This window comes from Engystomops pustulosus, chromosome 4 (genome assembly GCF_040894005.1).
Source record: "Engystomops pustulosus chromosome 4, aEngPut4.maternal, whole genome shotgun sequence".
In the NCBI taxonomy this organism is placed as follows: domain Eukaryota; kingdom Metazoa; phylum Chordata; class Amphibia; order Anura; family Leptodactylidae; genus Engystomops; species Engystomops pustulosus.
This window is the reverse complement of record NC_092414.1, coordinates 155,016,957-155,251,895: the sequence shown is the minus strand read 5'-3', so window position 1 is coordinate 155,251,895 and position 234,939 is coordinate 155,016,957. Positions and strand designations below refer to the sequence as shown.

Genomic DNA, 234,939 nt, shown 5'->3' with positions numbered 1-234,939 from the left:
CTAAAAATCACTTTTATGTATAAAGTCAAGAAGCTAGGAGAGCTCAGGAATACAGTTAAGCTTTGCCGCCCGAAACCCGAGAACATCCTGGTGGCTGATTTGGCCTTGCAATTAATAAAATGCACAGAGACTGAAAAGCCACCACATACCCTGGGACAGAAGACAGATGACTGAGAAATAAAGGGAGATCTCTCTATAGAATGACACATATAATCAGGGGCTTAAAAAAAACGCAAAATACCACATCATATTCTCAATTTTTTTTATTTTCCAATTTTCAATGATAGCTAATTAGTTACAGTGTTAATAATGCAAACATTTGCTAAGCACAAGACAATTCATTGTTAGCACTCCAGCTTTAGTGTAAATACTTGGATGACTTTTTGAGAATCTATTTCAATTACAGTATATTTTTTTATTATAAGTTATACAATAAATCCACATATCTGTCCTCTTTTGGTTAGTTCATTAAGAAATATCATACACCTTGCTGTTAATGACATAAATTAGAGAAAGCTCTCTGTGTTATATGTGTTAAGTTATCAAGTTACTACTATGACTACAATATATCCATGCAAAAGAACCAGTGGCTTTTCCCCAATCCCCCTCAAGTAATATTCTGAGCTGCTGGAGGAAAGCTATGGTCATATACACCCAGTATAACTGTACAGAAGGGCTCCTGAGATTATTTAGCATGTGAATTCATAGTTCATGGCCAGTGTCATTGTAGCATATACAAGCCATTGGGAAATATTTCACATATGAACCAATACTTTTAGACTAACTTCCCCCTAAAGTTAGTTCCTGTTGCTTAGAGGTGTTAAAAAATGTGTACACCAGGACACAACTTTAAAGTGCCCCCTAATGTAGGGGTCCATCTAAGCATAGCAACTATAATGGAGGTTCTGCAGTGAATTCCATGACAAATTCCTCATGCAGATGTTGTAGCAGATTTTGCAGTATATTCACTGATAAACCACCCTGCTACATTATAAATCCCAGTTAATTGTTACCATAAGGTAAACAACTTGCTTACATCTTACATGGGGGTTTTGGAACTTTAGGATAAGAAATGAAATAAAATAAAAGTAATATACCGTATATGTAATTTAGAAAGAAGCTGTCACCCCTCCTGACACATTGTTTAAACTACAATTTAGGGGTATATCTGTGTGGTCACTTCTGATTGGATAGTATCAGACAGGTGTTTTTTTGTAAAACAAGGGCATAAGAAGCTAAAAGAAGAGCGGATCCTGCCAAAGGGGACACACAACTGCATTACAATAGTTCATCCTATTGGTAGATGTCCTTTCACTCCTCCCCCAAAACCCAGCCCCATGAGGTACACGTAGTGCCACAGTTGTTTATGTTATACACCTTTAGCAACCACTGTTTAAAGAGAGGTTACAGGCTGTCATTTTGAAAATCATGTGAAAATAAAACATCTTAAAGGGACTTTCTCAAATTTCCATGTTATCTCCTTTCCACTTTCCATTTATAATAGGGAACGGGATCCTTGTTCTTCCTTATCCTTCTTCCAAATTACAGGCCCCATCAATCAGCATGATACTCTCTATTCTGTGGATGAATAACAACATGGAATTGTGTGACAATCCCTTTAATTTCCCCTTTGAGGCTTTAACAATTTCTTGGCTCCGGAATGTGTCGATATGTTTTAAAGTACAGTAACAAGGACTCCCCTGGCCCGGGGAGACAAAGATGAGGGATTGAGCTCCATGTAAAGAAACACAGCACATAAATAATTGTGTCGACAAGTGAGAGCTTTAATGAAAGAAGCAGATAAGAAGACTATACATGTCCCAAGAAAAAGCCCTACTTCAAACATGGAGACATGCCCTCTTCTGAGCAACAAAAGCTCAATTATCACAAAACAGGGGGTAGAAATCTATTTAGAAGCCATTTTACTGTAGACTGTGGATAAGAATATCAAGCTAGGGATGTGACCGCATAACCCTCCAGCGTTCAGCCATCTACAGAATAAAGTGACACTTCCCAAGAGTAAAAAAACATTTTACTTCCATGGCAAAAAAATATTTGGTCATAAAACCAATTATATTATGAAACAAAAAACATGAACATTTTTATAAAAAGAACAATTTAAGAAAAACAATTGTCTACCTTTTGCCATGATTTCTACATAATTGTATCTCTGCAAAGATATATTCTACAGGTATGTAAACTATCCAAAAGATGAAGGCGTATGAGCAGGTAATACTAACCAAGGAACCAGTTGACACTGTCCGGTCATTTATGTGGGCCTATCTGACAACTGCTTCTAATGGAAGTTGAGCTGTGAAATATACAGGCGATCCCAGACTTACAGACGGACCCCTCTGGTGAAGCTCACTGGATGCTTTACTTTAGGTCCCAGGCTGCAATGATCAGCTGTAAGGTGTCTGTTATGACGTTTTATTGATAATCCTTAGTTCCTATGACAGCACAAAACTTTGAAAATTAAATTGTTACTGGGACAAAGAAAATTTTTGTCTGGAGTTACAATTATAAAATATACAGTTCGGACTTACAAGAAAATTCAACTTAAGTACAAACCTAAAGAACCTATCTTGTACATAACTGTCTGTACATGTAAATTATCACACACAGACTTCTCATACCAATAGAGGGAAATCATCCTGTGTGTGTGAGGTAAGTGGGCCTATCACTGTACCTCCTACAAGTCCAATCACAATTCATCTGGCTCAAAGAAACACACATATATCCAGTGTAGGTCTGGCCCAGCAGAGAATCATTGCATCTCCTGGTGGGAATAGGCTCCAACCTTACACTGGACCCCAGGGATATGTGCTTGTCGTGATTAAGGCGTGATCCGCCTGAAACGTGTAGACGTTTATTAATTGTCAATGGTGAACTTTTGAATAAATACATGTGAAGCTGGAAATTATGGCTGGACCGTGACCTTATTCTATGGACCCCAGGGATATAACAGAAGACAATCTAATTTGCAATCTAGTAGAGGATTTTCTGCATGGTCGCTGCTGAGAATAATTTTATTTGGTGGGTACAAGGAACCCCAGTCTGACACTGCATCAGTCACAGGACTTGGCTATTATCCCATCACTTGCTGTGCTCTGATAATAGAAATTACCTTAAGGGATCACTCTTATATAAGGAAACAATGTTTAGATATGTTCTATTGATGGATTTTTTAACTCCAGTTCTCTGGATTGGGATATACGATATCACATAAAGTGACCTAGCATAATAAAATCTAGTGCAATAGTGTCTTCTATGTGCGTGAGACTGAACCGTGATACAGACCAGTCTCTAATAGTACATGCTGATTCACAGGACAGTGTAACTACTGGGAAACTGTTACTGTAATACCAGCAACTTCTAAGCAATCATTCTGATAGTACAAGTATGGGATGTGCCACAGACTTGAATAAATAAAATGCACAGAATATCAGCAAAATAAAGTCAAGAAAATACACCAAAAACACAGCAAACATTAATAAAACCATCAGCTGAAAATAATACTGTGAACTGAAACACTCAAATATGACATAAAAACTCCATAAAGGACTATACATTAGGATTTTACTGAGATCCTATTTGTTCTTTAAGGCTTTTTAGATATTTTATTAAAAACTGCTATTTTTCCAGCGATTCTTCTGTGCTTAAAGCTGCCTGTTCCTTCTTTCCAGGTGCAGTAAAGAATGGTGGCTCACCCTGACAAAGATCACATTGGACTGTAAACATTCTGGATAATAAAGAGATGAGGATTTTATTTGTAGTGCCTAATACGAATACTGGAACATCAGAAGAACACAAAACACAGCAGCACATTAATATGCATAGTAAACCACGGTGCTAAGAAACATCCACGTAACATGGTAAGCAGGGATTTGTTCCCAATACTTTTATAGAAAGTTTTTCTTGTAACCCTAACATAAATAATGATGTAATTTGGCTAATGTATGCTTATACAGTTATGTACACAGCCATATTGATCAGACAGACTACCACTTTATAGCCTAACACAATAATCCATAGCTTCCTTCTCACATATATATATATATATTCTCTTCTATAAACACATTTCCTGCCTCACATCCCTGCTTCTCTTATTAGGAAGGCAACAGTTACTGTTCCTAGGACATCTGATCCAAGACCAAGGCAAGTCCCCAAACCTCAAGACGGGAAAGACAATATGAGCAATTGGAAACCACGTGCCACCTGCCCAGCAGTCTCTTCTACATGATGTACAATTCACAGGAGATATGTGACTTAGTATCTAAGGGTGCAATGGTGAATTCCAGAATGCTTCCAGTGTTACCAAGAGGTCTGAGCGATTGGAGATCGGTGATGATTTATTTACACACGTGAGATGAATCCTAGGCCGAGACTGCTAGGGATCTGAATGGTTTCCAGAGCAAGAGATGATGGATTGAATGGGAAGGTGACAGGGAAGATATGCTTGGCATCCATTAGCAGCTGAGGGGAGTCTTTCCGGTCCCTTAGACGCAACTGAAATTAGAGGACAAAGAGTTATACATTTTTCTAGACAAAAATTGTAATAAAAATAAATATGCATCTTGCATTTTGCTCTTAGTGTGGTTTACTGGTCTAATACATTGTATTATCCTAATGCCACTTGCTACTGCTGCCCATGTCGGGTAGCCTTGTACCCACAACCCAAAAACTGATCGCCATCAAACCAGCTTCTGTAACACGTGGAGACTATGGTCAGCCAAATGTTTCTACTATATAATGCCACCCAGAACAAGAAGCAATGTTGCTGTATGATCCTGTTGACATGTCCTCTTACAAAGTTTTTTTCTACTGTGGCCTTGGCTATAAGAAGTTGCTGAGTTAAGGGTCTCACCTCATACACCGTTATAAAACAGGGGACAGAGCTGTGAATGCACGGGTTATAAATTCACATCACTGGCAGGTGCAGAGGACCTAGATGTCCTAAGTGGCCAATCTTTAAAGCTCCTAAACTCCTAACTTTAACTACCCCTAAAAGCTTACATCTTTCCTAATTGGCATTTAATATTGATAATCACAGCGACCTCACTATATATCTATCATTACTGTAGAAGATACAAATACTTTACCTGTATGTTACGTATAAACGATACCAAAACTCTCTCTTCAAATTCATTTACAGGAGTATAAAGATTCAACACTTTCACAATCTGTGGAGACAACATCCTTTGTTATACATTTTAACTGCAGAAACAGCTAAACACATTATTGGACCTATACTCTACCTATAGCATTTACAGATCCTACATCATTCATCACATAAGCATATCTTGAGACATGTACACTAGAACTCTGCATCTGATATTATGAGATTTTTAAAAAAGTTTTCTTTTGTGCCCTGTACTAGGGCTCCCCTGCAAAGGAACACGCCACAAACACAGGCAGGATTACAGGAAAAGATCCTGCTCCGAGTTTTAAGCTTGCACAAGGATCCGTGGAAATGACAGCATGTGCGTAATCCAGTGGAAATGAACTTGTCTATGTGTTAAATGAATTAATACCACGCTGATCATTTGCATAAGGGCTTAGCACTTGTAATATGTGGCCGGGTACCTGGGCAGTAGTCAGAGCATTGCACATTGAGCAGATGGCCTCTGCATCCTCATCCGTTTTCTTCTTTACTTGTAGCAATTGTGCAGCCTGAATTAACGGTTCAAGTGTCTCCTTTGCTCCACTGTTCATCAGATTTTTGTCTCGTAGCCATTCTTCAAGCTGGCTCACATTGTACCTGTAGAAAGACATACAAAATTCTGTCATTTCTGTCTATGTCATATAACATGATCCCATCATCAAGCTCTAGGTCTAAAGCTGCATCTTATCTCAAAATGTATTTTGATCGTTTTATTTGGATTGTTTACATTTTCAAGTGCGGATAACATGAACACATTCCCAGCATTGGACAAATTTAAGCACTTCATATACAAAAGACTATGAGGGGAATGCATCAGTGTCGTCACGTTAGTTTTCTGGCATAAATAGGTGGAGGAATTGTTGCATCTGCAGTTTTGCGCCATATTTGTACCTTTGTGCCTACCTACTCAATTTATCATTTCTTCTTCCAAACGGCAGAAATGTCAAAGCAATCCAGATGTGCAAGTCAGATTTATAACGTATGACTTTCTAAAAGGTTTCACATTTTTGTGCAAAACACTCTAGCCCCCATCTCTAATAGGAAATCGTATTGAACTATTCACTATGCACATTAGATTTTCCATAGTGCATTATAGAGCTTCATAATTGTGGCACATAAGGAGTTAATGTCTGCCCTAGATATACACCTGAATAGTTACAAGATTCACAAATTTGTTGCAACTAGTTTTTCCTACTCCATGAGGGGTCGCAATTCATAAATCTCTTGACCACTTAGGGATTCTGATGATAAATGAAGTGTAAGTTAACTGAAGTGAAAACTGGACTGGGTTGGAAAAAGATAAATAAAGTAAATTTGGCACAGATCGACAGATAATTAGAAATGTCTTTTTTATTACTCTCCCTATTAATTCATAATAATCCACTAGTCTGGGAAATTTACCCCAATGGCTTTTATGTGTTTGGAATCAGATGGGCTCAAATAAGTTTTTTTTTAATTTTTTTAAAAATGTTTTAACACTTTTATTCTCTCAAAAGACATCATATGTATGGAAATATCCCTCACCTTATCTGCATCCCTTTGCTCCATGAACACATGTCCTTTCTGAGCAGCAGATTATTGAGAGTGACGGCACCTATAATGTAGAACATCTGCTTCACCACCTGCTTGATAAGCTCGGGGTCCATCCCGTGCTGGCACAATATGGAATGGAACGTGTTGAGTTGCCTCACTATGGAGTCCAAGGTGTATGTTCCTTCATCAGCTATACTGGATGTTCTCTTTCGCAAACCTGTCGGCTTAACCCCTGAGACGCCTTGAATCGTCTCGTGTTCCAACATACCAGAAACTGAAATACACAAAATAAAATACATTACTGAACATCAAACAAAAGATTCCCCATATTAATCTATAAAGAATTAGAGGATGATGATATATGTCACAACCTTTTCAGTCAACAAATGCATACAATTGAAGCCCCACTAAAAATAACGTGTCAATACATAAAAACAAGGGTGGATGTATTAGGATGAGGGTTTTATACGTCATACACATACTCTTATAAATATAGTAACAAGGAAGGAAGACTCCATTTGGAAATGTTTCCATTTAAGGCCATCTCTTATAAAATTGGCACATCTTTTGGCAGTAGAGTGCTGGTTGTCCATGGGGATCCTCTAAGTCGTCTCTAGTGAGTGTGATGCGTCCAACTCACCTCACACTGGCAATGTGTGCTGGCTGGAGCGTCTGGCCGAACGCTGAAAGCCAGCACGTGAGTTGAGTTCCGGTTGTACAAGCTGCGCTAGAGTATAAGGGGCCTTACACCGGGCCCTACATGTGACGTGACACATACATTACATTTCCAGTTTTATTGTTTTCAAACAAAGAAACAATGATGACTGAACACACAAAGTATCTTTATTATCCTTCAATATTACCAAAAGTTTGCCTCTATTAACTAGCACAAGAACATGCCAATTTCTCACCGATCATTGGTTGCAGGATGTTCTCCAGTACTCTGACCAGCTGCTGATATATCTGAATAGCCAAATCACTCAACACTTGTCTGTATTCCGCAAGATCAAAATTGGTGAGACAGTGTTCATTCTGCCGATTTGTGTTATGCTTCATAAAGGCCTGGAAAGAGTGGAAAGAAATCAGTCATCATCACTTGTCTTCCGGACTCAACTTTTAGTAACTGGGTTAAAAAGAAAATATGAATAAAATCTTTATAAGTGACGGTATTTCTATGTGACTTGCTGGGAGAGGTCTATTCCATAATGTAATCATAGTTTCTGCTGGGAGAAGGGGACTTCTAGCATGGACGATCATGGGGCTGGAAGTCTGGGTCCCTGCACAAAATACAGTCTGGAAAATATAACTAAATATTAACCAAATAGGGCTGAGTGAAATCGGTCTTAGAGATGGAGCTTGCAAAGGGGTCAAGGGGCTAAAAATTGACATTTGGAAATCAAGGCTAGAAATAATATCACTCTTCATGTACAGACTAAATTGCTTCTTTTTGAAATATCACTATAAAGGAACTTTCATGTTATAGAGCAGGAGGAGCTGAGCAGACGGATATATATAGGTCTGCAGGAAAAAATTCAGTTAAATCCTTTTCTTTGCTAAGAAGTCCAGTAGGAGGTTTTACTTTCCTGTATGACTCTACAATAACAGATTAGCTCCACCTACTGGACTCCTCAGTAAAGAGCGAGCAGGAATTGACAAGTTATATTGAACCTCTATTTAGAAAATAATGAATCGATCTGCTCAGCTTTTCAGGCTCACAGACAGAACTGAATGTACAAGAAGGCAGGATTCATCTGACAGGTAACAAAAAGTAGAATAAAAATATTCAACAATCAGATGTAATGATACCTCTTCTCCGCTGTATTGCTTCAGACAGTGAAGGAATCGGCAGGTGTTGGAAAGCCAGAAGGACACAGTTTCAAAGTCATCCCCTCTTTTCTGAAATAAAAAAAAACATATCTAGAAAAACTTTACTGGAAGATGCTACTCTGTTTCCATTTGTCACCACTGCATGTACTGGGTAGCCGTGCCATTGCTCAGCATAGAGTATATTGGGTAACTGTGCCATTGCTCAGCACTGTGTATACTGGGTAGCCATGCCATTGCTCAGCACTGAGTATACTGGGTAGCAGTGCCATTGCTAAGCACGGAGTATACTGGGTAGCTGTGCCATTGCTAAGCATAGAGTATATTGGATAACTGTGCCATTGCTCAGCATAGAGTATACTGGGAATCGGCACCATTGCTGAGCACTGAGTACACTGGGTAGCCGTGCCATTGCTCAGCACTGAGTATACTGGGTAGTTGTGTCATTGCTCAGCATAGAATATACTGGGTAGCCGTGCCATTGTTCAGCACTGAGTACACTGGTTAGTTGTGCCATTGCTAGGCAGTGGAGATGTCTTGCTCCTATAGAAGCCTGTAAGGATGTCACTTCTGGCTTGGAGCCATGTTACATTACAGTTCCAAAATTTCACTTCTTCTCGTCAATCATAACATGGTCACGGTCATACGGAGCGACTCACATCATTACTTCTATCTAGGCGAGTCTCTAGGGACTCATTCCAAAAATATAGTGCATACACCACTTTGATCTGCAGCCACATAACCTATTACACAGCAAATTATCCGCATAGTACAGGAAGAATATATATTTCCACACCGACTTCTATATACCAGACCAGTGATATGTTAAAACACAATCTTGGATCCTTTGCCATACTATTCAAAGAGTAGTTAAACCCCTTTAATATGAAAGGGGGGGGGGGATTTTTTAAAGTTAGGAATAATTTAGATAACTGATAACATGATAGACTTATGTTTCATCCAATTTCTTATACATCGGTTACACTAATACCTGACCTTCAAGATCTTTTTGATGCCATTAATGGTTGATGTGAGCAAGGAACGGACTTTCTGATCATCATTGAGGTAATCGGCATGTCGCACACACATGAACAGTATGTAAGCTGGAAGGCCTGGGATAAGGTTCACAGCAACACCACGAGGCTTCAACTCTGTTTACAAGGAAAAGAATCAACACCATCAACAACAATGAGCAGCTAGGAAATAAAATCTGTGTCCAGTCCTTGGAATCAGACCATGTGCTGGTCAGATCCCATGGACGTAACATGTACGTGTGCAGGGGGCCTAACCAATAATAACTTAACAAGTGCCCATGAATGAGATTATACACATTACACTTCAGCTGAACATACAGATTTGGACAGGACAATATGAGGTGTACATTTAGCAAATCTACAAGGAAAGAAGGATGCTCGATCCATTGTTCAAATGAGATAAGCTGCAGACACAAGGTTTGGGCAATTAAAAATACTGTACATACTCGTGTATAACCAGTTTTTAAGCACAAAAAATGTGCTGAAAAACCTTACCTCGGCTTATACATGAGTTCATAAAAAAAATAAACTTACATTCTCACCTTTCCGCGCCTCCTCTTCTGTGTTCTCCGTCACGCTTCTGTCCTCGAGGCTCCTCTTCGGTCTTCTGTTACATCCAGCAGAGACGCGGCCATGCTCTCTGCCGGCAGGCTCATACTATGACGTCATCAGTGGCTGCTTCATAGCTATTACAGAAGACAGAAGAGGAGCCGCGGGGACTGGAGCATCGCGGAGAAGACAGAAGAGACGCGTTGAGCATCAGGGAGTGGCGCCGAACATTGGGACCACCCGAAGGTGATTATGTAACTTAACTTTTTTTTTTTAAAGTGCTGGGCAAACTGGGGGCTGGCCATATACTATGGTGGACCGGCTGGCCGTATACTACAGGGGGCTGGCCGGCCGTATACTACAGGGGGCTGGCCGGCCGTATACTACAATGTATTTCCCACCCTTTGCTTATGCTCAAGTCAATAGGATTTTCCAGTTTTTGATGGTAAAATTAGGGGCTTCGGCTTTTACTCAAATATATACGGTACATGAATGTCTGACAAATGCAAGCATGCACACTCACCGGCCACTTTATTAGGTACACCATGCTAGTAACGGGTTGGACCCCCTTTTGCCTTCAGAACTGCCTCAATTCTTCTTGGCATAGATTCAACAAGGTGCTGGAAGCATTCCTCAGAGATTTTGGTCCATATTGACATGATGGCATCACACAGTTGCCGCAGATTTGTCGGCTGCACATCCATGATGCGAATCTCCCGTTCCACCACATCCCAAAGATGCTCTATTGGATTGAGATCTGGTGACTGTGGAGGCCATTTGAGTACAGTGAACTCATTGTCGTGTTCAAGAAACCAGTCTGAGATGATTCCAGCTTTATGACATGGTGCATTATCCTGCTGAAAGTAGCCATCAGATGTTGGGTACATTGTGGTCATAAAGGGATGGACATGGTCAGCAACAATACTCAGGTAGGCTGTGGCGTTGCAACGATGCTCAATTGGTACCAAGGGGCCCAAAGAGTGCCAAGAAAATATTCCCCACACCATGACACCACCAGCACCAGCCTGAACCGTTGATACAAGGCAGGATAGATCCATGCTTTCTTGTTGTTGACGCCAAATTCTGACCCTACCATCCGAATGTCGCAGCAGAAATCGAGACTCATCAGACCAGGCAACGTTTTTCCAATCTTCTACTGTCCAATTTCGATGAGCTTGTGCAAATTGTAGCCTCAGTTTCCTGTTCTTAGCTGAAAGGAGTAGCACCCGGTGTGGTCTTCTGCTGCTGTAGCCCATCTGCCTCAAAGTTCGACGTACTGTGCATTCAGAGATGCTCTTCTGCCTACCTTGGTTGTAACGGGTGGTGATTTGAGTCACTGTTGCCTTTCTATCAGCTCGAACCAGTCTGCCCATTCTCCTCTGACCTTTGGCATCAACAAGGCATTTCCGCCCACAGAACTGCCGCTCACTGAATGTTTTTTCTTTTTCGGACCATTCTCTGTAAACCCTAGAGATGGTTGTGCGTGAAAATCCCAGTAGATCAGCAGTTTCTGAAATACTCAGACCAGCCCTTCTGGCACCAACAACCATGCCACGTTCAAAGTCACTCAAATCACCTTTCTTCCCCATACTGATGCTCGGTTTGAACTGCAGGAGATTGTCTTGACCATGTCTAAATGCACTGAGTTGCAGCCATGTGATTGGCTGATTAGAAATTAAGTGTTAACGAGCAGTTGGACAGGTGTACCTAATAAAGTGGCCGGTGAGTGTATGTACATAGGAGAATTTTAAAAAAAAAACTGCACGGCCATCTTAAAGGGATTCTTCCATGTGGCTAATGCACAGCTCCTCAAGATGCATTTGGATTAATAATTATAAATCTAGCCAACCTCATACAAGATATAAAAATAAACAGCACAACTCAGTGTATAATACTCAAGAAAAAGCTATGCTAAAAAACTGACCAAATGTAAAAAACAATCAATACAAAATTTTATTAGATCTAACAATACTCCTTGAAGAGGAACAGGGTCAGGGAAGGCGTATCCCACGTGTTTCGTCACATACTTTCCCTGAGGAAGTCACAATATTGTCTTTATATGGACTTTATATTGGAAGGGAACAGAGGATTTGTGATTGATGCCCTGCTTTGTACTCTCTGTGCTCTTTCACAGGTGCTACTCCTCTGTGCGCCTTTGTAAGTGTTTTTATACCTTGTGTGTTCACTTGAGTATTGTTGGATCTAAAAACATTTTGTATTGATTGATTTTTACATTTGGTCTGTTTTTCTGCATCACTTTTTCATGAGTATTATACATCTGTATTTAGATGCAGGACTGCCTCACTTTAGCAGTGCCTGCCCCCTTCTTTGTGTTAGGACCCAGTACAACTCAGTGGCCGCAGTTTTATAAGTGTTGGGGAACCTGGTAAACGATTTTGAATAATAAAATGAATAATCATGTAATGCTTACCTAATATCAGGTTCTTTATCAGCTTGGGTTCATCTTCCCTCTTATACTCCAGCATTCCCTGGAAGTCTTTCTCTTTACGGGGAATATTTACTGGACGGATAGGCTCATCCACTATTTGTCCAGGAGACACATTCTCCATTTGACCAACTACACAAATTAGATTTAGATTAATGATTTTTATCACATATCTAAAGAATCAGTAAATTATCCAGAGACTTCAGAGCTCCCAATTACTTTACAATTTCAGTTTTCCAAAGCAGCTATATAAACAGGCTTAAAGGGTTAAGTATAAACATGTAATAAAATGCAACACATTATTATACACTGTAATTACCTAGGTTTTTTACATCTTATAATATTCAGCTTTAGACTTACCTTCAAGCTCTCCGATTTTCTTGGCAAACACTTTCAGCTGCTTTTTCAGCTTCCGGACTGTCTTATCTTGCTTCTCAAGTTGCTCCATTAGATCCTACAGATATTAACATGCTCTTAATAACAACACTCATTAAACAGGTTCAGATTCTACATTGAGAATGTTAGTAAAAAGAAAGTAACTGAAACTCTAATAAAGTAACAGCGCCATCAAGTGGCTTTCAGCCGATTGTACAGCTTGGATTTATCTTTAATCTGGGCGTATGTTACCAGAACAACTTTTAAGGCAAAAGTATATTCAATCCCGTCTAACTGTGATAAATACATTATAAGCAGAGGCAGAGTTTAAAGATGCATGTAAGGGATTTAATGTGATAAATATACCACAACTAAAAGGCTGTAATACGAAATGACCTATAACTGTGCAGTTTCATGCAGTAGTACTGTATGTTACGTCATGTGCAATGGATCACTGGAAGGAAACAGGTTCCATGCTATGCTTGGGGAATTATTTTTTCTGCGAATATAATAGTTTTGTTATCCAGATTTTAATTTGGCTTCTAAAAAGGATGACAATAGTTCTCTATATTAAATTCTACCCTTTTAAGATAATTCATACAGGATTCATTCACTTATTCTATGTGGCAGTATTGTATTCTGTAAGAACATTACTACAGCACCTTTTAAGGTCAACTATCCATCAATATTCATGGAAAACATACTGGTTAATCTGTGTGCGCTATATAAAGTATTATTATTATTACTGTAAGGCTCATAGCATATCAATTGCAACATGCTTGATCCTTTTGTTAACAAGTGAGATAACACTGCACTGTGTTTTCTAATGAAGTCAAGGTTTCTGTCTTCATGCTCAGTAAAACCTTAAGTAGTAAATTTTCACTTTAAGGCTCAGTTCACACCTGCATTCGGTAAGTTTTGTTCCCCTTTAATCTTAATGATTAAAGAATGTCCTAGTAATTTAGGACAGTAATTGGTTCTGATAATTTATACATCTGTTTCCAATAAGAATTTCACTGGTTCATCGTATGAGACACAATTCTTCTACCTTAGAATTGTCTACGGCTCTTTTGCTATGGAACCAAAAAAAGTCTATTTCCTGGACTGAACAATAGTCTGGGTCCCAGGCTCATAGTCATACATTATGGTAGAAATCCTTGCATACCAGCTGGTTCTAGAATGGAGCTATAATCCCTAGGGACTCCTGGCATTATAATAGGACTACAAGGCTACAGGTCCTGGGGCAGTGTTTGTTCCAGAAAATACAGTGATTACGTACATAGCCCATATTTTACGTCTGGAAGAAGCCCTTGAGAATGACTTAAAACTAGTATGGTACAACCCCCATATTACAAAAGTGCCATGGAAAATGACCCATGGGGATTTAACTTGATGAAACCCAACACTATTCAGCGTGTGCATACAATGTGATCCGCTTACTCAGCATGCAAACTTGTCTTTAGGTGGAGTTAGTAAGAAAATGTGCACTTGACGTAGGACTCAACATGGAGACATGAAACATTGCGACAAAAAGCTGTGGGGTAATAAAGAGAGCATAGCCTTGGGAAGCAAACGTATCTAGACGGGCAGCCTAAACTGCTGTTAGTTCTCTATGAGACGGCTAAAGGCGACAGAACAATCAGGCACATGATTTACATACAATGATCCGTCTGTAAAGTGAAATCCGGTACGACTGATACTTCATGGGATCATCTGCATATAATTCCTCAAAATACTGAAAAAACAGGCAGATTGGATGGACCCTCTTTCAGCAGTAGGTGACTTAATAAACATTATTAAATGTGTCTCTTGACTGTGGATCACACATATACAATATATATTTATAGCAAAACTAACACATTCTCAAATTCTTTTGCAATTCTTAATATGGACTGGTCTAGAAACTGGCATTATTAAATTACAGGTAAGAATCTATAACTCGGTGTGACCCAGACAGTAGTTGAAAAGCCACTGCCACCTATTGGGCTTCTGCATGTTGCTCTGTGGCATTTGGCAGTGCAGATGCCATCGTGCTCTAGAGACCACAGCTAAAACCCCTTATCTGGGTCAAACCCATACCACAAGCTGTAAAAACGGTGCAAACAATCAAGTTATTACTGGCATCTTACTAAAAGGTGGACATACCCTTGAAGTGTACACAAAATGGTATGTTTATATGTATATAAACACAATGAAGATTTTCCGGGAAATCCATTCCGCAATGCACGTTACATGCATATCTGCATCGCATTCCGTTTCCAAGTCTAGATGTACAATGCCAAGTCTATATTTGTAGATGTACAATTATTTTTCCCTGCACCTCAAATAAAACTATTCTATCATGACCTATCAATTTGTCAGGTAACAGACTACAGGAAAAAAGGGCAAATATGTTTTCCAGGTTAGAAAAAGGAAAAACCACAGACTATAAACAGATGAATCTGTCCCCCTCTTTGCTAGACCGCAAAATGTATGAAATATATGTCTGATGAGGTTGATGAGGCCCACAAATCTGGATGGAAAATCTGCAATCATTACACGATTTGTAGAAATTTCCATTGCCCCCAAAATAAAACTTAAAACAACAAGCAAAGATAGGTTGTGTAGGTGGACATTGCCTTTAAATGAACATGTGAGATTACTGTGAATAATGAATGAAGGAATGATTGCACAGATATGATTGGTGCTTAGAGATCTGTTGCATGAAGTAAGCCGGACAACCAAGTTGAGCTCATTTCTATCACATACCAAGTTTTCATTGGTCAATCGGGTGATTTCATGCTGTAAACTGGCTTCAATGCGAGCCTCAGGGGGCAGCTGGAGGTTTTGGGCCAGGAGTTGTTGCTGACGATTGTTCTCTTCCTTTAGACCCTGGATCTCTCCTCTGAGAGACTCCACTTCGTTTTCATAGCTCTTCTTCTGTGATTGTAGCTGTGACTCTAGGACCCTGCAATGTAGGAAGACAGCGGCAGACACTTAATACACAAATCTTCATGATCAGGCACAAGCGGGCATAGCAGCGGCAGCAAAGCTCCAGCTCCCCTCACCACTGCATGCCATGAAACCCATCAGCACAAGAATTGTTATAGCCAACACTCAAGTAGTACATATATCAGGCGTATCAGAAAGTCATGGATAAGTTATGGAGGTTACAGAATAAAGTCATTGTTGTAAGCAATTCACACTTATTTTCTATTAAAACCTTTAGTAAATGGTTACAAATAAAGGCAAGTATCACCATTGTTAAAGAAAGTCTTGAAATATTCTTCATATATTGGCTTCTAGCATTGCTAACCTGGTACATAAGACATAGGTCTTGGACAGCACTGAAACAGCAAGTCTATGAGGACACTGTAAGGACCAAATTATTTCAATCAAATTACACATATGTCTACCAGTGTTCATGCCAACTAGGAAGTATGACTGATGTGGACACCCAAACAATATCCCACTAACTAGGTTGTACCAGCAGCGCCGAACAGTATTTGTTTCCACAATTACCAAAGATATTACACTTAAAGAAAGGGCAGACCTGAAAAATATGCAAAGGTGTAATATATTAAAAGTAAGGTCCAGTTCACAACTGCATTTGGACTTCTGCTATAAAATTCCATCATAGTGGAATTTGAGCAGAAATTTGGATGGAAACTACAGAACATTTTTTTCCATCTGAAATAACAGAAGTGGTGCAAACGGACACTAACAGAAGACATTGATGTCTATAGACATTTTAATAGATCCTTTATTCTTCCATCATAGTTGTAACAGAATTTGATATCAGAAGTCCAAAAGCAAATGTGAACTGGAACTTCCTATGTTTTGTGAATATTATGAGCTATAAAAACACATTAAATAGTATTAAATATTCCATATGCTCATTGATCTGCTTAGGAAAGACAGCAAAACAGACAGAATTTCACTCAGCAAAAAATGTTATTCTCTTTCTACAGAGAAATGAACCAACTAAATGTGACACACTAAAGAATTACATGAACATATTCAGCCAAGACAATATATATCCATTTACCACTAGTAAATTATGTGTCAAATCTACACTACAGTATCTTATAGATCAGATGACATTTTCTAAATTTATTCTAGATTGTGTTGGAGTCAATTAGATTTTTCAGCTGGATGCAAACTAGAAAGGAAATAAATAATTTTTGCAACTAGGTAAAAAGTAGTAACTGATATCAATCACTAGTGGGCAGATGCATTAAATTACAATGTTAAGTCCTATGTAAGTATATAGAATGGCAAACCAACACCAATACCTGTGTGCGGCTAAAGGGTATTTCCAAGATCACAACATTGATGGTGTTTCCCTAGGTCATGAATATTGGGGAAGTTACAACTCTTGTCATAACTTTGGTCACATAAAGTTTAGACAATACCATACACCTGAACAATGTTCACAAAGTTGGAGCTTCTCCAAAATGGGGAAAAATCATAAATAGTCAGAACATCTGTTACTAAGTGTAAGGTAATCGGTTGTGAGGGGGTCAGATGGTCAATTTGGTATTAATAGTCTATTGTAAGAAAAGACCAAAAGTGCTCTAACGTAAAGATTCTGGGCCCCAATGAAAAATCCACACCATCCTTTATAGTACTTGTCTCATATAGAGACAATATAGTTTATTGGCCCAATATGGTTTATAGTCCTGGGTGCAATTGCAACATCTATGTCCCCTAAAAGTATTTCACTGCCTTCAGTCAATAATGTGATCATGAAAAAACCTTTATTAGCACTATTAGGCAACATTCAGAAATACCTGCTGGGTATTACATAGCAATGCATTTATCCAATTTAGAATTGTATCGAAGTACCAATTACAGCAAGCAGAGATCCGACAGGTGAATAGAAACAACCCAAAGAGAAAATAAGCAACCTGCATGCCACAGATGAGCCCACCATCATACCCAGTTATGTGCTGTAAACCTGCACCAATCACATCTATAAGGAGTCATTACAAGTCTCTCACTGAGGACAACAAACACATTCAGGCAATTTAAGGGAACCCGTCAGCACCATCTAGCCCAACAAACCAAAGGTCTGTAGTGAGTTGCTCTGCATGATAAAATTTTAGGACCTTTAGTTTAGGTGGTTCAATATGCCTGACAGGTTCCCTTTAATGCTAGATCGGCCAATTGAACTCCTGTTATCGTGCTTGGTATTTTGTGGACCTATGTTGTGCATGGTTTAAGCTTTTGGCAGTGTTAGTAAAATGCAAAATATTCCCATGGTGATGAATTTGGTAACCTGTTGGCCTGTTTTAACCCTTCATACACCAGCCAGAGCTCTCCATCCTCGTTCAGCACATGGTAATCCAGAGGTGGTGGGGTTCTTTCCAATAAGATTTAAAAAAAAAAAATAATGAAACAGAAAATGGATTGAGGAACATGATGACAACAGAACAAAACAGTGTAAATGGATGCAAAAAATGTGATAAATTCATCTGTCCAATGCAAATCCTTAAGAAAATCCTTATCTGCCTCTACTGCTGTGGATAATGTAGATCATGTACCCTTGTCCTGCCTCATGATCTACATAATCTATATTATTATTTCATGACGCCATGTGATAAAAGGAGGTTTCCAGCTAAAACAAATTTAATATCTTCTTCCAGAGTATGAGGTGCCAACACTAGAAAAACCCTCCTATATCAAGCCCAGAATTGAAGTGGACTGGTGGTGATATCAGGGGTTCAGGACGCCTTTGGTAACTTGTAGATCTCCCCATTTTAGACATATTTCATGTTATTTTTATCTTGAAACCCCCTTTAAAATTACTGATATAGCTGGGAATTTTTAGAAATGTTTTCTAACAATTGAGGATAAAGCATAAAAGGGCATGGCCACCAATAGGAAATGTTATCAGGGCCGTCCATATTATACTTACGTTAGTAAAGATTCTGTTTAGTCGGTGGTAGCTGTGGGTCCGCCCCAGTTGTTACTATATGCCGGCCCCCTCAATGATAGCCACTCCCATACAAAGTTGCAGCTACAAACTAAACAAACACTTTACCAGGGTAAGTAATACTACACTATTGACACTATTAGGGTATATTATTTACACTAGTAAAAAGTCTTATTAGTGGCCTACCCCCTTAAAGCAAAAGCAGTAGATGAACAGTAAGGTGGTTTTAATAGATAGATGACTAAAGACACCTATCAAAATGAGACAAGGGTGTAAATGTGAGCATAATGTTAATGTGCAGGCGCCAAACTGATAAGATTTGTAGAATCTGCTAGAATGAAGATGGGTGTAACTTTTACAATAAGAAAAAGCAAACATCAGTGATAAAAATTGGCATAATGTAATATTACCACCCTTTAAAGCCTCTGCTTCCGATTTATACATTTGAATGGTATAGGACCGTGGTAACGAACCTATGGCCCAGGTGCCAGAGGTGGCACTCAGAGCCATTTCTGTGGGCACACAGGTCATCATTTCAATTTGCTAGGGGTAAAGTGACTCATGGCCTCCTCCTGAAGTCCTGGGTAGCCCAGGATGTGGGTGTTCAGTGCTATTGTAAAGCAACAATTCCTGGGCTTCCTGGGACTGCAGGCTTAGCAAGGAGGTGTGAACACTGACTGATTATCACTGGAGCTCCTACCCCCAGGATTCCTCATGTTCAAGGAACCCTGGAGGGAAGCTACAATGATTAGCCAAATTTCCCTCCTTCTTTCAAGGTTATTGGTGTCCTCAAGACGCCTATATAATTGAAAGCTGTGGCAGAAAAGGGAGCAATTTGTTTCTGATTAATTGCTGTGTCGGCACTTTGTGATAAATAAGTGCTTTATGATCAATTACGTAAAACAAATCTGTAAAGAAAGTAGTGTAGCTCCCTTGCATTTACTACAAGTCAATAGGATCACAAAAATAATTTCCACAGGGGGCTCATATAATACATTTAAGCCCCAGTATACATTCTCAAGCATCAATGGTCATCATTAAAATACTACTAACTAGATAAGTTACATTTTGTTGGTTATTTTGACATTGTAAATATCTCTTGCACCTCTTACATGGATGTAGCTGGGGCATTTAGCTTTTACTAGGAAGAAGACGAATAACTTAAGACAACTTACCTATTGGATTCCTTCATGCCCGTGTAAGCCTGAGCAATCTCCCTGTGGTCCTTCATTTTCTTTACATCGTCAGAAATAGCTAATGTTTCTGTCATGGTATTCTGCAATACAAAAAACAAAGTTACTACTCCAAATAGTTATATAATGTAAGTACACTGCAGCAAATCCCAATGTAGCATGGACCTCTATTGTCATCTGCACTGGTATAGTTATGAGGGCCACTACACTCTTTCTTAAGATGCCAATACAATGGCTATTTATCAACCATTAAAAAACCAGGTTTTGCTTTTACAGTAAAAAATAACTGCAGAAATATACATTCATTTTGTGTATTGATTTCCTAAAAACTTAAACATTTCAACAAACTTTGGAGAGGTCAATAGTACAATGTGCGTATAGAGCACTATTTCTATACATTAATTCAGCAATTTCAGCAGTTTTCCCCAATAGCTGCTCTCTTTTCCACTAGATTTATATCAGGTAGTAAAGATAAACTTGGCAGATTTTGTGAGTATCCTACTGTACACTCATACAATGGGATACATTGTTTTGTCGTCCCCCCCCCCCCCTAAAAGCGGGAGGAGTGAACATCCGCAGCAGTGATTGGCTGCTGACGATGTTCCAGGTGTCTTCCAAGTTACGTAACTGTCCATATAAGTGACATCACTGGGGACCTTCCAGAACGCACACTCAGTGAAGGTGGAGGGAGGGATGCTATACATTGCATAGGCTATTATGGCCTCAGTTTGGTGTATATGTTGCTCAGCAGGATAGTAAGAAGTAGCTTGCTGCGTATTTTTATCTTGTATTTCCTGCTGGATGCAACGTATACTCAGCAGACAGAGACAAACAAGAAGCCACAAGCTGCCAGTATACGCCTATGGAGACATTCAGCGTATATACAAAAAACAAGATGTAAATGTGGCCTTATTGTCATTTCTTATTTGGCTAGTGTGCTGCCATGATGTCTCCTACACTAAGCACAGAAATGTAACAGAATCTGCTCCAGGATCATATAGGACATTATAGAGAGGTACTGACAAGATCAGATGAGCTCAGCTCCTGTCACTCATCCACCCCATAAACACCTATGTAATCTATATGTAATCTGACAACTAAATGTCAGTTGAGGATGGGAGAAGGAAAAGAGCCTGATACAATGGGAAAATGCTTTTTATTTGCTAAGATATGTTACAAAGTTACATACGTTCACTTGTACTAAAGTTTTATACAAAGTTTGTTGGAAGATCTGTGACCATTTAAAGTTCTTTTGAATTTACTAATTGCCATATGTTTATATCTATCTTACCAGCAGTAGAATATGACAGATCATATACATTTTAATGTATGTCACAGATGAAAAATAATCACTCATCTAGTGATATATCATCAGGGTTTTCCTTATTTTCATCAATTCATAATTGACATGTTATATTTCATTAAATCAAATCCTACCAATAATACATACGGTATATATTATTACTACTATTACAATAAATAGACATTTTAGAACAAAATTATTTCAGTGGAGGTTTAGTGGCCAAGTGAAAAAAATATAGATTTTTTTTTTTTAAAGATGTATCTGCAAGACAAGAGAGGTTCAAGCAGTATTCTGCAGTATATTGTCACTGGGTATACAACAAACAACACAACTAAGAAGCTGGGTTATAGGGGAGCATTCTTAGGTTGCAGACCAAAACAGGGATTGGTTTCAATGGTTTACAACAACATCTATGATAGAAGGGATCCGTTCCTATCATTTGTCATATTATTGGTTTTACTAGAAGAATGGATTGCTGAAGCACAAAAAATGTTGGTAATGGTAGTTTTGAGGTTATTGCACATAAACAGCAAGTGCGAGGCAGCTGTTTGATAAAAGTATTTTGTTGTAGCATCACATGCGGAAAGCTAAAGCCAGCAACAATAGCAACTGTTACCTTGTCATCCTTTATTACCAAAAATAAAAAACACATGATGAGCAAAAGGAAAAGAAAGTAAAAGTTGATCAGTAAAGACTTACCAGTAAGATAATGCACATTGTCAATTGAGACTGTAGAAACCATCAATAGAGTTAGGAACAGACACATTAACAGGGGCAACAGGACACAGCATTTAGAGAAATTGTAGGTCACATTGTTCTCTGATACTCAATGGGGGTAATTTATCGTTTGGCGGCTCCTCGTGACAGTCTGTCTTTAGAGCTCTGCTGCCCTCAGATTCATTAAAGTGGCTTTTGCCCATTAAGACATCTGTTGGCAGTGTCTTCTGCTATGTGGGTTGTTGGCGACAGACCAATAAAAAGTTGCAAAAAAAACCATCAAAAGTCGCAGTAAATAGACCAGGGTGGGGAATGGAGTCAATTTGCGGCTTATTGTGAAAACATGGCAATGCAAGTTTAATGAATTAGGCGCTAGCAAGGTCTATGTCAAAGTGACTTTGTACTATGTTCATTTGGCGCAATGAAAAGGCACTAAACATAAACAAACAAAAATACATATATTGGTTGCGTCTGACCTTTTGCAGCTCAGTTACATTGTTTGAGAGAGAGCTGCCTCAAGTAACCACACGCAACCTATATTTTTGGAAGTAGGAAGCCATAGTTTTCTAATATAGAACAACAGTGAATATTTATCATGAAACTGCATGAAAAAGTCACAACTGTGAAAAGTGGGCATGGAGGGGTTGGGAGCAAGGCTGGACCCGCAAATTTACCATAGCCTGCATCAGGATCCTAGTGAAGGTTATAGCTGAATTCTAGACCAGGCAGGACCTAGTGTAAAATTCATTTAGACCAGGACCTCTGGTGCATCCTATGCCGACAGGAGAAACATTACGGATGGTGACAGAAGTTGCCACTGTAATGCAGTAAAAAGCCTCCGATTTCTGGTCCCTCAGACCAGATAAACTATTTCAAAATCTGAGCAACCAGGAAAAGGGGAAACAAGTAAATAAATCACATCACTCAGCAGTAAATACACTACAGAGTTGTTATATTCGCTTGATAATTCTTTCACCAGATATCCTCTGGATAGAAGCCAACTTAAAATTAGTAAGATATCCCTTTAAGAAAGAAACTACTACCAATTCTACTAATAGCCTTTTCTTATTTTCTAAAGGGTAAGGTAGCAAAATAGAGGAAGTGAGGAACAGATCCAGCATATTGGTACCAAAAATGTAAGCGGATCCAGGCATGCTAGAATAGGATGCCTGGGAAGCATGAAGGATCTCACCTTGTGTGGAATGGCTTCCATCTGACTGACTAGCTGTGATCGGAGAATGAGTACTTCCTCTTTACGAACTTCCAATTCTTCACTGACAGAGGTCATTTGTTCTAGTAACACTTTATATACTGGGGAACCTGGCCCACTTGGATCTGGAGAAACTTTCTCTGTAATGGCTCTTCTTAACTCGTTTAATTCATTCTTCAACTTCTTGTTTTCAGATTCCAGTTCCTGACGCTAACAAGAAAATAAAGAAAAAAAATTTGTCATGCCAATAAAGGAAAATACAGTTCACTGCACCCAAATATGTCCCCCTAGGGCCGTGAAGTGGCAATCCACATAGGTCAGCAGCAACTAGCATAGATTTCATGGAGATTTAAAGTTGGATTGTTTTGAACAATCGGCTAAGCTGGATCCATCTCTACTGTTTGGTATGCAAACAACAAACTAATATATTACCATGTTAATATTAAAATCTAAGACTGCATTGTATATGATGTACATGTTTGGTTGCTCCTGACAAAATCAATTTTTGTATTTTCCATTGAAGTCTGTGAAATGAGGTCAAAGAATACAGTAATCATTCTCTTACCTTAAGAGATTCATACTCCAGCTCAGTGCTTCGGACTGGCGACTTTGTTTCCTCCTAAATTTTACCAAAAGATTACAATGAAACGCTGCTGCTCACAATCTTCTAACTTTTTTGCCAGCCAACTGCTGTGTTAGTAACCATAAATGTGTCAACTATATCCAGAAAAACTATAGCAATGGGGACAATTTGACAAAGCTTAAAGGGGTCTCCCCATGATAGAAATATGAGATAAATGACTGATAGATGTGGGTCCTGTCTCTGGGATACACACCTTTCCTTAAAATGAGCTACACTGTTTCTATAATCCCAACAGTAGAGGATGGGATGCAATCCACGTTGTTTAATGACTCTTATTCCCCTCAATGGGTGGGACTTGCCTCTAGCAGAATTTAAAAAGTAGCAGAACATCGACAGCCTTATATTCCACCATATAAATCAAAGTGTCTGATGCTGAAAGCTAAATTTGGCATAGTTTAAGATATTCAAAGTTCACCCCTGCATTGGGGGTTTCCATAAAACAAAAAACGGAAGGTGAACAGAAAGTCTTCCATTAACCTTCCGTTCCCAATTGACTTTAATAAATAGAAAAAGAACACGCTGGCTTCTGCAATATTTTTCCACTACAGGCAGTCCCCGGGTTACGTACAAGATAGGGTCCTGAGGTTTGTTCTTAAGTTGAATTTGCATGTAAGTTGAAACTGTACATTTTATAATTGTAGATCGAGACAAAAATTTTTTTTAGCCCCAGTGACAATTGGAGTGACATTTTTTGCTGTAATGGGACCAAGGATTATCAATAAAGCTTCATTACAGACACTTTACAGCTGATCAGTGCAGTCTGGGACTATATTAAAGCATTCAGAGAGCTTCACCAGAGGTCAGAGGGGTCTGTCTGTAACTATGGGTTGTCTGTAAGTCGGGTGTCCTTAAGTAGGGGACCGCATGTATTTGGTAAAGGAAGAGGAAACTGAACTTGCCAAATGCAGGTATGAACTTAGCCTAACTTTGGGTTAGTTTATTCTACCAAGTGCACCTACCCTCCAATGAGGCCATGCCTGCTTTAATTAGGACACATTCAGTCATACGGTGGGTCTAAAAACTCTCAAAAAACATAATTATATAATTATACAACGTATTTTAGTCTTATTGATTAAAAGGTTTGATAAATAAACAATGTTATACCCAAAGTCAGTTTGGCTACAAACTTGCATGTTAGGCTAAGATCACATCTTATTTAGTGTTTTATTTTTCTACACTGTTAAAGCAAAAAAAATGGAAAGCTAAACAGTGACAGCTCTGTCAGGTTCCTGCCATTATATCAATCATCTGGCCATAGTAATCACATAAGTTGCTGCACGAATTCTTGTTTTTTGGCAAAATGGCCACCACCAAAGTAGTGTTGGCAGTTTTGTTTTAAATAAAAATGGTTACCTGGCTTTTTGTTTTGGTGATTATTTCTTCTTTTTTATCCAGATCATCTTGCAACATTTGTTTCTCCTGTTCTAATTCTTTTACTCGTTTCTGAAGTTTGAGGAATAAGGACATGTCCAGAGGAGCCTTCTTGTCAGCAGGCTCCTGCAGAAAAATAACATGTATTATCAGATGATCATACACTGTAAACCCCCAAAAATCATATAATCTGTCCCGATGGGAAGGGTAGGGGTAAAGATGGATCTGTATGTTGCATTTGGACAAGCCAGATTCCTTCATGCATGCATGCATGTTTACAGGGTCAGACTCCGAGGTGCCACTTCCACATAGGCAGAATAATTTATTTATTAATAGTATTAATAAATACATTATTCTGCCTATGTAGAAGTGGTGCCTCACAGTCTGATTTTGTTTTCCAAATTTCAAGAAGCCCTACTGGACATTACTATCCAGGTTACAGGACAGTGTGAAGCCATCACCACTATAGGCGTACCGTCTCAGGTAATTCATCCACCTATTGGGACCTGAAACACCTGTGGGCTATTCCACCGGATACAACTTCAGTTACTTCTCCATAGGAGCGCAATCTGTCTTTTTTGTATTTTTTTGTATTTGGAATGAATACATTAAAAATGTAACCACACCTCATTCCGGTATGGAAAGTCTTCAGACTCTGTGATTTCTGAACTGAAGGTGTATTCAGACTCGTTACTACTGTGTGTGGAGTCGGTCCTCCTGTGTCCAGGCTTTGGAAGGCTCTGCAACCATTACAATAAGGTTAGAACAGCAATGTAAAAGGCTTCTATGTATGCATTCTACTATGTACAATAACAACGTAACCCACCATGGTGCTCATTTCTTCTTTAATGTCGTCATACCGCTCCTCCAGACGACTGAACTCATTAAGAAGATTCTGATATCTCAGCCTCTCATCATTCAGCTCAAGTTCAAGCTCCCTTGTTTCTTCTATCAATTTTCTTTCCATATCCTCTATCAAATGAAAAGAAAAACAGTATATAACAGCATTAGTAAGAAGTCCAGTACTGCATTATTTTACATTGCGTTGGTCAATGAAATGTAGTTCTTACAGATTTAACTCTGTAATAGCTCTCCATAGCCAGTAAGTCTTTGCTGCATATTGCAGCAAAGGCTTACCGGTAACACCTGCGATCGGTGCCGGAACCGGGCGATTTCCTGCTGATCGCCGCCAGCAAAGGTGCCACCATCTTTCTGAGGATTGTCACTCCCCGTGACGTCATCTGGGAGCAGCGATCCGTTGCCATGGTAGCTTCGGATCTCACGAAGACCCGAAGCTACTTCAGATTAACCCATTCAGTAGTAAAATCGCCATATACTGCCATACTGTAGTAGGGCAGTATATGATAGGATCGTACAGACACCCTAGGGTTAAAGTACCCTAGGGAGTCTGAAAAATAGTAAAAATAAAAAAAATAAAAAAAAATTATAATAAAGAAACCTAAAAATTCAAATCACCCCCCTTTCCCTAGAACTGATATAAATAGAAATACACAGTAAAAATCATAAACACATTAGGTATCGCCGAGTCCGAAAATGCCAGATCTATCAAAATATGATAACACTTTTTCACTGTGTTTAACCCCGTAACGGAAAATCGTGCCCAAAATCGAAAAAGGCACTTTTTTTCCATTTAAAAAAAAAAAAAAATTCTATAAAAAGTGATCAAAAGGTCGTACAGTCCTAAAAATTATTATTACATTATAAACGTCATCAAAATCCACAAAAAACGGCACCACCCACAGCTCCATACACCAAAGTATGAAAAAGTTATTAGCGCCAGAAGATGGCAAAATCCCCCAAAAAATGTTTTTACAGGAGGTTTTAATTTTTTTAAATGTATGAAAACATTATAAAACCTATACAAATTTGGTATCCCCGTAATCGTACCGACGCAAAGAATAAAGTAGACATTTCTTTTTGGGCGCACAGTGAAATCCGTAAAATCCAAGCCCACAAGAATACGGCACAAATGCGTTTTTTTACCAATTTCACTGCATTTGGAATTTTTTTCCCGCTTCCCAGTACATGGCATGGGATATTAAATACCACCATTTTGAAGTGGAATTTGTTACGCAGAAAATAAGCCATCACACAGCTCTGTACATGGAAAAATAAAAAAGATTTTTGAATGTGGGGAGTGAAAAATGAAAACACAAAAACGAAAAAGGGTTGCGATGGGAAGGGGTAAATATACTACTATTTTTAGCTAAGGAGATTACATTTGAGTGGAAGATCAACTATTTCAGTTAACACTGTGGATAACAGCAATCTATAGACCCATGCCCAGAGAAGGTAACCTGACATTTTGAACGGATACATGCATTGTGCTCATACTATGCTTTGATATGGAAACATCATGTTTGATCAAAGTGTTGAAGGTATCTGGATGTATTTTTGGCTTGAGATAGAGGCAAAGTGTATGGGCACACCTAGATATTCTAAACTTCTGCAGCTTCTAGTAGAGTCAACCAGTTCTAGGTGTTTCTCTAAGATCCATAATGAAGAGGACAATGCTGTGTACAAGTTATTCTAGTGAACTCTTTCTGTTGCTGTGGCATTTTATCTGAATGAGCCTCATGCGGTATTGCGCAGTGCAAGAGAACCATCATGCAGCAATATATAAAGCTAATGTTACGCATTGGTATATTAGTCACTTGTCACAGCACGATGGAAATGTACAACACATTAATAATAGAAAAATCTAACAGTGCATACCCGTCATTCGCTTGGCTTGTTCCTGAATTAAGCGATTTAACTCTTCCTTCTCTGCTTTCAACAATGCGTTCTGTTCTTTCAGTTCAGATACCAGCTGCAAAGTAAAGCAAAAATCTTGACCCCCTCATAGACTTGGAACATAGAAACTAACTGCATTCAGCCAATGCAGGTGAAATACAACAGCAGAGCATAGAGAACAGCTGGACTGTGGGAATCGGGAAATGATACTCCCATGGGTAGAAAGCAGCCCAACCAAGAATACCAAGTGTGGGACAATGGTAACTGAGCAAACTTTATTAAATTTTGTGGACTAGAGAGTAAATTTTGTGCTTGACTTTAAAGTAAGAGAATGTTTTAGCTGAAAATGACTGAATCTTGTTATTGTTAATCAGGTAAGAAACACAAAGAGTGAATAATAAGAAATTTGATGGTAATTTAAAGGGATCTGTCAACTCCCCCACCCCCGCCCTAGACGTTATCATACATTCAAAGCGCTCAGTACACACTTTCATCGCATAACCCTCTCCCCCCATGAACCTAACTTCATTACTTTAAAAAAAAAAACATGTCTGGTTGGCATAACTAGAGAGCCATAACCTAATCCTGCTTTTTCTTTTTAAAGGGAACCTACCACCACAAATCTACCTATAAAGGTAGATCGGGTGGTAGGTGGATTAATGGGACGTGAGGATAGCCCTTTTAAGGGCTAATCCTCACGTCCCTGCACTTTTTTAGTAACTTTTATCAAACTTTTATGCTAATTTTATTATGTGGCTACTGGAGCGTGGAGTAGCCGCATCTGAGGTTACATGGCGCGGCTACTCCACGCCCCGGTAGCCTCTTTTCTCCTCCTACTCACCATCTTCGGCGCGCAGCTGCTCGTAGCTGTGCGCCCTCGTCCGACGATCCTGCTGTCCGCGCCTGCGCGGTCACTGCTCCGAAGCCGAGGCTGCACAGGCGCGGGCCTGCCGTTCTGCGCATGTGCAGACTGCAGGATCGTCGGACGAGGGCGCGCAGCTACGAGCAGTAGTTGCATAATAAAATTAGCATAAAAGTTTGATAAAAGTTACTAAAAAAGTGCTAATCCTCACGTCCCATTGATCCACCTACCACCCGATCTACCTTTATAGGTAGATTTGTGGTGGTAGGTTCCCTTTAAAGGAATGAAGGTTTATGCTCATAACCTGTGGCTCTCTAGTTACACCAGCCAGACTTTTTTTTAATTTTTTTTTTTTTAAGGAATGAAGTTAGGTTTATGTTCCTCAGGTGTAATCCACTTAGCACACCCCTTAATGCCAACTCTGCACCCCTTCCTTTCTCTGTCACTCCTCTGGCATCTGCTAATTTTGCAAAAACGTGATAGAAAAGTCAGTATATACGCAGATCAGCCGTGATGTCAGTCTGTACTGCACATGTGGCAGCTGATGAATGCCACTCACTGAAGTGCTAGTCTTAGGGCATGTGTGTGGCCAGCGTAGTTACGTAAAAAGGAAGCAGGGATGTCAGAGCTGGCATTGACCAAGCAGTTCCAGGCAGGATTATAATGAAGGCTTATGGGCTAATTTGTATAGGAAAAATTATGGATCTGCTTTTAGTAGTAATTGAAATGTAAGTACCGGTAAGTAAAGTATGTAATGAGCCTTACATGACAGTATCTTTAGTTAAGGGGGGCTGACCGATTCCTTTAGCATAAAACACTGCTTAGGCACACATAAAAACAGCATGAAAATCTATATTCATCCTGCCACTGAATGGCAATATGCAGTAAATTAAGAGATCTTTTTAAAGGCAAAAAACACATGCCACAAAAATGCCTGCCCTCTACGGCTGCTTATGGAGAATGGCGATTTCAAGATTGTACAGATAATGTAACAAATCATATATTTTTTCCAGATTATAGTCCAATGGTTTTACATTAGAAGTGTATCATTTTAATAAGGATAACTGATATTACTTTAGGGGTTTTTTTTGTAAAAGGTCTATATACTGAGCCTATTAGTTCTAGCAATGATCATTTCTTTAAATAAATTTACCTGCTCAGTCTCAGACTTATACTTATTAGCATTATCTTCGATCTTCTTCTTTTCATTCTGTGTATGCAATAGTTCTTTCCGTAGCCTGGCTAACTCCTCCTGGAGGCTCATCACCTGGTTTGTGGCATTTTTGGCCTCCTCTTCAAATTGTTTTAGGCGGTCAACATCACTTCGTAGCTTATCTTTCTCTGTATTGTAGGTTACCTCTAGATGTGTCAATCTCTCCAGCAAGGACTTGTTGTCCTTATTCTGAAAAGGCACAAAAACATTAACGAACCTCACAGCAAATTCTACTAAATAGAATCTAAAGCATGAAAGCTATACGCTGCAGTCTTACCTGTTCATCAATTCTACGCTGTAGTTGCATGATTTTGTTTTCCATACCAAAGTTGAGTTTCTTGTAATGTTCAACAGAGCGGGCCTCAATTTTCAATTTCTTTAGTTCCCTCTTGGCCATCATCCTGCGGTAGCAGCACTGCAGGTAGACAATGGCGCTCATGCTTCTCTTAAAGTTCTTGCGCGCCAGCCAGCTGCGGACATGCTTCTGAATGATTGTAGCTTTGTGTATCCTCAGCATCTGAAGGTTGGTGGTGACAGTCATTAGTAATGTGCTACAAGTCACAATACAGACCCCATAACTAAAGCAAATTATTACTACTGAGAAAGGCCATGACACAAGAAGTTACATACCTGAAATTAATTATAGATCCCATCACACTCACTCACACTTTAATCAAGACATGAGCAACCTATTAGATAATCTGCCTCTTTAGTAATTTACTAATAAATTGACTAATTGGGAAGATTTACTCTTTCTTATCCAATACTTATCCAATCTGGTGCAATTTTTGGTCTCTCTAGTCCTCTTCCAACACCCATATTTAGTTAACATAAAAATTATTTGCCAAAATGTCTTAAGTCCCACCCCATCCAGGCCTTTCCCTGCTAATCAAGTCTCACTTGTAGGACAAGTTGTAAAAATGGAGCCAAAACCTTATTAAATTTGGGGCACAGAATGTTTTTGGTGCAAAATGCCAATACCAAGTGCTAGGAACATCACCTACTCATCCCTTGGATCCAATATACTAGTCTGAAAGCCATCTGTGCTGTATTAATGAAGAAGCCATTGGAATCCTTTCCCAATGTTTGCTTTCCTTACCTGCTGATACCTCTTCCTGGCTGCATAACCCCGAAGATATGTCTGAAGTGAAAGTGTAACAGACTGTATATGCCGATACTTCTGGCGGACGACATACATCCTCTGGAACTTCTGTATAATAATTGCTGCTCTGGTCCTGCGCAGGAACTGGGCAAAGCTAAACAAACAGGTGAAAATGTTAACCTAACCTTATCTTTCTTATAAAACATAAAAAAAGTACAAAAATTTGAATCTACTTACCATCTTGCCTGGTATCCTCTAACATATCTCTGAATGCAGATAGCCGCCTTCTTCATACGCAAGTACTTCTTCCTTAAAAGCCAGCCACGTATGGTCTTCTGGATGCGGATGCAGGCCATTCTCAACTTGTCGGCTCTTATTTTTTCCAAGTAAGCTACTTGGCCAGCACGGAAGAAGATTTTTGTTTTGCCAAACTGATATTTGTCTTGGTCCTGTTTTCAGAAAACGGAGACCCTAGTACTTCTTACCAGAATGCATATTTTTTTGCCAATTTCAATTCTTAGCTTCTACTTACCAGAATGAGCTTCTCCAACACATTTTTGCAGGTCTGTCTGCGGTCGCTGAGGACATCCTTCTGTTTCATTAGAACCCTATAACGACTGAAGAACTCTTGGTATGTCCACCTAAAAAAGGGAGAAGCTCTCTTTATGTAGTAGACTTAGGGTTTTTTTTTTAATTTAGGGATAATATTTTTGGAAACAAACAAGTAACATATGATGTTATAAAAAGGCAATTGCCTACCTAGATGGGAACCCTGCAGCACTAATTCTTATAGTTTCCAACACTCCACAAGCTCTTAGCTGCTGGACGGCTCGTTTTGAGTCAAACCTAATAAAAACAAAATAAGAAAAGTCAACGTACATGCATTGTTATGTCTGCACAAACAGTGCAATCCATTTCCAAACCTAAACTCAGCCCCTCTTATCGTAGAGCTCTTATCGTAGTTACATTCTAAATTACTATTCCAACTTCCAAAATCAGATGAACGTTGGTGGGCAGGACTGTCGGTTTGACCATGGAAGTCCATCTATATCTGTATTCTAAATAGCCATCATTGAACAAGGTATATATAGTTATTATCAGATCTGCCCTACATTCAGAAACAGTAAATGTAGGTCATTTTTACCAAATTTCATCAGATTTCTCCACAGTGGTGTAAATTTTGTACAGCCGTCTACTCATAAGAGTCATTGTAGGAATAACATCAGGTGGTCTACTCTGAGCCCCCAGTTCCAGAATGTACAATGGAGGCCTGTCCCCTCTATGTGGTGACAACAACCACTCAGTACTGTACATGCCGTTAGAAATACCCCATCCCTTTAAATGGTTAATTTGAGCCGCCAAAAAATAAAGCCAGGGGTTAGGGACTGCTAGTCCTCCTTGGTCCTTAACCCACTGTAAAGTTTTCCACACATCAACGACCTAAATAGTTTCTGCATTTGACCGGGTCCCAAATTTGAGAATTATGTATGCATGTACAAAAACTGGGGCATGAGGACGGTTTTCGTCAGATTTGATCTGCCAACCACTGACCAGGGAAGCTTACGCCAGGTAGCCACCTTCACCTCAGTCCACTCCAGCAGTGGCTAAACATTAAGGGACACAATCACTGACCTTTGGGGAAATCCAGATACCTAAATATTTATATGTGAAGCCAATCTGAATTTGTTGGCGTACCAGACGAGTCCTTTACAACATGATCTATAGGCAATAAGACCGATTTGTGCCAGTTTATAGTTAAGCCAGAATACCGACCATAAGATACCAATAAGTCCATCAACGCTGGAAGAGAGGAAGCTATATCCCGCAAGAAGAGAAACATCTCATCTGCACATAGCGCTATGCGTTCCTCTATCCACAAGTACCCAAAACCCCTTATAAGGCTTGATGAGCGCATCAAACAGGTCAGAGGTTTTATTGCCAGGGCAAAGAGGAAAGGGGACAATGGGCAGCCCTGCCTAGTCCCTCTTTTAAGATGAAAGGGTTCTCATAGAGGGCTATTGGCCTCAATATGAGCCCAAGGATTTCTACACAGCATTTAAACCCACCTCAAATAATCCATCCCATCATCTTAGCGGCATTGAGTGAAAGAACTACCCTAGTCCCCACAAACTACATTTAGTGTATAGAAAAAACTTTCGCTATTCAATTGAGGCGTGGAACACAAATAACTGCAACCATGTTAAGTTTTGCATGGTTGTTAAAGTACCGTATTTTTTCGGACTATGAGGCGCACCGAATTATAAGTCGCACCATCAATAAATGCCTGCTTAAATGTCTAGGTTCGTACATTAGGCGCACCAGATTATAAGGATGAATGACCAGCAGGTGGCAGACCTGTGCACAGTTCAAGGCAGCTGTTGTCTGTAAGTACGGTTCATATATAAGGTGGCGGGACTATAAGGCGCACCTTTGATTTCTGAGAAAATCAAAGGATTTTTAGTGCGCCTTATAGTCCAAAAAATACGGTATCTTTCTGAAATAGAAAAAAATATATAAAATTATATGCTAATTAAATAAATGAACAACCTTTGAACCAATAAATATCGGTTTTAAGGGTCATTCACACAGTCCAATGATTAGGCCAATTATTGGGAACAAGGATTGCTTGTTCTTGATAACTGCCTTGTGTAGTTTCTCTGCAAGTCAACTGACCAATGTGATCACCCATTCTATGTGATGGCATTTGTAAATAGCCAATGAAATAGAGAACTTCAGTGCTTGTTCTGAGGGATGGCCAGTGGGAGCAAAACCTTAGGACAAGACAATTACTATGGCATATCATATAATTCATAAAAGATTGAGTGATTAAATTAACAATTGGACATGACCAATTCCCTCATCGGAGGGGTGTGTTTTTACACAATCTGAAACTGTCACCACTATACTATGCAGTAACATTTCTCATGCAATAATTGTGGAAGAGAACCATGTATCCATACAACTGCAATACCCTAGAATAGAGACGAAAATATCTTACATAAGCCACCAGGGCTAGCAATCCCCTTCAGACAGGGGACCTTAAAATACAGCGTCTCTCGTCTGAAGACAGCCCACTACTATTATTACTTTCCCTTGGAAGAGAAGAATATCTGTCCATAACCAATTTTGGCTATGAACAACATATTCAGAAATGGATATCCGGTTATTATGGTAGGAATGGATGGTTACTGCCTGGATACTAAAGGGATACTAAACAATGTTGTCAGAGGAGCTACTTACGTGAAGGGGTACTTAAAGTCATTTGGCTTGATACAGCGTACATAGTGAGGTGTTGTTGCATTCAGGGTCTCCATCAGCAGATGCAGAGAGTTCCTAAACTGAAATGGAAACAATAGGTTCTAGAACAAAGACTGATGCACAGACTTACAAATCTTTCTCCGGAGGCCCATTTACTGAAACAAGGAGGTTTCCATGTTGCGATGCTGCAGTAGCACTGGGAGCAGATGTGCTCCTACAAAAATACACACTTATCCATTTTATCAGTTTACCTGGTGGCCGACTGTCTTCTTATGCTCCTTGCTTGCTTGTTCAGGCTTTGGTTTGCGTAGCCCTGTGCGGGACAGGAGGGTCCGTCCGGTGGGAGCCGCTGATGTTGGGCTTAAGGCATGCTCATCATCCTGGAACAGCTCAGTCAGTAGCTTAAACTAGAAAATTAGAGGGTAAGAAACTGACTTATAACCCAGACAGGAAAAGGTTATCGCATAAAAATAAGACATTTTAGCATTAACGAAACTCAAATTAAAAATGTTAGAAAAGGAAATATTTTGTTAATTTTTTTTTTTTTAAATGCAAAGGGTATTCTCATTTTATATATTTATCTCATACGTATTATCGGGGTCCCCCAACTGCCCCCATTCCGTCTGCTTCATAAAGCAGCTTGTCTGGGTCTATACAGAAATGGATAGAGCTGCACACGTGTAGCCTCCTCTTAATTTACACCACTACTGAACCAGGCAAGAATGGAGAAGCCAGGGGCTCCAGCTTTGGATAGAGATGTGCGTTTCAGACGCTAGACCCACATCTATCAGATATTTATTGCAGATCCCCAGCACCAAATGAGAATAATCCTTAGCGGCTCTGTTCACACTTCAATCATGGCTTCCATTTTACAGACACCATGGTGTATGAGTTAGTATAAGACCAGGTTTAATTTGTTTAGGAAAATCAACAAGTACCAAAACTTGGTGACAAAATAAAGAGGTGTGAACAGCACCTAGGGGCAGGTATCATTAGAAGTTTTGCAGCATGCAGCTCTAGAAGCACCGGTGAAGCACAAAGCCAGGTTAAAGGGCACCGGCCTGCAATAGCTTGCTTTGTATAGGAATACATGTTATATTTAGTGCTATTCTTTAGGTTGTATGTTACACAATACAGATTATTAAAATGCCTAATGTCATAATATGGAGAATCTCCTAATGAAAGTGGGCAGAACCTAAAAGCACTATATGGTTTCATGGCCATTATCATGCTGGCTCTATCACATTGGACATCTCCCAAGCATCTTGTCTTCTAGGCGTAAGCGCAAGTAAAGCATCACAAAAGCAGAATAATTGATAATCTAGGTACTAGATGAAAGTTACCTTCTGAGAAATGGGTTTCACACAAAAGGAATAAAGAAAAGAAGAAATACAATGCAATGGTGAGATAAAATAAACACATTTACTGAATAGATGAATAACAATATGAATTATGTAAACTAAAGTTCTATGTTTGCAATATTTTCTAAGGGTATTGTATGGCATTATCTGAAATGATTAGTCAAACTCTTGAAATATTAGTAAATGTTTATTGTAACATAAAATATTTCTTGTGGCTGCGGCAAGTAAAGAACTTCTTATAAAAAGCTGTTACCAAGTAGATCAAACACCCCAGATCCTGGCAAAAGGCTGATTTTGCTAGAAGACACCTTGACCAGTTAAGCAGGTTCACATGAAATATCATGTAGAATCACATATCACAGGTCTAATGAATGAATGGCTTAGCTTGTGATACCAGGATGGTGAATGTTAACCTGGGGCAACAGCCTGAGTGCCCACTGAGAGGGCTCAGAGTGTCACATCTGGCACCCGTGCCATAGTAATAATTCCTTTATTTATATAGCGCACACAGATTATGCAGCGCTGCACAAAGCTGGCCAGATCAGTCCCTGTCCCCAATGGGGTTCTCTATCTAATCAACCTACCAGTACGTTTTGGAGTGTGGGAGGAAACGCACGCAAACACTGAGAACATACAAACTTTTTGCAGGTGCCATAGGTTTGCCACCACTGCTCTATAATGTCCACAAAGGGCAGGTGGACCAGGTTTGTTTAGAAGAGACAAACCCTGCCTGAATGTTTTCACTGCTAAAATCATTATCAGCAACTGGCAGGGCAATCCATGTGTGTTGCAAAGATATAAAAAATAAAAAATGAATCGGCAGTGATGGGGGTGGGCTCGGAGCTTGTGGAAAAAGTAAAGCCACTGCGCCCCTGATGTCATTGCCCGTTTCCAGCCAAATCTTTCACCTGCACTATGGAACTGAAAACATAATAAAGAAGAATTCAGGTCTCTATGGAGAATGCATTCACTGATCATATATGCAGGCCCACTGAAGCCTACAATCACATTTGTGCAGCACAATGGCCGAGTGCACAGGTCTCATACTGTCATACTGGCATCTGGTTCATATATTCTCTTTGGATTTAAAAGATTTCTCCAACCAGTTAAAGTTATGACTACTTTTTTTTCCATTCCAAGTAAGCAAATATAGTGGTACTCAGTCTCTCTTTCTCCTGTATTCAAATGGAAATATATTAAGAAAATAAAGAGAGTACTCGCTGCTGCAGTTTGCAATGATGAGTACAGTCATTTTTTTCTTACAACGATTGGATGCTAAATTAATCAACAGTCTTAGGAAACTGATCATAAAGTGCATGTGTGAAAAGCAACATAGACAGTCAACATAAGGCTCCATTCAGACATCCGCAAATGGTGGGCATGAGCAAGCCGCAAAAACAGCAGTTCATAGCAGCCATTGAAGTAGATTATGCACAGGCACAGTGAGCACATATAGTCTCAATGCACTGTGTCCGAGTTATGTGGGCACGTCGCATTAGATAGGACAGGTCCTATCGGTGCAGCCGTTCAGCTCCCTATGGAGAGGGGTGAGCCGTTCTCTTCTCCACTCAGCCGTGCGCTATGGCCCAGGTAACCACATGGGTGAGTAAATGGACCCTCAATCTGTTGGTGCCTGAGGGCCACAGCCCCCTTAAACAGCTGATGAGTGGTTGTGCCTAGAGTTAGACGTATACTGATCAAATACTGAACTCCTCTCCACAAGACAAGCCATCCATTTACAAGGCTGAATAATCAGTTTATCCAAAACAGAATTTACCAGAAAGTGTATTGTTCTATACAATCTGCTGCAAGAACAGGTTTCATATGGTCACGGTTCCTAGTCGCTAACTCATATAACGAAACAGTCTTGTTTCACCAACCTTACTCGCTCTGAGAACTTTTACTTGATCTTCAAAGACTGTGTCTTTATTCTTCTCAAGAAAGCCTTCACATTGATACTCTACCTGTAAGTAACAAATAGAAACAGTTATTCCAGTTCTATTAGAAGATGTTTCCGTATGACTTTCATTTAAACGAACAAGTATGCAGATGACAACCAGGAACTTTGTTTTACGGTTTGTTAGGCGACAAATATAGAAATAAAAGGTCCATTGTGCAAATGTTATCCTTCTCTATATTTAGATGTTTCCTTGTTATATCCCGTAGTTATGCAGCACACTAAAGATGGCGCTACAGACCACTAACAATCAACTACTGTAAATACTGTATAAGAAACCAAATACACACAGTGGTATATGAAGCATTTACTGTAGTGTGACAAATGCAACGTCTTAAATTACTTCTGGGATTCAGAGAAGTCCGTGACTAGATTATGATAAGTTTGTTATATGGATAGGATTAGTTATAACAGAATTTTAAAGTTCCTGAGCAAAATCCTTTCAGGATATATTCACAAGGAAAGTACAGACAATTAATTTTCAACAAGGGTGTAAAAATGAACAGTAACAACAAACTGGATGAGATTGAAACAAACTTCCCCATAAATACTTACTTGTGAATAAAATTATTTTGCCCTTTTTTATAGCTTTAATCTACAATATACTGTGGCTTTTCCCTGCCGCAGGGATTCCACTAAGAATGCAATACATGTTTCACACCATTATGGATATGCTTTGGCTTAGTTTAATTGGTAGAAATCAGCAGCAAATCTGTGCCATGTGGATGATCCCTCAGTGCTATTCCCTTACATTATATCATTATTGAATCATAGATATTATTATTTGCATGATCTCAGCCTGTCTTCCATCGGTTTTGCGCCTTATGCTATGTTCATATTTGCATTGCTAGGAACTTCCATCGCAAATTGCATAAAAAATAATTTTCATCTGTCAAATTATGGACTTCATTGTAGTAAATGGGCACCATTAGATGTCCATTATGATTGCAGTCGTGGACTGCTATTTTTTTAGCAGAGAAATGGATGCTCCTACTGGAGATGTGAACGTAGCTTTAGATAGTTAGCTGCTCCTTTCACATATGTGTTTGGTACCATCAGCTTTTAGAAATTACCTTATCCAGAAAATTAAAAAATAAAGACCTCTTGTTAGAATAAGTCTGCTCACCTTATCAGCGAAATGTTGGATAATAAAAGCTACATTGGACAGACGGGGTTTCTCAAACAGTGAACATGTTTTCAGGTGCGTATTGTACAACTTCTGGGCCCAGGTATTGTCTGATCCCTTTGGCATCTGCAAAACAAAAATAAAAACCTTGTATAGTTAATAGTCACTAGGCTATTCTTCACGTCCAGAAAATGGACCCGGCCCTCCAAAACCACAGGATAAAAAATCCACCAAGTCTTTGGCAAAATCTCAAAATGTCCAATAAATACAAAATTTTTAAAGTATAAAACCTACAATATGACAATAAAGTATCAGTACATGCTACACTCCACTCTACCTTACACTCCTCATCCAGTAGGTCCAGAATACCCATTTTGGCCTCTATAAGATTGATGCAGGGCTGGTTGTCATAGAAATCAATCAGGGTCCATGGGATTTGTTCCTTCATGTATTCTTCTTGTTCCAACTTGAATACATGCTGTAAAAAGGACAAGAAATATATCTTAGAGGACTGGAACAGAAATGCGGAAAATATAAGCCTGGGGCAGAATAGAAGGGCAAAACTGAAGTGACTCAAATATCAATACTTGGTAAAGGTTTTGGAAGACATATTGTACATTATATTATGTGGAAGAGAAGGAGTGACGTGTATTACTAGAGCATGAAAACGTTTACTATGTTACTGAGAAATAACCTCAATAAATGCGCAAAATATGGACCTGATTTGACATCCATAATCTCAGTGGCAGAAACCTTCACATTCCCGAAAACCAGTAATTGACACCTTGTCTCAGAGGAGGACATGATCCTGCATGCATTTGTTACTGATCGTATACAGTGTATTTTTCTATACATACACATTGTATATGTGTAATGAAAACAGCTGCCTTTATTTTACACAATAATAGGACCAGCTCCTTATCCCTAAACATTCAGGTGGCCAGAAGGATTTATAGCTAAAATGTTGATGCAAGGACTCCCTGTCAGCAGGACAAACTGCAGTGCCGACACACTGAATCCTTGCATCATATTTCTGTATGATAGAAGGTCTCCCGTCCTGTGCAATGTGCAGTTCACAATGTGTGGAATTGGATCAACAGTCGTAATTATAAATGCAAGTAATTCATTGAGAACTAATATTAAACATAGGAATGCAGATTTTAGTCAATAATGACAGCCCACATCTGCTCACCAGGTTGAACTGCTGCTGTAGCTTCTCATTGGCATAGTTGATGCAAAACTGCTCAAAACTGTTAATTTCAAAAGTCTCAAACCTTTAAAAAAAAAAGGGATTATTAATTCATAATATGGGAAAATTATCTTTATTTGAGTCAATTCTTTGCTTTGATATTAATGGTTTTTAAAGGAAATCTACCCGCAAATCCAGACATGATAAAACCATGTTCTACTTCCCTCTGAAAGCAACTTTTAAAATTATTCTATTGAGCTAAAGGCTCTGGGGCGCATTAGCAAAGCTCCTCCATACTGTAGCATACACTGTGCAGTAGCACTGTTGCCATTTGGATAACCAATATAAGAAGATTAGTAAAGTACAGTTTCCCCTGTTTATCATCCTTGATTTAGGATTGTAGAGTTCTATTCGAAAATAAGTATTTCTCAGTATTAAATATTGTATTTTGCATCACAAAACTAAAATATTTGCTAATCATTTGAAAGAATGAACAATAATATATTTTTCAGAGTGAAAGATAAATTCCAGTTTGCAAATATCCAGATCACGTGGCACAACTTTCCTTGAGGCACTAGAGTCAGAAAATGTATCACATTACTTATGGAGCTATTAAAATGTATGGGAAGCAGCTTAAAATAGCTGACTACAGACTAAGCATAGAACCGGAGACAGTTTACTATAACATTACCAAAGACTCAAAGAATAATACAAAAGAACACTATATGTTGAGTTGTGATGAGCAGGGACTTGAAGTAATAAATGTAGACAGATCTAATGACGCATGTTGTGATGCTCACAGACACACTACAGATACTGGGTTTATACTGGTTAAAGTGTTACTATTACCAGACAGTCATAAATAAATGTGTAAAAAACCTATGCTTAAAGTATACCTGCCATTTGATTGCATTATGAAGCAAATATACCTTGAGAATGCTGTAGCTACACTGATGCAGAAACATATTTTGGTTAATCCCTGTGCTGAGTTTTGAGGTTTTGCTGATAAAACAATTATAAAAATTATCATAATGAAGATATCTCGTTACTGTGGCTGGCTCAGCGCTTCTCCTAGCACATCAGTTATTCATTGAACCAGACGATAATGTAATCCCTGGGTTGTGCCTGAAGGCAGAATAATCAATTGCTACACCATCCCCTAGCTTCTGTGTATGAGTGATCCAGCTCAGGTTGATTAGTCATGTCTTGACTAAGCTCCATGTGTAATAAAAAGCTCAGTGTGCAATGTGTTTATGTAGGCAGCATTGCTTGACCCAGCTTTCCCAAGGTCCTGAATGTTATAATTGTTTTTTCAGCAAAAATCACTCAACTCAGGGATTAAACAAGGTATAATCCGGCATCAGTGTAGCTACAGCATTCTCAAGGTATGTTTGGTTCATAATGCATCAAATGGTAGATTTCCTTTAAAAGGTCTCCTTGGGTCTTAAATAGGACTCATAATCAAGCACAAAATACTAAAAGACATTTATTTTATTGCTGCTGTGCACCTGATCAATTTGGTGGTAACCTTGTATTAACATCTAGTGCACAGATTCCTCCCTAGAGAAATCTCACATGCAGTACAAATTTCCATGGGCCATATCTTATGAATGGATGAACGGTTTTAAATAGGAAAAACAACAAATTGATCAGTACACATTGGCGAATTAAAGATGAACAAAAACCCCCACTGATCACCAGAAGAATTCGGAGAACAGGGGTACCAATCTCGAAGTGGAGGAAATTGGCAAGCTCAGTACTTGGCTATCTTTGGCACTTCTACTCACCGTGTACCAGAGATAACCAAGCACAGAGCTCTGCAATAATTTGAAAAGTTGTTAAAATCCCTTTAATTGTAGATATTAAGAATATGCTCAACAAAAAAATGTGCTCCAGTCCAAATACAACGGGACCAGATTCCTTATTTCATATTCACTACAAAAACCTTCACATGAAGCCAGCACTTCTGAGGGCAAGGATTAAAGCCACATCTCATAAAAGGAGATGCCCCATAATTAATACTTATCATCTGTGCACAGGGTAGGTGAGAAGTATATAATTGCTGGGGGCCACAACTGCTGGTAACATGACTTATCCCAGGAACTCCATCTGAAGTGCTGGTTCATGCTCAGTGAGGATCCATAGTCTAGATCAGTGATGGCAAAGCTTTTAGAGACTGAGTGCCCAAGCTACAACTAAAATCCACTTATTTACCGTGAAGTGCCAACATGGCATTTTAAGCAGTAAATTATTGCTACATGTACTTCCACATCTTTTAATTTTATCTGCCCTTGAGGCCACCAATACAGTTGAAAGGAGGGCAAATTCAGACTCCCATTGTAGCTTCTCTCCAGTGTCTCTCTTTAGAGGAAGAATGGCGAGTCCACACCTCCTAATTTTTCCCACAGTTCCAAACAGCCAATGTAGTGTCGCTTTAAAATAGCTCTGAGAGCAGTATCTCTTAAGTTGCTTGGGACTGAAGGAAGATTTGGTGGATTTGTTCCTGTCTGTTGAACTCTGTCCTGGGGAGATGGCCTGAGTGTCCACAGAAAGGGCTCTGAGTGCCACCTCTGGCACCGGTGCCATAGGTTCACCACCATTGGTCTAGATGTATGGAGATGGAGATATTAATGGTAAACAGCTTGGCTCTCCTCGTCAGTCTCATAAGCTCCTTAAGCTATTTAATATCATTTAATTATTTGCAACCCTAAATATTACATATGTTTGACAAAAAATTGAATTATTTAAGACTAAGAAAGTTTATTTACCCATAAATGTCAAGGACCCCAATAAAGGAATTCTGCTTGGCAGATGACAGTAGGGCTTTATTCACTTGAGTAACAATCCAGCTGAACAGGTTAGCATAGATGTGTTTGGACAGAGCGTCTCTGGCATTGGTGGCCTGTAGCCGTGAAAGTGGCTTGATAAATGTCTCAGCAGCAGTAACAAGCTTTCGATGGCATAGCCAGTGTGCCATTTCTTCATAATCCACACCCATCAGATCACAGAATATGAGCAGAGGTTCATGCTTTGGCTGCAAGGGAAAAAAAAAAGTTGTAACTGAAAATAAATACAGGCCTGGTCTAGTCTGCTTTTAACCGAAAAGGCAAAAAAAAGAGAACTTGTATGACTTGTGCCATAGGGCTGATGGATGTCTGGCTGCTGTGCATGTAGATACAACAGCTGTCAACCACTGCAGACAGATGAAAGATCTGCCTGTGGGCACAGGAACACTTAATCGTGCATTCAGTTTTATTATTGTTTAAGGTACAGTTATCATAGGCATATGAGGGCTTGTTTATGATGGTTGAAATTTTTTAATGGTACCATATTGAGGTACATAGAATTTGTTCATTTTATTGATTTATTTACAATTAATAAAAATACAAAAAATATGCAATTCTGACACATGAAGAACACATAACAAAACTTTAATCTCCAGGTCTGTTTTTTTTTACAGGGACAGTGTTTTTGCTGAACAATTTGTAGTTTTATTGGTACCATTTTGGGGCTCGCCTTTTTTTTTAAGTTTATTTTATTCTTTGTACAGTTGTTTTATTTATTTATTTTTGGGGGGTTGAGAAGGACCTGGTATTTATTTCCTTTTTTAAACTCTTAAATTTTATTCACAGTTTCTCTTTTAATTGATTAAGGGGAACCTGTCACCAAGGACCTCATTTTCACAAAATAGGTAACACAAGCTCATTGCAGCTGCATTGCAAATATACCTTCCTGCTTTCTCTGAGCATTTTCATTACATTACAATATCATTTACTTACCTTGCACCCTGACAGAATCCTCTGTGTAGTCCCAGGGGTTAGGATGCATTTCAAAAAACAATATGTGACTGGTCTGTGCTGCCGAGCTGTGACCTCTGTGAAGGAGCAGGAGGGCAGAGCTGTACAGGAGCACAAAGGTGGGGGTTGATAGCTGAGCAGTCTGCAGCACAGACAAGTAACGTGTTGTTTTTTGAAATGCATCCAAACCAAAGCCCAACCTCTGGGACTAAATGTACAAAGGATTCTCTCAGGGTGCAAGGTAAGTTATAACACACAATTATATTGTAATGCAAATGCTCAGAGAAGGCAGAAAGACAGATTTGTAATGCAGGTCTGTAACCCGTCTTTAATGAAAAGGAGGTCCCTGGGGACAGGTTTCCCTTAAATTTTTTTGTACAGTTTATTAGTCCTGTATGGTAACTTATACATGTGATCGTTTAATAGCCTGTATAATACACTGCTCATGCAGTCAGCTTGTTAGACAAGCAGGGGGTAATAGACAATTGCCAAGGATAGACCGGGGACCTTCATTAGGCACCCAGACTGTCCTGCAGGCCAGCAGCTTGCAATTGCAAAACACTTATCTCTATTCATTTAGATGTTGTGTTTGCCATGACGAAAGCATCCAAAGAGTTTGGCTATCCTGCTTAGCTCCATGCACACTGTCAGCATAGTACCAGCAGAGGGTACAGGTAGGGGAGTATTCCACCCAGGATTGCCATCTTGGAATGAACACTACACTACCTATTCACATCCCAATCTGGTTTTGGCCAAATAATTGTGATGTCAATAGGCAGTGCAGTGGTTATAGGAAACCTGCCATCATGATAATGCAATGTAATATGCATAGAGCAGGTGATAGAGCCAGAAATAAATACATAGTTTTGTGGGGATTCAGCAGAACTTTCCATTTTTCTTTATGGAAATTGGGAATAGGAATCAGTCCAATCAGTGATTGACAGCGAACAGTCACTGAAACGACAGCTTCCCCGTCTCAACTACAATTTCACAGGCCAGAAAAATAAATTATAAGTGAATAAGTTGCGGTAAATATTGATATATAATTTTGTGGAAACAATCTACTCAGCTCCTCATAAACTATAAAGCTGTCTGCCGCATAACATTGCATTGTCCTGGTGACAGGCTCCATTTAAAACGAATTCTAATCTTCAGCTTGTTTCTCCAGCATTGGGATCCCCAGGGTATCTGGGATATTGTAACCCCCAAATCACATAGATAAATATGTGCAAGAATACTGCAAATGACAACATACCAGACAGATACAACACTGGTAATTAATGTAGAAGTACATTCAGAAGTTGCAGTAAAATCACTTCCTAATAAACACTAAATATATACCACGCATAGTAAAAAAATCTTACCGGAATCAAACAACTGTCAGAGTCCCGAGGTTTAATGTCTACATTTCCCAAGTGGAGAATAGCAGCTAAAATTCTAAAGATTCCCATCTGATACTGGTCTCCAATTCCTTAACACAACAGATTGAAAGAAGAAAAATCAATAACACAAAAGGCAAAGAGTGAAGATATAGCAATGGACAATGGAACAGGAATGGGATGACCTACCTAGTAAAGCACAGGCTTGTCTTGTGTTCTTAAGTTCTTTTGCATCATCAACTCCATCAATCACAGGGCTTCTCCCTTGCTTGGTATAGAGGAAGTTGTTGGCATGTCCTATTGTAAAGAAGTGAAAGTATTAAACATGGAGAATGGGTTAGAGAAAAACTCCAAAACACTAAACTTGTGTATTGTTTTACAATGCATTTGTCATATAGAATACACCGTAATTCATTCCTTAGTAAAGCACTAGCCCAAGGCCCAGAGAACTTCAAGTAAATGAAAGAACAGTGTCCACAGAAAATTTCACATTCCACATTGCAGTCTGAAATTGCAGGAATGTCTGTGGATGTGAAAGCTGCATTTAAAGAAATTTAAAATCAGGCTGGAAACAGCATTTTAGGATCACAACAATGTATAGTTTCAAGATATCAATTCCAAGAAACATTTTTTATATTCTTTTCTGCTCCTCACACCCGATATTAATATCTCTCCCCACTCCGCACATCACTATCAGACACTATGATGCCTCAGCACAGCATCACAAGAGCAGCTATATAGTGTACAATTAATGCCTGCTTGGAGGACCATGTAATGGTAGACCATGCTTGGAGGACCCTTCTCAGCTTCTTGTGGAATTAAGGTTCTTTCTAAACAACTTTGCTCTAGGTGACTAGAGTGGCATATACATAATCATAATTAAGGGATTGCCTGGTCCACTGGCAATTTTGGATTCTGCCGATCTATTCTGTCCATTTCAAATGCAAAGACAATTTGATTCTTGGCACAATCCCTCCACGCTGGTCAGACCCAAGGACAGCTGTGCTCCATTTTATTTATGGGGAATTATGATCGCACAGGTACATTATTTGGTAATAACGTGCAGAAATGTATATACATGGCTGATGAATTAAATTAAATGGGAATGTCCAGTTATTAATACCATTATAAGCAGCGGAATGTACAGTGGATAAAGAGGGGAATTGTAACTATGCTCCCTCAAGCGAAGTGTAGAGCACAGATGTTACACAATGGAAGGAGCCTACTGTTTCAGGCTCCCTCCCCTGTATAGGATCAAGCACTGGATGAGGCCAGAAAGGCAAATTGGTCCAGGACAGAGGTGTCAAACCACAGCGATCTGATACCGTTCCACAAGTTAGTGCGGTATACAAAATTGCCATGGCACCAGACAATTACTTTAGCAGAAACAAATGGATTTTCAGCCTAGTCAACCCTTTTAATATTGGTCATATTAGTAACTTACCCAGTTTGAGCACACTAAACTCTGGTAAAGAAGCAGATGCACAGAGTTGGTAAAATATGTGATAATTTCTTTCTTCATCAGCCTAAAAAAAAACAAAAAAAAAAAACTAAACAGAGTGAGAATGTATATTACTGCTGAGCAGAGAGAACTCTAAATGCTTGGAAAATGCTGCAAAAAGTCAGGCTCAGCAAGCATTAAATCTCACAGATAACCCTATGCGTACTAAGCAGTATACAGGCTGATTCAGCACTTGCAAGGAAGAGTATGCATTTTATTCCCAGAATCTCTTTTCCATGCAGGCTCTGCAAATGGCTCCATTCCAAGTAAGATGCAATGCTAACTATAACTAAAAGAGGTAATTCAGTCATTACTACTCCAGTGTAAAACAAGCCCTTCATCAGACACCATCAAAGCTTGTGCTGTGCACTCACAGTCTGGGAACAGTCTGCTGAGTAACCAAGCATGAAGGCCAGTTACACCAAAATAAGATAAACCCAATACTAAACTTGGTACAGATTTTCTGGCATATACTATTCTAAAGAAGTGAAACGTATTAAACTTGGAGAACACAAACAGAAATATCTTTTAGACAAACTGCAAACACTGGTGTATTGTTTAACAATGGATTTGTCATACAGAACATACTCATAGACCATAATTTACTGCTTAGAAAAGCACAAGGCCCAGAGCACTTCTAGTAAAGAAAAGAATCCACAGAAAATGTCACATTCCACTATCTTCCAGGTGGGAAAGCTGCAGTCTGAAATTCCAGAAACATCTGTGGCCATTACAATAGAAGTAGAAATTTTTTCTGCTACTACATTTAAAAACAAAAAAAATTAAATATCCAGCTGAATATAGTTTTTTTTAGGAACACAGCTTTGTACAGTTCAAAGATATCACTACCAAGAAACACTTTTGCTGTGCACTCACAGTCAGGGATGCAGAACAGTTTGATGAATAACCAAGCATAAAGGCCAGATTAAGCCAAGTAAGATTAACCCAAAGCTACACTTGGTACAGATGTTCTGATATTACGTCACAAGATCACTGCATACTAGGTCTAAAACTGCTAAGAACCATGGGTATTTATAGTGGCGGTGGAAATACTCAGGAATATAAAAAGGATAACCACTTGGGCATTAAATATTATAATGTCTCTTAATTAGGCAGAATAAAAAAACTAAATGACAGTGTGTGATAAATAGTCAGACAGAACAGCATCACTTGTGCACTTCAAGGCAGCTCAGTTACAAAACAAAGCCATATCTCATGGTGACTGAGTAATCTACTAGAGCTGAACCCTCAGAGACCATAAGGGTAAGGGGAAAAAAGCCTTATCTAAGTTTTTGGCAATGCGAGAGGGCCAACAATGACTCTCCATCCCCTACTGAATAATGGTACCGCTCTGCATCTCCTGTCCTAATCCATACAGCAAAGGAAGCAGAGAAAGAAGTCTTCTGAAAAGATAAACCGGTATTACAGTTTCCTATATTCCCATGTCATTTATTAAGTCACTTTCTTAAATAGAGTAGTTTTAACATAGAGAACTTACCTGGAACACCACTCTTGATTTCTCCAGTAAGTACGTCCTCATGTGAGCACCAATAATCCGGTATCGCTTATCGAAACCAATCTCTATGTATTTTCCAAAGCGACTGCTGTTGTCATTCCTTGTGGTCTTTGCATTTCCAATTGCCTGTAAAACCACAAATATTTCCAAAACTAAATAAGTCAAGACTAAACCGGGGAATACAAAATTAAATGGTTTTATATAAGGGGTTGTTCACATTAGTGGTTCTATTTTGTTACTCATTTCCATTAGAAAAATAAAAAGATTAATGAAAATATAATTGCTGTGTAAAAATTCCCCAAGACTTCAATGGAATTGAATTCCCTTCCATTACATCTAGATAAATACAAGCTGACCCTGGGTTACGTACTAGATAGGTTCTGTAGGTTTGTTTTTTTTAGTTGAATTTGTATGTAAATCGGAACAGGAATATTTTTAAAGTCCATCTATTATCATCCCTTCATTTTTCTTGAAATGTGTAAAAAAAGAAAAACTCAAAAAGAAAAATCCTGAAACTGATACAAACAAAGACGAAGAGTAGTTAGGGCTCATTCAGACTGACGTGTCAGCTGCGCATCTGCAAAAAAATGGGGGCAAGTGATGTCCATGTTTAATCCGTATTGTATCTGCATCTGTTTTTTTTCAACACAAAAAACGGATGGGTTTCTAACCTACTTTTTGCTCTCCTCAGTTGGTTCCCTAGCAACATTTGAGAAATAAAAAACAGAGTGCTTACAGATGTCATCTATGTGGCATCCATTTTTTTTTAGCGGATCCATTGACTTCTATGCGGGTCATTGGTCTGCATTCTAGAAAAAAAAATAGAAGAAAATTGCAGCTTGCACCATCTGCACATCCACGAAAAAAAAAAAAAATCTGTGCCGCAGACCCATCAATGGGTCAGTATGCCATCCGCAAAACAAAAACCCATTGTATAGGGACCTAAAAAACACCTGTCTGAATGAGCATTTACTGTAACAAAGGTAAAAATGCTAATATGAACTATAAGATTTAAGAAAACTACCATCAAACTCACCCCTGATAAAACCACACTTACTGATAGATCCAGATATTTTGTTTTCACTTACAACATATGCAGATACGAGGGGGGGGGGGGGGGTTAATAAGTACCCGTGTTAGAAAGGAAGACATCATTCTTTCAAAAAAAATTTTTAATTTTTCTTTTAGAAAGATACACTTCTCCCAATGTACCTTGAGGAGACAATAGATTGCAGGCAACGGTGTCTTCTGCACTCATTTTACATTGTATTTGTGTTATGGAGCTTCAGGTGATAAGGAAGGGTGTTAGGTGGAGCAACAAGGAATATGATCTCCAAAATAAAAGGCAAAAAGAGGCAGGTCACCCACCAAAAATGTACAGTCTTTATTGCAGCCAGCGGGATACACAAGAGAGGAGCCGGGCACACCACAAACGACGGACCGTTTCGTGCTTTCTCAGGTCTGTGACCCACAGACCTGAGAAAGCGCGTAACGTGCGAAACAGTCCCGTTGTTTGTGGTGTGCCCGGCTCCTCTCTTGTGTATCCCGCTGGCTGCAATAAAGACTGTACATTTTTGGTGAGTGACCTGCCTCTTTTTGCCTTCTATTTGTGAGATCATACTTCTCCAAATGTTCCTGTGATTTTTTTTAACTCTTCCAAAAATAGGATTTGTCAAACTCTCCAAAATACGCCTCTGTCTCAGCGATGATTTCCGCGTTTGAGCTAAAAAAATTTCCCGCGAGCCATTTCTTCATGTTAGGGAACAAGAAAAAGTTGCAGGGAGCCAGATCAGTATTCAGTCCTTGAAATGCAACCAACACGTGGCCTGTGTTTCACAGACAGAGCACATCATGTGAATAAACCCTTAGTTAGCATGTAGTAACTTAGATTGACAAAAACTAAAAAGGTATCAAAAAATCTCAAGAGGAAACCATCTCCACCCACGCTGATGCTCATTGCTGACTTGAGCATTAATAATCCGAAAGAATGTATAAATTCCACAGGTTTAACTACTAATTGGTTTATGCAATTATCCATGTGACCCTCCTCATTCAAGTAAAGTAACCTTACAATTCTCACTGGCGGAGAATGTTCTTAGACATGAAGAACCTAAAAGTGATGTCTCTAAAATATATTTTAAAAATTGAATATTTATGCACCTATGCAGAAACTAATGAAGGTAAAGAAGAATAAGATGTACTGTGCCTATAAATAAGTCTGGATACACACAAGTTGCTATAACTCCAGACAGCAGCCTCCTGCACACAGACATGAGACAGTATTATGACTTGTCTTTCCACATGATTCTTGGCTTGGAAGTAAAAACCACACGAAGATATATTTATCTCCACATCAATTCAGTATCAGAGGAGGTAGTGTCCTGGTGCCATGTGATCAGTATTTTTAGATTGATGTATTTGTACTCAATCCTCTTATCCAGACAAGAAGAGGTTTTAAATAATTTATTGTCTGTGGGATTCTGGGAATAGATACAGGAGTGTTCATGTGAATAATAAGGGTGATCCTTTCCTGCCCTTTCTATTGACCAGGTTAATGGTGGTCACTGACATGGGGTGGCTTTCAGTATCAGTTAAGTGCAGTTTACAGCTAGCACTTAGTTAAGTGGATAGAGGTCAAAACCATAAACCATGGATGAAGACTGCTACAAAGCATGACGCATCAATGACAGATGTAAAATCCTGGTTTGAGTCGGGTAGTTATAGTGTATCCACCACCAACCCCCCTGTGGGGGTATGTGTATGTAAAGGAAAGCCATGCACGTAATGTATATGTTACGTATGTAAAGGAAAGCCATGCACGTAATGTATATGTTGTGTATGTAAAGGAAAGCCATGCACGTAATGTATATGTTGCGTATGTAAAGGAAAGCCATGCGCATAATGTAAATGTTGCGTATGTAAAGGAAAGCCATGCGCATAATGTATATGTTGTGTATGTAAAGGAAAGCCATGCGCATAATGTAAATGTTGTGTATGTAAAGGAAAGCCATGCACGTAATGTAAATGTTGTGTATGTAAAGGAAAGCCATGCACGTAATGAATATGTTGCGTATGTAAAGGAAAGCCATGCACGTAATGAATATGTTGCGTATGTAAAGGAAAGCCATGCACATAATGTATATGTTACGTATGTAAAGGAAAGCCATGCACGTAATGTATATGTTACGTATGTAAAGGAAAGCCATGCACGTAATGTAAATGTTACGTATGTAAAGGAAAGCCATGCACGTAATGTAAATGTTGTGTATGTAAAGGAAAGCCATGCACGTAATGAATATGTTGTGTATGTACATGGGTTTCCAAATACCACAAGCAGTCATTGCATGATTTTGCAAGAGGTGAACCTATAAAACACTGGATCTGTGCACAGAGGGGTAAGCCACGTAAGTCTTCCTATTCATGACGATAGACTTGTGTCCATTGTGTTTAGATCTTGGAAAGTACAATTGAGCCCACACTTAGGATTAAGGAATCATTACAATAAATAGGTTCTGTTACATTAAGGATGACATGGCTCTGACCAAGTCCAACTCAGTGAGCAGTGTATCTTAGAACTAAGTAAATGTATAGGCAAGGGAAACCTCACAGGGATCAATACACTTGTCCTCTTTTGGCATCTGCTTGGCTGATATGTCAGCATCAAAGTGCGCCATGGTGAATACAAAGGGATAAATACTATGTGAATGGCTTAAAGGGGTTATCCAGGATATGAAAGAAATGGCTGGGTTTTTATTCCTAGAAAGCTTCATCGACGTAAATAGGATTGAGCTCCAATCACAGAGATAACTTATATGTAGGTGTAATGCTAAAATAATGTTAAAAGACAGAAGCCATTTTTTAAAAATCTTCACCCCCTTCAATGTGGTCAAACACAAATCATATTGATGTTCCAGGCTCTAATAATACAGTGCATTTCACCAAGCACAGTGGTGTAATAAAGTTGGAAAATACTTTGGGAAATGCACATGATTATGATATTGAGAATTGAGATTATTGATGGTGCTTTAATAGAAGAAAAAAAAGGAAAAATGACAATACAGTTGTGTAAAAATAATGTAAGGTAATTCACTTAAGACACTAAAAAGGAACTAGTCTGCATTTACAGACTACAATTTACAGTGCAAAGTATTTTTTACATTTTAACAGTTGAAAAATAAATAAATAAGGAAACATAGAACAAAGGAACAAATGAGAAAAAAAACTAAAGTTAGTGCATGATATGAAACAAGCCATACCGGATGCCCTAACATGACAATGCTCTGTGTATTCTGAAAGCGCTGAGCTATGACTGACAGCCCTGATCAGTCCTTCACCCCTTGAGAATCTGGTCATATGACAGTGTTTTTCAGCTGTAGTTCATGTCAAACACACAGCACAAGAATGTCCTTTACACAAGAATGAATTCAACTATTTGCTGAACATTAGGCCAATCTAGTTCTTCTAAAAGAGGAAAAAAAAACTTCCAGTAATGTAAAAAAAACCCTGGGTTCCGTTCACATCTTGGCTGTTCATTTTAGCTCTATGATCCCGATCCCATGCTGAACACATTTGGTGTAAAATCTACCGTAATTAAACAATTTGAAGTTTTCCCAAAGAAAAATAAATCTATAAGAGTCCAAAGGTTCCAGGACTCGGACCTTTCACACTCCAGGTTTTACTATTAGTCACTTATTGGTACAGATAATTGTTACTTAATTGTGTTTTTCCTGTTCTGTGGAAGCTTTTTACTAAATACTTGAAGCTATGGAAGCTCATCTTGTTCACATCTATGTTTGGCTCTCTATATTACAGTTATAGAGATATAATTGTCATCACAATGAGGATCTAAATATTCACAAGGGAACGAACTGGCCAAAAATCCAGGTTGTTTTTTTATTGGTGCTTAGTTGCAAAGCATCATGGGAAGCAAGGGACAGGAAGCTTGATCTCTGCATACTTCCATGCCTTCAGTCATCTGTACCGGTGCAGAATTGGGTCAATATCTCCCCATAAATTTGCGGCTACATGGATATGACTGTATATAAAAAAGATTTCTACACAAAACAGTATTTTGTAAAGTTTGTCAATTACAAAATGTCTCAATTTTAGTATGTCCATGTCCCCCACATGTAATAGTCATCACCAGTATTGGAGATATCCTAAGCATAACAAAAAAAACCAAACCTAAATCTCTAATATATTTCTTGAGATAGTCCTCTGCTTAGAAATATACAATAACTAGAGCTCAGTCACCCACAACCAAAAGAAGTGAAGACTGAAGTTATTCTTTAACAGAGGGAAGCCATTTCTCATTAACATGTAAGACATAGGTAGTGAGTGGTCAGAGGGGAGGACAGCAGCGGATGACAGCATGTATCCTGCTTTGCTCAGCAAGAACCTGAAATTCCAGTAAATGATTCATGGATAACACAACATAAACTTCATAAAAACCACTGGTAACCTATCTAGCCTACTTTATAGGCGCCCCACCTCCAACATATCTATTTCCAAGGCCAGTACTAACATGTAGCACATCTGGTTAAGACAACCCCCATTATATGAGGTGGATCCCAAACTCTGTTACTGTCTAAGATACATCTAAAAGTCGGCATTGTTGATTATGTGTCCCTAAAGACTTACAGGGGTATAACTGGTAGTATGAAGTTCTAACCTCAACAAATATAGATGAGGACTGTTGGATGAATAAGGTGTCACACGGCAATGACCCTTACTAATCACGAAAAAATTCTGCGTTTCCTACCAACCCAAGGAGCAAACGTATTGATAACGCTGCAGCAGTCACACAAGCACACTGCCTCTCCATCTAACATTATGGAAATGCCGGGAGATGGGGTTGTACTGGGTTTCTCTTTGGTGTTTCTATACAATTGAGTAGAGCAGCAGTGCAAATGCATTGATGGCTGCCACATTCCAAGTGGCTCAAAGTGTCAGTGCGACCCTGATGCCCAAACTAGTAGCAGCGTTTCCTCCACAGTCCTTCTTATGGCAGATACATCTTCAAATTCTATCAAGAAGACATTGTAGGTATATACACATTATTTGTGGAGGACAAATTTAAATTATTTTCCAGTAGTCTGACTGCGATTTAGCAGATATCACCTTTAAAGTGGGTAGGTATGTGGGTGCTGTGTCACAGGGAGAAGAGCAAAATAAGGACTGCTCACATTAATCATTCAGATATTCTTGTGAATCAGTTTATATAGGCAAAGTACTGAATGAAAGGAAATGGACTTTCACCACACCAAGTTTTCCATTATACAGTTATAGACAATTATACAACATGTAGATGGGGGAAAAAAACCCTGTAAATTTTGGAAGTCTGTGACAGTGATTATATTAGGGGTCAATTGTACATTTGAGATCAGCCATACTGAAGTTACCTACCTCCATGATAGGATTAGATGCCAGTACCTTTTCTTCAACATTTGCTTCACTTTCAGAGCCACTGACTGTAGCAAAGTACCTCATTGCATACTTAGCGGACACAGTCTTTCCAGCTCCAGATTCTCCACTTACAATGATGGACTGATTTCTTTCATCCCTATGAGATGCAAAACAACCATACTTACTAACCAATACTCCACATCAATGTACAGGATGGCATAGGGCAGTGTTATGGTCAGTAAGTCCCAACTGGCGATTCACATTTAATTCATCTACCAGATAAAAACATTTCTTCAATAGGGTGTTATTTAAAAAAAATTATGTATGCATATGTGAAAATAATCTGCCAGAGTACAGTGGTAGTTGTATCCAAGGACAACTAACTCTTTTATAAGGGACAACATAGCTACACAGATATATATATATATATATATATATATGTATATATATATATATATATATATATCAAATGATTTTATTTAAATGTGTATGTCCAGGTGAGGATACCACTTTCTTTCTTAGATGCATAAAATGGCAAATGTATTAGTTACCAGTCTTTTCCTTCTAACTTATCCTTATCTGTATTGTCAATGAAAAGTGCTTTGGTAACACATACATGTTGCATGGATATGAATAACAGGGATGAAAACTAGGTTGCATGCCAAATACAGTACTGACAAAAATTCCCCCCAATGTGATGCTTTGAATTAATAATTCCGTCAGGGATGAAAATTCTTTTCTATGTTAATTTCAGGCAGTGCCTTGTGCATCTAAGAAACTGATCCATGTATTAGCTCATGTATTCCCTGTTGGTACATGCATAACTTGAATCCCCCTTCCTTCAGCCTAGATTACATCGCCATTAACCTAAAAGAAGTTCTTCGTGGGAAATGAATCAAATTAATTTCATTTGTCATTTCAGTTTTGCACAATTCTGATTTTTACAAAATCATGATAACACCAAGGCCAGAAGAAGACATCAGAAGGTATACGGCTTCATGTAGTGACTATATGTTCCAGCCCATGAGAGGCTATGTTCAAAGACTATTGCAGATTGTGTGCATATGTAAACCTGTCAGACCAGCTGACAGCCAGTTCTTCTGTTCCTCTTTTTCCAAAAACAATGGTAAATCTTTCAAGAAGATACAATGGACCCAAAGTATATCATGTCACCTATGTATGCTCACACTTAGCCAACAAAAACAATAAAGTGACTTAGAATAACAAAAAGAACAATAATGCAAAACTAAAAAAAAAGTTCCCAGAGATTTATTTTGAAAGTCATAGAAACAAACCTAGCCATTTGCTTATATGCTTCTTCTGCCACTGCAAAAATATGAGGATCCATGTCCCCCATATTTTGCCCGCTGTATGCATTGATGATATCGGCTCCATAGATGGGTAACTGCTCATAGGGATTGATCGCCACAAGGACGATGCCTGAAAAAAAGTGATAAATTGTGAGCGCCAAAACAGAGAAGCATCCTATAAGAGAAATGTGCCCTCCTGCAGTCTCCACACATCTAAGCATTATATGGACAGTTCTTGGTAGAGTCATAATGAATTATATCTATTCTAGGAAATATACATATATGTTTTCCCAGATGGGGAGCCCCTTAACCTAAACCTACCGTAGATCCAGTGGCAAGTTTATGTAATGTATTCTAGTTCTATCCTTTTTACATTAAAACTTTTTGTGCCCCAGATCCTCAGAAAACTTTTATCCAAAATATATGCAAATATTCTTAAGAGGCAACAGGGGCGTGGACTGCCTCTGAAGAATACATTACAAGTTTATGCATGGTGGTAGGTTTCCTTTAACATCAAGCATGACTTTCAAGAAGCCCAATTCCATCCAGGATAAAAGCAAAACCAGTATATCTATTCCAGAAGGAACAGATTACCATCTTGTTTTGATTTCTTGTCAGCAATAGGGTCAGGAGTTGTACTTATTGAGACTTTGTCAACTATGGCCGCCTTGCAGGCATGTGGAGACTTACAGCCACTGACGCTCCATTTTGAAAAATCGCAAATACCATTTCCAGGATTGGATAAGAAAAGAATTGTCTCTTTTGGCTACCTTTAATCCTTCATCATGTCATTAGGCTTCCTGAAAGTCATGCTTGATGATAAGGGGGCTGCCTTACAAGGTATCCATAAGAGGCAATTTTTTCCTTATCCCATAATGGAAATCGTATTAATGAATTCCCCAGAATCCCCCAATGGAGAGCCAATGGCTGCAGGTCTCCACACGCCTGCAAGGCCGGCTTAATTGGAAAAGTAGAGCTCTTACTTCCTGACCCTATATCTATTCTAATAATTATCTGAGCCGCATGGAGCCTCTGTGGAGAATCTGTGACTAACAACTTTATTGTGATTCATGCCATGAATACATCATCCTACAATGAAGCTCTCATAAAGCGAGAACATAACTAAACCCAATCATCTCATCTACATAGACATGTAACTGTATATTTCCACCAAGGTTATTAACAGGGATGAGGTAACAGGACATGCGGAAACAAACACATGGTCACAAAGGTAAAATAAGCCTGTGTGCACTCACCACAATACGTGTAAATTAATTTGGAGTCTATGAAGCGGACTTTGAGGTTGTGCAGGACGGCTGGTTCATGGAGATAACTCAGAGCGGTGAGGTCATTTTCTCCTACTAGGATATCGGGATTTCTCAATGGTGGCAGTTCTTTTGTTTTGGCATCTAGACGATATTCCAAATCCTACAATAAACCCACAAAAACATAAAAAAATAAAGCTAGCTGCAATTGTATTAGTTTAACAGCAGTGCCGAGAGAACATTGAGATAGTATTTAATTGCTCAATATTTCTTTACACTCACCTTTTTAATGGTTTAGCTCAAATATGTTACATACAAAATATAGAAATTCAAGTCTACTTTAGTGTTATATGTACAACACATCTGCAAGAGGTTGCAATAGCTCCCTATGATTATTATTATTAAGTATTTTAAGAAAACTGTATCCAATAGAGGATTCTTACCCTTTGTTGGTGCATGATGAAAGGGGGGGGGGGGGGGCCGGTTCCAAATATCCTTCCTGCTTAATGCTTGGATATGTGAGGTAGAAGGATTACTATGGGTAATAGCTATAGTGACCCTGGGACCAGGGTACCTATCCCTGAAACTGCCCAGGCCAATACAGACCTGGAACACACCAATAGCCTTAACTTGGGGATGCAGTCCTAAATGACAACCACCCTGACAGGAACCTATCCTTGAAGCCAACTAGCCCTATTACAACCTGCTCGAAAAAGATGGTCCCAGTTTGATTGTTAAGAGAAGACTAGGAAAAGGAGTGATGAAATGAAATCCTGACGTGGCATATTGTGGGCTTAAATTTGCCACCAGGATGAAAGATTATAAACCAAGCACACTGACATGCTGGTGTGTGCCCTCTCTGTCAGGATCCGCTCTTCTTTTAGCTTCTAATGCCCTGGTCTTTACAAAAAAAAAAAAGGCTTTTCATGAAGCCTGGAGCTTCATTAAGGTACATACACACAGCCGTATGCCCATACCGCTGCTGAACCCTCCCCCCTCCAAACATGGGGATGAATGATCTATTTTTTCCCTATATACGGTGCGGATTGGCACCATAGCACCGCCGGGCCGCCATTGCCATCTATGGGGACGTTTATGCGGCCGCAAATATGCGGGCCACCTGTACATCCCCACAGACAGCCGTCTAAATGTACCCTTACAAACACACTTTTTGATTCTTTAACTTTTATTTTATTATATATTTAGTAGGTCAAGTTCTATTGGTTGATCCACCACCTGAATTTAATTTAGGGAAATCATGATAATTTTCTGCATGACAATCTGCCATGTGTGTAGATAGAAAGTGCTTTGATTTTCATTATTTCTGAAATAAATAAACAAGGAACCAACCAAAATTCAGCTTTCAATACTAGGAAAAAGTTGTAGAAATTACAGGGATAATAATTTACCACAAAGGTAAGTAATGTGCTAATATAAGTAATGTATTTAGTGTTAAATATTGAGAATGCTGTTATATTAAGGACATTGCACTATATTTAGTCTCTACATGGGCGAAGGCAAGAAAGAGCCACAAGGAACTCTACTAGGAGGAAAGGCTATGACAGTAGACAGCTGGGAGGGATGGCTTACAATATATAAAGCACACAGCTCACAGGCATTATTCCTATAATAATCATAACCTCTGAAGATCAGTAACATCAGGACTCAAAGACTGGAGGCAGGAAAGTTACATTTCACGTATGAACAGTAAAATGCTCCCCCCTAAATATCAATTACATTAAAATTTGCATCTTAGTCGACTATGGTTATTCATACCGTTCCTTCCTCAAGCCGAAGGCGAAGAACCGTGTCCCCTGGCTTATAATCTTTCTGAATCTCGGCAGATTTCCAAACATCTTCCGGATCTGGGATCCACACCCGAGCATGCTGGAATCAGAACGAAGAGATTATTTATCACATTGATTGGGTTATGTAAATATGGTTTGACATCCAACCAATACTAAATTATTGTACCATATCACATTAGAGAACCAACACAGCCGATAATACAACATAGAAAACGTTGACAAGGCATTAATCTTATTGACGCATAAGAACTTGCAGAGCTGTTACGTCTAGACCTGCTGATAAGACAAAACTTTGCTTCCAGCACCGGAGACAGACGTATCCAGAAGAAACATCATACCACTTTTATCACATCTTAATAAGGAATTCAATTTGCTGGAAAATTAGAAACCAATATGTAGCTTTTTTAACAATAGCATTATGATTTGAGATAATTATGACAAAATCTTCTGCATAGTAATGCCATTTTGTGACAATTTCAGCAACAGAAAACCTGCCTTAAAGCTTTAGCATGTATATTAGAAAATTAGTAGGAACTACCCAAAGAATTGGTTACTGGACAGAATTCTGCCAGTGTCAAAGGTCATCTACTGGAGCTGTGAGGAGGCGGGGTAGACTACAGATCAGACTACCGTACAGAAACCGATTATTCTCATTTAAGGCCCCGGCAGACCACATTCAGCTGTCTGGAAGTAGTCTGTATTAAGCCAGTCTGACAGTATTGCAGATTATGTTACAAAGTGGACTAACAACCCAATTAGTTGTAATTTGTAACATACCCTCATTAAACTTACAAAAAAATTAGACGCACACTCAAAGACAGACCAAGACACAGTAGAAGGTTAACTGGCGGGTGTAAATCAAATGCATTTTTTTCCCTCAAGGACAAACTTTACACCTCTGTCAAAATGCTGTTTTTACAGTGAAGCCACCCACCCTAAAGTGCTTTGGCTCAATGTGTATAAGACTGAAAGCTACACCACGTACTGCCTTCAGAGGTTTTTCTGATATCGGATTCCTAGGGGTTGTTATAGGGACATCGAAATACATATCAAAGGACCACATAGAGGTAAAAATGCCACGATTAGTAAATACAGCATACACATGTGGGTTGACCTTTAATATCCAAGCAGTGAATAGTTTACTTATTCTAAAGCTTCAAAATAGTCTTGTGAATAAGCAAGGAACTGACCTAACAGTAGCCCTAGAGAGCTGTTTCTTTGAGACTTGCTGACAACACAAAAAATTGCTTCCAGCACTGGAGAATGACATATCCAGAAGAAACATTATACCACGTATTAGAGGAAGAGAAATGAAAACTCTGCCAATATGTCAGTCCCCTAACTTACACCTAAATGATAATTATTAGGTACTGTAAACCTAAGTGATAATTAATGTGTATTGCACACCAAAATGATAAAGCAGGGACATTTGCCCATAGACCCAGGCATCATGACTGTGGTCATCTGCTTATATTTGTGTGGGCGGCACAGAGGCTGAGTGAGTAGCACTTCTGCCTTGCAGCACTGTGGTCCTGGGTTTGAATCCCACCCAGGACCACATATGCAAAGATTTTGTATGTTCTCTCCATGTTTGTGTGGGTTTCCTCCAGGTACTCCCATTTCCTCCCACACTACAAAACATACTGTTAGGTTGTTTAGATTGTGAGCCCCATGGGGACAGGGACCAATTTGGCATGCTTTGTGCAGCGCTGCGTCATCTGTGTGCGCTATATATATATTAAGAACTATTATTATTTGCAACCCATGACCTCCTTCCTTCTAAAATCAACTTTTATAACTATGGTAATTAGCTAGAAGGGCTCTGGGGGTTTGACCAGAGTCCCTCAATTCTATGGCTTCACATGTTGTCTCCCCCACTGTTCCCTCAGTACATGTCCCTCTCTCTGTTTGCTGTAATCTCACACAGTGGGTGGGAGAAGTGCTCCTGCAGTGTAACAGCCTGTAAAGCTACAGCATGGGCCTGGATACGTGTCCCAGGTTTATCAATTAGGTGTATAATAATAACAGCAAAAGGACCAAATAAAGGTAATAAAAGCACAAAGAGTAAATCAAAAATACAAATATGGTTATAATTTACTTATTCAGAGTATTCAAAATAGTCAGTTTTGAGAGTAAGAAGCTGTGGACCTAACAGGAGCCATAGAGAGCCTTTACTAGTTTTGTGTATGAGGTTAGTAGCAGCAGGACTGTGAGAAAGGAATGTATTGTGTATTTCCAGAGTGCATCTCCTACAAGTGCTCTGAGTCAGTCCTTAAAGGGAACCTGTCAACACATTTTCACGAATACAGCTAATAACAGGTTAGTATATAGGCCTAGTAATTAACTGACACATTGCTTTTAGCTAAAATGGTTTCCCTTACATAGCTATAAATAAACTTTATGTTATATTCCCTGGCATCAGAGGGGGTATTTCCTGCTCGGTCAGCCCCTTGCATCTACTTCTCCCATGTTCAATGACTCTTCTGAGCATTTTGTGTGACCATCATCTAAGGTCCTGTTACATCTGCAAAGTCAACCCATGTATGTATTTGATCACATGAAATCACAGCAGCCTTCAAGTACTTCTACTCCTCCCCATCCTCCATGGAGGCATATTTTGATTTCATGTGATCAGATACATAGATGGGGTAGACGTTGCAGATATTACAGGACCTTAGATGACATCATCCTGGTCACATGACTTTAAGTGCCCAATGATATAACAAAGCTCTTTCTCAATGTCCCATACAGCAGAATATCATTGCACTTCGACCGGTCAATTAGGAACATTTTAATATGCATGACTGAATGACTCAAATCAGGTGAGTTGCATGTAAGTTTACATACTAATTATGTAACATTGCAGGCAGTGAAAGGAACTATTTAGGGATAAGAGAAATTCTTTTTTAATCAGTTTTTAATGAAGTCTTTATTTTGGATGGGATAATTAGCATGACAGGTTCTCTTTAAGTTGGTAGTGCTCACTGTCACTGGAGAAGTCCGTTCTCTTTGTACTGGGTGGATACCACAGCTTTTACTTATAGCATAGCAGAAGGTTAAGGGGACTGCTGCATAGTAAACTCTACAGAAATATAGGTCAGTCTATTATAAGACCTAGTGCGATAATTGCAGCATATAGAACTTTTCATTAAATAAAGATGGTGACACAAAAAGTTTTCATTGAAAACAATAGATGGCTCAATAAGAACTGTCCATGTATTTATACGCTGCATTTATAGAAACGTTAGATTAATAAAAATTTTTTATGTTTAATAAAAATTTAAAGGAAATAAAGCAGATTGTGACATTACCCAGTCATATCGAAAGGATACAGTAAAATCTCAGGAATAATAGTCACAAGACAGAACGGTCATATCGTAGCTTGTAGTCACAGTTGGGTAGATACTAATCTTATCATGGCTGCATGTATTAGGAAACCACATTTTAACTACCATGTATTTTCTGCATCATAATGTCTGTAGCCTGGTCACTGACACAGAGGATAAAGCTCTGGGGTGTCTGAGCTATAGTCAACAGCTTTTCAGGAACCTGCTATATAGCAGTCCCATGGCCAGTGGGAACCTGTAACCTGGAGTTGGCACTGGCACCTATGGTTAAATGCTGTAGGTGCAAGCAAGACCCTCTCTTGACCCTATTATGACTGTACTTTTTCGTGGCAAAGTTTTGGCAAATCGATTTAATGGCGTTTCAGCTTCTGATGGGACTTCCATTCTATTTGAAAAGTCTATATTACACTATGGAGTATAATAAAGCAGATTGTATTTTCCTTATTGTGTTCTATTGGTTCGTTCTACTATACTTTACTTGTAGAAATACTAAATGAAGTGAAATATAAAAAAAAATAAACAGTGGTGGAATTACATTCAGAAGCAACAGTGTATCCATCCAAGTCTATGGACATGACGGATGCCCAAACCGTGTACGTTTGTTGTCCTGTGCGTCTGTATCCTTTTTTCTTTGGGCAGAGAAAAGAAGTCGGCTGCTGCGTTTTTCATGTCCTTTGGGAAAACATATACTTTTTTTTTTAACATTGGTGTCTATGGATATCGTATGCATTACAGAATGTGTGTAACAGCACATGCATCAATCCATCACACTTGGTTACGTGCCCAAATTTGGATCTTAAAATTCTCCATCTTCAGAATGGCTTCAGAAGGTGCAAGAAACGGAAGCGAAAAAAAAGAGTATAGTTTTTAAAGTGTAAAAACGGATACGTCAAAAAATTAAGACGTTCGGCAAAGAATGCACCAGTTTTTGTTGATTTTTAAATGGATACGTTGCAGTACAAGCCTTATAGATACAAAAAATGTGATGTATACCAAGCCTTAGTAACTATCCAGCTAAAATCTTGTCAATGGGTCACTAGTTCATAAAATCTTAGACCCTTCCTTTATCCCCTCCGCTAGTAAATATACCTCTTCCAGTTAGATTAAAATACAGCAAATAGAGGATATATTAGTTTTATCAAAGCCATACTGGTTTACTACATAGAATACTAGCAGGCACAGCATAAGCAGCTTCTATGCTGAAGCTATAGAAGGTTTTCATTGCTCCTGACTATGTTGTTTTCTGGTAGCAGATGTGAGAAGCAGGAGGAATATATGAACAGTGCGGTCTTTCAGCTGAAGACAAAGATCACTTCTGCCTTGTGTCACCATGTCATGTTGCTGATAGGAAGCGATGAAGCATTGGAGTCCCTTCATATCAGAGTCAAGGAGGGAACTAGAAGTCCAGTTTACATGAAGACATGAAATATAAATGTCTAATGATTCTCTCAATAAGATACTTTCATCACTTAAGAACTATCTTATCCAGCTCCCAGGCTACTACAATATCCCCATAGGCAACGCACCCTTATCAGACACGCTAGAATGTGCTCTACATTTATCTCACATCCTAATATACAGAAATACCCGGTGGTAATAACATAGAGAAACAGATATGTCCCTGCACTGTTATATAGTCACACATTATTTTCCACATCTAACATAGCACTCCCACAATCACTACTTCATCTTCATGTATATCTGGTTACATACAGATATGTGCAAATATCATCAAGATATTTATAATAGATTCTACCAGGAAAATACAAGTGCAATATAGTCCCATCTGCAGAGCATAACTCTTGTATTGCAGGGGATATACTGCAGAAATTGTGCTGTCCTCTGCTCGACCTGCAGCTTCTATCCAGACTATATATCAGGACTATACCATGTAAAAGTTAGTTGTCATCTTAAACTTTTAAAGGGAACCTTTCATGCCATTTCCAGTAAGGAGTCAGAGGAAAGGAGGGAGAAGAGTCTTCCCGGGATGTCCCCTGCTAGCCTATTTCGTGTTGCATAGTCACCACAGATATACGCGTGGCAGCAGGAGAGGTCAAACCAGTAGGACTCCTCTCCTCCCCTGTGACTCCTTTGGTCATTTGTATACAGTGTTTGAAGTTATTTTTGTGTATAAAGTTGAATCTCCCAGACTGTAGAAGGACATCATTGTGATCCTGTCATTGTCCTGGATGACAAGCCTGTAACAACTCCTCTTGACAAATTCCCTTTAAAAATGGGATCTACCAGGCGTGGCCTAGCAAAGCATGCGATAAGACGCGTGCAGCGGAGCTCCCGTCTGAGATCCTGACATTATCCTGTCGCTGAACAGTAAATAAGTGACTCACCCCACACCGTCTCGGAACTACTCGGGTAAACCGCTGCAGCACTTGTGTCCGTGCAGATTCCGTCCAAGGGCCAAAATAGCAGCAAATCTGCCCGACTGCTGGATTTCCAAGACGCCGGCGGCTCCTCCACTCAAGCCACGAGGAAGCAGAGAGAGATAGCTGGGCGCCTGCAGCAGTTTGCACGAAAGGAGACAAGCGCGGGTAGGAGAGACTCTAGCAAAAGCTGGTCTCCTGACGCGAGATCCAAAGAGGCCATGGATATACAGTCCGAGGCAGAAATATCGGACGACCCCGAAATGGAGGAAAGGCGCAGCCCTAGGCCCAATAAAAGATCTCCTCAACCTGCTCCGGAACCTACGCTGGGAGACGTGTTGAAGGCCGTGGCCAAGTGCAATACAACTATTACCACGCTGGTACAGTGGGTGGCATGAGAGAGGAGCTGTGTATAATGAGATTGGATGTCCACAAGATATCTGAAAGGACTACCAAGGTGGAACACCGTACCTCAGACCTGGAAGATGACATGGCAAAATGTAAAAGGGTCTCCAAAAAGGCGCAACAGGAGATAATGGCGCTATGGGGGAAAACAGACGACTTGGAAAATAGAGCCAGGCGCAATAATGTAAGGCTGGTGGGGTTCCCGGAGAAGATAGGAGAGAACTCGACGGTGTATATAGAAGAATAGCTCCTACAAAAATTTGGTAAAGATGCTTTGTCACCGATGTACGCTATTGAGAGAGCCCATAGAGTGCCTACACGTCCACTGGCTCCGGGAAGACCGCCAAGACCCATTCTGGCCAAAGTGCTTCATTTCAAGGATAGAGATACTATCTTACGGTTGGCAAGAGATCACCCGGACTTAACGGTCAACGGATCAAAGATTTCCCTTTTTCCGGCTTACTCCGTAGAAGTTCAAAAGCGACGTGTCAAGTTTCTTGACATCAAGAGGCGCCTCTGGAATCTCAAAGTGCCGTATTTATGATGTTCCCGGCTAAGCTAAGAGTGGTTGCACTGGGGACCACGCATTTCTTTGAGGACCCGTCCTCGGCCGTACAGTGGCTGGATCAGCATGAAGGACAGCTTCGTGTCCCAAGAGGACTGCATGCAGGTGTTGTTGCTTTAATTAATGGGGGAGCCCGAGTTTATATTGTGTAATTATTTACATGTTGTGAGTTATGGCGTCTCTCTTATCCTCCCTTTCCGATGGAGGGAAGACGGGTACCTCAGTTTGTAGCACTTCTGAGGTATTTGTATTACTGCATATTAATGTCACATGCCCGCAGGGTATTCCTTTGGAGTTTCGCCCTGAAAAGTGCCTATAGGCCGGCGATATATTGTCTGCAGGAGACTCATATGACATTTTGCATCACAGATGCAAAAAAGGTGGACGGGGTTTGAATGCCATGCTGTCTTTTCTGCATATGCTAGAGGGGTCAGCATTCTAGTTCACAAAGATGTACCATTTGAGTGTTATGACAAGACAATTGATAGTGAAGGGAGATTTATTGGACTTCATTGCAAAATTGGAGCGCAGGTTTTGGTCCTGATGTCCGCTTATGTCCCTCCCCCGTATTATAACGAAGTGTTGAAGCTTTTATTGGAATTTATGGGTAAACATCAGGGAGTACCCTCTCTAATGGTGGGAGATTTTAACAACGTTCCTCATGGAGAATGGGATAGATGTAGAATGAATAATGCACCTGTACAACAAGAGCTCACCCCTTTTGGAATCTTATTGGCAGAAGTGGGCCTGTTTGATGTATGGCGGCTGCAGCACCCAGAGGACCGTGTGTACTCTTGTTGCTCCTCCACCTACTCTTCATTGTCCCGAATAGACCTAGGCCTAGGTAACTCGGGCATCCTACCATGGGTAGGGGAAATAGAATATCTTGCTAGATCTCTGTCTGACCACTCTCCATTAGTTGTCCCACTTATAATCTATGAGGACCCAAGGCTCAGAATAGGATATGGAAACTTAATCCTTTTTGGCTAGCGACACCAGCAGTGGCCACAGGGGTGGAAATAGCAGTGAAGAGATTTATTGAAGAAAATAGGGACACAGCAGGCCCTTCTAGTATATGGGAGGTGACGAAGGGATGTATAAGGGGAGAAGCCTATAAACTTATATGCACCACTAAAAGTAAGTCCAGGGAAGTGGATAAGGCAGTGCACTTGGAAATGCATAAAGCCCAAAACACATTGAACTCTCACCTGCTAGAGGTGGCGAATAGAAAGAGGGCATTCGCTAAAGGACGCTATTTTGAAGAGGGGGAAAAAGTTGGACACCTGTTGTCAGTAATTACTAAAGCCCAGCAGGGTGTCACATATCCCAATGTTAAAAGATAATGGGGGTCAACAGAGGCTAGATACAGATGGTATACTGCAAGTCTTGGAGGACTTCTATTCCTCACTATACAAGTCCCACACAAATCCGTCGGATGACGAGATACTAGAGTTTATACCCAAATTAGACCTGCCAAGGTTATCAGAGACTGACAGAATTGCACTTGATGCCCCATTGACGGTAGAGGAATTAGAAGAGGCGGTAGGGTCAATGGCTAATGACAAGGCTCCCGGGGTAGACGGATTGCCAGCAGAAATATATAAAAAGTATAGTGAGGTACTCCTTCCTGAACTGCTACAGGTATTCACAGACTCTTTAGAAAAGGGGATATTACCCTCCTCTAAGCGGGAGGCCCGTCAAAACCATTCAGGCTATACCGTGGGACAAAGGGATGCCCCCTGTCGCCATTGTTATTTGCAATAGCTGTCGAGCCCTTGGCTGCACCGATACGTATCGCACCTGATGTGGTAGGTTTTAAATATGGTGCACTGCACTGCAAAATTGCACTATATGCGGATGATGCCTTGTTGTTTCTAGGAGACACAGGCCCATCTCTACGTGCAGTACTGCAATTGTTGGAGAGATTTGGGAGTCTGTCGGGGCTTACCATAAACTGGCATAAGTCGGATATCTTACCTGTGGATCAGTTGGAGGGGGCCTTGGAGACAGATCTTCCAGATATCCCGGTGGTTCATCAATTTCGGTACCTAGGCATTCAGGTTACAGCTAAGGTTGGGGACTTTGAGTAATTGAATCTTTCTCCCCTGGTCCAAAAATTGAAGTCTAAAATTGTAGCTTGGTGTAAACTTCCTATAACAGCAATAGGCCGTACAAACCTAATCAAAATGGTAGCAATGCCGCAACTGTTATATATACTCCATAACTCCCCGGTTTGGCTTCCGCTTGCCAGATTCCATAGGATCAACGCCCTGTTTAGAGATTTGATTTGGGGAAGGGGACAACCAAGGATTAGACTGGAGACTCTGCAGAGGCCCAAAACAGATGGGACACCTCCAAGGATGGGGCGAAGATGGGGCACGGTCTACTGCGGGCGATATGATAGGTCACCATTTAAGTGCTGGGAACCTGCTAATGGCACTGGAGAGTGGTAAATTTAAGAGAGGACAAAACCCTATTCCTACATTCTCCATGATACATAATGTCTGGGGGAAGGCGAAACAATTGAGGGGAGTTCAAGGACTCACTGAATATTCACCCCTGTGGCACAACCCCTTTCTAAAGGAATTCCAAACTTCAGAGGGGTCAGTCTTTTGGGAAAGAGTAGGTATGGTACGGGTGACTCAATTGATATCTGAAGCCACCATAAAGTCCTTCCAACAAATTCAAGAGGACGTCCCGGTGGGGAATAGAGACTTCTTTAGATATTTACAGCTAAAACATGCTTTTGAAAAACAGTCCCAATCTGTTGTTATGACACCTCAAAGGGATGCACTATTACTGAACATAGCTAAAAAAGATCATGCGACTGGGCTCATTTTGCTATTGTACCAACTACTGCTGTGTAACTTTCTCGATGGCTTTCCGCTTTGGGTTTGCAATAGATGGACCACAGATATAGGAGATATTTCTGATGAGCAATGGCAATCAGTTCTTGAGGCTCTTCCACTATATTCCCTAGGGGAAGCAACACGGCTGTCACAAGTTTATATTGTGCACAGGGTGTACAGGACACCCAAATTCCTATGTGAAATAGGGGCAACGCCAGGAAGCGGAATGCCCCAAGTGTAGAGAGGAACCGGCGGATATGCTCCATATGATGTGGACATGTCCGAGGATTCAAGGGTTCTGGGCAACCATTCTAGACATTATTGATTTAGTGTATGAGGTAACACTTCCCCGTAATGCTTTAGTTTGTATCCTGGGATGCATGGATGAGATGCCGATAGACGGGGCTGGAAAATTAGCGGTTCATAGGCTCCTCTATATGGCACGCAAAACAATAGCAGCAAGGTGGATACAGCCGATAGCCCCTACCAGGAAAGAATTCCTAAATAAAGCAGAAGGGATGCTGTTAAATGAGAAAGCGGTTTACACGCGGCGTAACACAGCAGTTAAGTTTGAAAAGCTATGGGCCCCTTGGCTTGATGAACCGGGACTAGTGTCTGGTATTTTATTGAGGGACAGAACTGGATTGGGGGGGGGGGGGGGAGTGGGCTTAATGTATAATGTATATTTAAACTGTAATGTTGAGTCATCTGTCATGTACCATTATCTCATTGAGGTTCTCTCTTCTGATAAGTATCTTTTCACCCTGCGCGGTGAATATGTTATTTCACATTGTATAACATCTGTAACCCGTGTGTAAAGGCTGGTGGGGGGTGGGGTGGGAGTTTCGGGTGTGCTCTGTCTGTTTGTTCATGAAAAACCTTAATAAAAAAGATCTGATTTAAAAAAAAAAAAAAAAAAAAAAAAAAAGGGATCTACAACGGAATGGATGATGGCTTTATCTCATCAAATGAAATAAATATAATTAGATCTCATTTCTGAGGATTTTGTGTCAAAATACTCATTATGTGTACAGAATAGAGCCAAATATGTTTTACTAGTTGAAATAAAGATTTTTTACTGTATATATTTAGGAGGACTTCATTATTACCAAAAACAGATCTCAGTCTCTCAAAATGTGATGAGCACAGAAAGGTAAAGTAAAATTTAATGTCATGTAAAAATCTAATGTAAAATTTTAAAGTTGCACAGGACACAGTATAGAGAGTTTATAGTCACAATAAAGCTACTTAATATATTTTAACAATCACATTTGTAAATCTTTGTAACAGAGTAACACTTTAAATTACCAATTTAACAGTAAACTTCAGGGACCGCTACACCCATAACAACTACATGAAATTCCCAGTCTACAGCTCGCTCGCCTCTTTTCCGTAATTCCATGGGACATAAATCACCATGGAGACTGGTCTCCGTACAAGACTCCGACAGATGTTCAAGGTCTCATGATGATCAACAGGCTGAAGCATAAACCTAGACGAGTACATCATTATTTTGGTGTCACTTCGGCAGCTAATGGTTGTACAATGGATCTCACAATATAGGGTCTGAACAAATAAAATTTTACCTCCATGATTTTTCAAAATCTATGGCTCATTACATCAGCAGGATATTAATATCCTAGTCATATTAGTTTCATATTGTAAGGTATAATAATAATAATAAAACATCCAAATAGGTGCACATGAACTGTTCGTACAGAGGTTTGCACATACTGTAAAAAAAAACCCTGATGTGTATAACAATAACCAAGTGAGAATATACACTCACCGGCCACTTTATTAGGTACACCTGTCCAACTGCTTGTTAACACTTAATTTCTAATCAGCCAATCACATGGCGGCAACTCAGTGCATTTAGGCATGTAGACATGGTCAAGACAATCTCCTGCACTTCAAACCGAGCATCAGTATGGGGAAGAAAGGTGATTTGAGTGCCTTTGAACGTGGCATGGTTGTTGGTGCCAGAAGGGCTGGTCTGAGTATTTCAGAAACTGCTGATCTACTGGGATTTTCACGCACAACCATCTCTAGGGTTTACAGAGAATGGTCCGAAAAAGAAAAAACATCCAGTGAGCGGCAGTTCTGTGGGCGGACATGCCTTGTTGATGCCAGAGGTCAGAGGAGAATGGGCAGACTGGTTCGAGCTGATAGAAAGGCAACAGTGACTCAAATAGCCACCTGTTACAACCAAGGTAGGCAGAAGAGCATCTCTGAACGCGCAGTACATCGAACTTTGAGGCAGAAGGGCTACAGCAGCAGAAGACCACACTGGGTGCCACTCCTTTCAGCTAAGAACAGGAAACTGAGGCTACAATTTGCACAAGCTCATCGAAATTGGACAGTAGAAGATTGGAAAAACGTTGCCTGGTCTGATGAGTCTCGATTTCTGCTGCGACATTCGGATGGTAGGGTCAGAATTTGGCGTCAACAACATGAAAGCATGGATCCATCCTGCCTTGTATCAACGGTTCAGGCTGGTGGTGGTGGTGTCATGGTGTGGGGAATATTTTCTTGGCACTCTTTGGGCCCCTTGGTACCAATTGAGCATCGTTGCAACGCCACAGCCTACCTGAGTATTGTTGCTGACCATGTCCATCCCTTTATGACCACAATGTACCCAACATCTGATGGCTACTTTCAGCAGGATAATGCGCCATGTCATAAAGCTGGAATCATCTCAGACTGGTTTCTTGAACATGACAATGAGGTCACTGTACTCAAATGGCCTCCACAGTCACCAGATCTCAATCCAATAGAGCATCTTTGGGATGTGGTGGAACAGGAGATTCGCATCATGGATGTGCACCCGACAAATCTGCGGCACCTGTGTGATGCCATCATTTCAATATAGACCAAAATCACTGAGGAATGCTTCCAGCACCTTGTTGAATCTATGCCACGAAGAATTGAGGCAGTTCTGAAGGCAAAAGGAGGTCCAACCCGTTACAAGCATGGTGTACCTAATAAAGTGGCCGGTGAGTAAGACATGGAGAGTTATTGCACAAAGCCGCACGTAGGCTGTATGTTTCAGCCTCATGAGAAACACAGGGAAAAGGCGGTAGTAACATTTCATTACCGAGGAGCAACACCATTAGACCTTATGCTACCACTGCACCTGAAATCATTGACCATTTGTCTTTAAAAAGACCCTTTGTTACCCCCCAAAAAGACCCCCACCAAATATGCCCCCCATTATCCTCTCCCCAGACCCTTTCTATACATGACATTTTTAAAAAATGTATGTTGGGAAAGGCCTCTTACAAAATACGTGGTCTGGGCCTCATATCTCCTGCGCTGGAAGTCGGCTTTATTCATGAGGGGGGAAGCCGACACCCCACCACCACTCCCCTGTCAGCGGGGACCTGTAAGAGTAGCCCGCAGCAGCGCATATATTGCGCAATCGCTGCTAGCTCTCCGTGATCCGGCCGCTCTGTACTTATTTATTGACAGTGCCGACTGAAGATATATAATACTCACCCGGCGCGGTCAATAAGCACGGAGCGGCCACTGTCGGTTAAAACCAACTTTCCCAGTTTAAATTTTTAAAAAATGCCATATACAGAATCGGGCTGGGGAGAGGATTATGGGGGTTATATTTGGTGGGGGTCTTTTGGGGGTGACAGGTCCTCTATAAAGAATATTACTTCAAAATGGAAAAATGTAGAACCAGTAACAAAGTGCAGAACAAAATCAACACTAGTGACAGTCAGAAAAAGATCAAACCAGGCAACTGGAAACCTGATGAGGAGGAATCAAAACACAGGTAGTTTAACCAAATAAGAAGCTTTATACCGGGCCAAAGAGCTGACTGAAAGGCAGCTGAGCAGAACCACTCACGAGTTTAATCCTCAGTTGCCTCTCACTGCCAGCATAAGACGTAACAATGTGACTGTTTATTTTAGGTGTAAACCCTGCTGTATACGAGACGGGCCATTCTTTGCGTCCCATGTGATATGAGCAGGTGAGCCGCGCTCTTGTGTCGATGACAATGAAATAAGTTGCCCGAGCATCAAACTCATATAAGACCTGCTCTATCTTTTGCAGCTTGGGCAGTGGGTTCATTCACAGGGCTTTGGAATCCAAGATCTTGTGTCTGAGCCAATAAAAGTGAATGGGGACGTGCACTAGGGGTTGAAACAATGGCTAGAAACTATCCAATAAGCAAAATGCATGAGGGTCTGACTCCCATGCAGAGGCAGAGGGCACATGTCTAAGTGCTTGGATTTAATTTGGTAAAATAAATGAATAGCCGATATGTACACAAACAATGAAACAATCATTTTTTTTAATGTTTTTGTTTCCTGATCATAGATTTTGATACAGAAATATGATACAAGGGCTGCTTGTCTATTTCCAAACTATATCGCCGGTACTGGAACAGTTCTTATTGTAACAGTCCTAAGTTTAGGTGCAGCCATTTTTCCTGATCTGCTTTTACCAGCATTAAGAGACATGCGTCACATAGACAAGTGGAGGCAAACCTAGAGCACAGGTGCAAAAGGTGGCAGCCATGCCATCACCAAGCACAGAGGTTGCCATACAGGGCTCAAGACATCCTCCGGCAGTCAAAGAAGCTGCAACAATAATCCAAATTTCTCCTCCTTTCTGCCGTTTTGGTGTCCAGTTTCCTTCGGGTCCTCTGGTTTCCTCCCAGACTCCAAAAACATACTTGTAGGTTGATTAGATTGTGAGCCCCATTGGGGACAGGTACCAATTTGGCAAGCTCTGTGCAGGGCTATCTGTGTGGGCTATATAAAAATAAAGGAATATAAAGGAATGTACACCTGCGACAGAGCACGGAGCAAAATGTTATTGCTTAAATTGCCATTTGGTTGTGGTTGGGCAAGGTTTGCAGTTATTGATATAGGCCATAGCCCACAACTGTATGGAGAGGTTTATTAACATCCAACATAAAAACTGGATTCATTCATGAATGACATACTGTATCCCATTTCAGTCTGACTATAGAAAAAGAGTCACCCTGTGTAAGATGAAAACCTTGGTTGTAAGTATGACCTTATGAAAACTTTCAACATGTGAACATTTTGTAACAAATGAAACACTGTCATTATTCACCAGTCATATGTTCATCTTTCTGTCTGGGTGGAAATGTTTTTTTCAGTTTTTTCTCTGCCTTTGAAAGGAACAGGAATAATTTGCACTTCACATTCACAAGTCACATCTCTGTGAGGGAAATCATCTGTATTCAGGCGGGTGTTTATATTCTACTTTCATCAGACTGAGCATTCACAAGGGACACAGAACCAGGAGGAAACACAGCGAATGAATGAACTTTACTTTCCATCACGTCTACGGCACCTAGATTATATTTACACCTTGTAAAGCAGAAAGCTCCAACAACCCCCGTCTTTCATACACCTGAAGGATGTGACCCCTAGATGTAGAAGTCACATCATAAAATGACTGTTATGCTAGTGCAATGTCAACCCAAAGTGCCACAGAAAATGGAAAATGAGACTGAACTGAGAAGCCGCTTTCTATAAATAGAGGTTTAGACAGAATGTAAAGTGAAACAGGGAAGCTAAATTATTACAGAGGATCCTTATATGCAGGTATTTTGGTACAAGCTGTAGGTGTTATATGTTCTATTCTTTTTCTCTATTAAAAAAAAAAAAACAACTGTATTGTCCAACAAACCAAGCTACAGAGGGATCCAAAAGACGCTGGTTCAGATTTGCCAGGGATTTTACATACAGTAAGTTCATTCATAAATATTAGTCATGTTACAATCTTGTGGCTTCCAACAACATAGAATGCAAAGTTCCATTCACTTTGTCAATAGCGAACCTGTTAATTGCTTTTGCTTTGTATTTTTAATCATTATATAAAAATATAGGAAATCTACCCCCTCCCTCTGACTGATGTGATCTCACTGCAGCACAGGAAGCTCCAGCAAACAGTGGGTGGGGTGGGGTGAGGGGGGGGGGGGGGAGTGCTTCTTGAACACTGTAAAAGCCTGTCAATCTGCAGCACGGAGGGGCTCTGGGAACCTCCCATGTAGCCTTTCAAGCTGATAAGAATAATTGTAAAAGTTAATCAAAGCAGGAAGGAGCCATGCACAACAAACATAAGACATTGCCTGAATCTATCAGTATGTGTCCCTGAGTTATCGATGCTTGATTTTGATGGTAGATTTTCTTTAAAACACAAAAATTTTAAGTGCACATTTTGAGATAAGAGTAGCACTTAAAACACACGCTAATCTATTATTAGCATCATTTTATTATACTTTTACAAAAACCCAATGATACTTGGGCAGTGTTTGATCACATAGTTCTTGGAACAGACAGGATTTCTCCATGTGTTCTCTTGAACTTGCACATTCCTTTAGCCACACACACCCCATCTGAGTCACACGCTCCTACCCCGTGTGACTGCAAGAGATCTATTTAGTATTAGTTCTAGCAAACAAGGGCACGGCGATGGTTTAAGTAGCCAAAATGTCTCATCTCATAATAAAATCCATTAGAAAACATTTTTCCACAAAGGTTTATAATTAGAGATGAGCGAGTATACTCGTCCGAGTATACTGCTCGGTCGAGTATTAGCATACTCGGACCGGCTCGTTACTCGGACGAGTATCTCGCCGGCTCGAGATCGAGCAGTAAATTAATAAAATAAATTGAATAAAAGTATTTTTATTGTAAAAAAAAAATATTACACATGTTTGCAGATGTTTTACTTGTAAGAACACATTGAAATAACACTATTCTTCACTTTCCAGGTGTTCGCGCGTGTCTCCCGCTAAGTTAGGAGATGTTCGGAACATCTGGAATGTGAAGAATAGTGTTATTTCAATGTGTTCTGCACTTAAATGTTCGTGTTTTCACTGTTTTTAATGTTTTAATTCTATTTTTCACTTTGCAGCTGTGCGCGCGTATCTCCGAACCTATCGGGAGACACGCGCGCACACCTGCAATGTGAAGAATAGAATTAAAACATTAAAAACAGTGAAAACACGAACATTTAAGGGCAGAACACATTGATATAACACTATTCTTCACTTTGCAGATGTGCGGGCGTATCTCCGAACCTATCGGGAGACACGCGCGCACACCTGCAATGTGAAGAATAGAATTAAAACATTAAAAACAGTGAACACAGGAGCATTTAAGTGCAGAACACATTGAAATAACACTATTCTTCACATTCCAGATGTTCGTGCACATCTCCTAACTTAGCGGGAGACACGCGCGAACACCTGCAAAGTGAAGAATAGTGTTATATCAATGTGTTCTTACAAGTAAAACATCTGCAAACATCTGGAATTTTTTTTTTGCACTGTTCTTTTACTGTTCAGTTTTATTAAAAAAATGCTGGGGTCTCCCATTGACTTCAATGGATCTCGTTATTCGAGACGAGCACTCGAGCATCTGGAAAAGTTTGTCTCGAATAACGAGCACCCGAGCATTTTAGTGCTCGCTCATCTCTATTTATAATGCTTTTAGGTTGTATGCTTGAAAGAAGTGGACACAACTAATCTGACACTAAATATTAGATTGTATAATTTTCTTTACCTACTGGTATTTCAGTTACCATTAGTCCTCCACATCCTCCCACTAGTGACTACCAAATATCCACACCAAAAATAGATGCAACACCATTTTATTTAGCATGCATAGGCCATCATGGTAGACTAATGGAAACAAAATTGCAGGTAGGTACTTATTCTCAGTATCCACTGTGTCGCCCATGATGGCATGGGGATTTAACAAATGAGATGGTTTAATTATAGAAAGGTAAATCAGCCTGACGAACTTCAAAAATCAGAGGATCTAGGTATATCCAGACATTGATGCTTTATAAAGGTGGTTGAGGATGATCAGGTTGCAGCTTTGCAGATTTGGATGAGAAATGTCTCTCTTTTCTCCACCAGGCAGGTGGCAGGGCAATGTTCAAATGAGCCTTGAAGGAAATATACCATCAAAATCAAGAATAAGAAACCAGGGACGGTTACTCATAGATTCATGCACCAGTAGTGGTTATCCATGGCCTTCTTCCTTCCAGAATCAACTTTTAAAACTATGCTAATAATGCAGAAGAGCACTAGGGGCCTTTCCAGAGCCCCCAAGTGCTCTAGCTTCATAGGCTGTTACAATGAGCAGCACCAGTCTCCCCTACACTTCCTGCTGCTAGATTGCACAGACAGAGTGGGGATGAGAGAGCAGGGGGTTATGCGAGATTGCCAGATTGTGAAGTGTGAAGATAGGAAAGAGCGCAGGGTCTGGTGTACAAATTTCATATGACTGCCTCCTGTGTTTTAGCCATAGTGTGCACCTTGAAATGTTTGTTAAGGCTCCTTCTTTTGTCAGAAACCTGATGCATACTGCAGAGGCATCCACAAGAAAAGCAGCAGGAGCTTTAAGAAGGCATTCTAGATTGTCTCTTCCTTTGGAGTATGCTCTCTAACATGAGACACCAGTTCCCCAAGCAAAAAGAGTAAAGGTTCTTGCCACAGATTTAGCAATGATATTTGTTCTTAAAGCTACGAGGTTACCTGGCCAAAAATAGTTTTTAGCACAGCTGGAGAGAACCACAATTCCATTCTGCTGGCTACTTCCTAAACTGAAATACATCAGGGTATATCTATCAGCCCTTCTTAGAAAATCATCATTAGCCCATCCTGGAGTGGGCAGGCACTTCCTAGTTATGACATCAGCTGAGGGAACGGAGGCCAGAGCAGCTTCTCTCACTTAACATAAGGAGCTCTGCTCTATAGTCCTTGCAGTCTAGCACACAGATTATTACACATCCATATATTACAGAGATAATCTTATACAGCCTTATAAGGACTATAAACACTACCTGCTATGATTGATGTGTCAGCCAAGCTGTTCTGCAGATGCCATCACTCTCCCCTTATCCCAGGACACTGGTGGATGGGGTGTACAGCTAATGGATAGCCTTTATGCCATTTATCAGATGGCTGTGCTTATCCTACCCCCTGCTTTTCACTGACTCAATTATAGCCATGACAAAGTCTAGAGAAAAGTTGGTGGTGTGCAGGGAAGGCTTATGGATTATAATGGAATCTTTATTGAACCGAGAAGCTGCAGGGGGAGGAGGTAGACTGTGTGAGAAAATCAGAGCAAAGTGTAGCCAGAAAAGACCAAACAGCTGCCGCTTCCTATAATTACTAAGCAGAGACCAGAACTAGAACAGTGCATAACCTGCCTCCCTCACAATTCTGTGACCTCTCAATCCATAGACTGCATCTCCTGTTCCCTCATCTTTTACTCTACGGATCCTTCTTAGAAACTGGAATGCCAAGCTGATGGCAAAGGGCCGAGAAAGGATGATAGTGGATTATCAGATAAACAGTTGCCATAAGGTACTGAATGTTTATTGAAAAATGTTAGTTTGCAGCTATTGCAACTGCATGAAAAACTTTATAGTTGGGCTTTAAGATTTAGCTTAGAGTATTCCCAACGCTTACTAAGTAAGGAATGCGCCGTATCTTCAAAAGGGGAGGTCTGTCTTCTTTAAGCTTTGGCAACCTTAACATCATCTTGGATTCTTCAGCATCAAACAGTAAATGCTTACATTTACATGTTAAACCCCCAAACAATTTGTCTTGAATTTACGCTGGTGGGATAACCACTTCAATATTAAGGATCATAATTAGCAGATTATCCAATTTTCTTTTACATGGAGGTGCCGATTAGCCACAGATAGAGAAAACACAACCTTGTCCACAAACTTTTTTAATTCATCCATAAAATACATTTTTTCTTCTCTTATAATTTTGCAGAGTTTACATATCATTTTTTTAAATTATAAAACTAGTTTATAGAAACACATGTTGCAAAGTCGGGTAACCTATTTCTCTGCCGATTTCTCTTAACTTCCCCTAGAGTAAAGATTGTGGACATAAGAAGAAGTATACTTGGCATCATAAAAGTATACATGTATACTAACCCCAGCACCCACTTACAGACATCAGAGGGTGGAGAGAGGCCAAGTCTACCACAAAAGCCATAATCACAGCCGGGATGCCAGGGAGCACCCTGCAAAGCAACCAGGAGAATGGGCCTTAATGGGGAGTCCATCCCCCCTGAAGACAGCTGATCATTTCTGGTTGTGGCGTGCCAACGGGATAATAATGTATCGGAGATGCTGCGTCTATCCTTTAACACCAAGGACCACAGGAGAAGCAGCTACTGGGAGCAAGACCAAGCTAAGGGAAGGAGACTAACCCCAACCGATGACTGCACACACCGGGGCAGGGAGGCCACGTGACCGTTGAATATACTATGGTCCCCTCTCCCACTTGGAGGAGAGAGGTAGGAGGACCCTCTCTTGTCTTGAACGCTGGAACACTGGCAGAAGCATGCGGGGAGGGACTTTTAAACCTCTATTCTTCCTGTCCCTACAGAGGTCAAAATACATCCTCAAGGTGGGTCATCATGGGGAATGCATTGGAAAGTAGCATTTGAGCTACTACGACCATATACTCCAGTGAATTAAACCCAACTATTCAACTGAAACAGTCCAGCAGTGTTCCATAAATAAATGACCCAAGGGTGCAGACTTCAACCAGACAACCATGTTTTGGAGTTAAGGGATTATCCACTTTAGGCAAATAATTGATATTATTTGTGTAATGAAACATTTGACGTTTTCTAGATCTCTGCTTGCTGTCATTCTATAGGAAGCTTCATTAAAAATCGATCCTTGGTCATGTGAAGTCGCACAGGTGCATTGCTCCTTATAACACACAGCTCTGAAAACTCTGTGATACAACAAGCCGTGCACCTGTGTGACATCACATGACCATGGACAGGTTTTTACCTACAGAAAAAAAAATGTAGGAGCTTCCTATAGAATGTGCACAAGAAGAGATCTAGAAAACTGTGAGTGTTTGATACAGAACATATATAGGAAAATTGTAAAATTTTTCATTACATAAACTATATCAACTATTTGCTAAAAAAAAATAAATAAACCTTTTAAGACAGAGCCATAGTGGTGGTTTTCCACTGCCAAGTACATAACTTTAAACTTTAAATAAGTTAAAATGAAGTGTTGTTTTTTAACCAACTCAGGTCCCATTCTTAAATATTTGGGAGGAAAAGGTGGCTTGATATGAAGAACGATGTGATATGTAGATGAAAATATTTTGAAATTTTGATACTGCACCAATCAAAAGAGAAAATACATGCAAGGAGGAGAGAGATTCTGTACTGTGGCACTCAATGAATTTAACCTTCCCGCAATATGGTTAGCAATGGATATAGCTGCTGCTGAGCTGATGCAGGGAGTATCACGTGTGTTTAAAAAGTGATTGAAAAACGTATATACTCCAGAATGCTACTGGTGTAAAGTATAGCATGTCCAGTAAAAAATATGCCCTGAATCAAAAGTGTTGTACCAGCGATGCAAAAACTATAGATTTTCCCCCACATTAGGTTATATTCAAAAATGTATAAAAACTTAAGAAAAAAGATTAAAATATAATATCGCCGTGATCCATAGACTGGAGGTAATATGTTTATTAGGATATACAGTAAATACCAAAAGAAAAAAAGTAAAAAATCTAATACATAATTTCCTAACCCTCCTCCCCCGAAAAAATTGAGTTCATAAATTTTGATCAATAGTGCATAGCCACTCCAAAATGGCATCACTGTTTTCTTTTCAAGAAAAGTATTGTATTGGTTAGAGCAGTGGTGGCGAACCAATGGCACGGGTGCCAGAGGTGGCACCCAGATCCCTCTCTATGGTCATCCGTGCCATCACTCGAGCGCAGAGTTCGCGAGACAGGACTCAAGGCCTTTTGTAGTCCCTGGCAGCCCAGGACCCTGGAAGGAGCTACAATGATAAACCAAAATGTCTTCTTCTTTCAGCTGTATTGTATTTTCCAAATCATTGGGTCAGGCCTCTACTATGGCATGCAAAACTACACTGTCTGCAGAAAATGATAAACACATACATAATGTATGGACATTTGTCAGGGAGACAGCATGCACAAACAACTGCACATGGGGTCCTAACAAACCGCACAGAAAAGTGAACATTCATTTACTTTTTCCAACAAACACAACAATGAAATAAGTGCAACCATTTCTTACTTGTACTAGAAGTAACAGAACAGCCGGCAGCGGGCTTGGCAGGCATGACACTGCAAGGGCTCTTTATTAGCCCCGGGGCACATCATAACCTCTTTTGTAAAACAGACCTTTAAAGGTGTATTAGTGCTCAGACTGTGAGTCATGTACCTCTAAATACACCAGAAACAAAGCATAAATAACATTGATTTCTCAAACTAACATAAAAAAAAATAATCAAAATATGTGCATAAAAGAATATAACAAGTTAGAAATGTTTAGCAGCAATGTATCATTGTATCCATGTATGAATGGATTTACACTTTTACTGGTACAGCGATCAATGTACGGTTGTTACAGAGAGCAGAAAATAATTTGATATAAAGTCATTTATTCAAGGATAGTAATGTTTTATTCTAATATTTAGAATTCAAAAAAATCTCAATGAGGTGCAAATTAAAAGCTACTTATTAACCCGAGGGAGATGATCTTTGACCTGTACAGATGCCATTGTATGGTGAGCTGTGGCCATCACCTATTGTGAATAATAGATATTGTGTTATTTTAGCTACTAGTTTTTACTGTAATCCTGCCTGTGAATATAACAACATCATTGATGAAAAGTGATCTCAACATAACAAGAAGTGTCACACTATTACGAGGCTTAGCGTTCAGAATAAAGAATGAAAGATTTTTTTTTTATTACAGAGATTTAATAAAACTGAATTACATACGGAAAACACCAATTATGTGTATATTAATTGTTAATATGGACTCAAACAAGCAATGCCCAGAGCAGACAGTAGGAGCTATGAGTCTAGCCAAGGATTTCATTCTGTTGGTTACACTGGACCTAAATCCAATGATTTATTTTTAAATAATTTTATTTTATTACATACCAGGTATGTAGTAAAATCAGTTCCAAATTTCTTATAGCTCATCTTTTGTAAAAGAGTGAGCATCTGTTATTTAGTTGTTATTTATCAGTCAGCCTGCAAAGCCTGGAACTGAGCATGATACATTCTCTGCATGGTCCCCAAGTACTAGTTCCCTACTGGCAGCATGTGTAGCAGTGAGACCGGTCAATCAGGAACAGGGGGGTAAGGGCAGTGAGCATTGAATATGCTGGAGTCACTTAATATGATTCGACTCATTTACAAGTCAGGTGAGTTGCATAGAAGTGTACAAACTGATTGTTTTAACATTTCAGCCATGGAAAGGAACCGTTTAGGGATAAGGATGCTTAATCATTGTTTTTAATAAAGTATTTATTTTGGGTGGGTTAGTTTGAATGATAGGTCCCTTTAAGGATTGTCAATCAATATTTAGCCCTGTGCAACAAAAGAATAACACAAAAGAAACACATTTAAAAAAAAAAGAACTGTTAACTATTATTGCAACACACTGGCCGAAGATAGGAATGTCTGAACCAATGTCCATGTATCTATTCAACAAAAGACAATTTCTGTCAAAAAAGTACGGTAAGTCGGTGAAAATGAAATTTGGAGATGGGTTACATATTCAGGTTTGTGTGTCTTTGTGATCTTTAGCAAGAGATAAACCAAAACCTCCCCCTTGAGCCAAGTTGGTTAATTTATCAATGGGACACAGTTATAGTCATCATATTTCTATCCCTTCTATAGAGAGAAAGGGATATATGATTCCATTTTCTTTCTTTTTACATTTCCCAACTTAAAACAAATATCACCTTAAAATGAAAACTGTGTAAACGTTTCTGAAAGTACTGGATGCTGATAGAATTTTACTCTACCCAACCTTTAACTTACTGTTATTTGTAAGTAACATTAGCCCTTTAGGTATGAACAAGCTCAGGCAGGGCAGGCTTAACCTATGTGTCATATTAGCTGAACACTGTAAGAATTAATTCCAACAATGTTCACACTTTAGGACAAGATTTTCTGTGCTGGTACATGTCTAGGAGGACTCAAACACCTATGTCTTGTATTCCCTGGCAAACAAATACATGACCTCAAAGTTTATATTATATATATATACCTGAGTATAAGCCTAGTTATATTTACTCGAGTATAAGCCTAGTTTTTCAGTACAAAAAATATGCTAAAAACCCAAACTCGGCTTACACGCGAGTAAAAAAATATACGTTTTACCAGGTTTTTGTGGTAAAATTTGGGGCCTCGGCTTATACTCAAGTATACAAAGTATATTATTTATGTATATATAAGTTACAATAAGTTAAGCAAGTTCACACATCCAGTTCTGTTAAAGGAACAGAAAACTTTATAAAAAGTAATTTGCAGATGGACTCAAATGGGTTAATGTGGCATTGTTTTTCTGGCATTTAATTGTCGCGTCGGCCATTGTACGCCATATATGAGCATTTTCTGCGAATTTTGCCTACCGTCTTCCATTTCCATTTCTTTTACCCACGCCAGTTTCATCCATGCGATCCACCCCAGACCATCCTGGCATAGGAAATTATTTGGAATTAGTAGCTCCTAAAAACTGCGACTTTTGAGTGACAGGAAGTCGCAAATACTGCAGACCTTAACACCTCACATGCCTTAGATTTATTAAGCAGGCTAAGCCAATATCATTCACCAGATCTGCAACACAGCTCCTAGAATAGTCTAAAAACTGATGCAGGAGGCATGTGGAGTTAGCGTAGAATATCACTGCTACATAAAATGTCTCAGGTATAACAAGAATATACAGAAGATTTGGCAATAGTACAATAAGAACTTAACAGATATGTGACAGTTTTACAGTTTCCTAAATCCCTATGAAAAATATGCAACAAGCTACAATAAGTATTTCATAAATTACACAATATGAGGTATTATAAGCTGGAGATGGAGCCTGTAAATGTAACCATACATCTCTAAAGTTATACAACTATACAATGTATCACCAAGCCACAGAAGAACACAATAAAAGAAAGCAATAAACACAAATTACATTCTAATACATTGCTCACTTTCTTCTACACAAGTTAGAGATGACATAACAAAGGTCACATTATAATCCACAGGGAGTGAGATCCAGAGGAGATGAGGATCATGTACTGTCCTTGGTATGAGGATTTGGTATGAAGACAAGCAGTGACAACAAAGTCACAACCAGTATAAAAAACCAAGGCCACCAAACCATTCAGTGCTGCTCACATTTGCTACTTAGGAATTTTGATTTGAATCAAGTAATAATATCCGATTACACACGGCAGCCATTGAAACTGGAGTCCCAGTAGAACACATTCAAGCAACGTACAAGAACTTTTGGCACATTTTTATAGTATATATAGCATTGCTATGGTACCGCAAATCCTGAGAAAGCTGAGAAGGTGCACACGGCAGCTGATACCGCACAAGATTTGATCCCCTAGCATCCTGAGGATGTCTGTGGGACAAAGTTTCATAGAGCAAGGCTTTAGCTGGGATTAAGATATTGAAACAAAGATCTCATTCTGGATACTATATTAGAGACAAATTAATAGAATCTACAGATGGTATATTTACTAGATCTTCAGACCAATGGTATCTAGATATCAAAATATAAGTAATATTCCCTTTATCCATTTTGGGTGATGGCACAACACATAAATAAAATAAAACCAGGATACTTACTTTCACGTATGCGAAATCTAAATTGTTCTCCATCTTTGAAAAGGAATATCTAAGCCATGGAATATATAGAGCTTATGTTAGCATTGTCCTTACGATAGACTTAATGAGACATGTTCCTTCCTTTCGGCTGCTGACGACACTGGATCATCTGCCTTACCGAGGTTACATTAAGGAGCCATGGAAATCACAAATATATTCTTGTGACATGTCATTCCTTGGCTGTGAACGAGCTCTTTGTGTAGATTTCCTGCAATATTCGCTAGTTTACATTTGAAGTCTAAAAGGGATAATTGTGTTTTGCTGAAAGCAATAAAAATGTGTGGTCTTGTGATAATCCAAACGCTTGGCCTGGAAAGCTATCAATACAAATGTATCATCAGCATGATACATCGTCTCATCAAATAACATTGGAGGAGACCAGATACCTCCCAGAACACCCTTTATGCTTGTCATTGGACAAAGAAATAGTCAAAACTTCAGAATACATGTCCTATAGTAATTGTGGGCAGCAGCATTTGAATGGATCAATATATCCATGAAGAATAACAGCAGTTTTACTGCAGGGGGTTAGATAACTATTCCGGACATGGGACTATTCCTTATGATAGCTCTGACTATTTTGAGAAGTATTTGCAGATTGTAAGAGGGGAAATTTCTGTAACCTGTAAGACGCAACAACTCGCAATAGGTAAGTAATAATCTAATAACTGTGAATGATAGAACATTAAAAGCAGAGGCATAAACTATAATTCATCATAGAACATATCTAATGCCAGATGTGTCCTCTGTGTTTTGCGATTAAAGTTTTATATTATTTAAAAAAGTCAAGGGGATGTTTTACAGTAAATGGGTAAATAAAAAGTTATGTAACCTTCTCTCTCTCCCTCTCTATATACACGTACACTATTGATGTATTATATACACGCTTAAAAGGAGCAAGTGTTAAAATGGCTCATGTATCAAATGTTGGTGAATATTCAAGAATATATTTATGTCATATGAAAATATACATTATATAATGATATACCTATTAGCTAGAGCAGGGAACACCTACATTTTTTGTCTGGGAGAACAGCTGAATAGTTGAAGGGGCTGGATGTTTTGAGGACAGATTTACGGATTTTAGCTACGTTAAATATTTTTCCACAACTTTGTAATCTGCCAAAATGTCCTATAATTTACTGTCTGCAGAAACGTCTAAAGAATAATGCGGCAGGTTCCCATTTAGTGTCATGACTTACAATACTACGATACTCAATACTTGGAGGACATACAACAAATCTATAAACTGTGAGGTAGAGTCACCTGTGGCAGATTATGTGAAAACAAAATTGCGTTCTGTTCATCTGAATGAAATTGGTCAGCCAACACAAGGATTTCTGCAAGTCCCATTCAGATAAATGGGGCAGTAATCAAAATCTTTCACAAAATCCTTTGTCCTTGTCCAAAAATGGAGAATACATGTCACAAAATTAAATCTTCCATCCTCAGCCCTGGGTTTTTAATGCAAATTTAACACCAATATGTAGTTTTTGCCTTGATTTGTTGGTCCATCTTGCCTACAAAAATTACGATATGTGTTAATGTGACCTTAGGGTGACTTTTGTTCCCACTTTAGAGATTATAAAGACGTGTAGAAATGCAGTCCCTGACTGGCCACCCTCACTTTACTGATGTCAGATAAGATCATTGTTGCTCATTTTTAAAGTGGACAATTTGATTCCTTGGGGTTATTTATGGGTACAATTCAACTCAACTAGGGGCTGCCCTGACATACAAGTACAAGTGAAACTGCTTAAGCGTCATTTAACTAAATTACATTTCAGGCTTCTGTTCTGAGCTAAATATACCAATATTCAATTAAACTTAATCAGGGTCATCAGCAAGTAAAATAACTTTATAGAACAAGATCTTGAAAGAGAAAAACATTAATTTTGAAACAGAACAAAACAAGTAAACAACTCCTAAAACATATCGAACACAAGGGAAAAAGTTCTTGGGGTAAATTCATACAGGTTTGTTTAAGGAGCATTTTCTGACCAAGAATAAGTACGAGTATCTTATTAACATAAAGACTTTGACTTACAGATGATTTATAGTTACAAACCTCATTGACTGATTTGATCTGTGCAATGTCTGTCAAAAACATTTTTCCTACTACAAGTTTCTACAAAAACTTACCGTTTGTGTTAAGGGTATTTCACAAAGGCCGACGACCGCACAATCAAAAGTTTGTTTATTCCTGATCAGTGCTTTTTGTCCACTGATCAAAATACAAATGGTGATGCTGATCACATCCTTTGTGTAGACATTAAAGGAACCATCTTTTACAACATTAAACTGCAAGCCCTTTCACATAAAGTATGAAATTTCTTTTACATTAAAACTTGCCTATGTACTCTAAAAAAGGTACCCGCCAGGGTAATTTGCAAACAAGATAAAATGTCACTTTTTGTCTAAGAAGACAACTTTTTAGAATTTACTTCATTTTCCAATGTTATTGGCATTGGTTTTTTTTTAACAGATGAGTTTGAAGTCATCTCACATCAAAGGCATTTTGCTATAAATAGCAACAAAGCTAATGACACTGAATGAAGGACATGGTCCCATTCCTACAAAATCTAAGGCCTATTCCATAGGAACCATAGACTATAATGGACAGTCATCTCACCACATCTGCAACCTATTCTGTGTGGTCAACAGGGACTATGCACCCTTTGGCTCATACTCCGTGGGTATGCAGTAAAGGTTCTTAGCTACCCGAGATGTATTTTATATTTCATATACTTTCAGTGATGCATTGTTTCTAAGAAATATTATATTATATGCGGAATGCCTGGGGACACAGAAGGCTACATACTGTTTACTAGTTTGCCATTTGCTGTGCACAATGTGAGAAATCAATATTTCTTCAGCTGTAGCCGGTGCACCCAGGCTATTTAAAGACGACCTTACGTGCTGCGGAAGGCAGGCTATCAGGTGTCTTCTTCAGCTGTGTGGTCGTAACTGGACCACAAGAGACGTATATTCCAATACTCCAATTGAGCAAATTTGTTTGGATCACAAATATAACTATAATAAATATTTATAAAGTGACATCATAAGACATTACAGAGCAATGGGGGAGGGAGGTGGAGGGAGGCACATCAGATCTAACAGTGTGATGGAGGAGAGATGTAGCAGGGTAATATGTATCTGCAACATCCCCCACCGGGGCCTAGCCTTTTCTTGAGGCCTGGAGGCAGACAGGGCCCAGAATACCAGAGTGGCTGGCGGTTGCGGCCTAGGCAAGATGATTTCACGGTGCTTGGTTTGGGGACCAGAGGGCTGACCTACAGCCTGGCAGGTCTCCGGCATGTGGTGTGTGCAAGAAATATGGAGGGAGAGGCTGATGTACTGGTACTCCCTGGGGCAACACCTAAGTGTCTTTAGGATGAGTCCCTGGGTAATGGATGGGGAGCCCGTGGTGGTAACAGCCATATCCAGGGATCAGACAGAGGCAACGTTGTGCAAAATAACTCACGGTTCTTTACAGCAGCAGGCAATGGGCCCTCACAGCAGATTCTGGTGCTGGAGTGGTCATGGAAAGGAGTTTTCAGGAATGGCTCTGAGTCTCCCACCTCTGGTCCTGGGATTTGGTTGTGTGTCAGTAATGATGGTGTGCTCAAACAGTCTCTCTCTTCAATCCAACTCTTATCACTGACTGACTGGAATGACTTCTAGCCCCAGTACGGGGGTTTTATTATCCTGCTCAGGTGGTGGCAACTTCTCCAATCACACTCCAGTGTTAGAACTTACTAGAAGGTTCATGACTCCTTCTGACAGCTCCTAACCTGGAGCGGACGCTGTTTCCAGCTACCCCCCTGCCTATGTATTGGCAGGGGTGTTGCACACCTCACGGACCTCATCATCTCATCTCTGATCTGTCACATCTCTCTTATTATGTGTCAAATACTAGTTTAATGAAAGTGTATAGACCCTGATAATCTAACCTCATTGGCAGCACATCTCATAGCACTATAGGGATCATAATGTGCCTGCTTAGACAGTCCCCACCAACACATTAGCATTTTACACTAACCATCACTGAGTAATAGAAGTACAATTGTAACATAAGGGGTTAAAAATTATCTTTATTGTGTAAACATAACTAGGGAATTGAAATATGATCATTTTCTTTTGTGATCAAACCCCTTTAAGCTTTAACGCACAGAAACACTGGGGGGGGGGGGGGGAGGGTTATCACATCATGCCCCCTCGGCCCGCAAGTTCTGCCTCATATATTAAGAGGCTCGGGTCAAGCTCACAAGGCTGGATCCAGTACAAGCCTTGATAAATCTTATCCATTGATTGAGTCATGTAATCTTTCTAAATGTACTACATTGGCACACGTTTAATCTTGGTTCTGAATAGGACAATGAAAAACAGAAGTAGATCAGATTGACCAAAAATCTTGAAAGAGAATTCTTTGAAATTTTGAGCAATCACGAAATGTAAAACAGCTTCTCGGGAGTACTGAACTTTGACCAAGGGTAGGAACTGAATTTTAAGGATATCTACCACCAGGATGAAAAACGGTATGCAAATGAGCCTCACGCTCATTTGCATACAGTTCTTCATCCTGGTGGTAGATGCCCTTTAATTTTTCCATTTACAGCTTTCTGTCTACTATGGTGCATAGGGAGAAGTCTATCAATTGGCAGCATGGGATAAAGAAAGCTTGTAGATCACAAATACACCAGACACTAGATTTCTACTTTGGCTTTACAAGTAACTCTACAAGATGATAATGAATCTTAAATGTTACCAGGATAAGGGAAGGACATTAAACAATGCAGCTAAATAATTACAAGTTCCCCTATTTAAGGAAACCTGACCCCTAGTTACAGACCTCTCTGCCTCCTGGTGAAGCTCTCTGGATGCTTTATCTTAGTCCCACACTGCAATGATCAGCTGTAAGGTGTCTGTAATGACATTTTATTGGTAATCCTTGGTCCCAGCAAGCAAAAAATTTAAAAATACAATTGTTAATGGGGCAAAAATATTTTGTCTGGAGCTACAATGATAAAATATACAGTTCCAACTTACATACAAATTCAGCTTAAGAACAAACCTAAAGAACCTCTCCTGTGCGTAACCCGGAGACTGCCTGTATTATAAAATCAGAAGAGCTTTTCTATTTTTGCATGGATTATAGAAGCTAGAAATTATTGCAGTGAAACTTCTAATAAATTTATTGGATGAATTTCTTATCGTTACATGTGGTTTATGAACACGTTCAATACAGGCGGTCCCCTACTTAAGAACACTCGACTTACATACAACCCATAGTTACAAACGGACCTCTGGATATTGGTAATTTATTGGGCTTTAGTCCCAGGTTACAATGATCAGCTGTAACAGTTATCACAGGTGTCTGTAATGAAGCTTTATTGTTAATCCTGGTTCTTATGACAACCAAACATTTTTAAAATCCAATTGTCACAGAGACCAAAAAAGTTCTGGCTGGGGTTACAATGATAAAATATACAGTTCCGACTTACATATAAAAATTCAACTTAAGAACAAACCTACAGACCCTATCCTGTACGTAACCCAGGGACTGCCTGTATTGGACTTTCTACTGGTCGTGTAATTACAGTCACAGCAATGCTCAGTGAGAAACATCCTCTCAGTTTCTAAGTAAATAAAACCCAAAAATGGTCCAGAAACATTGTATATCAACCAACCAGTCCAAAAACATCTGTATAAAATTAAGTGGTGACCTCACATCTGAGCCTTCATTTGTAGGTCACAAAGAAAAGGCACATGAAAATGCATCAACTATGGAAGACTGAAGCTGGCCAAGTAATCCATGCCCCGAGACGAAAGGTTAACCATTAGTATAATAAGTGATTCTCCCCAATGACCTGAGAACTATAGCTCCTCTCCTAACACACTACATTTCTGTTATTCCATTACAAATTTAATATAAAACATTCAAGGATCGGACAAATGAGAAACTAAGTTACTCGAAGTGTTTCATTTCTGCCAGGTTTTTCTTAGTCACTGTTAAGCCCTTTTCATACGGTTTCTTAACTTTTCCCTTGCAACCCACAGTCATCCAGATAAATTTACACTTTCCTCATAGGAAACAGACTTCTTCAGACTTTTTCCATCAATGATGTGTAAAGAGCACATAGACAAAAGCAGGGTTAGACGCACAAGACATCCAGTCTCTTAATCTGGGCTCATACACGTTGTTTTTGCGCCAGTGTCAACTTAGATGGGTTTGCCCATGAAAGAAAGTTCTCATATTTTAATCCCCTAGTGATGTTTACACAATAAAAATCATTTTTAACCCTTTAATTTACAATTTTATTCAGTTTTATTCACGTTTTAGCTCCTATAACTCAGTGATGGTCAGTGTAATATTCCAAAGTGTGGGCAGGACTCTGTGCAGACACTTCATGATTCCTCTGTGCTAAGAGATGCTGTGTGTTGAAAATGTGCTTAGATTATCAGGGTACATGGTTTATCTACACTTTCATTTAGCTTCTGAACATTCACTAGTGTCCGACACATAGAAAGAAAGATCAGAGTCATGAGATGGATATAAGACAATAGCCCTGCTCCCTCACCTAAAACATACAGTCAACCTTATCTGTCTATAGTTTGTAGAGTAAGTCTCTGCAAGCTGCTTGCTGGCAGAAAGTGCTGTGTCTGAGCTGGGGGAGGCAGAGCGCCCTGCAATGTGCAGATAAGAGAAGCTATTCATGAGAAGAATCCGACCATAATCAGAAGATTTATGGTCGTATCCAGGGGCAACCAAAATTTGTTTACTCCAGGACTGATAAAGACAGGTTGGAATTATATCTGTGAAGTGCTGCATTTTTTGTTAATAACAGTGAATTAAAGAATGTGTTACTTTGTTATCCTGAGTAGATTTAAAAATCTTGTCTTCGTGGGAATACCCCTTTACGCTTTATTATTAATCTTTGCTCGAAACCTGAGCCTCTAATGAAATCCGAGTAGGGTACATGGTACCCGAACCTGCAAAATTAGGGTCTGCGCAACACTAGTCACAGGAACCAAAAAATTTTGTGTGGAGTTACAAACGTATGAAAACAGCTTTATTCTATCCGTACCATACCATTTTCATAGCATAACACTTCCTGCCAGCACATTGTGAGCAGAGAGAAGCTGCAAACTACACAGATCCGAGGGAAGGGGGAGGCAGGCACATTTCTGTGAGAACAATGTAAAAGTACCCTGATGAACTAACCAAGTTGTCAGCAGTTATCTTCATTGTCAAAAGTTATCTTCAGAAGAAAATTTTCAGAGAGCGTTATCCAAGGTCTTTTATTCTGTTTGTTATTGCCCTTCATAACAAGGAACTTTCTGGTTGTTGAACATCGTCTAGGAGTATGATATGATTTTTTATGTTGTGCTGTTTTTATGTATTTTATATTGTTTATATTACTGAAGCAAAAGAATTTCCCCTTGGGGATTAATAAAGTTTTATCTTAATCACATACAGCTGAAAAAACCCATCACATATATATACGGATTCATACAGCTTACACATACAGAACTTGTAGAAATCATATGTTCATGTAAAAGGTGCCCCGCACTTACAAAATATACCTGTTAAACGTAAATACAAATTCAACTTAAAGGAAACCTACCACTTGAAGTGGCAGGTTTCTGATGGAAATACCGGGCACCAGCTCAGGGTGAGCTGGTGCCGGAGCTTATTTTTGTTAGTGTTTTAAACCGCAGTATCGTGGTTCAAAACACTTTTTTAACTTTATAGCCGGCGCAGGGAGGTAAGCGTCGAGCGCGTACCTCCCTGCGCTGCCTATAAAGTTTAAAAAGTGTTTTAAACCGCGATACCACGGTTTAAAACACTAACAAAAATAAGCTCCGGCACCAGCTCACCCTGAGCTGGTGCCCGGTATTTCCATCTGAAACCTGCCACTTCAAGTGGTAGGTTTCCTTTAAAAGGGGTTCTCCAGCCATAGCAAGTTAGGCCCTATCCACGGGACAGAGCCTAACTTGCTGAACGGTGGGGGTCTAAGTGACAGTCCATTGCGCTCGAGATGCCTGGAACAGCCAGCCGCACATGTACCGGCTGCTCCATTCAACTCCATAGCGCAGACAGAGATCGCCTATTGCCTAGTGCAGCTTCATAGGAGGTTAAAAAAAGCAGCCAGTGGGTGTCTGACCGGCTGCTCACTGCATCTTGAGCGCAATGGACGCCCGTTCTCGAGTTCTGTGGGGGTCTCAACACTGAGTCCCCCACCGATCAGTAAGTTAGGTCCTATCTTGTCTTGCTATGGCTGGAGAATCCCTTTAAGAACAAAGCTACAGACACAATCTGGTACGTAACCCAATGGCTGCCTGTATGAATTACTAATAACATTTTCCCAATGCTAGAAATTGTAAAGTGATGTGCTGAGAATACACAGAGCATATACTTGGGTCATCACTATACAGTACTTTCATTTTTTAAAAGGTCAGGTAAAAGGACCTTCTGCGTACCTAGGAAAGGGGCTGCAAGCTGTTTCTCCTGCTATCGAATGTGTTGGCATTGGTGGACAAATAAAAATGGTTTCTTTACATGTCATTCTATTGCAGGCACCTTCTTTTCTCTTGGGCATCAGTTTCCAACATTATTGCAGTTGGTTCATGTCAAAATAATAGCAAATTTGTACTTATAGCAGACAAACAGGTAAAGATGGCGGGTTGCTGCATCTAGGAGGCCTAGCACAGCCACATGAAGATAACACAACACTACCTGACCAATGGGATGACAGCAATGCTATAATAAGATTCCATAAAACTAATATAACTTAATAGAATGATCTTCAATAAATTTACTTATGGGCTCTACAAGGCGGGGAATAAGACCCCATGGTTCCAAGTTCGAAAACGGAATCCATTGACACACGATGTTCACAAATATTAATTAACACAGTGATGAAAACTGTGCCATGTGCATGGATGGCATCACCCCAATTATCCTCTATTGTCTTATCAGCGTCTCTTACATCAGATGGATTAATTACATGGAGCCGACTGTTCATGGGGCAAATAACATCTTGCATTCTGCTGCAGCCCGCTGCTAGGCAACATGATGTAACTCATGACTACTACATTACTCACCTTCCTGAATGGAGACAGAAATATCAGGGTGCGTGCTGGTTATCCTGCACTGCAACACTCTGCCCTGACAAGATGCCTACAGAAGAGACACACAATGTGACCTACATATGGAAATCACTCCAATAAGGATGAGTTCACAGCTCCGCCACGGCTTCTCCAATTATAGTAACAAACAGGAAAAAATGGAGTGCCAGAGGGAGCATCATTCATATGACACACACAAAGGATCCTGGTAAATCCCATTGTTTATAATGGTAGGGATCCTTGTAACAGTAGTGACCATTTTGACTTGCTCTGCTATCAAGTCTATGATTTTTGATGGACTCTATAATGGAGGTTTTGATGAAGATAATAGAGCAATGGCATATGAGCTGGACTTCAGTAAAACAAAGCACTTCATAAAATATATTGCTTTCATGCCTAGCAAGATAATGCAAGCATAAATATCCCTCTAAAACATATGTGTAGAAAACATCTAGCTGAGGGTAACCATTAACCAAAGCGCTTTCTGAAAAGCATAAACACATTCACATTTATTGTAAATTCATGAAAACTCAAATCACAAACTACAAAGTACTAAAACTACAAAGATCCTTCATTAAAAAAAAAACAAAAAAAAAAACAAATGTGAAATACCACACAATTCACACAGGGAATTTGAAAACTCCGTCTTTGGAATCAGTTGGGGTCCAAACAGTCTGACCCCCTCTGTGTTCCCTGCTACTCCCAAACAGGCCGGAAGTGATGGGACCCACTGTGGCAAGTGGCCTCAGGATGCCCCGGTGACATCACAAATTGTCCTCATGATCCTAGCTTCAGCTAAGAAACCCTACTGAGTCACTGATAGAGCCAAACCCTTCAGTAATGATCCATGAATCTCCACGAGTAAAAGAAGTTTCTATTTAACTTTTCAACAGATCTTTAGTTTCACCTTAAATTGCTTGGCTGCTTCTAAACTAGAGCCTCAATTCCTTCCTCACCTTAACATGGGATAATAGATGTCTTGAAACATTTCCATTGGAAATCTGCAGTATGAGAAGAGGGTTGTCCAAACACAAAATTTACATGCAAGGCCGTGCGTATTCCTGCAAAGTATGATATTACTGTAATTACTGTAATTTTTTACGTTAAGGTGAGCACACATCACTAATTCAACATACTACATATAATAATCAATGTAAAAACATGTAAATGTGTTTCAGTTATGTGCTTTGCAAAGATACAAGTCTCCTCGGCACAGAATGTCTCTATAGAAGCCGGTCAGACTACTTCTAGCTGTCATGCACTGTAAATGCCTCTTATACAATGGTACAGCACTCACTCCAATGTTACAGGAAATACTAACTGCATTCCAAGACGTCAGTAACATTTTACAGGATTCCTCTCGCTGGATCGGTAGAGGGTAGTCCTTTTTACTGCTTGCTGCAATATTATAAATATGTTTTAAATATTCAAACTTTTATCGGAATTTTCCTCCTTAAAAAAATATATCTCCACCTAGGTGTAACATGATGGACACCAATGGAGCCCAAACAATCACATTGGGGGTTCTTTATCATACACTGGGGCTCGTGTGTGTCAGGATTCAAGGGTAGTGGACCCACTGACCCACCTCGGATGATGACGTAAGCTGACACCTGGGAGAGGAGTCTAAGTGGTACCCGGTTTTCACCAGAGCCCACCGATAAGCGGGTTGGACTCGATGCAGCGTGGTACCACCAGGTCGCTCCACAGGCACCACTTTGTCCGCAGTGGTGGCCAAGGCAAAGTATAGAGTCGTGAAGCAGACAGAGTCTTGGATAGGCAGCACGGGATTAGAGTGGGGACCTAGCGGAGTCAGGAACGGAATTGAGGTCACAATGGGAAATCACTATAAAACGCACAGGACATAGGGAACAAACTTTTTCAAAGGCACGAGGCTTAAAGAGGCGGCAGAGGACACAGGAAGAGGCCAGGAATTTATCTGGGAAGGTGGTTGGCCAGCACCAATCATTGTTGTGCTGGCCCTTTAAATCTTAGACAGCGGGGTGCGTGAGCCGGAGCGAGGAGACCGTTGCTGGAACGCGGCGAGGTAAGTGAACCTGCTGCTGGCGTGAGGGGGCACAGGGAGGCACACGGGTGCACCTGCGACCCGGGACATGGGTCCCAGGAGCACCTGTGACAATGTGCTAGTGCATGATAGCGCTGCCGACACTACTACCTGGCATAGAAATAAGTGAGGCCAGTGACCTCTCACATGTGAAAAGTGGAAGGACCGCCCGCGACGGCCCACTTCTTTTCCGGCCATGCCCACCTGGCACATAGGTGGTGGGAAGGTGAAAATCGCAACCGCTAGCAAAACATTTACAATTATTTCAGGGCTTCCACGCCAGTGTTCTGGCACAGAAATGAGCCCCATTGTCTATGATGGAATACTTGATTTAACCTTAAGCCATGCGTAGGAGCCCATGTTTGTAAACTTGATGCACTGCAATGAGCAAAGCCCCCTGCAGATTTAATAAGCAGCATCCCCTACCCTGTGTTGAATTTGTAGAACAAAGAATGGGGATTAAATTAGACAAATGCCAGCTGAGGACGATTTCTGCCAAGCTCTGTGACGTGGCGCGATAGCTATTATTGCACATGGCACAAACAGAAGAGTAGACGGTATCAATGTATTTCCCTAGTGGAAAGCAACATACTGAAATATACCTCAGATTACAACATGTTGTATCCTTATAACCACACATGAATGTTTTACATAAGACACATGGCTGCTTTCTTAAAGAAGGGCCACATCACTGGCATCTACTTCAGCAATTAATGGGTGCAATGCTGTATCCAGTTTTCTTATCTTGTACATTTAAAGAAGTTGTAGATTTCTGTAAGCAGCATTATAAGCCAGTAAGATTACAAGAGTGTCTAATGAAGTTCTGGAAATGGAAGATGAAAGAGAAAAAACTTATACATGGTTATGGGACCAGACCCATGATCAGTGGCCTCCATTATATAACATTTTACATGGTTACTTTCCCCCAGCTACCAAGTTCGAGGTGAAAATAACATAAAATTGGCAACAAGTCTTTACTGAACAAGGTTGCAGGATTCTACAAATGATGACATCAGTGCCAATTCCTCTATAATTTAATGAAAATTACTTCACAGACGTTCTTGGAACATAATGATAAGGTTCTATCCTCATCCTGAGAAAGAAGTAGGGGAAAGGGTCCAAGCAAAAGAACAAGGGGCTAGGGCTGAATCAGCTCTAAGGCCCCTTCACAATGGCACTTTAGACCACCTGCAACAGGCTCTATTTGCCTGAGCCATGACAGTGGGTGGCCGGGTGTCGCTTTGTTACCCAAGCAGCTCTAAGGCCACAACCCCCCCTAAACAATGATGACATATTCTGGTGATACCATTGGATGACCCCTTTGAGCTAAACCTAAGGAAGCCTTCATACACATTAAGGTTATTGTACATATTTTTGGAGCACAACAGCAAAAATGACCATAATGCTGGATTCTTTACAAGTGACACCAATGGTGCCCAAAATGAGGCCATTATCTATAACAGGGTGCAACATAATTCCATCATAAGATCTGCACGCCGCATTATTATTTTTGGTATTTATGCTAGAACCTCTGACACAGATGTGAATCTAACCTTAGGCCATGTACACAACACATTTTACATGACATAGCAAATATGCATAGATCCCATGGATTCATGATATGTGTATCGTCATATGACATGTATACAGTATATACAGTATGGCTTGTGTGCTTCTATTCTTTCAACTGATGGCCATTTTGTCATCCAGCAGTGTCTTGTATATGTTCCCCATGATCAGTAAAGTGCTTCGGAATATGATGGCGCTGTATAAATGGCAATATTTTGTTATCATGGGTGTGTATATGAAACATGTACAAGTATATGCTAAATATGTATAAGTCATTTAAGTCATAGCGCTTGTATACATATTTACCCCCATATAGAGACTGTATCTCATTACAACGTATGTAACATTTACAGATCTCAGCCATTTATAATGTATGTATTATACCATTCAGGATACCAGTTACATAAATAGATGTATGTGGCTGTAAAATAGGTCAAATCTGGGATCACAATTGGATTTTCTTTTCCATTTTTGTGTTTTATCATAGAAAACAGGGGGCCAGCTCAGGATGGGCCTGTAAATGATATGTGAAACTCCTCAGGCATTGCGCTCTCTACAAGCCCAATCTCCAGATCCTTTATTTCTCCTGCCCAAGAATATTCATCTCAATTTTATATTCGCTATGGACAAGCATAACTTGACACTTACGGTTCCCCAAAGCAAAATCTGGAACACAACCTCACAAATTTGACATGATAAATGTTGTACTTGTCAGTCTGGACTTAACCTGCACCCACTGTACCAATATAAGTTCTGCCCCACACACTCTGAACTATACACATACACAAAAGCAATCAGTCAAATAGGCTATTGATCTAGGTTTCCTAAGCTAAATATAATCTTTAAAAAAATGCCACTAAACAAAGAAAGTATTTTTAGAATGAGGCCTAAGAGTTCAGTGCTGGCGTTATGGTGGTGAAACCTTCCTGCGCTTTCACACATCAGACGCTTCACCAGGTCAAATATCAGAGGCAGCAGAGAAATAATCTCCTCTCATCCCTCCCTCATGAGCCACACAACCCTCATCATACACCCAGGCCTGGCACCAAGACCCAGACGCTGGGATTACTGGCCACAAGGAACCGTCAAGGGCAAACCGGAAAATTAGTCATACAGCGTCATGTTATTCTACTCGCTGATGACCTGACTACAGATGCCACCCCTCCCCACCCTATGCTCATACATAAGGAGATGCCTGGGGGACCAAAAATCTGAGTATACACACAGTACAACCCTTCCCCACCCATGAGCAGATGTCAGAGGACCAAAGAACTAAGAATAGATACAGTTCACCTCTTCCCACCCAATACTCATACATTAGGAGATGCTCGGAGGACCAAAGACCCAAATGTAGATACAGTCCAGCCCCCCATACACATAGATTAGGAGATGCTCGGAGGACCAGAGACCCGAGTGTAGATACAATCCAGCCCCCCCTATACTGGTAGATAATGAGATACTTATAGTGATACGGTTTACCCCTCCGCACCCTATACACATATATTAGGGGATGTCGGAAGACCTGAGTATGGATACAGTCCACCCCTCCACACGCCTATAGACTTCCATTAGGTAATGCCTGGAGGACCAAAGATGCTGCCTCTGTATTGTCAGCAGATCCAAGACATTGCAAATAGACAGAGCGCAGCCACTCGTCATCCATGTCCCACCATGACACGTATGTTATACATATACATGTAACACGTATACACATGACCTATGTATCCAGCTGTGCAGCAGCTGATGATGATGTGGTCTGGATGCTGCACAATGGCCGGGCTCTGGATGCTGCACAATGGCCGGGCTCCGGGCTCCTTACCTTTGTGTAGAGCTCCAGGGCTGCCATGCTGCCGGTGGCCGCCTGGGATCCCGCGCTGCGCAGGTGCAGGGAGGGGAGCGGGAGCGTCTGGTCCCTTGGGCTCGCAGTCCGGGCGCTGTCCTCAGTGCAGGCTGCAGACGGGTGCAGCCATGTTACCTGCCAGCCAGATTTCTATTTTGGTGTCCGTCTCTGTGCATTGTGGGTATCAGTGATGGCTGGAGCCGGGGACGCTGTGATTGTTGCCTTGGATTGCTGGGCTGACTCTGCCTCCCATCGGCAGCCGCTAGCGCATCCACTGCCCGTCACACATCAGCCCGTACTGCAGTCAGCAAGCCGGAGGCCGCCAGGGGGCGACAGAGCACCCCGGACAGCCATCGCGTTTAACCCCTCATCTACCGGCCTGTAGCGAAGACAGGCAGTAATGGAGATTACTAGTGCATACATCCGCCGGTGCGCTAGTCTGCTGTGCAAACTATACTGTATTCACCCCGTTCCAGGCTCTATAGCTCCCCTATAGCTCATGACTCCCATCAGTCTGGCCAATGAAGAGATTTAAACTAAATTTCAAATGAAACAAATAATCCTGCACCCGAGGATGTGCCCTCTGTATCTGGCCTAATGGGGTTACTAGAGATTAGTATATACTCTACTACTTTGTGGAGAGTAAGGAGCCAAATACAAGTAATTCCTGGGCCTGGAGGGGTCACTGACCTTATAGTGTGGGGGGCAGCCGGGTATTTGTCATTTACACATGGGGCATTGTCTATTGGAAACAGCAAAAAAAATAAGACAAATTTAGGTACATTGGGTCAAAACATGAGCGGGTCACTTTATTGATGGGGCATATGCTGAATCAGGCCCCCTAGTGGCCACCATCAGAGGAGAATACTGTGACTCCAGTAAAGGAAAGGCCAAAAAAAGATCCCAGTATTCCCTCCCTCCCTGATCAATTGCACTAATTTGCAGAGGAGCATGGAAGCTTTCCGCTCCCTGCTCCACTGTACTACATGCTTTCCACGGGCCACCAGGGTGTTGCCTGTGAGATGGTAGATGCAACGCCGGGGACATGTGATGATGCATGCATTTACCAGGTCAAATACTGCTGAAGCCTATTACTGGGGCTGAACCAGTGCCGGAGGAACATGGGGGCACATTTACTAGGGGGTCCATCGGGTTTGGCAATTTTTTCCATTTTGGTGCATGCAATCGGATTGTGGCGCATGAGCGCCGTCTTGCATGCGACACACATATCGGGGGGCGTGGACGTCTGACAACCCGACTGATTCAGAAAAATCAAATTCTGTTGCAAGATCAGCACTCACATATACCGGGAAGAAGGTGAACTCGGCGGACCTCAGCTGGGGAAGCGACACATGCAGGAAATTGGACGCACGATCTTAGTGAATCGCGGCAGACCCGAATCCTCGTTGGACATTCCGGATCAGCGGCGTCAACAGGACGGGTAAGTAAATGTGCCCCATGATGTCATAACACTATGCCTGTGCCTTAACTAAATAAAAAAGTGACCAGAAGAGAGAATAATAATTATCTTTATTTATATAGCGCCAACATATTCTGTAGCACTTTACAAATCATAGGGAAAATATACAAATATAATATTACATTACAGAGTACAAACAGTCATATGGAACGATAAAAGTGAGTCCCTGCTCTCAAGAGCTCACAGTCTATAGGGAATAATAAGGAAAATGTATTTTTTCCCTCAAACTATGGGGGCATTGTTACTATTTGGGATGGGGGTGATAATAAACAAGCGCTGTACTGTGACTTGGCTACTGTGGGGGTCCCTGTGACTATATTGGCTACTATGGGGGGGCAATGATGCTATATTGGTTGTGGTTCAGACAGTTTTTTGGTACAAATTACGACAGAATTCTATCATAAACAGATCAATAAATCTGCCCCATTATCAGGGCCGGATTATAGGCGGGGCTCCCGGGGCTCGAGCCCCGGGGCCCCCATCATCTTCCCCCCCCCCAGGGGGCCCCCACCAGATCGCCCCCCCCCCAGGCCCTTCCTCCTCAGCCGCCACCTGCCTGAGCCATCCGCCCGACCCCGGCACAAGTTACCGCCTCCCCGCCCGTCCTTCAGCTGCATGGCCGAGCCGTCCGCCCCCTGGCACAGGTACCCGCCTCCCTGCCCGCCCATCCTGCTGCATGGCCCGGCCTCCCCACCCGCTCCAACCCCGTTCGCGCTCCCTCCTCCCCTGCCCGAACAAGCAGCCGTCCTCCGCTGCTCCCCCCCACGCCCGAACAAGAAGCTGCGCTCCGCTCCATCCCCTTCGCGGCCCGAAGAAGTAGCCGTTCTCCGCTACCCCCCCCCCGCCCGCGCCGAACAAGCAGCTGTCCTCCGCTCCATCCCCCTCGCCGCCCGAAGAAACAGCCGTCCCCGCTCCCCCCGCCCGAAGAAACAGCCGTCCCCGCTCCCCCCGCCCGAAGAAACAGCTGTCCTCCGTTCCCCCCCCCCCCCCGCCCGAAGAAGCAGCTGTCCTCCGCTCTCCCCCCGGCCCGAAGAAGCAGCTGTCCTCCGCGATCCCCCCGCCCGAAGAATCAGCTGTCCTCCGCTCCCCCCCCCCCCCCCCCGCCCGAAGAAGCAGCTGTCCTCCGCTCCCCCCCCCCGCCCGAAGAAGCAGCTGTCCTCCGCTCTCCCCCCCCGCCCGAAGAAGCAGCTGTCCTCCGCGATCCCCCCGCCCGAAGAATCAGCTGTCCTCCGCGATCCCCCCCGCCCGAAGAATCAGCTGTCCTCCGCGATCCCCCCCGCCCGAAGAAGCAGCTGTCCTCCGCGATCCCCCCGCCCGAACAAGCAGGTGTCCTCCGCGATACCCCCCCCCCCCCCGCGCGAAGAGGCAGCCGTCCTCCGACCGAAAACCGCCAGACCCCAGGAACACCAGCCTGACGCCACAGCCGGTCAACATAAAAGGGTAAGTATATACATTAAATACAATATGTATTTATCTGTGTATATATGGTGTATATTGTGTTTATATATTTATATACAGTATATATACTGTGTATATTGTGTATATACTGTATATATGTGTAACTGTGTATATACTGTATATATGTGTAATTGTGTATATACTGTGTATATATGCATCTACTGTGTATATAATGTTTATATACTGTGTATATGTGTATATATGCATCTACTGTGTATATAATGTGTATATACTGTGTATATGTGTATATATGCATCTACTGTGTATATAATGTGTATATACTGTGTATATGTGTATATATGCATCTACTGTGTATATAATGTGTATATACTGTGTATATGTGTATATATGCATCTACTGTGCATATAATGTGTATATACTGTGTATATGTGTATACATGCATCTACTGTGTATATAATGTGTATATACTGTGTATATGTGTATACATGCATCTACTGTGTATATACTGTGTATATGTGTATACATGCATCTACTGTATATATACTGTGTATATGTGTATACATGCATCTACTGTGTATATAATGTGTATATGTGTATACATGCATCTACTGTGTATATAATGTGTATATACTGTATTTATATGTATATACTGTGTATAGTTGCATATACTGTATTTATACACGCATATATTTGTATAAGCATATATATGTGCACATTTAAATATATATGATTATGTTTATATGCTGTGTATGTGGTATGTATGTATATGCTCTGTGTACTGAATGTGTGTGTGTATTTCCCGTATGTGTGTGAAAATGCTGTATATACTGAATGTGTGTGTATTTGCTGTATGTGTGTATATGGTGTTTTTATACTGCATGTGTGTGTATTTGCTGTATGTGTGTATATGGTGTTTTTATACTGCATGTATGTGTATATATGGTCAGTGTATATGTGTGTGATGTATATATACCGTATGTGTGTATATACTTTATGAGTTTGTGTATACTCTGTGTATTAGTGTATAAATGTATATGGATACATAAATGTGTGTGTATACTTGTATATATATGGGTGCAAGCATACCAGTGTAGAACTTTATGTGTGTATATATCAGTGTATAAATGTGTGTAATTGTATAAACTGCAGGACTGGATGCCTGGTGCGGGCTGAGGTGTATGTTAAATGGGACTGCATATCTGGTAGGGGTGAAGGTTTATATAAAGATGTGTTACTGGGGTCGAGGCGGTTGTGTGTAGCTGTGTTACTGGGGGTGAGGCGGCTGTGTTACTGGGGGCGAGGCGGTTGTATGTAGTGGTGTTACTGGGGGCGAGGCGGCTGTATGTAGCGGTGTTACTGGGGGCGAGGCGGCTGTATGTAGCTGTGTTCCTGGGGATGAGGCGGCTGTATGTAGCTGTGTTACTGGGGATGAGGCGGCTGTATGTAGCTGTGTTACTGGGGATGAGGCGGCTGTATGTAGCTGTGTTACTGGGGATGAGGCGGCTGTATGTAGCTGTGTTACTGGGGATGAGGCGGATGTATGTAGCTGTGTTACTGGGAGCGAGGCGGCTGTATGTAGCGGTGTTACTGGGGGTGAGGCGGCTGTATGTAGCGGTGTTACTGGGGGTGAGCCGGCTGTATGTAGCTGTGTTACTGGGGGTGAGGCGGCTGTATGTAGCTGTGTTATTGGGGATGAGGCGGCTGTATGTAGCGGTGTTACTGGGGGCGAGGCGGCTGTATGTAGCTGTGTCACTGGGGGCGAGGCGGCTGTGTGTAGCTGTGTTACTGGGGGCGAGGTGGCTGTATGTAGCGGTGTTACTGGGGGCGAGGTGGCTGTATGTAGCTGTGTTACTGGGGGTGAGGCGGCTGTATGTAGCTGTGTTACTGGGGGTGAGGCGGCTGTGTGTAGCTGTGTTACTGGGGGCAAGGCGGCTGTATGTAGCTGTGTTACTAGGGATGAGGCGGCTGTATGTAGCTGTGTTACTAGGGATGAGGCGGCTGTATGTAGCTGTGTTACTGGGGGCGAGGCGGCTGTATGTAGCTGTGTTACTGGGGATGAGGCGGCTGTATGTAGCTGTGTTACTGGGGGCGAGGTGGCTGTATGTAGCTGTGTTACTGGGGATGAGGCGGCTGTATGTAGCTGTGTTACTGGGGGCGAGGCGGCTGTATGTAGCTGTGTTACAGGGGATGAGGCGGCTGTGTGTAGATGTGTTACTGGGGTGAGGCGGCTGCATGTAGCTGTGTTACTGGGATGAGGCGGCTGTATGTAGCGGTGTTACTGCGGGGATAGTGGATAGTGAGCAGGAGGACGAGTATGCACGCTGCACTCAGTGGGGGCCTCCACCAGATTTTGCGCCCAGGGGCCCCCACCACCCTTAATCCGGCCCTGCCCATTATTACTATTTTTGCTACTGCTGTAGCCTGAAACTCCTGCTCCAGCAAGTGTGCACCTGTAGACACCGCCTCACCGCCTCTGTATACAAACATAGACCAGCAAAGATGGGGGGCACCGTGGGGCAATAGGGAGCACAAAGAGAGGTGAGTAGTGGTTTATAATAATAATCTTTATTTATATGGTGCCATCATATTCTGTAGCTGTTTACAATTATTTTACAGCCTTTTCCAGCCAAATATAAAAAAAAAATAAACAGACAACCCCTTTAAGCTCTTGATGCTCAGCGATGGATATATCCATCACTGAGCTTGATTAGTTAACAATGATGGATATATATCGGTTCCTGTGCTGCTATTCCTTCAGCTCATCATCAGCAGTCATATTACTGTATATTGCAATACTGTATTGGAGGATATAGTATGAGTGATCAGATCCTCCAGAGTGAAAGCACCCTATAGGGTCTGAGATAATTGTAAAAAAATTATATATAAAGTAAAAGTGTGAATCACCCCTTTCCCTAGATCACATATAAATATAAATTAACAGTAAACAGCATAACACATGTTAGGTATCACTACATCTCAAAATTACTGTCAAAATACATAAGAGATTATTACCCTCTATAAATATTTGAATTTAAAATTTGAATTAAAAAACACCAGCACATACTGTAAAAAATGAAAAAGTTATTGGCCTCAGAATTTGGCAAAATGGCATTGTTTTGTATAAAAGATTTACATTCTTTTAAATCTACTAAAACCTATATTCATTTTATATCCCTGTGAATAAAGGTGAGGCGTCATTTGGAGCACACAAAGAAAGTCGTAAAAACAGAGCCCACAAGAAAATGCAGCAAATATGTTTTTTTGTCAATTTTACCTCACTTGAATTTTTTTTCAGCTTTCCAGTACATTGCCTGGAAAATTAAATTGCGTCACTAAAAAGTAGAATTTGTCCTGCAGATAACAAGCCCACACACCTCAGTAAAAAAAAGTGGAAGATAAAAGTTATAGCTTTTTGAATGAGGAAAGTAAAAAACATAACCGCAAAAGGTTTAATACTATGTCAGTGATCACTATCAAGACACGACCCGGCTCTTCAAGATTTAAAGGGCCCTGTGTTTCCAGTGTTCCTCCGTGTTCCTGTGATTCCAGTATTGCGTTCCTGTGATTCTAGTATCGTGTTCCTGTGTTACCAGTGTTCCTTTGTGTTTTCATCATCCGATCCTGTGTTCCTGTTCCATGTGCCAGTCCGTTCCTGCCCGCCTGTACCGTGTGCCAGCTCCTGTGTTCCTGCTGTGAGTTCCAGCGTTTCCTCCCAAGCTATTCTCCTGCTGTCACCCCAGGCTCGGACTGTGTCCTGCATCTCTCCATACTACCTTGGCGCCACCACGGGCCTAGTCGCACCCGTGGAACATCTTGGTATCACCCCACTGCAGTAAGACCAACCCGCTTTGCGGCGGGTTCTGGTGAAGACCATGTGCCACTTAGACTCAGCTAGTACCATCATCTCCTGCAGTGGTCCAGTGGGTCCACTGACTCTTCCCTAAGAGACACTGACAGTTCATCCCTATGAATTGTGACAGTAAGATCTGGCCATGGACCCCGCCAAGGAGTCGCCTCCGGAACGGATTGATCTTCATAGCGTTGTATCCCAGCAGTCTCAGCAACTTTCTGCTCAGGGTTGACTGCTGGGCAAAGTTGCTGCCGTGCTTCTGCTTGATTCCCAGCAACAGGCTTCTGCATCTACTCCTGCTTCCCCTCCACCCACCCCGGCATTTCCTCCGCCAGCAGAGCCACAACTTTCCATGCCCGATAAATTTGATGGTAAATCCAAACTGTTCGGAATCACCCAATGCTCATTCCACTTTGAACATATGCCATCTCAGTTTGTCACCTTACGCTGGCATTCATCCTCAGCCACCTCTCCGGGAAGGCCCTGGCCTGGGCTACTCAACTGTGGGACAGAAACAACCCGATGGCGGCTTCCCAAACCACCTTTCTGGCTGAATTTCGGCCTTAGCTACCTTCAAGCAAGGACTGTCTACACAGGTGAAAGACGCACTGGCTGCCCCTGATCTGCCGGCTACTCTGAGTGGTCTCTTCACCCTGGCTATCAGGATAGACGTGCGATGCGCGGAACATGATGGATAATTACGTCACAAGCAACCTGATGTCCGGCTCCACGTCGGCCACACTTGGTACCGGTTTTCCAAAAGTCGCCTCAGCCTCCAGCCGAACAGACAGAAGAGGAGTCCATGCAGGTCAACATTCTCCGTTGAGGAACGTTCCAGACGTCGACGGTAGGGACTTTGTCTGTACTGCGCTAGCCCCGAACACTTCATTGGGGCTTGTCCTGTCCATTCTTCCATGTCCAGCAGACCCCAACACCTTGGTCTTCTGGGAGGTACTTTCCTTGGTGTTAATGCTGTGTCTCCACGTCTGTCGGTTCCTGAGTTCCTCAGTGTCAGTGCTCGCTCTTCTGTACAAGTCTCAGCATTCCTGGAATCTGGTTGTGCAGGGAATTTTGTGGATGCCGTCTCCCGGCATCACATTCTGGTGATTCCTCTCAATAAACCGTTATCCCTGTCTTCCGTTGATGGTCAGAACCTGTCCGAACTGGTGTGGTACCGCACTGAGCCAATTTCTCTTCAGGTTGGAGCTCATCACAAAGAGACTCTGGTTTTCAATGTCCTGCCACGATCCACATCGTCTCTTCTCCTAGGTCTTCCATGACTGCAACTTCATGCTCCCGTCCTTGACTGGAAGACTGGTGAAATCCTGAGTTGGGGACAAGAATGTCACTCTCACTGCATGGCATCAACACCTCCTCTCCTGATGAAATTCCACGATCATTGTCCCCTCCAGAGGTGTCTTGGGACAAGGGCTGTATCTGCCAAAAGGCAAGATGAAAATCTTGCCTCAGGCGGCAGAATGCGGAGCCCTTTAAAGAGCAGTGAAATTTGCCGCTCTAATGTGGACGATTCGGGGCCGTTGTCACCCAACAGATAAATTAATCGCACCTGTTACATGCGGAGCGACACAGCGCCTTTCTGGCTGCTGGCGTTGCTCCATTCTATGCAGGGACACAATCAGTGGATGATGACTTCACGACCCCTGTGTCTCTGAGCGGAGCCGCGGCCCACAGAACAGCCACGAAAAGATGGGAGCACCCTGCCCTGAGATGAGTATAAGTTTTATTATTTTTAATGTACATTTATTAATGAAATGTGGCTAATAAGGGTAAGGGGTAAATACTAATATAACGGGGTAGGAGTGGGGGGGGGGTGTTCTGTATATATTTATATGCAGGCAGAATCATTTTATACTGGGGGGCTGTATATATTATATCATTTTATACTGGGGGGGCTGTATATATTATATGGGGCCAGAATAATTTCATACTGGGAGGGCTGTATATATTATATGGGGCCAGATTCCAGCTGGGGGGGCTGTATATGGGTAACGGTATATCACTAAGCTGGGGGGGCTGTATATGGGATACAGTATATTACAAAGCTGGGGGAGCTGTATATGGGATACAGTATATTACTAAGCTGAGGGGGGCTGTATATGGGATACAGTATATTACTAAGCTGGGGGAGCTGTATATGGGATACAGTATATTACTAAGCTGGGGGAGCTGTATATGGGATACAGTATATTACTAAACTGGGGGGGCTGTATATGGGATACAGTATATTATTAAGCTGGGGGGGCTGTATATAGGATACAGTATATTGCCAAGCTGGGGGGCTGTATATGGGACACAGTATATTACTAAGCTGGGGGGGCTATATATGGGATACTGTATATTGCTAAGCTGGGGGGCTGTATACGGGATACAGTATATTACTAAGCTGGGGGCGCTATATATGGGATACAGTATATTGCTAAGCTGGGGGGGACTGTATATGGGATACAGTATATTACTAAGCTGGGGGGCTGTATATGGGATACAGTATATTACTAAGCTGGGGGGATGTATATGGGATACAGTATATTACTAAGCTGGGGGCAGTTGTGTTGTGAGGGTTATATATTATTTAGGAGCACAGTGTTGTTATCCAGGAGACTTCATACTATAAGTGACTGTGGTATTTTTAAGGATGCTGCACGGAGTGATAGACATTTGGCCGTGAACTCATCAGTGATACGTGATGGATTGGAGAACCCGGAAGAGGTTATCATCTATAAAGTACTAGATGCCACTAATGACTCTCAGAACCTGTAGCCAGTCATACTGTGTCAGTGAGCTGTCTGTAGGGATGTTATTTGTTAGTAAAGTTTTCAGCATTTACTGAATAGGGAACGGGCAATGGAACTGGAGTGGGGGGGGGCAGCATTTAATATTCACCTCGGGCAGCAAATATGCTAGAATCGGCTCTGCTTGGGACTGAAAAGAGGAAAAGGAGGTCGAAAAGGAAGAGTGGCCCTAAAGGGGGGGGGGGACTGTCACGGATGCTGCCACGATCCATGTCGCAGTGGTCCTGGTCCCCAGCCTATACTCACCACGCCTTGCTTCTGATCCGTCTAGGCCGCGTGCGTTCCCACTTCCAGGGCGTGCGCACACTGGCTCTTCAAGATTTAAAGGGCCAGCATCCTCCTGATTGCCGCTGGTTAATCCGGCTCGGACTTATAGCCCGGCACCTCCCTTCCTGCCTCGCCAGATCTTCAGCATCATTTCCTGCTAAGTGAAAGCCCTTCCGTGTGCCATTCCGTTCATGCCTGCCTGTACCGTATGCTCCTGTGTTCCTGCTGTGAGTTCCAGCAGTCTCCTGCTGTCACCCCAGGCTCGGACTGTATCCTGCATCTCTCCGTATTACCTTAGCTGCCATCACGGGCCTAGTCACACCCGTGGAACGACCGAGTGGAACCCGGCCGCAGTAAGACCATACCCCTTTGTGGCGGGCTCTGGTGAAGCCCAGGTGCCACTTAGACTCCGGTCTCGGGTGTTGGCTAGTACCATCACCTCCCGCGGTGGTCCAGAGGGTCCACAGACTCTTCCCTAAGAGACTCTGACAGTTTGTTCCTATAAATTGTGACAGCATCTATGTACATCACTATCTTTGTGTATTTCTGTCCCTTGTTTTTGTCCATTTTCTGCCAGTTTTGTGGGGTGACTCTAATTAAGGTTACATGGTGGATGTAGATGTGCAGAACTACTAATCTTCCACTATTTATTTTCCACACACATCTAGGTATGAGTAAAGACTTACCAGCACAGTTAAAAATCTGTCACAGTTTTCCTTTTTTTAATGAATGTGACAAATTCATTTTTTTTTAAATGTGATTAATAAAGTGTGTGAGACACTGAAGGGGTTAACTGTGGATGGGCGGTATGTTTCCCCTAGGTTTTGCTTCTATGCAAGGCCTTAGTGCTGAGGTGGGTTTGTCCAGCACCTTGGACACAGGTGATGGGAACAGCCTAATTAGCCTGGATAAAATGACTCAGCAGAGTTGAGTGGGTTGTCTCTCTGTGGAAGGAGGCTGAGAGGACACAGCTCTGACCTGTGTGTCTGGAGCAGCCACGTGATCTTTTTGTTTAGTGTGAGCTAGTGGACTAATTGTATAGTTAGCACCCTGACGGGTAGGTTTTCTTTTGTTTATTCAAATACCTGTATGTAAAGGCTGGTTTTATTTTGCTGCAATAAACGCAGGCGAGACCTGTTTGGACTGTACCCTGGTGTCCCTGTCTTGAACTGCATCCTAGCACCCCGCTCCCACGGTCTCTACTGGGCCAAATCCCCACATATGGTGCTTCGGATTGCGGGCAGTTCAAAAAGACATACACCCGAAAGGCTCGCTACATCCTGCAACATTGCATGGCCTGGGTGAAAGCAGCAGGCAAATTGCAGGATAAAGCCAAGATGGAGGACTTTATTAAAGCCATGCTCCAGCAGCAGGAGGAGAGATCCCGCCAGCAGCAGGAGAAGGCCAGAGCTAATCGGCAGCAGCAGCAGGAAGAGTCCCTGGCTAATCGGCAGCTGCAGCAAGCCATGCTCCAGCAGCAGGAGGAGAGGTCCCGCCAGCAGCAAGCCATTTTTCAGCTGCAGGAGGAGAGGTCCCGCCAGCAGCAGGAAGAATCCCGAGCCATGTTCCAGCTGATGATGGAGAAGTTTTCTGGCATGATGGCAGCACCGCAAGCGACGACTACTGAGGGGTTCCGTACTGGTCTGCAAGGGTACCCGGTTGTCCAGCATTCCGCACGGGCTGCAGTACAAAAGGCTTTACAAAAAATGGCGACGACCGACGACGTGGAGGCGTATCTCACTGTGTTCGAACGAGTAGCTGAGCGAGAGGAGTTACCGGCTGAGCAGTGGGCAGATGTCCTGGCACCGTTCCTGACCGGCGAGTCGCAGAAGGCCTACTACGACCTGAGTGAAACGGAGGCCCGTGAGTACCCCCAGCTAAAGGCGGAGATTCTGGCTCGTCTTGGGGTCACCGTTCAGGTTCGCTCCAGCCGGGTCCACCAGTGGGCTTACTCAGAAAAATTACCCCCACGCTCCCAAATGCATGACCTGATCCATCTTGTCCGGAAGTGGCTGCAACCAGAGGACTGCACCCCCGCACAGATGGTAGAGAGAGTGGTCCTCGACAAATTCACCCGTTCTCTGCCCTCTCGGCTCCAGCGGTGGGTTGCACAGGCCGGTCCCACAAAAGCTGAGGATCTTGTGTCCCTTGTAGAGAGGTATCGGGCTACGGAGGACCTTCTACTTACCTCTCCGACACGAAGCAGTGCCAGTGACAGGGTCACCAAACCAGCTGGTAAGACTGCTACTGCGGAAAAGGGGAGACATGTCAGGTTGGGAGGGGGTTCATTGGGGGGCGTGGATACCCAGAAACCCAGTGAGGCTCGTGACAGAGGTCATGGCCGTATCCAGTGCTGGCGGTGCCATGAAATGGGCCATATTGCTGCCAACTGTCCACTGTCAGTGGAGCCAATGGACTGCAACCAGACCCGGCGAGTGTCACTGTTTGCCCGGCCAGTTCTGTCGGCAGAGTCAGTCACGGATGCAGAACCCCAAGTATGCATGGTCACAATCGGTGGTCACACAGTGGAAGCCTTGCTAGACTCAGGGAGTCTGGTCACCCTGGTGCGGGGAACTTTGGTTGATCCTGGACTGTACAGCGGGCGGAAAGTGGGAGTGTTGTGTATACATGGGGACACTCGCGAATATCCCACTGCTGTCATCAACCTACATACCCCTTGTGGTTCTGTTACCCATGAAGTGGGGGTGGTGGGGACCCTTTTTCATGAGGCTATTATCGGCAGAGACTTACCGGTGTTTTGGGACCTCTGGAGACGAAGACCCACCTCAGGTGCTGTTGCAGATAATGGACAACAGGTATGTCCGGCCTTGGCCCCTGAACCCTTTGAGGCCGATGTACCCACACCAGCAGTAGGGGTGACCCCATGTGATGAATTCTCTCCCCTAGAGGTCCTAGCTGGTGAGGTCGAGGGCCACGAGGAGGTGGCCGACATGCTGGACCTTGAGATTTCCCGTGACAATTTTGGGGCTGCACAGCTACAGGACCCTACCTTGGTTAAAGCACGGGAGAATGTCAAGGTGATAAATGGGGTACTCCAAATACCAGGGGCTGATAAAATATACCCCCGAATGGCGATTATTGGGGAACTGTTGTACAGGGTCGACCAGATACGGGGTGAGGAGGTTGAGCAACTTGTAGTACCCCAATCTCACCGTAGGCTGGTGCTAGAGTTGGCACACAAACATGTGCTGGGAGGGCACTTAGGGGCTGAGAAGACCCGAGAGAGGATCCTGCAGCGATTTTTCTGGCCCGGGGTATGGGAGGAGGTAAACCGGTATTGTAGCTCCTGCCCTGAGTGTCAACTTACTGCCCCGCTCTCCCACTTCAGGAGTCCTTTGGTCCCGCTACCGATCATAGAAGTGCCCTTTGAACGGATTGCAATGGATCTGGTTGGCCCCATAGTCAAATCCTCCAGGGGGCACCAATACATCCTAGTTATCCTGGACTACGCTACGCGGTACCCCGAGGCGGTTCCACTAAGGAACACCTCCTCCAAAAATATTGCTAGGGAGCTGTTCCAGGTGTTCTCACGCACAGGCCTCCCCAAGGAAATCTTGACTGACCAGGGTACCCCATTCATGTCTAGGGTAATGAAGGAGATGTGCAAGTTACTACAGGTAAAACAGCTCCGCACCTCTGTGTATCATCCTCAGACAGATGGCCTGGTCGAGAGGTTTAATAAGACCTTGAAGGGGATGCTTAAGAGGGTGGTCAGCAAAGATGGGAAGGACTGGGATTGTTTGTTGCCCTATTTGATGTTTGCCATACGTGAAGTTCCCCAGTCCTCCACGGGTTTCTCACCCTTTGAGCTGTTATATGGCCGTTCTCCACGTGGGCTTTTGGATGTAGCCAAGGAGACCTGGGAGCAGGAGAGGACCCCCCACCGTAGTGTGATAGAACACGTCTCCCTTATGCAGGACCGCATAGCGGCGGTAATGCCCCTGGTAAAGGAGCACATGACAAGGGCACAAGAGGCCCAGTCTAGGGTCTACAATAGGTCAGCCAGACTCAGGACCTTTAACCCAGGCGACAGAGTGCTAGTTCTAGTGCCCACCGTGGAGAGCAAGTTCTTGGCCAAATGGCAAGGGCCATATGAGGTCATGGAGAGAGTGGGGAAGGGTACACCTACAGGGTATCTCAGCCGGGGAGGAGGAAACCCGAACAGATATACCACGTGAACCTCCTAAAGCCATGGAGGGAAAGAGAGTCCCTGATGGCCATGGGAGTAGAGAAGGCGTCTGTCTCCAAGAAGGGGACACCGGAGGTAGGTGTACCCGTTGCCAAGGTGCCTGAAGTACGGATCTCGGAGTCCCTCTCCAGGGCCCAGATTCAGGAAGCGAAGGAGTTTGTGCTCCGAAATATGGATGTGTTCTCTAAGTTACCGGGACGTACTTCAGTCATCAAGCATGACATCATAACCGAACCCCACATCCGGGTACACCAAAAACCTTACCGGGTCCCTGAAGCGCGCCGGCTTGCCATATCCGAAGAAGTCAGGCAGATGTTAGACCTGGGGGTTATCGAGGAGTCTAAAAGTGACTGGTCGAGTCCTATTGTGTTGATTCCCAAACCGGATGGTTCCCTACGGTTCTGCAATGATTTTAGGAAGTTGAACGAGGTGTCCAAATTTGATTCCTATCCCATGCCCAGGGTTGACGAGTTGATAGAAGGACTTGGACAGGCTAGGTTCTTCTCCACCCTTGACCTGACGAAAGGGTATTGGCAGGTACCCCTGACTGACAGGGCTAAAGAGAAGACCGCTTTTGTTACCCCTGATGGGCTTTTTCAGTACGTGGTACTCCCCTTTGGGCTACATGGGGCTCCCACCACATTCCAGAGGTTAATGGATCTCGTGCTAAAACCTCACCGGAGTTATGCCTCGGCCTACTTAGATGATATTATAGTCTATAGTAACGACTGGGAGAGTCATCTAGCCAAAGTACAAGCAGTGGTAGACTCCCTGAGGGCAGCAGGGCTGACAGCGAACCCCCAAAAGTGTGCGCTGGGTCTGGAAGAGGCCCGTTACCTGGGGTACCGTATTGGGCGAGGGGTCATCAAACCCCAAGTAAACAAAGTAGAGGCGATCCAGCAGTGGCCACGACCTTTGAGCAAGAAGCAAGTGAGGGCTTTTTTGGGCATAGTGGGCTATTATCGCCGATTTATCCCCGATTTTGCTACCATAGCGGCACCCCTGACTGACCTGACCAAGGGTAGCAGGGCGGTGATGGTAAAGTGGAGTGAAGAGGCTGAGGGGGCGTTTCAGCGACTTAAGACGGTTTTGTGTGAGGGACCGATACTGATCACCCCTAACTTCACCAAGACCTTTATTGTGCAGACTGACGCTTCTGACGTGAGCTTGGGGGCTGTCCTGTCCCAAGTAGTGGAGGGTGAGGAACATCCTGTAACATTCCTGAGCCGCAAGCTCACACCTCCTGAAAAGAACTATAGTATCGTTGAGAGGGAGTGCTTGGCGATCAAATGGGCTCTGGAATCCCTGAGGTATTATTTGGTAGGGCGGCAGTTTACACTGGTGACCGATCACTCTCCCCTAACCTGGATGAGTCAGGCCAAGGAGAGGAACGCCAGGGTCACAAGGTGGTTCCTAATGCTCCAGAATTTTAAATTCACGGTGGAACATCGAGCAGGAAAATTGCATGGGAATGCCGATGCCCTATCCCGTACCCACTGTCTGATGGCCAAAAGTGTTCGTCCCCACAGGGTCAAACAGAGGGGGAGGGTATGTGAGACACTGAAGGGGTTAACTGTGGATGGGCGGTATGTTTCCCCCTAGGTTTTGCTTCTATGCAAGGCCTTAGTGCTGAGGTGGGTTTGTCCAGCACCTTGGACACAGGTGATGGGAACAGCCTAATTAGCCTGGATAAAATGACTCAGCAGAGTTGAGTGGGTTGTCTCTCTGTGGAAGGAGGCTGAGAGGACACAGCTCTGACCTGTGTGTCTGGAGCAGCCACGTGATCTTTTTGTTTAGTGTGAGCTAGTGGACTAATTGTATAGTTAGCACCCTGACGGGTAGGTTTTCTTTTGTTTATTCAAATACCTGTATGTAAAGGCTGGTTTTATTTTGCTGCAATAAACGCAGGCGAGACCTGTTTGGACTGTACCCTGGTGTCCCTGTCTTGAACTGCATCCTAGCACCCCGCTCCCACGGTCTCTACTGGGCCAAATCCCCACAAGTGTTTTAGTTTTTCTGGGTTTTTCTGTCTGCTTTTTTTTATATATCTAAAAAAAATTGACAATTGTTTTTCATGTTATGATTGGTTGCTATGGATAGCCAGGCCAGTTTTTCAGTTAGGGCTTGTTACTTTATGGACCTGATACCTCTGCAGTATGACTTCTTCACATGGTAAGGGGAAACCACTGGGGCAGATGCATCCATAGGGGCAGTTATTTGACTATGTCCCCTTATGACTGTGTGATATGTGATGTGTACAGACCCTGTATGGACCCTGATACAACAAAGAAACAAAGACACACAACACACTTCTTTGGGAATTAAATGGCCAAATTTTTATTTATAATCCCAACCCCATGGCAGCCCCCCAACTCACGAAGAGTCACCCCTCAGCACTCAGGAGAGGAAAAACCCCCTGTGGGGGAAACCTCTAGGGAAGCCATGGCTGAAGGGTCGCCCTTCCTCTGGGCTTAGAGGGTCACTGCCAATAAATATCTCTTACCCAATTTAGAATAATTTGGCTGATCTGGTGGTGGATGTCCCCTTCCTCCCTCGCAGCTCCAGGTCTGAGGCAGACAACCCCTTGAAGAGGATGGTGGCGCTGTGGTGATGAGTCCTGGGCTGATGGGGTGTCCCTGCTAGAACCTCCAAATCGCATCAAGGTAGGTATATTGTAGGTAGTCAAGCTCAAGGTCCAATGGCACAAAATGGCAGCGGGCACAGCAGTGCGGAAGCTATTATGGAACATTCAGTAATTATGACATCAGCACAACATCTGTGACCACTGAGGGCGTGTCTACATGTGTCATCCATTATGATGTCACACACAGGGAGGGATCTGAAGGATTAACCCTATAATGGATGGAAATATGTCTCAATACAGGGAAATTAAAGTATCATTGTATCTCACTGAGATACCAAGTTTTTCAGCACAAACAATGTTCTGAAAACCCCTAACTTGGCTTATACTCGAGTCAAGAAAAAAAAACAAAAAGTGTACTCACCCTCCGATGTCCCCGGCAGGTCCTCTTCCAAACATTGCGCCCCGGCATTGGCTCCGTGTCCTGGTCCGTTGCAGGCATTGTGACGTCAGTTGCGCGCTGACATTCTAATGTGGGCATCGGCACACACTATGATGTCAGAGAGCAGCTGACGTCATGGTGCCTGCAACGAACCGTTTGGGAGACATAGCCGATGTCAGAGCCTCAATGGATAGAGGAGGACCTGCCGGCGGAGCGTCAGAAGGCGAGCACACTTTTTGTTTTTTTTCCTACATACATTATATTGGGGGCAGGGGCTGGCTCTATACAAGAGGGCCTTGCAGGCTATATACTACAGGGGGGCTGGCAGGCTATATACTACAAGGGACTGGCAGACTATATACTGGGGGGCTGTGATCAATGCATTTCCCACCCTCAGCTTATACCCGAGTCAATAGGTTTTTCCATTTTTTTGTGTTAAAATTAGGGGTCTTGGCTTATACTTGGGTCGGGTTATACTTGCGTATATATTAAGTATTAAGTGAGGAAGCCGTTTTATCCTGGTATTTATAGGACCAACAGTAATTTCTGTTTAACATTTATGATTTTTTTCCTTGACATTGTGGGAAGTCAAGAAGGACTTGGTTTCCAATTTTTTTTTTGGTGTACATAGCATGAGCCTCCCTTATTTCTTTAAGGATTCAGGATATGTGGTCTTTTGAATCGTGAGACTCTGAAGACATGTGGGGTAGACAATTGTAGACAATCCTGTGTTACATGTGCATTTTTGTTTCAATGAGCAGAGGATTATGTACAGTTCATTATATCACTGCAGGGTTCATTGTATTACACTACATTACAGGGGTGAGATGAAAATACTGGGATATACAGAAATCAGGGGGGGGGCACATGTCAGCTGTCTTGTTTATCAGTGCATCACACTTCCCCAACCCCATCAGCCCTATCTTGAATAGTGTCATTAACTCTCTGAAAGGCATAACTTCAAAAGCTTAGAGGAGACCAGGCGGTACCAAAGGCTTCTCTATCATAGAGAACAATAAAATCTGATAAATCCTTATGCAGTTATAGAGTTATGGTCCATCCCAGCCAGAGGGGGGATCAGGACCGCAGGGTGAACACGCACCTAGGTCTCAGTCTGTTCTAGAGGCCTTGGGTGAGGAGATAAAGAGCTCTCAATGGGAGCATAGTAAGAAGGCCATGTTTGGTCTCCACATGAGGGATCCAAATGGGTCTGATGTGACCAGAACCACAATCCTATGACCTCCCAATGAGAAATCAGAACTCATCCAAGGTCCTGGATCTGATCCAAGGTTGGGTGTTCTCTAGGGAAACCTAGGAGGTGTGAATGGATTGTGTTTACACCTAAAATAAAAGAGTCACCCCTTCTGTTCTTTGTTCTTCTCCTGGGAAATATTTTACCATCTCATCAAGAGCAGGGGCGAATCATCAAGTGTGGGCATTTATCTCCATTGGTCAGCACAAGGTAGCTGATTCATTGAATTTCTTATACTTTCTTATAGTACTCCACTTTTATTTTGTTAACTGTTTATATTTTTCTGTCTAGTGTGTCCTTAAGGCAATTAAAAATAAAAATTTAACTTGCGTTGTTCTTTTATCTTGATACACAAATCCCCGCCTCGGTATCTTAGTTATAGATACACTACTGGGATGACATCTAACCTGATATAGTCCCATTACAGACCAAAGTTAGAGCCTTCAAACTTCAAACAAGAGCAGGATTTATTTAATTAAGTTATGTTGCTTAGTTATATTTTAATAAATTTTAAACATAAAAGTGTGGGTCACTTATTAGTCAACCCCTAGGTTTAATATTTTGTGGAATAACCCTTGTTTGCAATTACAGCTAATAATCGTCTTTTATAAGACCTGATCAGACCGGCACAGGCCTCTGGAATTATCTTGGCCCACTCCTCCATGCAGATCTTATCCAAGTTATCTAGGTTCTTTGGGTGTCTCATGTGGACTTTAATCTTGAGCTCCTTCCACAAGTTTTCAATTGCGTTAAGGTCAGGAGACTGACTAGGCCACTGCAACACCTTGATTTTTTCCCTCTTGAACCAGGCCTTGGCTGTGTGCTTTGGGTCGTTGTCTTGTTGGAAGATGAAATGACGACGGATCTTAAGATCCTTGATGGAGGAGCGTAGGTTCTTGGCCAAAATCTCCAAATAGGCCGTGCTATCCATCTTCCCATGGATGCGGACCAGATGGCCAGGCCCCTTGGCTGAGAAGCAGCCCCACAGCATGATGCTGCCACCACCATGCTTGACTGTAGGGATGGTATTCTTGGGGTCATATGCAGTGCCATCCAGTCTCCAAACGTCACGTGTGTGGTGGGCACCAAAGATCTCGATCTTGGTCTCATCAGACCAGAGAACCTTGAACCAGTCTGTCTCAGAGTCCTCCAAGTGATCATGAGCAAACTGTAAACGAGCCTTGACATGGCGCTTTGAAAGTAAAGATACCTTACGTGCTCGTCTTGAACGTAGACCATTGCGGTGGAGTACGTTACTTATGGTATTGACTGAAACCAATGTCCCCACTGCCATGAGATCTTCCCGGGGCTCCTTCCTTGTTGTCCTTGGGTTAGCCTTGACTCTTCGGACAAGCCTGGCCTCGGCACGGGAGGAAACTTTCAAAGGCTGTCCAGGCCGTGGAAGGCTAACAGTAGTTCCATAAGCCTTCCACTTCCGAATGATGCTCCCAACAGTGGAGACAGGTAGGCCCAACTCCTTGGAAAGGGTTTTGTACCCCCTGGCCAGCCTTGTGACCCTCCACGATCTTGTCTCTAATGGCCTTGGAATGCTCCTTTGTCTTTCCCATGTTGACCATGTATGAGTGCTGTTCACAAGTTTGGGGAGGGTCTAAAATAGTCAGAAAAGGCTGGAAAAACAGATAATTAATCCAAACATGTGAAGCTCATTGTTCTTTGTGCCTGAACTACTTCTTAATACTTTAGGGGAACCAAACAGAATTCTGGTGGTTTGAGGGGTTGAATAATAATTGACCCACACTTTTATGTTTAAAATTTATTAAAATTTAACTGAGCAACATAACTTTTTGGTTTGTAAGATTTATGCATCTGTTAATAAATCCTGCTCTTGTTTGAAGTCTCTAACTTATTTGCTTCTTATCAAACCTGCTAAATCTGCAGGGGGTTGAATACTACTTGTAGGCACTGTATGCTCTGTCCAGGCCAGGATCCAGGTGTTGCATATCGCCGGCTGGAGAAGAAAAAAGAAGAAAAAGCTGGGCAACAGGCCATACGTACAGAAATAGAGAATAGTCTATCTTTTTTCTGATGATGGTGGGCAATACATCCATCCTTTAAAGCAGGGGTCTCAAACTCAATTTACCTGGGGGCCGCTGTAGGTAGAGCCTTGGTGAGGCTGGGCCATAAAAATTGACATAAAAACACATTTGTGGCGTATTCTTGTGGGCTCTGTTTTTACGGGTTTTATTCTGCGCACCGAATGATGCCTCCTCTTTTAAAAAATGTAAATCTCTTGAACATAAAAATATTTTCCTTTTTTGCCAAATTCTGAGGCTAATAACTTTTCCGCACTTTGTTAAACGGTGTCCTTTTTTGCTGTACGTGCTGGCGTCTTAATTTACGTTCATGGATGGAAAAATGGGGAAAAAGTGATTTGGACATTTGGGCACTATTTTCCGTGTTCACAGCTGGGAATAAGGTTTTTTATATTTTGATAGAACGGGTATTTTGGGACACGGCGATATCTAAAATAACATAAACATTAAACCTGCAGAGTCTGACTGCTAATTCTATATACTGCAATACTACTGTATAGTAGTAAATAGCAATTTTACTGCTGATCTCTAATAGCATCTGCTGGCTATTAATGAACATAACACATGGCAAGCCTACAGCAATCCATGAAATGGTAAGTTAGTTGCCATGGTCGGGTTCAACCACGGTGCCTGTGCCGACCATGTCAGTAACAGGCAGTATAATACAGCTGACACCTGTTTTGTATGGAGAGAGCTAAGTTCGTGTGCTCTTCTATTGACTTAATTTTTTCCATGGACACTGGATCAGTGGGAAAAATAAGACAACCTGAAACCACCTATTAAAAAAAACAATGGCTTAGTAAGGTATCTGTGAAAATCATTGAACCACAGATGTAAAAAACAGCAGTGTCAGAGCCCTTAGTGAGGGCCAAAGTTTACAAATTAATGGCCTCTCCCATATTACTCCACCAATTTTCTTAATGAATTCAGAGTATGTAGCGAGCCTGCTCTGTTGGCACCACATCTAGGGCACCCACAGAGATCGCATAAAGATCCTATTAACCCAGACAGCAAAAAAGATAAGTAAATAAAAAATGTGGGATCAGACTACACCCATTAATTAAATGTAGTAACAAGTTCTACCTCTAAGGACCCTATAATTGTACTGGGAGGGGGGGGGGGATAATGAAATAATGTCCGCTACTTCTGCTCCTTACTGAGCTTTCTTCACAAAGTGGAGAACCCTAATAGTGCTGTCAGACGTAGCGCTCTGTCTCCACCCCTAGGCTGGTGGCACACGTGGTGTTTTGAACCCGTTTTTGGGCCATTTTTAAGCACTCCATTAAAAAACTCATGCAGTTTTTGAAAACGCATCTGTTTTTTCACTGTTTTCCATTTATCCTCATTAAGATAATTGGTAAAAACTGTCAAAAACGCATGCATTTTATTAACGGACAGCTTAAAAACGGCCCAAAAACAGGTTCAAAATGCCACGTGTGCCGCCGGCCTTAGCTGTTCTCAATTATTTGCAGTTATATCCCTAATGAAAACGTGATGGTGAAGGGTTTTTGTTTACTTTTGAAATACTAAACATTTTATCTGAAGAAGGTTAAAATTAACAAATACAAAGAAGATTCTTTGGCCTGTGCTAAAAATACAAATAGGCAGAGTCTATATTACATCTGCCTATCAACAAGCTCTGCAGTTTTGGGGATTAATGGGAAGAAAACAAAGTTTCATATTGGGAAATGTTCACAGGATATGCCACAAACTTACCAGAGCCTTGAGAAAGGGATGTAGGAGGCACTGTTGCACCATAATAGTTTTTAATCATTTTTTTTAAAGCGTAGCCATCATTTGAGAATTATTTATATTGTGAGGTGAACATTTTTCTAATATACTTCTATAACAAATTCTGCTTAGTTTGTAAAAACAAATCAAGCTGATCCATCCCAAAAAGGATGTGTATTCCAGGCTGCACAGTGTGTATCCATGGAGGCTGCATGAGCTCACATCTGTGTTTGATTAAACAGCTGTGAGAAGGGAGGATTAACCCCTTCCCTTTCAGCTTGATCTTTGAAAATACTGCTCATAGCATACTGCTGCCAGAGAGAAGAGAAATGGTTAACACTCACAGCTGTGTAACAAGAGACCCAACTTCAATCAGGAGGACAGATTTGCCAAGGTAATGTAGAACATTGTAACTAAGAGGTACCTAGTCTGTTTCTTTACAAACAAAGGCCCCATTCACACTGCACATATGAGGATGTACATCTGGCTGCAAGCTTCTGCAACACCTGTTTTTTTTTTTCCTAGGCCTGCTCAGGATTGGAGTTTATTTGCATTTTCTTTTTAACCACAATTTATATTATAGAATTGAACCTTCTTCATACGTCCACATTTTAAAGATAGGAGGCGCAACCCTGAATAATTTTTGTGTGGCTAAAGAGTTTTCTGTGCAGAACATCTGCATTTATACAAATCCCATAAACACCACAGAAAACACAACCTTTTTGTGGGAAGATCAAGAAGAGCTTTATAACCAATTTACAATGAATGTAAAGGCAGGTGAGGTTAGATTTAAACCAAAATCATAAACCAGGTTTCTCTACTCATAAAACACCAGTCAGTACTAACTTAGAAGGCAAGGTTTTTGATTTGACTCATTTGTGCTTTTGGACTTGCATATGTTTGTTTTAGCTCGGCTTTATCTGATATTACTAATCCTTCCTGGCTACACAGCTTACTGTACTGTACCAATTGTTCATTTATATTTAAATAAGCAGGAAGACCCACACCATAGAAAGCTGTTTTATACATCTTTACGCCTTTTTATAATCTCCTTCTGGAATGGGAAACATGACAGTTATCAGTTCTGGTCACTTCTGCCCTGATTTTAAGGTGTATTGAAGAAAAATTCAAATTCTTAAGATAAAAAAAAAAAAAAAGTCATGGATATTGTTTCATATATGTATTTTACGTCCTATACTCTTTTATATGACCCACTTTGTGATAACGGAATGGTACATGTTGTGCATCTTTTGGTTATGGCAACCAAAAGAAAGCAATACCAAGCCATTTGTAGTGTTCAAAGAATACTGTGGACACACTTTAAGCCCCCTTGTGTTCTTAGGTTCCCCATCATCTCCTCCTAATCCATGCAATTGAGGATATGGTGTAGAAGTGCATCACATCCAGCAAGGTACACACATGGGCGAGTTCATGAATACCTCAGCCTTAAAGGTTGTCCACTTTCAGCAAATAATTCATAATGCTTATGTAAAGAAAAGTTTTACAGTTTGCCAATATACTTTCTACTATGGTTTTCAACATCTCTGCTTGTTGTCATTCTATAGGAAGCTTTTCAAAATCTGTTCACGCATGTCCATCATACACCATGGACACATCTCTATCCACTGAAAGTAAACATAAGAAGTTTTCTATACAACGGACAGCAAGCAGAGATTGAAAACTGCAAGGAATTGATACAGAAAGTGTATTGGCAATTTGTATAACGTTTCTTTGCAAAAAACATATCAATTACTTGTAGAAAGTGAACACCTTAAAACTATGTCTACTGAATTCTTTGATCCCCAGTAGCCAGTCAGCACAACATTTTGTCGAAATGACACTACAAGATGATACAGGCACGTAACTTGTGCATCAGACATTTGGATGTGTAGAAAGCAGCTGAGTCTATGAAAATACTACAATTCATTCAATCCCCTCAGCTATTTATGTGACTGAAGAACTGTACAAAGAAGAGACACATACAGTTGCAATCTTTATTAACAATATTCATAAATGTTCAGTATATCCAGCATTATTGGAGGCTTTATGCAACATTAAACTACTTGCAAATGTCGATACCAGTTAACAACTGCAGGACATCAATAAGCACAGTAATATTATACACCTCAAGGGTTTAGCAGAGTAACAAACGGTAGAGTTTTATTTCATAAATTACTGTTTTATTCTACTATTTCTTATCCCCATTATGTGTGCCCCCAATGTATATTCACATAGACTATTTCATCTGCCATTCACAACCCAGATACAAACTTTACATAAGGCAATGCGTGTCACTGGGACACATGCCTATTGCAGGATGGATAACATCAATTGCTGAACATCTCTCCTAAGATGATACAGATTAGCAATACCCACAGTGATTTTGGCTCACCCCTTATTGGCCTAACAAACAACTTGCTGCCACAGATGGATGCATGTGGATCACAACAGTGACATGCAGGTCTATGGTAAGGGAGGTCATCACATGCAGTTCTGGCATGCAAATCACACTCCGGCATGTCAGCAAATACGGGCCAGATCCCGGGAGAGAATATCCACCTCTACTCCCTTGTCCAACGCGAGTTTCATGGAAAGTTGTTTGCCTCAAAACAAAATCACACATAAATTCACGCAAAAGACATGAATTTAGGAGGATTACGATAAGCCTGGGAACAGAAAACCGCTGCTGGGGAATTTAAAAAGGAGCTAAAATGTGCTACAGATTTACACATCAATATTGTAAACTGTAAAAATTAGTACACATTTGCAAAAAGGTTGTGCAAAACTATTGTATTTACAAAATGGCACAGAAGTGAATTCAACAGTCTATGCACATGCGCACGTCATCCGAGTCTTCAACAGAAGGATCTACCGGGAAAGGACGCCGGCTTCAACTAGGGGGAGGTCACTCTCATAGTGTACTAGGTTCACAAAAACGGTTACAGCATTGTGAGCAAATATTGCCCAAGTCAAATCCTATCGTTAAAGCTGAGAAAGGTTTAAGGCCATTCAAGTTCAAAGGGCAGCGTGAGAAAAACCTTCGAGAACCCAGTTTGATTTGACAGTTTTGCTTTACTCCCTCTCAAAACAAAAAACAAACAAACCAAAAACATAAATTTGTGGTCTTAACCTTCAAAACAAAAAACAAAAAATTCTTAAATACAAAACTTAATACAGTATGAAAACCAGAAGGTAGAGAGAGGAGGGAAAAAGCAGACGTTAAAAATGGTAAAACGTAACCGTCCATTGTTCACACCTGTCCTACCACTAGGATATAGGCATTATGTACATTTGTCTTGATTTCAAGTAAATGACTTTACATTGCGATACCAAAACAGATCTGCATCAGTGCATTGGTTTGAGACAACTAATTAGAAACTACAGGATTTCACACTCAGGACGGCAGCTTGCTCTACTAATGCCTGCCAAGCTGCCAGGCTGACTACTAGTGTACAGGGAGAGGAGGAGCAGAGAAAACAAAGTTTAGAAAGGAAGAGATGGAAATGAGGTGGTGTCATGCGCGTGGGCCGGCTCATCAACCAGCCAGCTTGCTGGCCACAAGGGAAGGTTTCCTCTGGGGAAGGTCTTGTGGAGTAGGAATATGATCTCCCGTCACCTCTGTCTTGTCTGGAGCGGCTGCAGGTAGTTGCTTGTTCTTCATCTTTGCTTTAGCCATGTTGTAGTCCCCAGAGTCAAAATATTTTTGCTGCGAAAAAAAAAAAAGTCAAAAAAATTACTAAACCTTTTTCAATGGACTTTTGCAATTACCAAAAATAAATCAAAATAACTTTCTGAAGGGATCTCTATACAGAAAAAAGGGAAGTAGACAGATCTGACCCTGCAACAGAAATCTAAGAGAAGTAGCAGGCTATACAGAGTGGAAGGATTTAAACAAGTGAAGCTGCTCTGTGTAAAGCGGCACTTAAGTTTCTCAATCTATTATGCATGCAATACCGTGCCCCCCTTAGGCTCCCCCACACACAGTTGTTTTACCGTATATACTCGAGTATAAGCGGAGTTTGGGTTTATCAGATACACGGTGCTGTAATACAGGGAAAGATGGGACATGTAGTATCTTTTCCCTGGGCACGGGGCAGTAAGGTGCCGCACCTTTTTGCTCCGTGCGCCCATTGCTGGCTTATATAAGGCAGCCGTGCAACGGAAAAAATAAATAGATTGTGATACCCGTTGGGGACAGGGACTGATTTGGCGAGCTGTGCAGCGCTGCGTAATCTGTGTGTGCTATATAAAATGAAGAATTATTATTATTATTATTAATAAATAAATGCACAAAACAAGTAAGAAGATAGGGTATGTTTTTACTTACCCCTTTTTGTAGCCTTTTTCTCAAGAAGTCTGAACCTCCTGGTTTAGGACCCAGGTGAGGATACCTGGCTTTTAACTTGGCCTCTTCTGCTTTCTCTGGGCTGATCACCTTATCCTCCATCTCCTACAAAAGAAAAGGAAACCATAAACTCAATACAATGCACATACTTCTCTTAACCACTATCTGTTTTGTCCAGAAATGAACAATGATTGTCTACTAGCAGGACAAGACATCAATGTCTGATTGAGTCATGGCTGCCGCTTCCAACCAACATGCGGGGCTATTTTATGCCAAAACTACTGAGAAATAAAGCCAGTAATGTCAATGCCTTGCAAATAAAAACTCTGTATGACCTACATCCTCTGCTTGCCGGATGCCCATGATCAATGCGGAGTTAAATCAGATTTTAAAAGAGAATGCGGCCATCAAAAAGGGACATAGTGCATGGCGAAAGCAAAATAGTGATGGCAAACTGAAGATCTTCTGAAGGGTTACATGTACAGTCAGCTCCCTGCCATCTAACTGGTTTGTGTGCTCCTTTTCTAGTTCCACCATATCCTTTTTATACACTGGTGCCCAAAACTATGCACAATATTCCATGTGCGGTCTGACCAGGGATTTGTATAAGGGCAAAATTATGTCCTTATGAGAATCTATTCCTCTCTTGATACATCCCATATTTTTATTTGCCCAGGCAGCAAACGCAGACATTGATCTCCAAAATTAAGTTCACCATCCACCAGTGCCCCCATTATGTTTTAAGTGGTAAATTTCTTAATAAAACTAATTATAATTTCCTCAACGCAAGTCCATTTATTTACATGAAACCTCACCTGCTGATTTGACAGCCCAGGTCTCCAGTCTCCACAAATCCCTCTGTAATGTTATACTATCCTCCTCAGGATTAATTTTAGCGTCATCTGCAAATATTGTAACTGTAAATCCACTACAAGGTCATTAATAAAAATATTAAAAATAAACTGTCCCAAAACGGACCCTGTGGCACCCCACTGGGAACATCAACTCAATCCGAGATCCTGATTAATGACGACACAAGTCAATTTCAAGTCCAAACTCACAGATATTCCCCTAGTCCCAGCAATGTCACTTTATCTCCCAACCTTTTATACGGCCTCTGTATTAAATGCCTGTAAAAAAACAGATAAAACATCCACAGCCTCCACCAGATCAAGTCCTCAGTCTGACAGGACTGATCCCAATTAAACAAATCCTGATGCTGTGTCTAAGGTTATGGGAGCAGACATACACCCAGATGGCGGCCGACTACCCAACACTACAAATTTACGCTCCTAGCTGTGATTTGGGACACACCAGAAACCAAAGGGAAACTTTGGGCCTGCTGATCTAAACCCCTCAAATATTTTCCCCACAATAAAGTTAAACTCACAGGATCACTATATTTGGCATCACATTTCTCCAGTCCAGGGGAACAGAACCTGTCACCACATTTACACATATACAGCCAGTGGCAGGTTACTATAGAGTCCTATTAACTAACTGACAACGTATTAAGATAAAAATTGGTCCCTCACATCCCCTCGGGCGGAATCCAGCAGCTCATTCCCATTTTTTCTTAAGGCAGTAATGTCATGTGACCAGGGTGACATCACAGGTCCTTTACCCTCTAACATTAGCAACTGTATCCCATGCATATATGTGATCACATGAAATTACAGCAGCCTGCATGGAGAGGAGTAGAAGTCCATTGAGGCATGCTGTGATTTCATATGATCAGATATATGCATGGAGTACGTTTTCTAATGTTAGGAGGTTAAAGGACCTCCGATGTTGTCAACCTGGTCACATGACATTACTTCTACATGCTGAGAAAGCATGGGGAAGAGTTGCTGTAATCAGCCCAAGGAGGCCACACCCACCTCAACTCTCTATATATCACTGGGTACCAGTCATATTTATAACTAATTTTATGGGGATCTAAGGGAAACTATTTTTATCTAAAAGAAGGGTGACCGTTAATAGGGCTCTACGGGTACCTGCCACTAGTTGTATTTGTGAAAAATGTGGCGACAGGAAATAAAGGTCTGTATCACAGTACATATTACATCAGTACCCAGGGGCGTATACCATGCGGGCCCGGGGATTTTTCTATTTTAGTTAGGTTTTAAGCAGATGACATTTAATGACATTTAATGGAGAATTTACATTATTCCTCATGCCATTTCCCATGGGATTGTCCTGGGTATAGACAGCAGAGAAAGACAATGCCTCAGTTTGCTACTATATGTCTATAGTATATGACTGACGTCATACATAAAATGTGATATAAAGCCAGCCTTACTTAGGCGACTCAACCTGTAATTTTGATATAATGACCAATAAACCTGACAGGGTAAGGTCAAGGAGCTAACGCTCTTCTCTGGGTTTGTACCAGTTGTGACAGGTAATTACACAATTACAGGTATATGTCCCACACCCTATATCAGGGTAGTTAAAGTCCCCCATGGTAAGCACTTCTTTGTGTTTTGAGGCTGCATCTATAACTTTTTAGCAGTTCCTATGCGGCCTCCATTATACATGGAGTAATGTTTTTTTCTTTTTTCCTCCATTTATCTCCACAAGACTCATTTTCCTCACCAATACCATCCCACAGGGCAAACATGGGGCAAATTCATCTTTCACTGATACCCATGTCATATTTTCCTTCCAAAATTCAGACTTCCATCTTGTTTGTGAGGCTTCTGGCATTGGTGTACATGCAGGTTACAGTGTTTTTCCAATCCCCATTTCTTTGTCTATGAAATTAACTTGCTCCTATTTTTATATAGGTTATAAGGAAGGGAACATTTAGGTTTTTACTTTTGCGCATGCTCGATGATGTCATGATGAAAGTGCAGCTTTGCTCAGCCCGTGAGCCCTCTCCATACACCCCTTTCTGCCGTACTACACTGGTTAGCTCGGTGCAGCGCTGCGTAATCTGTGTGTGATATATAAATAAAGGAATTATTATTGGTTTGCGGCAAGGGGTTAAAATCTCCTCCAGCCGACTCACCATCTTTTCCTCCAGTGCAGTGCAGCTGGTCCTGAGCAAAGAGCCTGAAATACCTCTGCCCAGTTCTCCATGAACCCTTGCTTCCTGCGCCATTTTCTTAGCCACTTTTTAAGCTTTCTGGTAACCATAGAAAAATGTACAGGACAGATGGAGAAGAGAGGCGGCTTGTTGAGAAGGGCAGTAGTAGAGGAGTGCAAGAAAACAGGGCCAGGAGTGAGGTCACAACCAGAAGCTGTCACCCACTTCATGAATAGCTGAATATGATTTTATAAGAAGTGGTGATAGAAATGCCAGGCTAGATCTAAGGCTAGGAGCAATACAGCCACAATAATATTGCTATCCCTAAAAGTCAACCATGCAATCTCTTTAGAAAACAAAGGAAGGTAGAGGTCGGCACTCCAGGCTTTCTAAAACATATCTTCTTTATTCAAAATCCATTAAAATATACGAAGTGGTCATAGTGCATAGTCCAAAGACCTACACGTTTCGAACATTAACATTAGTTCTTACTCATGGTCTGAAAAACATTAGCAAGGACCTACATTTAAAAAAAAAACATACAACAGATGGAACTATCTACACTAATTAGCACATGCGCATGATAGAACAGCTAAGCGTATTGTTGTGTAAACATGGAAACAAACTGTTAACTATTAGAAACTATGTTGCAATAATTGTTGAGCGTATACAAAGTACATATAGATTGTGATTACTCCAAATACATTAATAAAGATACATTGTATCAGTTTTGTTATTGAGACCACTAGGCATGCGTGTGTCTAACTGGAGAATCCACAGCACCTCTCGATTGCGGAGTTTGTGAGTACGATCTCCGCCTCTACTGGGGGCGGTAACTCTTTCTATGCCAGTAACCATAAAGTTCGTTAGGTCCTCATCATGTCTTTCTAAGAAATGTCTGGATAAACTGGATATATTTTTATCTGTCAAACGTAGTTTAGAGCCGTCTGTCATATGTTCTGCAATCCTTTATTTCAAAGGACGAATCGTGCTGCCCACATAGTGGAGATTGTTGTATGTTTTCTTAAATGTAGGTCCTTGCTAATGTTTTTCAGACCATGAGTAAGAACTAATGTTAATGTTCGAAACGCGTAGGTCTTTGGACTATGCACTATGACCACTTCGTATATTTTAATGGATTTTGAATAAAGAAGATATATGTTTTAGAAAGCCTGGAGTGCCGACCTCTACCTTCTTTTGTTTTCTAATTACATCGGGGCGTTCCGACAAGCCCATTGAGGATCCGTGCACCGGACTACACAAAGGTGTGAGCGGTATGCTCAATGTGTTTTGTTGCATACTCTCTCTTTACACTGCAGTTGTACTTCGGCAAACAAAACCATTGTAACAAAGCCATTGTAGTAGAACTTGCTAGGAGACCAGACTGAAATGGCTAATTTTTTTAAACCTGCCTGCCATAAGGCGAGGACCCCCACAAGAGGAATGCAGAGACTGTTTTATATGGTTTATTAATACTCTCCATGGATACAGGCAACTTTGCACCCAAAGCGCTTTCCATATTTATAATTCAGTCATCGACAAACATGTGGTCCCAAAAATAGATTTAATTTCACGTTTTTTTAAAAATTGTAAGGTTACTATGATTCTAAAGAGGAAAATCTCTCATACAAGGGTGAGCATGTCAGCAACACTAAACTCATAGGGCACATATCCAAGACTATGAGGGGATCTGATGGGTCAGAGCATGCGCTTGGATAACCACGGACACCACTGTGCAGTAGTGATGGGCTGTCCTTGTATGGCAGTCCAGTTATAGTTGGGTCAGCGATCAAGCTACTTATTTGGTTACAGAAGCAAAGCAGTATTTGAGCTCCTTTTGGACCCCAGTATAGATTCCCCCTGAGGACAGTGTTGCCATCAGTAACATTAAAAACAAAACTCTTAGGGCTCTGCTAGCACAAGGGACAGGTTTTCGGCACAGGTTCAGTTTATGGCTCCTATCCATCAGTTGGACAACCTGTGAACCACCATGAAAATGCCTCCCCCATTGCCAAGTTACTCCTTATGTGACAATGCAGATATATACACAGAGGACTACAGGGTTGGTAGAGGTATTACCTGGAAACAATTATTATGTACTTGGCGGCCATAATTTAATGTGATTAAAAGTTACATTTTAAACTAGGCCACCTTTGCATGCCAAGAGACACCAAATGTATAATTTTGAGTCTTTAAAATCACGTTTGGCAGGACAAGCTTACGGTATGTTCTCATTTATACTATTTTGGGGCCTGTAGAACTTTTTGATCACTTTCTCTTCAAACTTTATTGGTAGCGATGCAGACAGGATCTGGGTACCTATACTCACGTGTGGTGGTCCTGTTCCTTAATTACCACATTTTAGCAGGAAGCAAAAGCAAAATTAGCACAATTTGCGTTTTATTGTTCCAGCTATCATTAATAATCTGCCTGGGACTCACACAGCTTTCAGGGACAGATTTCATAACGCACTAGGTGGCGACAGAAAAAGCACCGATACCCCTACACTGCATGCAACAGAGGGCCCCTATTTTGATCTGGGAGAATCCGGTGTCTCAAATATGCCGCCTAGAGGAGCAGTCTAGCTGGGCATCCAACACACATGAATAATTAGAGAAGGTATGGAAACCCTGGCTCACCGACTCCTCCACCCCAACCCATGCATAAGCAGCTAGGCAGTGGCCCTGGGCAACTGGAGATAAATCTGATCTTACTTATTTAACTATTTCTTTTACAATTTTAGTAGTAGCTGGGAGTACCCAGATTTTACACACCAAGTCTGACTGTGGCCAAGGACATCTTCCCACAAGTGATATTGGTCTGACAAACTCACTGTGAAACTTGAAATGTTGGACATAAGGAATAAGCTGTGTTCAGTTAAACCCAGATTTAAAGGCAATCTACCACCAGGATGAAGGACTGTATGCAAATGAGCTTGAGGGGCTCCAGGCTCCATTAACAACTATGGAGCCTCTGAGGCTCATTTGCATACAGTCCTTCATCCTGGTGATAGATGCCCTGTAACTCGCTTTTAAGAAACAGACTTAAAGAGAATCAGTCAGGTTGATTTGGGAAACCCATAGATCCTTACGGACTGGCGTTCCAAATCGCCCTTTCATTTTTCCCCTCTGGATCCGTGAAAAAAATTGAACTTGTACATGTACACTAGTCCGGAGCTCTCTGCAGCTGTAATACACACTGCGCCTTCACTGCACATGTGCTGTATTTACATTATGCTGGGTTCAATTTATCACTAAGCAGGTATGGGGAGCACCAGAGATGAGTGATGTGTCTCATCAGTGTCCTCTAATGGAGAGATGTGTAATATAACGATTTGGGACCCTAAACCACTGTCTGCAAGGATCCCAAACTGCCCTGACTGGTTCATTTTAGGAGCAAACTTTGATCTATCAATTCTTTAGGCTGCCTCCTCGTGAACACTGCAGAAGGTACCACTGGTAACATCATGGAAGAGGACATGTTACACACATTGAGGCTGCCGCCATAGACAGGACATGCAGTGGGGAGGGACAATCAGTAGCCACTACGTGGTGCCCTCCAATGCCAGGCACCCTCTGCACCACAGAAGTACTTTATAGATACTTACAATCCATCACTGCACTGTGGGCAGAACAGCTAATGGCTGACTACAGAGAACAATAGCAGACATCCCATTAAACTGCATTGTGACAAGTGACAGCACAGCAGCCGCCCAGTCATGGAGTGCAGCCTGTTCTTACAGGAGACACATGAGGTCATCAGGAATAAGCACAGGGAGAGGGAGGACACGATGACTACCAGGGTGAGGCACTGCAGAGGAGGCACGGCCATGGAGGAGGCACATGTCCCCCTGCAGACACGAGCGGCCTCCTCCTGACAGGCACAGCTCCCGGGGCGGCCATGGCTCTGCTGCCCGTACACATGACTCTTCCTCCCGGGCCTCCCCCCGACGTACGCACCTTCTGCTCGTCAGAGGAGTTCTCCTCCTGTGCTTTGGTCTCCTGGTTATCCGCGGACATGTCGGTGGGATCCGCCGGCCTCACAGCACCGTCTGACACTGAGCTAAGTGCAAACTCCTCCCACTCAAAGATGGCCGCTACGCTAAATGCGTCACTCTCGCGCGTCTCGCGATGTCAGGAGGAACAGGGAATCCTCTTGTTGTGTTGTGTCCTCTTGAGGCCGCACTGCATTGTGGGGGATGTAGTCTTGTACTTGTCCCGCTTTCAATGTCTGCCTGTATTTTTCAGGGCACTTCTCTTCAAAGGTGGAAGATGTGACTCAAAAATCTTTACCTGAGTATCGAGTTTCTGAAGGAAGTAGGGGGTGGACGGAAATATTTTTATTACTGGCTTAGGCTCAGTTTATACCTGTCTTTGGCACGTTCTGTCTGTTCCACCTTTCATTATCAAATAGAGGAAAAAGATAAATCTATTATAACAACCTTCCATTTAGTCAATGGGGAAAGGAAGATGGAAGGATTTATTCACTTTCCATTCTTAGCTTCCCCTGTGCAGGTATGATCTAAGCCCTAGACCGCGTTCACATGTGCCTTTTCAACAGGTAGAGGCTCCTGGGGCGTGGAGTGACCCCTGTAAGCCATGGGGCTAAGGTTACCACACATCCAGTAGCCTCTGAGGCTATAAATAGTATAATAAAATAAACTATTAACCACTTATGTACATAGCCCTTTATGTTTTTTTTTTTTCCATTTTTAGCTCCCCAGTTTAAAAATGCCATAACTTTTTTATATTTCCATGTAGAGAGCTGTATAAGGGCTTGTTTTCCTTGTATTTGCTAGTAATATTAGATGCCGTGTACTGGAAAGCTGGATAAAAAAATCCAAATGGAGGAGAAAATGACAAAAAAGAAAACTTGAGCCATTTTCTTTTGAGCCCTGTTTTTACATCTTGCACCGTGCACTCCAAATGACATGTCCCCTTTTTTCTTTAGTTTGCTAAGGCCCCTTCCACACTTGCGTTTTTCACGCACGTTTTTTGCGCGTGCTTTTGACGCGCAGAACTTGCATTGCACTCTGACACATTGTAACCAATGGGTTTTTTCAGACTTGCATTTTTTTTTCACGCACACGCGTGTTTTTTTTAGCGCGCGTTTAAATCTCGACATGCTCTACTTTTGCAAGTCACGCGCATGAAAAACGCATCGCACTCTGAGACACTTGCAAGTGCAATGCAAGTGCAATGCGTTTTTCACGCATCAATTGCCATAGAAAAGATAGAGCTGAGTGCTGAGTCCATTTCACGCGCATTTTCAGCGCGTGAAAAACGCATTGAAATTGCATTGAAAACGCGCGTGAAAAACTGAGACACTGACCAAACTCTGACTGAAAACTGATTGCACTCTGATCCGTTTTTCACTGACCAAACCCTGATCGCACCCTGATCAAACTCTGACGTGATCTGCAATGCAAGTGTGGAAGGGGCCTAAGATACCTTAGTAATTAAAAAAATCCTTTGTACAAAAAATAAAAAAAAAACATTTTTCATGTTCTGAGGCCAATAAATTTTATAATAATAATAGAAATAATATATATATATATATATACATATATACATATATATATATATATATATATATATATATATATATATAGCCATCATATTCTGTAGCGCTTTACAGTTTCTGGGGAACATACACAAATATAATAAGACATTACAGAGTACCGGATATACCCGAGTATAAGCCGACCCGAGTATAAGCCGAAACCCCTAATTTTACCACAGAAAACTGGGAAAACCTCTTGACTTGAGTATAAGCCAAGGGTGTAGGAAACAGCCAGCCTGCCCCATGTAGTATACAGCCTGCCCCAATGTAATATACAGATAAAAATAATAAATTTAATACTCACCCTCCGGTGTCCCCGATGTTTCTCGCGGCTCCCGATCCCCGTCACAGCTCCCGGCGGCTCCCTGTGTCTCCTCTCCTATCTTCTCTAGCCGTTAGAGTTGCGTCCATGCGATCTGCTGGCCGTCGCACACTGTGATGCGACGCTGTCGCCGCGGATGACATCAGCAGCAGCAACAGCACTGCATCATAGTGTGCGACGGCCGGCAGATCGCATGGACGCGACTCTGCTGGCTAGAGAAGATACCGGGAGCCGCGGCGGGGATCAAGAGCCGTGAGAAACATCGAGGACACCGGAGGGTGAGTATTACGTTTTTTTTTTTCATCATGGACTCATGTATAAGCCGAGTTGAGGTTTTTCAGCACATTTTTTTGTGCTGAATAACTTGGCTTATACACAAGTATATACGGTAATAACAGTCATATGAAACAATAGGAGTGAGGGCCCTGCAAACGGAATGTGTGAGGTGTCATTTCTTGCGGGTTGAGATGATGTTTTCAATTGATAGTATTGAAAATATCATCACAGCTCCGTTTGCAGGGCCCTCACTCCTATTGTTTCCTATTTTGGCGACAGTACAATGTTTTGATCACTTTTTATTAAAACTTTTATGTTCTGCAAAAGAGTGTCGATTCGGACATTTGAGGGCTAGTATCACCGCTGGGAATAACAGTTTTTATATTTTGATACATTGGACATTTTGGGACACAATGATACTGAACGTGTTTATTATTTTTATTTTTTTCAGTTCTAAGGAAAGGGGGTGATTTGAACATTTATCTTTTTATAAATTTTTTTTTTTTTACTTTTTTAAATTCATTTTGATCCTGTATTTTTTGACCCCCTAGGGTACTTGAACCCAAGGGGATCAGTTTGATCCTATAATATACTGCAATACTACTGTATTGAAGTATATAGGGTTGTTCTTACTGATCTATACCAGTGTGACATTGGAGAAGCCTCAGAGTCTCACACAGACACCTGGCTGTCACAGCAACGGACTGAAGTCCTGCTGAGGCTGGCCGCTGATCCAAGCCTAGATGGCGGTGCCCACACAGCTTTCCAGGGGGCATTTAAATGGTTAACAAATGTCCAGCATTATGCATCAAACTTCCAGTGGGGTGATTCATTATGTTGTCTCCTACAGTGCTCTGCCATCCAGTTTTTGGCTTCTTCCACCTGCATGCCACCTTGGGGCATTACCAAGCAGAGAGTGGGGTGGGCAGAGGAAAAAACTGACACTATAGCAAAAAAAAAAAAAAAAACTGCCAGTTAAGATCTGGTCTTCAGGTCAGAACTTTCTTTTTCTTTATCAGGAAGAGAAAACCAATTTGTATGTGTCCATAAGCCAAAATGGGCGCGCCCACCGGGGCGGGCCTCGGCACGATCGCATCGGCGTTTCTATGGAAACGCCTGCGATCGGGAACAAGCCGCCGGTGTTTTGCGTTAATTTAATGCGAAACACCAGCGGCTCGTTCCCGATCGCAGGCGTTTCCATAGAAACGCCGATGCGATCGAGCCGAGGCCCGCCCCGGTGGGCGCGACTTTGTCTGCGTTTGCGTTCGCAAGCGCAGACAAAGCGCCCTGTGTGGCGCCGGCCTAAGGCAGTGGTGGCGAACCAGAGGTGGCACTCAGACCATCACCCCAGGACAGAGTTCACCAGACAGGACCAAATCCACCAAATCTCCCTCTAGTCCCAGGCAACTTAAGAGATGCTTTAAATATAAAGATATTTTAAAGTGACACTTAATTGGCTTTTTGGAATTGCAGGAAAAGTGAGAAGGAGTGGACAGAGCTGCATTATCTTTGGAGGTCATCCTGCTGGACCCTTCATTCTTCTGGACCCTACAATGATGTTCATTCAACTGATGTGGAAGAACAGGCAGCAATAAGTTACTGCTTAAAATGTCATGTTGGCACTTTATGGTAAATAAGTGGATTTTGGTTGTAGTTTGGGCACTAGGTCTCCAAAAGGTTCGCTATCACTGCCCTAAGGCCACATTAATACGACCATAAAAGGATGTATGTACAGCACCAAGCTTGCGGCCTTATATACATCCCTCATAGAGGGCAATGGTCGCATGGAATGATATGTGTGACATCACACCGCTCTGTACACTGGGAAAAAGGTAGGACATGTCCTCTCAATCATAGAGGACATATGCCCGCCCGGCTGTAGCCATGCAGTTATACGTCAGTGTAAATGCAGCTAAAGACTTTATGTACATAATTGTTTCCATTTCCAGTAGTTACAAATAAGACATGTGATCAATATTTGAGTGGTGACTTGTGTGCACAGCATACTTCCTGTCATGGCGGACATCTGGATAGTATTAGGGTTGGTTTCTGTTGCGTTTTTCTTATTTGAGGGCGCTGTCCCACGTTGCGTTTGCAGACGCAAACGCAGACCAAACCACGCCCACTGGGGCGGTCCGCGGTCCGATCGCATTGGCGATTTCCATAGAAACGCCGATGCGATTGGACCGCGGACCGCCCCGGTGGGCGCGGTTTGGTCTGCGTCTGCGTTTGCAAACGCAACGTGTGACAGCACCCTCAAAGATTGATAGGCTCTACCCCAGCTCCACTGTGATCTGGCTTTACAGGCTCTTAGGCTGCGGTCACACGTACCACTAGGCATCCGTTCCTAACGCAATGCTAGCGCACAGGGGGCAGTCCTCGGCCAAAACGCACGTGCATTTCCAGAGAAACGCATGCAATCGGCTTATCAATCGCATGCGTTGCGATAAAAAAAAAAAGTCCTCCAAAAGCTCGAGGTCTACAGAATATTTACCCAAATATATAACAGAAACTCCTGGTGAATTGTCTAACTTTAGACTGACCCAGGTGTTTAGAAATGCGTTTGTAGAGTCACATCTCCAATACATTTACAGGCATTTTTGCTTGAGGGCATGGTTACACAAACTGTTAGTACCACATTTACAAACGCCGCGCTAGAGTATGGGGCTGGGCCTTGGCCCAATCGTATATTAATTTACGCAAGCGATCGGTAACCAGAAACCAGTGTTTTAAAACCCAGGGTTCTGGTTACCGATCGCATGAGTTTTCCATGGAAATGCACGCGGCCTGCCCCTGTACCATAGTGCTGCATTTGTAAATGCATGACTAGCAATACGGGCGTTAACATCAATTTAATTAGGCAAATCTCTTCTCAGCTGCTGCAGTGCGTTTTGGAACACATGGGTTAGACGGCACTCAGGATTTTAATGTGTGTGTGTGATAACGGTCCACTCATTAGTGTTATACTGTGGCTTTTGAGAGGTCATTATAGATATGTACACATTGGCCCAAATTTACCAAAACCGGTGCAAACTGCATTATGGAGTGTGCCAGATTAATCAGAACTAGCGCATCGTCTTCATTAATCTGGCACCCCCTGCACTGCTCTAGAAGTCTGCACCATTTCTTTTTTGTGGACTTTGTTTATGCTGCAGAATCAGGTCAGTGAAATGTGGCACAAACTAAGCAGTAACACGCCCTTTTAGGTGCCCATTTTTTCTGCCTTGTCGGGCATAGTACAGGCACGAAACAAAACTGGCGCAGACACTTTATAAAATACATGTACAAGTAGTTTGTACGTTCTGATGGATAGTCTGACAGAGGGCGATGTCAGATGCGGCGCTTTGTCTGCGCTTGCAAACAAAGCCGTGCATCCGGGGCGGCCCGATCGGATCAGCGTTTCTAATGCAAAACACCGGCGGCTTGTTCCCGATCGCAGGAGTTTCCATAGACTTTGTCTGTGTTTGCAAGCGCAGACAAAGCGCCACGTCTGACATCACCCAGAGAACCGCACAAAAATTTAAAAAAATGTAGGCCATTCAGTGGAAAGCTTTGATGTAACAATCTTGCTTTTTCTCTCTGTTCACGGACAACCAATCTGCCAGTTGAGCCTAGTTTACACATGCAGGGGTTCTTCCACTATTAGTCTTCCGCCGTTATGATTTTTGCCATGGCAATTAATGGATCCATCAAAATGTCCATTTACATGAATGGACTTAATGGCTTCTGTTAGAAGTGTTGAAAATGAACACAGTTTCATTTCAGAAAGTAAAAAAAAAAAAACTTATGTTCTGGCCAATTTTCTGCTCAAATAACAGAAGTCCGACGGGCGAATTTCAAACGGACTATTAAAATGTCCATTTGCATCAGTGGACAGTTTAACAGTTCAGATAGTCTTCCGATATTATCATTTTTTTTGTGATGAAGCCAATAGTGGAATTCCAAACGCAGGTGTGAACTGCCCCTTACCTGTATGATTAACAAATACCGCAAGGCAAGCCATAACCTCGCTATTGTTGGAATCCCCTAATGATTAACTAGTCATATAATCAATATATTATGTACATAGTGTAAATAAATTCACAAGAAACTATAGATTTATATATATTTTAGAATTCAATATTACTGTCAAAAATACATTGTATGATTTCCATAGGCTTTGTGCTACATTAGAACACGGAGACAGAACAAAATCACTGTGTAGTAAATGAAACATTAAATATTAAATAAAATAAAATAAAAATGTGTAAACACTAAACTAACAGGGAGAATCTCTAATGCAGCACACACCTAACCAAGTGGTATTACATAGTAGAAAAATGGATTAGGACGCTATTCTTTTCCAGTCTACACAAAATACACAGAATGCACTAAAGAAAACCTCTGGAGCTGGTCCATTCTTGGGTCACATCTATTCAGACCAGAGTCAGTTTATTTGTTTTTTTTCTTTTTTTTTTTCCTTTTTAATTTTGCCAAAAGATTTTCTTTACTGTGGTTAGCTCAGCATCTAGGTGAGAACTGAGGATTTGTTGGCGTTTCTATGTAGGATTTCAGTTCATATGCCGCCCCACTGTCAACTTCCATGGACTTCCGGGAGAAAAGAAGCCTTACATCTTTGTGGAGGTAGATCTTTCCAGACTTTGAACTTTGAAACCTACAAAGAATTATCAAAATTAGTTTTGACTTTATGTATATTTGTGGAAACAACATTATGATATAAGGAATAAAATTATCCAATCAAAATCTGTACATTGCACAGTCATAAGTAAAATAGGTTGTTAAAGGACCATTTAAAGACTATATGCAAATGACCCTTGGGGCTCCTGGCTCCATTAACACCTATGGAGCCTGGAGCCCCACAGGTTTCATTTGCATATAGTCTTTCATCCTGGTGGTCGATGCCCTTTAAATGGTTGGTACTAGAGTGGTCCAAAATCCTAGTCACTGCAAGTAGATTCATAACACCAAACCAGAAGCTGCCATGCATATAAGTAGGTTCAGATTCAGAGCCCATTCCATACACTTCTTGCAACTACATGCTTTAAGAAGCAAAATATCAGAATAACCTTCCAAAAGGCTACTGTTGAATACATTTAACCAATTTCATAGCCTATTTAGGCTGTCATGGGATGATATGGATATTCAGTGGAATAGACACAGAAGAAATTCCTACAGATAACCAACATAGATTTAGATTTAAAGTACCAGCAGAGTGAAAGAAAGTGAATTGATTCTAAAAGGTGCATCAAGAATCTGCTGCAGTGCCTGGTTTCTGCCAGCAGAGGGTGGGAAATGCTCCCCGACATCATAGTGTGTGCCAATGCACACATTAGAATATCAGCATGCAGCTGATGTCACAATGCCTGTGACGAACTGCACTGGGACACAGAACCAATCCCGGAGCCGCAATGGATAGAAGAGGACCTGCCTGTTGGGCCAGGGGAAGAGTACACAGTTTTTTTTTTTCTTGACTCAAGTACAAGCCAAGTAAGAGTTTTTCACCACATTTTGTTGTGCTGAAAAAAAACTTGGCTTGTAATCAAGTATACACAGTAACCAAAAATCTTTTACATTGGTGTATAAGATTATGTCGTCATGACATGAACAGTCTATTTCTATCTCAATATCATATGGATATGAATTACCTCAGGTGGATGAGGTAGCGCAGTGTCCGCTCTTCTGTCTTCATGATGTTCTCAAGGATGGTCGCCTTCTTATCTCGTTTCCCAGGAACAGAGAACGTTCTCTGCCGCAGGAATGTCTGGTGATTGGGTGGCATTTCGTGCAAGTCATATTTCACAACAAACATCTTCACCACAGTCTTGTTTGGATTAAATAAGGTCTGAAATGCAAAGAGAATATTGGATTTTTATATCCAGAATTAAAGGGAGATTAAATTGAGACTGCGGCACTTCTCTGTTGCAACCCAATACCGGCCTCAGTCAAGCATCACCGAGGCCTGTGACATCTCTGCTGCTGACAAAGATTCTAGCTTTTATTCCTTTTCCTTGATCTAAAATGGGTTATCAATTTTGACCCCATTTAGGCCCCTTCCACACTGGCGTTTTTCACGCGCGAGTTCTGCGCGTGCATTTGACGCGCAGAACTTGCATTGCACTCTGTCCCATTGTATTGAATGGGTCTTTCTTCATTAGCGTTGGTTTTCACGCGCGTGCTTGCGTTCGTTTTCACGCGCGTCAAAATCGCAGCATGCTCTACTTTTGCGTGTCACGCGCGTTTTTCACGCCCCATTCAAGTCTATGGAGATGCATCAAGAACGCATTGCACTCGCAATCATTGCGAGTGCAATGCGTTTTAAACGTAAGGGTTGCTAGGTGACCAGAATAACAGTATTTCCCCTGCTCGAGAACGATCATTTAATTAAAAAAACACAATGAAGAACAGTGAAGAATAGAATAAAAACAGTGAACACAGGATCATTTAAGAGAAAAACACAGTGCAGAACACAGTGCAGAATAGATTACAGATGTTCGGCACATCTGCTTACTTGTCGGGAGATACGCGCGGAACGGTGTGCCCAAAATAGCATGTGAAGAACAATATATATGTGTGTGAAGAACAATATATATGTGTGAAGAACACATTGCAGATGTATTTAAACATCTGCAATGTTCTCCCATTGACTCACGCGTGAAAACCGCGCCGAAAACGCAAAAACGCTAACACGCGCGTGAAAAACGCAAAAACGCTAATTACTCCAAGGAAAAATGGAACAAAAACGCAGCCAAAAACGTCAGTTTTTCACGCATTGCACCCTGACGTGAAATGCAACGCTAGTGTGGAAGGGGCCTTAAAGGGCACCTACCACCACAAATCTACCTATAAAGGTAGATCGGGTGGTAGGTGAATCAATGGGACGTGAGGATAGCCCTTTTAAGGGCTAATCCTCACGTCCCCGCACTGTTTTATAAACTTTTATTACTTATATATGTTAATTTACTTATGCGGCTACCGGGGCGTGGAGTAGCCGCATCTGAGGTTACACGAGGCGGCTACTCCACGCCCCGGTAGCCACATTACCCCTCCTACTCACCATGTTCGGCGCGCAGCTGCTCGTAGCTGCGCGCCCTCGTCCGCCGATCCTGCCGTCTGCGCATGCGCAGAACAGCAGGCCCGCGCCTGCGCGGTCACTGCTCTGAAGCCGGGGCTGCGCAGGCGCGGGCCTGCTGTTCTGCGCATGCGCAGACGGCAGGATCGGCGGACGAGGGCGCGCAGCTACGAGCAGCTGCGCGCCGAACATGGTGAGTAGGAGGGGTAATGTGGCTACCGGGGCGTGGAGTAGCCGCCTCGTGTAACCTCAGATGCGGCTACTCCACGCCCCGGTAGCCGCATAAGTAAATTAACATATATAAGTAATAAAAGTTTATAAAACAGTGCGGGGACGTGAGGATTAGCCCTTAAAAGGGCTATCCTCACGTCCCATTGATTCACCTACCACCCGATCTACCTTTATAGGTAGATTTGTGGTGGTAGGTTTCCTTTAAAGGACACCTGTCATCAGGTCTGTGTCACTTCTCCTGTCACCTCTACCTGTTGGAGCAGCTCACAAGGATCCCATCCCAGCCTTTATCTAGTTATTTCATACATTATTCATTGTAAAATCATCTTTTCTTTATCATGTAAATGAGGCTGGTCACATGGTCAGAGGCAGTGATGTCACCCTGTTACCCCTCCCCTCTCCTCCCCCTGCTCATGTCTGTGTGTAATGTATAGTAAAGCATGGCTAGTGTGAGTATGTCATCTGCTGACAAGCTGCATCCTCCTAATATACAGGTGAGAGACACAGACATCAGCTACACAGGAATCTGACATGTTCTGCTGTAACATGGCTGCCTGGAGCTGCTGTATCTCTCCTAAACACACACACACAGGCACACACAGGCTGCAGGGGGCGTGGCCACCGGCACCAGGAAGCTCATCGTTATACAGCCTCACACCATTGTGGCTGTGCCTCCCACTCATGAATAGAGTGGACAGCTTGAATATGCTAATGCTTCATTGGACATTTCACAGGTCATTTGCATACAGCTTTAGGACCTCATTGCTTAGGTTTACAGACATGTAGAGGGATAATGAAGGGATAGAGTCAATGCTCTCAAATGGCAGTTTATGAAAATATATTTAGTTTAGGGGGGTTATTTTGCATGACGGGTTCTCTGTAATCTCTAACGAGCCTGCTTCGTATCATAAGGACTGACACGGAGGTAGAATTCAACAAACCCGTTATTCTTCAGTGTGGGCCTGTTGGGAACTACCATACACTGACAATGCTTCAGTTTGCTAATAAAACTAATACACAGATGTCAAAGGAATCTAAAACCAAGAGATGTAAACTAACGCTACATACCACTTGTATTGTTCCAGATGGAGGTATACGATATCCCCTTTTGCCAAGAGATTCCAGTGTAATATTACCCTAAAATATATAAAAACAAACATTAGGATGTCTACTACATAGATCATCATATTTCACAACATTACAGACATGAACTCTTCGTGGCTTTTTGTCACATTTCCAATTCCAATAGTTTTGCGTTAACGGAGTCAAACATATATTATGCTCAAAAATAAGTACTGTAGTCCGCTTTCGAAAAAAGACAATTCCCTGTAGACATCCAGCAAAAGTCACGTGTTAAGGATTGAAAAATAAGTTACATGTGTGGTAAAAAGCACCATTAACACTTTTTTCAGTCTTACCATGTAAGGTGAAGGGGCATTGTCCTCTGAAACGCTATAGAACGAAACTCTGACTGGCAAGGTCATGTGTGTTGGACAGAATACTCCACTGGCTCCAACATCTGCTGTAAAACCTTCCACCACACCCAGAGGCTCTAATCGATAATTCAAGACAGACTCCTGAAGAGAGAGAAGAGGGGATTTCATTGTACAAAGCCTTTAGTCATAGAGGCACCTAAAGGATCTAGTAAATGAGTTGTACGACGGTTTAAAAAAAAAAAAAAAAAAAAATCCGGAGGCGGGATGGGGAGGGATTTAAAAAACTAAGCTGTACTCACCTCCTATGTTGCTCCCAGTGTTTGCTTACAGGTTCTAGATGGCTTCCGTGTCCCTGTAAACGAACAGGCCGCGGGACACGGAGTACAGCTTTGTTTCTTTTAAAAATCCCTTCCTTGGCCCACCACCAGTATTTTAAAAACAGTCGAACAACCCCTTTAAAGTCTGTTGCTGCAGGTTGTATGTAACGTGAAAGTTGTTTACATCATTCTGCAATAGAAATTCTTGCAACAGAAAGAAAAATATATAGAAATACCTCAAAGTTTCCAAGAAGGCTCAGACATGGGGCTGGTGGAGCACTACAACTTAGCGGTCTGTCTGTGCCCTCCACACCATCTGCTGTTTTCTCACAGTGCGGTTGTCTGTTAGGAGTAAAGGGACATAGAGCACATTAATACAAGGAGCAGACTTAAGAGAAGATGGCTAACTACAGAAGGGTTTATTACACGGGTTACAAGTCAATAAGGGTCAACAACTTTCTATACTATAATATGAGCAGCAAGGGTATATCCATATATCTGCAAGGCATAGCATGGGTGTTAGGTTCTACTGGGCCATGAGGGGTTCTCCCTTTAAGGCACATGGAAATCACATAGCGGTAATGCTCTCTATGATACAGGGAAGACACCAGAATAGGAACTGATCATTTAGAGCTGTTCTTCATCCTCACTGAATGGTATCAATCTTAATAGCCAACATATTTTACTACAACAGTGGGAAATGTAGCCGGACTGAGGGTTCATCCAGCCCAAATCACCTGAGGTGCCAACAGCAGGATCAGGAGCCATAGTGACAGGGAAGAGGTAAGCCTTAATACAATTTCTTAAAAGGTCTACATAATGTGTAAAAAGCAAATGAATAAAAATACCTCTTTGTGGATAAACCTTTAAATTGCAGTAAGGAAGTGTCCAGATCAAAACACCCAGATTGTGTTTTTCTTTGTGGTACCTAGGCAAGATAAACCTATTCTTTCATCTGGTAGAGATGCAGTACACATTAAAGAGAATTCTCATTTACTTATCTCAGCATGGTGAAGGATTGTCATTGCACACATTTCATAATGTGTAGGAAAGTGCCACCATCACCAACAATGTGCCACCATCACCACCAATCAAAATATGGCCAGCTCACAGAATTCATATAAAGAGACGTGTTCTGCACTATACAAGTACAGCATTCATTGTAGCTGGATCTAGATTGATACATATTGTGGATTTTGTTTTCAAACTATATTGCTAGTTATGGGCACCAGAGTTCCCCATAGAAATGAACTGTTGTTTCCAAAGATTTATCATAAAAATAAAAACATACAACTTGCATGTTTGAGTGAGAGGAGCTGAGCAGATTGGCAAGGTTAAGGCCCAGTGTCTTAGATAGTATAGCATTCGGTGGTAAAGAGCTTTACGTTCCCCACAATAAGTCAATAGTGCATCTATATTGATGATGAATGTAAGATCACTGGTGCCAAAAACTGTACAGAGCATAAGTGGGTCTGACCAGTGATTTGCATCAGGACAAAGCTGTATTCTTATGAGCATTTCTGCGTCTCACAAAAAAATACCATAGCTGCTGCCAAGGAAAAGAAATCAAAATTTCCTTGTATTTTGTATGGCAGTTTTAGCAAAGATTTTGTCCTCTTCATTTACAACTTTAGAGTGTGTCATTTACATTGCTGCTCAACTGACCTACTAGTAAAATATGAGCAATGCAATACTTTGTGTACGGACAAAGGGAAAAACGATCACCGAGTAGGATCACCCACCGGACTCAAGGCCGGAAATATAAGGGAATTCATATCAAGTTGTAGAATTTGTTTCCTCTTAAAACTGAATAATGTAACTGCTTTGCTCCTACTTCTTTCTAACCTGCCAGCATGACAGCCTGCCTTTAATGGCAATTTGGTTTAAAGGGGTTCTCCAGTAATAGCACACAGGATAGGGCCCAACTTCTTAACCGGTGGAGGTCTCAGTAATGGAAAAGAAGAACCCCAGTTCCGCCGTAGATAACAAAAGCTGCCAATCGTTTATGTCACGGCTGCTCCATTCATCTCTATGGCTCTGGCAGATATTTGTCAGCAGCATAGAAATTAAGAGCAGCCGGCGCATGCACGACCAGCTGCTCTTCATCTCCCATCAAGGAGATCCCCACTGATCAGCAAGTTGCTATGACTGGAGAACCCCCTTTAAGAAACCATATGCACACAAAGCACATTAAAGAATCCACACCTAATAACAAATATTAATTAAAAAAAAAATTATAAATAACTTACCGGACTGGAGAGTAAAGGTAAACCTGTAGAGGGGTGAAAAGCTTTGGTAGGGAACCCATCGAGAGAGTGAAAACCCTTTTTCTTCCATTTATTTGAAGGTCGCAGAGTTACAGACTTCTGGGAATATACAAGTTTAGATATTTTCTTATTAGATTACTAAATTCTACTACTGAACATGTCAAGAGATTGATAGAGCACAGGAAATACAGTAAACCCCATTTGTACATGTATCTGTTTGTACATGTATCCTCTGAAATATAAAGGTTTACATTATAAGGTACAATAATACATCTGCTGTATATTGTGTACACTCCCTCTAGTGTCCAAAGATACATAAAAATACACCTAATAGGTTACCCAACTCCAAAGCAATCACTGCAGATGGAGTTCTCACCTCTTCTCCGTTCAGTAGTTATTCTCCGGGATAGTTGCAGCCAGCTAAACCACTTCATTTTACATAATTGGCCAAACAAATAAAAGGCACTTCATGTAATACATGGATGGGCCAGGCCAGGATACAAAGATCATTGTGATGAATGGGCCTTACATGTGAAATATTTGCCTTGACCTGTACCTCTCAATATCTAGGATTGATGGCCCCAAATGTAAACTAGCATTACAAGAGGGCAGTTCATTGAGCACTGATTAAGTATACTGGATTATCTACAATAAGGAAAGGCTATAGGTCAAGGAAATTCAGTATTCAGCATTTCATATAGTGTAAATGTAGATAGGAATAGCCCTGACTCATTGGTCTGATTGATCGCTTACAATTTGGATCAGTGTCAAAGTGTGTAAAACTAAAAAAAAAAAAAAAAAAAAAACTAAAACATATACATATACACATATATAGGTTTTTAAATTAAAAAGTTCTCCAGCTCATGAAGAATATGGTCTTCATTGTAACAGATAGCATGTAGCCTGTATGACTTCAGAATCCCAAATTAGATTATGCAAAGGGAGATGCACTACACAATGTATTAGTATAATGCAGATATAGTTCCCATAGGTGTAGTATAAGTGATGCTGAAACTTTTCTATTAGAAGCTTTTAGATGTTATCTATTAAATGTATACAGTGTATAAAAGTGAAAATGTGTGTATAAACGTACCGCCTGGTCTGCATTCTTCAATCTCTCACATCTCGGACAACTTCCGACATTTCTTGCTTGTTCTTGTGCACCGCAGTCACATTTCTCTGGGTCGTCGTTCTCATCCCGAGCGGTTTTCTGCTTCTCTGGGGTCTCCTTAGCCTTCTGACCATCCCTGTCTTTTAGAAGATGATTTTCAATGCTGTGAAGCTGGCTGCTATTCTCAGACCCTTGTGCTTTCCTCGTGTTATTCTCTGTACATTTAGGTTCTGGCGTTTGTGAGACATCACAGGTTTTTAACGCCACAACATTTCTTGAACAGTTTTTGCGGTTATCAAGGTGGACACGGTCATCATTATGCTTTTCGGTGGAGCTGGTTTGCTTGTAGTTGGCAGTATGGATGGTCAAGGGGCTATGATTGGAGAGGGGATGCAAGGCTCCCTTACTAATACGCTTTTCAGTCTGTTCACTGTAATTTACCTCTCTATCAGGAGGCATAAAGGTATTCTCTTTACAGAACATGGAGAATGCTGGTGGGGTGGGTTTGTTTACTGAACATTGAAAGGTGTTTGAAATGGGATCAGGGGCTTGAACTAAAATGAGTTTCCGCCTAGCTTGTGGTTTTGGTGAAGTTCTATCATCAGAACTAAGTCTGGAGGAAGTTATGGGAGTTTCTGAAGCAGCTTTTAATTTTCGGTCACTGCTTTCAGGGGTTAGAGTCAAATCTGAAATAGCAGCACACATGACAGGCGTTTCAATCTTATTGAAGTTTTCATCTTCACATGGGTTTCTGAATATTTTGCAGCTCATGGGGTTGGGGTCATGTATTTTGAAGGAGCGGTTGGTTATGTGTGTGGCGTTCTGATCACACTGCAGCAAGTGCTGTGCAATTCTTGCTATGACTTCCTGGCGTTCCTGAATGAGGGAGCCTATTAAAGGATTGGTCTCTGTTGGGTGGTGTATGGGAGAGTTGTTGGGCATGTCAACCAGGGATAACGATTTGAAGTTTCGGACAGGTGAGCCTTGAAGGGTTGTTTTGGGATCACTTATACTGAAACACTGAATCTTAGATGGGGATGTTCCAACGTCACAGCTATTGCCACATCCAGAACCCAACTTCACGTTCCTAGCAGGGACAGTAAGATTCATGCTAAGACTTGTTCTAGCCTGCAGTAGTCCATCAGATCCAACAGTCCATGTCTGCTTGCTACATGTATGCTGAGAACTAGGAGCACTTTGTTGACTACTTTCTTGATGATCTCGATGTGGAGGACCAATCAACTCATGTGGTGAAAACCTCTTCTCATAGAAGCCAAGATTACTGTGGATGCTACAGTTCAACACCGGATAATTGGATTGTCTAGGCAAAGACTGGACACTGACTTTCAAGGCCACACTGTGAGACACATTGGGGACGGGAAACACGTGTTCGGTAGGTGGATGAGCAAAATTCCATTGTAGCTCGCCATCAGCCGCACTTACTCTGAAATTGATAATTATCTCATTTTAGTCTCTTCTGTTTTATGTTATCATGTACAAAGTATTACCTCCAACATTTATAAACTGTACATGGTCATCAGCAGATAAGGCGTACAAGTCAGCCTTGCTTGCTCTGGAACCCAGATTTAACATCATAGGCTGCAGGGCAGTATGCAGTCCAGGAAAATAGGTCAAACCAGCAGGTATCATGTGTAATGTAATACAGTAACAATCAAAACTGTGCTTGGTTACTGTGCAACCTGCCTCCATTTTGCAGTCAAGTCAACAAACTGCATTCTGCAGTCCAGCACCCATCACACAGACTTTACCAGCAAGACACCTGGTAGTTCATTATGCGGTAGACAGGAAGCCAGGCTCTTATCTCCATGTTCTGCAGGAGATAATTGGAACAGCCATTCGTTCTTCCCCAGGCTGCTCCGTTCATCTTTAGGGCTCCAGCAGACATAGCCAAGCTCTGTACTTGGCAATATTTGTCAGCGCCATAAAAACGAATAGAGTAGCTGGCGCAATCTCTTCATCTTGAGCTACAATGTGGGTACAATGGACACCGCGTTCCCATGATCCGTGGTGGTCCCCATCATGCAGACCCCCACGGATCAGCAATTTAGGCTCTATCCTGTACACAGGACGGGAGTCCTTGCATCATTCAGAAATATCATGCAAGGATTTCTGCTCTGTTGGCCAAACCACAGAACCTGTACTTTAAGAGCCATTTAAGTGCCTGCGCTGCATTTTGGCCAGAAGATGGGAAGTCCTTGCATCATATTTCTGAGTGCACTATATATTATATTTGCAGCAGACCTACAAGGAAGTTATCCTTGAATGCAATTTTAAACATCCAAGTATATAGTGGTTTTACTGTAATTGTAGTCGCTTTCTATAGGAAAGCAGAAGGGTTTTCCAAGTAGTATTAGCTTAAATCAGGTTTTGGTGTAAGAACCCTTATTGTAGTCTTTATACGTGCATCTGATAGGTCCTAGTGTGGCATTTAAAGTTGTCGTGTGCAAGTTAATGATAAGGATTCAGTCATTTCAGCTGTTGAGAAACAAAATGAGAAAACCACCACTTCCTGCTAATAGGTCTTTTTTGCTGTGGGTTTGGAAAAAACAAAAACAAAAACACAAACATGAAACTGAATCATACTGTAAAATAAAATCAAACTTGAGTGAAGATCTTGTTTACAGCCATTTCACATATTAGGGCATTTCCCTGCAATACATTGTCTATTGTAGGAATTGCATTTACACAACTTCCTCAAATTCTGATTAATACTTCAGCATTGCTGGGAAAGCTCTTTGCGGACAGAGCAATTCCTGTACAAAGAGTATAGTTTGCTAATGCACTTTTTTCTTTATAGGGAATCATCAGGGTTTTTCATTATGTAGCTATAGCCATTTCAGCAAAACACAGCTGGGATGGGACTAGAAGACTCCTTCTCAAAATAAACCCCCACAGAACAGCCATGTACAGAAACTATGTATGATAGCAAGTGACAAGTTATCATAATTTTAGAAACAGCTTGGGTTTGTCGTAGAAACTACTATTGAATTGGGAACTACCGTAATTGCCTAAATCAGCATTTAACAAGTTGAGAAAACTAGGGATTGCCCAAGCTAGATGAACACTAAGATAGCAGGAGAGAAGCGATAAGGTGGTCACATAGATAACCTGCCCCCATCCACTATCCAGACACGAGAACGTAGCAGGGGAATCTACATGTAAAGGAGTCGTTTGCTTATGGATGTGATAAAGTGCTGTCTAGTTTAACATCTCAGCTCACCGGTAGATAATGTTACGGGGTACAGCTCCATGAGAGACACTTAACCACGCGCTTAACTGAGAAAAGAAAACAAATGAACGGACAGCCAACAGAAGGGTCTTCTCTTCAATAAACCGGTCTCCACTCCTAGAAAATAAAGGCAAAATATTTAGTAAAAGCAAAAATCTTGGCTTGTGGAATGTGAAGCAATGAAATATTTTCAGAGTTTATAAAGCCATTTCTCAAAGGAAAGTTACCACTGGTAGCGGTATTCACCCTAAATGCTGTTGGGTAGCTTTCAGCAGAGTGAATACAGCTATAAGTTTATTAACAATCAAGTGCAAGTTCTCCAGGGGGCGTCAGAGTCCTCTGGTCTAAATGGCTCGTACTTTTAAACACCCCCTGGAGCACTTCTCTCCCTACTCACTCTGCTTGCCGAAGTCACATGGCAGTACAGAGCATGTAAAATGTTCCACCTTAAAATTAAGCTACAAATAATCATCTATTGTCCTCTTCATCCTCATCCCAGCGCGGTTTTCTTTAATCTTGCCACATCAGGATCGCCTGAAAAAAAGACTTCTAAAAGACAGCTCTGAGCGATGTCCGGTGTTCTGGTCTGCTAATTATTCACGCCTCAGTGACGTCACCTCCCTCCCCAAAATGGGAGAGGAGGTTTCCATCATGCAGGAGGCCTGAATAATTAGCAGCCAGGAGCGTTGAACATCGCACACCCACGTTCTGGGTAGCTTTTTAAAAGTTTTTTTTTTTTCGGTGATCCCTGCATTGCGATTGGGATTAAGAGGACTTAAAATTTAAAGCTTAAACTTTACTGGTGGTTTAGTGGTAGTTTTCCTTTAAAGGACATCTAACATATTCACTGATGGTAGATGATTCCTACTCACCTCCCAGACTCACCCCCCTGTGCTGGAATATTAGTTTGTTCTGAGCTGGAATGGCTCCATTTTTAATAAAATGACTCGTTTATAATATTCAAATTAGCCTGCAGATTTAATGTATTCAAACCCCCAGTCCTGTGTTGTCTGCCTGGCATTGCCTACTGAGCTTGCAGAGAGTCAGCGAGGGCACCAACTCTCTGCAAATCTTGCGCATGTATGACAATTATATTCCTTAAGCAGTCACATTGCTACCCAACCGGCCGCGCAAGGAATGTAATCTTTGTGCATTGGTGAGATTCGCAGAGAGCCGATGACATCACTACAAGCTCTGTAGGCGGTGCCAGGTGGGACAACTAAGGACCAGGGGTGTGCATAAAATTCTGGTGAAGTATTAGCACCTGTCCAATTTGAATATAGAAGTGCTTTTTTATAACAAGCAAAGATGGGGAGGGGAGCACTAATCATCCACCATCAGTGAACCTGATGGTTGATGTGCTTTAAAGTAGTAAATATGCCATCAGGAAACAAAGAAGTTTCCAGTATCTTTATGACATATTTCTTCTAGCACACGATTATGGGGCCACAATCTTACTGGAGAGGTTATTTACTTTACAGCAACTACATACTACTCGTACATGAAGTCTGAAGTGAACTCTATGGAAATGTTCTGTACAAGCTGTGACCAGTGAAGATGTCACTGTACTGGGAGTGGAGGATGTGACCCGTCCTCACCACCTGCTAGTCTAGAAAGCTACTTTCACATCTGCGTTAGACACTTTGCATCTAAGAGCCAGCAAAAATGACACAAAATGTAAAGATACCGAGGTGCCAAGTGATCTCTGCAGAACAGGCAGTCCCAGCTGCTGTGAGGCTTTCAACCAGTTGTGTAAACAGCAGGATAATATATAGTCATGATATATATTTTATTTAAATAGGGATAGTGAAGTGGAAAATAGAATGGATTTCTAGAAAAGAAACCTACTTAAGAAGGGGTTGGCCACTATTAAGAAACTTTACAGGGCAAGTAAAAGATCCTAATAGGGTCACCCATATAGTACTTCCTGTTTAACTCCTAACGACCAGGCCCTTTTTTCATTTGACGTCGATCTAAGCCTACATGTGACATAGTAATTTCATTTTATTATTGGGGGGGGGGGGGGCTCTAGGGCTCCAAAATGCCTTATTCTGGCCATGCCCACATCAAATCTTTTTCTATGATAATCAATCCCTGAAGTGACGGTCAAAAGTTAGTTGGGTTGTCAATACGGTTCACAAATCCAACATTTTGGGTTCTTGGATTAGTTATATGCAGGTTGCCGCTTGATTATATCTTCAGAATTAAATATAATGGATAAAATGTTCAGAGATGTAGCATAAGACACAATGGGCATTTAATGGCATAATACCACATGCGTAAATTTCTGGTGATGCCTGGCACTAAAAAGAAAATCCAAAATGGAGGAACAAAGGGGGTAATGCATGCAGAAAGACCTCCAAGAACAATGTCAGCTGTTTACTCCAGGAAAGACTGGTCAGGAAAAGGAAACCTACTGTCTGGGGACTGGCTCCAGGGTCCACCTCTCCAGTAAGAGGGCATCTTGTTTCATTGCAGGATCGTTCAAGTCATTCCCGTCTGCGCCAGATGCTTCGTCACTATAGCAACAGTCTGGTAGCAGCATCACCTCAACCATGATAGGAATATTATTCCTCCACAACAGGGTCACCTCAGACCTAGTTTTCCTAGCTTGTCGACACTGAAAAAGAAAACATGCAATTTACAATGTGCAATACACAATCTGACTAGTGAAGCCTAGCCGATACCACACAATGACCCCCTTTTAGGCAGATCATTCTGTTTGATAGAGATAGCGGTGTAATATAGTTTGGTATGGTCTATGACCTTCTATTAAAGGGGATTTCCTTCCTGCATTTGTCTGTAGAGACAGTTCAGCATGGTTTGTGCACTTTATGGCAGCTGAAATACATGGGCGGCAGTTGACAAGTGTCTGCTCAGTCTTCAGGGAGTGGTGGATACATTCATCTTACCATGAATAGTTATTTGGGATCTTTAAAAAAAAGTTATGATCAAATAAAAATAATGTAACCACAAGGAAGGGGGTGGGCAGAATAGGTTTATGCAAATTTTTTTTTTTTTTATAGATGACAAGAATTGTACTTTCCATAAAACATGTCCCTGGTGTGAGCCCATTAGCCTTGAATGTTAAAAAATAAAATGCAATGCAAACTTGCATAGGAAAATGAATAAAAAGGCTGACTATAGCCCCAGGAATATATATAGGTAGAGAATATTTAACCGTTTATCGGTTAAGTCTGTTAAAAATGTATTGTAATGAATTGAGTTTTTGTAATGAATTGAAAGGACACTTACCTGCAGCACCTTATCACAGCATTCATGCTTATTGGCCACAGGCTGACTAGACTGTGCTGGAGGGCAATGGAGACCTTCTGTCCTGCCTTTCACTGAATGCTCAGGAGTGCGACCCTCTGTTATCAGCAAAGCCAGGTACACCAAAAAATCCTCAGCTTCATACTCAAAGAACTCATCCATCGAGTCTACAAGAAAAGCAGAACATATAAACCGTTAAGTCAGTATGCGGCAAGGGAAATTCAATAGGATCAAACACTATTAAACCAACAAAAGCAGGACTTTTCCATTCTTATTCTGCCATAGCAAGATCTGCCAGAAACACCCTCTAATATATTCCTGGCATTACTACCAGAGGGATGTGTGCAGAACATCTGGTATTACTTCACCTATACTTAGCAGGGCCAAAGAGCTACACATGAAAACCGGATCTACAAACCAACGTCAAAAGGTCTTGTCGGTAAACCTTAAAAGATGGTGGAATAAACACCTGTGATTAAAAGGGCCATTTAAGAGAAAAAACCCACACACCCCAGATGAGGATTTGTTAAAGGAAATCCACTATCAAAATCAAGCATAATAAACCAGGGACACACTGGCAGATCCAAGCAGTGACTGTAAACTTCATAGATTTGTTATCCTAGGCCTTCTAAAAAACTACTTTTAGAATTAAACTAGAGCACTTGTAGCTCATTAGTATGAGGCTTGATTTTGAAGCTTTACAGGATCTTACTACATGTTTTATCTTATATGCACTTCAACAATTATGACAAATCCAAAAAAAAAAAAAAAAAAAAAAAACCCACACACTTGTCTCCTAAAATATGTCCGATCTAGACAACCTTGAGCCAGTAGCCTTTCAGTAACCCTCCAATACCTAGCAATGTGAACCTTTCTAGGATTGCTGCAAGATCTTGGACCTTTATCTGATCATGGAGAGAAAAGGGACACAAATAACACAATGAATGGTTAAAATGTTTCTTCTTAGCTTGTTAATGTTATGCATACCGAGACCCTGCTGTAGAATCATTTGTTTCTTTATGAAAAAGAAGAATTCATAAGAGAAGTACAGAGATGTCATTGTGCTGATCCAGGCCGGGGCACATACAGTAACAATCACCAGTACATGAAGCGACAGCTGGCAGGATGGCTCACACATTACAGGGTGCCTCGTCCTATGGCTGGATACAATGTAACTCATCTCTTTGTTGCAGCAGAACCATTATGACAACATTTGTATCAAAATGCTTATTTCACTGCAATGCCTCAAACTCTGGCTAGAGAAATTATGGAATGAATAACAGAGCATGGTGGTATAAACCTGACACATGATAGCATCATTCATCCCACACAGGGCACGATCCACAGACTGGTGTAACTGGGAGGCAGAACATTGTAGATATGAGTCACATTACAGCAGGGATCCTGGAAACCCCAACCTCACTAAGGCCTCATAATATGCTCCCTCACATGTACCTATTGGCACTAGGTGTCCTGCTATAGAAAGCCTACTCAGGAGACCCAATCCGTCCATATAGCCACTCCTATAGCCCCCACAGAAGTGCTGAAGTAATCACTGAAACCAAGTCATTCGCAAAGAGAGCCAGTATCTCGCCCCATAATTAAAGGCTGTCTGATCTCACAAGATTATACTGAATAAGGCTGTCACAGATATTAAGGATTCATAGTATATTGTACAAGATGAAATGATGAGCCATGATCACGTCACATAAGCCGCCATGCTTTGGGATTATATACGCATCCCACTAAATGCTGACCATTTCATTATCTTATTCATAGAGCTTTACAGGACACTTACTAGCATCATTAACTACAGCCAACCTGAAAAGAGGGGATAGGAAGTATAATCAGACACCGGGTCATATAAGAGATGATGGGGATTGGGGTGTTAATCCTGTGAATGACCAGGGTGTACGTGTAGCTCTATGGAAATGTAAAGGACAGCTTTCCACACAGTCACATCCTTTCCCAAGCCTTGGCCGAATTTCATGGGAGAAGCTCTGGAATATGGCAAGCCTTCTGTTACCGCAGCTCATATAGACGTCTCACTGTAAATCACATTATGGAGCACTTTACCAGTCCCCCATTATACACACAGACCTTGTGTAAAATCCTGTACGTGCTTGTTTAACCCATCTGTTACCGCAGGGGGCTACTATATATTTCTAGAGCTGCCTGTGGATTAACCCTTTCTGCGAGAAAACAGATGGCTACTTCTACTGTAAAGATATTTTCACTTCTGCACATTCAGAACAGGTTCAGTGTGAAAACAGATGGCGCTTATACGTTTCCACAAGGACACTTGTTAGACGGAGGCAAGTAGGAGAAAGTGTCCTGTGAAAGGGCTGGTGGGGGCACGGCACAAGGAATCAGGGCTGAAATACAAGCCCTGTTAGTGGCACACACACTATATAAAGACTATTCAGCATGGATTATGGAGGAAGGCCCTCTCACCACAGAGCTACTGATCACATCTATGACAACTTTGTTTGCTATACTCCAAGTGTGAGATAACCTAAACACCTAGCTGTCAATCTTATGACTAAGCCTATTTGTCAGAATAGGAGGACATCACATGGCAAGGGAGGGGGAAAATTGATGAATCCTAAATATTATGCCATTTTGTCATACAAAACAGTGGCCAAAATCCTTCTAGAACACTTAGGCTAGCTGTACATGGTGCACTATGCACGCAGCATCACACATAGGACGCACAGCATGTCACTTTTCACTGCAGATTCATGTGGAATTTAACCATTGCTGTGAGAAACGAACAACATACTGTCACATCATACCAAGCACATATGAGATGCATCTGTATAAAGGGATGGCGGAATAGGGCATTGTGGGATTCAGGATGCAGACAGTACACAGACACTAGTAGGAGGTAAAAAGGAAATGAGCTGCAAAGTGTAGCTGAAGGGAAAGATAATGGAAATGCAAGTTCTACTGAGAAGAGAAATTACTTAAACAGGGCAAAGAGGTATTAACCTCCGAAGCTGCACTAATTCTCCAGTGGAGATTAGAGAGCAGCGCGTCCAATAATTGTGGATACTAGACATGGAAGAGAAGTGAAGTAATTAATCCAGTCATTTTATTCCCTCAGGTACTTCCACCACTGGGAACAGGAATACTGGAAGCCACAGACACTAATCGAAAATCTATCAATCATGAGATTTGTCCACATGGATCTACAAGAGATTTTACATCAAAGTCATGGATTGTTGGGCGTGAGGAGGAGTTCCTAAACCGCTCTCCATTTAGGAGCTCAGCTTTTAGCTGTGTAACACATGTACAAAATGGCTGAACAAAGATAGCTTTCTGGCAGGGCCTTGTTCTCTTCTTCCTGGGTTAAGGACCATTTATCTATCAAAGACTGAAGGAAAACAATCAAAATCCATCATGATAAACCAGGGACACTTACTCATAGATCCAGGCACCGGGACTGTGGTTATCTTCTTATATATTTGTTATCCATGGCCTCCTTTCTAAAATCTACTTTTAAAATTATGCTTATGAGCCTGAGGGGCTCTGGGAGGGGCACAGAGCCCCTCAGTGAGGTCTTAGAGCAGGTATACCCTCCCCCTGCACTTTTGCCACTGCCAGATTACACAGGCAGAGGGTGAAGGGAAAGAGCAGGGGGAGGGGAGACATGTTCTGCTCCTTGTATCAACAATTGAAAAGACATCACTGAGGGGCTCTGGAAACTATCCCCATAGCCATTAGTACAATTTTTAAAAGGAAGCCATGGATAAGAAATATAAAAACATAACCAAAGTCACAGTACCTGGAGCAATCAGTAAGTGTCTCTGGTTTATCATAATGGACGATTTTCTTTAAAGGAAACCTACCACTTGAAGTGGCAGGTTTCCGATGGCAATACCGAGCACCAGCTCAGGGTGAGCTGGTGCCGGAGCTTATTTTATTTAGTGTTTTAAACCGCGGTATCGCGGTTTAAAACACTTTTTAAACTTTATAGCCGGCGCAGGGAGGTACGCGCTCGGCGCTTACCATGCGCGCGGCTCTCATTCACTTCCTATGTAGCCGCGCGCACGGTAAGCGCCGAGCGCATACCTCCCTGCGCCGGCTATAAAGTTTAAAAAGTGTTTTAAACCGCGATACCGCGGTTTAAAACACTAACTAAAATAAGCTCCAGCACCAGCTCACCCTGAGTTGGTGCTCGGTATTGCCATCAGAAACCTGCCACTTCAAGTGGTAGGTTTCCTTTAAATGAAATTATTGTCAAAATCCAGCACGGGGCACTTACTCAGATCCAGGCACTGACTGTGGTAATCTTATTTGTTATCCATGGCCTCCCACCTTCTAAAAGTTATGCCAATGAGCCAGAAGAGCTACCCTAGCCCTTCCATGTTGTAGGTACACAGGGCGTTAGTGTGAAAGGGAACCCGCCCATCCCCCGCCTCCCATAGTGTGTGCACTGCTGCTGAGATAATAGGAAGTGCAGGGGGAGGGAGAGCATGAGACATGCTGACTCATTAGCATAATTTAAAGAGTTTCTTTTAGAAGGAAGGAGGCCATGGATAACAAATAGCAACATTACCACAGTCAGTGTCTGGATCTATGACCAAGTGTCCATGGTTTATCATGATGGATTTTGATGGTAGATTCCCTTCAATAAAATTTTACATTTTCAAGTATACATTTTAGAAGAGTTGTTTCGTTATATACTTTGGGCCCCTGAGGTCTACACAGTCTCACCACACTGACCTGACCACTCAGCTTTCTGTAGAGGGGATGGGTGCTCACCCCCTCCCTCTACCCGGCCGTGTGCTACAGGACAGGTGAGCACACAGCTATGTGCAAGGAGCCTAAGGCCGAATGCTTAACAGCCTGCAAACAGGGCAAGGTTTGTGGCACGTTTCAGTTGGTTGAAGATGGAGGAAGTGGACCTGCTGTATAAATTTGCAATGGGGCCTCCCAGATGGGTGTACTCACCACACCAGGACCGTGCCTAATAGAAATCAATTGCGACCATGCCGCGGGGGAGCATATACTGTTGACACATCATGGCTGAGCCTCTGTATACCATCAGAGACTGGAGTGACTGGAGGCAAGGTGCTGCATCAGAGCAGCAAGTACAGCGGGTACAGAAAGTATTTAGACCCCCTCTACATTTTCACTTTACTGTATTTCTTTGCAGCTGATTGGGAGGATCAAAAAAATTCATTAATATACATTATGTACCCCATCGTGACAGAAATGATTAATAAATTGGCAAAAATATCTACAAGAAAAACTGAAATATAACAGTCATAAGTATTCAGCTCCTTTGCTCAGTACCGATTAGAGGCACCTTTGGAGCTAGTACAGCCATGAGTCTTCTTGGGAATGATGAGGGAAGTTTCACCCCTGGATTAATATTTTATCCATAGACATCTATGGGACCATGATTTGCTACAACTGATTTCATATAGAAATTCTTATGTTCACTTGAAAAGGAGATAAAACCCCCAAATATTAGACAGCCCACCCTAGAAGTGTATAGGATAATATGTATACTATGAATAGAGGTTCTACTCAATCATATTTACTAGATTATTATCTTATAACACCTTCCCCAGAGTAATACGTGTACACAGGCCATGGGCTGCCCCTGTCAAGCTGCTGTGCCCTGATTTTGCAGTATGTGCCAGATCCCCCATTTAGGCTGGATGAGCAGCACTGAGCAGCTGTGAGTTCCCTTCATGGCTGAGCCAAGGGCAGCGGCCCCAAACGACCTGCAATAAATAACTTCTTTGTTCCCTTCTAAATATAAAAGCAGTCTGACCACAACTTGCCAATACAGCCATAATATTTTAGGATTATTTTCTATAACCAGGATAGAATTGAGGTAGATGGTTTTTGTAAGACTAACTAGTTTCTACTGACAGCTGAAAGCAGCAGTGTTATACATGAGGTTATCTTTCTGACTCCACCTTCAGCATCATCTCTAATCCAGCTAAGTAGTCGGCACAGAGCGGCACTTACATACCAGTTCTAGCTAGTTTGCTTAACCACATCCACAAAGGTAGGAAGATTTCTTCACTGCAACGCTTATTCCCATCATCACACGTGCCTCCAGGATTCATAGGGTCGTGATCACATAGGAGGAAAGCCCTGGAGCTTGGAAAGTCAGCTATTCAGAGATCTGGGAAAGCTGGGTGACATTATGGGCTACGTAGCAGTAAATATATTGGTCATCAGCCAGCTTTCCTAGATAAATCCATAAAGATGGAGCCAAATAATTAAATAGAACAGGGAGAAGTTTGGAGAAAAGTTAGGTTTCTCCTGGTCCCGATGTAGGTGTCAGAATCTGAAAGTCATTGACATAAAAGCCTGGCTGTGTGTATGCGGGAAGTTTCCAGCACAACACAAAAGTACTTGGGAAGAAAGTCGCTTTATCGTTACTAGCAAAGACGGAAAGAACTGGGCAGAGGTTCATGCTTAGTCTGCCACAGATGTGAACACGGCCTCTGTCAAAAATGGCAGACAGATTAATAAAGCCTGACCTAAAAATTACTGAATGCTGCAATATTCTGTCTAGCCTGTAAGTTGTAGTCAGCATGTCTGCTCCAGTGGGTCCATGGCTATACAAAAGATACCCCCATATAATGTAGGCATCGCACTGGGCACTTTTCTAGCAGCACAAAATCAGCTGTGATTTTAGTTTAAAATTTGTTGCATCTTTTGTATTAGTATATTGGACTGCATCATTATATTTATAGGTTTTCTTATTTGTTACAAAAACAGAGTTGTAACTTACACCAAATATACAACATCCAAAGGCAAGTCTTCTGGTATAGATATACCAGGCTAAAGTAAGACTTGTGTTATAATCACAATGTTAGGCCTGCGGCACACGTGGCGTTTTGAACCCGTTTTTGGGCAGTTTTTAAGCAGTCCGTTAAAAAAATGCAGGCGTTTTTGAAAAAGCATCTGTTTTTGACCCTTCCTCATAATTGACCACAGCTATGGTTTCTACGGCCAAATGTTAAGAGTTTGTAAGCCAAAAAATTCAGAGCAGGTCCTATTACTTCCAGTGTCAGACGGCGTTTATTGTGCTCATCGGCACGTGAGCAAAACGTCACACGCCAATGATAGAAAGGCTGCAGACAGACCACCGGTCCATTGTTTCCATCCGAGATATACACACACAATAATAAATTGGCCCTTAAATTAAGTTTTTATTTCTATGTATGGATAATATCAGTAGGGAACCCGTATGTATGCACTGACTACACACCTTTGTTGTGTTACCATAGTACATAACATGAGAGGAGCTCAGCAACTTCTGCTCCAAGACACTGCAGCCGCTCACACAGGAGGCAGAGGGAAAAATGCACATAGCAACAGGGGGAGGCGTGTGATTGGTCAGAGCGTGTCCTCACACACACAGGCCGCAATGGTTTCCTGCTCCTCTGGCTGCCAGCGAGTGTTTGTGTTTCTCCTCCCGTGAACTCAGCTGTATTTGCTCCACTTCAGATTATCAGGCAGGAACATCCACGAAATAATAAACACGTGAGAGCAGTGACCAAAGAGCACCGAGCCCTCATACAATCCACTGCCATGTGCAGCAAGGAGAATAAGGCCCCATTCACATCTGCCTCACTGACAGGACTTGTGCTTCATTTCCCAGAAAGTCCTAGGGAAACATTCACTGTGTCCCTTCATAAAGGAGTAGCATATCCTAGCAGTGCAGGTTGTGTTACATGCAGGGAGGCACAGTCTGCTATGAAGCCATTTTATAGAATGTATGTAGATGGGAAGTAGCTTATGTAGATCTACTATAGGAAGAAACGTATAGTGTATGTATAGCTTAGTCTCGTCTGTAGTTGTGGATTATAATACAGGTGGTTTGGGTGGTAGCCCGAGGCTCATGGCCACTCAAATCACTCACCATATTTTATACAGAGAAGGACATTCACCCATGAAATCATCATACATCTGTTCCTGTTTTCAATACACATGAGCCCAGGAGCCATTTCAGGACCTTTGAAGGTCTTCCAAAGGTCCTGAAACCACAGATTGAAAGCAGGCAAGAGGGACACATCCTCAATTCCCCAAGAAGCTTGATCCTAGTACTCAATCCGCCTCAGACTGTGTACTACACAAATTAATCCTTCAAATTAGAACATGGACTATTCCCAAATTAACCACACACTACAAATTCCAAGGGGTCCCATGCATTACACTACACAGGAGAGGAGCAGGGCCCCATAGCAGACTTCTAAATGGGGCCTCCCTAACCCCTCACAAAATATAAATGTATAAAAACATTTATACACTTACAGATCCATCCCAGGACATGCTGACCACATGGGGGGGGGGGGGGGAGTACACAGCAAGAATTAGAGATGAGATCCCAAGTCCTGTTAGGCTGTCCCGTATGCTGTATAATGTGGAAGATGTGCACGTGTAATACGTATATAATGGTGTACATTTTCCATTCTTTAGTGTGTCAGGTCAGGGGCACTGCAGGCCACATAGTAGCTGCAATGACAGCTACTTGCTGTAGTTAGGCCCCTGGAGAGGAGTATAATATTGGACTGGACTACGAGAACTAGTGCCCAATCTACGTTCAACACCATGCTGGCCGCTGGTATGAGAAAAGGGACCTCTGTTCTACTATCGGCGACCAGGACCCCTCTCTTACAAACGTTATATTCTGTAGAAAGGACATAACAAATATACTTGGGAGACCCCCATTAAATTTCAGTCATGGCCTTTCAAGCCTTATTCATTTCTCCAAAATTAATGGGACAACTTTTCATGTAGTAAATGGGTGTGTGACAACACCAATATTACAGATGTTCCCATTAACTTTTCTTGTTAATAGGAAAATATCACACAGTTGAGGAATACACACCAAGGTGAACATAATCAGCAACATCACACGTTGCACTTCAATCGATTTTGTGTTTTACATTGTTAAAAGGCGAAACGTGTTGCCACTTATAAAACACATATGTGGTTGCTTTAAAAGCCCTTGAAAGTTTCAAAATGCAATCCAAATGCATCATGTGGACGAGGCCTAAGGCATTTCATGGGCGCACACAAAGGAATCGCCATGTGAGCACCGATCACGTACCGAGGACAGATGAGAAACCCCCAGAGCTGTAAACTCTGGCAGGAATACAAGCGTAGGCAGTCAGCTTACACACAGAACTTAGCCATGTGCATGAGCCTATGGAAATACAGGGGGACGTGTGCTGGCTGATAACTAACACGAGCCTCCTAAGTACACTCATGTGCACGTGGCCTAATTATGTTTAGTCAAAGCCCAAAAGATTTTGCCAACTTCAAAGGAGCCATCACTGTCCAATTTTAGCGTCTCATCTGCCCCAGATTAAAAAGCTAAATCTGTATGACTTCATAATTTTTTTTTTTTTTTTTTTTTTATAAAAGAACCGATATGTACACATATGCAAAGAATTAGGGGACAAGACACAGATAAAAGATGAGAGGACAGAGATACTGCTTATTTACATAGTCAGGGTTTCTTGCAAGGTGAGGACTAACCCCCAACTCTGTTACGAGCCATGTTAGAACAATGGATAATCTTTATTGATGGTGTTCTCATATGTATCTGGGCACTTTCAGCTCCTTGAACTAGAGAGTTTGTGTATGCAAAGATAAACTATATGCTGTAATGTGCAAATAGGTTTTTTTACATGGCCAATGTATGCCAAAGGGCACCCTGCCTGTATGTGGGACAAGAGTCAACCTGGATCACACAAGTACAGAGTCTTTTGTTAAACTAGAAATTAACATCCATGCACAAGCTTGTAAGTGACACTTTGCCATATTTTTTATTTCATTGTAGCAGGATTTCAATAAATAAAATATTGGTGATAATAACAATCAAGTGTAGACACTGCAGGTATACGAGTGACATCGGAAAATGACTGCCTGGGCTGTGTGGGGTAGAGCTCCAGCCAGCCCCTGTCCTCTCACATGAAACCTTTTGTACACTTGGATAGGACAAACCTACTCTGAATGTTTTTATCTATCTGTACAGATCCTTCCGAGCACAAAATCCAATTGTACCATCAGAATCAGTGACCTACTGGCTACCGCTGTGCGCTCCGCTCATTGACGTCACATAGTAACAAATTTATCTGCAGACACACAAGACTCTGGGAAGTCAGGCACAGAACAACGAAAAAGTAACATGTGGCCGTCATAAAACTTCTGACCGGCTTATGCAACCCTCCTCTGTTTCAGTGTAAACAGCAGTGCAAGCAACAAGGGTTTAGTTACCAAAGGGCAGCATCTACCAACACTGACTAACCTGAAAACCTACACAACGCTTAACAGGAATCCTTGAAGATCAAAACACAAGGTCTGAGCTATTTTCAGCATATCTATGTCAAATATGCAGGCTGATGGAAAGAAAACAGTTCAGAGTAATCTCCAAGTAGGGGGGAGGAGGTGGGATCAGCTGAGAGAAGAGTCCTGCCTATAGGGTGGCCCTAAGGAGAGCAAAACAACAATCCTTTATAAGAGAACACGGCTATGTATACAGAGGGAATAAACTCCTACACATAAATACATGGCCAAACAGCCCCAATAATAGACCATAAATGTTCAGGACCCGAGAGATCCTAAAGAAGTGCTCAAACAATGGGAATTATAAATTAGTGTGTGACAACACAGCAACTTCACAATCCCTGGGCTAAAGCACTAGTGTCAACAAGTCTGCCCTCTTTTAGAATCCCCTTAAAGGGTCTTTCCAGGCTTTTTCATTAGATAACTGATTAACAGATGACCGACACCACCACTCATCAGCTGAGCGCCTCCACGTTATGGACAGATCTTGTCATGGCCATAGTGATAAACAGATATTAGGTGAGAGTTTCATGTGTTATACCCCCCTCAAATGACCAATTAACTGACCTATCCTATGGCTAAGCCATTGGAAACCCTTTAACTAATATTCCCTCCTATGACAGGGGTCTCCTTTAATAGCATGATGGTATATTTCCAGGACCTCCATTGATACTGAGAATTAAGGGGTCACCGTTCTAGCTGAAGACCACATACCCTGCTCACAGGCACAGGGATAAATCACCAATACTGTCCCTTTATTTTCAGGATTGGAGAGGGTAATAGAGGTCTCTCTACATCTAATTACACATTTCTGACATACGTCATGCTGACATCTGCCATTCCCCTCCAACAACCACTGTTCTTCTAAAATTGTTTATCAATCCTCCAATGTAACAATCCAGGATGCCATTTTGGCATTTCGGAGATTACCTTCTATGGGTTATTAGGCCGCACTGAATCCTGTACTGGTCTTGATCTGCGAGCAGCAGTGGCATGAGTTGCCTGGCACACAGCATAGGAAATAACTGCCAGACACTGTATATGTTGGTGCTATACAACAAACAAGAAACCTAGTTTATTCCCCTTAAATTATGAGCAGATCCCCATCTAAAAACCAAAAAACAGCACCCTGGTCTCCCATGATGCAAACCTGCAGATTTTACCAAGGTCCAAACCATAAGGAGCCCTGTGAACCTACTGTGGGTGCCACATACACTCCACATATGCAGCTGTCTAGCACCTAAAACACCACAAAAGTTTAGGTTTTTGCTACTTGAACTACGTTATTAAAAAATATCGTTACAAGGAGAAGATCACAAGGCGTCCTTCTGTTAGGACAACAGTTTTTTTTTCTTTAAACATAATCTGAAAACAACCTATCAGAAACTGTTCAATTTCCCTATAGTGCCTCCACAGGAAAAATTAGGTATTACTCAATTCCTATTCCATTATGCTGCCATATTGTTGAGGGACAAAACCTCCATAGAAACCAAGATACACAGAAGTCCAAGCCCTGGCCAAGTCATGGTTTCCGGATCACATATTAGATGCATTGTGAGTCTAAGTCAGTCTGCCGGTCACGTGGGGCACCCAGTGCCTGACCAGAGCCAAATAAAACAAAATGAGCAATTTACCCCCACACATGGAGAGAAACTATAAATAACAGAAGAAAAAAAAATATATAAAACTTCAACTTGGAATACCCTAAAGTGGGCAAGCCCTTAATAAACACAGGGAAGGTAAACCAGACTAAAACATCAACACTCTCCAGCCGCTGCCTAATATAGGCCACAATTATTAGGTCACAAAGTTTACATGTTCTGGTCGCATTACACGGAACATTTATAGACCTACACTATTTATAAGTTGTTCTAAATAAGTCCAGAGGAAATGCTGGGCTGCGGCACCAGCGGACCCGAGACAGGCTGTACTCCAGCCCATGTTCTTACTGTTCTGGTACTATTCACACTAGATACGGTACCCTCTTTATGGCCCAATACTGTCCATTGTCATCTAGAAGTAACAATGATGTAATGGAATGCATCCATAGACAAAGGGGGTCCGCCCGCACTATAGAAATACTAAAGTCATGCCAACCTCTTCATAAGTCATTGTTTACCACCCCGTAACAGTCCACTTCAGTCTCAGTCACGCGAGACCCTCCAGTGTAAACATAAGAGGGTTATTTATGGAGTGGAAGATTGGGGAGATACACAACTTTTTACTGGTGTAACGTGAGCTCGCTCCACTCCAGACAAGCTTGCTTTTGTACAGATCAGCTGCTCCTCAGAATACTACACAACCTGCCAGCTCAGCTATTCATTGGCTTAACTCTTCGCTGCCTGACGACTTAATCACAAGTAATTTGACACCCGCTGAAGAAAAGCCTGCCTGTTCTGGGGAACCTGGAGTGATAGGGAGAAGGACACTAATCACTACAATGTGTGCCCCGATTGTACAACCCACTGCACCCCTATAGTCACATTAATAGAAGACAAAGGAGGCACTGAGGGCTCATAATACAGCGTCACCCCATAAGTGTGTGTAACAAAGAGGATAGTAGGTGCCATATTGCCATCTGAGCCATACAATGGAGCAGACACAAGGAGATGTGTGATGAGACAGTAGGTGCCAGTACTGGGTGCAGAAACCATTGCTATATACAGTGCCCAGACAAAGGGAAGGATGGAGCCTGTGGCCCAGGTGCCCACCACCTCCTGGCATATGTCACTGACCCACAGGTGTAGACATGCCCCTGTACTGTGGCCCAAAGGTCAACCTGTAGAAGACACACACGGGGGTTACCTCTGTCCGGCTTCATCCTGTCGGCGGCGCTGTCACACGAGGATCTCATGGGGGTGCCGGGTCCTCTTTATGAGCAGAGCACTGGAGGGCTGCCACCTGACTGTCCCTGTGCCCACACTATTTATAAACTGCCCTCAGCATCACACAGACTGGAGGAAGCTGTGCGATCAGCGGGTGACTCACCCGATAGGGTCACCGCCAGGCGTCTGCTGAGTGCCTACAAGGCGGACCCTGCCATGTACACAGCTGATTGCTGCCCCCTCCCCCTCCTCCTCCCCCCTGCCAGGTCACAGCTGACACATTGTCACTCCACGATAATCGATAAGTCACTGAGGATCGCAGCGATCTGGTCGGTGACTGCCCTCCACCCGAGCTAGTCCCTCTGCCATCCTTACAGCAACATGGACGCTACATCCCCCGCTACATGGACGCCCGGCTCTGCCCAATGCCCTCCCAAGGCTCCATCCGCTGCACCATCTCCCCGGGCCCCCGGCCTCCTCTCCCCGCGGCCTCAGTGCGTAGGACCACTGGCCGGACCATGGGCTCCCTGCCGGGACATGGCAAGTTACGGAGCACTCGGGAGGCTGCACTCATCAACTTGTCCCGGGTGAGGCTGCCGGAGCGTGTGTGGTGGAGCCGCTGTCACCCCGCTGACCCCGACACCCTCCTCCTCCTCCTCACGGTCTCCCGACTGTCACAACACTGTCTACACTGCGGCCCGGCGGGTCACGTGTCCCGACAACAGCCAATCCACTGTCGTCACTTCCTTCTGCTCTTGAGTCTCTGCCAGGAACCGCGTTGCCGTGGTAACGAGCCGGTGAGAATCCTCCGGTGCTGAGAAGAGTCTCCGCCCCTCCCGGTGCTGGCACCTAGTGCCGAGCACACAGCCCTCGCCCTGTATACGCGTACAGTGTACGCATCCGCCGTGCACCAATGCCTTTATACACACAGCAGATACGTGCGGGGGATTGCGCATGCGCGCTGCTGGGGCTGGATGGCTGCACACACACACAGCTGCTGCCCCGCACCTCAGGGCATTGTCATGCTAATGTGCGGGATTCACAGGCATGCAAATCCCGGGGCAATGCTGAGGTGCCCGGCAAGGGCCTCCTATTGATTCCCTAGTCTGCACATTCCTGGCAATTGTTCTCCACCTAAACCTATTTTACCAGTAAGGCAATGGTTAATAAAGCAGGAAAGATGCTATCATGTTACCTCCCATATATACCTTACACATAAATTATTCTGGAGTAGACTGTCTTGTGTATTACACAGTTATTTTTCCAAAAACCGTTTACATTGGCGATGAGGTATTATTTTGGGATGAGCCCCCATAGCATCTGCCTCTATGGGAGTTACAGAAGCAGCTGTGTACCACCTCAGGGAGAGGAATCAGGGCCATCCGCAGCTCAGAAGAGATGGAAATATCCTTTTAGGCTGGTAAAGGATATGACAATGAAAAACAACACATAATCCCTATGGGTGCGTTCACACCTTTAGATTTTCAGCTGCAGTTTTTGATGTCCAAGCTAGAATTGGAGGAACAGCTTTTCTCAATGATATGTTCTCATCTATTACTATCCAACCCTGATTCTGAATGTGTGATTGCACCCTCTTTGTTTGTTAAAGGGGTTTTGGGGGTTAGGGTGCTGTCAAAAATAACACTTTATCTGCGTATAGAGGTGGAATCAAAGCACACATGGGCGCGTCACAATCTGATCCCATAGGCATTTCTTTGGAAACAGATGCGACAGATGCGACATTTAGACCATACAAGACACCGGGTTCTAGTTACGGATCACATGCATGTCTATATAAACCCATATGCAATCGGGCTGTGGCACACCATCTGTGCACTTTGATTACATTCCTAAACAGTCAAAGTGCTACATGTGACAGAACCCTTAAGGCCGCGGTCACACATACCGCTAGGCGTCCGTTCATAACCCGACGCTAGCGCACAGGGGGACGGTCCTCGGCCCGAACGCACTTGCATCTCCAGAGAAACGCATGCGATCGGCTTCATCCTTGGCCAGACTGCTTCCACAGAATTGAGTTATTGCATTTGGTAGTTGCTGGGACTCACCCTCACCTTTACATTAAACATTTATGCACTCTAGCATCTCGGTGAACATCTATCCACATTGCTTGCAAGAGGAAATTCAACAGAGATTTTTGAGTGAAAAGTATATTATAAGGAGGACGATAAGAGCCACAGTATGTGGTGTAAGAAACTGCTCTCCTATAGCATATGTAATGTTTCTTGTAGTCACCTGTGCTGATCTATGACATTTTTTTTAAATGTCATTGACCATTTAAAGAGAGGTGAATGTCAAGCCTTTAGGGCAGGGCCGGGCATTATATGGCCTGCGAGACACATCTAAAGGGGTATTGCCACAAAGACATGATTCATAAATATGCTCGGCATAACAAAATACAAATAATAAAACAAATACCTCGAGTATATTCTCGAGTATAAGCCGACCCGAGTATAAGCCAAGACCCCTAATTTTACCACCAAAAACTGGGAAAACATATTGACTCGAGTATAAGCCGAGGGTGGGAAATGGATTGGTCACAGACCCCCCCCCAGTATATAGCCAGCCAGCCCCCTATAGTATACAGCCTGCCCCCAGTAGTATACAGCCATCCCAGCCTGCCCCCAGTAGTATACAGCCATCCCAGCCTGCCCCCAGTAGTATACAGCCACCCCAGCCTGCCCCCAGTAGTATACAGCCTGCCCCCAGTAGTATACAGCACTGCCCAGCTTGCCCCCAGTAGTATACAGCACTGCCCAGCTTGCCTCCAGTAGTATACAGCACTGCCCAGCTTGCCCCCCAGTAGTATACAGCACTGCCCAGCTTGCCCCCCAGTAGTATACAGCACTGCACAGCTTGCCCCCAGTAGTATACAGCACTGCACAGCTTGCCCCCAGTAGTATACAGCACAGCACAGCCTGCCCCCAGTAGTATACAGCCACCCCAGCCTGCCCCCAGTAGTATACAGCCTGCCCCCAGTAGTATACAGCACTGCCCAGCTTGCCCCCAGTAGTATACAGCACTGCCCAGCTTGCCCCAGTAGTATACAGCACTGCCCAGCTTGCCCACAGTAGTATACAGCACTGCCCAGCCTGCCCCAGTAGTATACAGCACTGCCCAGCTTGCCCACAGTAGTATACAGCACTGCCCAGCTTGCCCCCAGTAGTATACAGCACAGCCCAGCCTGCCCCAGTAGTATACAGCACAGCCCAGCTTGCCCCCAGTAGTATACAGCACTGCCCAGCTTGCCCCAGTAGTATACAGCACTTCCCAGCCTGCCCCCAGTAGTATACAGCACAGCCCAGCCTGCCCCCAGTAGTATACAGCACTGCCCAGCTTGCCCCAGTAGTATACAGCACTTCCCAGCCTGCCCCCAGTAGTATACAGCACAGCCCAGCCTGCCCCCAGTAGTATACAGCAATGCCCAGTCTGCCCCCAGTAGTATACAGCACAGCCCAGCCTGCCCCCAGTAGTATACAGCACTGCCCAGCTTGCCCACAGTAGTATACAGCACTGCCCAGCCTGCCCCCAGTAGTATACAGCACAGCCCAGCATTAAAAAAAATAATAAACTTATATACTCACCCTCCGGTGGCCCCGATCTGCAGCGCTGCTCCCCGATGTCCTCGCGAGTCCTCTTCTGGCTTCCGCGCCCTTCATCTGTACATCGCGCTGGGCGCCACCAATGCTGTCTCCCGGGCGGCGCCTAGTATGACGCCGGGAAGCCAGAAGAGGACATCGGCGGAGCAGAGCTGCAGAAGAGGACATCGGGGGAGCCAGAAGAGGACATCGGGGGAGCAGCGCTGCAGATCGGGGCCACAGGAGGGTGAGTATATAAGTTTATTATTTTTTAAGTATTTTTTTAACTCGTTGTGACTCGTGTATAAGCCAAGGGGACGTTTTTCAGCACATTTTTTGTGCTGAAAAACTCGGCTTATACACGAGTATATACAGTAATATTAATAAAACATTCTCTAATTCAATGTTATTAACACAAAGCATTTCACAGATATAATTCCAACCTGTCTCTATCAGTCCTGCTGTACACAATTTGATTGTCCCTGGATCCGACTGCAAATCTTTTGACAATGGTAGGACAGATTCCTTTGGATCTCTTGTATTTCAGGAGAAGGGGGAGGGAAGACACTGCAGACAGAGGCAGTTCCTATCCTGTCCTGCAGCAGTGTGCTTATACACTTTAATAAAAATTCTTTATTTATATAGCGCCCTACGCAGCGCATGACAAATCGGTCCCTGTCCCCATGGGGCTCACAATCTAAACAACCTACCAGTATGTTTTTGGAGTGTGGGAGGAAAAACGGAGTACCAGGAGGAAACCCATGCAAACATGAAGAGAACATACAAATTCTTTGCAGATGTTGACCTGGGTGGGATTAGAACCCAGGACTCCAGTGCTGCAAGGCAGAAGTACTACTCACTCAGCACTTCTCAGCAACTGTGCCGCCTCCTTTTTTTGTAGCAGTGTGGAAAAGAGACATCAAAAGTAGCTCTACAAACAAGATACGCTCTGGATAAAACTTGTGTACTGCTACAAGAAGGGGAGGATGAAATAGGAGGCATTACAAAAGGGGGCATAAGAGGGGGCACTATAAATTGGGGCATATGGAAAGGGGGCACTATAAATGGGGACATAAAGCGAGGGGGCACTACAAATGGCATTATAAAAGGGGGCATAATAGAAAGGGGCATAAGTAGAGGGAACTCAAGCATTTACAAAATTTAATGTTCAATGTTTAATGCCGCAGCTCTCCTGCCTTACCTGATGTCAGCCGGCTTGTTAGAAATCTTGCACAGGCGCAAGAACTTGTCCCCCGTGGGCTATGCAAGGGTCAATTTCTCGCACCTGCATGAGATTTCTAAAAAGCCTGGCTGGCGTCAGAGGCCGTGAATAATAAATAGTGAGCAAAGGAGATCATGTGACAGGACCCTGAGCGCCTCCAGCTCATTTACATACATTTGTAAAGTTCTTTTCTAAGAGATTACTGAGCCTACAGGTAACAAGTATGGATTCTAGGACAGTCTAACACCCCTAAAGTGGTGATGGGTGCCCTTTAACAACGTGTTAACATTTGTGTTTTGTTTACATAATGATAACACATGTTAAAAGAAATGATTACCGTATTACCGTAGGCAAATCTCCTCTCCTCAGTTTTATTGCGTATCAAAATGAATTGTACACGCCACATGGGAACGGAGCCTTAGGAGCTGCAGAGGGAGCCAGGGGTACTATCAAGGACAGTATGATACACTGCACTACATAAGCATATAAGTAGTGCAGTGCATCATATAAGAGAACAAACAATCTCATGTATCACAAAGTAATATAAAAAATGTTTAAAAAAGTTTTATATATAAAAAAATAAATAAAATCTAAAACTAGTTGCAAAAAATAACACCAACAGTCAAAAAGGAAAATAACACATATTTTGTATCTCCACACCCATACCAACCCAGGCTACAAAACCATATATTATATTATAAAATTATAAAATTATATTAAGTTTTTTAAACACCATTAATATAATTCTTTCAAACTTTATGAACCCCTGGTGTGTACAAATATGATCTAAAGGTCTTTTTGCAAAAAATAACCCCTAACACAGAAACATTGGAAAAAAAAATTCCAAAGTTATAGAGCTTGGAATGTAGTGATGAAAATTTTTATTTTTAACTGAAAAGTATTTCATTATGCAAAAGAAGGTACGCTAATTAAAAGAAAACAAAACTATAAATTTGTTATTGCTTTGTGCCAATGGAGACATCGAAAAATGTTTTTATGTTATTTAGGTTCAACGATAAAGGTAGATATTAGAATATTAGACAAATACAGCTCACCGTTGCTGCCAGCGGTTTAGACATTAATGCATGTGTGTTGAATTATTTTGAGGACACACCAAATTTACACATATACAAGCTGTACACCGACTATTTTACATCGTATCAAAGTGTCATATATTCAATGTTGTTCTATGAAAAGATATAATAAAAAATGAGAATTCACTTTTTATTAAAGGCGAATTCACTACCAATACAGTGAGGACAATTTAATTCCCCTATAGTGAGATATATTTCCAGCAATTAAAGGGTTAATCCTTCAGATCCTTCCCTGTGTGTGACATCATAATGGATGACACGTGTAGACACGCCCTCAGTGGTCACAGATGTTGTGCTGATGTCATAATTACTGAATGTTCCATAATAGCTTCCGCGCTGCTGTGCCCGCTGCCATTTTGTGCCATTGGACCTTGAGCTTGACTACCTACAATATACCTACCTTGATGCGATTTGGAGGTTCTAGCAGGGACGCCCCATCAGCCCAGGACTCATCACTACAGCGCCGCCATCCTCTTCAAGGGGTTGTCTGCCTCAGACCTGGAGCTGCGAGGGAGGAAGGGGACATCCACCACCAGATCAGCCAAATTATTCTAAATTGGGTAAGAGATATTTATTGGCAGTGACCCTCTAAGCCCAGAGGAAGGGCGACCCTTCAGCCATGGCTTCCCTAGAGGTTTCCTCCACAGGGGGTTTTTCCTCTCCTGAGTGCTGAGGGGTGACTCTTCGTGAGTCGGGGGTCTGCCATGGGGTTGGGATATAAATAAAAATTTGGTCTTTTAATTCCCAATTCTGTGAGTTTGTGTCTTTTTTTGGTTGATTTACTCCGGGTCCATATAGGGTCTGTACACATCACATATCTCACAGTCAAATCACATAAAACACCTGCAGGGAACATAATAACTATCCAATAACTGCCCCTATTGATACATCTTCCCCAGTGGTTGCCCTTGGCTTATCATGTGAAGAAGCCATACTGCATCACCTGTATGCACATCCCTGGGGTAAAAGGCCTACTACATGTAATAACTGTCCTGGTTACTCATAGCTACCAATCACAGCACATCATTCATTCTTATTAGATTTCTTTAAAATGAAAGCTTGTCTGAGATTGGTCATCATGGGAAACACAGACTTATTTTCTTTTAGATACATTAAAGTAGGTTCAGGCAACAGCATAATATATAAAAACAGAAACATTTTATTAATCACATTTTTAACTCCTTAATCCTTACTCCTTGACTTATGCTCCAGGTACCTAATGGAACATTACAATTTAGCGCTCCATGCAATTCATGTAGGTTATTAGAGCTGATGCAAGGGTTCAGCTCATCACCAAATCCAAACTGGCATTGGAAAACATGGGGTGTCAGCGGTAACTTACACTAATACCCGTGGTCAGAGTACACTCCAATCCTGTTTAATAACCGCTAAATCCCATTGTCAGCGTGAAATCTGAGGAGGAGTCCCCCGAATATCAGCATCCAGCGCAGTGTTCATGAGAGGTGCTAATTGTTGCTATGGCAACCATGGGGTCCGATCTATGACCCCAGCACTGTCCATAGTATATTCCAGTATGTCACCGACAGGACCTTACAAGTACTATGTCAGCCTATCCACAGATTGCAGTTCTAACACATCTAATGCATCAGTATTACAGGCAGGGCCACATCTGCCATGAGGCAAGATGAAAATCTTGCTTTAGGCGGCAGAATGTAGAGCCCTTTGGGGGCTGCACAGTTTCATATTCTAATGTGGTCACCCATTGGCACCTGCATCGCCCACCAGGTATATCAATCACAATCTGTCTCTTTAAGACAGCGGCAACTGATATGCAGAGCGACACAGTGCCTATCCGGCTGTCTGAATCGCTCCGTACTATGCAGGGAGACTGAAGGCGAGCAATGATGTCACACCGCCTGTGTCTCTGTGCAGAGCCACAGCTGACAGAAGAGTCGGGTGCAGATAGCGGCAAGCCCACTGTAGTATATAGCCACCCCCTGTAGTATATTGCCAGCCAGCCCCCTTTAGCATATAGCCAGCCAGTCCCCTTTAGTATACAGCCAGCCCCCTGTAGTATATAGCCAGCCCCATTTAGTATATATCCAGCCCCATTTAGTATATATCCAGCCCCCTTTAGTATAAAGCCAGCCACCCCCTTTAGTATATAGCCAGCCCCTTTAGTATATAGCCACTCCTCTTTAGTATATAGCCACCAAGCCCCCTTTAGTATATAGCCAGCCACCTCCCTTTAGTATATAGCCAGTCACCCACCTTTAGTATGTAGCCAGCCCCCTTTAGTATATAGCCAGCCCCATTTAGTATATAGCAAGCCCCCCTGTAGTATATAGCCAGCTGCCTTTAGTATATAACCAGCCATCCCCATTTAGTATATAGCCAGCCAGCCCTATTTAGTATATAGCCAGCCGTCCCCCTTTGGTATATAGCCTGACCCCTTTAGTATACAGCCAGCAATCCCCCTTTAGTTTATAGCTAGCCACCACCCCCTTTTAGTATATAGCCAGCCCCCTTTAGTATATAGCCACTCAACTTTAGTATAAAGCCAGCAAGCCCCCGTTAGTATATAGCCACCCACACCATTTAGTATGTAGCCAGCCAGCCCCCTTTAGTATATAGCCAGCCAGCCTCCTTTAGTATATAGCCAGATAGCCCCCTTTAGTATATAGCCAGCCATCCCCCTTTAGTATATAGTCAGCCAGCCTTCTTTAGTATATATGAAGATAGAGGGAAAAAAAAAAGAGAGAGAGGGGCACTCCCAAAGGCAGTCCTGGCGAGAAGGGTGCACTTCTTTGTTCCTCTATGCCTTATTCTGTTGGGAGACTGGTGACATGAATTTCGTGCGGTGGTGCTCATGCCCTAAGTTGCAGAAAGTATACAATGACTAGTCCGTGTAAAATGTAGAAAGAAAGAAGGCTAGGCACTCACCGCGTTTTCTTTAAAACATCTTCTTTATTCGAACATCTTTAAAATCGGCAATACAGGGGAGGGAGAGTGACGCACTGTAGAGCGTTCCAGGGACGAGTCGTTTCGCGTTATTGTTCTTTAGTATATAGGCAGACCGCTTCCTTTAGTATATAGCCAGCCAGCCTTCTTTAGTATAAAGGCAGACCGCTTCCTTTAGTATATAGCCAGCCATCCCCCTTTAGCATATAGCCCTCTTTAGTATATAGACAGCCCTGTGTAGTATATAGCTAGCCAGCCTCCAGTTTGCAAAGAAAAAAAATAAACAGAGTACTTACCTTTATGACGCCCCAGGCAGGTCCTGGGGCGGGGGGTGCCTGTCAAAAGAAGACCTGTGCGGGGAGCTGGAAAGGTGAGTTTTGACTTTTTTTTTTTTATAGGCCGAGTTTGCGTTCTTCAGTACATTTTTTGTGCTGAAAAACTTGGCTTATACTCGAGTATATATGGAAATATAATAATGGAAGGCATATACTCAAGTATATAGAGATATATAACAGTGGAGAGATATTTTATATGTGTGGGAGAGTGTGGTTACTTGTGTTGTTAGGGGGATATATATAATTTAGGTGTTGTTATCCAGGTGACTTTATACTGTAAGTGACTGGTATTTTTAGGGATACTGGGTAGAGATGTGCTGCACGGAGCTGAAGATATCTGGCTGTGAATTCAGCAATGATATGTCATGGATGGGAGAACCCATAATAAAGTCCTCTTCCTGAGGTAAAAGATTGTCATCTATACTGTACTAGATGCCACCAATGACTCTCAGAACCTATAATCAGTCACAGCCTTCCTGTAGGGATGTTAACAATTGTTAGTAAAGATTTCAGCATTTATTGAACAGGGTGCAGGTAATGGAACAGAAATAGGCTACTGAAGGGGGGGGGGGCAGCATTTTAATATTGGCCTCAAGCAGCATATATGCTAGAATCGTCCCTGATTGCAGGATATTATAATGAACAAGCAATTAGATGATTGGTTGTTCTTCTACCATAGTGGGACTAGTAAAAAAGTTAAAAAAAAGTTTTAAAATAGAAAATAAATCAAAAAGACTCAATTACATACAAAACTGTCATATAAAGTGAAAATTACCAAACAAAACCCATTATAACATGAAATCATTATTGAAACCCGCACATTGAACACTGTTCTAAAATGTTCCAAAATGGCACTGGTGTAAAGTCCATGTCCCACTAAAAACAAGCCCCGCACCAGCTCTGTATTTATTCATACCTAGATGTGTAAACAGTATACGTGGAATAAATAGTGAAAGGCAGATTGTGCTTCATAAGGCATGACCTGCTCCAGAGTCACATCTTCAAATGTCAGCTGACTGCAAACAAGAAAAAAAATGCTAAAATCAAGGGAGAAAAACAATAAAATAAGGATTTGCATAAAGATATCACATACCATCTATTTTTTATTACCCCTTTTAGTGTCAGGGAATTTAACTAGGGTTAAATCTAGTGTTGCATAATCAAAATTCCTCTCCATTCAATAGGATTTTTCTCTATGGCCTGATCAACCTTAAGTGTCTGGAAATGATGACCAATCAAATGTTTTGTTCTTGTTACATTGTACAGAGATGCTGGTTGGATAATCCACCTGAGCTTGATACTACCAAAGGTTATATAAACCTTTGGTGTTGAAGGTTCTCTCTCTTTTTCCTCTAATGTCTCTCGTGGGAGAGCCCAGAGAGTGCTGAGGCACAGCACTCCTCAGCACATGGCCTGCAGCGATCAGGCTCAAGCAGAGATCCACCTCCAGGAGTCTGCCTCATCCTGCTGCTGAGCAGCCAGCTTTCTTCTCCAGCCTAAAGCTACCTTTACTAGGCCGTGAGTACCTTCTGTGGAACGATATCCAACCAGCCATCTCAACCCAGCTGCTGTTGTGGCTGTTGCCAAATTCTAATAAACGAACGAAGTTGAATGCTTTACAAACTCTGCCTCTGAGTGAACCCTGTGGATGGCTGTTACCACCATGGGCACCCCATTCACCACCATCAGGGATCCCAAATCTACATCGAGATTGTCCCAGGGAGAAACCTACATCTTCGGCCTCTCGTTTAATTTCTTGTACCTTCCACCTGCTGGAGACCTGCCAGGCTGTGGATGAAGGCCTCTGCTCCATGGCACCCAGCACCAACTTGAACTTGAACATCGGCTCTGCTCATGTATAGTGGTTCTGTGGGACTTCTCAGGTGGCTTACAGGGAGAGACAGTCCCTGAAACCAATAGAAGAAAAGGACAGCTGATCATAGGGGGCTCATCTGATCTATAACCCCCTGGCAATCAAATATATATTTAGGGAATAAGTTCCTATTATTAGAAAACTCCTATGAGTTATGGGAGACACTGTATTGCTGTATCTTATAGCAAGTGGAAGCTCCCAAATTACAATAAAGGCCAAAAAAGTTCTCGAAAAGGTATGCCTGGAAAACCTCTAAAGTGACCTACACAATGTCATGGCCTGTTACAGAAGCTGATAACAGGTTGAATGAGCATTTGTTGAACAGGTCATTCCTGAACATTGGCTTTTGACAAAGGCATTGCATTCACATAACTAGCAAGCAATGAAATACCATGGAAATTGTGTATGTGTATTACTCGCTTCACATATTGTGCCTCAGCACTTTTGCATATGCACTACAACCCACTAATAGCTAAAATAAAAATCCCTGACAGACAATTTTATTAATTGTAACTAATTGTAGGAGGATGGAGTGGGCAGAAAATAATATTTATTCGAAAAATGTAGATGTACTAAATCTGCCAGAAACCTGTTTATTTCAGGGTTTATTACACTACAAATATTAAAGACTTAGGCCTTATGAACACAACTGTTTTTGGGGGGCATGAGCCAGCCACAGCTAATTCACTGCCCCATTGAGGTCTATTTTGCTTGGACATTGTGTGGTGTCATCACACCATGACCGAGGCAAACAAATTATATAGCAGGTCCTATTCGTGTCTCGATTAGGGGTACGGTAGCTCATTTCTTATGCTCACCGACTTATGTCCACTCTGCCGAAATGGATTACTTTTCCAATTTTTGCTCCCTGCATTGCATACACATAAAGATATAGAAGATGGAACTCGATCCAATTTGATAATCAATGCTTTTATTCTTGTACAAATCCACTTTAATACATGACGTTTCTGTCAGAATGACCTTCCTCAGATGCCATGGATAATACATACAGTATCATTAACAGGTGCACAGTATCAGATATAGAAATTAGAAAATACATAAATACAGTCTATATCTATATATGATGAGAGGCTTCTCTGTGGACTTCTCAGGTTATACAGTGGTAACATTTTGCGGAGTTAGTCGCTGTATCCCACATGGAGAAATATAAATACATGTATGATTATGACCATCCACTGTTAAAAGATAAGTGGGCAATTATATAATACTGGTGGTAGACAAACCATAGAGTGGGGACCTGTTATAAATCTAATGCACATAGACATGGGTCTCATGTGGCGATCCAATTTTGTTAGTCCATACCGGACATAACCATAATCACTTCTTGTTCCCATAAGGAAGACTGAGCCGAATTCTGGTCTCAGTGTAAGACTCAGATATGGCTTCTGAGCTATGACCGGAAGTCTGGTGGGTTCCACGCTGTGGAATGCATCGTTTGTCTCTTACTTCCTGGATCGCCGTAGGAGGGATGTACATGCTGATAAACTTAGTCCCTCATCCCCAAAATAACTTTTAAAGTGTGTTATAAACTTTGATCGTAAATGTAGTGGGACCAATAGAAATGGGAAATGGCTTGTTTAGAGATGGAAGAATATCAACACATGTCAAAGAAAATGATATCTAAGGTGCTTATGTATATTACCCATCTATGGCCCACCGTCAGATTCTTGCTAGCATTTCTGCAAGGAAAACATGTGGTAAGTTAGAAATATCAAGACTTATAAAATTCAACATGATGTTAATAGATCTATATACATATATACAATGAAAAGAGAGATTATATTGATATATTAAAGGGAAACTCAGTTCATGTAAAGCTCTGGATGTTATAGTCTCCGTTCAACCCATCTGGAGCCAGCGTCTGTAGGGTATGAATCCAAAAAGATTCTTTCTTCTTTAGTAGGGTAACGCGGTCAGCCCCACGTCTCGGAATATCCATTCTCTCAATCACTTGAAATTTCAGCTGATTGACTGAATAACCGGCTTTGTCAAAGTGGGTGGGAATGGACAACATGAGATTGGATGTCCTTATGGTGGACTTGTGCTTCGATATGCGGTCGCGCACATATTGGTTTCTTTCTCCGACATAGGCGAGGCCTCAGGGGCATTCTATGAGGTAGATCACGTAGATGGAGTCACATGTGTGGTAACCTTTTATTTGCCAGTGTGTGGATGTGTAAAGGAGTCTAATTTTTGAACATTAGTGCATTGGGCACAATGTAGACATGGGAACGTGCCTTGTTTGCTTGTGTTGAGGAAAGTTTGTGAGGGGACCCTAGTGTCTGAACCCACATCTGCCCTCACCAATCTGTCCTTGAGATTGGGGGGGTCTTTTAAAGCATGGAAGGATTTTGGAATTCCTGGATCCCTGGGTGGCCTTCTTTTAGTTTTAGCATTACATACACAGTCATGAGACTTGGGGTCTTACTTTACCTAAATGATAATGTATAGAAAGAAATATTTGATATAAATACATAAGTAGCTTTTTATGTGTAATTGTGAGAATGGTAAAATTTGTTACTTTTCCTTATTTTCCTATACTTTGTACTTTTAGACTTGTGAATCTGGGATTCCTTCATATTTTCACAAAGTGGTAATCACAGACCGAGAAAAATACACGTGGAGAAGGATATTACCTTTGTAATCCCTGGATGTAGATAAGAGCAACACAAAAAAATTCTTGGGGTCCATTCTCCTGGACATCTGAAGCGTGGTGCTACAACTGGCTGATAGAATTCTTGGTGGTGCTGTAGCTTTGAAATACAGTACATTTAGCACACCGTGATGGTTTTTCTCACTTTGCAAATAGATAGTTCTTTAAGGAAATACTAGCAGGTTAGAGAAGAACAGCATGACAGATGGGAAACTGTGATCACCACCTTCGACTAGACATTTCTGACTTGGCAGATCTAACCTGGCATAAAAATTACTCCATTACTCTGCAGTATTGGAAAGTTCAGATCTGATGTATCAGTAATATTATTTATGGATATGGCAGTATGTTACAACTGCATAGGCCCTCCTAGCGGGGATGCTGGAGGATTCTGGAAGATAGGAGCTAAATGAAGGTGCTAATATTTTCTATCTGTGAAGGTTCCTAGCTTTAGTCGTAGAAAGGGAGAATAACAAATGAGGTTTAACTGTTTTCTTGGAAGATTCAAAGAAAGTTAAATAGCATCTCATGGAGAAACCAAGACAAAAACTTCACATGAGAGGGATGGCCGTGTGAATGTAGCCTTACTCATAGATCCAGGTGCTGTGACTGTGGTAATCTTCTTATATTTGTTATTCATTCTTCCTTCTAATATACACTTTTAAATGTATGCTAATGAGCCAGAAGGGCAATGGGCATGTTACAGAAGCCCTATGTGCTCTGGCTTTACGAGCTGTTCGTACAATGTAGCAGCATGTCTCAGTTTCACCCTCTCCCTGCACGTCCTGCAATCTCAGCAGTAGAGAGAACAAAGTGGGAGCACAAAGTGCTCCTTTGGAATGTAACACACTGTGAATCTGCTGCATGGAGGGGCTCTCGTAATGCCCACATAGCCTTAGATTTATTAGCATACTTTTAAAAGTTAATATTAAAAGAAAGGGAGCCATGGATAATACATAAAAGAAGATTACCACAGTCACGGTACCTAGACCTATGAGTAAGTGCCCCTGGTATATCATGCTTGATTTTGATGGTAGATTTACTTTAAAACTAATTGCAGGTGAATATAACAAAATGTTGTGGTCCCCAAATAGTCTCAGATCTGTGTCAGTTGTAAAATTCATGTATACATATATTGGAAAATGCTTAAAAGGTTATACAAATGTTTACCAGAGTAAATATTAGATCCTAAAAGGTTCACCCATAAACTTTTTGTGTAGACACCAGAAGCTCCAGGTCACGTGACCTGCCGGGCAGCATGACTCATGATTCATGTGATGACCCGTGTCCTGCTGTCTTCTGGCGGATGAAAGGCGCCATGTACTCTTTATGCCAAGGACACATACTGCTCCAACCTCTGATATGTGAGTGGCTCCATGGTGGGGGCATACAGTAATGACTGCCAGGCATCCTTCATCCTCCAAAAACCAGAAGAACATGGGACAACACAGGAACTCCCGAGTGCTGTTGCTCGTGGGTTATGACCACTTGACTACCGGCTTTTGGTGTCTACACAAAAAGTTTACAAGGTCTTAGACCTACCCTGGTAGACTTTTGTATTAGTTTTGGTCCGAGAACATGGACCACAGTGGCAAGGACGGAACTCTCAATCATCGAAACTACAATTTCTAACTATAATAATGATTACAATGGAGAAGAAGGGACTTTTTGCACATAGAAACAACCAGGGGGATACAGAAGGAGTCAGATCTGTCCAATATTTTGTGGCAGGTATTGCAGACCATTTCCATGCTTGGAGCTTGTGTGTAGCTCAGACATCAAGAAAGAAAACAATGGAAGTAATTTCTGCCCCCTCACTTATATCGCAGCTATGCTAAAAAGAACTTTCAGGATCAAGTTGTCAATCTTTACAGATATTTTACATATGTTTTCATGTATATCAATGAATTACAATCTGGTTGCATACATCAGACACCTCTGAAGAATGTAGGCAGTGTGTCAAGGTGTGCGCCCTGCTATTCATAAGTAATGAGGTATGTAGTAAGGTAATTATCATTTTTGATGGCTGGTTCACAGGAAAGGTGCGATTAGATAGGAATTTAAGGTGATGCTTGTGACCAAAATAAGTGGATGAATTATAAATACAGAAATACCTTATAATTAATATAGTAAATGTGAATGGTGCCTTAAAGCAAAACATGCATCAATTTGGTCAAGGTATGCATCATACATGAGGATTTATGCCAGGGCAATTGAATTGTTATTGTACGTCAAAGGTCAGGCAAACGTTTTTAAATCTTCTAAACAGCAATGTACCATCACTGTTTTTTAGTTTCAATGGGTTTTATTCCAAAGAAAACAAATAATCGCTCAAGGCACAATACGTCAGGATTTCCCCACGCAGAAGATAGATGCACAAAAATGCCTTATAATGCTGAAGTGCCTGAACTCTAGAAAATGCAATAGATATGTAAATCATCATCCCAGATCAGACACTGTATTTTAATGTATTCTTTGTGCCCATTCTTGGTGGTCAGAGATTACTGTAGCCCAGGAGTGAACCAAGCCTGTCTGCTGCCTGAGGCGAGCCATATAGAGACGCCCCCCCCCCCCACATATTTATGTAAAATACATAGAGTGTACAGCCATCTAGTATAAAATGCATACAGCGTACTGCCTGGTAGTATAAGATGCATACAGCGTGCCGCCATGTAGTTTAAAATGCATACAGCGTGCCGCCATGTAGTATAAAATGCATACAGCATGCTGTCATGTAGTATAAAATGCATACAGCATACCGCCATTTAGTATAAAATGCATACAGCGTACCGCCATTTAAAATAAAATGCATAGAGTACCGCCATGTAGTATAAAATGCATACAGCATACCGCCATTTAGTATAAAATGCATGCAGAGTACCGCCATTTAGTATAAAATACATGCAGAGTACCGCCATGTAGTATAAATGCATACAGAGTACCGGCATGTAGTATAAAATGCACACAGCATACCACCATGTAGTATAAAATGCATACAGAGTACCACCATGTAGTATAAAATGCATACAGAGTACCGCCATTTAGTATAAAATGCATACAGAGTACCGCCATGTACTATAAAATGCATCCAAAATACCACCATGTAGTATAAAATGTATACAGCTTCTGTACCCCAAATCGAGACACAAATAGGATCTGCTGTATAATTTGCTTGCCTCAGTCACGGTGCATTGACACCGCACAATGACCAAGCATAAAAGACCTCAATGGGGCAGTGAATTAGCTGAAATAGCTGCTAATGGTCAAGGGAAACTTTGACTAATAAACCTGTCACTTCAGACTTTGCACTTTTCCATCTTTTATTTCCTGTATCATGAGTCTGGCTTTGTACGCCTGTTTTTTGGCTTTTCTTCTGGCCATATGTATCTTAGTGGTTATTCTTTATTGATGCATATGGCATTTGGTTGTTAGTGAATTTCTAACTTTTTAAAACAAAAGTTGCAAAAAGTCTCCAAACATTCACAAACAGTTCTAAGCTAATTTTTACACCTGGTCAGGGGCAGCCGTAGATGTGCAACTTTCACATCTGGAATCAGGTGATAACTCAGGGAACAATGCAAAAAAAATAGATAATGGAGAACTTCGAAGGGAGACTATTGCAAATGAGCACAAGCTCCATGAAGTCTAAAAAATTTGAAAAATCAATTTTCTGTGAAACTGCTGAAAAAATGTAGCATGAGGCATATTTTTATGGCTTTCACTGTTCACTCCAAATGACACCTTCCCTTACGGTATGTGGGTCAGTATGATCATGGAGATACCTCGTCTAACACTCATAACCTTTTTATACTTGTAGTGAAGGTTGCTGAGTATGGTGACATCTTTACAGGACGACCTGATGTTTTCATTGTTTGGGAAATGTACAACCTTTCAAACGCTATTGAATATTTTTTTTTATTGCTGGCAAAAGTGTTCAATTACCGTATATAAGCCAACCCGAGTATAAGCCGAGACCCCTAATTTTACCACCAAAAACTGGGAAAACCTATTGACTTGAGTATAAGCCGAGGGTGGGAAATACATTGGTCACAGCCTCCCAGTATATAGCCAGCCTGCTCCCAGTAGTATACAGCCAGCCCAGCCTGCCCCCAGTAGTATACAGCCAGCCCAGCCTGCCCCCAGTTGTATACAGCCAGCCCAGCCTGCCCCCCTTAAGTATACAGCCAGCCCCCAGTAGTATACAACCTGCCCAGCCTGCTCCCAGTAGTATACAGCCAGCCTAGCCTGCCCCCTTAATTATACAGCCAGCCCAAGCTGCCCCCTTAAGTATACAGCCAGCCCAGGCTGCCCCCTTAAGTATACAGCCAGCCCAGCCTGCCCCCAGTAGTATACAGCCTGCCCAGCCTGCCCCCTTAAGTATACAGTCAGCCCAGCCTGCCCCCTTAAGTATACAGTCAGCCCAGCCTGCCCCCTTAAGTATACAGTCAGCCCAGCCTGCCCCCTTAAGTATACAGCCAGCCCAGTCTGTCCCCTTAAGTATACAGCCAGCCCAGCCTGCCCCCTTAAGTATACAGCCAGCCCAGCCTGCCCCCTTAAGTATACACCCTACCCAGCCTGCCCCCTTAAGTATACAGCCTGCCCCCAGTAGTATACAGCCTGCCCAGCACTAACAAAAAAATAAATAAACTTATATACTCATATACTATACGGTAGATTTTTTTTCCGTTATGGACTGCACTGTATGGGATCATTTTAATAATTTTTATGTTGGACCATGGGGATACTTTTTTTGTTTTTGCGTTTCTGTTTTTTAGTCCCCTCATTCCTAAAGCAATAACTTTTTATTTTTACATTTACAGAGATGTGTTAGGGCTTGTTATCTGCGGGACAAAGTGTACTTTTTAGTGGTGCTATTTAATATTCCATGCAATGTACTGGAAAGCTGGAAAAAAATTCCAAGTGCAGTGAAATTTGTGGCGTTTTCTTGTGGGCTCTGTTGTAACAGGTTTTATTGTGCACTCCAAATGACACTTTCTTTTTATTCTTTGGGTTGCTACAATCACAGGAATAACACATTTATATAGGTTTTATTAGGGTTTAATAGATTTTTAAAAATTTAATTCTTTTGTACATAAAAAATATTTTCCATTTTACCAAATTCGGAGGCCAATACTTTTTTCACACTTTGGTGTACGGACCTATGTAAGGTGTTATTTTATGCTGTATGCGCTGACGTTATAATTTATATCAATTTGGAACCTAAATAACTGTTTGATAATATTTTATTCAAATACAGTATTCATGAATAGAAAAATGGGGAAAAAGTGGTGATTCTGACATTTGGGTGCTCTTTTCTGTTACAGTGTTCACTGATTAATTTTTTACATATTTTGATACAACGGAAATTTTGGGACACAACTATATCTATCATGATTATGATTTTTACTGTTTATTTACTTTGATATATGATCTAGGGAAAGGGGTGATTTCAACTTTTCCTTTTTTCTACAATTTTTTAAATATATTTTTTACATTTTTTAAATTTTTATTTTCCATTATTTCAGACCCTCCAGGGTACTTTAACCCTGCAGGGTCTGATTGCTACTACCATATACTGCAATACTACTGTAAACAAATGCATGCATTAACACATGTAAATGCAATGTTGACAGCGTGGAGGAGGAGTGTCGGCCGGGCACCCTCGTGAATAGGGCTGACTGCAGTCGACAGGATGTAAGGATCCCTCCTCTTATTTGGTAAGAGGTCGGATCGATTAAAACCAACTTTCCCAACATAATTTTTTTTAAAAATGGCATAAATAGAAAGGGGCTGGGGAGAGGATTATGGGGGGCATATTTGGTGGAGGTCTTTTTGGGGGGTGACAGGTCCTCTTTAGAAGCCAGCGTCTCCCAGCATTCCCTGCCAGATCTTCGTGCTACATGCCTAAGAGAAAGCTTGTTCCCTTGCCATTTATCTGTGTTTTGATTTCCCGTTGTGACCCCGGACCTGTTCCCGTTTATGCTCCTCCACTGCCAGCCCTGACGTTCTGCTCCGCTTCTGACCTTGAACCTTTTCCACCTGTCTTGACCTCCTGCCTCTCCCCAACCATGAACTTACATTCAGATTATGTACCTCGCCTTGGCTGCCACCGAGGACAAAGTCGCGCCTGTGGAACAAGCTGGTGGTACCACACTGCAGCAAATCCAACTCCCTTTGCAGATTGGAAAAAGACTGGGTGACACTTGGACTCTGGTCCCAGGTGTTCGCTTATGTCATCGTCCGCGGTGGTCCAGTGGGTTTACTACCGCTGAAGCCTGACAGGTTTCTATGGCAGTTAGGATCCAAGTCCAGCCTCCAGGCTGTCAATGGCAGATGCCTAGTATTAAGTAGTAATGATAAGTGATTAATTAATATTCAAGGTTAATTGTAGACAAATTAATTTAATCAAGTTTATTGAAGACAAAGTACATAATTTCTTCATTACCAACATTACAATTTGCACTTCACTACAGTACCAATTCCATCAGCTTCCTGGACACCAAGGTTCATAAATCTCCAACTGGGTCACCTATCACAGATATTTACAGGAAATTGACAGATCATCACAGTTTACAACTTTACATCAGCTGTCACCCACCTTCTACTAAGAAATCTATCCCAACTCACAAGCGTCAAAAGAGCATGCCCTATCTTTCTACGTGTGTGCGGTCGTGCGCAGCTGTTTCCTACGGAGGGAGGAGGGGTCACCTCCTCCTCACCTGCAGCACACGGCAGTATGCCATGGCGGGCAGGACCATGGCGGGCATACCACTTGTGAACGAACCCTAAGTAGTAAAATAATTTCAATAACTGCAATACACTGAAGATTAACATTTTTTATACAAAATGAAAGCTACATGTTCCCCAAAATAGTGGTAACTTCCACTTTTCCAACTGAGACCCCATGACCATTAAAGGGAATCTACCATCAAAATCAATCATAATAAACCAGGGACACTTACTCATAGATCCAGGCACTGTGACTGTGGTCATCTTCTTATGTATGTTATCCGTGGTCTCCTTCCTTCTGATAGCAACTTTTGGAATTGTGCTAATGAGCCAGACATTCTGTAATGCTACAGCACAGAGGGACTGCATCATTTTATAAGTTGATTCTAGAAGGAAGGAGGCCATGAATAACAAATATGTGAGAATTATCACTGGCACAGTGTCTGGATTTAGGAGTAAATGTCCCTGGTGTTTCATGCTTGATTTTGATGGTAGATTTCCTTTAAATGTATAGTCAGAGCTGACTGTTTCCTGAGTGCAAAAAAAACCATGTTAGGTCCGTCTGCAGACATGCCTCAACATGAAGGTTGTAATCAGACTCCAGCCAGCCTGATATCACATGACAATATGAACATGTTAAGACATGAAGGCTGCTGTAATCTATGCTAACCTACCCATTAATCTTTTTTTTTTTTTACTTTTTTATTATTTCATAACAATACAGTGGGAATACTACACACTTTCACATTTTCCGCACCGTAACAACATTGGGTGCAGCTTTATCATTGGACAATGACATTAAACATTACACCTGAGGTATTCCAATACTCATACACTAATCTTATTCTAATTAATGTCCATCTAGATGTGGGTTATCTGGGGTGAATCTGTCCACTATCCTGGATCTGGAGGTCTTTTCCAAAGACTTGTATTGGTGGCTACTGATGCATCCAGATTTGAAGTTGGCATGTTTCTTTAACTCTTGAAATAACTGAACTCAGTAACATAAGAAATAACCAATAACTTTGGTGGATAAAGCCTGCACATAGGGTGAAGGGGTGTGTTTTTAGGGTTAAGGGATTTTAGAAAGGCAACAAATGGTTAGTGCCTTAGGTAATGTGTTGGGCTTCTTCAAAAGACTGGGCAATTTAGCGTTGACCGTTTATGAAACTATTGGTGGTAGAAAGTACTAGTCATCCAGGTGTCCCAACTTTAGTAAACCTTGATATAGTTGAGAGCTGGTAGGCCAAGATTTTTTCATATGCACAGGTTGTGTTTATCTGTGCTATAACCTCATTGATCTGGGGTGTTTCTACTGATTTCCAATGTCCTGTGATCACAAGTTTCATTGCCATAAAGATGTGTCCTATTACCATCCTGTGTGTCCTACTCATTAATCTTGAACATAATTGTATTTTATTAATTATTTTTTTGCATTGATTCCGATTATATAATAAATATCTATTACACAATAAAGACATGTTGACCTAATATATTTGGGGTTGAATTTCCACCGCAAATGCAGGCAGGATTGTGATAAAATTAAGAACTGATGCATTGCTAGATTTTATCATAATAATAATAATTTATTGTCCCGAAAGGGGGGAAAAGAAGATGTTACAACGGGTTTTACCAACACAGACAGTACATAAAATACAATATAATAAAAAGACATTAAAAATATAAAATTTCCCAATCCTGTACAATCATGATTCTGAAATAGTCGTCATTTAAATAAAAGTTGTATTCACCAAGCAGATGTGAACACAAAGGCTTAAAGGCATTTCACAGGACTGCAGAAAACATAAAGTTGCCTGGAGATGTTACTGGTTGTTTAAACTAGACAGAAGAAAAATCACAGCTAGAGAGGTTGGAAGGTCAGGCTATTTCTTTAATATGAGAACTGCCTTTCCCCAATTAGTGAAGACCTAAATAATCGATCAAGGAGCCAGAAAAAGCAGTGTGTCAATGACATGTAGGTTTCAAAAAAACGTAACAAGTTTATTTATATCAAACACTGAACACAAACACACGCGCGGGGAGCCCTCCACCACCTGACCACTCCACCACCCCGTTCGTATGCTGCTATCTCATGGCTTGTTGCCGGGTTATTTGTCTTTTCTACTAGGATTTGCCTTCATTACCTGTATTACCTGTTTACCTCATTACCTGTATTACATGCATACCATGATTGCATTGTAGGCATTCATTTACCTAGCACTTATTTTGATGGCAGCTTGATTTATGCATTTGCACTTTATACCTGTCTTTTCAATATTTAGGGGTGGCTTGGGTACATATTGCCCATTCAGGAGGTGTCTTGTTGTTTTTTGCACTAACCAGAGTGCACAACATGGTAGATAATTGTGTGTACTTTGGTACAATTTTAATTGATTTTAATATGTGTTTGTGTTCAGTGTTTGATATAAATAAACTTGTTACGTTTTTTTGAAACCTACATGTCATTGACACACTGCTTTTTCTGGCTCCTTGATCATTTGGTTTGAGTGTGTTGACCATTGCCTGCATTTGGAGTTACTTTCTGCTGTGCAAGGTTCCATCTTCTTTGATTGTGACCTAAATAATCGCTTCACTTGTAAATGTTATTAAAAGGCACAGCTATTAAAGGGTTAGCTTCCAGGGTCCATCTGTGAAATTTGTGAAATATTTAGTGTTTGACAGTCCACGGCAAGGAAAGGCATTTCAATCAAATTATTGGTCAGTGGTTTAGCTCTTGCATATAACAATAGTCTTATAGTAAATAATAGTAATACGGTTAGTCCATCAAGTTAAACTTATTAATCCTACATTATACAATGTTGATCCAGAAGAAGGCATAAAAAAACCCTGCAAGGCTAATGCCAATTGGTCCATAGTAGGGAAAAAAATCCTTCCTTCCCCCTAATATAGTGGTCAGAATTTGTTTAGATCAACAAAATCTAATTACAAAAAGTTTAATTTCCATAAGATGTGATATTTTTGCTCTCCCCCTTTGAACATGTCCAAATTATCAACCATCACAACATCTCGTGTAAGAGAGTTCTATAGTCTCACTGTTCACACCATAAAGAATCCCTGTCTATGGTGTTAGTAGAACTGTCTCTCCTCTAGGGGTAGAGGTTGCCCCCTTGTCCTAGGTATAAAACGATCTTTAGAGAGATCCCTCTACTGTCCATTGTATCTTTACATTGTAATGAGGTCTCCTCCTAGCTGTCTTTTTTCTAACTTGAATAACCCCAATTTTTGTAATCTGTTCTTGTATTCTAGTCCATCCATTACCTTAATAATTAATGGTTGTTCTCCTCTGCAACCATTCAACTACTTTCTTTTTAAACACTGGTGCCTAATCACAATATTCCATGTGTGGCTTGACCAATGATTTGTGTAAGGGCAAAACCATGGGGGAGATTTATCAGTGCTTCTACACAGTTTTCTGGTGTATAAGGACTAAAAAAAATGCCAACTGAATTTGTGATTATTATCCTGAGTATGCTACTCCGCACCATGTGGTTGCCAGCGCCAGTCGGGTGTAGGTTTGTCCAGTGGCCACGCTCCCCAATGGATATACTAAGAGCCAAAACTTCTTTATGTTTCCGTTGGGACATGCTAAATTCCTCCCTATGTCTTCATCTTGAGAATTTATGACTCTCTTGATTAAAGATGAGCGGACCCGATGGTTGAGTTCAGGTTCCAAGACTGAACCCGAATGCTGAACCCGAACCCGACTACCAGGACAACTCTACTACTTTCATATCCTAATGTTTATTTCCATTACCTGTAGATGCCTGGCAATAGTCTCTAAAATTAAGTTTACTATCCACCAATACCTCCAAGTCTTTTTCTCCTTCATTTTACCAAGTAATGTACCAGTTACTATCTAAAGTTAAACCATCAGGGTTTTTTTTTTGGGGGGGGGGGGTGTAAAATAAAATTGGAGCAGTGGTAAATTTAATAAATTGTTAAAGGGAACCTACCACCACGAATCTACCTATAAAGGTAGATTGGGTGGTAGGTGGATCAATAGGACGTGAGGATAGCCCTTTTAAGGGCTGTTTACTTTCCATACACATAACCGAGGAGAACCCCAAATATTACAGCAAAATAAAGCATAAAATTTACTTACAGCACATTTCTTTTTTGAAGTCTGTACTATTTTTATTGTATTATTACAAAGAGCTGACGTAACACATGATATTCATTGAATTGTGACATTTTTAAAGCTAAAGTGCATATAGGGGTCTTTAGGGTTACCTGTGTCTTTTAAAGAATGGTGTGCTTCTTTTAGAAAGCTCCAGACAATGGTGCTGTGGATTTACACAGCTCAGCTTCCATTTGTATTAGCTGAATAGCTTTTTTCTCTTTTAGCACATAAGTGCCTTTGTCGTAGTCACTTGTCTAAAATATTTATATAATGTGTGGGGTGGATCCTGCACATGACATTTGTTTTTAAAAGCCTTCCCATAATTGTGGATGACCAAATATGTACCCACCCAACCCACATTGTCTAATATTTTTTAATAAGACAAAAGGATAAAAGACTTTGATATATGTCACTACTAAATATTTTATGCATTCACTGTAAACTGTATGACTATGTTGTTTTTGTTATTGTCATCTGATAATTTATAAGAAGATGTCAAATATGTGTATAAATGTAAATCCTTGAACAGGGGTTACCAAACAGAGGAATTCTTAAGTTCCTTAAAAGTTTTGTACAAAGTTACATATACAGGATAGGGGATATCACTGTAATCAATTGGAGTTTGAACTCTAGGATCTACACTGATCACAAAAATGGGGATCTCATGCTAAACAACTGGTAAACCAACAGGGTGGGCATCAGTAGCGTAACAAGACACTTTTGGGCCACAGTGCGAACTTTGGATCATGGACACACATAATTCATTAAAATATGTCTTCAGCTCCATGTGGCACATCTCCACACTGCATCCCTAAAAATACCATAGTCACTTACAGTATAGTGTCATCTGGATAAAAAAATGCAGCAACCACTTAATTAAAGTAGCAGATTAGCACCCCCTCATTAATTCATATGTAGTTAGCAGTGCCCCTTTAAATTAATATGTAGCATACAGGCCACCTTCTTAATTAATAAAGGGTTACAGTAGCCCCTCTTATTTGATAGAATAAAGATCAGTAAAATTAATTAATAAGGAAGGGTGCTGAACTATTTATTCATAAGGAATGCTGCTGTAATCTACATTGACTAATATGGGGCAATCTGATATCTGTATTAATAAAAAAGAAGGGCCGTTAAACTTTCAACTAAAGTTCAGCAGCCCCCTAATTAAAATCCTGTCCAGTAGCTCCCCATATTAAAACATGGCCCATTAGCCCCACTTATTAAGATACTGTCTAGCAGCCAGACCCCATATTAAATAAATATCCAGTAGCCAGCCCCCCATATAAAGATACTGTCCAACAGCCAGACCCCATGTTAAATTACTGTCCAGAAGCCAGAACCCCCATAATAAATACTGTCCAACAGTAGCCATCATTATAAAATACTGTCTAGCAGCAGCACCCCTTATTATATACAGTCTAGCTGCCAGACCCATTTATTCAGATTCTGTCCTGGAGCTAGACTTCCCCCTTATTAATTCATATGTAGCACGGGCCCCTCATAATATTAAAAAAGCAATAAACTCATCAAATACCACCAGCATTCCTGGCTATCCCATACCTCCATCTCCTCCGCAAGGGCTTCTTTCACATTGCCGGATACAAGTGTGATGATGTCACGCCAATGCTGGTTCATAGAGTCTGTGGCCTGTGCCACTTTCATAATCAATTGGCTATGTGTCTTAAAGGCACACATGAAATTAATTCGCTTCTCCTCTCGTGGACCCACAGTCAGCCGGTTTGCAGATACAGGCACTACTCATTCAATGTCTATGTCAAGCTATGTGCTTGGAAATTTCTGATGCTCACATTGCTACATCTGTGTCAGAGTCTTCCTCTCTTTGTACAGTCAGGCTGAGAAGACACTGAACTCTTCTGGTTCACTTCAGGCAGCAGTCTGAACAGTGCCCTAGTGGCCTGGCAGCTGATTGAATCTATCACATCTGGCTCTCTGCAAGCTTTGCCCTGGTCCATCAAGAGTAAACATGCTCAATCTCTCGGAGCTCTGCCCATTTCACCTGGAGCAGATATCCTACTCTGATAAATACCCTGTTTGTGCTATTCTGTTTGCTGGTTATATTTTCTTGCCAGCTCTATTGTCTGCTCCTTGCCACACTTATGTACTTCTGTTTTCCGATATTTGACTCTTGTTCTGTGACTATCTTTTTATGTATGCAATGCTGTACCTTATATGGTATGTCAGTTGTGATTTATATAGTTTACCATTCTTATTGTGTTTATCTGTTTGATTGTAATGCTTCATATTTTCACTTTGGCATAGGAAGGGCCGACTTTGTAGTTATCCAATAGGATACACAGAGGCAAGCAGACAGGGACGGTTGGAGTTTTAGGGTTCACTGTGGTATTTGTCATCCCAGTGTCCCCATTACACGCATAGGGGCACATTTACTCACCCGGTCCAGTCGCGATGATGTGGCTCTTTGTCCGTCGAGGATTCGGGACGCCCCCCAATTTCTGTCGCGTGAATGCCGGCGCCGATGCGGCAAAATCCGATCGCATGCGCCAAAAACCCGGGGCAATTCGGCGCAAATCAGAAATATTCGGGAAACCATAGGGGCACATTTAATTACCCGGTCCATTCAGGTCTTCACTAAGATCGTGCTCCCTACATCCAGCAGGTGTCGCTGCTGCGCCGAGGTTCGCTGAAGTTCACCTTCTTCCCGGTGCATGTAAGTGCTTGATCTTGTGACACAAATTGCTTTTTAAATTCCGTGTTTTTTCCGAATCCATTGGGTTGTCCAACAGCCACGCCCCCCGATTACAATCCGATCGCGTGCGCCTAAAACTCGGGGCAATACAAAAATATTCGGGAAACCCGACGAAAGTACAGCGTTCGGACTCTTAGTAAATGAGCCCCATATACTTGAATGCAGTGCTAGAGTACATCGTCTTACCACTCTACTGTTGCATATACTGTTCATTTTAAGCAGACTTAATTTTCCCCTGCCAGCATACCTCCAGCCTCTTAGTATATTTGGAAGAGATCAGGATTTACTAATCAGGGGCCATTCATGCAGAATTCCAACAAAACTGTTGGAAAAGCAGCTTATTACATGCTTTGTCCGCGAGAACACAAGGTATAGGCATAGTAAATCTCCCACATTGTGTCAAGAAAACTCTGCCAAGATGTCAGCCCCACATTCATGGACAAAAAATAGAAAAAAAAAATCATCTTCAATAAGAAGAAAAAAAGCATATTAGAATAATGTAATGGTAAAGTTTAGCTAAATGTTTTAATTAAAAAAAAAGATGTAAAATGATGTAAAATAAGGTCATTAGGGATTACAGTTGTTTCATTCTAAATTGTAGATTGTTGCCTTTGACTTGTCTTCTGGTGAATTCAGTTTTTGAATTATCTTTGTTTCCGTTACTCTAGGAAATACAAATGATTCTTAATATTGTATTACTATGATTGCCTTTCCTGATATCAATCATTACCTTACATTATACCTTTTTATTATATACTGTTTCATATCCTGTGCAGTTTACAGTGAATGAAATGAAAATTGTTATAGGGTACTGTTTAGCGTATTGGGGTATCCCCTGGCTATTTATACATTCTCAGCATCTGTACTTCACAGAACGATGTAAAGCTACAGGAGCAGCTGCTGATTTTACACTGATGTGTTACTGTTTAACTAGCAAAAGGTAGGAAAGAATGCCATGTGCTCTTCAGGAAGAATTGCCCTGAGGGTTTTATAAATGGGATTTTCATGAAAACTAGTTTACAGCTCAGCTGGTTATCAGTGCTTGTTGTGTGCACTGGTGTTTTACCATTGGCAAAGGGACAGATAAAAGTTCACACCCTCACAGGTTTGATCAGTAAATTTTTTGTGTTGGGGTTATCATGTGGAGACACCTTTTGATCTGGCCAGCAGGAAGACATATCATGAGGACACAGAGCCTTGTTTTTGGGACATGCGCTATTCTAATAATCTAAATGTCCTCCTAATCAACAAATCAACAGCTGAGCAAAACACTCAATTGTAGGCTGATGGACCCCTGTCAGCTTGCATTCGCCTGTTTTATCCTCGATCAATTCTTGGCAGCGAGAGGAGGAGTGGGAAAGAATCTATTGGAGTTGGGTTTGTAACTTTAAGTCCTCATAACAAGTAGGGTTGGTCAAGCATAGATATTTGTCAACAAAATGCACATTTGGCCAAAAGCTTTGTCTCCCTTTTTATTTAAAGTGAGTATCAAAAATATGAAATAATTTATCTCTTTTTACTGTGTACTTTGGAAATTATGTCATATTCAGGCACATAAAGTATTACAAAGTGATGCAAAGTTGAGAAGTCCAGTAATTGTTAGAAACACCTCTATAAACACCACTATAAACAATACTATAAATGTGAACTATGTCACCAGCGTCTGACTAGAAGTCTTATACTCAGACATAGGTCAGGAAGCAGATTGCACTCCTAATGGAGATCGCCTTTGCTGGCTACCTTTACTAGGCCATGCATGCTTCACTGAAGATTCTCATAGAGTGCTCTCTCTAGCAATATGCAAATTAGATTTTCTGGGTGAGAAAAAGAAAAATTATGCCTCCAGTCTGGTCTTTCCAGCAAAACTAGGATTCTGACACTGCTAGGGCTTTATAACATTAGGCTTCCACCTTCTATTGCAACTGAAAAGCTCCCTCTCAATCTTATCCCAGCTCCTGAGCCAGCACCATGTTTAAAGAAAATCTACCATCAAAATCAAGAATGATAAACCAGCAGTGCTATTCTTGCTGTAATCTCACACAGTGGAAAGAGGGAAGGGCTACTGCACATGGTAGCAACCTGTACACGTACAGCTACAGCTTGGATGGCCTCTGGTAATACCCCCATAGAACTTACAGGAAACCTACTTTCTCGGATCTACCTATTAAGGCAGATCCGGTGGCAGGTTCAACTAATGATTGGTATCGGAGCCCTTTTTAGGCCTAATCCTTGAGTGCCCTTTAACTTTAGAAATCTTTTATCACCCAAATAAGCAAATATGTGAAAGAGGCTACTGGGGCGTGGAGGCTACAGGGGCCAGAGCTGAAGCTACACAAGCACCGGTAGCCCGTTTCGATCCTCCTATTATGACTTCTTCAGAGTGCAGCTCCTGGTAGCTGTGCATGCTCGTCCGTCCTCTATGCAAAGCTGGCAGCGGCACATACTCTAAGTTCTGCGCATGCAGGAAATCAGCTGGAAATCAGCTCACCACTTGTTGAACATTGGAGTTAGGTGGGATATCACAAATACTCAAGCATGGAGACACATGAAAAGTCGTTCCGCTCTGGGAATCCAAATCTTAGTATAGCAACTGTGCAGACCATCAGTGGGAGGTAAATTAAGACTGGTGTTCATTAAACCAGTCTTAATAAATCTCCTACACAATCTCCTATTTTATTTACACATACCAATTACCGTATATACTCGAGTATAAGTATACAGTCTAACCCCAGTAGTATACAGCCTGCCCCCTGTAGTATACAGCCTGCCCTCTGTATTATACAGCCAGCCCAGCTTGCCCCAGTAGTATACAGCCAGCCCAGCCTGCCCCCAGAAGTATACAGCCTGCCCCAGTAGTATACAGCCAGACAAGCCTTCCACCAGTAGTATACAGCCTGCCCCCAGTAGTATACAGCCAGCCCAGCCTGCCGCCAGTAGTATACAGCCTGCCAGGGGAGCAGTGCTGCACATCGGGGCCACCAGAGGGTGAGTATATAAGGTTATTATTTTTTAATATTTTTTAAGTTTTTTCAGCACATATTGACTTGTTTATAAGACGAGGGGACGTTTTTCAGCACATTTTTTGTGCTGAAAAACTCGGCTTATACACGAGTATATACGGTAATTCCAACACAACACATTCCAATCAGAGATAACAAGTTTCATGATAGGACAGGACCTTGTACATGTGCTTGACATGTATTTGATGTCAGGTCAGGAAGGAGAAAGGAGGGGGCCTTCCGATGTCCCTACCTACTTGACAGCCACCCTAGTTGATGGCCCCCGGTCCAACTGGGTGGCAATCCCTGTACTGAATATTGGAAGAATAGAGGGAAGAGGAAACAAAAGCCAAGGTAAACAAGTAGAGTCAAACCAAGAAGATGCATCAGAGACAAAATTATAGTCAAGAGAATTGTGAGAAGTACCAATTGTGATCACAACTAGATGACAATGCAGTACAGAATCAGGATGCAAGGGATGAGAATTAATAAAGCAGGATATCACTCAAATCTAGGTCAGGTAGAAGTAACAAGTCGTAGTAGAAAACTAGAATCACTGACAGAGAAATCCAGCCCCAAGGAGAGTTTTATAGATGGCTAATGAGCAGCACAGATGCAACTGAGAAAACCACTCAAGGTTTTAAACCTTGCCTAGCTTGGAGACCAACCCTGCAAACAGGGAATGTGACATTTACTCTGTGTCAATGGTAAGTAGCGTTATCTACATTTTACCTCCAGTGACACCCTTCTACCTCATTGAAATGCAAGCTTTTGCAATCAGGACTATTGCTTCAACTTATGGCTATGTTTTTACTTAGCTCTTTATTATTTTGTGTGAGTATGCTATGTATTCTATGTTATTTAAAGCACTGCAGAAAATAATGGTGTTTATATAAATAATATTTTATAATTGTTGATGTCCAAATTCCAGTTTTTTTTACTTATAGAATGAGAGAACTAGGTACTTTACTAACAAAATAGTAACACTTAGAGAATTTTCACTGATTCCTATTTCTAGCTGTCACCAAATCTCTTCAAGACATAGTTCGTGATGAGAATGTGTGCACTGCTTTACCCTGCAGCTCCTAGCCTCTGGGAGAATATTACATGGCCTGCAGGGGAAAGCAGTGAACACAGAGCTGCACCAGTGAGGTGAGGGATAGAACATAGGGGATCTGTGTTGGGCACAATACTGGGGGGCTGTGTGGCAACATTACTGGGGGGCTATGTGGGGGGGCATTACTTGGGGGATGGAATGTAAGGAGATTACTGGGGGCTGTGTGGTGGAATATTACTGGGGGAGCTGTGTGGGGGACATTACTGTGGGGTGTGGGGGGACATTTTTGAGGGGCTGTGTGGGCACATTACTGGGTGGCTGATTAGGGGACATTACTGGGTGTGTGTGAACATTACTGGAGGGCTGTGTGGGGGACATTACTGGGAGGTTGTGGTGACATTTCTTGGGGCGTGTTCACACATGGCCCTAGGATGGGCCTCGGTTTTATCTCATATGAGTTTCCAGTGAAACGCATGTGATTGGGTGCAGTCACACGTTGCTGTTAAAACTGCATCACAATCCGCTTTGAGGTGGTTTAGGTGCAGTTCTGTCACCTGTAACAGGTGAAAGACATGAACTAAACAGGTGAATTCGATTTTGAAGGGGAAACCTGCTCCACAAATGTCATTCACCCGTTCAGTTCATGTTTTTCACCTGTTAAATTGACAAAACTGCACCTAAAACCACCTCAAAGCTGATTGCGATGTAGTTTTAACTGCAACGTGTGACTCTACCCTGATGTAGTTTTGACTGCAACGTGTGACTCTACCCTGAGGGTGCATCCACACGTTCAGTTTTTCAGATGCAGTTTTGGAACCGAAAGCAGGTGTGGATGATAATGGGTTGAGACAAATGGTTTGGGCATCAAAAACTGCTTCTGAAAAACTGAGCCAAGATTCCAGGACAATGAAAAACTTAAGATGTCTTTGTGGTAAACTCCACAGGAAGGAAACGTGGCTAAAGAGGAGATGTGTTGATGCTGGGCCTAATGGAGAAGATAGCAAACATGTCATTTCTCCTGTGTTTTCTGTAGCAGTAAATATCCTCAGTAAAGTTGTTATTGCCCCCACCAAATGTGAGGGGGTTATCTTTAGGAGTGGGCATTACTGTAAGTGTGATGCATATGCATTGGGGCCCGTGCCCCAGATCTTTAACCACCCTAGTAATGCCCCTGACTACAGCAATGGTTAGTATAGTCATGCACAATGCTTACCTTAGTGAGAATGATTCATTCTACTGCTCCTATCCAAATAGATTAACATTATTAGCAGTGATACATGTATGACATCACTAAAGCTTGAAATTACTCCCTGGATGCTCTAGTCTATCCAGTTTTTCAGGTCAGACATTGTAATAGATGCACGTGAATTTCTAATAAACCATGTAACTACAATCACAACAATTCTGGAGATTGCAAATATATATAGTGTATTGTTATTCAAAAACAAGCAATATTACATTATTACAGCATATATTTTTCACTTGTTATGAAAGGTTATTCAGAAACATGCCCCAACCATTGTATTTTAAGCGGACTTGTTATGTTCTTATATCCTGTAGTGATGGAGGATATTTATCATATGCTGGTGCACGTGTGCCGGCGTATGATAGCCCCACCACTGCATTTTCGAATTCTCGTCGGAGAACGCGCCGCGGGATCGCGACTGGACCGGGTAAGTAAATGAGCTCCAGTAACTGCAGAGAGGTGAATATAATTATCTCCCTCTCTTTTTGTGAACCCCTCTACTTTTTGGCCCCTTCTCCTCCACCCTCTTATTGTGGGCTCCCTGGTATCTCATCCTCTTATGGTGGGCCCCCGTCATCTTCCCCCACTTATTGTGAGTCCCCTGGTATCTCCCCCTGTTACTGTTACCCCATATCCTGTTGGCCTCCCTCATCTTCCCCCTCATTAGTGGCTCCCTCATCTCCCCCTCTTAGTGAGGGCCCTGGTATCTTCTCCTTTTACTGTGACCACCTGTTTTGTTGCCCCCCTCATTTGTGGTTCCCTCATCTTCCCCCACTTAGTGTGGCCCTCTCTCCTATTTGGTTCAAAAGTAAACGAGAAATTGGATAATAAATTCACAGTTACTTAGTTGGTATGTATGTTCCCCACCTAATTTCTAATAATTTTGTGTTTAGACACAAGTCCTCTCCTCCAATGATCATGTTTTACATTGATATACACCTTTTCGGCATACATGGATTAGGTATGTCAGTGTATATATTTACAGTGAATACATCTGATGTCTCAGAATTAAACACCAGGAAATCTTTTCAATATTCAATTCCAAACACAGTAAACATCTAGTTTGGGATTTCAACTGTACACAAAAGTGACAACTTAAAATAAAGCTCTGTAATTTAACTATGGTATTTTATTATTTGTGTTATTAATTATTATGCTTCCTGCAAAAAAGGGTTTTTAAGGTAATCTAGGTTACCCAAGGATGAACCTAATTACCTTCCTGCAATACTCGAGTGACCTAAGCATGTTATTTCCTAGCAGCTGGGCTGCAGAACAAGCTCTGCTCTGAGGAAACACTTATCCAAATGTCAGTGCTAAATACATATACAAACATAATAATTGTCTTTCATTGGTTGTCATATTTGACTAATGGTTAATAATTGGCTGTATAGTTGATATAGTTAGAAAAACACCAACCTATAACATTACAGTATAGAGCAGTGATGGCAAAACCTTTGGAGACAGAGTGCCCAAGCTACAACCGAAATCTACTTGTGTGTCGCAAAGTGCCAACATGACAATTTAAGCAGTAACCTATGGATCCCTGCTGTATCAAAGGTTTTAATCGTGTTGATGTCCCGAGTTCACCAATACAATAGAAAGATGAAGAAACTTGGATTGTAGCTTCCCTCCAGGGTCCCCTGAAGAGGAAGAATAGGGGACCCAGAGCAGGAGCTGCAATGACAATCCATCTCTATCCACACCTTCTCGCTCCTCCTGTAGTCCTGGAAGTCAAGGATGTTGCTTTAAAATAGTGCTGGGCATGGTGCGTCCTGGGCTGTATTGTATAACAGGAGAAAGCCTTAAGTCCTAGCTGGCATACTCTGTGTTGGGGTGAAGGCCTGGTTGCCCACAGAAAGGGCTCAGAGTGCCACCTCTGGCACCCGTGCCATAGGTTCGCCACCACTGGTATAGAGGCTCTGTGGAATGCAAAAATTATCAAATGATCTCATATTAAAGAGAAATCTTAGTATAGGAATATAAAAATATCCCTGCATTAAAGGGAACCTGTTATTAGGTTCCAATAGCATTTTTAATACTGACTCTCAACCTGCTTATACACGTAATAACCATTCCTAGTTGCAAGGCAGTGAGTTTGTACCATAGACACCTCACTCTCTTGGTGACTGGCTGAGAGAAGCAGTGCATGCACATTGGGGCACATTTTCTTACCCGTCCTGTCGCGATCCCCGAGGTGCGTTGTCCGACAAAGATTCGAGCTGCCGTGATTCACTAAGATCGAGCGTCCAATTTCCTGCATGTGTCGCTTCCCCGCTGATGTCCGCCGGAGATCACCTTCTTCTTCCCTGTGTATGTGAATGCATGTCTTGTGACACAATTTGAAATGTTAAATCCTGCGCGGTGTCCAAATCCGTCGGATCGTCCGACGACCTGCCCACTGATTTGTGTCGCGTGAAAGACGGTGCAATTGCGCCAAAATTCTATCACGTGTGCCAAAAACCCCGGTTAAATCCGTTGCAAGACGGAAAAAGTAGGGAAACCCGACGAAAATGCGGTCCGCGGACCCTTAATAAATGTGCCTCATTGAGTTTGAAGATAATAGGCAGGTGGCGGAGTGGGTCAGTGTGGGGGATGAGCGCTAGCATATGAAAAATAACACCCTTTAAGGTGAATTTTGTGGAGGAACATGGTGTTAATTTTGCAGTGAATCTGAAATTAATCGTCTTAAAGGAAATTAACCACTAGCTGCTACACATACTAAACTACAAATACTTACCTACACCCCTCTTGATGTTGATCACCTAGAAGCCTGTCGCTCTGGTCTGCATGACATGCATAATTAGCAGCCCATAGCGCCAGACATCTGATCCCTGCGCTCCATGATGCTAATTATACGTTTTTTAGGATAAGTATATGTCTACCAGCTAGAGGTATATTTCCTTTAAATGTAATATATTGTATGTTCTGTGTGTGAATTAACCCTAAATGTCAGCACTGCAGCCTATGTAGTAGATTTGTTGCACAAATGTAGTGGATTCTCGCAATGCATTTCAACCTTTGCAATTTGCAGCAAAATCCATACCAACATCAAGAACTTATCAACTATAGAACATGCAGATTTCACTGTAGCTTTTTGTGCAGATTTGTAGGTTGACTTATATTTGCATAGCTATTGTTGTAGGTAGTGTTAAAGACTTAAGAGTATATATACTGTACGCATAATAAATGATTACAATGCAGGTTACATACAACTTAATGAATGCAATTTATGATATTTTCAATAAAAGCTGCAAGCTCTTCCTTACATTTGTTCTTTAGTACTTATTGAAATGGTAGTACGTTGCCCTCATGTGGTGAAAAGAGATACTGCATGATAACTGAAAATATATCTGGAATTACATCATGTCTGGCTCTTGAAAATGGTCTCAAACTTTGATTCATCTTGTTTCTAAAGTACCCCATAATTGCTTGGTAAAAACTGTAGATTGGAAACCTGCTTCTGTAGGATGTATCTGAAAGCTGTACCTGGATAAAGGTTCTGTTCAGCTGATCTGCTGCACTACAGATGGAGCTACAAGCAGCGTAGTTGTCTGAACCAGCTCAATGTAGACAAATAATTCATTTCAAGTGAGTCACCCACAGCGCTGTTTCCTGCTCCGACCCTAGGTGCAGGTTTGGGCACCCTTATCGGCCTTATATACCTACTGTCTTTTCCTTGTAATGGGAAAATACTTGCCCAACTTCCTTGTTGGCTCATGAGATGAACACCAACAAATTTTGTTGGTGGAAAGTTATATAACAAAATTATTAAAAATGTCACCACCAATATAGATTGTAAGGTTCTGCAGGAAGGCATCAGCAGCCTCTCCGAATATCACTTCACCATTACTCTCAACATTACCGACAACATTACTCTTAGCCACTTCCAATTGACCCACGTGAAACCCAGTGTCCCACCTCCTGGACACCAATCTACCACCATGAGTCCAGCTGCCACCAAATCATTAACATCTAGTATTCAGGTGTGTAACCAGGAGGTGATGGGCCCCATAGCAGACTACTGATTGGGGCCCCCTTAACCATGACATACACCACTGAAACTAAATGTATTAAAAGAGTACTTTCTAAGTTCCTAGCCCCCACCCCTTTTATACCTGCATGTTCATTCAAAACTAAAAATAGTTTTGTAAAGATATACTGTATATTGTATAAAATATATTGTAATGTTTTTGCATCCACAAAATATAAACAGTCAGTAGTATAGGTGATGAGTATGAGATGGGTATCACCTGGCATTGCTGTCAGCAGTTTAGCTACCCACCAGACAGAGACAGAAGCACAAAGCGCTTTCCATTGTTTAGTGGTGGTGCAGGGCTACTACAAGCGAGGCTCTCATTGAATTAAATAGAAGTGCTGAACCACCACTACACAATAGACATCACTGTCTTCTTCCAACTCTGTTTTCCATCACAACCCTACCCATCCGCCAACATTCTGTGAAAAGAAAACACATTAAAACAAGACTCCAAAAGTATTTTCGGATTTTTCAGAAACGTTAGTGTATGTTATTTTATATTTCAGTTTTTTCCCTTATATTTATATATTCATACACTCATATATACACATGTATACACCTATATACACACATTTAGAAGCTTATATACACACTTGAATACAGGGTTATACACACACATGTATACAATCATATACACATGTACACATTCATACTTGAATACACTGATACACAATCATACTGTGTACATCATGCATATGTACATACATTTCCCTGGAAGCTCCGTCAGACAAACTTCTCATTGAAGCTCTTTTATTCCATGGAAAGCTGTTTCCATGAGGTCACAAGGCCATATGGACAAGAAAGCAGCAGGCACAATATAAGGGACGTTTGGGCACAATATGAGGGAAATCTGGGCACAATATGAGGGGCAGGGGCATAACTAGTAGAGGCAGGTAACCATAGTAGACTTCTCATAAAATATATATACTGTATTTGTATACTAACACATTTATACACTTATGTGCACACATATATGCACTGATATATACATTTATACACTTACACAGATCTGTCCCGGTATCTGCTGACAGCATGGGGGAAGTACATTGCAGAAATTACAAATGAGAGAGTCTTGTAGTTCTGCTGTCCCCTCCCTGTCCCCCACATTTGAATCTGAGCTGTCAGCTGTGTACTGTGGAATATGTGCAGTGTTATATTTATGTTTTATGCTGTACAATGTGCAGTATGATAAGTATATAATGGAACACATTCTTTAATATGGCCATTTGGATGTTGGGGCCCCATAGGGCCATAGCAGCTGCTGTGGCTTATAGTTACGCCCCTGATGAGGAGGCCATAATGTGACAGGGCGCTGTTGGGGTGTAATGTGATGGGGAGATGAGAGGAAATAAGGGGAATTATACTCTGTGGATGTGGAGTAAGAGGTGGGGCAAAAGGTAAGCCTAGGGGGAAAATTGCCCTCTTTTGTCTCCACAAAAGTTGAGAGGTATGTAATAATTATCATTAACCTTATGAGTACTCTGGACCTTTAGGGATGTTGCCTAAGACTGCAGAGAAACTTAAGAATTTAGCATGTTTCATGTACTAGTGAAAGTAGCCCTAGTGTAAGGACTGGCTCAGATAATACTCATTGGGACCACAAGGATGGGTATTTATGAAAAGTTGCTTTTATGTAGCTAATCTGATTGGTGCAGCGTTAGCTGAACCAGGGCCAGTTCTAGACAAAGTGGGGCCCTGGGCAAAACTAAAAGTGGGGCCCCAAAATAAAACTGTTTTATAACCAGTCAAAGTCAGCAAGAGGCTCCCTTTAGTATGGTAAAACATACTGTAATATGGGAGAATTTTATAGGAGATAGATAGCTGATAGGGAGATTGATGGGCAGCACGGTGGCTCAGTGGTTAGCACTACAGCCTTGCAGCGCTGGTCAACATCTGCAAAGAGTTTGTATGTTCTCTCTGTGTCTGCGTGGGTTTCCTCCGGGTCCTCCGGTTTCCTCCCACACTCCAAAAAATTACTGGTAGGCTGATTAGACTTGTGAGGCCCATTGGGAAGAGGGACCGATATTTTCTGAAAGCAGACACTTGCCCCATTTTCAAAATAGCATCAAAGATTTTATAGACATAGGCGCCTTCATGCAACTTTGATTCGAAATGAAACATTTTACAAAAAAATACTTAAAATTTGACTTTGATGGCAAAAAATGTGCTCCAAACAGAAACTATTTACCTTCACATCTCCTAAATGTAATAGATGGACATGTGTAGAGTTCACAAATGTCCCATATTGATATGTTCACATAAATAAATCATCATAATATCACTAACACTGTAATAACTAGATATCTGCTTTTCAGCTAGAAAATTCACACAAATCTATCATTGTATGTTCCGTACACAATGGTCACCCAAATAAATAACTATATATCCATAAACCAAGCTAATGAGATAATAGAAGTCACTTTTAGATGTGCACCATTGTATTATCCGCACAATACCAGAACCCTCCGCGCATAAGAATGAGAGTGAAAACGTCATAACATAGGTGTAAATAATGGATGATGGTGTGAAATAAAAACTTTATTCCAGAACATGTGTGTGTTTTTGGTGTTACATATAGCTTTATGGACATGTTCTGGGTTTGAATGTTCATTGTATCAGTCAATTTTCCCAACAACAAAAAACTATCACAAAATAAAAGGGAATAAGAGAGAAAGTGTGTTCTTAGATAGTTCTGCATAGAGAAGGGTTAAAAACATGAACATTAGTTGATATTATTCCTTCTCAAAATGTAGTAACATATAAAGTGAATATTTCCATTATCTGTGAGGTGCAGCAGCTCCTGTGTCCAGCAAATGCTCCCTGCAGCCTGATGGCTAAGAATCTGGATTGGGGGGAGGGGGGTTAATTTGGGGGGGGTGAATTTCAGGGGGCTGTATCTCTAACTCTGTGACACATAGAACCTCACTTCTTTTTTCCTATGAAAGAAGAGAGTCTCCTCTTTTATATGAATCTAAATATGTGTTTCTAAGTTTTAGGAAAATGGAGATATTAACTGTTGAACTGCCGTTGGGAGTGATTTTTATATATAAAAATGGCACCTGATATTCTCACTTTAAACCTGAATATCTCTGGATCCATGGCACCTAGAAACAAAATTCAAGATTCATTTGAAAGAAGAGATTCTCCCCTTTCAGGGGGCCCTGGGCAATTGCCACCTTTGCCTACCCATAGCGCCGGCCCTGAGCTGAACATAAATGTCAACATAAACTAAGAAAGGGAGGATAATGAGTATTACTAGGTAGCTATGGAAGCTGTGACATTAATGAGGGAACCTAACTTATATGGCAACATGCATCTACAGTAGAATAATGGATAATGCTGCTAAAATCTGTATTACCTGTTTTACCCTGCAAGACCCTTTGTGTCATCTGTAATGCAGGAACAGTACAGCGCAGAGCACCACCTACAGGCATCTATTGGTCATAACATTATAGTTATAGTTAAAATAAAATAGAATAAATTAGTAAAATACTATGGTTTCTAGAGCAACACATATCTAGATAGGCAGATAGTGTGGATGTGACATTGGTGTACTGGTAGCATGTCTGCACAGATATATTACTTTTTGTTTTTATTATTATTGTCTTAGGTTTGCATTGTGCTCAGAGCAGGATCCCATTGTGCTATAATTATGGTTCTATTGCTACCATTCATTGTACCTGGAAGAAGTTTATTCATTCACATTCACTTGAACCCAATCACAGTGTTGTCTTTTCTTTTAACAAATGCATCCCAGGATGCCCCTTCTGTCTCTTAAGCACCATTCCAGCTCCAGCTATGAAGCTTTTGGTATTCTTGTCATGAGCCAGCTCCGAGATTTGTTCCTTTGCTTTGTGTCAGAACTCCTCTATTCTTTTCAATGAGTTTCATGTATCATACTGATGGAGAATTTCATTGTGTGTATTCTTTACAGTGGGTTGTATATATATAGCTGCAGATTTTTAATTCACTCTTGTGCTTATATATTATTTGACTTATAATTCTATTCATAGCTGGCTACTAGTTAGGTCACATAAAAAGCTAAAAGTGACCACGTAAATATTTTAAAATACCATACCAATCACCCCTGACCATGATCGTGACAAAAGGATTTTGTTCCAAGCCATTAGGCCTGGCAACAAGCAGAATCCAAGGTTGTCCTTTAACTCTAAGCCATACATCATGGTGTTAAGAACCTTTAGTCTTCTTGGAAAACATTAAGCATCATATGAAGGAGGGTGGACAGGCCAGGCGGAAATTGAACTATCTTTACGAATGATATACCGCACTATGTCTCTTGCCCAGTGGAGGACAACCTACAAATTGTAGACTCTGTCAAAACATATAGTCCCTGGTAAGGATTTACAGTAAACTTTCACACCGAAATTTAAAAAGAAAAATCCCTATTGTGGAAAGCTGCTTGTAATGCGTTCTGTCCATGAGCAAAAATAAATTTCCTTGTGTCGCAATAAGTTGTGGGAGAATCTGACAGCAGAGCAGTTTTGTTTTTAGAAGGTAACAAATGGATTCTTGTTATGTGTCAAGGAGTGAAGATTTTGGGGAGCAGATGATTTCCGCAGGATGGAGCTGAAAGATAAAATCTAACGTTGGCATTCTGAATCAATGAATAGAATAGGTGACAAAAACAACCAGAAAATAGCTGTACAATATTATGTTGACTAGCATGTAGCACAGTAGAGTTTGCCGTTTACTTACATTTTTGGGAATATATGTTGAATTTTATGGGATCCACCTAAAATATCCTTAAGATACGCACCTCAGTGTACACTTTAAATTCTAGGAATTGTTTTATTAGTTTTTTTGATTTGCAGGCTGTACACTCATTGCAAAAAACATTAATTAATGCAGACTAGAGTACCTTGGGCCCACCAGAGAAAATTTTTTTGGGGGGTCTACCCTTGATACTAAAAAGTATAACAGGCAGTAGCAGCAGCTAACTGAAGTACAAAAAACACAAATTCCAAGAAAAAAGTAGATTTAGGACCGGCACGCCATACGGCTAAAAATGTTGAACTTTAATACAAATCCATTAAAAATACAGTACACATGGCGTTGAGCCAAGAGACCTACGCGTTTCGAACGTAGAAATAAGGTTCTTAGTCATGGTCTGAACACTGCACACAAACACTGGTTTAAAAAGGACTGACAGCAGGTGTCATGAGTAATCAATCTAATTTGCACATGCGTGCCTTGCATTGTGTGGACATAACATTAAACAACTTTGTTAATAGAGCAGCTAAATTATAAGTATGTTAATATAGATACATTGTGTCTGTTTTATTGTTTAGACCCTCAGGCATTCTAGTCTCCAATTGTAAAATCCACAGCATTTCGCGGTTCCGGAGTTTATGGGTTCTATCTCCGCCCCTACTTGGTGCGGTAACCCTTTCTACACCGGTAACAGACAAAGTGGTTACATCACCAGCGTGCATTTGTGCAAAATGTCTAGATAATCCAGAGATATGTTTCTCTATTGGTTTGGTTGCATCGGATATATGTTCCGAAATCCTTTTCTTAAGTGGACGAATAGTACTGCCCACGTATTGTAATCTGCATGTTGTGCATTCTGCAAGGTACACTACATACTTAGTATTGCAGTTAATAAATGTCTTAATATTCCAATGTTTATCTGTATAACTGCTGGAGAAAGTATGTGTATTTCCCATATAACGGCAAATGGTGCATCTATTAGTGCCACACTTAAAAGAGCCTTTGGTGCTAAGCCATGTTGCCTGTGTCCTATTGTCCATAGATGTATACAGGGATGGGGACACCATATTGCCTATAGTTCGAGCTCTACGTGAGACAAATTGACAGCCAGTGCAGTGTTCAGACCATGACTAAGAACCTTATTTCTACGTTCGAAACGCGTAGGTCTCTTGGCTCAACGCTATGTGTACTGTATTTTTAATCGATTTGTATTAAAGTTCAACATTTTTAGCCGTATGGAGTGCCGGTCCTAAATCTACTTTTTTCTTGGAATTAATCACGGGTCTCCCGCCAGCCCTTCCTTGGGATCCGAGCACCGGACCTCACAGACCAGTTCTTCTCCTCATACCTGTATGGTTTCACGTGAGTGAGCGATTCGCTCAAAGCTTGTTTGTATCAAAAAACACAAATGTCAGCAGATTGAGTGAGAGCGAGGAGACACGCTCTATGGGGCATATTTATCATACGCTGGCGCTCGCTGCATGTTCGCGGCCCGATACATCAAGAAGCTTCTGCCTCTTGATGTATCGGGGCAACCGGCTGCGAAGCGTTTATCCTACGCCAGGCAATAAGCTGCGTCACGCCAGTCCTGATAAATATGCCCCTATGTCTGGTGGGAATGCACCAAAATTCCGCTGTTTTGTGAACAGATGTTTTCCACTTATATTATCTCAGGTTACCCAGGTTACCAGTATTGTTAATGCTTCCAGGTTTAATAGGGTTGCAAAAACGGAGCTTGCTGAAGTTTTGTCTCACTGCCACCTTGTGAGTGATCCTGCGCCGCTGTCATATCACTTCACCACCTTATTTTTCCGAATATACCCAATGGACCTGCATGGAGGAAGTGTCTGCAGAAGCTAATGACACCAATGATAAATTTAATGGGTGTGACAAACATGGGTAATCTTTCTGGGTAATCAGGCCTTTCAGGGTCCTTTTAATCCAGATTGAGGTTTTTTTGTATATTTATGTAGTTATCTGGTTTGTGCTCTACTTCTTAGCTGATACTTTTGGTTACCTGACTTGTTATTTTGGATCATGATCTCACTTTGACCTTCAGTATCAATTTAACCCTTTCATACCGCTACCCGATTATGTTGGGTATCTGACTTCTTACAGATATTCACAATAACTTATATATCTGCCTCCATTTTCTATGCATATATTCTTTGTTAATGTTTTTGGCTTTTATCCACATAGTGCCCTAATAATGGTCCTTTAAGACTTAAGATGTATAGGCTTTGTCCTAATTTCATAATATTAATAGTAATAATAATGGGCACCGCCTTCTTGGCTGTGATCGTCACTGCACGTGACGTCATTGGTTAGCGACGATCCATAGCCATGACAGCCTCGGTTATTTGTAAGACCTAAAGACTTGTGTAAAGACATTGTAACAGATCATCTGAAAAATCACCATAAATCATAAACATGTTAAGTATCGCCACATACCAAAAGTCCCGATCTATCAGTATATAAAAATGGTTATTCCTGGCGGTAAACCCTCTAACAGAAAATAGTGCCCAATGTCTGAAATGCCTCATTTTGCAAAAAAAATTAAAAATTAAAGTAAAAAGTGATCAAAAGGTTGTATAGTCCCACAAATTGGAAATTATTTCAGGACATGTATATGTCATGTCCTGAAATAAATGACAACTTTCACAGGTCCATGCGCCAAAGTTCTTGGAATCAGTATATGGCAAAATGAAGATTTTTTTCCCTACAAATGGTTTTCATTTTTTAAAAACCTATATAAATTTGGTATCCTGTAATATCACTGACCCAAAGAATAAAGGGTAGATGTCATTTGTAGTTCACAGTGAAAGCTGCAAAAACAGGGCTCACTGAATTTGGAATTTCCATTCCCTCCTCCAAGTACACGGCACGGAAAATGAAATACCGCCAATAGGAAGTAAAATCTGTTACACAGAAAACAAGCCCATATAAAAATAAGTACATTTTAAAGAAGGAGTTTTAAAAAAGGGGAGAAAAAAAGAAAAAAAGGGCATCAGTGGTAGGGTTTAAAGGAAATCTACCATCAAAATCAAGCATGATAAACCAGGGACACTCGTAGATCCACACAGCGCTCTGTGTTATCTGTCCACCTCTATGTTGAAACTTCACAGGCTGTTACAGTGTCTTATCCTGCCCTTCTCGTTTAATCTTACACAGTGGGAGGGGGGAAATGTTTCTGCACAGCTTAACAGCCTGTGAAGCTACAGCATGGAGGGACTCTGGTTATGCCCCCAGAGCATTTCTGGCTCATTAGCATACTTTAAAAATGTGATTCTATAAGGTAGGATCCCATTGATAATAAATATTACCATGCCCCCGAAGCATTTCTGTCTCATTAGCATAATTTTTAAAGTTGATTTTAAAATGGAGAAAACCACCGTTTAAGAAGATTACCACAGGCTTAGTGCATGTATCTATGAGTAAGTGCCCCTGGTTTATCAAGCTTGAGTTTGATAGTAGATTTCCTTTAATGATTAACATGTCATGCCTTTTGTCATAACAGTCACAAAGGGGTACATTTACTAAGGATCCACGGACCACGATTCCGTCGGTTTTTCCCAAATATTTCCGTTTTGCGTCAAATTGCCCTCGGTTTTTGGTGGACACGATTGGATTGTGGCGCATCGGCTTGCATGCAACAGAAATGGGGGGGGGGGTGTCGGACAGCGCGCCGGATTCGGGAAAAAGCTAAATGTGTCGCAAGATCAGCACTCACATGCACTGGGAAGAAGAAGAAGGTGAACTCAGGCAGACCTCGACGCGGAAGCAACACCTGCAGGAAATTGGACACACAACCTTAGTGAATCGCGCCGAACCCGAATCCTCGGCGGACAACGCACAGCGGTAAATCTGCCCTAAAGTGTCTACAGAGTGGGCCCTATATAAAATATCTTCTTCTGTGTCCAAAATTCATATAATGCTTCCTGTGTAGCACCCTCATATTTAACACCCTTCTTCATTTTGGCACTCACTCATAATAGCACAATTTTTGCAGTCATTCTAATTAAATCCCCACTCATTTTACCCTCATGAAATATCCCCTTTTATTTACCCCTCCCCCCACTTGTAATGCCCTTTCTTTGAATACCCTCTTTGCCCTCACATTGTGGCTCCCCTCGCAGTAAGTTGTAAAGCAAACTACATATCTTGTTTTTTTAATGACACAGTGTGATGGCAAAGAAGCGACTTTAAAGTGAGATATAAATGGTTTGTATAAAGCCACTGGGCTCCCTTAGTGCCAGAAGTGTCTAAGAACAAAGCTGTTCTAGTTGCTCATGGCAATCTTATCAGAGCCCAGATTTTATTTCCCCACAGCAGTTTATGAAAAATGAAAGCTGAGCTCTGATTTGTTGCCATGAGTAACTAGAACAGCTTTGCTCTCAAACACCTCTGATAAATCTCCCCCACAGAGCCAAAAAGTTTAGCACTGACCTCAAGCTCTCCCTCCCTCAGAACGGCTGCTGTGAGTGGCTTTAGGAGAGCTGGTTACTGATGTCTGTGGATTCATGGCCGTCACTTACAGCAAAGGGGGCATTTGTAGGCAAGGAGAACTTGCTAAACTCTCCCTCTTTTCACATCTAACTTCAATTTACATCTCACTTCAAAGTTTTCTGGATGGTTCCATGATACTGGATCATGAAAGAAACATGAATCGGTAGGTGTTAACCAGTTATGACAACATACTGGTAGTGGTTTATTATATCAATTTCTGCTGACAGGTTCCCGTCAACAAAATTTACAACAGGTGTTTGATCCATGAAGCGTCCAACAAGTTTACTGTTTTAATTAGAATTGGTATGTAATTAGTTCTTCTTATCATGCTTTTCATGTTTTGACTTCGAGAGACCAGAACTGCACCAAACAATCGATCAACAATAACTCAAAAACCATTGTTTCATCAGCATGTTTCAACAGAGATATAGAGAGACTAGAAGAGTCACAGAAAGAAATAGAAGTGGACGTCCTTTGGCCACATCCCTCACTAATGGGTGCTCCATCATAATCTTCTAGCATGGAGCTATGAGCATCGTGCTGTTGCTTATTTTTTCCAGCATGCATTTAGGAAATTGCCATGAGTGCTCCTGCGACCCATGTCCCGGGTCACAGGCGCACCTGTGTGCCTCCATGTTGCGCAGAAGCCCGGCCACAGCCTCATTCATCTTCCCTTGCAACAGCGGCGGTCCCAATGCCAAGGACCCATGTGCGCTGGCTCTGTAAGATTCAAAGGGACAGCACGCTGATGATTGGGGTTGGCCGGCCATCTTCCCTCATAAATAGCCAGCCCCTTCCTGTGTCCCCTGCCGGATCTTTGTACCTTTGTGCCTTTGAGAAAGCTATACCCTGTGCATTTAAAGTGATTTCCTGTTGTGACCTTCAATTCCCGTTCTGACTTTGTTTCTCTGCCGCCAGCTCTGACCTGCTGCCTTGTCTCTAACTCCAATTCTGTGCCATCTGTCCTGACCTCCTGCCTGGCCATGACTCAGTCTCTGCCTTCCAATTTTGTACTAGTGGAGTGACCTGGTGGTATCCCGCTGCAGCAGGTCCGACCTGCTTTTTGGCAGGCTCTGGTGAATATCGGGTGCCACTTAGATTCCGCTCCCAGGTGTTGGCTTATGTCATTGCGCGCAGTGGTTCAGTGGGTCCACTACTTCAGACCCTGACATAAATACCACTTGTCCAGCAGATAACAAGCCTTTATGTAGAAAAATGAAAAAAGTTATAGCTTTTGGGAATAGGGGGCTAAAATTGGAAAACATCTTCAAAAAACTAATTATACTATTATAATTGTACAAGTAATCCACAAGTTTGTTTGTAAAATAGTAAAAACAATTAGTCCTCTTTGAAAATTTTTAAATCTTGACTTACTACCAAATTTCCTAACATCTACATACTCATTTGGTAGAAACTAAGCCCTGTGCAAGCCTAGTGATGGTAATTTGGTCCAATAGTCTGACTCATCATACAACAAAAAAGACGATGATCATAGTTGTAATAAATATTAGTGTCACAATCAGAGGTAGTGGATCCTCTGTACCACCGCGGGTGATGACGTAAGCCAACATCTGGGACCGGATTCTAAGTGGTACCCGTTTTTCACCAGAGCCCGCCGCAAAGCAGGTTGGACTTGTTTGGGCATGGTACCACCAGGTCTTTTGACAGGCGTGACTTTGCCCAAGGTGGTGGCCAAGGCATAGTGCAGAATCATGAGGCATACTCTTGGTCAGGGACAGGCAGGAAGTCAAGACAGGCAGCACAGGTTTGGAGTTGGGGACGTAGCAATAGGTCAGGACAGGCAGCACAGAATTGGAGTCAAAAACGGAATTGAGGTCACAACAGGAAATCTGAATAAACACAGAGGGCTTGGAATACAGCTTTCTCTCTGGCATGGAAGCACAAAGATCTGGCAGGGGATGGAATTTGTTAGGGCAGGGAGCTGGCCACCGCCAATTAGCAGCACGCTGGCCCTTTAAATTGCACATTGCGGGCTCACGCACACCCTAGGACACGGGAGCGCACAAGCGCCGGAGCGCGGCCATTACGGGGATCGCCACTGGAGCCGGGACAGGTGGGACCAGACGCTGGGGCACACCGGGATACACAGGTGTGCCTGCGACCCGGGATATGGGTCACAGGGGCACCCGTGACAGTACCCCCCCCCCCCCTTCGGCCTCCCCCTCATTTTGACCTGGAGGAACCTTTGCAGAAGAGCACGGTCAAGGATGTTGTCCTCGGGCTGCCACAATCTCTCCTCCAGCCCCAAACCCCTTCCAGTCAACGAGAAAGTACGGTCTCCCTCTAATCGATTTTATGTCCAGGACTTCTTTGACTTCATCACCATTGGTGGAATCAGCCACAGGAGCAGGAGGAGCTATTTGCCGGGAGAAACAATTTAAGATGACAGGTTTGAGGAGGGAGACATGGAAGGAGTTCGAGATGCGCATGGTGTTAGGGAGACGAAGCTTGTATGCCACAGGGTTGATGCGCTTAAGTACCTTGAATGGACCCAGAAAATGAGGACCGAGTTTGTAGCCGGGGATCAGATGGACATACCTGGAGGACAGCCAAACTATATCCCCGGGAGAGAAGACTGGAGGAGGCGTGCATCCCCCCTGTCCTGGATTTAATGCCGCAATAAAGTGTTCTGCTTTTACCCCGGTGAGTGCCGCTTTGCTTTTCTACTACTTACATCGTTTATGTGCCTTGACATCTAGTGTGCACCCCGGGAAGGAACAGTATAGCATACCGGTGAGATCGTGGAGCCGCAAGAGGTGTGAGTAACATTGGAGAATTGTTACACGATAAGGCTGGTGCCGGTCATCTGTGCTCTTTGATTACTTCTACGATTCCTGTCGCCTGAGTTTGGTGCGGACAGATGCCCGAAGTAGAGAAAGACGAGTTTGCTCCCAGATGGACTAAAGATCCTGTAACAGTTCCCGAAGCGCGGCCATTACGGGGATCGCCGCTGGACCCGGGACAGGTAAGAGGTAGGTACACGGAGGTACACGGGTGCGCCTGCGACCCGGGATATGGGTCGTAGGGGCACCTATGACAATTAGTTTAAAGGGGTTGCTCAGAAATGTAAAAAAAATTTTTATGTGTCTTGGGGAGGGGGCTATAAAATCAATAAACCTCTTGACCTCACTTTTCTCCACGCTCCCGTTCAGCTACTGCACAGTGTGTATCAGAGGCCGATGGTGATGCCCTGACCAGAGCCACGCACCTGTAGTAGGTGAGTTTCTATGGTCGGGATTGCGCCGCCAACCTCTGCATGCAGATGAAAGGGAGTATGGAGAGAGGTGAGTACAGGCAGTCCCCGGGTTACGTACAAGATAGGTTCTGTAGGTTTGTTCGTAAGTTGAAATTGTATGTAAGTCGGAACTGTATACTTTATAATTGTAGCTCCAGACAAATTTTTTTTTTGGTCTCTGTGTAAATTGGATTTTAAAAATGTTGGATTGTCATAATAACCAGGATTAACAATAAACCTTCATTACAGACACCTGTGATAACAGTTATAGCTGTTTATTGTAGCCTAGGGCTAAAGTACAGTAGATACCAACATCCAGAGGTTCATTTGTAACTAGGGGTCGTCTGTAAGTCGGGTGTTCTTACGTAGGGGACCGCCTATATATGGGCCCCAAACCATATGCAACATCCCCCACTGGGGCCTAGCCTTTTCTTGGGGCCTAGAGGCAGCCAGGGCCCAGAATACCGGAGTGGCTGGCGGTTGCGGCCTAGGCACGCTAGTGTCATGGTGCTTGGTATGGGGACCAGAGGGCTGTCCTACAGCCTGGCAGGTCTCCAGCAGGTGGTGTTGGCAAGAAATGATGTAGAGGGAGAGGCTGTAGTACTGATTCTCCCTGGGGCAGCCCTTAGAGTCTGTAGTGTGTGTCCCTGGTAGATAGATGGGGCGCCCTTGATGGTGATACAGCCTTAGCAGGGACCAGACGGAGGCAATGTTGTGCATAAAAGTAACTTACAGTTCTTTATTCGAACCAACGGAAACAACACACCAAGCGATTCTGTACAAATGCGGTACTAGAGTGATGTTGGAGAGGAACCTCAGGAATTGTGTCACCAGCCTGGATGCAGGGGCAGGCTGAGATGTAGCTGTGTGCATTGCTGGAAGCTGCAGCTTTGTCCTGTTTGTCCTGTGTATGTGGTTGCTGAGGCCTAAGAGCTTCTCACGTGTTGAGAGCTGGGCCGGAGAGATCTGCTCTCTCTGAAGTTTCTAGAACTCTCCTCCTGTGGAGAGCTGGGTCTGAACTGACTTAACTGCTCCCCTGACTAAGGGTTTAGTTACTCCCTAGTCAGGTGGTCTCCTCCTCCAATCACACTCCGGTTACAAACAGTGGAACATCATTGGATGATAACATAACATTGCTTTAACCCTTGCCTATCCAGGCAGAATCTACCGCTGCACAATTACCTGAATATATGTGTAGTGTCCTGCAGGGGAGCTGATCAGACTCACTACCAGGGGGACACACATATAAAAGGGCTTATTCGCAACAACTCCTCTGCCTTGCATTGGCAGGGATGTTGCATATATATACATATTTTTTAAATTTCTCGACAACTTCATTAAGGAGATAGTGATAACAATGACGATCTAAAAAGAGAAACTGATGATTAAAAAAATGAATGGAAAAAACTTAAAAATAGATAAGGAGATGGAAATATGATAGCGAAATGAGATGTTGATAGAAAGAAGGATATATAAATAGAAGTTTTGTAATGGAAAGGAAAATACATTGTAAGACTTTGTTGGATAGAAGAAATGTACATTTATGACATTTACATATGACTTCATGGCTCATCTGATACAGAATACATGAGACTGCTGTAGAAGAGTATGTAACAATGATACTTATTTGTCCTAACCAAATCCCATACCTGCTAATTTTATGTTATTGATACAACGATCAAATTATAGTGTTCCACTGTGACTATTAATTTACTCTAACTTTTCAGCATCTAATACGTAATATGTAATTGATTGGAATCTTCCCAAATGGTATATTCCTAAATAACCTGCCTGTGGATGTATAATGTTTATTGCAGACTAGCCCATAAAATGGGATAAATGTTCTGTCTGATGCAGCATATTTAGAGTAAAATAGGAAGTCAGAAGACAAACCTTCCCTTCCCAAAGTCAAACTATTGCACAAAACCCTATAAAAAAGGTCACATGTGAAAATGAAGAAAAGATGAGTTGTTGAGAAGGTAAAGAGAATGAGGTGTCAACAAAAGAAACAGACGGAGAAGGAAACAGTTTAGGAGGTCAGATAGTGGATTGATAGAGAAAGCCTAATACAAGAGATTCCAGGGAAGAAGTCATAGGGACAGATTGTGAAGTAAGACAGAATGTGATGATCCATGAGGAGATTGGAGAAAATATATAAGAGTACTTTCAAGATTATTTCGTGTCTTCACCTGCTGGACAGCAATCTTACAGCAAGCTTTTTGAGGTATTTTGAGTGTCAGAAATAGAGTTCATTTTGTACAAGTCTTTGTGCAGCTGTTTATGGCAAGGTTTATAGCTAACAGTTTCAGATGCGAGTACTAAGAAAATACACTTCAACTGAATGCAAGAGGTAAAAATATGATAGAAGTGGACTTAAGAAAGAAATAGATAAACCAGCGCACTTGGGACAATAGTACAACAGATGTACTGTGTTCTGGTATTGAGTGATCATTCAGCAGTGGAGTGCATAGTATTTCTATACACACACAAACTACCTTATAGATGTTAACAACATGACATTTTGTGGTATTTTTGGAATCAACTTATTTGTAGCACTTAGGCTACATTCACACACAAGCGCACGGCAGGGCAATGGAGAGGAGGAGGGGTAAGCTGCTCTGTTCACCCCTCCCCTCTCTATAGGAAACAGCACTGCACGGCCGCACACACAAGGAAAGATAGGCCATGTACAGTGCACTACATCTTGTCCCCGTGCTCCAGGCTGCTAATTATATGTTTCTTTTCTAAGTGATCCGAGGTGTCAAAACTAGCGGAGGATGAAAAGGAGCAGAGGTGAGTTTTTCTAGTTTTTTTTCTAATGGTTGATTTCCTTCAAGGTTCTGGAGTTAAAATATATCAAACTCTTCATGATAAAGATGACTTCCTGGAATCCTGCCACATCAAACCGTTGGTTTGATTTTTGATCACCTTACAGGTTCAGAACAACAGGTAATTACATTTCAGGAAAATTTCAACACATTCCATCCTACAATAAACGTGACATTAAACTTCTTATACAGCGAAATAAACATCTTGGACAATATACAAAAACATTTTAACCCCCCCCAAAAAAAAAAAAACCCAAATAACTGTATCCAGACATCCTTATTTTAAAAACCAATTGATCCGCCTTCATACCTGAGATGGGACATCAGATATAATTGTATCTGCTCCAGTCCAACAAACAGAGACACACATCTAAACAATCGTAGGAAGACATTCCTATATCAGGGATACCATCCTATGCTGACTGACAAATCAGTAGAGCCACCAGGATACCCAGGAGCCATTTTCTCCAATACAGAGAAAAGGTGAAGAACAATCATGTACCACTGGTTGTGACTTATAATCCACATTTGGAAATACTAAGAACAACTTCAAGAAAACTCCACCACATACTCCACCAAAATGACCGCTTTAACACAATGTTAACCCCTACGGGACTCGGCATCTTTTGGCCTGAAGGACGCGGCCCCATTTTTCAAATCTGGCCTGTGTCACTATAAGTGGTTATAGCGTGGGAACGCTATGAGATATCCAGGGGATTTTGAGATTGTTTTCTCGTGACACATTGTACTTCAAATTAGTTTAAAAATTTGGATGAAATCTTTTGCGTTTAGTTATGAAAAAAACCAAAATTTGGCAAAAATTTTGAAAAATTCTTTATTTTCAACGTTCTAAATTCTCTACTTTTGATGCAGATAGTCAAAGCACCCAAATAAATTCATAACTTACATTTCCCAAATGTCTGCTTTATGTTGCCATGGTTTTTTAAGATTCCACATATTTTACTAGAATGTTATGAGGCTCAGAATTTGGGTGCCATTTTTCACATTTTTTGTAAAATCGCCAAAACCCCTATTTAGATGGACCTGCTCAATTTCTAATTGACACTGAGAGGCCTAAATAATAGAGAGACTCATAAATTACCCCATTGTGGAAACTACACCCCTCAACGTATGAAAAACCACTTTTAAGAAGTTTGTTAACCCTTTACGTGTTTTATAGGGGTTAAAACAAAATGGAGGTGGAATCTGCAAATTGTAATATTTTTTCACAATTTTGGGTGGAAAATTAAACATTTATAATGGATTAAATGAAAAAAGGCTCCACAAAGTTTGATACCCAATCTCTCCCGAGTACACGGATACTCTACATGTGGTGGTAACCTGCTGTATGGGTGCACGGCCGGGCATAGAAGGGAAGGAGGCGCCATCCAGAGCAGATTTTCTATGTCACATTGTACAGGCTATAATTTTTTTCTTTTTTATTGAGGACCTATAGGGGCTTATTTCTTTTGCCACATGAGATGCACTTTTCTAATACATAATTTTGGGGCATCTATAGCTAATTGGTGAGATTTAATTAACTCTTTGTTGGTGGAGGAAATGAAAATCATCAATTTTTAGGAAAATTTTTATGTGTTTTTTTTTTTGGCCGTTAACCATACCATGAAAATAGTATATTATTTTTATTCTATGGGTCTCCACGATTATGAAAATACTTCATTTATATATATTTTTTATTTTTTCCCATTTTTACTGAATAAAAAGTAATTTGGCAAAATTGTTGTTAATTTTAGCATCACCGTCTTTCATATGCATAACTTTTTTATTTTTCACCTCACAAATCTGTTTAAGGGCTTATTTTTTGCAAGAATGATAGCTCTTTTTAGTGGTCTTATTTTAGATTGCGTAACTTTTTAAAATCATTTTAAAATCATTTTTTTTAGAGCATTTTTAAAGGGCATTAATAAAAAAATCATCTTTTTCAGAGAGTTTTTTTAGGTTGTTTTTTACGGGGTTCACTTTGCAGATCTAATAACGATTCTGTTTTATTATACAGATTGTTACGGACGCAGGGATACCAAATATGTGGGGGTTTTGTGTATTTTATTCAATTGTACTGAATAAAAACTGATTTGGAGAAAATCTTATTCATTTTAGCATCACCATCTTTTTATATGCATAACTTTTTAATTTTTTGGCTGACAAATCTTGTAAGGGGCTTATTTTTTGCTGGAACAGTTGTTCTTTTTAGTGGGCTTATTTTAGCGTGCATAAAACTTTTTAAATCACTGCGGGGTTTTTTTGTGTTTTTGTGTTTTTTATACTTTATTAAGTGTTTTTATGGGAAAGTGACATTTTAGGGGCTTATATTTTATGTATTTATTTTTTATTTATTATAATGTGTAGTGTTAAGTGTTTTTGCATATTTTTACTTATACATACTTGAACTTGAACCAGTGATGCTCTGATCACTGGTTTAAGTTCAATACACTGCTCTACAATACTATTTTATTGTAGAGCAGTGTAAACTGTCTGAGCAAGCTTGCGCATGCTCAGACAGTTTACATTCAGACCCGGAAGGGATCTGACTGCAGAGGACATCGGGCAGCCCCGGAGCATTAGGCAGACTTCGGGGCTGCCCAGAAGAGGATCGGATCCCCCGGTAAGCGGCACGGGGGATCCGATCCACAGCAGGAACACCCTTACACGCCGCGGTCATGCGGTCGGCTCCGATCGCGGGTGTTACAGCGCGGTGTCAGCTGTAATAGACAGCTGACAGCCGCTGCTTCTGGTACCGGCTCCGTTCGTGAGCCGTTCCCGGTGCGCTAAGCATCTAGCCCCGGGGACGTACTATAACGTCATGGTGCGCCTAGGGGTTAACAGACTCTCCATTGCTGTGCTACAACCCTGAGGAATATTGTGATCAGGAGCTCCCTGCCATCAAACATACAAAAAGAACTTTCCCCTGATTTTGACCACAGACAAGATACAGATCCCCATCACACAGCAGGTGTGACATACAGCCATATTTTCATGTTCCACTTCTAATGTGGTCTACATGATTGTGTGCACAAAATGTCCTGTGGGGGGGCCTATATGTTGGAGAGACAGGACAAAAACTTAAAGCCTGGATAAGGTCTCATCGCTACACAATAAATATGAGCAGCAACATCTACCTGTGGCCAAACCCTTCTGTAGTTTTGGCCATAATACTATGGATATGAAGGTTCTAGTATTAACCCCTTAACGCTCTGCGCCGTAGCTCTACGGCGCAGAGGTGTAAGGAGTGTATGAAGAGGGCTCACGGGCTGAGCCTTCTTCATACAAAGGTGGGGGTTTTTGCATATTGCACAAAACCCCCACCGCTAATAACCGCGGTCGGTGCTTGCACCGATCGCGGCTATTAACCCCTTCAACGCCGCCGGCAAAGTCGGCGGCGGCGTTTAAAAGACGGCGGCGCGCGGGCGCCGCCATCTTTTTTCCGATCGCCACGCCCCCGAACGTCATCGGGGGGCGGCGATCGGTTGCCATGGTAGCCTCGTGTCTTCTTTTGACACGAGGCTATCTGGCAGCTGCAGATTCGTTACAATGAGCCAGTGGCTCATTGTAATGAATGTGCTGCAAAAATGCCATATATTGCAATACAGAAGTATTGCAGTATATGGTAGGAGCGATCTGACCATCTAGGGTTAATGTACCCTAGATGGTCTAAAAGATAGTGAAAAAAAAAATAAAAAAAAAAGTTTAAAAAATAAAAAAAATTAATAAAATATTAAAAGTTCAAATCACCCCCCTTTCCCTAGAACGGATATAAAACATAATAAACAGTAAAAATCACAGACACATTCGGTATCGCCGCGTCCCAAAATGCCCGATCTATCAAAATATTAAAACGGTTACAGGCGGCGGTGACCTCCGAGGCGGGAAATGGCGCCCAAATGTCCGAAATGCGACTTTTACACCTTTTTACATAACATAAAAAATGAAATAAAAAATGATCAAAATGTCGCACAGACCTCAAAATGGTAGCAATGAAAACGTCGCCTCATTTCGCAAAAAATGACCCCTCAAACATCTCTGTGCGCCAAAGTATGAAAAAGTTATTAGCGTCAGAAGATGGCAAAAAAATTTTTTTCTTTTTTGTACACATTCGTTAAATTTTTGAAAATGTATTAAAACACAATAAAACCTATATAAATTTGGTATCACCGCGATCGAACCGAACCAAAGAATAAAGTAGGCGTGTTATTTGGAGCGAAGAGTGAAAGTCGTAAAAACTGAGCCCACAAGAACGTGACGCACGTGCGGTTTTTTTTCAATTTTTCCACATTTGGAATTTTTTTTCAGCTTCGCAGTACACGGCATGTTAAAATAAATAACATTACGGGAAAGTAAAATTTGTTACGCACAAAATAAGCCCTCACACAGGTCTGTACACGGAAAAATGAAAAAGTTATGGATTTTTGAAGTTGGAGAGCGAGAAAAGAGCCGGAAAACCCTCCGTCCTTAAGGGGTTAAAGGGTATTTTCTGGTCACAAAATGAGAGACAAATTTGGGTATTTTGGAACTCTACAACATCTCCAGAGTCATTAACTTGGATGCAATAAAACATCATACTGCCTAATCAATCTAATTAACCCTTTCAGGACCTGGCCCTTTTTTGTTTTTTCATTTTCATTTTTTACTCCCCATGATCAAAAATCCATAACTTTTTTATTTTTCCATGTACAGAGCTGTGTGACAGCTTATTTTCTGCGTAACAAATTGCACTTCATAGAGATGGTATTGAATATTCCATGCCGTGTACTAGGAAGCGGGAAAAAAATTCCAAATGCAGTGAAATTGGTAAAAAACCGCATTTGTGCCGTCTTCTTGTGGGATTGGATCTTACGGATTTCACTGTGCGCCCCAAATGACAGGTCTACTTTATTCATTGGGTCTGTGCGATTACGGGGATACCAAATTTATATAGGTTTTATAATGTTTTCATACATTTAAAAAAATTAAAACCTCCTGTACAAAAATTTTTGGGGGGATTTTGCCATCTTCTGGCGCTAATAACTTTTTTATACTTTGGTTTACAGAGCTGTGGGTGGTGTTGTTTTTTGCGGATTTTGATGACGTTTACAAGGTTATCAATTTTAGGACTGTTCAACCTTGTGATCACTTTTTATAGAATTTTTTTATTTTTTTAAATGACAAAAAAAGTGCCATTTTCGACTTTGGGCGCGATTTTCCGTTACGGGATTAAACGCAGTGAAAAACCATTATCATATTTTGATAGATTGGGCATTTTCAGACACGGCGATACCTAATGTGTTTATGATTTTTACTGTTTATTTATATATATATATCAGTTCTAGGGAAAGGGGGGTGATTTGAGTTTTTAGGGTTTTTTATTATAATTTTTTTTTTCCTTTTTTTTATTTTTATTTTTAGTATTTTTCAGACTCCCTAGGGTACTTTAACCCTCGGGTGTCTGATCGATCCTATCATATACTGCCATACTACAGGATGGCAGTATATGTATATTTTACTACTCATACATTACAATGTGCTGATAGCACATTGTAATGCATGGGTTAACCCGAAGTAGCCTCGGGTCTTCCTTTTGCTTCGCAATCCTTTTAAAGCCGCCGGCAGCTTTGCCGGCAGCGATCAGCGGGAAAACACCCGTGATCGGTGCTGGCACCGATCGCGGGTGTTACCGGTAAGCCTTTGCTGCAATATGCAGCAAAGACTTACCGGCTATGGAGAGGGCTCAGCGCGTGAGCCCTCTCCATGCACCCGCGGCCGACCCGTGACGTGCTATTATGTCACGGGTCGTGAACGGGTTAAGGTATTATTGTATCAACTTTGTTTTTGCTATTGTCTTTTTTACAACACTTTAATGTAGTTTAATTAATTGTGTATAAAATGTCACTTCAGTAAGCCAGTTATACCATTCCTGATGAAGGGACCTACTATATTTCTGCATAAAAATGTGCTGAAAAACCTCATCTCGGCTTATACACGAGTCAATAAAAAAACATAAACTTACGTACTCACCCTCCTCGCGGATCCTCTTCTTTCTTCGGTCTTCTGTAACATGCCGGCCGGCGCATACTATGACGTCGTAGGCCGGCCGCATCATAGTGTGTGTCGGCCAGCAGAGCGCGTTGCTGCGTCTCTGCCGGCTGTTACAGAACACCGAAGAAAGAAGAGGAGCAGCAGGGACCGGAGCATTGTAAAGAAGACAGAAAAGGAGCCGCACCGACATCGGAACCACCCGAAGGTGAGTACTTTTTTTTTTAAGTGCTGGGTGGGCTGGCTGTATACTACAGGGGCTGGCTGGCTATATACTACAGGGGGCTGGCTGGCTATATACTACAGGGTTTGGCTGTATATTACAGGGGGCTGTCTGGCTTTATAATACAGGAGGCTGGCAGGCTGTATACTACAGGGGGATGGCAGGTTATATATTACAGGGGGCTGGCAGGCTATATACTGGGGGGAGCAGGCAGGCTATATACTACAGGGGGGAGGCTGGCTGTATACTACAGGGGGCTGGCCGGCTGTATACTACAGGGAGCAGGCTGGGTATATACTACAGGGAGAAGGCTGGCTATATACTACAGGGAGCATGCTGTATATTACAGGGGGCTGGCTGTGTACTACAGGCAGATGGCTTGCTGTATACTACAGGGGCCAGGCTGGCTTTATACTATAGGTGGCTTGCAGGCTGTATACTACTGGAGGCCGGCTGGCTGTATACTACAGGGGGTAGGCTGGCTATATACTACAGGGGGCAGGCTGCAGGCTGGCTGTATACTACAGCGGGCAGGCTGGCTGATACTACATGGGGCAGGCTGGCTGTATACTACAGGGGCTGACTAGCTGTATACCACAGGGGGCTGGCAGTATACTATAGGGGCTGGCTGGCTGGCTATATACTACAGGGGGCTGGCTATATACTACAGGGGTTTGGCTGTATACTGCAGGGGGATGGCTGTGTACTGCAGGGGGATGGCTGTGTACTGCAGGGGGCTGGCTGTATACTGCAGGGGGCTGGCTGGCTATACACTACTGGGGATGGCTGTATACTAAAGGGGGCTGGCTGGCTATATACTAAACGGGGCTAACTGTATACTACAGAGGGATGACTATATACTAAAGGAGGCTGGCAGGCTATATACTACAGAGGCTGGCAGGCTATATACTAAAGGGGGATGGCTGTATACTACTGGGAGCTGGCTGGCTATATACTACTGGGGGCTTGCTGGCTATATATTGGGGTGGGGGCTGTGACCAATGCATTTTCCACCCTCGGCTTATACTCAAGTCAATAGGTTTTCCCAGTTTTTGGTGTCAAAATTAGGGGTCTCAGCTTGTACTCGGGACAGCTTATACTCGAGTTTATATAGTAAGCTGTCTCGAAAACTTGCTTGTAACATCTTATATTTCAGTTAGCCATTACAGCGTATCACAATCGCAAGAAGATTACTTTATTTGACTGATCAAAAGCAACAGAGTTAAAAATTGCATAAATTAATGAAGATATAATCCACCCAATGATAACACTGTTGTTATTCAGAAAATACCTTTGTAGCAGCACATGGCATGTACTTGCCAGGATCAAACAACCTTTTTACCAGCCTTTCAAACAGGTATAATTCAATGTATAAAACAAGGTTTATTAACACCACTAAGAAAACACCCTTACACAGTCAAAAACCATTAAGAGAAACTGTGGTCAATAGATTTTAAAGTCAATTTATTTACTTTTAGTAGTCCAATTAGATATTCTGATCAGTTCCTCAACATTGTCTTATAAATTATACACTTAAATGTGCACTCATATAATTACATAAATGATAAATGACAAACAACATAAATCAGTACCAAACCATTTATGAATAAAGCGCATCTGAACTGACAGTACTGGAGTATCTAACTTGACTACTAAAAGTGACAGTATTGGAGTATCTAACTTGACTACTAAAAGTGACAGTATTGGAGTATCTAACTTGACTACTAAAAGTGACAGTATTGGAGTATCTAACTAGATTCTAAAAGTGACAGTATTGGAGTATCTAAGTGGACTACTAAAAGTGCCATTATTGGAGTATCTAACTGGACTACTTAAAGTGACAGTATTAGGGTATCTAAATACTAAAAGTGAAAGCATTGGAGTATCTAACTGGACTACTTAAAGGGAAACTATTAGGGCAGTGATTTTCAACCTTTTTTGAGCCGCGGCACACTTTTTATACTTAGAAAATCCTGGGGCACACCACCAATCAAAATAGCACAAAATGACACTAAAACAGTCATAAAAGGCCTCCCTTTACTAATAAAAACCTCTAGCGGCCTCCCTTTACTAATAAAAAAACCCCTAGCGGCCTCCCTTTACTAATTAAGAGCCCCTAGCGGCCTCCCTTTACTAATTAAGAGCCCCTAGCGGCCTCCCTTTACTAATTAAGAGCCACTAGCGGCCTCCCTTTACTAATTAAAAGGCCCTAGAGGCCCCCCTTTACTAATTAAAAGGCCCTAGAGGCCCCCCTTTACTAATTAAAAGGCCCTAGAGGCCCCCCTTTACTAATTAAAAGGCCCTAGAGGCCCCCCTTTACTAATTAAAAGGCCCTAAAGGCCCCCCTTTACTAATTAAAAGGCCCTAGAGGCCCCCCTTTACTAATTAAAATGCCCTAGAGGCCCCCCTTTACTAATAAAAAAACCCCCTAGAGACCCCCCTTTAGTAATAAAAAAAAAACCCTAGAGACCCCCCTTTACTAATAAAAAAAAGACCCTAGAGGCCCCTCTTTACTAATAAAAAAAAGACCTTATACACTTACCCTTGATGTCTTCTTCCGCGTACCTTCCCTCCTAATGGCGATCCGTCCACCTTCTGTAGCTCCTGCACCGCGCGCCTCTGGTCACGTGACTTACGCGACCTGACGTCAGGTCGCGTCAGTCACGTGACATGGGCCGCGCGGTGCAGGAGCTACAGAAGATGGGCGGATCGCCGACGCGGGGCTTGTAGGTAAGTATGGGGCAGAAACACGGGGGCGCGGCGGCAGCACTACACCGGGGCACCATAGTTCAGGGAACTTTCCCCGCGGCACACTCAACCATGTGGTTGAAAATCACTGTATTAGGGTATCTAAATACTAAAAGTGAAAGTATTCAGGTATTTAATTTGCCTACTAAAAGTTGATTATTGACCACAGTTTTTAGTTATGGTTCTTGACGAAATAAAGTGGTGCTTATTATCTAGGTTGGAATAAAAACAGGGATTTTGTCAGCCAAATGGTTTGTCATGATGTGTATTATGGATAAAAGTTACTGTTGGAATTGTCTTGATAAGACTTGCATTAGATCTGTGTGTCTTTCATGAGTTAAGTTTTTATGTGATACAATGGTTAAAGAGTGCCATGGAATATAATGAAGGAAAATGTATCAGACAACTGTAATTAGACAAGATTAATGCACTCGGTGGGGAATGTGACAATTGTGTGGGTAAAATAATTGGAAGTTCCTAATCTATACTTGGCCCAAGGCTTCCTATAACCTTAATCCGCCAAGCTCATTACTAGAAAGGTCATATCTGCTGCATTTTGCTAAATATATGTTTTGTTTACATATTAAATGACTTGTCTTTTGAAATTAGCATATGGGTTCTGATAGATGAAGGACATGCAAAAGCTGATAGACTTCAAATATCTATATGGCTGTATTCAGACAACCAATTTCATGAGCTAGTTGGTGCCATGAGGAAGAAGACTTGTATAGTGCCATTATGTGCTGAATGGTTCCTAATTAGAGATGAGCGAACATACTCGTCCGAGCTTGATGCTCGATCGAGCATTAGCGTACTCGTAACTGCTCGTTGCTCGGACGAGTATTTCGCCCGCTCGAGAAAATGGCAGCTCCCGCCGTTTTGCTTTTTGGCGGCCAGAAACAGAGCCAATCACAAGCCAGGAGACTCTGCACTCCACCCAGCATGACGTGGTACCCTTACACGTAGATAGCAGTGGTTGGCTGGCCAGATCAGGTGACCCTGGGATAGACTAGCCGCTGCCCACGCTGCTCGGATCATTCTCTGTCTGGATGCCGCTAGGGAGAGAGCTGCTGCTGCTCAGGGAAAGCGTTAGGGTGTTCTATTAGCTTACTGTTAGGCAGGAGTGATTCTTAAAGAACCCAACAGCCCTTCTTAGGGCTACAATAACGTTATAATTTTTTTTTTTTTTTATTTGCAGCTAGTACCATATTGTGAGGAATTAGCAGGGGGACTTGCTACCGTTGTGTTTAGCTCTTAGTGACACACATATCCACCTCAAACACCAAAGTGGGAAAATTTATTAGGGGTTTGAGTAGAATTAGGCACAGTCTGCCAGTTTCTTTTTATTTTACGTTTATTTTTTTCATAACTCAGCGTCATCTCATCTGGCATAGTAGTGTGCTGTAATACTTGGCTAGAAAATAGCCATAGGAGAATACAAACGTCTTAATTACGCCTGCAGTAGCGTTATATATATTTGATTTCTGGTTGATCTGCTGGTGGCTGTACTTGCTGCAGTGCATCTACTATCAAATTGGGAGCAATTTGGAGTCAGACTTGCGACCACTGTGTTTTAGTGACGCACATATCCATCGCAAAGACCGAAGTGGGAAAATTTATTAGGGCCCGGGGTTGTATTTCAATTAGGCACAGTCTGCCAGTTTCTTTTTATTTTACGTTTATTTTTTTCATAACTCAGCGTCATCTCATCTGGCATAGTAGTGTGCTGTTATACTTGGCTAGAAAATAGCCATAGGAGAATACAAACGTCTTAATTACGCCTACAGTAGCGTTATATATATTTGATTTCTGGTTGATCTGCTGGTGGCTGTACTTGCTGCAGTGCATCTACTATCAAATTGGGAGCAATTTGGAGTCAGACTTGCGACCACTGTGTTTTAGTGACGCACATATCCATCGCAAAGACCGAAGTGGGAAAATTTATTAGGGCCCGGGGTTGTATTTCAACTAGGCACAGTCTGCCATTTCCTTTTTTATTTTACGTTTATTTTTTTCATAACTCAGCGTCATCTCATCTGGCATAGTAGTGTGCTGTAATACTTGGCTAGAAAATAGCCATAGCAATAGGATAGCATCGTTTGGTTTTAAAAACTAAAAAACCCAAAAAAAAAAAAAAAAAAAAAAAAGTTAAAAAAAAAAAAAAATACAAGTTATAACTCTCATTTTCAAAATGTTTAACCCGAGGGCTAGGGGTAGAGGACGAGGGCGGGGACGTGGGCGTCCAACTACTGCAGGGGTCAGAGGCCGTGGTCCTGGGCGGGGTGAGACACCACCTGCTTATGAGGGAGCAGGGGAACGCCGCAGAGCTACACTCCCTAGGTTCATGTCTGAAGTTACTGGGACTCGTGGTAGAGCACTGTTGAGGCCAGAACAGTGCGAACAGGTGATGTCGTGGATTGCCGACAATGCTTCGAGCAATTTGTCCACCAGTCAGTCTTCCACGCAGTCCACCCATGTCACCGAAATCGGCACTCCTCCAGCTCCTGCACCTCAGCCTCCTCCCCCCCAGTCTGCACCCTCCCAGTAAAATTTGCCATTTGAACCGGCATACTCTGAGGAACTGTTTTCTGGACCCTTCCCACAGTCACAAACCACTTGTCCGGTTGCTGATGAGCAATTTTCCGATGCCCAGGTTTTCCACCAGTCGCAGTCTGTGGGTGATGATGACCTTGTTGACGTAGTGGAAGAAGTGTGTAAAGAGGTGTCCGACGATGAGGAGACACGGTTGTCAGACAGTGGGGAAGTTGTTGTCAGGGCAGGAAGTCCGAGGGGGGAGCAGACTGAGGGATCGGAGGATGATGAGGTGACAGACCCAAGCTGGGTTGAGAGGCCGGGTGAACACAGTGCTTCTGAGACGGAGGAGAGTCCTCGACCAGAACAGGTTGGAAGAGGCAGTGGTGGGGCCAGACGGAGAGGCAGGGCCAGAGCTGGTGCATCAGCGCCAAATGTGTCAACTAGTGAAGCTCCCGTGGCGAGGGCTCCTGCGGCGAGGGCTAGATTTTCAGAAGTCTGGAGGTTCTTTAAGGAAACACCGGATGACCGACGGACTGTGGTGTGCCACATTTGCCAAACCAGGATCAGCAGGGGTTCCACCACTACTAGCTTAACTACCACCAGTATGCGTAGGCATATGAATGCTAAACACCCCACTCAGTGGCAACAAGCGCGTTCACCTCCGGCCGTGCACACCACTGCTCCTTCCCCTGTGTCAGCTGATAGTCAGCCCCCTGCCCAGGACCCTGCCACAAAAACCCCATCGTCACCTCCACGATCCTCCACAGCATCCACCAGCGTTCAGCTCTCCATACCCCAGACGCTGGAGCGGAAACGCAAATATAGTGCAACCCACCCGCACGCCCAAGCCCTTAATGTGCACATTTCCAGATTGCTAAGCCTGGAGATGCTGCCCTATAGGCTAGTAGAGACCGAGGCCTTTCGCAGCCTCATGGCGGCGGCCGCCCCTCGGTATTCGGTCCCCAGCCGCCACTACTTTTCCCGATGTGCCGTCCCAGCCCTGCACCAGCACGTGTCAGACAACATAATCCGTGCCCTGACCAACGCCGTTTCTGACAAGGTCCACCTGACCACGGACACGTGGACGAGTGCTGCCGGGCAGGGCCACTATATATCTCTGACGGCACATTGGGTTAACTTGGTGGAGGCTGGGACCGAGTGTGACCCTGCGGCTGGTCATATACTGCCGACGCCGAGGATTGCGGGGCCTACCTCGGTCCAGGTGTTTGAGGCCTACTATGCCTCCTCCTCCTCCCACCCCTCCTCCACCTCCTCCTCCGAACGACCATCCGTGGGCATGGCGCCATCAGTCGGTAGCTCTAGGCACAGCAGCAGTGCCGTCGCTAAGCGACAGCAGGCGGTGCTCAAACTGCTGAGCCTAGGCGATAAAAGGCACACCGCCCAAGAACTATTACAGGGCATCACGGCGCAGACTGATCTGTGGCTGGCACCGCTGAACCTGAAGCCAGGCATGGTTGTGTGTGACAACGGCCGTAACCTGGTGGCGGCTCTGCAACTCGGCAGACTGACACATGTGCCATGCCTGGCCCATGTGTTAAATCTGATAGTTCAGCGTTTCCTCAAGACATACCCCAATCTGTCTGATTTGCTCACGAAGGTGCGCCGCATCTGTGCGCATTTCAGGAAGTCCAGCACAGATGCTGCCACTCTCAGGGCAGCGCAGCGCCGCCTCCAACTGCCCGCTCACCGACTGTTGTGCGACGTGCCCACGAGGTGGAATTCAACACTGACCATGTTATCCAGAGTTTACCAGCAGTGCCGAGCGATTGTAGACTGCCAGATGTCAACTTCCACCAGAACTGGTAGTCAGGTCAGTCAGCTTCCTCAAGTCTACAATGAGGAGTGGACGTGGATGTCTGATATCTGTCAGGTGCTGAGTAACTTTGAGGAGTCAACACAGATGGTCAGTGGCGATGCCGCCATCATCAGCCTCACCATCCCGCTGCTTGGCCTGTTGAAAAACTCTCTGGTCAGCATGAAGTCGGAAGCTTTGCGCTCCTCACAAGAGACAGGGGAAGAAGATTCCCTTGTTGATAGCCAAAGCACCCTTAGGTCTGTTTCTCAGCGCATATCGGAGGAGGTGGAGGTGGAGGAGGATGAGGAGGAAGAGGAGGAGAATGTTGGCGAGACACAAGAGGGGACCATTGTTGAGTCCTACACTGTTGAGCGTGTATGGGCAGAAGAAGAGGAGTTGGAGGAGGAGGAAATGGACAGTCAGGCCAGTGAGGGGAGTGAATTCTTACGCGTTGGTACTCTGGCGCATATGGCAGATTTCATGCTAGGCTGCCTATCCCGTGACCCTCGCGTTCAAAGAATTTATTCCAGCACCGATTACTGGGTGTTCACTCTCCTGGACCCACGGTACAAGCAAAATCTTTCCACTCTCATCCCTGGAGAGGAAAGGAGTGTGAGAATGCATGAATACCAGCAGGCCCTGGTGCACAAGCTGAAACAGTATTTCCCTTCTGACAGCGCTAGCGGCAGAGTGCGTAGTTCTGCGGGACAAGTAGCGAGGGAGAGTAGGCGAGCAGGCAGCTTGTCCAGCACTGGCAAGGGTACGCTTTACAAGGCTTTTGCCAGCTTTATGTCACCCCAGCAAGACACTGTCACCTGTCCCCAGTCTCGGCAGAGTAGGGCTGATCTTTACAGAAAGATGGTGAGGGAGTACGTAGCTGACCATACCATCGTCCTAAATGATCACACAGCTCCCTACAACTACTGGGTTTCAAAGCTGGACATATGGCACGAACTGGCGCTCTACGCCTTGGAGGTTCTTGCCTGCCCTGCCGCTAGCGTCTTGTCAGAGCGGGTTTTCAGTGCAGCTGGTGGCATCATCACCGATAAGCGTACACGCCTGTCGACTGACAGCGCTGACAGGCTGACGCTTATCAAGATGAATAAAGCATGGATTTCTCCTAATTTCAAATCTCCAGCAGGTGAAGGAAGCTCAACCTGAATAATTTATCCACTCCTCCTCCTCCTCATTTTCCTCCTTCTCCTCCTCTTTCTACAGTAAAGCAGAGGAAACTGGCTGTTTTTTGACAGGGCCCACTGGCTCTAGGTATAGTACTTTATGCATTTAATTTTTCTGGAGGGCCACCGACACGGTCCTCTGTTTTAAACAATTTTTGGGAGTGCCACATACAGGCACTCAATCTATTCAATTTTTCTGGAGGGCCACCTTTCCGGTCCTCTGTTTTAAACAATTTTTTGGGACTGCCACATACAGGCACTCAATCTATTCCATTTTTCTGGAGGGCCACCTACCTGCTCCTCTGGTTTAAAAACTTTTTTGGACTGCCACATACAGGCACTCAATCTATTCCATTTTTCTGGAGGGCCACCTACCTGCTCCTCTGGTTTAAAAACTTTTTTGGACTGCCACATACAGGCACTCAATCTATTCCATTTTTCTGGAGGGCCACCTACCTGCTCCTCTGGTTTGAAAAATTTTTTGGACTGCCACATACAGGCACTATCCAAATTGAATTGTCTCCATAGCAGCCTCCACACGTTGTCTCCATTGCTACCTCCAAAAGTCGTCCATATAGCTGCCTCCATACATCGTCCCTTTATCAAACGAGGTTTGTCAGGCCGAAATTTGGGTTGTTTTCATGGATTCCACATCAAAGTTGTTAACTTTGTCGCCACCCTGCTGTGTTATCCACAAAATACACTGGCAAACTTTTACCATTTACGGATATTATTTCAGCGCTTCTTGCGCATCTGTTTACATTCCCCTCACCCGCCATATCCTAAACTTATAAGAACGCTACTACACTTGATCTTATACAAAAGGTTCTTAGAAGTGCTGTTTGGGGAGTAGCCTAGAGACAGGGGCTTGGATTGGCGAAAGCTCGCCTGGCAGCGGAGCGCCAGCTCCATGCGCATCATGCGCTTCTTGCGCATCTGTTTACATTCCCCTCACCCGCCATATCCCAAACTTATAAGAACGCTACTACACTTAACTTGGTGCAGGCTGGGACCGAGTCTGACCCTGGGGCTGGTCATATACTGCCGACGCAGAGGATTGCGGGGCCTACCTCGGTCCAGGTCTCAAAGGCCTACTATACCTCCAAATCCTCCCACCCCTCCTCCACCTCCTCCTCCTCCGAATTACCATCCGTGGGCATGGCGCCATCAGTCGGTAGCTCTAGGCACAGCAGCAGTGCCGTTGCTAAGCGACAGCAGGCGGTGCTCAAACTGCTGAGCCTAGGTGATAAAAGGCACACCGCCCAAGAGCTATTGCAGGGCATTCCACATCAAACTTGTTAACTTTGTCGCCACCCTGCTGTGTAAGCCACAAAATATACTGGAAAACTTTTTTCATTTACGGATATTATTTCAGCGCTTCTTGCGCATCTGTTTACATTCCCCTCACCCGCCATATCCCAAACTTATAAGAACGCTACTACACTTGATCTTATCCGAAAGGTTCTTAGAAGTGCTGTTTGGGGAGTAGCCTAGAGACAGGGGCTTGGATTGGCGAAAGCTCGCCTGGCAGCGGAGCGCCAGCTCCATGCCAAGAACCAACTAACATAGTTTTAACTGCAGCACCTTTAATCTACTACTAGTTCACTGCCTCCATACATCGTCCCCTTATCAAACGAGCTGTGTCAGGCAGAATTTTGGATTGTTTTCATGGCTTCCATGTTAACTTTGTCGCCACCCTGCTGTGTAATCCACAAAATATACTGGCAAACTTTT

At 42.0% G+C, this 234,939-nt stretch overlaps 3 protein-coding genes across 7 annotated transcripts; all 3 read right to left on the bottom strand.

The window, feature by feature from the left end:
- Positions 1 to 247: 247 nt before the first annotated feature.
- Positions 248 to 99,324, bottom strand: MYO5A (myosin VA). Of its 5 annotated transcripts, none has more exons than XM_072148202.1 (41): positions 98,942 to 99,324; positions 59,051 to 59,161; positions 57,266 to 57,437; positions 55,995 to 56,139; positions 54,700 to 54,856; positions 48,277 to 48,420; positions 46,722 to 46,803; positions 45,467 to 45,574; positions 45,263 to 45,369; positions 42,870 to 43,135; positions 40,105 to 40,186; positions 39,250 to 39,390; positions 38,913 to 39,038; positions 37,710 to 37,793; positions 34,720 to 34,875; positions 34,451 to 34,548; positions 31,970 to 32,056; positions 31,743 to 31,851; positions 31,448 to 31,659; positions 31,208 to 31,364; positions 30,386 to 30,625; positions 30,049 to 30,297; positions 28,016 to 28,109; positions 26,106 to 26,251; positions 25,906 to 26,019; positions 25,262 to 25,405; positions 23,831 to 23,884; positions 23,248 to 23,475; positions 20,018 to 20,118; positions 18,186 to 18,269; positions 15,674 to 15,872; positions 14,586 to 14,660; positions 12,911 to 13,004; positions 12,536 to 12,682; positions 9,518 to 9,672; positions 8,504 to 8,593; positions 7,609 to 7,759; positions 6,689 to 6,971; positions 5,587 to 5,761; positions 5,103 to 5,183; positions 248 to 4,509 (listed from the first exon to the last, which is right to left on the bottom strand). In XM_072148202.1, the coding sequence occupies exons 1-41, from the start codon at positions 98,966 to 98,968 to the stop codon at positions 4,357 to 4,359; spliced, it is 5,628 nt and encodes a 1,875-aa protein (XP_072004303.1). In that variant the 5' UTR covers positions 98,969 to 99,324; the 3' UTR covers positions 248 to 4,356. The 5 variants fall into 5 exon arrangements, with proteins under 5 accessions (XP_072004303.1, XP_072004302.1, XP_072004304.1 ...); XM_072148201.1 differs by lacking the exon at positions 98,942 to 99,324 and adding an exon at positions 84,318 to 84,365; XM_072148203.1 differs by lacking the exons at positions 14,586 to 14,660; positions 98,942 to 99,324 and adding an exon at positions 84,318 to 84,365.
- Positions 99,325 to 123,038: 23,714 nt separating this feature from the next.
- Positions 123,039 to 132,557, bottom strand: ARPP19 (cAMP regulated phosphoprotein 19). The gene is made up of 3 exons (XM_072148200.1): positions 132,394 to 132,557; positions 125,386 to 125,508; positions 123,039 to 124,764 (listed from the first exon to the last, which is right to left on the bottom strand). The coding sequence occupies exons 1-3, from the start codon at positions 132,451 to 132,453 to the stop codon at positions 124,594 to 124,596; spliced, it is 354 nt and encodes a 117-aa protein (XP_072004301.1). The 5' UTR covers positions 132,454 to 132,557; the 3' UTR covers positions 123,039 to 124,593.
- A 6,467-nt stretch (positions 132,558 to 139,024) lies between these two features.
- Positions 139,025 to 167,616, bottom strand: ATOSA (atos homolog A). The gene is made up of 12 exons (XM_072148198.1): positions 166,683 to 167,616; positions 153,531 to 153,715; positions 152,693 to 152,895; positions 150,267 to 150,392; positions 147,008 to 148,469; positions 145,897 to 146,013; positions 144,496 to 144,575; positions 143,884 to 143,989; positions 143,313 to 143,471; positions 142,963 to 143,031; positions 140,240 to 140,436; positions 139,025 to 139,248 (listed from the first exon to the last, which is right to left on the bottom strand). Exons 1-12 carry the CDS (start codon positions 166,729 to 166,731, stop codon positions 139,095 to 139,097), a joined length of 2,907 nt encoding a protein of 968 aa, XP_072004299.1. The 5' UTR covers positions 166,732 to 167,616; the 3' UTR covers positions 139,025 to 139,094.
- Between the last annotated feature and the right edge of the window lie 67,323 nt (positions 167,617 to 234,939).

Bases quoted from the DNA above. Each gene is read 5' to 3' on its own strand.
- ARPP19 (XM_072148200.1), bottom strand. From the start codon at position 132,453: ATGTCCGCGGATAACCAGGAGACCAAAGCACAGGAGGAGAACTCCTCT. The intron at 125,509-132,393 runs GTGCGTACGTCG...TTTCTTTTGTAG, and splicing joins ACTCCTCTGACGAGCAGAAG to GAGATGGAGGATAAGGTGAT. The intron at 124,765-125,385 runs GTAAGTAAAAAC...TTTTTTTCGCAG, and splicing joins GAAAAAGGCTACAAAAAGGG to CAAAAATATTTTGACTCTGG.
- ATOSA (XM_072148198.1), bottom strand. From the start codon at position 166,731: ATGAGATCCTCGTGTGACAGCGCCGCCGACAGGATGAAGCCGGACAGA. The intron at 143,990-144,495 runs GTATTTTTATTC...TACTCCTAACAG, and splicing joins AAAGGTTTATCCACAAAGAG to ACAACCGCACTGTGAGAAAA. The intron at 140,437-142,962 runs GTATGTAGCGTT...TTTGCATTTCAG, and splicing joins CATCTGGAACAATACAAGTG to ACCTTATTTAATCCAAACAA.
- MYO5A (XM_072148201.1), bottom strand. From the start codon at position 84,350: ATGGAGAACAATTTAGATTTCGCATACGTGAAA. The intron at 34,876-37,709 runs GTTGGTGAAACA...CTAATTTTCTAG, and splicing joins AAGTTCTCAGAGCGAGTAAG to TTTAAGCTACTGACTGAGCT. The intron at 12,683-12,910 runs GTAAGTCTAAAG...TAATTTGTGTAG, and splicing joins GAAAATCGGAGAGCTTGAAG to TTGGTCAAATGGAGAATGTG.